Genomic DNA, 288,358 nt, shown 5'->3' on the forward strand with positions numbered 1-288,358 from the left:
ACTGACTATGTTTTGAAACATTCCTGTGACACTAGTTATAGATTCTGATGCCTCACTTCAGGTTTACTGTATCCCTTGGACCTTCTTATTGACGATGAAACACAGAAATTGCATCGGAATTAAGTACAATCGGCACAATGCCGACTTAAGTACAAGAAGACTGACTCTTCCTACTATCTATGTTTTGAACCATTCCTGTGACACTAGTTATAGATTCCGATGCTTCACTTCAGGTTTACTGTATCCCTCTGACCTTCTTATTGACGATGAAACTCAGGTATTGCATCGGAATTAAATAGAAAAAGCACAATGCCGACTTAAGTACAAGAAGACTGACTCTTCTTACTGTCAATGCTTTGAACCATTCCTGTGACACTAGTTATAGCCTCCGATGCTACACTTCAGTTTTACTGTATCCCTCAGGCGTTCTTATTGATGATGAAACACTGAAATTGTATCGGAATTAAATAGAAAAGGCACAATGCCGACTTAAGTACAAGAAGACTGACTCTTCTTACTGTCTATGTTTTGAAAAAATTCCTGTGACACTAGTTATAGAATCCGATGCTTCGCTTCAGATTTACTGTATCACTTGGATCTTCTTATTGACGATGAAACACCGAAATTGCATCGGAATTGAATACGAAATGCACAATGCCGACCTAAGTACAAGAAGACTGACTCTTCTTACTGACTATGTTTTGAACCAGTCTTGTGACATCACATATTGATTCCGATGCTTCACTTCAGTTTTACTGTATCCCTCTTATCTTCTTATTGACGATGAAACCCAGAAATTGCATCGGAATTAAATAGAAAAGGCACAATGCCGACTTAAGTACAAGAAGACTTACTCTTCTTTCTGTCAATGCTTTGAACCATTCCTGTGACACTAGTTATAGCCTCCGATGCTACACTTCAGGTTTACTGTATCCCTCAGGCGTTCTTATTGATGATGAAACACTGAAATTGTATCGGAATTAAATAGAAAAGGCACAATGCCGACTTAAGTACAAGAAGACTGTCTCTTCTTAATGACTATGATTTGAACATTTCCTGTGAGACAAGTTTTAGATTCCGATGCTTCACTATATGTTTACTGTATCCCTTTAACCTTCTTATTAACGATGAAACACAGAAATTGCATCGGAATTAAATACAAAGGCACAATGTCGACTTAAGTACAAGAAGACTGACTCTTCCTACCGCCTATGCTTTGAACCATGCCTGTGACACTGGTTATAGATTCTAATGCTTCACTTCAGGTTTACTGTATCCCTCTAACGTTATTATTGATGATGAAACGCAGAAATTGCATCAGAATTAAATAGAAAAAGGCACAATGCCGACTTAAGTACAAGAAGACTGACTCTTCTTACTGTCTATAATTTGAACCATTCCTGTGACACTGGTAATAGATTCCGATGCTTCACTTCGGGTGTACTGCATCCCTTGGACCTTCTTATTGACGATGAAACACTTAAATTGCTTCGGTTTTAAATAGAAAAGGGACAATGCCGACTTAAGTACAAGAAGACTGACTCTTCCTACTGTCTACGTTTTGAATCATTCCTTTGACACTAGTTATAGATTCCGATGCCTCACTTCAGGTTCACTGTATCCCTTGGACTTTCTTATTGACGATGAAACACAGAAATTGCATCGGAATTAAATACAAAAGGCTCAATGCCGACTTAAGTACAAGAAGACTGACTCTTCCTACTGTCAATGTTTTGAACCATTCCTGTGACACTAGTTATAGATTCCAATACTGCACTTCAGGTTTACTGTATCCTCTGACCTTATTATTGATGATGAAACACAGAAATTGCATCGGAATTAAATAGAAAAAGCACAATGCCGACTTAAGTATAAGAAGACTGACTATTCCTACTGCCTATGTTTTGAACCATTCCTGTGACACTAGTTATAGATTCCGATGCCTCATTTCAGGTTTACTGTATCCCTTGGACTTTCTTATTGACGATGCAACACAGAAATTGCATCGGAATTTAAACGAAAATGCACAATGCCGACTTAAGAACAAGAAGACTGACTCTCCCTACTGTCTCTGTTTTGAACCATCCCTGTGACACTAGTTATAGATTCCGATTCTTCACTTCAGGTTTACTGTATCCCTCTGACCTTCTTATTGACGATAAAACACAGAAATTGCATCGGAATTAAATACAAAAGGCACAATGCCGACTTAAGTACAAGAAGACTGACTCTTCCTATTATCTATGTTTTGAAGCATTCCTGTGACACTAGTTATAGATTCCGATGCTTCACTTCAGGTTTACAATATCCCTCTGACCTTCTTATTGACGATGAAACACAGATATTGAATCAGAATTAAATAGAAAAAGTACAATGCCGACTTAAGTACAAGAAGACTGACTCTTCTTACTGACTATGCTTTGAACCATTCCTATGACACTAGTTATAGCCTCTGATGCTACACTTCAGGTTTACTGTATCCCTCTGACCTTCTTATTGACGATGAAACACAGAAATTGCATCGGAATTAAATAGAAAAGGCATAATGCTGACTTAAGTACAAGAAGACTGACTCTTCTTACTGTCTATGTTTTGAACCATTCCTGTGACACTAGTTATAGTTTCCGATGTTTCACTTCAGGTTTACTGTATCCCTTGGACATTCTTATTGACGATGAAACACCGAAATTGCATCGGAATTGAATACAGAAGGCACAATTCCGACTTAAGTACGAGGAGACTGACTCTTCCTACTGTCTATGTTTTGAACCACCCCTGTGACACTAGTTATAGATTCCGATGCTTCACTTCAGGTTGTAACGTCTAGTAAGAAACAAAAACAACATATTATGTAGTAACGAGAAAATTATATGTATCATATCGTGTTATTGTATAAAATTATGTATTTTTTTTTATTATTTATTTTTGAGAATATCTGCGTCGGCGAGTAATGAAACCGCCATAGACGATAAATGTCGAACAAAGATTAAAATAAGTAACTAGTATATAATACGTGACGAATAGCAATTTCTTTGTCTTCTTCATCTGGGAGTCGAACGAGTAAGATATCCTGTGTCGTAGTAGCGAACGCTAGTGTAGCAATCTTTTGTCGAGACTAAGAAATGTACGGCATTACGTCTGAATTCACAAAGGTCTGTAATCACTGAGATATTTAAAGGTTTTAATAGAGTTGTTTAAATGAAAACTTGTATTATTTATTGTTAAGCTTGCTTGCATATTATACCATCCTGTTGAGACATTTTTCAGTTATATAAATATTATCTGTGGTGCTGAGCTGCGTGGAGAACGAAGAGCCGCTGCCGCGGCGTATTTAAACGACTTACAATATAGTCGAGCATACCGCAAGGAAGCGGTAAAATAATAGTAAAATAATAGTATTTCTTTTAGCTCCCAGACTGGCAGTGAAGATCAGCAGATTTTATGATGTGTTGCAGATTGACGCGGGCTGCTGATAGGATATAATTTACAGTGCAAATAATTTAATGTACCTTCAGAATCTGATAGGAATCTTGCTGTGCTCCGTTCTGATCTGGCAAACTTTATAGTGACAACGTATTTTTTAATGAGAGTCTCATGTTCTTGGGCTAGTCGTGGTATGAAATAGCATTTTAACGAGAAATAAAATCCACTGCGAACTTGTGTTTTTGAACGATCACACGGACTGTAACATCAGTGCTCATAACAAAGTAATTTCAACTTTTAATCACTATGAAGTAGGGAAGATATATTGATTCTTAGCATGAGTTGCAGTTACGAAAAATCGTTCCTTAAATTGTAGGCCAGATACAGAACAATAAGACTTCCATATATACATTTTATTCCGCTAAAGGGTAATGATGATAAAGAAAAGCAAAGCACAGCATTGCTAAAAGTATTTCACGTAACTCTTTTCGTAAATGTGTTGTTACAAAGAGAATAAAAAACGTGAAACTGTCGCCCAACGTGGGGCCCGAATTTGCAGTGGCCACAAATATAAAATTTTATGTATTTTTCTTTCAGTGTTGATTGTTATGTATGTGTGGATATATATGTATTTAGTGATAAATGTATGTATGTATATCATGATCAATGCTATGTATTAATGAATGTGTAAACACTCTTTCATGACAAAACGTACTACTGCAAACGAGTCTGAGAAGACGATCCTGATAGTACTGAGAAGCTGTAACGACTACGTAATCCGGGGGCAGCCGAACCCCGAGATAAGATAAACTAAAGGTAAGACTACAGTGTAGTTGTCCTGTTTGTAGAAGTCGAGCTCCAGTGAAGTGATCTCATTTCGCTAGTGGTGTGCATATTGTGCGTAGTTTGATGTTAGTGTTTGTGACAGGACAAAGTCGATGGTAGATAGTAATTTTTAGTGTGCAGTTAATGTAGATAAATTAACGTATTTTGTGTGCAAGGGGCAAAACTGTCAGACTTTGTGGTTTAGTAAGCAATTTATGAATATGGTTAAGTTGCGTAGTCAACGTCCGAGCAATATGGATACTGAGGAACAACAATTAGTTAGTGCAGGAAATGTGGAACCGGGTACCTCAAGTAGTACTAGTACTCTCTTTGAGGATATAACATGTGAGAATGTGGGGGCAGGGGCACAGGAAGTGGTGCCACCGCCCACTAGTCCTCAAGGGGATGTAGAGAAAGAAGTTGTACCACCACCAGAAAAGCAGGAACCAGAGAGTGGTAATCTGCCTGGTGGGTATTCGCTTCAGGCTATATTAGAGCGCGTGCTGAATTACCAGGCAGAATTTGCGCAACAGCAAGTCGAGCGAGACCGCCAGCAAGCTGAGCGAGATCGCCGGCAAGCTGAGCGGGACCAGCAACTTGTGCAATCGTTAGAAAACATGAAAAAAGAGATTGCAGATATGAAACAGAATTATGAGTCGATACCTAAGGCCGTGCAGGAGCTGACTGAACAGGTCAACAACCTGCAAGTAGCAAACACTAACAGGGTAGACGAAATAGGTGTATTAGCCAATCGAGTAGAAAAGCTAGAAATAGATTCCACGCAGCTTGTAGAGAAGAAGTGGAACGAACAAGCAACTAAAATTGAAACAGAATTCAACTCATGGCTAGAAGTGAAGGAGTGTGAGATTGACAAGAACATTAATTCCAAAGTACAAGCAGCCATAGCAAATAGAGGCTCCGAATCGTTCAGTACCGCAGTGAATAGTCAGGTACAGAACGACGTGCAAACCATCAAACAAATACTTAGTGAGGATATTCCGCAGTGGCAAGTGAATATGAACAAACGGATATCCGACCTGGAGAAGGGTTTAGCACAAAGCAGAAAACATTTGGAACAGGAACCTCTGTCGCCAACAGCCCATGGTTTCGGCAACGCACAAACTTATACGCGATACAACAATGGGGAATCTGTAGTCGATAGTGCGAAGAGCTGTAGCTTCGGTTCGGAGCACACAGCATATGTCCAAGGAGCAAAACCATGTAGTTCAAAAATATTAGTGGAAGAAAGTTTAATCAAAAATAGACAATTTCAAACGTTTACTACTGAACGGAAATCAGTACACCCAGTAGTATTCATAAAAAGCTTTAAAAATATCTTGCCCAGTGTGTGGAACGAAACACAGAAAATTCAATACGTAATGTCGTACACTGAAGGTGATGCAGCGTTGTGGGCTACAGAAGTAGCAGACAGCTGCATGACATATGAACAGTTCGAAAGGGCATTTCTATCGAAATATTGGTCGCCTTGTATACAAGAGCGGCTAAGAAAAGAAGTATATAATCCCGAACCGTACTCACCTCGTCTGGGGAATTTGAGACGGTATTTTGAAAAATATATAAACAAAACACGCTACTGGGACGACCCTATATCACCAAGAGACATAATAAGACTACTAAAATCACATTTACCCATTCATATCAAAGAGAAATTAATACACGTACCAGAAAGCGATATGGAAAACTTCCTGTCTATTCTAGATTCTATAGACTTGATACAGGAAGACGCAAAATCAGCGTGTGATCACTCGCGGAATAATGGGTCAGGATGTAAACATGACAGAAATAGTAGTGCACAAAACCACAACCATGGAAATGGTGGGGGTGGTAACAAGCGGCAAGAACATTCGCAAAATGGTAGTAATGGTAGAGGCCAGAACGGGTATGGACAAACAACTTATAACAAAAGGCGTCGATTTGACGACCGGTACGAATCTGGAATGTCAGGGACCAACCGCTGGAAAAATGCGCGAGGTCAGTGGCAGAGCAATTATAGTGATAGTAATCAAAATTGGCAGCAAAATCAGCGAAGAAGCCCAGAGCGACAGGGTAATGACCGGTATGACAACAATAGACCACCGCCGCAAAACGCGCCTATTGCGCAGCCGTGGCGGCCGACAAATCAGAGTGTACATATAGTGGAGGTCGCGGACAATAGCCTTCCAAGTACTTCACAAGCAACTAATCCAACAAACTAGAATCGGCCTCGATATGCTCTCCATCGATGGCCGAGGGATGGAGTGAGAGCAACACGAGTGATAATAATATACCTGGGATACGTATGCTGCGATACAACGATGGTGTCAGTATGGATAAAAATCTACTGAATGAACCACACGAATGTAAGAAAGATAATAACGAAAATGTGCAAGCTATTATCGAAGCGAAAATCAATGATGTTGCAGTGAATATAATCATCGACACAGGTGCCTCAGTAAGTGTAATGAGTATGGAGTTATTTAAGGCACTGGGAAAAGGACATAGCATTCCGACTTTCCCGGTTAATAATTGTAAGGTGTCTGGAGCCATTGGTGCACAGAGCCAATCAGTTAAGTACCAGGTGCAGGTGGAGATTTGTAAGGAGGGCGAAGCCATAGTGAGCTCGTTCCTCGTTGTTAAAGGATTGAAGGTGGCCTGCATTCTGGGAGTAGATTTTCTCCGTGAGAGGGACGCATTGATCGACCTCTCCTTGGGGAAATTAAGCATAGTTAATAGGGGTGGGAGGATTGAGTTATCTATGATGAAATCGAAGGAGGTACTTGTGCCGCGTTGTAATCGAATCAATATCAAGGATAGGAACCCTTGGATACTACACCTTGATGATTTGTCACATGCAGCAGACCTCTATTACCCGAATTTAGAGGATCGAAATTTTGAAACAAATGTTGAGGCATTTCAAACCAAAGTGCAGGAATCTGAAGGTTTAAGTGGTAAACAAAAGCAACAGTTGACGCAGCTGCTATCGGAATACACTATGGTATTTACCGACCGACCTGGAATAGTCAAAGGGTACCACTATCACATAGAGGTGATGCCCCACAAAACATACTGTCGCGCAACTTACTCCATCCCTTGGTCGAGGAGGGAATTAGTAGCTAAAGAGATTCGGAAGATGTTAGAGTGGGATATCATTGAGCCCTCCTTCTCTCCATACAGTAGTCCTCTTGTAGCAGTGGCGAAAGCCAATGGAAAAATCAGGCTAGTGTTAGATGCGAGGGACATTAACAAAATTATCATACCTGTCCGGACTCGCCCTGAGAATTTAGATGAGCAGATACAAAAATTTCATGGAGCACAGTACTTGACCTCGGTCGATCTGAAAAGTTCATATTGGCAAATTCCCCTTACACCGGAATCCAGGAAGTACACAGCTTTCATATTCGGAGGGCGGAGTTACCAATTCAAGGTACTTCCCTTCGGATTGAATGTGAGTGCTGGAGTGTTTATTACTGCACTAGACACGGTACTGGGTCCAGACTTATTAGAAAAAATCACTGTATATGTTGATGATCTGGTAATCGCTACTGCTACTTGGGACGAACATATGGAATTGTTGCGTAGAGTACTAGAGAGATTTAAGCAAGCAGGTGTGACAGCAAACCTAGAAAAGTCAAAATTTGGACGAAATAAAATTAAATTTTTAGGCCATCTTATTACACCACTTGGTATACGCCCAGACAACAAACAACTAGAGGCGATCCGAGAATTTCCAAGCCCCCGCACTAAGAGGCAATTGAAAGCATTCCTTGGGCTCACGTCTTTTTTCAGAAGGTTCGTGCCCAATCAGTTGTTAAATGACGCGTCGCTACTAAATCTGCTACGAAAAAGTGTGCAGTGGGTTTGGACTGACAAATGTCAACAAGCTTTTGAAGCGATTAAAACCGCCCTACTGAATGCAAATATTTTGCAGCACCCAGATCTGTCAAAAGATTTTTGTCTTGCGACGGATACATGTTCCTATGGCCTGGGAGCGTGCTTATTTCAGTGGGAGGAAGGAAACGACCCGACAACAATAAAGATTATCGGCTTCGCCAGTAGGACTTTACCTAGCTGCGAGAGAGCCTACTCGGCAACCGAACTGGAAGCACTTGCAGTAGTCTGGGCTGTGAAAAAGTTTAATTATTGTTTACAAGGGAAGGAGATTAAAGTGTATAGTGACCACCAGGCGTTAAGTTTTTTGATGTCATGCAAACTATTCCATACCAGACTGAGGAGATGGATGCTTGTCTTACAAGAATACCGGATAAAGATTATGTACATAAAAGGCCAAGATAACGTAATAGCGGATGCTCTGTCGCGACTGCCGGTAGGATTACCGGATTTAGCAGAAATGTTAGAGCAATCCGCGGAGTATAAAGTGCTGTTAGTGCGTGACAATACTTACATGAAGGATTTTTTATATATATGTAAAAACCTGTGCGAATTACAAAGGGCAGATCCGATGTGGAAAAAAATCATTAGTAATATTGAAGAGGGTGTTAACAATAGAGATGAGCAAGGTTTTAAAATAGTGAACCATATTTTGTATCATAAACGTAATACGAAAGAAGACTTCTGGGCGGTATGTATACCTAACCAGTCGGTAAAAGTTATGATATGGCACACGCACTTGGCATGGCTCCATGCAGGGATTGGAAAGTGTGCAGAGATCATGGCGAGATACTGCTACTTTCCTCGTATGAAACACCAGATTCAGGCAACAGTTAGAACTTGCGTGATATGTCAAAAAGCAAAACATTATAATAGATCCACTAAGTTTGAGCTACATCCCATAGTTCCACTCAGGCCGCTTCAAATAGTATCTGTGGATGTAGCCGGTCCTTATCCCATGGCCAGAGGAGGTATGAAATATATACTGGCCATGTACGATATTTTTTCCAAATACTTGGCAATTTATTGCATAAAATCAGCTACTGCCAAAACCATGGTCAGGCGGATCAGTCAAGAATACTTGCCCCAAGTGGGAAAACCCAAAGCCATAACGACTGATAATGCTTCTTATTTCATGGGTCGAACTTGGAAAAATTACCTACAGGAACAAAATATACAGCATATTCTGGTATCCCGGTTCCATCCCGAAGCCAGTCTAGTTGAAAGAATATTCAGAGAATTGAATAAGTTCCTTAGAATCTACATAGGGAACCGACATACAAAATGGCCAGGGCTAGTACCGAAATTTGTAGAAATACACAATTTAACACCCCATTCAAGTACAGGCTATCCACCGGTAGAGATATTGAAGGGATTTAGTGAGACACCGAATGAATGGCTCACGCCTTTGCCGAGACTACCAGTCAAGGCAGAAACAAGGGAGGAAAAGATGAAAAAGATATGGAACAGACTAACCAGCTGTGCGGCAAAGAGGAAAAGGAAGTACGACCGAGGTGTAACTAACGAACAGAAATATAATGTAGGAGATCTAGTACTTATTCGTAACCACACTAAATCCTCAGCCACCTTAAAACAGAATAGTAAGTGGCAATTGCTATATTCAGGGCCTTTTGAAGTAATAAGCGTGCCACACGAATGTAGCTATTTGTTAGCACATCCCCATACGGGGAAGATCAAAGGATTGTATCCACGTAAAGATGTGAAGTTATTTATTCAGTGACATATCACATATAAAGAGTAATAGTTGTAAGAAGATTTTAATTGTGTTTTAGAATATAAGTATGTTAGTATTAAGAAAGAAATTTGTGTGTAATGAAACTTGGAGGAAGTGGATTCAGAAAGTAGGCAATAGCTTACACAGGAAAGATTTTGTTTACAGACAATTAGAGCCATTTAAAAATTATAGGCTCATTAAGCAACGAACAATCTTCTTGTTGATAAAGTGAGGATTAATTTCTTGAATCATTATACAAAGGATTAATTTCTTGAACCATTTTCTATGTGTAGTATGTAAGTGCAATTAATGATGCAATCTAATATAGTAAGGTAACTGTTGTAATTGTATTAGGATAAGGAACCCTGAGAGAGAGAGTCTTGACTAGCCAAACATGGACTCTGTAATATGCAACAATTATGTGATGTTTGCTGCCAGTAGTGATATGAGAACGACACTGGAGCATAAGCTAATCAAAAAACAAGCCCGTTCCGTGGAAAATCCGCTTTGTATATAACAATGCTTCAATTGAAGCCTGTGTACTTGGTACACGCCCTTGAATATTCATTACGCGATACGCGAATTAAGTCAACCAATGTGGAACCTACACTGTAGTCATATAGGAAAAATCATTAAAAATAATGCTAGTGCTAAATGAAGTATTTATTGATCAATATGCCCAAGTCAAGCTGTCATGCACATGGTAAAATCTGTTTGATAGATGGGTGATAACCAGGCAAGCTACACTGATAAGAAAATTAAAAAATTTCACAAAAGGGCTATATACGCCTAGTAACAATATGAAAAGTGTGTTGTGATAAGGTAAAAACAAATAGATGCCATGTAGATGAGAGTGAGTATGCGAAGAACAGTTAAAAGGTATTAAAAAATAAACTGTGTGCATAAACAATGGAGGAAAGGACGGAATATTGTGTGTAGCAGGGACAGAAAATGACTGTTGTATCTGCACCAATATATACGTCGATAAGTCTAGTGTTGAGTGACAGACTGTCCTAGTGCAGTGCTCAACGAACAATAGACAGTGCATAAAAACAGTAGTTATTGATCCGTTCGGAGTCGAGTTAAACGAACCTAGCTCGACGGGGACATGTAGTATGTGTGTTACGAAACATTTTCACGTGTTGAAAGACGCTCTGGCAGTGTACCAACCGTGGAGTGAGTGAAAATGTGTAGTACAATGTGCGTGTGACGAACCTTGAACACCAGTGTCACAATGCCACAAGAAACCTGTTATCACGCCAAACCATCCTGTGCATACCAGTGAAGCGACGGCTTACTGAACAATAATCGCTTTTAACAAGTTGCATCTTCTTCCACAGCTAGTAATCTGTGTCCTTAAAGGCAGTACACCGTTGTGGAATGTTTGTTTCATGCGCTACAACGGGGAGCCATGTGGAGAAGCCGAGACGAGTGCCGTGCCGCCAGCCAGCCGGTCGCGGTAAACCACTGCCACTCACCGACATCGGCGAATGGTTCGCCGCGGTTCGCGACTGCTTGGGCGCCACGTCAGCACGACGTCGCTGTTACTGAGAGCAGGTCGTCGAACCCAGCGGCCGTCGGCACGCGGCGTTCCAGACGACGCGACTCAACAATTGCTTCGCGCCGCCAGCTCCGTACAACATTGTTGTCATTCAAATGAACTACCAAATATGTGTTTAATGCACTAACATGAATAGGGTTTAGTGGACACGAAATGACGTGACAAACATTTGTTTTTTTTTCTTGAGTTATTCAATACGGACCCAAAGTATTCATTGGTTCAGTGATATATAGATATAATATGTTTTCGTCATGTTAATGAAGTATACTCGCATGAATGCTAGACATTTTAAACCAATTGTCGTGACTAAATGCAAGGAAGATTCATGATACTACTGTAAAAATGTGTAATAAGTGACTTTCATTACAATCCAAAACACAAATATTATATGGGTAACAATGAGACTAAAGGTTTAACATGCTCTCACATATAGCCTTTGTTATATGTGAACATTGGATAGAATCTGAACTTTTTGTGATCAAACTGGGTATTAAAACAAACCAGGCTAGATGACTATGGCTCCGGCGCAGTTTTCCCAGGTTTTCTGATCGCACGTAGCCCGAATGGGGGAGCCAGATAAATGTAATGACCCTGGGACTAGGTTTATGGTCACCTCGCAAAGTGTAAGAACAGTATAAAAAGTGTAATTAAACCTACAGTGTAAAAGAACTAAGAAGTTTAAAGTGAATGTTCTAACCAAGGTAACAGACAATAACCAAACAGACGTCAGTGGCAGCATATTGCCGAACATTCTTAACGTTAGTCAATTGCTGCCAGGGGGCATTGTAACGTCTAGTAAGAAAGAAAAACAACATATTATGTAGCAATGAGAAAATTATATGTATCATATTGTGTTATTGTATAAAATTATGTATTTTTTTTTATTATTTATTTTTGAGAATATCTGCGTCGGCGAGTAATGAAACCGCCACAGACGATAAATGTCGAACAAAGATTAAAATAAGTAACTAGTATATAATATGTGACGAATAGCAATTTCTTTGTCTTCTTCATCTGGGAGTCGAACGAGTAAGATATCCTGTGTCGTAGTAGCGAACGCTAGTGTAGCATTCTTTTGTCGAGACTAAGAAATGTACGCCATTACGTGTGAATTCACAAAGGTCTGTAATCACTGAGATATTTAAAGGTTTTAATAGAGTTGTTTAAATGAAAACTTGTATTATTTATTGTTAAGCTTGCTTGCATATTATCCCATCCTGTTGAGACATTTTTCAGTTATATAAATATTATCTGTGGTGCTGAGCTGCGTGGAGAACGAAGAGCCGCTGCCGCGGCGTATTTAAACGACTTACAATATAGTCGAACATACCGCAAGGAAGCGGTAAAATAATAGTAAAATAATATTATTTCTTTTAGCTCCCAGACTGGCAGTGAAGATCAGCAGATTTTATGATGTGTTGCAGATTGACGCGGGCTGCTGATAGGATATAATTTACAGTGCAAATAATTTAATGTACCTTCAGAATCTGATAGGAATCTTGCTGTGCTCCGTTCTGATCTGGCAAACTTTATAGTGACAACGTATTTTTTAATGAGAGTCTCATGTTCTTGGGCTAGTCGTAGTATGAAATAGCATTTTAACGAGAAATAAAATCCACTGCGAACTTGTGTTTTTGAACGATCACACGGACTGTAACATCAGTGCTCATAACAAAGTAATTTCAACTTTTAATCACTATGAAGTAGGGAAGGTATATTGATTCTTAGCATGAGCTGCAGTTACGAAAAATCGTTCCCTAAATTGTAGGCCAGATACAGAAGAATAAGACTTCCATATATAAATTTTATTCCGCTAAAGGGTAATGATGATAAACAAAAGCAAAGCACAGCATTGCTAAAAGTATTTCACGTAACTCTTTTCGTAAATGTGTTGTTACAAAGAGAATAAATAAACCAAAGAGCAACAATTCTACAATCCGCGAGAGAGTTGTACGTGAAAAGGTTTACTGTATCCCTCTGACCTTCTTATTAACGATAAAACACAGAAATTGCATCGGAATAAAATACAAAAGGCACAATGCCGACTTAAGTACAAGAAGACTGACTCTTCCTACTGTCAATGTTTTGAACCATTCCTGTGACACTAGTTATAGATTCCAATGCCTCACTTCAGGTTTACTGTATCCCTCTGACCTTATTATTGATGATAAAACACAGAAATTGCATCGCAATTAAATAGAAAAAGCACAATGCCGACTTAAGCATAAGAAGACTGACTCTTCCTACTGGCTATGTTTTGAACCATTCCTGTGACACTAGTTATAGATTCCGATGCTTCACTTCAGGTTTACTGTATCAATCTGACCTTCTTATTGACGATGAAACACAGAAATTGCATTGGAATTAAATACAAAAGGCACAATGCCGACTCAAGTAAAAAAAGACTGACTCTTCTTACTGACTATGCTTTGAACCATTCCTGTGACACTAGTTATAGATTCCGATGCTTCACTTCAGGTTTACTGTATCCCTCTGACCCTCTTATTGACGATGAAACACGGAAATTGCATCGGAATTAAATAGAAAAAGCACAATGCCGACTTATGTACAAGAAGACTGACTCTTCTTACTGACTATGCTTTGAACCATTCCAGTGACACTAGTTATAGCCTCCGATGCTACACTTCAGGTTTACTGTATCCCTCTGACCTTCTTATTGATGATGAAACACAGAAATTGCATCGGAATTAAATAGAAAAGGCACAATGCCGACTTAAGTACAAGAAGACTGACTCTTCTTACTGTCTATGTTTTGAACCATTCCTGTGACACTAGTTATAGATTCCGATGCTTCACTTCAGGTTTACTGTATCCCTTGGACCTTCTTATTGACGATGAAACACCGAAATTGCGTCGGAATTGAATACGAAATGCACAATGCCGACTTAAGTACTAGAAGACTGACTCTTCTTACTGACTATGCTTTGAACCATTCCTGTGACACCACTTATTGATTCCGACGCTTCACTTCAGGTTTACTGTATCTCTCTGACCTTCTTATTGACCATGAAACACAGAAATTTCATCGGAATTAAATAGAAAAGGCACAATGCCGACTTAAGTACAAGAAGACTTACTCTTCTTACTGTCTCTGTTTTGAACCATTCCTGTGACACTAAATATAGATTCCGATGCCTCACTTCAGGTTTACTGTATCCCTTGGACTTTCTTATTGACGATGAAACACAGAAATTGCATCGGAATTAAATACAAAAGGCACAATGCCGACCTAAGAACAAGAAGACTGACTCTTCCTACTGTCTATGTTTTGAACCATCCCTGTGACACTAGTTATAGATTCCAATGCTTCACTTCAGGTTTACTGTATCCCTCTGACCTTCTAATTGACGATAAAACACAGAAATTGCATCGGAATTAAATACAAAAGGCACAATGCTGACTTAAGTACAAGAAGACAGACTCTGTTTACTGACAATGTTTTGAACCATTCCTGTGACACTAGTTATTGATTCCGAATTCTCACTTCAGGTTTACTGTATCCCTTGGACCTTCTTATTGATGATGAAACACAGAAATTGCATCGGAATTAAATACAAAAGGCACAATGCCGACTTAAGTACAAGAAGACTGACTCTTCCTACTGTCTATGTTTTGAACCATTCCTGTGACACTAGTTATAGACTCCGATGCCTCACTTCAGGTTTACTGTATCCCTTTAAACTTCTTATTGATGATGAAACACAGAAATTGCATCGGAATGAGATAGAAAAGGCACAATGCCGACTTAAGTACAAGGAGACTGACTCTTCTTACTGTCTAGGTTTTGAACCGATCCTGTGACACTAGTTATAGATTCCGATGCTTCACTTCAGGTTTACTGTATCCCTTGGACCTTCTTGTCGACGATGAAACACCGAAATTGCATCGAAATTAAATACGAAAGGCACAATCCCCAGTAAACTACAAGAAGACTGACTTTTCTTACTGACTATGTTTGGAACCATTCCTGTGACACCACTTATAGATTCCGATGCTTCACTTCAGGTTTACTGTATCCCTCTGACCTTCTTATTGACGATGAAACACAGAAATTGCATCGGAATTAAATAGAAATGGCACATAGCCGACTTAAGTACAAGTAGACTGACTCTTCTTACTGTCTATGTTTTGAACCATTCCTGTGACACTAGGTATAGATTCCGATGTTTCACTTCAGGTGTACTGCATCCCTAGGACCTTCTTACTGACGTTGAAACACATAAATTGCTTCGGAATTAAATAGAAAAGGCACAATGCAAACTTAAGTACAAGAAGCCTGACTCTTCTTACTGTCTCTGTTTTGAACCATTTCAGTGACACTAAGTATAGATTCCGATGCCTCACTTCAGGTTTACTGTATCCCTTGGACCTTCTTATTGACGACGAAGCACAAAAATTGCATCGGAATTAAATTCAAAAGGCACAGTGCCGACTTAAGTACATGTAGACTGACTTTTCCTACTGTCTATGATTTGAACCATTCCTGTGACACTAGTTATAGATTCCGATGCTTCACTTCAGGTTTACTGTATCCCTCTGACCTTCCTATTGACGATGAAACACAGAAATTGCATCGGAATTAAATACGAAAGCACAAAGCCGACTCAAGTACAAAAAAGACTGACTCTTCTTACTGACTATGTTATGAAAAATTCCTGTAACACTAGTTATAGATTACGATGCTTCACTTCAGGTTTACTGTATCCCTCTGACCTTCTTATTGACAATGAAACACTGAAATTGCATCAGAATTAAATAGAAAAGGCACAATGCCGACTTAAGTACAAGAAGACTGACTCTTCTTACTGACTATGGCTTGAACCATTCCTGTGACACTAGATATAGACTCCGATGCCTCACTTCAGGTTAACTGTATCCCTTTGACCTTTTTATTGATGATGAAACACAGAAATTGCATCGGAATTAAATAGAAAAGGCACAATGCCGACTTAAGTACAAGAAGATTGACTCTTCTTACTGTCTATGTTTTGAACCGATCCTGTGACACTAGTTATAGATTCCGATGCTTCACTTCAGGTTTACTGTATCCCTTGGACCTTCTTATAGACGATGAAACACCGAAATTGCATCGGAATGGAATACGAAAGGCACAATGCCGACTTAACTACAAGAAGACTGACTCTTCTTACTGACTATGTTTGGAACCATTCCTGTGACACCACTTATAGATTCCGGTGATTCACTTCAGGTTTACTGTATCATTCTGACCTTCTTATTGACGATGAAACTCAGAAATTGCATCGGAATTAAATACCAAAGGCACATAGCCGACTTAAGTACAAGAAGACTGACTCTTCTTACTGTCTACGTTTTGAACCATTCCTGTGACACTAGTTATAGATTCCGATGCTTCACTTCAGGTGTACTGCATCCCTAGGACTTTCTTATTGACGTTGAAACACATAAATTGTTTCGTAATTAAATAGAAAATGCACAATGCCAACTTAAGTACAAGAAGACTGACTCTTCTTACTGACTGTGTTTTGAACCATTCCTGTGACACTAGTTATAGATTCCGATGCTTCACTTCAGGTTTACAGTACCCTTGGCCTTCTTATTGGCGATGAAACACAGAAATTGCATCGGAATTAAATAGAAAAGGCACAATGCTGACTTAAGTACCAGAAGACTGACTCTTCTTACTGTCTATGTTTTGAACCATTCCTGTGACACTAGTTATAGATTCCGATTCTTCACTTCAGGTGTACTATATCCCTTGGAACTTCTTATTGACGATGAAACACAGAATTTGCATCAGAGTTAAATACAAAAGGCACAATGCCGACTTAAGTACAAGTAGACTGACTCTTCTTACTGTCTATGTTTTGAACCATTCCTGTGACACTAGTTATAGATTCTGATGCTTCTCTTCAGGTTTACTGTATCCCTCTGACCTTCTTATTGACGATGAAACACAGAGATTGCATCGGAATTAAATTCAAATGGCACAATGCCGACTTAAGTACATGTAGACTGACTCTTCCTACTGGCTATGTTTGAACCATTCCTGTGACACTAGTTATAGATTCCATTGATTCACTTCAGGTTTACAGTATCCCTCTGACTTTCTTAGAGACGATGAAACATAGAAATTGCATCGGAATTAAATAGAAAAGGCACAATGCCGACTTAAGTACAAGAAGAATGACTCTTCCTGCTGTCTATGTCTTGAACCATTCCTGTGACACTAGTTATAGATTCCGATGCTTCACTTCAGGTTTACTGTATCCCTCTGACCTTCTTATTGATGATGAAACACCGAAATTGAATCGATAATAAATTCAAAACGCACAATGTCGACTCAAGTACAAGGAGACTGACTCTTCCTACTGTCTATGTTTTGAACCATTCCTTTGACACTAGTTATACATTCCGATGCTTCACTTCAGATTTACTGTATCCCTCTGACGTTCTTATTGACGATGAAACACAGAGATTACGTCGGAATTAAATAGAGAATGCACAGTGCCGACTTAAGTACAAGAAGATTGACTCATCTTACTGTCTATGTTATGAACCATTCCTGCGACACTAGTTATAGATTCCGATGCCTCACTTCATATTTACTGTATTCCTTGGTACTTCTTATTGACGATGAAACACTGAAATTGCATCGGAATTAAATACAAAAGGCACAATGCCGACTTAAGTAGAAGAAGACTGACTCTTCGTACTGTCTGTGTTTTGAACCATCCCTGTGACACTAGTAATAGATTCCGATGCCTCACTTCATATTTACTGTATTCCTTGGAACTTCTTATTGACGATGAAACACTGAAATTGCATCGGAATTAAATACAAAAGGCACAATGCCGACTTAAGTACAAGAAGACTGACTCTTCTTACTGACTATGTTTTGAACCATTCCTGTGACACTAGTTATAGATTCCGATGCTTCACTTCAGGTTTACTGTATCCCTCTGACCTTCGTATTGACGTGAAATACAGAAATTGCATCGGAATTAAATAGAAAAGGCACAATGCCGACTTAAGTACAAGAAGACTGACTCATCTTACTGTCTATGTTTTGAACCGATCCTGTGCCACTAGTTATAGATTCCGATGCTTCACTTCAGGTTTACTGTATCCCTTGGACCTTCTTATTGACGATGAAACACAGAAATTGCATCGGAACTAAATTGAAAAGGCACATAGCCGACTTAAGTACAAGAAGACTGACTCTTGTTACTGTCTATGTTTGAACCATTCCTGTGACACTAGTTATAGATTCCGACGCTTCACTTCTGGTGTACTGCATCCCTAGGACCTTCTTATTAACGATGAAACACAGAAATTGCATCGGAATTAAATAGAAAAGGCACAATGCCGACTTAAGTACAAGAAGACTGACTCTTCTTACTGTCAATGTTTTGAACAATTCCTGTGACACTAGTTATAGATTCCGATGCTTCACTTCAGGTTTACTGAATCCCTTGGCTTCTTATTCACGACGAAACACAGAAATTGCATCAGAATTAAATACAAAATGCACAATGCCGACTTAAGTACAAGAAGACTGACTATTCCTACTGTCTATGTTTTGAACCATTCCTGTGACACTAGTAATAGATTCCGATGCTTCACTTACGGTTTAGTGTATCCCTCTGACCTTCTTATTGACGATGAAACACAGAAATTGCATCGAAATTAAATAGAAAAGGCACAATGCTGACTTAAGTACAAGAAGACTGACTCTTCTTACTGTCTATGATTTGAACCATTCCTGTGACACTAGTTATAGATTCCGATGCTTCACTTCAGGTGTACTATATCCATTGGAACTTTTTATTGACGATGAAACACAGAAATTGCATCGGAATTAAATACAAAAGGCACAATGCCGACTTAAGTACAAGTAGACTGACTCTTCTTAGTGTCTATGTTTTGAACCATTCCTGTGACTCTAGTTATAGATTCCAATGCCTCACTTCAGGTTTACTGTATCCATCTGACCTTATTATTGATGATAAAACACAGAAATTGCATCGGAAGTAAATAGAAAAAGCACAATGCCGACTTAAGCATAAGAAGACTGACTCCTCCTACTGGCTATGTTTTGAACCATTCCTGTGACACTAGTTATAGATTCCGATGCTTCACTTCAGGTTTACTGTATCAATCTGACCTTCTTATTGACGATGAAACACAGAAATTGCATCGGAATTAAATACAAAAGGCACAATGCCGACTCAAGTAAAAAATGACTGACTCTTCTTACTGACTATGTTTTGAACCATTCCTGTGACACTAGTTATAGATTCCGATGCTTCACTTCAAGTTTACTGTATCCCTCTGACCTTCTTATTGACGATGAAACACAGAAATTGCATCGGAATTAAATAGAAAAAGCACAATGCCGACTTAAGTACAAGAAGACGGACTCTTCTTACTGACTATGCTTTGAACCATTCCTGTGACACTAGTTATAGCCTCCGATGCTACACTTCTGGTTTGCTGTATCCCTCTGACCTTCTTATTGATGATGAAGCACAGAAATTGCATCGGAATTAAATAGAAATGGCACAATGCCGGCTTAAGTACAAGAAGACTGACTCTTCTTACTGTCTATGTTTTGAACCATTCCTGTGACACTAGTTACAGATTCCGATGCTTCACTTCAGGTTTACTGTATCCCTTGGACCTTCTTATTGACGATGAAACACCGAAATTGCATCGGAATTGAATACGAAATACACAATACCGACTTAAGTACAAGAAGACTGACCCTTCTTACTGACTATGCTTTGAACCATTTCTGTGACACCACTTATTGATTCCGATGCTTCACTTCAGGTTTTCTGTATCCCTCTGACCTTCTTATTGACCATGAAAAACAGAAATTGCATCGGAATTAAATAGAAAAGGCACAATGCCGACTTAAGTACAAGAAGACTTACTCTTCTTACTGTCTCTGTTTTGAACCATTCCTGTGACACTAAATATAGATTCCGATGCCTCACTTCAGGTTTACTGTATCCCTTGGACTTTCTTATTGACGATGAAACACAGAAATTGCATCGGAATTAAATACAAAAGGCACAATGCCGACCTAAGAACAAGAAGACTGACTCTACCTACTGTCTATGTTTTGAACCATCCCTGTGACACTAGTTATAGATTCCGATGCTTCACTTCAGGTTTACTGTATCCCTCTGACCTTCTAATTGACGATAAAACACAGAAATTGCAGCGGAATTAAATACAAAAGGCACAATGCTGACTTAAGTACAAGAAGACTGACTCTGTTTACTGACTATGTTTTGAACCATTCCTGTGACACTAGTTATCGATTCCGAATTCTCACTTCAGGTTTACTGTATCCTTTGGACCTTCTTATTGATGATGAAACACAGAAATTGCATCGGAATTAAATACAAAAGGCACAATGCCGACTTAAGTATAAGAAGACTGTCTCTTCCTACTGTCTATGTTTTGAACCATTCCTGTGACACTAGTTATAGATTCCGATGCTTCACTTCAGGTTTACTGTATCCCTTGGACCTTCTAATCGACGATGAAACAACGAAATTGCATCGGAATTAAATACGAAAGGCACAATGCCCACTTAACTACAAGAAGACTGACTCTTCTTACTGACTATGTTTTGAACCATTCCTGTGACACTAGTTATAGATTCTGATGTTTCACTTCATGTTTACTGTATCCCTCTAACCTTCTTATTGACGATGAAACACAGAGATTGCATCGGAATTAAATACAAAAGGCACAATGCCGACTTATGTACAAGAAGACTGACTTTTTCTACTGTCTATGTTTTGAACCATTCCTGTGACACTAGTTAGAGATTCCGATGCTACACTTCAGGTTTACTGTATCCCTGTGACCTTCTTATTGACGATGAAACACTGAAATTGCATCGGAAGTAAATAGAAAAGGCACAATGCCGACTTAAGTACAAGGAGACTGACTCTTCTTACTGACTATGTTTTGAACCATTCCTGTGACACTAGTTATAGATTCCGATGCTTCACTTCAGGTTTACTGTATCCCTCTGACCTTCTTATTGACGATGAAACACAGAAATTGCATCGGAATTAAATAGAAAAAGCACAATGCCGACTTAAGTACAAGAAGACGGACTCTTCTTACTGACTATGCTTTGAACCATTCCTGTGACACTAGTTATAGCCTCCGATGCTACACTTCTGGTTTGCTGTATCCCTCTGACCTTCTTATTGATGGTGAAGCACAGAAATTGCATCGGAATTAAATAGAAATGGCACAATGCCGACTTAAGTACAAGAAGACTGACTCTTCTTACTGTCTATGTTTTGAACCATTCCTGTGACACTAGTTACATTTTCCGATGCTTCACTTCAGGTTTACTGTATCCCTTGGACCTTCTTATTGACGATGAAACACCGAAATTGCATCGGAATTGAATACGAAATACACAATACCGACTTAAGTACAAGAAGACTGACCCTTCTTACTGACTATGCTTTGAACCATTTCTGTTACACCACTTATTGATTCCGATGCTTCACTTCAGGTTTTCTGTATCCCTCTGACCTTCTTATTGACCATGAAAAACAGAAATTGCATCGGAATTAAATAGAAAAGGCACAATGCCGACTTAAGTACAAGAAGAATTACTCTTCTTACTGTCTCTGTTTTGAACCATTCCTGTGACACTAAATATAGATTCCGATGCCTCACTTCAGGTTTACTGTATCCCTTGGACTTTCTTATTGACGATGAAACACAGAAATTGCATCGGAATTAAATACAAAAGGGACAATGCCGACCTAAGAACAAGAAGACTGACTCTACCTACTGTCTATGTTTTGAACCATCCCTGTGACACTAGTTATAGATTCCGATGCTTCACTTCAGGTTTACTGTATCCCTCTGACCTTCTAATTGACGATAAAACACAGAAATTGCATCGGAATTAAATACAAAAGGCACAATGCTGACTTAAGTACAAGAAGACTGACTCTGTTTACTGACTATGTTTTGAACCATTCCTGTGACACTAGTTACGATTCCGAATTCTCACTTCAGACTTACTGTATCCCTTGGACCTTCTTGTTGATGATGAAACACAGAAATTGCATCGGAATTAAATACAAAAGGCACAATGCCGACTTAAGTACAAGAAGACTGTCTCTTCCTACTGTCTATGTTTTGAACCATTCCTGTGACACTAGTTATAGATTCCGATGCTTCACTTCAGGTTTACTGTGTCCCTTGGACCTTCTTATCGACGATGAAACACCGAAATTGCATCGGAATTAAATACGAAAGGCACAATGCCCACTTAAGTACAAGAAGACTGACTTTTTCTACTGTCTATGTTTTGAACCATTCCTGTGACACTAGTTATAGATTCCGATGCTTCACTTCAGGTTTACTGTATCCCTAAGACCCTCGTATTCACGATGAAACACAAAAATTGCATCGGAATTAAATTCAAAAGGCACAATGCCGACTTAAGTACAAGTAGACTGACTCTTCCTACTGTCTATGTTTGAACCATTCCTGTGACACTAGTTATAGATTCCAATGATTCACTTCAGGTTTACAGTATCCCTCTGACTTTCTTAGAGACGATGAAACATAGAAATTGCATCGGAATTAAATAGAAAAGGCACAATGGCGACTTAAGTACAAGAAGAATGACTCTTCCTGCTGTCTATGTCTTGAACCATTCCTGTCACACTAGTTATAGATTCCGATGCTTCACTTCAGGTTTACTGTATCCCTTGGACCTTCTTATCGACGATGAAACACCGAAATTGCATCGGAATTAAATACGAAAGGCACAATGCCGACTTAACTACAAGAAGACTGACTCTTCTTACTGACTATGTTTGGAACCATTCCTGTGACACTAGTTACAGATTCCGATGCTTCACTTCAGGTTTACTGTATCCCTGTGACCTTCTTATTGACGATGAAACACTGAAATTGCATCGGAAGTAAATAGAAAAGGCACAATGCCGACTTAAGTACAAGAGGACTGACTCTTCTTACTGACTATGTTTTGAACCATTCCTGTGACACTAGTTATAGATTCCGATGCTTCACTTCAGGTTTACTGTATCCCTCTGACCTTCTTATTGATGATGAAACACCGAAATTGCATCGGAAAGAAATACAAAAGGCACAATGCCGACTCAAGTACAAGGAGACTGACTCTTCCTACTGTCTATGTTTTGAACCATTCCTTTGACACTAGTTATACATTCCGATTGTTCACATCAGATTAACTGTATCCCTCTGACCTTCTTATTGACGTGAAATACAGAAATTGCATCGGAATTAAATACAAAAGGCACAAGGCCAACTTAAGTACAAGTACACTGACTCTTCTTACTGTCTATGTTTTGAACCATTCCTGTGACACTAGTTATAGATTCCGATGCTTCACTTCAGATTTACTGTATCCCTCAGACCTTCTTATTGACGATGAAACACAGAGATTACGTCGCAATTAAATAGAAAATGCACAATGCCGACTTAAGTACAAGAAGACTGACTCTTCATACTGTCTATGTTATGAACCATTCCTGTGACACTAGTTATAGATTCCGATGCCTCACTTCATATTTACTGTATTAGTTGGACCTTCTTATTGACGATGAAACACAGAAATTGCATCGGAATTAAATACAAAAGGCACAATGCCGACGTAAGTACAATAAGACTGACTCTTCTTACTGACTATGTTTTGAACCATTCCTGTGACACTAGATATAGACTCCGATGCCTCACTTCAGGTTTATTGTATCCCTTTGAACTTCTTATTGATGATGAAACACAGAAATTGCATCGGAATTAAATAGTAAAGGCACAATGCCGACTTAAGTACAAGAAGACTGACTCTTCTTACTGTCTATGTTTTGAACCGATCCTGTGACACTAGTTATAGATTCCGATGCTTCACTTCAGGTTTACTGTATCCCTTGGACCTTCGTATCGACGATGAAACACCGAAATTGCATCGGAATTAAATACGAAAGGCACAATGCCGACATAACTACAAGAAGACTGACTCTTCTCACTGACTATGTTTGGAACCATTCCTGTGACACCACTTATAGATTCCGGTGATTCACTTCAGGTTTACTGTATCCCTCTGACCTTCTTATTGACGATGAAACTCAGAAATTGCACCGGAATTAAATAGAAAAGGCACATAGCCGACTTAAGTACAAGAAGACTGACTCTTCTTACTGTCTACGTTTTGAACCATTCCTGTGACACTAGTTATAGATTCCGATGCTTCACTTCAGGTGTACTGCACCCCTAGGACTTTCTTATTGACGATGAAACACATAAATTGCTTCGGAATAAAATAGAAAAGGCACAATGCCAAGTTAAGTACAATTAGACTCACTCTTCTTACTGTCTATGATTTGAACCATTCCTGTGACACTAGTTATAGATTCCGATTCTTCACTTCAGGTGTACTATATCCCTTGGAACTTCTTAGTGACGATGAAACACAGAAATTGCATCGGAATTAAATACAAAAGGCACAATGCCGACTTAAGTACAAGTAGACTGACTCTTCTTACTGTCTATGTTTTGTACCATTCCTGTGACACTAGTTATAGATTCTGATGCTTCACTTCAGGTTTACTGTATCCCTCTAACCTTCTTATTGACGATGAAACACAGAGATTGCATCGGAATTAAATACAAAAGGCGCAATGCCGACTTAAGTACAAGAAGACTGACTTTATCTAGTGTCTATGTTTTGAACCATTCCTGTGACACTAGTTATAGATTCCGATGCTACACTTCATGTTTACTGTATCCCTCTGACCTTCTTATTGACGATGAAACACTGAAATTGCATCGGAAGTAAATAGAAAAGGCACAATGCCGACTTAAGTACAAGAGGACTGACTCTTCTTACTGACTATGTTTTGAACCATTCCTGTGACACTAGTTATAGATTCCGATTCTTCACTTCAGGTTTACTGTATCCCTAAGACCCTCGTATTAAGGATGAAACACAAAAATTGCATCGGAATAAAATTCAAAAGGCACAATGCCGACTTAAGTACATGTAGACTGACTCTTAATACTGTCTATGTTTGAACCATTCCTGTGACACTAGTTATAGATCCCAATGATTCACTTCAGGTTTACAGTATCCCTCTGACTTTCTTAGAGACGATGAAACATAGAAATTGCATCGGAATTAAATAGAAAAGGCACAATGCCGACTTAAGTACAAGAAGAATGACTCTTCCTGCTGTGTATGTCTTGAACCATTCCTGTGACACTAGTTATAGATTCCGATGCTTCACTTCAGGTTTACTGTATCCCTCTGACCTTCTTATTGATGATGAAACACCGAAATTGCATCGGAAATAAATACAAAAGGCACAATGCCGACTCAAGTACAAGGAGACTGACTCTTCCTACTGTCTATGTTTTGAACCATTCCTTTGACACTAGTTATATATTCCGATGCTTCACTTCAGATTTACTGTATCCCTCTGACGTTCTTATTGACGTGAAATACAGAAATTGCATCGGAATTGAATACAAAAGGCACAATGCCGACTTAAGTACAAGTGGACTGAATCTTCTTACTGTCTATGTTTTGAACCATTCCTGTGACACTAGTCATAGATTCCGATGCTTCACTTCAGATTTACTGTATCCCTCTGACCTTCTTATTGACGATGAAACACAGAGATTACGTCGCAATTAAATAGAAAATGCACAATGCCGACTTAAGTACAAGAAGACTGACTCTTCATACCGTCTATGTTATGAACCATTCCTGTGACATTAGTTATAGATTCCGATGCCTCACATCATATTTACTGTATTCCTCGGACCTTCCTGTTGACGATGAAACACAGAAATTGCATCGGAATTAAATACTAAAGGCACAATGCCGACTTAAGTACAAGAAGACTGACTCTTCTTACTGACTATGTTTTGAACAATTCCTGTGACACTAGTTATAGATTCCGATGCCTCACTTCAGGTTTACTGTATTCCTTGGACCTTCATATTGACGATAAAACACAGAAATTGCATCGGAATTAAATACAAAAGGCACAATGCCGACTTGAGAACAAGAAGACTGACTCTTCCTACTGTCTATGTTTTGAACCAATCGTGTGAAACTAGTTATGGATTCCGATGCTTCACTTCATCTTTACTGTATCCCTCTGACCTTGTTGTTGACGATGAAACACAGAAATTGCATCGGAATTAAATGGAAAAGGCCCAATGCCGACTTAAGTACATGAAGACTGATTCTTCCAACAGTCTATGTTTGAATCTTTCCAGTGACACTAGTTATACATTCCGATGCTTCACTTCAGGTTTGCTGTATTCCTCTGCCCTTCTTATTGTCAATGAAACACAGAAATTGCATCAGAATTAAATAGAAAAGGCACAATGCCGACTTAAGTACAAGAAGACTGACTCTTCTTACTGTCTATGTTTTGAACCGATCCTGTGACACTAGTTATAGATTCCGATGCTTCACTTCAGGTTTACTGTATCCCTTGGACCTTCTTGTTGACGATGAAACACAGTAATAGCATCGGAATTAAATAGAAGAGGCACATAGCCGACTTATGTACAAGAAGACTGACTCTTCTTACTGTCTATGTTTTGAACCATTCCTGTGACACTAGTTATAGATTCCGATGCTTCACTTCAGGTGTACTGCATCGCTAGGACCTTCTTATTGACGATGAAACACATAAATTGCTTCGGAATTACATTGAAAAGGCACAATGCCAACTTAAGTACAAGAAGACTGACTCTTCTTACCGACTATGTTATTAACCATTCCTGTGACACTAGTTATAGATTCCGATGCCTCACTTCAGGTTTACTGTATCCCTTGGACCTTCTTATTGACGATGAAACACAGAAATTGCATCGGAATTAAATACAAAATGCACAATGCCGACTTAAGTACAAGAAGACTGACTCTTCCTACTGTCTATGATTTGAACCATTCCTGTGACACTAGTAATAGATTCCGATGCTTCACTTCAGGTGTAGTGTATCCCTCTGACCTTCTTATTGACAATGAAACACAAAAATTGTATCGGAATTAAATAGAAAAGGCACAATGCTGACTTAAGTACAAGAAGACTGACTCTTCTTACTGTCTATGATTTGAACCATTCCTGTGACACTAGTTATAGATTCCGATGCCTCACTTCAGGTGTACTATATCCATTGGAACTACTTACTGACGATGAAACACAAAAATTGCATCGGAATTAAATACAAAAGGCACAATGCCGACTTAAGTACAAGTAGACAGACTCTTCTTACTGTCTATGTTTTGAACCATTCCTGTGACTCTAGTTATAGATCCTGATGCTTCACTTCAGGTTTACTGTATCCCTCTGACCTTCTTATAGACGATGAAACACAGAAATTGCATCGGAATTTAATACAAAAGGCACAATGCCGACTTAAGTACAAGAAGACTGACTCTTTCTACTGTCTATGTTTTGATCCATTCCTATGACACTAGTTATAGATTCCGATGCTACACTTCAGGTTTACTGTATCCCTGTGATCTTCTTATTGACGATGAAACACTGAAATTGCATCGGAAGTAAATTGAAAAGGCACAATGGCGACTTAAGTACAAAAGGACTGACTCTTCTTGCTGACTATGTTTTGAACCATTCCTGTGACACTAGTTATGGATTCCGATTCTTCACTTCAGGTTTACTGTATTAGTTGGACCTTCTTATTGACGATGAAACACAGACATTGCATCGGAATTAAATACAAAAGGCACAATGCCGACTTAAGTACAATAAGACTGACGCTTCTTACTGACTATGTTTTGATTCATTCCTGTGACACTAGATATAGACTCCGATGCCTCACTTCAGGTTTATTGTATCCCTTTGACCTTCTTATTGATGATGAAACACAGAAATTGCATCGGAATTAAATAGAAAAGGCACAATGCCGACTTAAGTACAAGAAGACTGACTCTTCTTACTGTCTACGTTTTGGACCATTCCTGTGACACTAGTTATAGAATCCGATGCTTCACTTCAGGTGTACTGCACCCCTAGGACTTTCTTATTGACGATGAAACACATAAATTGCTTCGGAATTAAATAGAAAAGGCACAATGCCAACTTAAGTACAATAAGACTCACTCTTCATACTGTCTATGATTTGAACCATTTCTGTGACACTAGTTATAGATTCCGATTCTTCACTTCAGGTGTACTATATCCCTTGGAACTTCTTATTGACGATGAAACACAGAAATTGCATCGGAATTAAATACAAAAGGCACAATGCCGACTTAAGTACAAGTAGACTGACTCTTCTTACTGTCTATGTTTTGAACCATTCCTGTGACACTAGTTATAGATTCTGATGCTTCCCTTCAGGTTTACTGTATCCCTCTAACCTTCTTATTGACGATGAAACACAGAGATTGCATCGGAATTAAATACGAAAGGCACAATGCCGACATAACTACAAGAAGACTGACTCTTCTCACTGACTATGTTTGGAACCATTCCTGTGACACCACTTATAGATTCCGGTGATTCACTTCAGGTTTACTGTATCCCTCTGACCTTCTTATTGACGATGAAACTCAGAAATTGCATCGGAATTAAATAGAAAAGGCACATAGCCGACTTAAGTACAAGAAGACTGACTCTTCTTACTGTCTACGTTTTGAACCATTCCTGTGACACTAGTTATAGAATCCGATGCTTCACTTCAGGTGTACTGCACCCCTAGGACATTCTTATTGACGATGAAACACATAAATTGCTTCGGAATTAAATAGAAAAGGCACAATGCCAACTTAAGTACAATAAGACTCACTCTTCTTACTGTCTATGATTTGAACCATTCCTGTGACACTAGTTATTGATTCCGATTCTTCACTTCAGGTGTACTATATCCTTTGGAACTTCTTATTGACGATGAAACACAGAAATTGCATCGGAATTAAATACAAAAGGCACAATGCCGACTTAAGTACATGTAGACTGACTCTTCCTACTGTCTATGTTTGAACCATTCCTGTGACACTAGTTATAGATTCCAATGATTCACTTCAGGTTTACAGTATCCCTCTGACTTTCTTAGAGACGATGAAACATAGAAATTGCATCGGAATTAAATAGAAAAGGCACAATGCCGACTTAAGTACAAGAAGAATGACTCTTCCTGCTGTGTATGTCTTGAACCATTCCTGTGACACTAGTTATAGATTCCGATGCTTCACTTCAGGTTTACTGTATCCCTCTGACCTTCTTATTGATGATGAAACACCGAAATTGCATCGGAAATAAATACAAAAGGCACAATGCCGACTCAAGTACAACGAGACTGACTCTTCCTACTGTCTATGTTTTGAACCATTCCTTTGACACTAGTTATATATTCCGATGCTTCACTTCAGATTTACTGTATCCCTCTGACCTTCTTATTGACGTGAAATACAGAAATTGCATCGGAATTAAATACAAAAGGCACAATGCCGACTTAAGTACAAGTAGACTGACTCTTCTTACTGTCTATGTTTTGAACCATTCCTGTGACACTAGTTATAGATTCCGATGCTTCACTTCAGGTTTGCTGTATTCCTCTGACCTTCTTATTGTCAATGAAACACAGAAATTGCATCAGAATTAAATAGAAAAGGCACAATGCCGACTTAAGTACAAGAAGACTGACTCTTCTTACTGTCTATGATTTGAACCATTCCTGTGACACTAGATATAGAATCCGATGTCTCACTTCAGGTTTACTGTATCCCTTTGACCTTCTTATTGATGATGAAACACAGAAATTGCATCGGAATGAAATAGAAAAGGCACAATGCCGACTTAAGTTCAAGAAGACTGACTCTTCTTACTGTCTATGTTTTGAACCGATCCTGTGACACTAGTTATAGATTCCGATGCTTCACTTCAGGTTTACTGATTCCCTTGGACCTTCTTATTGACGACGAAACACAGAAATTGAATCGGAATTAAATAGAAAAGGCACAATGCCGATTTAAGTACAAGAAGACTGACTCTTCTTACTGTCTATGTTTTGAACCATTCCTGTGACACTAGTTATAGATTCCGATGCTTCACTTCAGGTTTACTGTATCCCTTGGAACTTCTTATTGACGATGAAACACAGTAATAGCATCGGAATTAAATAGAAGCGGCACATAGCCGACTTATGTACAAGAAGACTGACTCTTCTTACTGTCTATGTTTTGAACCACTCCTGTGACACTAGTTATAGATTCCGATGCTTCACTTCAGGTGTACTGCATCGCTAGGACCTTCTTATTGACGATGAAACACATAAATTGCTTCGGAATTACATTGAAAAGGCACAATGCCAACTTAAGTACAAGAAGACTGACTCTTCTTACCGACTATGTTTTTAACCATTCCTGTGACACTAGTTATAGATTCCGATGCCTCACTTCAGGTTTACTGTATCCCTTGGACCTTCTTATTGACGATGAAACACAGAAATTGCATCGGAATTAAATACAAAATGCACAATGCCGACTTAAGTACAAGAAGACTGACTCTTCCTACTGCCTATGATTTGAACCATTCCTGTGACACTAGTAATAGATTCCGATGCTTCACTTCAGGTGTAGTGTATCCCTCTGACCTTCTTATTGACAATGAAACACAAAAATTGCATCGGAATTAGATAGAAAAGGCACAATGCTGACTTAAGTACAAGAAGACTGACTCTTCTTACTGTCTATGATTTGAACCATTCCTGTGACACTAGTTATAGATTCCGATGCCTCACTTCAGGTGTACTATATCCATTGGAACTACTTACTGACGATGAAACACAAAAATTGCAACGGAATTAAATACAAAAGGCACAATGCCGACTTAAGTACAAGTAGACAGACTCTTCTTACTGTCTATGTTTTGAACCATTCCTGTGACTCTAGTTATAGATCCTGATGCTTCACTTCAGGTTTACTGTATCCCTCTGACCTTCTTATAGACGATGAAACACAGAAATTGCATCGGAATTTAATACAAAAGGCACAATGCCGACTTAAGTACAAGAAGACTGACTCTTTCTACTGTCTATGTTTTGATCCATTCCTATGACACTAGTTATAGATTCCGATGCTACACTTCAGGTTTACTGTATCCCTGTGATCTTCTTATTGACGATGAAACACTGAAATTGCATCGGAAGTAAATTGAAAAGGCACAATGGCGACTTAAGTACAAAAGGACTGACTCTTCTTGCTGACTATGTTTTGAACCATTCCTGCGACACTAGTTATGGATTCCGATTCTTCACTTCAGGTTTACTGTATTAGTTGGACCTTCTTATTGACGATGAAACACAGACATTGCATCGGAATTAAATACAAAAGGCACAATGCCGACTTAAGTACAATAAGACTGACTCTTCTTACTGACTATGTTTTGATTCATTCCTGTGACACTAGATATAGACTCCGATGCCTCACTTCAGGTTTATTGTATCCCTTTGACCTTCTTATTGATGATGAAACACAGAAATTGCATCGGAATTAAATAGAAAAGGCACAATGCCGACTTAAGTACAAGAAGACTGACTCTTCTTACTGTCTACGTTTTGGACCATTCCTGTGACACTAGTTATAGAATCCGGTGCTTCACTTCAGGTGTACTGCACCCCTAGGACTTTCTTATTGACGATGAAACACATAAATTGCTTCGGAATTAAATAGAAAAGGCACAATGCCAACTTAAGTACAATAAGACTCACTCTTCATACTGTCTATGATTTGAACCATTCCTGTGACACTAGTTATAGATTCCGATTCTTCACTTCAGGTGTACTATATCCCTTGGAACTTCTTATTGACGATGAAACACAGAAATTGCATCGGAATTAAATACAAAAGGCACAATGCCGACTTAAGTACAAGTAGACTGACTCTTCTTACTGTCTATGTTTTGAACCATTCCTGTGACACTAGTTATAGATTCTGATGCTTCACTTCAGGTTTACTGTATCCCTCTAACCTTCTTATTGACGATGAAACACAGAGATTGCATCGGAATTAAATACGAAAGGCACAATGCCGACATAACTACAAGAAGACTGACTCTTCTCACTGACTATGTTTGGAACCATTCCTGTGACACCACTTATAGATTCCGGTGATTCACTTCAGGTTTACTGTATCCCTCTGACCTTCTTATTGACGATGAAACTCAGAAATTGCATCGGAATTAAATAGAAAAGGCACATAGCCGACTTAAGTACAAGAAGACTGACTCTTCTTACTGTCTACGTTTTGAACCATTCCTGTGACACTAGTTATAGAATACGATGCTTCACTTCAGGTGTACTGCACCCCTAGGACATTCTTATTGACGATGAAACACATAAATTGCTTCGGAATTAATTAGAAAAGGCACAATGCCAACTTAAGTACAATAAGACTCACTCTTCTTACTGTCTACGATTTGAACCATTCCTGTGACACTAGTTATAGATTCCGATTCTTCACTTCAGGTGTACTATATCCTTTGGAACTTCTTATTGACGATGAAACACAGAAATTGCATCGGAATTAAATACAAAAGGCACAATGCCGACTTAAGTACATGTAGACTGACTCTTCCTACTGTCTATGTTTGAACCATTCCTGTGACACTAGTTATAGATTCCAATGATTCACTTCAGGTTTACAGTATCCCTCTGACTTTCTTAGAGACGATGAAACATAGAAATTGCATCGGAATTAAATAGAAAAGGCACAATGCCGACTTAAGTACAAGAAGAATGACTCTTCCTGCTGTGTATGTCTTGAACCATTCCTGTGACACTAGTTATAGATTCCGATGCTTCACTTCAGGTTTACTGTATCCCTCTGACCTTCTTATTGATGATGAAACACCGAAATTGCATCGGAAATAAATACAAAAGGCACAATGCCGACTCAAGTACAAGGAGACTGACTCTTCCTACTGTCTATGTTTTGAACCATTCCTTTGACACTAGTTATATATTCCGATGCTTCACTTCAGATTTACTGTATCCCTCTGACCTTCTTATTGACGTGAAGTACAGAAATTGCATCGGAATTAAATACAAAAGGCACAATGCCGACTTAAGTACAAGTAGACTGACTCTTCTTACTGTCTATGTTTTGAACCATTCCTGTGACACTAGTTATAGATTCCGATGCTTCACTTCAGATTTACTGTATCCCTCTGACCTTCTTATCGACGATGAAACACAGAAATTGCATCAGAATTAAATGGAAAAGGCCCAATGCCGACTTAAGTACATGAAGACTGATTTTTCCAACAGTCTATGTTTGAATCTTTCCTGTGACACTAGTTATACATTCCGATGCTTCACTTCAGGTTTGCTGTATCCTCTGACCTTCTTATTGTCAATGAAACACAGAAATAGCATCAGAATTAAATAGAAAAGGCACAATGCCGACTTAAGTACAAGAAGACTGACTCTTCTTACTGTCTATGATTTGAACCATTCCTGTGACACTAGATATAGAATCCGATGTCTCACTTCAGGTTTACTGTATCCCTTTGACCTTCTTATTGATGATGAAACACAGAAATTGCATCGGAATGAAATAGAAAAGGCACAATGCCGACTTAAGTTCAAGAAGACTGACTCTTCTTACTGTCTATGTTTTGAACCGATCCTGTGACACTAGTTATAGATTCCGATGCTTCACTTCAGGTTTACTGAATCCCTTGGACCTTCTTATTGACGACGAAACACAGAAATTGAATCGGAATTAAATAGAAAAGGCACAATGCCGATCTAAGTACAAGAAGACTGACTCTTCTTACTTTCTATGTTTTGAACCATTCCTGTGACACTAGTTATAGATTCCGATGCTTCACTTCAGGTTTACTGTATCCCTTGGAACTTCTTATTGACGATGAAACACAGTAATAGCATCGGAATTAAATAGAAGCGGCACATAGCCGACTTATGTACAAGAAGACTGACTCTTCTTACTGTCTATGTTTTGAACCATTCCTGTGACACTAGTTATAGATTCCGATGCTTCACTTCAGGTGTACTGCATCGCTAGGACCTTCTTATTGACGATGAAACACATAAATTGCTTCGGAATTACATTGAAAAGGCACAATGCCAACTTAAGTACAAGAAGACTGACTCTTCTTACCGACTATGTTTTTAACCATACCTGTGACACTAGTTATAGATTCCGATGCCTCACTTCTGGTTCACTGTATCCCTTGGACCTTCTTATTGACGATGAAACATAGAAATTGCATCGGAATTAAATACAAAATGCACAATGCCGACTTAAGTACAAGAAGACTGACTCTTCCTACTGTCTATGATTTGAACCATTCCTGTGACACTAGTAATAGATTCCGATGCTTTACTTCAGGTGTAGTGTATCCCTCTGTCCTTCTTATTGACAATGAAACACAGAAATTGCATCGGAATTAAATAGAAAAGGCACAATGCTGACTTAAGTACAAGAAGACTGACTCTTCTTACTGTCTATGATTTGAACCATTCCTGTGACACTAGTTATAGATTCCGATGCCTCACTTCAGGTGTACTATATCCTTTGGAACTACTTATTGACGATGAAACACAAAAATTGCATCGGAATTAAATACAAAAGGCACAATGCCGACTTAAGTACAAGTAGACTGACTCTTCTTACTGTCTATCTTTTGAACCATTCCTGTGAAACTAGTTATAGATCCTGATGCTTCACTTCAGGTTTACTGTATCCCTCTGACCTTCTTATAGACGATGAAACACAGAAATTGCATCGGAATTTAATACAAAAGGCACAATGCCGACTTAAGTACAAGAAGACTGACTCTTTCTACTGTCTATGTTTTGAACCATTCCTATGACACTAGTTATAGATTCCGATGCTACACTTCAGGTTTACTGTATCCCTGTGATCTTCTTATTGACGATGAAACACTGAAATTGCATCGGAAGTAAATTGAAAAGGCACAATGCCGACTTATGTACAAAAGGACTGACTCTCCTTGCTGACTATGTTTTCAACCATTACTGTGACACTAGTTATGGATTCCGATTCTTCACTTCAGGTTTACTGTATCCCTTGGACCTTCTTATTGACGATGAAACACAAAAAATGCATCGGAATTAAATTCAAAAGGCACAGTGCCGACTTAAGTACATGTAGACTGACCCTTCCTACTGTCTATGTTTGAACCATTCCTGTGACACTAGTTATAGATTCCGATGCTTCACTTCAGGTTTATTGTATCCCTTGGACCTTCTTATTGACGATGAAAAACCGAAATTTCATCAGAATTAAATACGAAAGACACAATGCCGACTTAAGTACAAGAAGACTGACTCATCTTACTGACTATGTTTGAACCATTCCTGTGACACCACTTATAGATTACGATGCTTCACTTCATTTTTACTGTATCCCTCTGACCTTCTTATTGACGATGAAACACAGAGATTGCGTCGGAATTAAATAGGAAAGGCACAATGCCGACTTAAGTACAAGAAGACTGACTCTTCTTACTGTCTATGTTATGACCCTTTCCTGTGACACTAGTTATAGATTCCGATGCTTCACTTCAGGTGTACTGCATCCCTTGGACCTTCTTATTGCCGATAAAACACAGAAATTGCATCGGAATTAAATAGAAAAGGCACAATGCCGACTTAAGTACAAGAAGACTGACTCTTCCTACTGACTATGCTTTGAACCATTCCTGTGTCACTAGTTGTAGATTCCGATGCCTCACTTCAGTTTTACTGTATCCCTTGGACCTTCTTATTGACGATGAAACACAGAAATTGCATCGGAATTAAATACAAAATGCACAATGCCGACTTAAGTACAAGAAGACTGACTCTTCCTACTGTCTATGTTTTGAACCATTCCTGTGACTCTAGTTATAGATCCTGATGCTTCACTTCAGGTTTACTGTATCCCTCTGACCTTCTTATAGACGATGAAACACAGAAATTGCATCGGAAGTAAATTGAAAAGGCACAATGGCGACTTAAGTACAAAAGGACTGACTCTTCTTGCTGACTATGTTTTGAACCATTCCTGTGACACTAGTTATGGATTCCGATTCTTCACTTCAGGTTTACTGTATTAGTTGGACCTTCTTATTGACGATGAAACACAGACATTGCACCGGAATTAAATACAAAAGGCACAATGCCGACTTAAGTACAATAAGACTGACTCTTCTTACTGACTATGTTTTGATTCATTCCTGTGACACTAGATATAGACTCCGATGCCTCACTTCAGGTTTATTGTATCCCTTTGACCTTCTTATTGATGATGAAACACAGAAATTGCATCGGAATTAAATAGAAAAGGCACAATGCCGACTTAAGTACAAGAAGACTGACTCTTCTTACTGTCTACGTTTTGGACCATTCCTGTGACACTAGTTATAGAATCCGATGCTTCACTTCAGGTGTACTGCACCCCTAGGACTTTCTTATTGACGATGAAACACATAAATTGCTTCGGAATTAAATAGAAAAGGCACAATGCCAACTTAAGTGCAATAAGACTCACTCTTCTTACTGTCTCTGATTTGAACCATTCCTGTGACACTAGTTATAGATTCCGATTCTTCACTTCAGGTGTACTATATCCCTTGGAACTTCTTATTGACGATGAAACACAGAAATTGCATCGGAATTAAATACAAAAGGCACAATGCCGACTTAAGTACAAGTACACTGACTCTTCTTACTGTCTATGTTTTGAACCATTCCTGTGACACTAGTTATAGATTCTGATGCTTCACTTCAGGTTTTCTGTATCCCTCTAACCTTCTTATTGACGATGAAACACAGAGATTGCATCGGAATTAAATACGAAAGGCACAATGCCGACATAACTACAAGAAGACTGACTCTTCTCACTGACTATGTTTGGAACCATTCCTGTGACACCACTTATAGATTCCGGTGATTCACTTCAGGTTTACTGTATCCCTCTGACCTTCTTATTGACGATGAAACTCAGAAATTGCATCGGAATTAAATAGAAAAGGCACATAGCCGACTTAAGTACAAGAAGACTGACTCTTCTTACTGTCTACGTTTTGAACCATTCCTGTGACACTAGTTATAGAATCCGATGCTTCACTTCAGGTGTACTGCACCCCTAGGACTTTCTTATTGACGATGAAACACATAAATTGCTTCGGAATTAAATAGAAAAGGCACAATGCCAACTTAAGTACAATAAGACTCACTCTCCTTACTGTCTATGATTTGAACCATTCCTGTGACACTAGTTATAGATTCCGATTCTTCACTTCAGGTGTACTATATCCTTTGGAACTTCTTATTGACGATGAAACACAGAAATTGCATCGGAATTAAATACAAAAGGCACAATGCCGACTTAAGTACATGTAGACTGACTCTTCCTACTGTCTATGTTTGAACCATTCCTGTGACACTAGTTATAGATTCCAATGATTCACTTCAGGTTTACAGTATCCCTCTGACTTTCTTAGAGACGATGAAACATAGAAATTGCATCGGAATTAAATAGAAAAGGCACAATGCCGACTTAAGTACAAGAAGAATGACTCTTCCTGCTGTGTATGTCTTGAACCATTCCTGTGACACTAGTTATAGATTCCGATGCTTCACTTCAGGTTTACTGTATCCCTCTGACCTTCTTATTGATGATGAAACACCGAAATTGCATCGGAAATAAATACAAAAGGCACAATGCCGACTCAAGTACAAGGAGACTGACTCTTCCTACAGTCTATGTTTTGAACCATTCCTTTGACACTAGTTATATATTCCGATGCTTCACTTCAGATTTACTGTATCCCTCTGACCTTCTTATTGACGTGAAATACAGAAATTGCATCGGAATTAAATACAAAAGGCACAATGCCGACTTAAGTACAAGTAGACTGACTCTTCTTACTGTCTATGTTTTGAACCATTCCTGTGACACTAGTTATAGATTCCGTTGCTTCACTTCAGATTTACTGTATCCCTCTGACCTTCTTATTGACGATGAAACACAGAAATTGCATCAGAATTAAATGGAAAAGGCCCAATGCCGACTTAAGTACATGAAGACTGATTTTTCCAACAGTCTATGTTTGAATCTTTCCTGTGACACTAGTTATACATTCCGATGCTTCACTTCAGGTTTGCTGTATTCCTCTGACCCTCTTATTGTCGATGAAACACAGAAATTGCATCAGAATTAAATAGAAAAGGCACAATGCCGACTTAAGTACAAGAAGACTGACTCTTCTTACTGTCTATGATTTGAACCATTCCTGTGACACTAGATATAGACTCCGATGTCTCACTTCAGGTTTACTGTATCCCTTTGACCTTCTTATTGATGATGAAACACAGAAATTGCATCGGAATGAAATAGAAAAGGCACAATGCCGACTTAAGTTCAAGAAGACTGACTCTTCTTACTGTCTATGTTTTGAACCGATCCTGTGACACTAGTTATAGATTCCGATGCTTCACTTCAGGTTTACTGAATCCCTTGGACCTTCTTATTGACGACGAAACACAGAAATTGAATCGGAATTAAATAGAAAAGGCACAATGCCGATCTAAGTACAAGAAGACTGACTCTTCTTACTGTCTATGTTTTGAACCATTGCTGTGACACTAGTTATAGATTCCGATGCTTCACTTCAGGTTTACTGTATCCCTTGGAACTTCTTATTGACGATGAAACACAGTAATAGCATCGGAATTAAATAGAAGCGGCACATAGCCGACTTATGTACAAGAAGACTGACTCTTCTTACTGTCTATGTTTTGAACCATTCCTGTGACACTAGTTATAGATTCCGATGCTTCACTTCAGGTGTACTGCATCGCTAGGACCTTCTTATTGACGATGAAACACATAAATTGCTTCGGAATTACATTGAAAAGGCACAATGCCAACTTAAGTACAAGAAGACTGACTCTTCTTACCGACTATGTTTTTAACCATTCCTGTGACACTAGTTATAGATTCCGATGCCTCACTTCTGGTTCACTGTATCCCTTGGACCTTCTTATTGACGATGAAACATAGAAATTGCATCGGAATTAAATACAAAATGCACAATGCCGACTTAAGTACAAGAAGACTGACTCTTCCTACTGTCTATGATTTGAACCATTCCTGTGACACTAGTAATAGATTCCGATGCTTTACTTCAGGTGTAGTGTATCCCTCTGTCCTTCTTATTGACAATGAAACACAGAAATTGCATCGGAATTAAATAGAAAAGGCACAATGCTGACTTAAGTACAAGAGGACTGACTCTTCTTACTGTCTATGATTTGAACCATTCCTGTGACACTAGTTATAGATTCCGATGCCTCACTTCAGGTGTACTATATCCTTTGGAACTACTTATTGACGATGAAACACAAAAATTGCATCGGAATTAAATACAAAAGGCACAATGCCGACTTAAGTACAAGTAGACTGACTCTTCTTACTGTCTATGTTTTGAACCATTCCTGTGACACTAGTTATAGATCCTGATGCTTCACTTCAGGTTTACTGTATCCCTCTGACCTTCTTATAGACGATGAAAGACAGAAATTGCATCGGAATTTAATACAAAAGGCACAATGCCGACTTAAGTACAAGAAGACTGACTCTTTCTACTGTCTATGTTTTGAACCATTCCTATGACACTAGTTATAGATTCCGATGCTACACTTCAGGTTTACTGTATCCCTGTGATCTTCTTATTGACGATGAAACACTGAAATTGCATCGGAAGTAAATTGAAAAGGCACAATGCCGACTTATGTACAAAAGGACTGACTCTCCTTGCTGACTATGTTTTCAACCATTACTGTGACACTAGTTATGGATTCCGATTCTTCACTTCAGGTTTACTGTATCCCTTGGACCTTCTTATTGACGATGAAACACAAAAAATGCATCGGAATTAAATTCAAAAGGCACAGTGCCGACTTAAGTACATGTAGACTGACCCTTCCTACTGTCTATGTTTGAACCATTCCTGTGACACTAGTTATAGATTCCGATGCTTCACTTCAGGTTTATTGTATCCCTTGGACCTTCTTATTGACGATGAAAAACCGAAATTTCATCAGAATTAAATACGAAAGACACAATGCCGACTTAAGTACAAGAAGACTGACTCATCTTACTGACTATGTTTGAACCATTCCTGTGACACCACTTATAGATTACGATGCTTCACTTCATTTTTACTGTATCCCTCTGACCTTCTTATTGACGATGAAACACAGAGATTGCGTCGGAATTAAATAGGAAAGGCACAATGCCGACTTAAGTACAAGAAGACTGACTCTTCTTACTGTCTATGTTATGACCCTTTCCTGTGACACTAGTTATAGATTCCGATGCTTCACTTCAGGTGTACTGCATCCCTTGGACCTTCTTATTGCCGATAAAACACAGAAATTGCATCGGAATTAAATAGAAAAGGCACAATGCCGACTTAAGTACAAGAAGACTGACTCTTCCTACTGACTATGCTTTGAACCATTCCTGTGTCACTAGTTGTAGATTCCGATGCCTCACTTCAGTTTTACTGTATTCCTTGGACCTTCTTATTAACGATGAATTACAGAAATTGCATCGGAAATAAATACAAAAGGCACAATGCCGACTTAAGAACAAGAAGACTGACTCTTCCTACTGTCTATGTTTTGAACCAATCCTGTGACACTAGTTATGAATTCCGATGCTTCACATCAGGTTTACTGTATCCCTCTCACCGTCTTATTGACGATGAAACACAGAAATTGCATCGGAATTAAATAGAAAAGGCACAATGCCGACTTAAGTACATGAAGACTGATTCTTCCAACTGGCAATGTTTTGAACCATTTCTGTGACACTAGTTATACATTCCGATGCTTCACTTCAGGTTTACTGTATCCCTCTGACCTTCTTTTTGACGATGAAACACAGGAATTGCATCGGAAATAAATACAAAAGGCACAATGCCGAATCCAGTTGAAGAGGACTGACTCTTCCTACTGTCTATGCTTTGAACGATTCCTGTGACACTAGTTACACATTCCGATGCTTCACTTCAGGTTTACTGTATCCCTCTGACTTTCTTATTGACGATGAAACACAGGAATGGCATCGGAATTAAATAGAAAAGTCACAATGCCGACATAAGAACAAGAAGACTGACTCTTCCTACTGTCTATGTTTTGATCCATTCCAGTGACATTAGTTATAGATTCCGTTGCTTCACTTCAGGTTTACTGAATCCCTCTGACCTTCTTATTGACGATGAAACACAGAAATTGCATCGGAAATAAATAGAAAAGGCACAATGGCGACTTAAGTACAAGAAGACTGACTCTTCTTACTGACTGTGTTTTGAACCATTCGTGTGACACTAGTTATAGATTCCGTTGCTTCACTTCAGGTTTACTGTATCCCTCTGACCTTCTTATTGACGATGAAACACAGAAATTGCATCGGAGATAAATAGAAAAGGCACAATGGCGACTTAAGTACAAGAAGACTGACTCTTCCTACTGTCTATGGTTTGAACCATTCCTGTGACACTAGTTATAGATTCCGATGCTTCACTTCAGATTTACTGTATCCCTCTGACCTTCTTATTGACGATGAAACACAGAGATTGCATCGGAATTAAATAGAAAAGGCACAATGCCGACTTAAGTACAAGAAGACTGACTCTTTTTACTGACTATGTTTGAACCATTCCTGTCACACTAGTTATAGATTCCGATGCTTCACTTCAGATTTATTGTATCCCTTGGACCTTCTTATTGACGATGAAACACAGAAATTTCATCGGAATTAAATACGAAAGACACAATGCCGACTTAAGTACAAGAAGACTGACTCTTCTTACTGTCTATGTTATGAACCATTCCTGTGACACTAGTTATAGATTCCGATGCTTCACTTCAGGTGTACTGCATCCCTTGGACCTTCATATTGCCGATAAAACACAGAAATTGCATCGAAATTAAATACAAAAGGCAGAATGCCGACGTAAGTACAAGAAGACTGACTCTTCCTACTGTCTATGCTTTGAACCAATCCTGTGACACTAGTTATGAATTCCGATGCTTCACTTCAGGTTTACTGTATCCCTCTGACCTTCTTATTGACGATGAAACACAGAAATTGCATCGGAGATAAATAGAAAAGGCACAATGGCGACTTAAGTACAAGAAGACTGACTCTTCCTACTGTCTATGGTTTGAACCATTCCTGTGACACTAGTTATAGATTCCGTTGCTTCACTTCAGGTTTACTGTATCCCTCTGACTTTCTTATTGACGATGAAACACAGAAATTGCATCGGAAGTAAATAGAAAAGGCACAATGCCGACTTAAGTACGAGAAGACTGGCTCTTCTTACTGACTATGTTGTGAACCATTCCTGTGACACTAGTTATAGATTCCGATTCTTCACTTCAGGTTTACTGTATACCTTGGACCTTCTTATTGACGATGAAACACAAAAAATGCATCGGAATTAAATACAAAAGGCACAATGCAGACTTAAGTACATGTAGACTGACTCTTCCTACTGTCTATGTTTTGAACCATTCCTTTGACACTTGTTACACATTCCGATGCTTCACTTCGGATTTACTGTATCCCCCTGACCTTCTTATTGACGATGAAACACAGAAATTGCATCGGAATTAAATAGGAAAGGCACAATGCCGACTTAAGTACAAGAAGACTGACTCTTCTTACTGTCTATGTTTTGAACCGATCCTGTGACACTAGTTATAGATTCCGATGCTTCACTTCAGGTTTACTGAATCCCTTGGACCTTCTTATTGACGACGAAACACAGAAATTGAATCGGAATTAAATAGAAAAGGCACAATGCCGATCTAAGTACAAGAAGACTGACTCTTCTTACTGTCTATGTTTTGAACTATTCCTGTGACACTAGTTATAGATTCCGATGCTTCACTTCAGGTTTACTGTATCCCTTGGACCTTCTTATTGACGATGAAACACAGTAATAGCATCGGAATTAAATAGAAGAGGCACATAGCCAACTTATGTACAAGATGACTGACTCTTCCTACTGTCTATGATTTGAACCATTCCTGTGACACTAGTAATAGATTCCGATGCTTCACTTCAGGTGTAGTGTATCCCTCTGACCTTCTTATTGACAATGAAACACAGAAATTGCATCGGAATTAAATAGAAAAGGCACAATGCTGACTTAAGTACAAGAAGACTGACTCTTCTTACTGTCTATGATTTGAACCATTCCTGTGACACTAGTTATAGATTCCGATGCCTCACTTCAGGTGTACTATATCCTTTGGAACTACTTATTGACGATGAAACACAAAAATTGCATCGGAATTAAATACAAAAGGCACAATGCCGACTTAAGTACAAGTAGACTGACTCTTTTTACTGTCTATGTTTTGAACCATTCCTGTGACACTAGTTATAGATCCTGATGCTTCACTTCAGGTTTACTGTATCCCTCTGACCTTCTTATAGACGATGAAACACAGAAATTGCATCGGAATTTAATACAAAAGGCACAATGCCGACTTAAGTACAAGAAGACTGACTCTTTCTACTGTCTATGTTTTGAACCATTCCTATGACACTAGTTATAGATTCGGATGCTACACTTCAGGTTTACTGTATCCCTGTGATCTTCTTATTGACGATGAAACACTGAAATTGCATCGGAAGTAAATTGAAAGGCACAATGCCGACTTAAGTACAAAAGGAATGACTCTTCTTGCTGACTATGTTTTGAACCATTCCTGTGCCACTAGTTATGGATTCCGATTCTTCACTTCAGGTTTACTGTATGCCTTGGACCTTCTTATTGACGATGAAACACAAAAAATGCATCGGAATTAAATTCAAAAGGCACAGTGGCGACTTAAGTACATGTAGACTGACCCTTCCTACTGTCTATGTTTGAACCATTCCTGTGACACTAGTTATAGATTCCGATGCCTCACTTCAGGTTTACTGTATCCCTTGGACCTTCTTATTGACGATGAAACACAGAAATTGCATCGGAATTAAATACAAAATGCACAATGCCGACTTAAGTACAAGAAGACTGACTCTTCCTACTGTCTATGATTTGAACCATTCCTGTGACACTAGTAATAGATTCCGATGCTTCACTTCAGGTGTAGTGTGTCCCTCTAACCTTCTTATTGACGATGAAACACAGGAATGGCATCGGAATTAAATAGAAAAGTCACAATGCCGACATAAGAACAAGAAGACTGACTCTTCCTACTGTCTATGTTTTGATCCATTCCAGTGACATTAGTTAAAGATTCCGTTGCTTCACTTCAGGTTTACTGAATCCCTCTGACCTTCTTATTGACGATGAAACACAGAAATTGCATCGGAAATAAATAGAAAAGGCACAATGGCGACTTAAGTACAAGAAGACTGACTCTTCTTACTGACTGTGTTTTGAACCATTCCTGTGACACTAGTTATAGATTCCGATTCTGCACTTCAGCTTTACTGTATCCCTTGGAACTTCTTACTGACGATGAAACACAAAAATTGCATCGAAATTAAATACAAAAGGCAGAATGCCGACGTAAGTACAAGAAGACTGACTCTTCCTACTGTCTATGCTTTGAACCAATCCTGTGACACTAGTTATGAATTCCGATGCTTCACTTCAGGTTTACTGTATCCCTCTGACCTTCTTATTGACGATGAAACACAGAAATTGCATCGGAATTAAATAGAAAAGGCACAATGCCGACTTAAGTACATGAAGACTGATTCTTCCAACTGTCTATGTTTTGAATCATTCCTGTGACGCTAGTTATACATTCTGATGCTTCACTTCAGGTTTACTGTATCCCTCTGACCTTCTTTTTGACGATGAAACAAAGGAATTGCATCGGAAATAAATACAAAAGGCACAATGCCGAATCAAGTACAAGAAGACTGACTCTTCCTACTGTCTATGCTTTGAACGATTCCTGTGACACTATTTATACATTCCGATGCTCACTTCAGGTTTACTGTATCCCTCTGGCCTTCGTATTGACGATGAAACACAGAAATTGCATCGGAATTAAATAGAAAAGTCACAAAGCCGACTTAAGAACAAGAAGACTGACTCTTCCTACTGTCTATGATATGAACCATTCCAGTGACACTAGTTATAAATTCCGATGCCTCACTTCAGGTGTACTATATCCTTTGGAACTACTTATTGACGATGAAACACAAAAATTGCATCGGAATTAAATACAAAAGGCACAATGCCGACTTAAGTACAAGTAGACTGACTCTTTTTACTGTCTATGTTTTGAACCATTCCTGTGACACTAGTTATAGATCCTGATGCTTCACTTCAGGTTTACTGTATCCCTCTGACCTTCTTATAGACGATGAAACACAGAAATTGCATCGGAATTTAATACATAAGGCACAATGCCGACTTAAGTACAAGAAGACTGACTCTTTCTACTGTCTATGTTTTGAACCATTCCTATGACACTAGTTATAGATTCGGATGCTACACTTCAGGTTTACTGTATCCCTGTGATCTTCTTATTGACGATGAAACACTGAAATTGCATCGGAAGTAAATTGAAAGGCACAATGCCGACTTAAGTACAAAAGGAATGACTCTTCTTGCTGACTATGTTTTGAACCATTCCTGTGCCACTAGTTATGGATTCCGATTCTTCACTTCAGGTTTACTGTATGCCTTGGACCTTCTTATTGACGATGAAACACAAAAAATGCATCGGAATTAAATTCAAAAGGCACAGTGGCGACTTAAGTACATGTAGACTGACCCTTCCTACTGTCTATGTTTGAACCATTCCTGTGACACTAGTTATAGATTCCGATGCCTCACTTCAGGTTTACTGTATCCCTTGGACCTTCTTATTGACGATGAAACACAGAAATTGCATCGGAATTAAATACAAAATGCACAATGCCGACTTAAGTACAAGAAGACTGACTCTTCCTACTGTCTATAATTTGAACCATTCCTGTGACACTAGTAATAGATTCCGATGCTTCACTTCAGGTGTAGTGTGTCCCTCTGACCTTCTTATTGACGATGAAACACAGGAATGGCATCGGAATTAAATAGAAAAGTCACAATGCCGACATAAGAACAAGAAGACTGACTCTTCCTACTGTCTATGTTTTGATCCATTCCAGTGACATTAGTTAAAGATTCCGTTGCTTCACTTCAGGTTTACTGAATCCCTCTGACCTTCTTATTGACGATGAAACACAGAAATTGCATCGGAAATAAATAGAAAAGGCACAATGGCGACTTAAGTACAAGAAGACTGACTCTTCTTACTGACTGTGTTTTGAACCATTCCTGTGACACTAGTTATAGATTCCGATTCTGCACTTCAGCTTTACTGTATCCCTTGGAACTTCTTACTGACGATGAAACACAAAAAATGCATCGAAATTAAATACAAAAGGCAGAATGCCGACGTAAGTACAAGAAGACTGACTCTTCCTACTGTCTATGCTTTGAACCAATCCTGTGACACTAGTTATGAATTCCGATGCTTCACTTCAGGTTTACTGTATCCCTCTGACCTTCTTATTGACGATGAAACACAGAAATTGCATCGGAATTAAATAGAAAAGGCACAATGCCGACTTAAGTACATGAAGACTGATTCTTCCAACTGTCTATGTTTTGAATCATTCCTGTGACGCTAGTTATACATTCTGATGCTTCACTTCAGGTTTACTGTATCCCTCTGACCTTCTTTTTGACGATGAAACAAAGGAATTGCATCGGAAATAAATACAAAAGGCACAATGCCGAATCAAGTACAAGAAGACTGACTCTTCCTACTGTCTATGCTTTGAACGATTCCTGTGACACTATTTATACATTCCGATGCTCACTTCAGGTTTACTGTATCCCTCTGGCCTTCGTATTGACGATGAAACACAGAAATTGCATCGGAATTAAATAGAAAAGTCACAAAGCCGACTTAAGAACAAGAAGACTGACTCTTCCTACTGTCTATGATATGAACCATTCCAGTGACACTAGTTATAAATTCCGTTGCTTCACTTCAGGTTTACTGTATCCCTCTGACCTTCTTATTGACGATGAAACACAGAAATTGCATCGGAAATAAATAGAAAAGGCACAATGGCGACTTAAGTACAAGAAGACTGACTCTTCATACTGTCTATGTTTTGAACCATTCCTGTGACACTAGTTATAGATTCCGTTGCTTCACTTCCGGTTTACTGTATCCCTCTGACTTTCTTATTGACGATGAAACACAGAAATTGCATCGGAAGTAAATAGAAAAGGCACAATGCCGACTTAAGTACGAGAAGACTGGCTCTTCTTACTGACTATGTTGTGAACCATTCCTGTGACACTAGTTATAGATTCCGATTCTTCACATCCGGTTTACTGTATCCCTTGGACCTTCTTATTGACGATGAAACACAAAAAATGCATCGGAATTAAATACAAAAGGCACAATGCAGACTTAAGTACATGTAGACTGACTCTTCCTACTGTCTATGTTTTGAACCATTCCTGTGACACTAGTTATAGATCCTGATGCTTCACTTCAGGTTTACTGTATCCCTCTGACCTTCTTATAGACGATGAAACACAGAAATTGCATCGGAATTTAATACAAAAGGCACAATGCCGACTTAAGTACAAGAAGACTGACTCTTTCTACTGTCTATGTTTTGAACCATTCCTATGACTCTAGTTATAGATTCCGATGCTACACTTCAGGTTTACTGTATCCCTGTGATCTTCGTATTGACGATGAAACACTGAAATTGCATCGGAAGTAAATTGAAAAGGCACAACGCCGACTTAAGTACAAAAGGACTGACTCTTCTTGCTGACTACGTTTTGAACCATTCCCGTGACACTAGTTATGGATTCCGATTCTTCACTTCAGGTTTACTGTATCCCTTGGACCTTCTTATTGACGATGAAACACAAAAAATGCATCGGAATTAAATTCAAAAGGCACAGTGCCGACTTAAGTACATGTAGACTGACCCTTGCTACTGTTTATGTTTGAACCATTCCTGTGACACTAGTTATAGATTCCGATGCTTCACTTCAGGTTTATTGTATCCCTTGGACCTTCTTATTGACGATGAAAAACCGAAATTTCATCAGAATTAAATACGAAAGACACAATGCCGACCTAAGTACAAGAAGACTGACTCATCTTACTGACTATGTTTGAACCATTCCTGTGACACCACTTATAGATTACGATGCTTCACTTCAGGTTTACTGTATCCCTCTGACCTTCTTAATGATGATGAAACATCGAAATTGCATCGGAAATAAATACAAAAGGCACAATGCCGACTCAAGTACAAGGAGACTGACTCTTCCTACTGTCTATGTTTTGAACCATGCCTTTGACACTAGTTATACATTCCGATGCTTCACTTCAGATTTACTGTATCCCTCTGACCTTCTTATTGACGATGAAACACAGAGATTGCATCGGAATGAAATAGAAAAGGCACAATGCCGACTTAAGTACAAGAAGACTGACTCTTCTTACTGACTATGTTTTAACCATTCCTGTGACACCACTTATAGATTCCGATGCTTCACTTCAGGTTTACTGTATCCCTCTGACCTTCTTATTGACGATGAAACACAGAGATTGCGTCGGAATTAAATAGAAAAGGCACAATGCTGACTTAAGTACAAGAAGACTGACTCTTCTTACTGTCTATGTTATGAACCATTCCTGTGACACTAGTTATAGATTCAGATGCTTCACTTCAGGTGTACTGCATCCCTTGGACCTTCTTATTGCCGATAAAACACAGAAATTGCATCGAAATTAAATACAAAAGGCAGAATGCCGACGTAAGTACAAGAAGACTGACTCTTCCTACTGTCTATGCTTTGAACCAATCCTGTGACACTAGTTATGAATTCCGATGCTTCACTTCAGGTTTACTGTATCCCTCTGACCTTCTTATTGACGATGAAACACAGAAATTGCATCGGAATTAAATAGAAAAGGCACAATGCCGACTTAAGTACATGAAGACTGATTCTTCCAACTGTCTATGTTTTGAATCATTCCTGTGACGCTAGTTATACATTCCGATGCTTCACTTCAGGTTTACTGTATCCCTCTGGCCTTCGTATTGACGATGAAACACAGAAATTGCATCGTAATTAAATAGAAAAGTCACAAAGCCGACTTAAGAACAAGAAGACTGACTCTCCCTACTGTCTATGATATGAACCATTCCAGTGACACTAGTTATAGATTCCGTTGCTTCACTTCAGGTTTACTGTATCCCTCTGACCTTCTTATTGACGATGAAACACAGAAATTGCATCGGAAATAAATAGAAAAGGCACAATGGCGACTTAAGTACAAGAAGACTGACTCTTCCTACTGTCTATGTTTTGAACCATTCCTGTGACACTAGTTATAGATTCCGTTGCTTCACTTCAGGTTTACTGTGTCCCTCTGACTTTCTTATTGACGATGAAACACAGAAATTGCATCGGAAGTAAATAGAAAAGGCACAATGCCGACTTAAGTACGAGAAGACTGGCTCTTCTTACTGACTATGTTGTGAACCATTCCTGTGACACTAGTTATAGATTCCGATGCTTCACTTCAGGTTAATTGTATCCCTTGGACCTTCTTATTGACGATGAAACACCGAAATTTCATCGGAATTAAATACGAAAGGCACAATGCCGACTTAAGTACAAGAAGACTGACTTTTCTTACTGACTACGTTTGAACCATTCCTGTGACACCACTTATAGATTCCGATGCTTCACTTCAGGTTTACTGTATCCCTCTGACCTTCTTATTGACGATGAAACACAGAGATTGCGTCGGAATTAAATAGAAAAGGCACAATGCCGACTTAAGTAGAAGAAGACTGACTCTTCTTACTGTCTATGTTATGAACCATTCCTGTGACACTAGTTATAGATTCCGATGCTTCACTTCAGGTGTACTGCATCCCTTGGACCTTGTTATTGCCGATAAAACACAGAAAATGCATGGGAATTAAATAGAAAAGGCACAATGCCGACTTAAGTACAAGAAGATTGACTCTTCTTACTGACTATGTTTTGAACCATTAATGTGACACTAGTTATAGATTCCGGTGCCTCACTTCAGGTTTACTGTATTCCTTGGACCTTCTTATTGACGATGAAACATAGAAATTGCATCGGAATTAAATACAAAAGGCACAATGCCGACTTAAGTACAAGAAGACTGACTCTTCCTACTGTGTATGTTTTGAACCAATCCTGTGACACTAGTTATGAATTCCGATGCTTCACTTCAGGTTTACTGTATCCCTCTGACCATCTTATTGACGATGAAACACAGAAATTGCATCGGAATTAAATAGAAAAGGCACAATGCCGACTTAAGTACATGAAGACTGATTCTTCCAACTGGCTATGTTTTGAATCATTCCTGTGACACTAGTTATACATTCCGATGCCTCACTTCAGGTTTACTGTATCTTTCTGGTCTTCTTATTGACGATGGAACACAGAAATTGCATCGGAAATAAATAGAAAAGACACAATGGCGACCTAAGTACAAGAAGACTGACTCTTCTTACTGACTATGCTTTAACCATTCCTATGACACTAGTTATAGATTCCGATTCTGCACTTCAGGTGTACTGCATCCGTTGGACCTTCGTATTGTCGACAAAATACAGAAATTGCATCGGAATTAAACAGAAAAGTCACAATGCCGACTTAAGTACAAGAAGATTGACTGTTCTTACTGACTATGTTTTGAACCATTCCTGTGACACTAGTTATAGATTCCGATGCCTCACTTCAGGTTTACTGTATTCCTTGGACCTTCTTATTGACGATAAAACACAGAAATTGCATCGGAATTAAATACAAAAGGCACAATGTCGACTTAAGGACAAGAAGACTGACTCTTCCTACTGTCTATGTTTTGAACCAGTCGTGTGACACTAGTTATGGTTTCCGATGCTTCACGTCAGGTTTACTGTATCCCTCTGACCTACTTGTTGACGATGAAACACAGAAATTGCATCGGAATTAAATAGAAAAGGCACAATGCCGACGTAAGTACATGAAGACTGGTTCTTCCTACAGTGTATGTTTTGAATCATTCCTGTGACACTAGTTATACATTCCGATAGTTCACTTCAGGTTTGCTGTATCCCTCTGACCTTCTTATTGACGATGAAGCACAGAAATTGCATCGGAATTAAATACAAAAGACACAATGCCGACTTAAGTACGAGAAGACTGACTCTTCCTACTGTCTATGTCTTGAACCATTCCTGTGACACTAGTTACAGATTCCGATTCTTCACTTCAGGTTTACTGTATCCCTTGGACCTTCTTATTGACGATGAAACACAAAAATTGCATCGGAATTAAATACAAAAGGCACAATGCAGACTTAAGTACATGTAGACTGACTCTTCCAACTGTCTATGTTTTGAACCATTCCTGTGACACTAGTTATAGATTCCGATGATTCACTTTAGGTTTCTGTATCCCTCTGACCTTCTTATTGATGATGAAACACAGAAATTGCATCGGAATTAAATAGAAAAGGCACAATGCCGACTTAAGTACAAGAAGAATGACTCTTCCTGCTGTCTATGTTTTGAACCATTCCTGTGACACTAGTTATAGAATCCGTTGCTTTACGTCAGGTTTACTGTATCCCTCTGACCATCTTATTGATGATGAAACACAGAAATTTCATCGGAAATAAATACAAAAGGTACAATGCCGACTTAAGCACAAGAAGACTGACTCTTCTTACTGTGTATGTTTTGAACCATTCCTGTGACACTAGTTATAGATTCCGATGCTTCACTTCATGTTTACTGTATCCCTCTGAGCTTCTTATTGACGATGAAACACAGAAATTGCATCGGAAATAAATACAAAAGGCACAATGCCGAATCAAGTAGAAGAAGACTGACTCTTCCTACTGTCTATGCTTTGAACGATTCCTGTGACACTAGTTATACATTCCGATGCTTCACTTCAGGTTTACTGTATCCCTCTGACCCTCTTATTGACGATGAAACACAGAAATTGCATCGGAATTATATAGAAAAGTCACAATGCCGACTTAAGTACAAGACGACTGAGTCTTCTTACTGTCTATGTTTTGAACCATTTCTGTGACACTAGTTATAGATTCCGATGCTTGACTTCAGGTTTACTGTATCCCTCTGACCTACTTATAGACGATAAAACACAGAAATTTAATCGGAATTAAATAAAAAGGCACAATGCCGAATTAAGTAAAAGAAAACTGACTCTTTCCACTGACAATGTTTTGAACCATTCCTGTGACACTAGTTATAGATTCCGTTGCTTCACTTCAGGTTTACTGTATCCCTCTGACTTTCTTATTGACGATGAAACACAGATATTGCATCGGAAGTAAATAGAAAAGGCACAATGCCGACTTAAGCACGAGAAGACTGGCTCTTCTTACTGACTATGTTGTGAACCATTCCTGTGACACTAGTTATAGATTCCGATTCTTCACATCAGGTTTACTGTATCCCTTGGACCTTCTTATTGACGATGAAACACAAAAAATGCATCGGAATTAAATACAAAAGGCACAATGCAGACTTAAGTACATGTAGACTGACTCTTCCTACTGTCTATGTTTTGAACCATTCCTTTGACACTTGTTACACATTCCGATGCTTCACTTCAGATTTACTGTATCCCTCTGACCTTCTTATTGACGATGAAACACAGAAATTGCATCGGAATTAAATAGGAAAGGCACAATGCCGACTTAAGTACAAGAAGACTGACTCTTCTTACTGACTATGTTTGAACAATTCCTGTGACACTAGTTATAGATTCCGATGCTTCACTTCAGGTTAATTGTATCCCTTGGACCTTCTTATTGACGATGAAACACCGAAATTAAATCGGAATTAAATACGAAAGACACAATGCCGACTTAAGTACAAGTAGACTGACTCTTCTTACTGTCTATGTTTTGAACCATTCCTGTGACACTAGTTATAGATCCTGATGCTTCACTTCAGGTTTACTGTATCCCTCTGACCTTCTTATAGACGATGAAACACAGAAATTGCATCGGAATTTAATACAAAAGGCACAATGCCGACTTAAGTACAAGAAGACTGACTCTTTCTACTGTCTATGTTTTGAACCATTCCTATGACACTAGTTATAGATTCCGATGCTACACTTCAGGTTTACTGTATCCCTGTGATCTTCTTATTGACGATGAAACACTGAAATTGCATCGGAAGTAAATTGAAAAGGCACAATGCCGACATAAGTACAAAAGGGCTGACTCTTCTTGCTGACTATGTTTTGAACCATTCCTGTGACACTAGTTATGGATTCCGATTCTTCACTTCAGGTTTACTGTATCCCTTGGACCTTCTTATTGACGATGAACACAAAAAATGCATCGGAATTAAATTCAAAAGGCACAGTGCCGACTTAAGTACATGTAGACTGACCCTTCCTACTGTCTATGTTTGAACCATTCCTGTGACACTAGTTATAGATTCCGATGCTTCACTTCAGGTTTATTGTATCCCTTGGACCTTCTTATTGACGATGAAAAACCGAAATTTCATCAGAATTAAATACGAAAGACACAATGCCGACTTAAGTACAAGAAGACTGACTCATCTTACTGACTATGTTTGATCCATTCCTGTGACACCACTTATAGATTACGATGCTTCACTTCAGGTTTACTGTATCCCTCTGACCTTCTTATTGACGATGAAACACAGAGATTGCGTCGGAATTAAATAGGAGAGGCACAATGCTGACTTAAGTACAAGAAGACTGACGCTTCTTACTGTCTATGTTATGACCCTTTCCTGTGACACTAGTTATAGATTCCGATGCTTCACTTCAGGTGTACTGCATCCCTTGGACCTTCTTATTGCCGATAAAACACAGAAATTGCATCGTAATTAAATAGAAAAGGCGCAATGCCGACTTAAGTACAAGAAGACTGACTCTTCCTACTGACTATGCTTTAAACCATTCCTGTGTCACTAGTTATAGATTCCGATGCCTCACTTCAGGTTTACTGTATTCCTTGGACCTTCTTATTGACGATGAAACACAGAAATTGCATCGGAATTAAATACAAAAGGCACAATGCCGACTTAAGAACAAGATGACTGACTCTTCCTACTGTCTATGTTTTGAACCAATCCTGTGACACTAGTTATGAATTCCGATGCTTCACTTCAGGTTTACTGTATCCCTCTCACCGTCTTATTGACGATGAAACACAGAAATTGCATCGGAAATAAATAGAAAAGTCACAAAGCCGACTTAAGAACAAGAAGACTGATTCTTCCTACTGTCTATGATATGAACCATTCCAGTGACAGTAGTTATAGATTCCGTTGCTTCACTTCAGGTTTACTGTATCCCTCTGACCTTCTTATTGACGATGAAACACAGAAATTGCATCGGAAATAAATAGAAAAGGCACAATGGCGACTTAAGTACAAGAAGACTGACTCTTCCTACTGTCTATGTTTTGAACCATTCCTGTGACACTAGTTATAGATTCCGTTGCTTCACTTCAGGTTTACTGTATCCCTCTGACTTTCTTATTGACGATGAAACACAGAAATGGCATCGGAAGTAAATAGAAAAGGCACAATGCCGACTTAAGTACGAGAAGACTGGCTCTTCTTACTGACTATGTTGTGAACCATTCCTGTGACACTAGTTATAGATTCCGATACTTCACTTCAGGTTTACTGTATCCCTTGGACCTTCTTATTGACGATGAAACACAAAAAATGCATCGGAATTAAATACAAAAGGCACAATGCAGACTTAAGTACATGTAGACTGACTCTTCCTACTGTCTATGTTTTGAACCATTCCTTTGACACTTGTTACACATTCCGATGCTTCACTTCAGATTTACTGTATCCCTCTGACCTTCTTATTGACGATGAAACACAGAAATTGCATCGGAATTAAATAGGAAAGGCACAATGCCGACTTAAGTACAAGAAGACTGACTCTTCTTACTGATTATGTTTGAACAATTCCTGTGACACTAGTTACAGATTCCGATGCTTCACTTCAGGTTAATTGTATCCCTTGGACCTTCTTATTGACGATGAAACACCGAAATTTCATCGGAATTAAATACGAAAGGCACAATGCCGACTTAAGTACATGAAGACTGACACTTCTTACTGACTACGTTTGAACCATTCCTGTGACACCACTTATAGATTCCGATGCTTCACTTCAGGTTTACTGTATCCCTCTGACCTTCTTATTGACGATGAAACACAGAGATTGCGTCGGAATTAAATAGAAAAGGCACAATGCCGACTTTAGTACATGAAGACTGATTCTTCCAACTGGCTATGTTTTGAATCATTCCTGTGACACTAGTTATACATTCCGATGCTTCACTTCAGGTTTACTGTATCCCTCTGACCTTCTTTTTGACGATGAAACACAGGAATTGCATCGGAAATAAATACAAAAGGCACAATGCCGAATCCAGTAGAAGAAGACTGACTCTTCCTACTGTCTATGCTTTGAACGATTCCTGTGACACTAGTTATACATTCCGATGCTTCACTTCAGGTTTACTGTATCCCTCTGACCTTCTTATTGACGATGAAACACAGGAATGGCATCGGAATTAAATAGAAAAGTCACAATGCCGGCTTAAGAACAAGAAGACTGACTCTTCCTACTGTCTATATTTTGAACCATTCCAGTGACACTAGTTATAGATTCCGTTGCTTCACTTCAGGTTTACTGTATCTTTCTGACCTTCTTATTGACGATGAAACACAGAAATTGCATCGGAAATAAATAGAAAAGACACAATGGCGACCTAAGTACAAGAAGACTGACTCTTCTTACTGACTATGTTTGAACCATTCCTATGACACTAGTTATAGATTCCGATTCTGCACTTCAGGATTACTGCATCCCTTGGACCTTCGTATTGTCGACAAAGTACAGAAATTGCATCGGAATTAAATAGAAAAGTCACAATGCCGACTTAAGTACAAGAAGATTGACTCTTCTTACTGACTATGTTTTGAACCATTTCTGTGACACTAGTTATAGATTCCGATGCTTGACTTCAGGTTTACTGTATCCCTCTGACCTACTTATAGGCGATAAAACACAGAAATTTAATCGGAATTAAATAAAAAGGCACAATGCCGAATTAAGTAAAAGAAAACTGACTCTTTCTACTGACAATGTTTTGAACCATTCCTGTGACACTAGTTATAGATTCCGATGATTCACTTCAATTTTACTGTATCCCTCTGACCTTCTTATTGACGATGAAACGCAGAAATTGCATTGGAATTAAATACAAAAGGCCCAATGCCGACTTAAGTACAAGAAGACTGACTCTTCCTACTGTCTATCATTTGAACCATTCCTGTGACACTAGTTATAGATTCCGATGCTTCGCCTCAGGTTTACTGTATCCATCTCACCTTCTTATTGACGATGAAACACAGAAATTGCATCGGAATTACATAGAAAAGGCACAATGCCGACTTAAATACAAGAAGACTGACTCTTCTAACTGTCTACGTTTTGAATCATTCCTGTAACACTAGTTATAGATTCCGATGTCTCACATCAGGTTTACTGCATCCCTCTGACCTTCTTATTGACGATGAAACACAGAAATTGCATCGGAATTAAATACAAAAGGCACAATGACTACTTAAGTACAAAAAGACTGACTCTTCCTACTGTCTATGTTTTGACTCATTCCTGTGACACTAGTTATAGATTCCGATGCTTCACTTCAGGTTTACTGTATCCCTCTGACCTTCTTATTGACGATGAAACACAGAAATTGCATTGGAATTAAATAGAAAAGGCACAATGCCGACTTAAGTACATGAAGACTGATTCTTCCAACTGTCTATGTTTTGAATCATTCCTGTGACACTAGTTATACATTCCGATGCTTCACTTCAGGTTTACTGTATCCCTCTGACCTTCGTTTTGACGATGAAATGCAGGAATTGCATCGGAAATAGATACAAAAGGCACAATGCCGAATCAAGTAGAAGAAGACTGACTCTTCCTACTGTCCATGCTTTGAACGATTCCTGTGACACTAGTTATACATTCCGATGCTTCACTTCAGGTTTTACTGTATCCCTCTGACCTTCGTATTGACGATGAAACACAGACATGGCATCGGAATTAAATAGAAAAGTCACAATGCCGACTTAAGAACAAGAAGACTGACTCTTCCTACTGTCTATGTTTTGAACCATTCCAGTGACACTAGTTATAGATTCCGTTGCTTCACTTCAGATTTACTGTATCCCTCTGACCTTCTTATTGACGATGAAACACAGAAATTGCATCGGAAATAAATAGAAAGGCACAATGGCGACCTAAGTACAAGAAGACTGTCTCTTCCTACTGACTATGTTTTGAACCATTCCTGTGACACTAGGTATAGATTCCGATTCTGCACTTCAGGTGTACTGGATCCCTTGGACCTTCTTATTGTCGATAAAATACTGAAATTGCATCGGAATTAAATAGAAAAGGCACAATGCCGACTTAAGTACATGAAGATTGACTCTTCTTACTGACTATGTTTTGAACCATTCCTGTGACACTAGTTATAGATTCCGATGCCTCACTTCAGGTTAACTGTATTCCTTGGACCTTCTTATTGACGATAAATAACAGAAATTTCATCGGAATTAAATACAAAAAGCACAATGTCGACTTAATTACATGTAGACTGAGTCTTCCTACTGTCTATGTTTTGAACCATTCCTGTTACACTAGTTATAGATTCCGATGATTCACTTTAGGTTTACTGTATCCCTCTGCCCTTCTTATTGATGATGAAACACAGAAATTGCATCGGAATTAAATAGAAAACGCACAATGCCGACTTAAGTACACGAAGAATGACTATTCCTGCTGTCTATGTTTTGAACCATTCCTGTGACACTAGTTATAGAATCTGATGCTTCACTTCAGGTTTACTGTATCCCTTGGACCTTCTTATTGACGATGAAACACAGAAATTGCATCGGAATTAAATAGAAAATGCACAATGCCGCCTTAAGTACAAGATGACTGACTCTTCTTACTGACTACGTTTGACCCATTTCTTTGACACTAGTTATAGATTACGATGCTTCACTTCAGATTTACTGTATCCCTCCGACCTTCTTATTGACGATGAAACACAGAAATTGCATCGGAATTAAATAGAAAAGGCACAATGCCGACTTTAGTACAAGAAAACTGACTCTACTTACTGACTACGTTTGAACCATTCTTGTGACACCACTTATAGAGTCCGATGCTTCACTTCAGGTTTACTGTATCCCTCCGACCTTCTTATTGACGTTGAAACACAGAAATTACATCGGAATTAAATACAAAAGGCACAATGCCGACTTAAGTACAAGAAGACTGACTCTTCTTACTGTCTGTTTTGAACCATTCCTGTGACACTAGTTATAGATTCCGAAGCTTCACTTCAGGTTTACTGTATCCCTCTGACCTTCTTATTGACGTTGAAACACAGAAATTGCATCGGATTTAAACACAAATGGCACAATGCCGACTTAAGTACAAGAGGACTGACTCTCCTTACTGTCTATGTTTTGAACCATTCCTGTGACACTAGATATAGATTCCGATGCTTCACTTCAGGTTTACTGTAACCCTTGGACCTTCTTATTGACGATGAAACACAGAAATTGCATCGGAATTAAATAGAAAAGGCACAATGCCGACTTAAGTACAAGAAGACTGACTCTTCTTTCTGACTATGTTTTAAACAAATCCTCCACACTAGCTATAGATTCCGATGCTTCACTTCAGGTTTACTGTATCCCTCTGACCTTCTTATTGACGATGAAACACAGAAATTGCATCGGAATTAAATAGAAAAGGCACGGTGCTGACTTAAGTACAAGAAGACTGACTCTTCTTACTGTCTATGATTTGAACCATTCCTGGGTCAATAGTTAAGGATTCTGATGCTTCACTTCAGGTGTACTATATACCTTGGACCTTCTTATAGACGATGAAACACAGAAATTGCATCGGAATTAAATACAAAAGGCACAATACCGACTTAAGTACAAGTAGACTGACTCTTCTTACTGTCTATGTTTTCTACCATTCCTGTGACACTAGTTATACATTCCGATTCTTCACCTCAGGTTTACTGTATCCCTTGGACCTTCTTATTGACGATGAAACAGAAAAATTGCATCCGAATTAAATACAAAAGGCACAATGCCGACTTAAGTACATGTAGACTGACTCTACCTACTGTCTATGTTTTGAACCATTCCTGTGACACTAGTTATAGATTCCGATGATTCACTTCAGGTTTACTGTATCCCTCTGACCTTATTATTGACGATGAAAGACAGAAATTGTATCGGAATTAAATAGACAAGGCACAATGCCGACTTAAGTACAAGAAGAATGACTCTTCTGCTGTCTATGTTTTTTACCATCCTGTGAGACTAGTTATAGATTCCGATGCTTCACTTCAGGTTTACTGCATCCCTCTGATCTTCTTATCGATGATGAAACGCAGAAATTGCATCAGAAATATATACAAAAGGCACAATGCCGACTCAAGTACAAGAAGACTGACTCTACCTACTGTCTATGTTTTGAACCATTCCTGTGACACTAGTTATACAATCCGATGCTTCACTTCAGGTTTACTGTATCCCTCTGACCTTCTTATTGACGATGAAACACAGAAATTGCATCGGAATTAAATAGAAAAGGCACAACGCCGATTTAAGTACAAGAAGACTGACTCTTCTTGCTGACTATGTTTTGAACCATTTCTGTGACACTAGTTATAGATTCCGATGCTTCAGGTTTACTGTATCCCTTTGAACTTCTTATTGACGATGAAACACAGAAATTGCATCGGAATTAAATAAAAAGGCACAATGCCGAATTAAGTACAAGAAGACTGATCCTTCTTACTGACTACGATTTGAACCATTCCTGTGACACTAGTTATAGATTCCGATGCTTCACTTCAGGTTTACTGTATCCCTCTGACTTTCTTATTGACGATGAAACACAGAAATTGCATCGGAATACCATATAAATGGCACAATGCCGACTTAAGTACAAGATGACTGACTCTTCCTGCTCTCTATGCTATAAACCATTCCTGTGACACTAGTTATAGATTCCGACTCTTCACTTCAGGTTTACTGTATCCCTTGGACCCTCTTATTGACGATGAAAGACCGAAGTTGCATCAGAATTAAATACGAAAGGCACAATGCCGACTTAAGTACAAGAAGTCTGACTCTTCTTAATGACAATGTTTGAACCATTCCTGTGACACCACTTATAGATTCCGATGCTTCACTTCAGGTTTACTGTATCCCTCTCACCTTCTTATTGACGATGAAACACAGAAATTGCGTCGAAATAGAACAGAAATGGCACAAGGCCGACTTAAGTACAAGAAGACTGACTCTTCGTACTGTCTATGTTTTGAACCATTCCTGTGACACTAGTTATAGATTCCGATGCTTCACTTCAGGTTTACTGTATCCCTTGGACCTTCTTATTGACGACGAAACACAGAAACTGAATCGGAATTAAATAGAAAAGGCACAATGCCGACCTAAGTACAAGAAGACTGACTCTTCTTACTGACTATGTATTGAACCATTCCTGTGACACTAGTTATAGATTTCGATGCTTCACTTCAGGTTTACTGTATCCCTTGGACCTTCTTATTGACGATGAAACACCGAAGTTGCATCGGAAATAAATACAAAAGGCACAATGCCGAATCAAGTAGAAGAAGACTGACTCTTCCTACTGTCTAAGCTTTGAAAGATTCCTGTGACACTAGTTATACATTCCGATGATTTACTTCAGGCTTACTGTATCCCTCTAACCTTCTTATCGACGATGAAACGCAGAAATTGCATCGGAATTAAATACAAAAGGCACAATGCCGACTTAAGTATACGAAGACTGACTCTTCCTACTGTCTATCATTTGAACCATTCCTGTGACACTAGTTATTGATTCCGATGCTTCGCCTCATGGTTTACTGTATCCATCTGACCTTCTTATTGACGATGAAACACAGAAATTGCATCGGAATTAAATAGAAAAGGCACAATGCCGACTTAAATACAAGAAGACTGACCCTTCCTACTGTCTACGTTGTGAATCATTCCTGTAACACTAGTTATAGAATCCGATGCCTCACATCAGGTTTACTGTAACCCTCTGACCTTCTTATTGACGATGAAACACAGAAATTGCATCGGAATTAAATACAAAAGGCACAATGACTACTTAAGTACAAAAAGACTGACTCTTCCTACTGTCTATGTTTTCAACCATTCCTGTGACACTAGTTATAGATTCCGATGCTTCACTTCAGGTTTACTGTATCCCTCTGACCTTCTTATTGACGATGAAACACAGAGATTGCGTCGGAATTAAATAGAAAAGGCACAGTGCTGACTTAAGTACAAGAAGACTGACTCTTCTTACTGTCTATGATTTGAACCATTCCTGGGTCAATAGTTATAGATTCTGATGCTTCACTTCAGGTGTACTATATACCTTGGACCTTCTTATAGGCGATGAAACACAGAAATTGCATCGGAATTAAATACAAAAGGCACAATACCGACTTAAGTACAAGTAGACTGACTCTTCTTACTGTCTATGTTTTCTACCATTCCTGTGACACTAGTTATACATTCCGATTCTTCACTTCAGGTTTACTGTATCCCTTGGACCTTCTTATTGACGATGAAACACAAAAATTGCATCCGAATTAAATACAAAAGGCACAATGCCGACTTAAGTACATGTAGACTGACTCTACCTACTGTCTATGTTTTGAACCATTCCTGTGACACTAGTTATAGATTCCGATGATTCACTTCAGGTTTACTGTATCCCTCTGACCTTCTTATTGACGATGAAACACAGAAATTGCATCGGAATTAAATAGACAAGGCACAATGCCGACTTAAGTACAAGAAGAATGACTCTTCTGCTGCCTATGTTTTTTACCATCCTGTGAGACTAGTTATAGATTCCGATGCTTCACTTCAGGTTTACTGCATCCCTCTGACCTTCTTATCGATGATGAAACGCAGAAATTGCATCAGAAATATATACAAAAGGCACAATGCCGACTCAAGTACAAGAAGACTGACTCTACCTACTGTCTATGTTTTGAACCATTCCTGTGACACTAGTTATACAATCCGATGCTTCACTTCAAGTTTACTGTATCCCTTGGACCTTCTTATTGACGATGAAACAAAGAAATTGCATCGGAATTAAATAGAAAAGGCACAACGCCGATTTAAGTACAAGAAGACTGACTCTTCTTGCTGACTATGTTTTGAACCATTTCTGTGACACTAGTTATAGATTCCGATGCTTCAGGTTTACTGTATCCCTTTGAACTTCTTATTGACGATGAAACACAGAAATTGCATCGGAATTAAATAAAAAGGCACAATGCCGAATTAAGTACAAGAAGACTGATCCTTCTTACTGACTATGATTTGAACCATTCCTGTGACACTAGTTATAGATTCCGATGCTTCACTTCAGGTTTACTGTATCCCTCTGACCTTCTTATTGACGATGAAACACAGAAATTGCATCGGAATTAAATAAAAAAGGCACATTGCCGACTTAAATACAAGAAGACTGACTCTTCCTAATGTCTACGTTTTGAATCATTCCTGTAACACTAGTTATAGATTCCGATGCCTCACATCAGGTTTACTGTATCCCTCTGATATTCTTATTGACGATGAAACACAGAAATTGCATCGGAATTAAATACAAAAGGCACAATGACTACTTAAGTACAAAAAGACTGACTCTTCCTACTGTCTATGTTTTCAACCATTCCTGTGACACTAGTTATAGATTCCGATGCTTCACTTCAGGTTTACTGTATCCCTCTGACCTTCTTATTGACGATGAAACACAGAAATTGCATCGGAATTAAATAGAAAAGGCACAGTGCTGACTTAAGTACAAGAAGACTGACTCTTCTTACTGTCTATGATTTGAACCATTCCTGGGTCAATAGTTATAGATTCTGATGCTTCACTTCAGGTGTACTATATACCTTGGACCTTCTTATAGGCGATGAAACACAGAAATTGCATCGGAATTAAATACAAAAGGCACAATACCGACTTAAGTACAAGTAGACTGACTCTTCTTACTGTCTATGTTTTCTACCATTCCTGTGACACTAGTTATACATTCCGATTCTTCACTTCAGGTTTACTGTATCCCTTGGACCTTCTTATTGACGATGAAACACAAAAATTGCATCCGAATTAAATACAAAAGGCACAATGCCGACTTAAGTACATGTAGACTGACTCTACCTACTGTCTATGTTTTGAACCATTCCTGTGACACTAGTTATAGATTCCGATGATTCACTTCAGGTTTACTGTATCCCTCTGACCTTCTTATTGACGATGAAACACAGAAATTGCATCGGAATTAAATAGACAAGGCACAATGCCGACTTAAGTACAAGAAGAATGACTCTTCTGCTGCCTATGTTTTTTACCATCCTGTGAGACTAGTTATAGATTCCGATGCTTCACTTCAGGTTTACTGCATCCCTCTGACCTTCTTATCGATGATGAAACGCAGAAATTCCATCAGAAATATATACAAAAGGCACAATGCAGACTCAAGTACAAGAAGACTGACTCTACCTACTGTCTATGTTTTGAACCATTCCTGTGACACTAGTTATACAATCCGATGCTTCACTTCAAGTTTACTGTATCCCTTGGACCTTCTTATTGACGATGAAACAAAGAAATTGCATCGGAATTAAATAGAAAAGGCACAACGCCGATTTAAGTACAAGAAGACTGACTCTTCTTGCTGACTATGTTTTGAACCATTTCTGTGACACTAGTTATAGATTCCGATGCTTCAGGTTTACTGTATCCCTTTGAACTTCTTATTGACGATGAAACACAGAAATTGCATCGGAATTAAATAAAAAGGCACAATGCCGAATTAAGTACAAGAAGACTGATCCTTCTTACTGACTATGATTTGAACCATTCCTGTGACACTAGTTATAGATTCCGATGCTTCACTTCAGGTTTACTGTTTCCCTCTGACCTTCTTATTGACGATGAAACAAAGAAATTGCATCGGAATACCATATAAATGGCACAATGCCGACTTAAGTACAAGATGACTGACTCTTCCTGCTCTCTATGCTATAAACCATACCTGTGACACTAGTTATAGATTCCGATGCTTCACTTCAGGTTTACTGTATCCCTTGGACCCTCTTATTGACGATGAAAGACCGAAGTTGCATCAGAATTAAATACGAAAGGCACAATGCCGACTTAAGTACAAGAAGTCTGACTCTTCTTAATGACAATGTTTGAACCATTCCTGTGACACCACTTATAGATTCCGATGCTTCACTTCAGGTTTACTGTATCCCTCTCACCTTCTTATTGACGATGAAACACAGAAATTGCGTCGAAATAGAATAGAAATGGCACAAGGCCGACTTAAGTACAAGAAGACTGACTCTTCGTACTGTCTATGTTTTGAACCATTCCTGTGACACTAGTTATAGATTCCGATGCTTCACTTCAGGTTTACTGTATCCCTTGGACCTTCTTATTGACGACGAAACACAGAAACTGAATCGGAATTAAATAGAAAAGGCACAATGCCGACCTAAGTACAAGAAGACTGACTCTTCTTACTGCCTATGTATTGAACCATTCCTGTGACACTCGTTATAGATTTCGATGCTTCACTTCAGGTTTACTGTATCCCTTGGACCTTCTTATTGACGATGAAACACCGAAGTTGCATCGGAAATAAATACAAAAGGCACAATGCCAAATCAAGTAGAAGAAGACTGACTCTTCCTACTGTCTAAGCTTTGAAAGATTCCTGTGACACTATTTATACATTCCGATGCTTCACTTCAGGTTTACTGTATCCCTCTGTCATTCTTGTTGACGATGAAACACAGAAATAGCATCGGAATTATATAGAAAAGTCACAATGCCGACTTAAGTACAAGAAGAGTGACTCTTCTTACTGACTATGTTTTGAACCATTTCTGTGACACTAGTTGTAGATTCCGATGCATGACTTCAGGTTTACTGTATCCCTCTGACCTTCTTATTGGCGATAAAACACAGAAATTTCATCGGAATTAAATAAAAAGGCACAATGCCGAATTAAGTACAAGAAGACTGGTTCTTCTTACTGACAATGTTTTGAACCATTCCTGTGACACTAGTTATAGATTCCGATGATTTACTTCAGGTTTACTGTATCCCTCTGACCTTCTTATCGACGATGAAACGCAGAAATTGCATCGGAATTAAATACAAAAGGCACAATGCCGACTTAAGTATACGAAGACTGACTCTTCCTACTGTCTATCATTTGAACCATTCCTGTTGACACTAGTTATTGATTCCGATGCTTCGCCTCATGGTTTACTGTATCCATCTGACCTTCTTATTGACGATGAAACACAGAAATTGCATCGGAATTAAATAGAAAAGGCACAATGCCGACTTAAATACAAGAAGACTGACCCTTCCTACTGTCTACGTTTTGAATCATTCCTGTAACACTAGTTATGGAATCCGATGCCTCACATCAGGTTTACTGTAACCCTCTGACCTTCTTATTGACGATGAAACACAGAAATTGCATCGGAATTAAATACAAAAGGCACAATCACTACTTATGTACAAAAAGACTGACTCTTCCTACTGTCTATGTTTTCAACCATTCCTGTGACACTAGTTATAGATTCCGATGCTTCACTTCAGGTTTACTGTATCCCTCTGACCTTCTTATTGACGATGAAACACAGAGATTGCGTCGGAATTAAATAGAAAAGGCACAATGCCGACTTAAGTACAAGAAGACTGACTCTTCTTACTGTCTATGTTTTGAACCATTCCTGTGACACTAGTTATAGATTCCGATGCTTCACTTCACGTTTACTGTATCCCTCTGAGCTTCTTATTGACGATGAAACACAGAAATTGCATCGGAAATAAATACAAAAGGCACAATGCCGAATCAAGTAGAAGAAGACTGACTCTTCGTACTGTCTATGCTTTTGAAAGATTCCTGTGACACTAGTTATACATTCCGATGCTTCAGTTCAAAATTTCCTGTATCCCTCTGACCTTCTTGTTGACGATGAAACACAGAAATGGCATCGGAATTATATGGAATAGTCACAATGCCGACTTAAGTACAAGAAGACTGACTCTTCTTACTGACTATGTTTTGAACCATTTCTGTGACACTAGTTATAGATTCCGATGCTTGACTTCAGGTTTACTGTATCCCTCTGACCTTCTTATTGGCGATAAAACACAGAAATTTCATCGGAATTAAATAAAAAGGCACAATGCCGAATTAAGTACAAGAAGACTGACTCTTCTTACTGACAATGTTCTGAACCATTCCTGTGACACTAGTTTTAGGTTCCGATGATTCACTTCAGGTTTACTGTATCCCTCTGACCTTCTTATTGACGATGAAACGCGGAAATTGCATCGGAATTAAATACAAAAGGCACAATGCCGACTTAAGTATACGAAGACTGACTCTTCCTACTGTCTATCATTTGAACCATTCCTGTGACACTAGTTATTGATTCCGATGCTTCGCCTCAGGTGTACTGTGTCCATCTGACCTTCTTATTGACGATGAAACACAGAAATTGCATCGGAATTAAATAGAAAAGGCACATTGCCGACTTAAATACAAGAAGACTGACTCTTCCTAATGTCTACGTTTTGAATCATTCCTGTAACACTAGTTATAGATTCCGATGCCTCACATCAGGTTTACTGTATCCCTCTGAAATTCTTATTGACGATGAAACACAGAAATTGCATCGGAATTAAATACAAAAGGCACAATGACTACTTAAGTACAAAAAGACTGACTCTTCCTACTGTCTATGTTTTCAACCATTCCTGTGACACTAGTTATAGATTCCGATGCTTCACTTCAGGTTTACTGTATCCCTCTGACCCTCTTATTGACGATGAAACACAGAAATTGCATCGGAATTAAATAGAAAAGGCACAGTGCTGACTTAAGTACAAGAAGACTGACTCTTCTTACTGTCTATGATTTGAACCATTCCTGGGTCAATAGTTATAGATTCTGATGCTTCACTTCAGGTGTACTATATACCTTGGACCTTGTTATAGACGATGAAACACAGAAATTGCATCGGAATTAAATACAAAAGGCACAATACCGACTTAAGTACAAGTAGACTGACTCTTCTTACTGTCTATGTTTTCTACCATTCCTGTGAGACTAGTTATACATTCCGATTCTTCACTTCAGGTTTACTGTATCCCTTGGACCTTCTTATTGACGATGAAACACAAAAATTGCATCCGAATTAAATACAAAAGGCACAATGCCGACTTACGTACATGTAGACTGACTCTACCTACTGTCTATGTTTTGAACCATTCCTGTGCCACTAGTTATAGATTCCGATGATTCACTTCAGGTTTACTGTATCCCTCTGACCTTCTTATTGACGATGAAACACAGAAATTGCATCGGAATTAAATAGACAAGGCACAATGCCGACTTAAGTACAAGAAGAATGACTCTTCTGCTGTCTATGTTTTTTACCATCCTGTGACACTAGTTATACAATCCGATGCTTCACTTCAGGTTTACTGCATCCCTCTGACCTTCTTATTGACGATGAAACACAGAAATTGCATCGGAATTAAATAGAAAAGGCACAACGCCGATTTAAGTACAAGAAGACTGACTCTTCTTGCTGACTATGTTTTGAACCATTTCTGTGACACTAGTTATAGATTCCGATGCTTCAGGTTTACTGTATCCCTTTGAACTTCTTATTGACGATGAAACACAGAAATTGCATCGGAATTAAATAAAAAGGCACAATGCCGAATTAAGTACAAGAAGACTGATCCTTCTTACTGACTATGATTTGAACCATTCCTGTGACACTAGTTATAGATTCCGATGCTTCACTTCAGGTTTACTGTATCCCTCTGACCTTCTTATTGACGATGAAACACAGAAATTGCATCGGAATACCATATAAATGGCACAATGCCGACTTAAGTACAAGATGACTGACTCTTCCTGCTCTCTATGCTATAAACCATTCCTGTGACACTAGTTATAGATTCCGATGCTTCACTTCAGGTTTAGTGTATACCTTGGACCCTCTTATTGACGATGAAAGACCGAAGTTGCATCGGAATTAAATACGAAAGGCACAATGCCGACTTAAGTACAAGAAGTCTGACTCTTCTTAATGACAATGTTTGAACCATTCCTGTGACACCACTTATAGATTCCGATGCTTCACTTCAGGTTTACTGTATCCCTCTCACCTTCTTATTGACGATGAAACACAGAAATTGCGTCGAAATAGAATAGAAATGGCACAAGGCCGACTTAAGTACAAGAAGACTGACTCTTCGTACTGTCTATGTTTTGAACCATTCCTGTGACACTAGTTATAGATTCCGATGCTTCACTTCAGGTTTACTGTATCCCTTGGACCTTCTTATTGACGACGAAACACAGAAACTGAATCGGAATTAAATAGAAAAGGCACAATGCCGACCTAAGTACAAGAAGACTGACTCTTCTTACTGACTATGTATTGAACCATTCCTGTGACACTAGTTATAGATTTCGATGTTTCACTTCAGGTCTATTGTATCCCTTGGACCTTCTTATTGACGATGAAACACCGAAGTTGCTTCGGAAATAAATACAAAAGGCACAATGCCGAATCAAGTAGAAGAAGACTGACTCTTCCTACTGTCTAAGCTTTGAAAGATTCCTGTGACACTAGTTATACATTCCGATGCTTCACATCAGGTTTACTGTATCCCTCTGACATTCTTGTTGACGATGAAACACAGAAATAGCATCGGAATTATATAGAAAAGTCACAATGCCGACTTAAGTACAAGAAGACTGACTCTTCTTACTGACTATGTTTTGAACCATTTCTGTGACACTAGTTGTAGATTCCGATGCTTGACTTCAGGTTTACTGTATCCCTCTGACCTTCTTATTGGCGATAAAACACAGAAATTTCATCGGAATTAAATAAAAAGTCACAATGCCGACTTAAGTACAAGAAGACTGACTCTTCTTACTGTCTATGTTTTCTACCATTCCTGTGACACTAGTTATACATTCCGATGCATCAGGTTTACTGTATCCCTTTGAACTTCTTATTGACGATGAAACACAGAAATTGCATTGGGATTAAATAAAAAGGCACAATGCCGAATTAAGTACAAGAAGACTGATCCTTCTTACTGACTATGATTTGAACCATTCCTGTGACACTAGTTATAGATTCCGATGCTTCACTTCATTTTTACTGTATCCCTTGGACCTTCTTATTGACGATGAAACACAAAAATTGCATCCGAATTATATACAAAAGGCACAATGCCGTCTTAAGTACATGTAGACTGACTCTACCTACTGTCTATGTTTTGAACCATTCCTGTGACACTAGTTATAGATTCCGATGCATCAGGTTTACTGTATCCCTTTGAACTTCCTATTGACGATGAAACACAGAAATTGCATCGGGATTAAATAAAAATGCACAATGCCGAATTAAGTACAAGAAGACTGATCCTTCTTACTGACTATGATTTGAACCATTCCTGTGACACTAGTTATAGATTCCGATGCTTCACTTCAGGTTTACTGTATCCCACTGACCTTCTTAGTGACGATGAAACACAGAAATTGCATCGGAATACTATACAAACGGCACAATGCCGACTTAAGTACAAGAAGACTGACTCTTCCTACTCTCTATGCTATAAACCATTCCTGTGACACTAGTTATAGATTCCGATGCTTCACTTCTGGGTTACTGTATCCCTTGGACCCTCTTATTGACGATGAAACACCGAAGTTGCATCGGAATTAAATACGAAAGGCACAATGCCGACTTAAGTACAAGAAGTCTGACTCTTCTTAATGACAATGTTTGAACCATTCCTGTGACACCACTTATAGATTCCGATGCTTCACTTCAGGTTTACTGTCTCCCTCTCACCTTCTTATTGACGATGAAACACAGAAATTGCGTCGGAATAGAATAGAAATGGCACAATGCCGACTTAAGTACAAGAAGACAGACTCTTCCTACTGTCTATGTTTTGAACCATTCCTGTGACACTAGTTATAGATTCCGATGCTTCACTTCAGGTTTACTGTACCCCTTGGACCTTCTTATTGACGACGAAACACAGAAACTGAATCGGAATTAAATAGAAAAGGCACAATGCCGACCTAAGTACAAGAAGACTGACTCTTCTTACTGACTATGTATTGAACCATTCCTGTGACACTAGTTATAGATTTCGATGCTTCACTTCAGGTTTACTGTATCCCTTGGACCTTCTTATTGACGATGAAACACCGAAGTTGCATCGGAATTAAATACGAAAGGCACAATGCCGACTTAAGTACAAGAAGACTGACTCTTCTGGCTGACGAAGTATTGAACCATTTCTGTGACACTAGTTATAGATTCCGATGCTTCAGGTTTACTGTATCCCTTTGAACTTCTTATTGACGATGAAACACAGAAATTGCATCGGAATTAAATAAAAAGGCGCAATGCCGAATAAAGTTCAAGAAGACTGATTCTTCTTACTGACTATGATTTGAACCATTCCTGTGACACTAGTTAAAGATTCCGATGCTTCACTTCAGGTTTACTGTATCCCTCTGACCTTCTTATTGACGATGAAACACAGAAATTGCATCGGAATTAGATACAAAAAGCACAATGCCGACTTAAGTACAAGAGGACTGACTCTTCTTACTGTCTATGTTTTGAAACATTCCTGTGACACTAGTTATAGGTTCCGATGCTTCACTTCAGGTTTACTGTATCCCTTGGACCTTCTTACTGACGACGAGACACAGAAATTGAATCGGAATTAAATAGAAAAGGCACAATGCCGACTTAAGTACAAGAAGACTGACTCTTCTTACTGTCTATGTATTGAACCATTCCTGTGACACTAGTTATAGATTCCGATGCTTCACTTCATGTTTACTAAATCCCTCTGAGCTTCTTATTGACGATGAAACACAGAAATTGCATCGAAAAAAAATACAAAAGGCACAATGCGGAATCAAGTAGAAGAAGACTGACTCTTCCTACTGTCTATGCTTTGAACGATTCCTGTGACACTAGTTATAGATTCCGACGCATCACTTCAGGTTTACTGTATCCCTCTGACCTTCTTATTGACGATGAAACACAGAAATGGCATCGGAATTATATAGAAAAGTCACAATGCCGACTTAAGTACAAGAAGACTGACTGTTCTTACTGTCTATGTTTTGAACCATTTCTGTGACACTAGTTATAGATTCCGATGCTTGACTTCAGGTTTACTGTATCCCTCTGACCTACTTATAGACGATAAATCACAGAAATTTCATCGGAATTAAATAAAAAGGCACAATGCCGAATTAAGTAAAAGAAGACTGAATCTACTTACTGACAATGTTTTGAACCATTCCTGTGACACTAGTTATAGATTCCGATGCTTCGTCTCAGGTTTACTGTATCCATCTGACCTTCTTATTGACGATGAAACACAGAAATTGCATCGGAATTAAATAGAAAAGGCACAATGCCGACTTAAATACAAGAAGACTGACTCTTCCTACTGTCTACGTTTTGAATTATTCCTCTAACACTAGTTATAGATTCCGATGCCTCACATCAGGTTTACTGTATCCCTCTGACCTTCTTATTGACGATGAAACACAGAAATTGCATCGGAAATTAATACAAAAAGGACAATAACTACTTAAGTACAAAAAGACTGACTCTTCCTACTGTCTATGTTTTGAATCATTCCTGTGACACTAGTTATAGTTTCCGATGCTTCACTTCAGGTTTACTGTATCCCTCTGACCATCTTATTTACGATGAAACACAGAAATTACATCGGAATTAAATAGAAAAGGCACAATGCCGACTTAAGTACATGAAGACTGATTCTTCCAACTGTCTATGTTTTGAATCATTCCTGTGACACTAGTTATACATTCCGATGCTTCACTTCAGGTTTACTGTATCCCTCTGACCTTCTTTTTGACGATGAAATGCAGGAATTGCATCGGAAATAGATACAAAAGGCACAATGCCGAATCAAGTAGAAGAAGACTGACCCTTCCTACTGTCTACGCTTTGAACGATTCCTGTGACACTAGTTATACATTCCGATGCATCACTTCAGGTGTTACTGTATCCCTTTGACCTTCGCATTGACGATGAAACACAGAAATGGCATCGGAATTAAATAGAAAAGTCATAATGCCGACTTAAGAACAAGAAGACTGACTCTTAGTACTGTCTATATTTTGAACCATTCCAGTGACACTAGTTATAGATTCCGTTGCTTCACTTCAGGTTTACTGTATCCCTCTGACCGTCTTATTGACGATGAAACACAGAAATTTCATCGGAATTAAATACAAAAGGCACAATGGCGACTTAAGTACATGTAGACTGACACTTCCTACTGTCTATGTTTTGAACCATTCCTGTGACACTAGTTATAGATTCCGATATTTCACCTTAGGTTTACTGTATCCCTCTGACCTTCTTATTGATGATGAAACACAGAAATTGCATCGGAATTAAATAGAAAAGGCACAAGGCCGACTTAAGTACAAGAAGAATGACTCTTCCTGCTGTCTATGTTTTGAACCATTCCTGTGACACTAGTTATAGAATCCGATGCTTCACTTCAGGTTTACTGTATCCCTCGGACCATCTTATTGATGATGAAACACAGAAATTGCATCGGAAGTAATTACAAAAGGCACAATGCCGACTCAAGTACAAGGAGACTGACTCTTCCTACTGTCTATGTTTTGAATCGTTCCTTGGACACTAGTTATACATTCCGATGCTTAACTTCAGATTTACTGTATCCCTCTCACCTTCTTATTGACGATGAAACACAGAAATTGCGTCGAAATAGAATAGAAATGGCACAAGGCCGACTTAAGTACAAGAAGACTGACTCTTCGTACTGTCTATGTTTTGAACCATTCCTGTGACACTAGTTATAGATTCCGATGCTTCACTTCAGGTTTACTGTATCCCTTGGACCTTCTTATTGACGACGAAACACAGAAACTGAATCAGAATTAAGTAGAAAAGGCACAATGCCGACCTAAGTACAAGAAGACTGACTCTTCTTACTGACTATGTTTTGAATCATTCCTGTGACACTAGTTATAGATTTCGATGCTTCACTTCAGGTTTACTGTATCCCTTGGACCTTCTTATTGACGATGAAACACCGAAGTTGCATCGGAAATAAATACAAAAGGCACAATGCCGAATCAAGTAGAAGAAGACTGACTCTTCCTACTGTCTAAGCTTTGAAAGATTCCTGTGACACTAGTTATAGATTCCGATGCTTCACTTCAGGTTTACTGTATCCCTCTGACATTCTTGTTGACGATGAAACACAGAAATATCATCGGAATTATATAGAAATGTCACAATGCCGACTTAAGTACAAGAAGACTGACTCTTCTTACTGACTATGTTTTGAACCACTTCTGTGACACTAGTTATAGATTCCGATGCTTGACTTCAGGTTTACTGTATCTCTCTGACCTTCTTATTGGCGATAAAACACAGAAATTTCATCGTATTAAATAAAAAGGCACAATGCCGAATTAAGTAAAAGAAGACTGACTCTTCTTACTGACAATGTTTTGAACCATTCCTGTGACACTAGTTATTGATTCCGATGCTTCGCCTCAGGTTTACTGTATCCATCTGACCTTCTTATTGACGATGAAACACAGAAATTGCATCGGAATTAAATAGAAAAAGCACAATGCTGACTTAAGTACAAGAAGACTGACTCTTCTTACAGTCTATGATTTGAACCATTCCTGGGTCAATAGTTATAGATTCCGATGGTTCACTTCAGGTGTACTATATACCTTGGACCTTCTTATAGACGATGAAACACAGAAATTGCATCGGAATTAAATACAAAAGGCACAATGCCGTCTTAAGTACAAGTAGACTGACTCTACTTACTGTCTATGGTTTCTACCATTCCTGTGACACTAGTTATACATTCCGATTCTTCACTTCAGGTTTACTGTATCCCTTGGACCTTCTTATTGACGATGAAACACAGAAATTGCATCCGAATTAAATACAAAAGGCACAATGCCGACTTAAGTACATGTAGACTGACTCTACCTACTGTCTATGTTTTGAACCATTCCTGTGACACTAGTTATAGATTCCGATGCTTCAGGTTTACTGTATCCCTTTGAACTTCTTATTGACGATGAAACACAGAAATTGCATCGGGATTAAATAAAAAGGCACAATGCCGAATTAAGTAGAAGAAGACTGATCCTTCTTACTGACTATGATTTGAACCATTCCTGTGACACTAGTTATAGATTCCGATGCTTCACTTCAGGTTTACTGTATCCCTCTGACCTTCTTAGTGACGATGAAACACAGAAATTGCATCGGAATACTATACAAATGGCACAATGCCGACTTAAGTACAAGAAGACTGACTCTTCCTACACTCAATGCTATAAACCATTCCTGTGACACTAGTTATAGATTCCGATGCTTCACTTCAGGTTTACTGTATCCCTTGGACCCTCTTATTGACGATGAAACACCGAAGTTGCATCGGAATTAAATACGAAAGGCACAATGCCGACTTAAGTACAAGAAGTCTGACTCTTCTTAATGACAATGTTTGAACCATTCCTGTGACACCACTTATAGATTCCGATGCTTCACTTCAGGTTTACTGTATCCCTCTCACCTTCTTATTGACGATGAAACACAGAAATTGCGTCGGAATAGAATAGAAATGGCACAATGCCGACATAAGTACAAGAAGACTGACTCTTCCTACTGTCTATGTTTTGAACCATTCCTGTGACACTAGTTATAGATTCCGATGCTTCACTTCAGGTTTACTGTATCCCTTGGACCTTCGTATTGAAGACGAAACACAGAAACTGAATCGGAATTAAATAGAAAAGGCACAATGCCGACCTAAGTACAAGAAGACTGACTCTTCTTACTGACTATGTATTGAACCATTCCTGTGACACTAGTTATAGATTTCGATGCTTCACTTCAGGTTTACTGTATCCCTTGGACCTTCTTATGGACGATGAAACACCGAAGTTGCATCGGAATTAAATACGAAAGGCACAATGCCGACTTAAGTACAAGAAGACTGACTCATCTTAATGACTATGTTTGAACTATTCCTGTGACACCACTTATAGATTCCGATGTTTCACTTCAGGTTTACTGTATCCCTCTCACCTTCTTATTGACGATGAAACACAGAAATTGCGTCGGAATAGAATAGAAATGGCACAATGCCGACTTAAGTACAAGAAGACTGACTCTTCCTACTGTCTATGTTTTGAACCATTCCTGTGACACTAGTTATAGATTCCGATGCTTCACTTCAGGTTTACTGTATCCCTTGGACCTTCTTATTGACTGACGAAACACAGAAACTGAATCGGAATTAAATAGAAAAGGCACAATGCCGACCTAAGTACAAGAAGACTGACTCTTCTTACTGACTATGTATTGAACCATTCCTGTGACACTAGTTATAGATTTCGATGCTTCACTTCAGGTTTACTGTATCCCTTGGACCTTCTTATTGACGATGAAACACCGAAGTTGCATCGGAATTAAATACGAAAGGCACAATGCCGACCTAAGTACAAGAAGACTGACTCATCTTAATGACTATGTTTTTACTATTCCTGTGACACCACTTATAGATTCCGATGCTTCACTTCAGGTTTACTGTATCCTTTGGACCTTCTTATTGACGACGAAACACAGAAATTGAATCGGAATTAAATAGAAAAGGCACAATGCCGACCTAAGTACAAGAAGACTGACTCTTCTTACTGTCTATGTTTTGAACCATTCCTGTGACACTAGTTATAGATTCCGATGCTTCACTTCAGGTTTGCTGTATCCCTTGGACCTTCTTATTGACGACGAAACACAGAAATTGCGTCGGAATTAAATAGAAAAGGCACAACGCCGATTTAAGTACAAGAAGACTGACTCTTCTGGCTGACGAAGTAGTGAACCATTTCTGTGACACTAGTTATAGATTCCGATGCTTCAGGTTTACTGTATCCCTTTGAACTTCTTATTGACGATGAAACAAAGAAATTGCATCGGAATTAAATAAAAAGGCGCAATGCCGAATTAAGTTCAAGAAGACTGATTCTTCTTACTGACTATGATTTGAACCATTCCTGTGACACTAGTTAAAGATTCCGATGCTTCACTTCAGGTTTACTGTATCCCTCTGACCTTCTTATAGACGATGAAACACAGAAATTGCATCGGAATTAGATACAAAAAGCACAATGCCGACTTAAGTACAAGAGGACTGACTCTTCTTACTGTCTATGTTTTGAAACATTCCTGTGACACTAGTTATAGATTCCGATGCTTCACTTCAGGTTTACTGTATCCCTTGGACCTTCTTATTGACGACGAGACACAGAAATTGAATCGGAATTAAATAGAAAAGGCACAATGCCGACCTAAGTACAAGAAGACTGACTCTTCTTACTGTCTATGTATTGAACCATTCCTGTGACACTAGTTATAGATTCCGATGCTTCACTTCGTGTTTACTGTATCCCTCTGAGCTTCTTATTGACGATGAAACACAGAAATTGCATCGGCAATAAATACAAAAGGCACAATGCCGAATCAAGTAGAAGAAGACTGACTCTTCCTACTGTCTATGTTTGAACGATTCCTGTGACACTAGTTATAGATTCCGACGCATCACTTCAGTTTTACTGTATCCCTCTGACCTTCTTATTGACGATGAAACACAGAAATGGCATCGGAATTATATAGAAAAGTCACAATGCCGACATAAGTAGAAGAAGACTGACTGTTCTTACTGTCTATGTTTTGAATCATTTCTGTGACACTAGTTATAGATTCCGACGCTTGACTTCAGGTTTACTGTATCCCTCTGACCTACTTATAGACGATAAAACACAGAAATTTCATCGGAATTAAATAAAAGGGCACAATGCCGAATTAAGTAAAAGAAGACTGACTCTTCCTACTGTCTATGTTTTGAACGATTCCTGTGACATTATATATAAATTCCGATGCTTCACTTCAGGTTTACTGTATCTTTTGGACCTTCTTATTGACGATGAAACACAGAAAATGCATCGGAATTAAATACAAAAAGCACAATGCCGACCTAAGTACAAGAAGATTGACTCTTCTTACTGACTGTTTTGAACCATTCCTGTGACACTATTTATAGATTCCGATGCTTCACTTCAGGTTTACTGTATCCCTCTGACCTTCATATTGACGATAAAACACAGAAATTGCATCGGATTTAAATATAAAAGGCACAATGCCGACTTAAGTACAAGAAGACTGACTCTTCTTACTGTCTAAGTTTTGAACCATTCCTATGACACTAGTTATAGATTCCGATGCTTCACTTCAGATTTACTGTATCCCTTGCACCCTCTTATTGACGATGAAACACAGATATTGCATCGGTATTAAGTACAAAAGGCACAATGCCGTTTTAAGTACAAGAAGACTGACCCTTCTTACTGTCTATGTTTTGAACCATTCCTGTGACACTAGTTACAGATTCCGATGCATCACTTCAGGTTCACTCTACCCCTCTGACCTTCTTATTGACGATGAAACAGAGAAATTGCATCGGTATTAGATACAAAAGGCACAATGCCAACATAAGTACAAGAAGACTGACTCTTCTTACTGACTATGTTTTGAACCATTCCTGTGACACTACTTATAGATTCCGATGCTTCATTTTAGGTTCACTGTATCCCTTGGACCTTCGCATTGACGATGAAACACAGAAATTGCATCGGAATTAAATACAAAAGGCACAATGCCGACTTAAGTACAAGAAGACTGACTCTTCTTACTAACTATGTTTTGATCCATTCCTGTGACATTAGTTACAGATTCCGATGCTTCACTTCAGGTTTACTCTATCCCTAGGACCTTCTTATTGACGATGAAACACAGAAAATGCATCGGAACTAAATACAAAAGGCACAATGCCGACTTAAGTACAAGAAGACTGACCCTTCCTACTGTCTATGTTTGAACGATTCCTGTGACATTGGTTATAGATTCCGATGCTTCACTTCAGGTTTACTATATCCTTTGGACCTTCTTATTGGCGACGAAATACAGAAATTGCATTGGAATTAAATAGAAAAGGCACATTGCCGACTTAAATATAAGAAGACTGACTCTTCTTACTGTCTATGTTTTGAACCATTCCTGTGACACTAGTTATAGATTCCGATGCTGCACTTTAGGTTTACTGTATCCCTTGGACCTTCTTATTGACGATGATACACAGAAAATGCATCGGAATTAAATACAAAAGGCACAATGCCGACTTAAGTACAAGAAGATTGACTCTTCTTACATGACTGTTTCGAACCATTCCTGTGACACTAGTTATAGATTCCGATGCATCACTTCAGGTTCACTCTACCCCTCTGACCTTCTTATTGACGATGAAGCACAAAAATTGCATCGGAATTAAATACAAAAGGCAAAATGCCGACTTAAGTACAAGAAGTCTGACTCTTCTTACTGTCTATGATTTGAACCATTCCTATGACACTAGTTATGGATTCCGATGCTTCACTTCAGGTTTACTGTATCCCTTGCAACTTCTTATTGACGATGAAACACAGATATTGCATCGGAATTAAATACAAAAGGCACAATGCCGACTTAAGTACAAGAAGACTGACCCTTCTAACTGTCTATGTTTAGAACCATTCCTGTGACACTAGTTATAGATTCCGATGCTTCACTTCAGGTTTACTGTATCCCTCTGACCTTCTTATTGACGATGAAACACAGAAATTGCGTCGGAATTAAATACAAAAGGCACAATGCCGACTTAAGTAGAAGAAGACTGTTTCTTCGTATTGACTATGTTTTGAACCATTCCTGTGACACTAGTTATAGATTACGAAGATTCACTTCAGGTTTACTGTATCCCTTGGACCTTCTTATTGACGATGAAACACAGAAATTGCATCGGAATTAAATACAAAGGGCACAATGACGACTTAAGTACAAGAAGACTGACTCTTCTTACTGACTATGATTTGAACCATTCCTGTGACGCTAGTTACAGATTCCGATGCTTCGCTTCAGGTTTACTGTATCCCTTGGACCTTCTTATTGACGATGAAACACAGATATTGCATCGAAATTAAATACAAAAGGCACAATGACGACTTAAGTACAAGAAGACTGACTCTTCCTACTGTCTATGTTTGAACCATTTCTGTGACAGTAGTTACAGATTCCGATGCTTCACTTCAGGTTTACTGTATCACTCTGACCTTCGTTTTGACGATGAAACACAGAAATTGCATCGGTATTAAATACAAAAGGCACAATGCCGACTTAAGTACAAGAAGACTCACTGTTCCTACTGTCTATGTTTTGAACGATTCCTGTGACATTAGTTATTGATTCCGATGCTTCACTTCAGGTTTACTGTATCCTTTGGACCTTCTAATTGGCGACGAAATGCATAAATAGCTTCGGAATTAAATACAAAAGGCACAATGCCGACTTAAGTACAAGAAGATTGACTCTTCTTACTGGCTGTTTTGAACCCTTCCTGTGACACTTGTTACAGATTCCGATGCTTCACTTCAGGTTTACTGTATCCCTCTGACCTTCTTTTTGACGATGAAACACAGAAATTGCATCGGAATTAAATACCAAAGGCACAATGCCGACTTAAGTACAAGAAGACTAACTCTTCGTATTGACTATGTTTTGAACCATTCCTGTGACACTAGTTATAGATTACGATGATTCACTTCGGGATTACTGTATCCCTTGGCCCTTCTTATTGTCGATGAAACACAGAAATTGCATCGGAATTAAATAGAAAAGGCACAATGCCGACTTAAGCACAAGAAGACTGACTCTTCTTACTGACTATGTTTGGAACAATTCCTGTGACACTAGTTATAGATTCCGATGCCTCACTTCAGGTTTACTGTATCCCTCTGACCTTCTTATTGACGATGAAACACAGAAATTGCATCGGAATTAAATAGATAAGGGAAAATGCCGACTTAAGTACAAGAAGACTGACTCTTCTTGCTGTCTATGTTTTGAACCATTCCTGTGACACTAGTTATAGATTCCGATGCTTCACTTCAGGTTTACTGTATCCCTTGGACCTTCTTATTGACGATGAAACACAGATATTGCATCGGAATTAAATACAAAAGGCACAATGACGACTTAAGTACAAGAAGACTGACTTTTCTTTCTGTCTATGTTTTGAACCATTCCTGTGACACTAGTTATAGATTCCGATGCTTCACTTCAGGTTTGCTGTATCCCTCTGACCTTCGTATTGACGATGAAACACAGATATTACATCGTAATTAAATACAAAAGGCACAATGCCGACTTAAGTACAAGAAGACTGACCGATCTTACTGTCCATGTTTAGAACCATTCCTGTGACACTAGTTATAGATTCCGATGCTTTACTTCAGGTTTACTGTATCCCTCTGACCTTCTTATTGACGATGAGACACAGAAATTGCATCGGAATTAAATAGAAAGGGCACAATGCCGACTTAAGTACAAGAAGACTGACTCTTCTTACTGACTATGTTTGGAACCATTCCTGTGACACTAGTTATAGATTCCGATGCCTCACTTCAGGTTTACTCTATCCCTCGGACCTTCTTATTGACGATGAAACACAGATATTGCATCGGCATTAAATAGAAAAGGCACAATGCCTACTTAAGTACAAGAAGACTGTCTCTTCTTACTGACTATGTTTTGAACCATTCCTGTGACACTAGTTGTAGATTCCGATGCTTCACTTCAGGTTTACTGTATCCCTCTGACCTCCTTATTGACGATGAAACACAGATATTGCATCGGAATTAAATACAAAAGGCACAATGCCGACTTAAGTACAAGAAGACTGACTCTTCCAACTGTCTATGTTTTGATCCATTCCTGTGACACTATTTACAGATTCCGATGCTTCACTTCAGCTTTACTGTATCCCTCTGACCTTCTTTTTGACGATAAAACACAGAAATTGCATCGGAATTAAATACAAAAGGCACAATGCCGACTTAAGTACAAGAAGACTGACACTTCTTACTGACTGTTTTGAACCATTCCTGTGACACTTGTTGTAGATTACGATGATTCACTTCTGGTTTACTGTATCCCTTGGACCTTCTTATTGACGATGACACACAGAAATTGCATCGGAATTAAATACGAAAGGTACAATGCCGACTTAAGTACAAGAAGACTGACCGATCTAACTGTCTATGTTTAGAACCATTCCAGTGACACAAGTTATAGATTCCGATGCTTCACTTCAGGTTTACTGTATCCCTCTCACCTTCTTATTAACGATGAGACACAGAAATTGCATCGGAATTAAATACAACAGGCACAATGCCGACTTAAGTACAAGAAGACTGACTCTTCTTACTGTCTATGTTTTGAACCATTCCTGTGACACTAGTTATAGATTCCGATGCTTCAACTCAGGTTTACTGTATCCCTTGCACCTTCGTATTGACGATGAAACACAGATATTACATCGGAATTAAATACAAAAGGCACAATGCCGACTTAAGTACAAGAATACTGACCGATCTTACTGTCTATGTTTAGAACCATTCCTGTGACACAAGTTATAGATTCCGATGCTTCACTTCAGGTTTACTGTATCCCTCTCACCTTCTTATTGACGATGAGACACAGAAATTGCATCGGAATTAAATACAAAAGGCACAATGCCGACTTAAGTACAAGAAGACTGACTCTTCTTACTGACTATGTTTGGAACCATTCCTGTGACACTAGTTATAGATTCCGATGCCTCACTTCAAGTTTACTGTATCCCTCTGACCTTCTTATTGACGATGAAACACAGATATTGCATCGGAATTAAATACAAAAGGCACAATGCCGACTTAAGTACAAGAAGACTGACTCTTCTTACTGACTATGTTTTGAACCATTCCTGTGACACTATTTACAGATTCCGATGCTTCACTTCAGCTTTACTGTATCCCTCTGACCTTCTTATTGACGATGAAACACAGAAATTGCATCGGAATTAGATTCAAAAGGCACAATGCCGACTTAAGTACAAGAAGACTTACTCTTCCTACTGTCTATGTTTTGAATGATTACTGTGACATTAGTTATTGATTCGATGCTTCACTTCAGGTTTACTGTAACCTTTGGACCTTCTAATTGGCGACGAAATGCAGAAATAGCTTCGGAATTAAATACAAAAGGAACAATGCCGACCTAAGTACAAGAAGACTGACTCTTCTTAGTGACTGTTTTGAACCATTCCTGTGACACTTGTTATAGATTACGATGATTCACTTCAGGTTTACTGTATCCCTCTGACCTTCTTATTGACGATGAAACACAGAAATTGCATCGGAATTAAATAGAAATGGCACAATGCGGACTTAAGTACAAGAAGACTGACTCTTCTTACTGACTATGTTTGGAACCATTCCTGTGACACTAGTTATAGATTCCGATGCCTCACTTCAGGTTTACTGTATCCCTCTGACCTTATTATTGACGATGAAACACAGATATTGCATCGGAAGTAAATACACAATTGCACAATGCCGACATAAGTACAAGAGGACTGACTCTTCTTACTGACTGTTTTGAACCATTCCTGTGACACTAGTTATAGATTCCGATGATTCATATCAGGTTTACTGTCTGCCTCTGACCTTCTTATTGACGATGAAACACAGAAATTGCATCGGAATTAAATACAAAAGGCACAATGCCAACATAAGTACAAGAAGACTGACTCTTCTTACTGACTATGTTTTGCACAATTCCTGTGACATTAGTTATAGATTCTGATGCTTCACTTCAGGTTTACTCTATCCCTAGGACCTTCGTATTGACGATGAAACACAGAAATTGCATCGGAACTAAATACAAAAGGCACAATGCCGACTTAAGTAAAAGAAGACTGACCCTTAATACTGTCTATGTTTGCACGATTCCTGTGACATTGGTTATAGATTCCGATGCTTCACTTCAGGTTTACTATATCCTTTGGACCTTCTTATTGGCGACGAAATACAGAAATTGCATTGGAATTAAATAGAAAAAGGCACATTGCCGACTTTAGTACAAGAAGACTGACTCTTCTTACTGTCTATGTTGTGAACCATTCCTGTGACACTAGTTATAGATTCCGATGCTTCACTTCAGGTTTACTGTATCCCTCTGACCTTCGTATTGACGATGAAACACAGATATTACATCGGAATTAAATACAAAAGCACAATGCTGACTTAAGTACAAGAAAACTGACCGATCTTACCGTCTATGTTTAGAACCATTCCTGTGACACTAGTTATAGATTCCGATGCTTCACTTCAGGTTTACTGTATCCCTCTGACCTTCTTATTGACGATGAGACACAGAAATTGCATCGGTATTAAATACAAAAGGCACAATGCCGACTTAAGTACAAGTAGACTCACTCTTCCTACTGTCTATGTTTTGAACGATTCCTGTGACATTAGTTATTGATTCCGATGCTTCACTTCAGGTTTACTGTATCCTTTGGACCTTCTAATTGGCGACGAAATGCATAAATAGCTTCGGAATTAAATACAAAAGGCACAATGCCGACTTAAGTACAAGAAGATTGACTCTTCTTACTGGCTGTTTTGAACCATTCCTGTGACACTTGTTACAGATTCCGATGCTTCACTTCAGGTTTACTGTATTCCTCTGACCTTCTTTTTAACGATGAAACACAGAAATTGCTTCGGAATTATATACAAAAGGCACAATGCCGACTTAAGTACAAGAAGACTGACTCTTCGTATTGACTATGTTTTGAACCATTCCTGAGACACTAGTTATAGATTACGATGACTCACTTCGGGATTACTGTATCCCTTGGCCCTTCTTATTGTCGATGAAACGCAGAAATTGCATCGGAATTAAATAGAAAAGGCACAATGCCGACTTAACTACAAGAAGACTGACTCTTCTTACTGACTATGTTTGGAACAATTCCTGTGACACTAGTTATAGATTCCGATGCCTCACTTCAGGTTTACTGTATCCCTCTGACCTTCTTATTGACGATGAAACACAGAAATTGCATAGGAATTAAATAGATAACGCAAAATGCCGACTTAAGTACAAGAAGACTGACTCTTCTTGCTGTCTATGTTTTGAACCATTCCTGTGACACTAGTTATAGATTCCGATGCTTCACTTCAGGTTTACTGTATCCCTTGGACCTTCTTATTGACGATAAAACACAGATATTGCATCGGAATTAAATACAAAAGGCACAATCACGACTTAAGTACAAGAAGACTGACTTTTCTTTCTGTCTATGTTTTGAACCATTCCTGTGACGCTAGTTACAGATTCCGATGCTTCACTTCAGGGTTGCTGTATCCCTCTCACATTCTTTTTGACGATGAAACACTGAAATTGCATCGGAATTAAATAGAAAAGGCACAATGCCGACTTAAGTACAAGAAGACCGACTCTTCCTACAGTCTATGATTTGAACCATTCCTGTGACACTAGTTATAGATTCCGATGCTTCACTTCAGGTTTACTGTATCCCTTGGACGTTCTTATTGACGATGAAACACAGAAATTGCATCGGAATTAAGTACAAAAGGCACAATGCCGACTTAAGTACAAGAAGACTGACTCTTCTTACTGCCTATGGTTTGAACCATTCCTGTGACACTAGTTATTGATTCCGATGCTTCACTTTAGGTTTACTGTATCCCTTGGACCTTCGAATTGACGATGAAACACAGAAATTGCATCGGAATTAAATGCAAAAGGCACAATGCCGACTTAAGGAAGAGAAGACTGACTCTTCTTACTGACTCTGTTTTGAACCATTCCTGTGACACTAGTTATAGGTTCCGATGCTTCACTTCAGGTTTACTGTATCCCTCTGAACTTCTTATTGACGATGAAGCACAGATGTTGCATCGGAATTAAATACAAAATGCACAATGCCGACTTAAGTACAAGAAGACTGACTCTTCTTACTGTCTATGTTTTGAACCATTCCTGTGACACTAGTTATAGATTCCGATGGTTCACTTCAGGTTTACTGTATCCCTCTGACCTTCGTATTGACGATGAAACACAGATATTACATCGGAATTAAATACAAAAGGCACAATGCCGACTTAAGTACAAGAAGACTGACCGATCTTACTGTCTATGTTTAGAACCATTCCTGTGACACTAGTTATAGATTCCGATGCTTCACTTAAGGTTTACTGTATCCCTCTGACCTTCTTATTGACGATGAGACACAGAAATTGCATCGGAATTAAATACAAAGGGCACAATGCCGACTTAAGTACAAGAAGACTGACTCTTCTTACTGACTATGTTTGGAACCATTCCTGTGACACTAGATATAGATTCCGATGCCTCACTTCAGGTTTACTCTATCCCTCTGACCTTCTTATTGACGATGAAACACAGATATTGCATCGGAATTAAATAGAAAAGGCACAATGCCTACTTAAGTACAAGAAGACTGACTCTTCTAACTGACTATGTTTTGAACCATTCCTGTGACACCAGTTATAGATTGCGATGCTTCACTTCAGGTTTACTGTATCCCTCTGACCTCCTTATTGACGATGAAACACAGATATTGCATCGGAATTAAATACAATAGGCACAATGCCGACTTAAGTACAAGAAGACTGACTCTTCCTACTGTCTATGTTTTGAACGATTCCTGTGACATTAGTTATTGATTCCGATGCTTCACATCAGGTTTACTGTATCCTTTTGGCCTTCTAATTGGCGACGAAATGCAGAAATAGCTTCGGAATTAAATACAAAAGGAACAATGCCGACTTAAGTACAAGAAGACTGACTCTTCTTACTGACTGTTTTGACCCATTCCTGTGACACTTGTTATAGAGTACGATGATTCACTTCAGGTCTACTGTATCCCTTGGACCTTCTTATTGACGATGAAACACAGAAATTGCATCGGAATTAAATAGAAACGGCACAATGCCGACTTAAGTACAAGAAGACTGACTCATCTTACTGACTATGTTTTGAACCATTCCTGTGACACTAGTTATAGATTCCGATGCTTCCCTTCAGGTTTACTGTATCCCTCTGACCTTCTTATTGACGATGAAGCACAGAAGTTGCATCGGAATTAAATACAAAATGCAAAATGCCGACTTAAGTACAAGAAGACTGACTCTTCTTACTGTCTATGTTTTGAACCATTCCTGTGACACTAGTTATAGATTCCGATGCTTCACCTCAGGTTTACTGTATCCCTTGCACCTTCGTATTGACGATGAAACACAGATATTACATCGGAATTAAATACAAAAGGCACAATGCCGACTTAAGTACAAGAAGACTGACCGATCTTACTGTCTATGTTTAGAACCATTCCTGTGACACAAGTTATAGATTCCGATGCTTCACTTCAGGTTTACTGTATCCCTCTCACCTTCTTATTGACGATGAGACACAGAAATTGCATCGGAATTAAATACAAAAGGCACAATGCCGACTTAAGTACAAGAAGACTGACTCTTCTTACTGACTATGTTTGGAACCATTCCTGTGACACTAGTTATAGATTCCGATGCCTCACTTCAGGTTTACTGTATCCCTCTGACCTTCTTATTGACGATGAAACACAGATATTGCATCGGAATTAAATAGAAAAGGCACAATGCCGACTTAAGTACAAGAAGACTGACTTTTCCTACTGTCTATGTTTTGAATGATTACTGTGACATTAGTTAGTGATTCGATGCTTCACTTCAGGTTTACTGGATCCTTTGGACCTTCTAATTGGCGACGAAATGCAGAAATAACTTCGGAATTAAATACAAAAGGCACAATGCCGACTTAAGTACAAGAAGACTGACCGATCTTACTGTCTATGTTTAGAACCATTCCTGTGACACTAGTTATAGATTCCGATGCTTCACTTCAGGTTTACTGTATCCCTCTGACCTTCGTATTGACGATGAGATACAGAAATTGCATCGGAATTAAATACAAAGGGCACAATGCCGACTTAAGTACAAGAAGACTGACTCTTCTTACTGACTGTTTTGAACCATTCCTGTGACACTTGTTATAGATTACGATGATTCACTTCAGGTTTACTGTATCCCTCCGACCTTCTTATTGACGATGAAACACAGAAATTACATCGGAATTAAATAGAAACGGCACAATGCCGACTTAAGTACAAGAAGACTGACTCTTCTTACTGACTATGTTTGGAACCATTCCTGTGACACTAGTTATAGATTCCGATGCCTCACTTCACGTTTACTGTATCCCTCTGACCTTATTATTGACGATGAAACACAGATATTGCATCGGAATTAAATACACAATTGCACAATGCCGACATAGGTACAAGAGGACTGACTCTTCTTACTGACTGTTTTGAACCATTCCTGTGACACTAGTTATAGATTCCGATGATTCACATCATGTTTACTGTATCCCTCTGACCTTCTTATTGACGATGAAACACAGAAATTGCATCGGAATTAAATACAAAAGGCACAATGCCAACATAAGTACAAAAAGACTGACTCTTCTTACTGACTATGTTTTGCAACATTCCTGTGACATTAGTTATAGATTCCGATGCTTCACTTCAGGTTTACTCTAACCCTAGGACCTTCGTATTGACGATGAAACACAGAAATTGCATCGGAAATAAATACAAAAGGCACAATGCCGACATAAGTACAAGAAGACTGACCCTTCCTACTGTCTATGTTTGCACGATTCCTGTGACATTGGTTATAGATTCCGATGCTTCACTTCAGGTTTACTATATCCTTTGGACCTTCTTATTGGCGACGAAATACAGAAATTGCATTGGAATTAAATAGAAAAGGCACATTGCCGACTTTAGTACAAGAAGACTGACTCTTCTTACTGTCTATGTTTTGAACCATTCCTGTGACACTAGTTATAGATTCCGATGCTTCACTTCAGGTTTACTGTATCCCTCTGACCTTCTTATTGACGATGAGACACAGAAATTGCATCGGAATTAAATACAAAAGGCACAATGCCGACTTAAGTACAAGAAGACTGACTCTTCTTACTGACTATGTTTGGAACCATTCCTGTGACACTCGTTATAGATTCCGATGCCTCACTTCAGGTTTACTCTATCCCTCTGACCTTCTTATTGACGATGAAACACAGATATTGCATCGGAATTAAATAGAAAAGGCACAATGCCTACTTAAGTACAAGAAGACTGACTCTTCTTACTGACTTTGTTTTGAACCATTCCTGTGACACTAGTTATAGATTCCGATGCTTCACTTCAGGTTTACTGTATCCCTCTGACCTCCTTATTGACGATGAAACACAGATATTGCACCGGAATTAAATAGAAACGGCACAATGCCGACTTAAGTACAAGAAGACTGACTCTTCTTACTGACTATGTTTTGAACCATTCCTGTGACACTAGTTATAGATTCCGATGCTTCACTTCAGGTTTACTGTATCCCTCTGACCTCCTTATTGACGATGAAACACAGATATTGCACCGGAATTAAATAGAAAAGGCACAATGCCGACTTAAGTACAAGAAGACTGACTCTTCTTACTGACTATGTTTTGAACCATTCCTCTGACACTAGTTATAGATTCCGATGCTTCACTTCAGGTTTACTGTATCCCTTTGACCTTCGTATTGACGATGAAACACAGATATTACATCGGAATTAAATACAAAAGTCACAATGCCGTCTTAAGTACAAGAAGACTGACCGATCTTACTGTCTATGTTTAGAAGCATTCCTGTGACACTAGTTATAGATTCCGATGCTTCACTTCAGGTTTACTGTATCCCTCTGACCTTCTTATTGACGATGAGACACAGAAATTGCATGGGAATTAAATACAAAGGGCACAATGCCGACTTAAGTACAAGAAGACTGACTCTTCTTACTGACTATGTTTGGAACCATTCCTGTGACACTAGTTATAGATTCCGATGCCTCACTTCAGGTTTATTCTATCCCTCTGACCTTCTTATTGACGATGAAACACAGATATTGCATCGGAATTAAATAGAAAAGGCACAATGCCTACTTAAGTACAAGAAGACTGACTCTTCCAACTGTCTATGTTTTGAACCATTCCTGTGACACTATTTACAGATTCCGATGCTTCACTTCAGCTTTACTGTGTCCCTCTGACCTTCTTTTTGACGATGAAACACAGAAATTGCATCGGAAACAATACAAAAGGCACAATGCCGACTTAAGTACAAGAAGACTGACTCTTCCTACTGTCTATGTTTTGAACGATTCCTGTGACATTAGTTATTGATTCCGATGCTTCACATCAGGTTTACTGTATCCTTTGGCTCTTCTAATTGGCGACGAAATGCATAAATAGCTTCGGAATTAAATACAAAAGGGACAATGCCGATTTAAGTACAAGAAGACAGACTCTTCTTACTGACTGTTTTGAACCATTCCTGTGACACTTGTTATAGATTACGATGATTCACTTCAGGTTTACTGTATCCCTTGGACCTTCTTATTGACGATGAAACACAGAAATTGCATCGGAATTAAATAGAAACGGCACAATGCCGACTTAAGTACAAGAAGACTGACTCTTCTTACTGACTATGTTTTGAACCATTCCTGTGACACTAGTTATAGATTCCGATGCATCACTTCAGGTTTACTGTATCCCTCTGACCTTCTTATTGACGATGAAGCACAGAAGTTGCATCGGAATTAAATACAAAATGCACAATGCCGACTTAAGTACAAGAAGACTGACTCTTCTTACTGTCTATCTTTTGAACCGTTTCTGTGACACTAGTTATAGATTCCGATGCTTCACCTAAGGTTTACTGTATCCCTTGCACCTTCGTATTGACGATGAAACACAGATATTACATCGGAATTAAATACAAAAGGCACAATGCCGACTTAAGTACAAGAGGACTGACCGATCTTACTGTCTATGTTTAGAACCATTCCTGTGACACAAGTTATAGATTCCGATGCTTCACTTCATGTTTACTGTATCCCTCTCACCTTCTTATTGACGATGAGACACGGAAATTGCATCGGAATTAAATACAAAAGGCACAATGCCGACTTAAGTACAAGAAGACTGACTCTTCTTACTGACTATGTTTGGAACCATTCCTGTGACACTAGTTATAGATTCCGATGCCTCACTTCAGGTTTACTGTATCCCTCTGACCTTCTTATTGACGATGAAACACAGATATTGCATCGGAATTAAATAGAAAAGGCACAATGCCGACTTAAGTACAAGAAGACTGACTCTTCTTACTGACTATGTTTTGAACCATTCCTGTGACACTATTTACAGATTCCGATGCTTCACTTCAGCTTTACTGTATCCCTCTGACCTTCTTATTGACGATGAAACACAGAAATTGCATCGGAATTAGATACAAAAGGTACAATGCCGACTTAAGTACAAGAAGACTGACTCTTCTTACTGACTGTTTTGAACCATTCCTGTGACACTTGTTATAGATTACGATGATTCACTTCAGGTTTACTGTATCCCTCTGACCTTCTTATTGACGATGAAACACAGAAATTGCATCGGAATTGAATAGAAGCGGCACAATGCCGACTTAAGTACAAGAAGACTGACCCTTCTTACTGACTATGTTTGGAACCGTTCCTGTGACACTAGTTATAGATTCCGATGCCTCACTTCAGGTTAACTGTATCCCTCTGACCTTATTATTGACGATGAAACACAGATACATCATCGGAATTAAATACACAATTGCACAATGCCAACATAAGTACAAGAGGACTGACTCTTCTTACTGACTGTTTTGAACCATTCCTGTGACACTAGTTATAGATTCCGATGATTCACATCAGGTTTACTGTTTCCCTCTGACCTTCTTATTGACGATGAAACATGGAAATTGCATCGGAATTAAATACAAAAGGCACAATGCCAACATAAGTACAAGAAGACTGACTCTTCTTACTGACTATGTTTTGCACCATTCCTGTGACATTAGTTATAGATTCCGATGGTTCACTTCAGGTTTACGCTATCCCTAGGACCTTCGTATTGACGATGAAACACAGGAATTGCATCGGAACTAAATACAAAAGGCACAATGCCGACTTAAGTAAAAGAAGACTGACCCTACCTACTGTCTATGTTTGCACGATTCCTGTGACATTGGTTATAGATTCCGATGCTTCACTTCAGGTTTACTATATCCTTTGGACCTTCTTATTGGCGACGAAATACAGAAATTGCATTGGAATTAAATAGAAAAGGCACATTGCCGACTTTAGTACAAGAAGACTGACTCTTCTTACTGTCTATGTTTTGAACCATTCCTGTGACACTAGTTATAGATTCCGATGCTTCACTTCAGGTTTACTGTATCCCTCTGACCTTCTTATTGACGATGAGACACAGAAATTGCATCGGAATTAAATACAAAAGGCACAATGCCGACTTATGTACAAGAAGACTGACTCTTCTTACTGACTATGTTTGGAACCATTCCTGTGACACTAGTTATAGATTCCGATGCCTCACTTCAGGTTTACTCTATCCCTCTGACCTTCTTATTGACGATGAAACACAGATATTGCATCGGAATTAAATAGAAAAGGCACAATGCCTACTTAAGTACAAGAAGACTCACTCTTCTTACCGAGTATGTTTTGAACCATTCCTGTGACACTAGTTATAGATTCCGATGCTTCACTTCAGGTTTACTGTATCCCTCTGACCTTCTTATTGACGATGAAACACAGATATTGCATCGGAATTAAATAGAAACGGCACAATGCCGACTTAAGTACAAGAAGACTGACTCTTCTTACTGACTATGTTTTGAACCATTCCTGTGACACTAGTTATAGATTCCGATGCTTCACTTCAGGTTTACTGTATCCCTCTGACCTTCTTATTGACGATGAAGCACAGAAGTTGCATCGGAATTAAATACAAAATGCACAATGCCGACTTAAGTACAAGAAGACTTACTCTTCTTACTGTCTATGTTTTGAACCATTCCTGTGACACTAGTTATAGATTCCGATGCTTCACCTCAGGTTTACTGTATCCCTTGCACCTTCGTATTGACGATACAACACTGATATTACATCGGAATTAAATACAAAAGGCACAATGCCGACTTAAGTACAAGAAGACTGACAGATCTTACTGTCTATGTTTAGAACCATTCCTGTGACACAAGTTATAGATTCAGATGCTTCACTTCAGGTTTACTGTATCCCTCTCACCTTCTAATTGACGATGAGACACAGAAATTGCATCGGAATTAAATACAAAAGGCACAATGCCAACTTAAGTACAAGAAGACTGTTCCTTCTTACTGACTATGTTTGGAACCATTCCTGTGACACTAGTTATAGATTCCGATGCCTCACTTCAGGTTTACTGTATCCCTCTGACCTTCCTATTGACGATGAAACACAGATATTGCATCGGAATTAAATAGAAAAGGCACAATGCCGACTTAAGTACAAGAAGACTGACTCTTCTTACTGACTATGTTTTGAACCATTCCTGTGACACTATTTACAGATTCCGATGCTTCACTTCAGCTTTACTGTATCCCTCTGACCTTCCTATTGACGATGAAACACAGAAATTGCATCGGAATTAGATACAAAAGGCACAATGCCGACTTAAGTACAAGAAGACTGACTCTTCCTACTGTCTATGTTTTGAGTGATTACTGTGACATTAGTTATTGATTCCGATGCTTCACTTCAGGTTTACTGTATCCTTTGGACCTTCTAATTGGCGACGAAATGCAGAAATAGCTTCGGAATTAAATACATAAGGCACAATGCCGACTTAAGTACAAGAAGACTGACACTTCTTACTGACTGTTTTGAACCATTCCTGTGACACTTGTTATAGATTACGATGATTCACTTCAGGTTTACTGTATCCCTCTGACCTTCTTATTGACTATGAAACACAGAAATTGCATCGGAATTAAATAGAAACGGCACAATGCCGACTTAAGTACAAGAAGACTGACTCTTCTTACTGACTATGTTTGGAACCATTCCTGTGGCATTAGTTATAGATTCCGATGCTTCACTTCATGTTTACTCTATCCCTAGGACCTTCGTATTGACGATGAAACACAGAAATTGCATCGGAACTAAATACAAAAGGCACAATGCCGACTTAAGTACAAGAAGACTGACCCTTCCTACTGTCTATGTTTGCACGATTCCTGTGACATTGGTTATAGATTCCGATGCTTCACTTCTGGTTTACTATATCCTTTGGACCTTCTTATTGGCGACGAAATACAGAAATTGCATTGGAATTAAATAGAAAAGGCACATTGCCAACTTTAGTACAAGAAGACTGACTCTTCTTACTGTCTATGTTTTGAACCATTCCTGTGACACTAGTTATAGATTCCGATGCTTCACTTCAGGTTTACTGTATCCCTTGGACCTTCTTATTGACGATGAAACACAGAAAATGCATCGGAATTAAATACAAAAGGCACAATGCCGACTTAAGTACAAGAAGATTGACTCTTCTTACTGACTGTTTCGAACCATTCCTGTGACACAAGTAATAGATTCCAATGCTTCACTTCAGGTTTACTGTATCCCTTGGACCTTCCTATTGACGATGATACACGGAAAATGCATCGGAATTAAATAAAAAAGGCACAATGCCGACTTAAGTACAAGAAGACTGACCCTTCTTACTGTCTATGTTTAGAACCATTCCTGTGACACTAGTTATAGATTCCGATGCTGCATTTCAGGTTTACTGTATCCCTCTGACCTTCTTATTGACGATGAAACACAGAAATTGCATCGGAATTAAATACAAAAGGCACAATGACGACTTAAGTACAAGAAGACTAACTCTTCGTACTGACTATGATTTGAACCATTCCTGTGACGCTAGTTACAGATTCCGATGCTTCACTTCAGGTTTACTGTATCCCTTGGACCTTCTTATTGACGATGAAACACAGACATTGCATCGGAATTAAATACAAAAGGCACAATGCCGCCTTAAGTACAAGAAGACTGACTCTTCCTGCTGGCTATGTTTTGAACCATTCCTGTGACAGCAGTTACAGATTCCGATGCTTCACTTCAGGTTTACTGTATCCCTCTGACCTTCTTTTTGACGATGAAACACAGACATTGCATCGGTATTAAATACAAAAGGCACAATGCCGACTTAAGTACAAGAAGACTGACTCTTCCTACTGTCTATGTTTTGAACGATTCCTGTGACATTAGTTATTTATTCCGATGCTTCACTTCAGGTTTACTGTATCCTTTGGACCTTCTAATTGCCGACGAAATGCATAAATAGCTTCGGAATTAAATACAAAAGGCACAATGCCGACTTAAGTACAAGAAGACTGACTCTTCGTATTGACTATGTTTTGAACCATTCCTGTGACACTAGTTATAGATTACGATGATTCACTTAAGGATTACTGTATCCCTTGGCCCTTCATATTGACGATGAAACACAGAAATTGCATCGGAATTAAATAGAAAAGGCACAATGCCGACTTAAGTACAAGAAGACTGACTCTTCTTACTGACCATGTTTGAACCATTCCTGTGACACCAGTTATAGATTCCGATGCCTCACTTTAGGTTTACTGTTTCCCTCTGACCTTCTTATTGACGATGAAACACAGAAATTCCATCGGAATTAAATAGAAAAGGCACAATGCCAACTTAAGTACAAGAAGACTGACTCTTCTTGCTGTCCATGTTTTGAACCATTCCTGTGACACTAGTTATAGATTCCGATGCTTCACTTCAGGTTTACTGTATCCATTGGACCTTCTTATTGACGATGAAACACAGAAATTGCATCGGAATTAAGTACAAAAGGCACAATGCCGACTTAAGCACAAGAAGACTGACTCATCTTTCTGTCTATGTTTTGAACCATTCCTGTGACAGTAGTTACAGATTCCGATGCTTCACTTTAGGTTTACTGTATCCCTCTGACCTTCTTTTTGACGATGAAACACAGACATTGCATCGGTATTAAATACAAAAGGCACAATGCCGACTTAAGTACAAGAAGACTGACTCTTCCTACTGTTTATGTTTTGAACGATTCCTGTGACATTAGTTATTTATTCCGATGCCTCACTTCAGGTTTACAGTATCCCTTGGACGTTCTTATAGACGATGAAACACAGAAATTGCATCGGAATTAAATAGAAAAGGCACAATGCCGACTTAAGTACAAGAAGACTGACTCTTCTTACTGACTATGTTTTGAACCATTAATGTGACGCTAGTTACAGATTCCGATGCTTCACTTCAGGTTTACTGTATCCCTTGGACCTTCTTGTTGACGATGAAACACAGATACTGCATCTTAATTAAATACAAAAGGCACAATGCCGACTTAAGTACAAGAGGACTGACTCTTTGTACTGTCTATGTTTTGAACCATTCCTGTGACACTAGTTACAGATTCTGATGCTTCACTTCAGGTTAACTGTATCCCTCTGACCTTCTTTTTGACGATGAAACACAGAAATTGCATCGGAATTAAATACAAAAGGCACAATGCCGACTTAAGTACAAGAATACTGACTCTTCCTACTGTCTATGTTTTGAACGATTCCTGTGACATTAGTTATTGATTCCGATGCTTCACTTCAGGTTTACTGTATCCTTTGGACCTTGTAATTGGCGACGAAATGCAGAAATAGCTTCGGAATGAAAAACAAAAGGCACAATGCCGACTTAAGTACAAGACGACAGAAACTTCTTACGGACTGTTTTGAACCATTCCTGTGACGCTTCTTTATAGATTCCGATGCTTCATTTCAGGTTTACTGTATCCCTCTGACCTTCTTTTTGACGATGAAACACAGAAATTGCGTCGGAATTAAATACAAAAGGCACAATGCCGACTTAAGTACATGAAGACTGACTCATCCTACTGTCTATGTTTTGAACGATTCCTGTGACATTAGTTATAGATTCCGATGCTTCACTTCAGGTTTACTGTATTGTTTGGACCTTCTTATTGACGATGAAACACAGAAAATGCATCGGAATTAAATACAAAAGGCACAATGCCGACTTACGTACAGGAAGATTGTCTCTTCTTACTGACTGTTTTGAACCATTCCTGTGACACTAGTCATAGATTCCGATGCTTCACTTCAGGTTCACTGTATCCCTCTGACCTTCTTATTGACGATGAAACACAGAAATTGCATCGGAATTAAATACAAAAGTCACAATGCCGACTTAAGTACAAGAAGACTGACTCTTCTTACTGACTGTTTTGAACCATTCCTGTGATACTTGTTATAGATTCCGATGCTTCACATCAGGTTTACTGTATCCCTCTGACCTTCTTATTGACGATGAAACACAGAAATTGCATCGGTATGAAACACAAAAGGCACAATGCCGACTTAAGTACAAGAAGAATGACTCTTCGTACTGACTATGTTTTGAACCATTCCTGTGATACTAGTTATAGATTATGATGATTCACTTCAGGATTACTGTATCCCTTGGACCTTCTTATTGACGATGAAACACAGAAATTGCATTGGAATTAAATAGAAAAGGCACAATGCCGACTTGAGTACAAGAAGACTGACTCTTCTTACTGTCTATGTTTTGAACCATTCCTGTGACACTAGTTATAGATTCCGATGCTTCACTTCAGGTTTACTGTATCCCTTGGACCTTCTTATTGACGATGAAACACAGAAATAGCATCGGATTTAAATACAAAAGGCACACTGCCGACTGAAGTACAAGAAGGCTGACTCCTCTTTCTGTCTATGTTTTGAACCATTCCTGTGACGCTAGTTACAGATTCCGATGCTTCACTTCAGGGTTACTGTATCTCTCTGACATTCTTATTGACGATGAAACACTGAAATTCCATCGGAATTAAATAGAAAAGGCACAATGCCGACTTAAGTACAAGAAGACTGACTCTTCTTGCTGTCTATGTTTTGAACCATTCCTGTGACACTAGTTATAGATTCCGATGCTTCACTTCAGGTTTACTGTATCCCTTGGACCTTCTTATTGACGATGAAACAATTGCATCGGAATTAAATAGAAAAGGCACAATGCCGACTTAAGTACAAGAAGACTGACTCTTCTTACTGACTATGTTTTGAACCATTAATGTGACGCTAGTTACAGATTCCGATGATTCACTTCAGGTTTACTGTATCCCTTGGTCCTTTTTGTTGACGATGAAACACAGATACTGCATCTTAATTAAATACAAAAGGCACAATGCCGACTTAAGTACAAGAGGACTGACTCTTCCTACTTTCTATGTTTTGAACCATTGCTGTGACACTAGTTACAGATTCCGATGCTTCACTTCAGGTTAACTGTATCCCTCTGACCTTCTTTTTGACGATGAAACACAGAGATTGCATCGGAATTAAATACAAAAGGCACAATGCCGACTTAAGTACAAGAATACTGACTCTTCCTACTGTCTATGTTTTGAACGATTCCTGTGACATTAGTTATTGAATCCGATGCTTCACTTCAGGTTTACTGTATCCTTTGGACCTTGTAATTGGCGACGAAATGCAGAAATAGCTTCGGAATGAAAAACAAAAGGTACAATGCCGACTTAAGTACAAGACGACTGACTCTTCTTACGGACTGTTTTGAACCATTCCTGTGACGCTTGTTATAGATTCCGATGCTTCACTTCAGGTTTACTGTATCCCTCTGACCTTCTTTTTGACGATGAAACACAGAAATTGCATCGGAATTAAATACAAAAGGCACAATGCCGACTTAAGTACAAGAAGACTGACTCATCCTACTGTCTATGTTTTGAACGATTCCTGTGACATTAGTTATAGATTCCGATGCTTCACTTCAGGATTACTGTATCCTTTGGACCTTCTTATTGACGATGAAACACAGAAAATGAATCGGAATTAAATACAAAAGGCACAATGCCGACTTACGTACAAGAAGATTGTCTCTTCTTACTGACTGTTTTGAACCATTCCTGTGACACTAGTTATAGATTCCGATGCTTCACTTCAGGTTTACTGTATCCCTCTGATCTTCTTATTGACGACGAAACACAGAAATTGCATCGGAATTAAATACAAAAGGCACAATGCCGACTTAAGTACAAGAGGACTAACTCTTCTTACTGACTGCTTTGAACCATTCCTGTGACACTTGTTATAGATTCCGATGCTTCACATCAGGTTTACTGTATCCCTCTGACCTTCTTATTGACGATGAAACACAGAAATTGCATCGGAATTAAATACAAAAGGCACAATGCCGGCTGAAGTACAGGAAGACTGACTCCTCTTTGTGTCTATGTTTTAAACCATTCCTGTGACGCTAGTTACAGATTCCGATGCTTCACTTCAGGGTTACTGTATCCCTCTGACATTCTTATTGACGATGAAACACTTAAATTGCATCGGAATTAGATAGAAAAGGCACAATGCCGACTGAAGTACAAGAAGACTGACTCTTCCTACTGTCTATGTTTTGAACCATTCCTGTGACACTAGTTATAGATTCCGATGCTTCACTTCAGGTTTACTCTATCCGTTGGACGTTCTTATTGACGATGAAACACAGAAATTTCATCGGAATTTAATACAAAAAGCACAATGCCGACTTAAGAACAAGAAGACTGACTCTTCTTACTGACTATGCTTTGAACCATTCCTGTGACGCTAGTTACAGATTCCGATGCTTCACTTCAGGTTTACTGTATCCCTTGGACCTTCTTATTGACGATGAAACACAGAAATTGCATCTTAATTAAATAGAAAAGACACAATGCCGACTTAAGTACAAGAGTACTGACTCTTCGTACTGACTATGTTTTGAACCATTCCTGTGACACTAGTTATAGATTATGATGATTCACTTCAGGATTACTGTATTCCTTGCACTTTCTTATTGGCTATGAAACACAGAAAGTGCATCGGAATTAAATAGAAAAGGCACAATGCCGACTTAAGTACAAGAAGACTGACTCTTCCTACTGTCTATGTTTTGAACGATTCCTGTGACATTAGTTATTGATTCCGATGCTTCACTTCAGGTTTACTGCATCCTTTGGACCTTCTAACTGGCGACGAAATGCAGAAATAGCTTCGGAATTAAATACAAAAAGCACAATGCCGACTTAAGTACAAGAAGACTGACTCTTCTTACTGTCTGTTTTGAGCCATTCCTGTGACACTTGTTATAGATTCCGATGCTTCACTTCAGGTTTACTGTATCCTTTGGACCTACGTATTGACGATGAAACACAGAAAATGCATCGGAATTAAATACAAAAGGCACAATGCCGACCTAAGTACAAGAAAATTGACTCTTCTTACTGACTGTTTTGAACCATTCCTGTGACACTAGTTATAGATTCCGATGTTTCACTTCAGGTTTACTGTATCCCTCTGACCTTCATATTGACGATGAAACACAGAAATTGCGTCGGAATTAAATATAAAAGGCACAATGCCGACTTAAGTACAAGAAGACTGACTCTTCTTACTGTCTAAGTTTTGAACCATTCCTGTGACACTAGTTATAGATTCCAATGCTTCACTTCAGATTTACTGTATCCCTTGCACCTTCTTATTGACGATGAAACACAGATATTGCATCGGTATTAAGTACAAAAGGCACAATGCCGACTTAAGTACAAGAAGACTGACCCTTCTTACTGTCTATGTTTTGAACCATTCCTGTGACACTAGTTATAGATTCCGATGCTTCACTTCAGGTTTACTGTTATCTCTGACCTTTTTATTGACCATGAAACACAGAAATAGCATCGGAATTAAATAGAAAAGGCACAATGCCGACTTAAGTACAAGAAGACTGACTCTTCGTACTGACTATGTTTTGAACCATTACTGTGACAGTAGTTATACATTACGATGATTCACTTCAGGTTTACTGTATCCCTTGGACCTTCTTATTGACGATGAAACACAGAAATTGCATCGGAATTAAATAGAAAAGGCACAATGCCGACTTAAGTACAAGAATACTGACTCTTCGTACTGACTATGTTTTGAACCATTCCTGTGACACTAGTTATAGATTATGATGATTCACTTCAGGATTACTGTATTCCTTTCACTTTCTTATTGACGATGAAACACAGAAATTGCATCGGAATTAAATAGAAAAGGCACAATGCCGAATTTAGTACAAGAAGACTGACTCTTCTTACTGACTATGTTTGGAACCATTCCTGTGACACTAGTTATAGATTCCGATGCCTCACTTCAGGTTTACTGTATCCCTCTAACCTTCTTATTGACGATGAACTACAGATATTGCATCGGAATCAAATAGAAAAGGCACAATGCAGACTTAAGTACAAGAAGACCGACTCTTCTTACTGACTATGATTTGAACCATTCCTGTGACACTAGGTATGGATTCCGATGCTTCACTTCAGGTTTACTGTATCCCTCTGACCTTCTTATTGACGATGAAACACAGATATTGCATCGGAATTAAATAGAAATGGCACAATGCCGACTTAAGTACAAGAAGACTGACTCTTCTTACTGTCCATGTTTTGAACGATTCCTGTGACACTAGTTATAGATTCCGATGCTTCACTTCAGGATTACTGTATCCCTTGGACCTTCTTATTGACGATGAAACACAGAAATAGCATCGGAATTAAATACAAAAGGCACACTGCCGACTGAAGTACAAGAAGACTGACTCTTCTTTCTGTCTATGTTTTGAACCATTCCTGTGACGCTAGTTACAGATTCCGATGCTTCACTTCGGGTTTACTGTATCCTTTGGACCTTCTTATTGACGATGAAACACAGAAAATATATCGGAATTATATACAAAAGGCACAATGCTGACCTAAGTACAAGAAGATTGACTCTTCTTACTGACTGTTTTGAACCATTCCTGTGACACTAGTTATAGATTCCGATGCTTCACTTCAGGTTTACTGTATCCCTCTGACCTTCATATTGACGATGAAACACAGAAATTGCATCGGAATTAAATATAAAAGGCACAATGCCGACTTAAGTTCAAGAAGACTGACTCTTCTTACTGTCTGAATTTTGAACCATTCCTGTGACACTAGTTATAGATTCCGATGCTTCACTTCAGATTTACTGTATCCCTTGCACCTTCTTATTGACGATGAAACACAGATATTGCATCGGTATTAAGTACAAAAGGCACAATGCCGACTTAAGTACAAGAAGACTAACCCTTCTTACTGTCTATGTTTTGAACCATTCCTGTGACACTAGTTATAGATTCCGATGCTTCACTTCAGGTTTACTGTATCCCTCTGACCATTTTATTGACCATGAAACACAGAAATAGCATCGGAATTAAATAGAAAAGGCACAATGCCGACTTAAGTACAAGAAGACTGACTCTTCGTACTGACTATGTTTTGAACCATTCCTGTGACACTAGTTATAGATTACGATGATTCACTTGAGGTTTACTGTATCCCTTGGACCTTCTTATTGACGATGAAACACAGAAATTGCATCGGAATTAAATAGAAAAGGCACAATGCCGACTTAAGTTCAAGAAGACTGACCCTTCGTACTGACTATGTTTGTAACCATTCCTGTGACACTAGTTATAGATTATGATGATTCACTTCAGGATTACTGTATTCCTTGCACTTTCTTATTGACGGTGAAATACAGAAATTGCATCGGAACTAAATAGAAAAGGCACAATGCCGACTTAAGTACAAGAAGACTGACTCTTCTTACTGACTATGTTTGGAACCATTCCTGTGACACTAGTTATAGATTCCGATGCCTGACTTCAGGTTTACTGTATCCCTCTGACCTTCTTATTGACGATGAAACACAGATATTGCATCGGAATTAAATAGAGAAGGCACAATGCCGACTTAAGTACAAGAAGACCGACTCTTCTTACTGACTACGTTATGAACCATTCCTGTGACACTAGTTATGGATTCCGATGCTTCACATCAGGTTTACTGTATCCCTCTGACCTTCTTATTGACGATGAAACACAGAAATTGCATCGGAATTAAATAGAAAAGGCACAATGTCGACTTAAGTACAAGAAGACTGACTCTTCTTACTGTCTATGTTTTGAACCATTCCTGTGACACTAGTTATAGATTCCGATGCTTCACTTCAGGTTTACTGTATCCCTTGGACCTTCTTATTGACGATTAAACATAGAAATAGCATCTGAATTAAATACAAAAAGCACACTGCCGACTGAAGTACAAGAAGACTGACTCTTCTTTCTGTCTATGTTTTGAACCATTCCTGTGACGCTAGTTACAGATTCCGATGCTTTACTTCAGGGTTACTGTATCCCTCTGACATTCTTATTGACGATGAAACACTGAAATTGCATCGGAATTAGTTAGAAAAGGCACAATGCCGACTTAAGTACAAGAAGACTGACTCTTGCTACTGTCTATGCTTGGAACCATTCCTGTGACACTAGTTATAGATTCCGATGCTTCACTTCAGGTTTACTGTATCCCTTGGACGTTCTTATTGACGATGAAACACAGAAATTGCATCGGAATTAAATACAAAAGGCACAATGCTGACTTAAGAACAAGAAGACTGACTCTTCTTACTGACTATGCTTTGAGCCATTCCTGTGACGCTAGTTACAGATTCCGATGCTTCACTTCAGGTTTACTGTATCCCTTGGACCTTCTTGTTGACCATGAAACACAGATATTGCATAGGAATTAAATACAAAAGGCACAATGCAGACTTAAGTACAAGAGGACTGACTCTTCCTACTGTCTATGATTTGAACCATTCCTGTGACACTAGTTACAGATTCCGATGCTTCACTTCAGGTTTACGGTATCCCTCTGACCTTCTTTTAACGATGAAACACAGAAATTGCATCGGAATTAAATACTAAAGACACAATGCCGACTTAAGTACAAGAAGACTGACTCTTCCTACTGTCTATGTATTGAACGATTCCTGTTACATTTGTTATTGATTCCGATGCTTCACTTCAGGTTTACTGTATCCTTTGGACCTTCTAACTGGCGGCGAAATACAGAAATAGCTTCAGAATTAAATACAAAAGGCACAATGCCGACTTAAGTACAAGATGACTGACTCTTCTTACTAACTGTTTTGAACCATTCCTGTGACACTTGTTATAGATTCCGATGCTTCACTTCAGGTTTACTGTATCCCTCTGACCTTCTTTTTGACGATGAAACACAGAAATTGCATCGGAATTAAATACAAAAGGCACAATGCCGACTTAAGTACAAGAAGACTGACTCTTCTTACTGACTATGTTTTGAACCATAACTGTGACAGTAGTTATACATTACGATGATTCACTTCAGGTTTACTGTATCCCTTGGACCTTCTTATTGACGATGAAACACAGAAATTGCATCGGAATTAAATAGAAAAGGCACAATGCCGACTTAAGTACAAGAATACTGACTCTTCGTACTGACTATGTTTTGAACCATTCCTGTGACACTAGTTATAGATTATGATGATTCACTTCAGGATTACTGTATTCCTTGCACTTTCTTATTGACGATGAAACACAGAAATTGCATCGGAATTAAATATAAAAGGCACAATGCCGACTTAAGTACAAGAAGACTGACTCTTCTTACTGTCTGAGTTTTGAACCATTCCTGTGACACTAGTTATAGATTCCGATGCTTCACTTCAGATTTACTGTATCCCTTGCACCTTCTTATTGACGATGAAACACAGATATTGCATCGGTATTAAGTACAAAAGGCACAATGCCGACTTAAGTACAAGAAGACTAACCCTTCTTACTGTCTATGTTTTGAACCATTCCAGTGACACTAGTTATAGATTCCGATGCTTCACTTCTGGTTTACTGTATCCCTCTGACCATTTTATTGACCATGAAACACAGAAATAGCATCGGAATTAAATAGAAAAGGCACAATGCCGACTTAAGTACAAGAAGACTGACTCTTCGTACTGACTATGTTTTGAACCATTCCTGTGACACTAGTTATAGATTACGATGATTCACTTGAGGTTTACTGTATCCCTTGGACCTTCTTATTGACGATGAAACACAGAAATTGCATCGGAATTAAGTACAAAAGGCACAATGCCGACTTAAGTACAAGAAGACTGACACTTCCTACTGTCTATGCTTTGAACCTTTCCTGTGACAGTAGTTACAGATTCCGATGTTTCACTTCAGGTTTACTGTATCCCTCTGACCTTCTTTTTGACGATGAAACACAGAAATTGCATCGGAATTAAATACAAAAGGCACAATGCCGACTTAAGTACAAGAAGATTGTCTCTTCTTACTGACTGTTTTGAACCATTCCTGTGACACTAGTTATAGATTCCGATGCCTCACGTCAGGTTTACTGTATCCCTCTAACCTTCTTATTGACGATGAAACAAAGATATTGCATCGGAATTAAATAGAAAAGGCACAATGCCGACTTAAGTACAAGAAGACTGACTCTTCTTACTGACTATGTTTTGAACCATTCCTGTTCCACTAGTTATGGATTCCGATGCTTCACTTCAGGTTTACTGTATCGCTCTGACCTTCTTATTGACAATGAAACACAGAAATTGCATCGGAATTAAATAGAAAAGGCACAATGCCGACTTAAGTACAAGAGGACATACTCTTCTTACTGTCTATGTTTTGAACCATTCCTGTGACACTAGTTATAGATTCCGATGCCTCACTTCAGGTTTACTGTATCCCTTGGACCTTCTTATTGACGATGAAACACAGAAATTGCATCGGAATTAAATACAAAAGGCACAATGCCGACTTAAGTACAAGAAGACTGACTCTTCTTTCTGTCTATGTTTTGAACCATTCCTGTGACGCTAGTTACAGATTCCGATGCTTCACTTCAGGGTTACTGTATCCCTCTGACATTCTTATTGACGATGAAACACTGAAATTGTATCGGAAGTAAATAGAAAAGGCACAATGTCGACTTAAGTACAAGAAGACTGACTCTTCCCACTGTCTATGTTTTGAACCATTCCAGTGACACTAGTTATAGATTCCGATGCTTCACTTCAGGTTTACTGTATCCCTTGGACGTTCTTATTGACGATGAAACACAGAAATTGCATCGGAATTAAATAGAAAAGGCACAATGCCGACTTAAGTACAAGAAGACTGACTCTTCGTACTGACTATGTTTTGAACCAGTCCTGTGACACTAGTTATAGATTACGATGATTCACTTGAGGTTTACTGTATCCCTTGGACCCTCTTATTGACGATGAAACACAGAAATTGCATCGGAATTAAATAGAAAAGGCACAATGCCGACTTAAGTACAAGAAGACTGACTCTTCGTACTGGCTATGTTTATAACCATTCCTGTGACACTAGTTATAGATTATGATGATTCACTTCAGGATTACTGTATTCCTTGCACTTTCTTATTGACGGTGAAATAGAGAAATTGCATCGGAATTAAATAGAAAAGGCACAATGCCGACTTAAGTACAAGAAGACTGACTCTTCTTACTGACTACGTTATGAACCATTCCTGTGACACTAGTTATGGATTCCGATGCTTCACTTCAGGTTTACTGTATCCCTCTGACCTTCTTATTGACGATGAAACACAGAAATTGCATCGGAATTAAATAGAAAAGGCACAATGTCGACTTAAGTACAAGAAGACTGACTCTTCTTTCTGTCTATGTTTTGAACCATTCCTGTGACACTAGTTATAGATTCCGATGCTTCACTTCAGGTTTACTGTATCCCTTGGACCTTCTTATTGACGATGAAACATAGAAATAGCATCGGAATTAAATACAAAAGGCACACTGCCGACTGAAGTACAAGAAGACTGACTCTTCTTTCTGTCTATGTTTTGCACCATTCCTGTGACGCTAGTTACAGATTCCGATGCTCTACTTCGGGGTTACTGTATCCCTCTGACATTCTTATTGACGATGAAACGCTGAAATTGCATCGGAATTAGTTAGAAAAGGCACAATGCCGACTTAAGTACAAGAAGACTGACTCTTCCTACTGTCTATGCTTTGAACCATTCCTGTGACACTAGTTATAGATTCCGATGCTTCACTTCAGGTTTACTGTATCCTTTGGACCTTCTAACTGGCGGCGAAATACAGAAATAGCTTCGGAATTAAATACAAAAGGCACAATGCCGACTTAAGTACAAGATGACTGACTCTTCTTACTAACTGTTTTGAACCATTCCTGTGACACTTGTTATAGATTCCGATGCTTCACTTCAGGTTTACTGTATCCCTCTGACCTTCTTTTTGACGATGAAACACAGAAATTGCATCGGAATTAAATACAAAAGGCACAATGCCGATATAAGTACAAGAAGACTGACTCTTCCTACTGTCTATGTATTGAATGATTCCTGTGACATTAGTTATAGATTCCGATGCTTCACTTCAGGTTTACTGTATCCCTTGGACCTTCTTATTGACGATGAAACACAGAATTTGCATCGGAATTAAATAGAAAAGGCACAATGCCGACTTAAGTACAAGAAGACTGACTCTTCTTTCTGTCTATGCTTTGAACCATTCCTGTGACGCTAGTTACAGATTCCGATGCTTCACTACACGGTTACTGTATCCCTCTGACATTCTTATTGACGATGAAACACTGTAATTGCATCGGAAGTAAATAGAAAAGGCACAATGTCGACTTAAGTACCAGAAGACTGTCTCTTCCCACTGTCTATGTTTTGAACCATTCCAGTGACACTAGTTATAGATTCCGATGCTTCACTTCAGGTTTACTGTATCCCTTGGACGTTCTTATTGACGATGAAACACAGAAATTGCATCGGAATTAAATAGAAAATTCACAATGCCGACTTAAGTACAAGAAGACTGACTCTTCGTACTGACTATGCTTTGAACCATTCCTGTGACACTAGTTATAGATTACGATGATTCACTTGAGGTTTACTGTATCCCTTGGACCCTCTTATTGACGATGAAACACAGAAATTGAATCGGAATTAAATATAAAAGCCACTATGCCGACTTAAGTACAAGAAGACTGACTCTTCGTACTGACTATGTTTATAACCATTCCTGTGACACTAGTTATAGATTATGATGATTCACTTCAGGATTACTGTATTCCTTGCACTTTCTTATTGACGGTGAAATAGAGAAATTGCATCGGAATTAAATAGAAAAGGCACAATGCCGACTTAAGTACAAGAAGACTGACTCTTCTTACTGACTATGTTTGGAACCATTCCTGTGACACTAGTTATAGATTCCGATGCCTCACTTCAGGTTTACTGTATCCCTCTGACCTTCTTACTGACGATGAAACACAGATATTGCATCAGAATTAAATAGAAAAGGCACAATGCCGACTTAAGTACAAGAAGACTGACTCTTCTTACTGACTATGTTTGGAACCATTCCTGTGACACTAGTTATAGATTCCGATGCCTCACTTCAGGTTTACTGTATCCCTTGGACCTTCTTATTGACGATGAAACACAGATATTGCATCGGAATTAAATAGAGAAGGCACAATGCCGACATAAGTACAAGAAGACCGACTCTTCTTACTGACTACGTTATGAACCATTCCTGTGACACTAGTTATGGATTCCGATGCTTCACATCAGGTTTACTGTATCCCTCTGACCTTCTTTTTGACGATGAAACACAGAAATTGCATCGGAATTAAATACAAAAGGCACAATGCCGATATAAGTACAAGAAGACTGACTCTTCCTACTGTCTATGTATTGAACGATTCCTGTGACATTAGTTATAGATTCCGATGCTTCACTTCAGGTTTACTGTATCCCTTGGACCTTCTTATTGACGATGAAACACAGAAATTGCATCGGATATAAATACAAAAGGCACAATGCCGACTTAAGTACAAAAAGACTGACTCTTCTTACTGTCTATGATTTGAACCATTCCTGTGACACTAGTTATAGATTCCAATGCTTCACTTCAGGTTTACTGTATCCCTTGCACCTTCTTATTGACGATGAAACACAGATATTGCATCGGATATAAATACAACAGGCACAATGCCACTTAAGTACAAGAAGAATGACCCTTCTTACTGTCTATGTTTAGAACCATTCCTGTGACACTAGTTATAGATTCCGATGCTTCACTTCAGGTTTACTGTATCTGTCTGTCCTTCGTATTGACGATGAAACACAGAAATTGCATCGAAATTAAATACAAAAGGCACAATGCCGACTTAAGTACAAGAAGACTGACTCTTCGTACTGACTATGTTTTGAACCATTCCTGGGAGACTAGTTATAGATTACGATGATTCACTTCAGGTTTACCGTATCACTTGGACCTTCTTATTGACGATGAAACACAGAAATTGTACCGGAATTAAATAGAAAAGGCACAATGACGACTTAAGTACAAGAAGACTGACTCTTCTAACTGACTATGTTTTGAACCATTCCTGTGACGCTAGTTACAGATTACGATGCTTCACTTCAGGTTTACTGTATCCCTTGGACCTTCTTATTGACGATGAGACACAGATATTGCATCGGAATTAAGTACAAAAGGCACAATGCCAACTTAAGTACAAGAAGACTGACACTTCCTACTGTCTATGCTTTGAACCTTTCCTGTGACAGTAGTTACAGATTCCGATGTTTCACTTCAGGTTTACTGTATCCCTCTGACCTTCTTTTTGACGGTGAAACACAGAAATTGCATCGGAATTAAATACAAAAGGCACAATGCCGACTTAAGTACAAGAAGATTGTCTCTTCTTACTGACTGTTTTGAACCATTCCTGTAACACTAGTTATAGATTCCGATGCTTCACTTCAGGTTTACTGTATCCCTCTGACATTCTTATAGACGATGAAACACAGAAATTGCATCGGAATGAAATGCATAAGGCACAATGACGACTTAAGTACAAGAAGACTGACTCTTCGTACTGACTATGTTTGAACCATTCCTGTGACACTAGTTATAGATTACGATGAATCACTTCAGGATTACTCTATCCCTTGGATCTTCTTATTGACGATGAAACACAGAAATTGCGTCGGAATTAAATAGAAAAGGCACAATGCCGACTTAAGTACAAGAAGACTGACTCTTCTTACTGACTATGTTTGGAACCATTCCAGTGACACTAGTTATAGATTCCGATGCCTCACTTCAGGTTTACTGTATCCCTCTAACCTTCTTATTGACGATGAAACAAAGATATTGCATCGGAATTAAATAGAAAAGGCACAATGCCGACTTAAGTATAAGAAGACTGACTCTTCTTACTGACTATGTTTTGAACCATTCCTGTGCCACTAGTTATGGATTCCGATGCTTCACTTCAGGTTTACTGTATCGCTCTGACCTTCTTATTGACAATGAAACACAGAAATTGCATCGGAATTAAATAGAAAAGGCACAATGCCGACTTAAGTACAAGAGGACATACTCTTCTTACTGTCTATGTTTTGAACCATTCCTGTGACACTAGTTATAGATTCCGATGCCTCACTTCAGGTTTACTGTATCCCTTGGACCTTCTTATTGACGATGAAACACAGAAATTGCATCGGAATTAAATACAAAAGGCACAATGCCGACTTAAGTACAAGAAGACTGACTCTTCTTTCTGTCTATGTTTTGAACCATTCCTGTGACGCTAGTTACAGATTCCGATGCTTCACTTCAGGGTTACTGTATCCCTCTGACATTCTTATTGACGATGAAACACTGAAATTGTATCGGAAGTAAATAGAAAAGGCACAATGTCGACTTAAGTACAAGAAGACTGACTCTTCCCACTGTCTATGTTTTGAACCATTCCAGTGACACTAGTTATAGATTCCGATGCTTCACTTCAGGTTTACTGTATCCCTTGGACGTTCTTATTGACGATGAAACACAGAAATTGCATCGGAATTAAATAGAAAAGGCACAATGCCGACTTAAGTACAAGAAGACTGACTCTTCGTACTGACTATGTTTTGAACCAGTCCTGTGACACTAGTTATAGATTACGATGATTCACTTGAGGTTTACTGTATCCCTTGGACCCTCTTATTGACGATGAAACACAGAAATTGCATCGGAATTAAATAGAAAAGGCACAATGCCGACTTAAGTACAAGAAGACTGACTCTTCGTACTGGCTATGTTTATAACCATTCCTGTGACACTAGTTATAGATTATGATGATTCACTTCAGGATTACTGTATTCCTTGCACTTTCTTATTGACGGTGAAATAGAGAAATTGCATCGGAATTAAATAGAAAAGGCACAATGCCGACTTAAGTACAAGAAGACTGACTCTTCTTACTGACTATGTTTGGAACCATTCCTGTGACACTAGTTATAGATTCCGATGCCTCACTTCAGGTATACTGTATCCCTCTGACCTTCTTACTGACGATGAAACACAGATATTGCATCGGAATTAAATAGAAAAGGCACAATGCCGACTTAAGTACAAGAAGACCGACTCTTCTTACTGACTACGTTATGAACCATTCCTGTGACACTAGTTGTGGATTCCGATGCTTCACTTCAGGTTTACTGTATCCCTCTGACCTTCTTATTGACGATGAAACACAGAAATTGCATCGGAATTAAATAGAAAAGGCACAATGCCGACTTAAGTACAAGAAGACTGACTCTTCGTACTGACTATGTTTATAACCATTCCTGTGACACTAGTTATAGATTATGATGATTCACTTCAGGATTACTGTATTCCTTGCACTTTCTTATTGACGGTGAAATACAGAAATTGCATCGGAATTAAATAGAAAAGGCACAATGCCGACTTAAGTACAAGAAGACTGACTCTTCTTACTGACTATGTTTGGAACCATTCCTGTGACACTAGTTATAGATTCCGATGCCTCACTTCAGGTTTACTGTATCCCTTGGACCTTCTTATTGACGATGAAACACAGAAATTGCATTGGAATTAAATACAAAAGGCACACTGCCGACTGAAGTACAAGAAGACTGACTCTTCTTTCTGTCTATGTTTTGCACCATTCCTGTGACGCTAGTTACAGATTCCGATGCTCTACTTCGGGGTTACTGTATCCCTCTGACATTCTTATTGACGATGAAACGCTGAAATTGCATCGGAATTAGTTAGAAAAGGCACAATGCCGACTTAAGTACAAGAAGACTGACTCTTCCTACTGTCTATGCCTTGAACCATTCCTGTGACACTAGTTATAGATTCCGATGCTTCACTTCAGGTTTACTGTATCCTTTGGACCTTCTAACTGGCGGCGAAATACAGAAATAGCTTCGGAATTAAATACAAAAGGCACAATGCCGACTTAAGTACAAGATGACTGACTCTTCTTACTAACTGTTTTGAACCATTCCTGTGACACTTGTTATAGATTCCGATGCTTCACTTCAGGTTTACTGTATCCCTCTGACCTTCTTTTTGACGATGAAACACAGAAATTGCATCGGAATTAAATACAAAAGGCACAATGCCGATATAAGTACAAGAAGACTGACTCTTCCTACTGTCTATGTTTTGAACCATTCCTGTGACACTAGTTATAGATTCCGATGCTTCACTTCAGGTTTACTGTATCTGTCTGTCCTTCGTATTGACGATGAAACACAGAAATTGCATCGAAATTAAATACAAAAGGCACAATGCCGACTTAAGTACAAGAAGACTGACTCTTCGTACTGACTATGTTTTGAACCATTCCTGGGAGACTAGTTATAGATTACGATGATTCACTTCAGGTTTACCGTATCACTTGGACCTTCTTATTGACGATGAAACACAGAAATTGTATCGGAATTAAATAGAAAAGGCACAATGACGACTTAAGTACAAGAAGACTGACTCTTCTAACTGACTATGTTTTGAACCATTCCTGTGACGCTAGTTACAGATTACGATGCTTCACTTCAGGTTTACTGTATCCCTTGGACCTTCTTATTGACGATGAGACAATGATATTGCATCGGAATTAAGTACAAAAGGCACAATGCCGACTTAAGTACAAGAAGACTGACACTTCCTACTGTCTATGCTTCGAACCTTTCCTGTGACAGTAGTTACAGATTCCGATGTTTCACTTCAGGTTTACTGTATCCCTCTGACCTTCTTTTTGACGATGAAACACAGAAATTGCATCGGAATTAAATACAAAAGGCACAATGCCGACTTAAGTACAAGAAGATTGTCTCTTCTTACTGACTGTTTTGAACCATTCCTGTAACACTAGTTATAGATTCCGATGCTTCACTTCAGGTTTACTGTATCCCTCTGACATTCTTATAGACGATGAAACACAGAAATTGCATCGGAATGAAATGCATAAGGCACAATGACGACTTAAGTACAAGAAGACTGACTCTTCGTACTGACTATGTTTGAACCATTCCTGTGACACTAGTTATAGATTACGATGAATCACTTCAGGATTACTGTATCCCTTGGATCTTCTTATTGACGATGAAACACAGAAATTGCGTCGGAATTAAATAGAAAAGGCACAATGCCGACTTAAGTACAAGAAGACTGACTCTTCTTACTGACTATGTTTGGAACCATTCCAGTGACACTAGTTATAGATTCCGATGCCTCACTTCAGGTTTACTGTATCCCTCTAACCTTCTTATTGACGATGAAACAAAGATATTGCATCGGAATTAAATAGAAAAGGCACAATGCCGACTTAAGTATAAGAAGACTGACTCTTCTTACTGACTATGTTTTGAACCATTCCTGTGCCACTAGTTATGGATTCCGATGCTTCACTTCAGGTTTACTGTATCGCTCTGACCTTCTTATTGACAATGAAACACAGAAATTGCATCGGAATTAAATAGAAAAGGCACAATGCCGACTTAAGTACAAGAGGACATACTCTTCTTACTGTCTATGTTTTGAACCATTCCTGTGACACTAGTTATAGATTCCGATGCCTCACTTCAGGTTTACTGTATCCCTTGGACCTTCTTATTGACGATGAAACACAGAAATTGCATCGGAATTAAATACAAAAGGCACAATGCCGACTTAAGTACAAGAAGACTGACTCTTCTTTCTGTCTATGTTTTGAACCATTCCTGTGACGCTAGTTACAGATTCCGATGCTTCACTTCAGGGTTACTGTATCCCTCTGACATTCTTATTGACGATGAAACACTGAAATTGTATCGGAAGTAAATAGAAAAGGCACAATGTCGACTTAAGTACAAGAAGACTGACTCTTCCCACTGTCTATGTTTTGAACCATTCCAGTGACACTAGTTATAGATTCCGATGCTTCACTTCAGGTTTACTGTATCCCTTGGACGTTCTTATTGACGATGAAACACAGAAATTGCATCGGAATTAAATAGAAAAGGCACAATGCCGACTTAAGTACAAGAAGACTGACTCTTCGTACTGACTATGTTTTGAACCAGTCCTGTGACACTAGTTATAGATTACGATGATTCACTTGAGGTTTACTGTATCCCTTGGACCCTCTTATTGACGATGAAACACAGAAATTGCATCGGAATTAAATAGAAAAGGCACAATGCCGACTTAAGTACAAGAAGACTGACTCTTCGTACTGGCTATGTTTATAACCATTCCTGTGACACTAGTTATAGATTATGATGATTCACTTCAGGATTACTGTATTCCTTGCACTTTCTTATTGACGGTGAAATAGAGAAATTGCATCGGAATTAAATAGAAAAGGCACAATGCCGACTTAAGTACAAGAAGACTGACTCTTCTTACTGACTATGTTTGGAACCATTCCTGTGACACTAGTTATAGATTCCGATGCCTCACTTCAGGTTTACTGTATCCCTCTGACCTTCTTACTGACGATGAAACACAGATATTGCATCGGAATTAAATAGAAAAGGCACAATGCCGACTTAAGTACAAGAAGACCGACTCTTCTTACTGACTACGTTATGAACCATTCCTGTGACACTAGTTGTGGATTCCGATGCTTCACTTCAGGTTTACTGTATCCCTCTGACCTTCTTATTGACGATGAAACACAGAAATTGCATCGGAATTAAATAGAAAAGGCACAATGCCGACTTAAGTACAAGAAGACTGACTCTTCGTACTGACTATGTTTATAACCATTCCTGTGACACTAGTTATAGATTATGATGATTCACTTCAGGATTACTGTATTCCTTGCACTTTCTTATTGACGGTGAAATACAGAAATTGCATCGGAATTAAATGGAAAAGGCACAATGCCGACTTAAGTACAAGAAGACTGACTCTTCTTACTGACTATGTTTGGAACCATTCCTGTGACACTAGTTATAGATTCCGATGCCTCACTTCAGGTTTACTGTATCCCTTGGACCTTCTTATTGACGATGAAACACAGAAATTGCATTGGAATTAAATACAAAAGGCACACTGCCGACTGAAGTACAAGAAGACTGACTCTTCTTTCTGTCTATGTTTTGCACCATTCCTGTGACGCTAGTTACAGATTCCGATGCTCTACTTCGGGGTTACTGTATCCCTCTGACATTCTTATTGACGATGAAACGCTGAAATTGCATCGGAATTAGTTAGAAAAGGCACAATGCCGACTTAAGTACAAGAAGACTGACTCTTCCTACTGTCTATGCCTTGAACCATTCCTGTGACACTAGTTATAGATTCCGATGCTTCACTTCAGGTTTACTGTATCCTTTGGACCTTCTAACTGGCGGCGAAATACAGAAATAGCTTCGGAATTAAATACAAAAGGCACAATGCCGACTTAAGTACAAGATGACTGACTCTTCTTACTAACTGTTTTGAACCATTCCTGTGACACCTGTTATAGATTCCGATGCTTCACTTCAGGTTTACTGTATCCCTCTGACCTTCTTTTTGACGATGAAACACAGAAATTGCATCGGAATTAAATACAAAAGGCACAATGCCGATATAAGTACAAGAAGACTGACTCTTCCTACTGTCTATGTTTTGAACCATTCCTGTGACACTAGTTATAGATTCCGATGCTTCACTTCAGGTTTACTGTATCCCTTGGACGTTCTTGTTGACGATGAAACACAGAAATTGCATCGGAATTAAATACAAAAGGCACAATGCCGACTTAAGAACAAGAAGACTGAATCTTCTTACTGACTATGTTTTGAACCATACCTGTGACGCTAGTTACAGATTCCGATGCTTCACTTCAGGTTTACTGTATCCCTTAAGCCTTCTTGTTGACGATGAAAACAGAAAATGCATCGGAATTAAATACAAAAGGCACAATGCCGACTTAAGTACAAGAAGACTGACTCTTCCTACTGTCTATGTTTTGAACGATTCCTGTGACATTAGTTATTGATTCCGATGCTTCACTTCAGGTTTACTGTATCCTTTGGACCTTCTAATTGGCGACGAAATGCAGAAATTGCTTCGGAATTAAATACAAAAGGCACAATGCCGACTTAAGTACAAGACGACTGACTCTTCTTACTGACTGTTTTGAACCATTCCTGTGACGCTTGTTATAGATTCCGATGCTTCCCTTCAGGTTTACTGTATCCCTCTGACCTTCTTTTTGACGATGAAACACAGAAATTGCATCGGAATTAAATACAAAAGGCACAACGCCGACTTAAGTACAAGAAGACTGACTCTTCCTACTCTCTATGTTTTGAACAATTCCTGTGACATTAGTTATAGATTCCGATGCTTCACTTCAGGTTTACTGTATCCCTCTGACCTTCGTATTGACGATGAAACACAGAAATTGCATCGGAATTAAATACAAAAGGCACAATGCCGACTTAAGTACAAGAAGACTGACTCCACTTACTGACTGTTTTGAACGACTCCTGTGACATAGTTGTAGATTCCGATGCTTCACTTCAGGTTTACTGTATCCTTTGGACCTTCTTATTGACGATGAAACACAGAAAATGCATCGGAATTAAATACAAAATGCACAATGCCGACGTAAGTACAAGAATATTGTCTCTTCTTACTGACTGTTTTGAATCATTCCTGTGACACTAGTTATAGATTCCGATGCTTCACTTCAGGTTTACTGTATCCCTCTGACCTTCTTATTGACGATGAAACACAGAAATTGCATCGGAATTAAATACAAAAGGCACAATGCCGACTTAAGTACAAGAAGTCTGACTCTTCGGACTGACTATGTTTTGAACCATTCCTGTGACACTAGTTATAGATTACGATGATTCACTTCAGGTTTACTGTATCCCTCTGACCTTCTTTTTGACGATGAAACACAGAAATTGCATCGGAATTAAATACAAAAGGCACAATGCCGATATAAGTACAAGAAGACTGACTCTTCCTACTGTCTATGTATTGAACGATTCCTGTGACATTAGTTATAGATTCCGATGCTTCACTTCAGGTTTACTGTATCCCTTGGACCTTCTTATTGACGATGAAACACAGATACTGCATCGGAATTAAATAGAAAAGGCACTATGCCGACTTAAGGACAAGAAGACTGACTCTTCTTACTGACTATGTTTGAACCATTCCTGTGACACTAGTTATGGATTCCGATGCTTCACTTCAGGTTTACTGTATCCCTCTGACCTTCATATTGACGATGAAACACAGAAATTGCATTGGAATTAAATACAAAAGGCACAATGCCGACTTAAGTACAAGAAGACAGACTCTTCTTACTCTCTATGTTTTGAACCATTCCTGTGACACTAGTTATAGATTCCGATGCTTCACTTCAGGTTTACTGTATCCGTTGGACCTTCTTATTGACGATGAAACACAGAAATTGCATCGGAATGAAATACAAAAGGCACAATGCCGACTTAAGTACAAGAAGACTGACTCTTCTTTCTGTCTATGCTTTGCACCATTCCTGTGACGCTAGATACAGATTCCGATGCTTCACTTCAGGGTTACTGTATCCCTCTGACATTCTTATTGACGATGAAACACTGAAATTGCATCGGAATTAAATAGAAAAGGCACAATGCCGACTTAAGTACAAGAAGACTGACTCTTCCTACTGCCTATGTTATGAACCATTCCTGTGACACTAGTTATAGATTCCGATGCTTCACTTCGGTTTACTGTATCCCTTGGACGTTCTTGTTGACGATGAAAAACAGAAATTGCATCGGAATTAAATACAAAAGGCACAATGCCGACTTAAGAACAAGAAGACTGACTCTTCTTACTGACTATGTTTTGAACCATACCTGTGACGTTAGTTACAGATTCCGATGCTTCACTTCAGGTTTACTGTATCCCTTGGACCTTCTTGTTGACGATGAAAACAGAAATTGCATCGGAATTAAATACATAAGGCACAATGCCGACTTAAGTACAAGAAGACTGACTCTTACTACTGTCTATGTTTTGAACGATTCCTGTGACATTAGTTATTGATTCCGATGCTTCACTTCAGGTTTACTGTATCCTTTGGACCTTCTAATTGGCGACGAAATGCAGAAATAGCTTCGGAATTAAATACAAAAGGCACAATGCCGACATAAGTACAAGAAGACTGTCTCTACTTACTGAATGTTTTGAACCATTCCTGTGACACTTGTTATAGATTCCGATGCTTCACTTCAGGTTTACTGTATATCTCTGACCTTCTTTTTGACGATGAAACACAGAAATTGCATCGGAATTAAATACAAAAGGCACAATGCCGACTTAAGTACAAGAGGACTGACTCTTCCTACTGTCTATGTTTTGAACGATTCCTGTGACATTAGTCATAGATTCCGATGCTTCACTTCAGGTTTACTGTATCCTTTGGACCTTCTTATTGACGATGAAACACAGAAAAAGCATTGGAATTAAATACAAAAGGCACAATGCCGACTTAAGCACAAGAAGATTGACTCTTCTTACTGACTGATTTGAACCATTCCTGTGACACTAGTTATAGATTCCGATGCTTCACTTCAGGTTTACTGTATCCCTCTGACCTTCATATTGACGATGAAACACAGAAATTGCATTGGAATTAAATATAAAAGGCACAATGCCGACTTAAGTGCAAGAAGAATGACTCTTCTTACTGTCTAAGTTTTGAACCATTCCTGTGACACTAGTTGTAGATTCCGATGCTACACTTCAGATTTACTGTATCCCTTGCACCTTCTTATTGACGATGAAACACAGATATTGCATCGGTATTTAGTACAAAAGGCACAATGCCGACTTAAGTACAAGAAGACTGACCCTTCTTACTGTCTATGTTTTGAACCATTCCTGTGACACTAGTTATAGATTACGATGATTCACTTCATGATTACTGTATCCCTTGGACCTTCTTATTGACGATGAAACACAGAAATTGCATCGGAATTAAATAGAAAAGGCACAATGCCGACTTAAGTACAAGAAGACTGACTCTTCTTACTGACTATGTTTGGAACCATTCCTGTGACACTCGTTATAGATTCCGATGCCTCACTTCAGGTTTACTGTATCCCTCTGACCTTCTTATGGATGATGAAACACAGATATTGCATCGGAATTAAATAGAAAAGGCACAATGCCGACTTAAGTACAAGAAGACTGACTCTTCTTACTGACTATGTTTTGAACCATTCCTGTGACACTAGTTATAGATTCCGATGCTTCACTTCAGGTTTACTGTATCTCTCTGACCTTCTTATTGACGATGAAACACAGAAATTGCATCGGAATTTAATAGAAAAGGTACAATGCCGACTTAAGTACAAGAAGACTGACTCTTCCTACTGTCTATGTTTTGAACCATTCCTGTGACACTAGTTACAGATTCCGATGCTTCACTTCAGGTTTACTCTAACCTTCTGACCTTCTTTTTGACGATGAAACACAGAAATTGCATCGGAATTCCATACAAAAGGCACAATGCCGACTTAAGTACAAGAAGACTGACTCTTCCTACTGTCTATGTTTTGAACGATTCCTGTGACATTAGTTATAGATACCGATGCTTCACTTCAGGTTTACTGTATCCTTTGGACCTTCTTATTGGCGACGAGGTACAGAAATTGCATCGGAATTAAATGCAAAAGGCACAATGCCGACTTATGTACAAGAAGACTGACTCTTCTTACCGACTGTTTTGAACCATTCCTGTGACACTAGTAATAGATTCTGATGCTTCACTTCAGGTTTACTGTGTCCTTTGGACCTTCTTATTGGCGACGAAATACTGAAATTGCATTGGAATTAAATACAAAAGGCACATTGCCGACTTAAGTACAAGAAGACTGACTCTTCTTACTGTCTATTATTTGAACCTTTCCTTTGACACTAGTTATAGATTCCGATGATTCACTTCAGGTTTACCGTATCCCTTGGACCTTCTTATTGACAATGAAACACAGAAATTGCATCGGAATTAAATACAAAAGGCACAATGCCGACTTAAGTACAAGACGACTGACTCTTCGTACTGACTATGTTTCGAACCATTCCTGTGACACTAGTTATAGATTACGATGATTCACTTCAGGTTTACCGTATCCCTTGGACCTTCTTATTGACGATGAAACACAGATATTGCATTGGAATGAAATACAAAAGGCACAATGCCGACTTAAGTACAAGAAGACTGACTCTTCCTACTGTCTATGTTTTGAACCATTCCTGTGACAGTAGTTTCAGATTCCGATGCTTCACTTCAGGTTTACTGTATCCCTCTGACCTTCTTTTCGAAGATGAAACACAGAAATTGCATCGGAATTAAATACAAAAGGCACAATGCCGACATAAGAACAAGAAGATTGTCTCTTCTTACTGACTGTTTTGAACCATTCCTGTGACACTAGTTATAGATTCCGATGCTTCACTTCAGGTTTACTGTATCCCTCTGACCTTCTTATTGACGATGAAACACAGAAATTGCATCGGAATGAAATGCAAAAGGCACAATGCCGACTTAAGTACAAGAAGACTGACTCTTCGTACTGACTATGTTTGAACCATTCCTGTGACACTAGTTATAGATTACGATGAATCACTTCAGGATTACTGTATCCCTTGGACCTTCTTATTGACGATGAAACACAGAAATTGCATCGGAATTAAATACAAAAGGCACAATGCCGACTGAAGTACAAGGAGACTGACTCTTCTTTCTGTCTATGTTTTGAACCATTCCTGTGACGCTAGTTACAGATTCCGATGCTTCACTTCAGGGTTACTGTATCCCTCTGACATTCTTATTGACGATGAAACACTCAAATTGCATCGGAATTAAATAGAAAAAGCACAATGCCGACTTAAGTACAAGAAGACTGACTCTTCCTACTGTCTATGTTTTGAACCATTCCTGTGACACTAGTTATAGATTACGATGAATCACTTCAGGATTACTGTATCCCTTGGACCTTCTTATTGGCGATGAAACACAGAAATTGCATCGGAATTAAATACAAAAGGCACAATGCCGACTTAAGAACAAGAAGACTGACTCTTCTTACTGACAATGTTTTGAACCATTCCTGTGACGCTAGTTACAGATTCCGATGCTTCACTTCAGGTTTACTGTATCCCTTGGACCTTCTTGTTGACGATGAAAACAGATATTGCATCGGAATGAAATACAAAAGGCACAATGCCGACTTAAGTGCAAGAGGACTGACTCTTCCAACTGTCTATGTTTTGACCCATTCCTGTGACACTAGTTACAGATTCCGATGCTTCACTTCAGGTTTACTGTATCCCTCTGACCTACTTATTGACGATAAAACACAGATATTGCATCGGAATTAAATACAAAATGCACAATGCCGACTTAAGTACAAGAAGGCTGAATCTTCCTACTGTCTATGTTTTGAACGATTCCTGTGACATTAGTTATTGATTCCGATGCTTCACTTCAGGTTTACTGTATCCTTTGGACCTTCTAATTGGCGACGAAATGCAGAAATAGCTTCGGAATGAAAAACAAAAGGCACAATGCCGACTTATGTACAAGACGACTGACTCTTCTTACTGACTGTTTTGAACCATTCCTGTGACACTTGTTATAGATTCCGATGTTTCCCTTCAGGTTTACTGTATCCCTCTGACCTTCATTTTGACGATGAAACACAGAAATTGCATCGGAATTAAATACAAAAGGCACAATGTCGACTTAAGTACAAGAGGACTGACTCTTCCTACTGTCTATGTTTTGAACGATTCCTGTGACATAAGTTATAGATTCCGTTGCTTCACTTCAGGTTTACTGTATCCTTTGGACCTTCTTATTGACGATGAAACACAGAAAATGCATCGGAATTAAATACAAAAGGCACAGTGCCGACTTAAGTACAAGAAGATTGTCTCTTATTACTGACTGTTTCGAACCGTTCCTGTGACACTAGTTATAGATTCCGATGCTTCACTTCAGGTTTACTGTATCCCTCTGACCTTCTTATTGACGATGAAACACAGAAATTGCATCGGAATTAAATACAAAAGGCACAATGCCGACTTAAGTACAAGAAGACTGACTCTTCGTACTGACTACGTTTTGAATCATTCCTGTGACACTAGTTATAGATGACGATGATTCACTTCAGGATTACTGTATCCCTTGGACCTTCTTATTGACGATGAAACACGGAAATTGCATCGGAATTAAATAGAAAAAGCATAATGCCGACTAAAGTACAAGAAGAATAACTCTTCTTACTGACTATGTTTGGAACCATTCTTGTGACACTAGTTATAGATTCCCATGCCTCACTTCAGGTTTACTGTATCCCTCTGACCCTCTTATTGGCGATGAAACACAGATATTGCATCGGAATTAAATACAAAAGGCACAATGCCGACTTAAGTACAAGAAGACTGACTCTTCTTACTGACTATGTTTTGAACCATTCCAGTGACACTAGTTATGGATTCCGATGCTTCACTTCAGGTTTACTGTATCCCTCTGACCTTCTTATTGACGATGAAACACAGAAATTGCATCGGAATTAAATACAAAAGGCACAATGCCGACTTAAGTACAAGAGGACTGACTCTTCCTACTGTCTATGTTTTGAACGATTCCTGTGACATTAGTTATAGATTCCGATGCTTCACTTCAGGTTTACTGTATCCTTTGGACCTTCTTATTGACGATGAAACACAGAAAAAGCATCGAAATTAAATACAAAAGGCACAATGCCGACTTAAGCACAAGAAGATTGACTCTTCTTACTGACTGATTTGAACCATTCCTGTGACACTAGTTATAGATTCCGATGCTTCACTTCAGGTTTACTGTATCCCTCTGACCTTCATATTGACGATGAAACACAGAAATTGCATTGGAATTAAATATAAAAGGCACAATGCCGACTTAAGTGCAAGAAGAATGACTCTTCTTACTGTCTAAGTTTTGAACCATTCCTGTGACACTAGTTGTAGATTCCGATGCTACACTTCAGATTTACTGTATCCCTTGCACCTTCTTATTGACGATGAAACACAGATATTGCATCGGTATTTAGTACAAAAGGCACAATGCCGACTTAAGTACAAGAAGACTGACTCTTCCTACTGTCTATGTTTTGAACCATTCCTGTGACACTAGTTATAGATTACGATGATTCACTTCATGATTACTGTATCCCTTGGACCTTCTTATTGACGATGAAACACAGAAATTGCATCGGAATTAAATAGAAAAGGCACAATGCCGACTTAAGTACAAGAAGACTGACTCTTCTTACTGACTATGTTTGGAACCATTCCTGTGACACTCGTTATAGATTCCGATGCCTCACTTCAGGTTTACTGTATCCCTCTGACCTTCTTATGGATGATGAAACACAGATATTGCATCGGAATTAAATAGAAAAGGCACAATGCCGACTTAAGTACAAGAAGACTGACTCTTCTTACTGACTATGTTTTGAACCATTCCTGTGACACTAGTTATAGATTCCGATGCTTCACTTCAGGTTTACTGTATCTCTCTGACCTTCTTATTGACGATGAAACACAGAAATTGCATCGGAATTTAATAGAAAAGGTACAATGCCGACTTAAGTACAAGAAGACTGACTCTTCCTACTGTCTATGTTTTGAACCATTCCTGTGACACTAGTTACAGAATCCGATGCTTCACTTCAGGTTTACTCTAACCTTCTGACCTTCTTTTTGACGATGAAACACAGAAATTGCATCGGAATTCCATACAAAAGGCACAATGCCGACTTAAGTACAAGAAGACTGCCTCTTCCTACTGTCTATGTTTTGAACGATTCCTGTGACATTAGTTATAGATACCGATGCTTCACTTCAGGTTTACTGTATCCTTTGGACCTTCTTATTGGCGACGAGGTACAGAAATTGCATCGGAATTAAATACAAAAGGCACAATGCCGACTTATGTACAAGAAGACTGACTCTTCTTACCGACTGTTTTGAACCATTCCTGTGACACTAGTAATAGATTCTGATGCTTCACTTCAGGTTTACTGTGTCCTTTGGACCTTCTTATTGGCGACGAAATACAGAAATTGCATTGGAATTAAATACAAAAGGCACATTGCCGACTTAAGTACAAGAAGACTGACTCTTCTTACTGTCTATTATTTGAACCATTCCTTTGACACTAGTTATAGATTCCGATGATTCACTTCAGGTTTACCGTATCCCTTGGACCTTCTTATTGTCAATGAAACACAGAAATTGCATCGGAATTAAATAAAAAAGGCACAATGCCGACTTAAGTACAAGAAGACTGACTCTTCGTACTGACTATGTTTCGAACCATTCCTGTGACACTAGTTATAGATTACGATGATTCACTTCAGGTTTACCGTATCCCTTGGACCTTCTTATTGACGATGAAACACAGATATTGCATTGGAATGAAATACAAAAGGCACAATGCCGACTTAAGTACAAGAAGACTGACTCTTCGTACTGACTATGTTTGAACCATTCCTGTGACACTAGTTATAGATTACGATGAATCACTTCAGGATTACTGTATCCCTTGGACCTTCTTATTGACGATGAAACACAGAAATTGCATCGGAATTAAATACAAAAGGCACAATGCCGACTGAAGTACAAGGAGACTGACTCTTCTTTCTGTCTATGTTTTGAACCATTCCTGTGACGCTAGTTACAGATCCCGATGCTTCACTTCAGGGTTACTGTTTCCCTCTGACATTCTTATTGACGATGAAACACAGAAATTGCATCGGAATTAAATACAAAAGGCACAATGCCGACTTAGGTACAAGAAGACTGACTCTTCTTTCTGTCTATGCTTTGAACCATTCCTGTGACGCTAGTTACAGACTCCGATGCTTCACTTCATGGTTACTGTATCCCTCTGACATTCTTATTGACGATGAAACACTGAAATTGCATCGGAATTAAATAGAAAAGGCACAATGCCGACTTAAGTACAAGAAGACTGACTCTTCTTTCTGTCTATGTTTTGAACCATTCCTGTGACGCTAGTTACAGATTCCGATGCTTCACTTCAGGGTTACTGTATCCCTCTGACATTCTTATTGACGATGAAAAACTGAAATTGCATCGGAATTAAATAGAAAAGGCACAATGCCGACTTAAGTACAAGAAGACTGACTCTTCCTACTGTCTATGTTTTGAACCATTCCAGTGACACTAGTTATAGATTCCGATGCTTCACTTCAGGTTTACTGTATCCCTTGGACGTTCTTATTGACGATGAAACACAGAAATTGCATCGGAATTAAATACAAAAGGCACAATGCCGACTTAAGAACAAGAAGACTGACTCTTCTTACTGACTGTTTTGAACCATTCCTGTGACACTTGTTATAGATTCCGATGCTTCCCTTCAGGTTTACTGTATCCCTCTGACCTTCTTATTGACGATGAAACACAGAAAATGCATCGGAATTAAATACATAAGGCACAATGCCGACTTAAGTACAAGAAGATTGTCTCTTCTTACTGACTGTTTTGAACCATTCCTGTGACGCTAGTTACAGATTCCGATGCTTCACTTCAGGTTTACTGTATCCCTCTGACCTTCTTATTGACGATGAAACACAGAAATTGCATCGGAATGAAATACAAAAGGCACAATGCTGACTTAAGTACAAGAAGACTGACTCTTCGTACTGACTATGTTTTGAACCATTCCTGTGACACTAGTTATAGATTACGACGATTCACTTCAGGATTACTGTATCCCTTGGACCTTCTTATTGACGATGAAACACAGAAATTGCATCGGAATTAAATAGAAAAGGCACAATGCCGACTAAAGTACAAGAAGACTGACTCTTCTTACTGACTATGTTTGGAACCATTCCTGTGACACTAGTTGTAGATTCCCATGCCTCACTTCAGGTTTACTGTATCCCTATGACCTTCTTATTGATGATGAAACACAGATATTGCATCGGAATTAAATAGAAATGGCACAATGCCAACATAAGTACAAGAAGACTGACTCTTCTTACTGACTATGTTTTGAACCATTCCTGTGACACTAGTTATGGATTCCGATGCTTCACTTCAGGTTTACTGTATCCCTCTGACCTTCTTATTGACGATGAAACACAGAAATTGCATCGGAATTAAATACAAAAGGCACAATGCCGACTTAAGTACAAGAATACAGACACTTCTTACTGTCTATGTTCTGAACCATTCCTGTGACACTAGTTATAGATTCCGATGCTTCACTTCAGGTTTACTGTATCCCTTGGACCTTCTTATTGACGATGAAACACAGAAATCGCATCGGAATTAAATACAAAAGGCACAATGCCGACTTAAGTACAAGAAGACTGACTCTTCTTTCTGTCTATGCTTTGAACCATTCCTTTGACGCTAGTTACAGATTCCGATGCTTCACTTCAGGGTTACTGTATCCCTCTGACATTCTTATTGACGATGAAACACTAAAATTGCATCGGAATTAAGTAGAAAAGGCACAATGCCGACTTAAGTACAAGAAGACTGACTCTTCCTACTGTCTATGTTTTGAACCATTCCCGTGACACTAGTTATAGATTCCGATGCTTCACTTCAGGTTTACTGTATCCCTTGGACGTTCTTGTTGACGATGAAACACAGAAATTGCATCGGAATTAAATACAAAAGGCACATCGCCGACTTAAGGACAAGAAGACTGACTCTTCTTACTGACTATGGTTTGAACCATACCTGTGACGCTAGTTACAGATTCCGATGCTTCACTTCAGGTTTACTGTATCCCTTGGACCTTCTTGTTGACGATGAAAACAGAAATTGCATCGGAATTAAATACAAAAGGCACAATGCCGACTTAAGTACAAGAAGACTGACTCTTACTACTGTCTATGTTTTGAACGATTCCTGTGACATTAGTTATTGATTCCGATGCTTCACTTCAGGTTTACTGTATCCGTTGGACCTTCTAATTGGCGACGAAATGCAGAAATAGCTTCGGAATTCAATACAAAAGGCACAATGCCGACTTAAGTACAAGAAGACTGACTCTACTTACTGAATGTTTTGAACCATTCCTGTGACACTTGTTATAGATTCCGATGCTTCATTTCAGGTTTACTGTATATCTCTGACCTTCTTTTTGACGATGAAACACAGAAATTGCATCGGAATTAAATACAAAAAGCACAATGCCGACTTAAGTACAAGAAGACTCACTCTTCCTACAGTCTATGTTTTGAACGATTCCTGTGACATTAGTTATAGATTCCGATGCTTCACTTCAGGTTTACTGTATCCTTTGGACCTTCTTATGGACGATGAAACACAGAAAAAGCATCGGAATTAAATACAAAAGGCACAATGCCGACTTAAGCACAAGAAGATTGACTCTTCTTACTGACTGAATTGAACCATTCCTGTGACACTAGTTATAGATTCCGATGCTTCACTTCAGGTTTACTGTATCCCTCTGACCTTCATATTGACGATGAAACACAGAAATTGCATTGGAATTAAATATAAAAGGCACAATGCCGACTTAAGTGCAAGAAGAATGACTCTTCTTACTGTCTAAGTTTTGAACCATTCCTGTGACACTAGTTGTAGATTCCGATGCTACACTTCAGATTTACTGTATCCCTTGCACCTTCTTATTGACGATGAAACACAGATATTGCATCGGTATTTAGTACAAAAGGCACAATGCCGACTTAAGTACAAGAAGACTGACCCTTCTTACTGTCTATGTTTTGAACCATTCCTGTGACACTAGTTATAGATTACGATGATTCACTTCATGATTACTGTATCCCTTGGACCTTCTTATTGACGATGAAACACAGAAATTGCATCGGAATTAAATAGAAAGGGCACAATGCCGACTTAAGTACAAGAAGACTGACTCTTCTTACTGACTATGTTTGGAACCATTCCTGTGACACTAGTTATAGATTCCGATGCCTCACTTCAGGTTTACTGTATCCCTCTGACCTTCTTATGGATGATGAAACACAGATATTGCATCGGAATTAAATAGAAAAGGCACAATGCCGACTTAAGTACAAGAAGACTGACTCTTCTTACTGACTATGTTTTGAACCATTCCTATGACACTAGTTATAGATTCCGACGCTTCACTTAAGGTTTACTGTATCTCTCTGACCCTCTTATTGACGATGAAACACAGAAATTGCATCGGAATTTAATAGAAAAGGTACAATGCCGACTTAAGTACAAGAAGACTGACTCTTCCTACTGTCTATGTTTTGAACCATTCCTGTGACACTAGTTACAGATTCCGATGCTTCACTTCAGGTTTACTCTAACCTTCTGACCTTCTTTTTGACGATGAAACACAGAAATTGCATCGGAATTCCATACAAAAGGCACAATGCCGACTTAAGTACAAGAAGACTGACTCTTCCTACTGTCTATGTTTTGAACGATTCCTGTGACATTAGTTATAGATACCGATGCTTCACTTCTGGTTTACTGTATCCTTTGGACCTTCTTATTGGCGACGAGGTATAGAAATTGCATCGGAATTAAATACAAAAGGCACAATGCCGACTTATGTACAAGAAGACTGACTCTTCTTACTGACTGTTTTGAACCATTCCTGTGACACTAGTTATAGATTCCGATGCTTCACTTCAGGTTTACTGTATCCCTCTGACCTTCTTATTGACGATGAAACACAGAAATTGCATCGGAATGAAATGCAAAAGGCACAATGCCGACATAAGTACAAGAAGAATGACTCTTCGTACTGACTATGTTTGAACCATTCCTGTGACACTAGTTATAGATTACGATGAATCACTTCAGGATTACTGTATCCCTTGGACCTTCTTATTGACGATTAAACACAGAAATTGCATCGGAATTAAATACAAAAGGCACAATGCCGACTTAAGTACAAGGAGACTGACTCTTCTTTCTGTCTATGTTTTGAACCATTCCTGTGACGCTAGTTACAGATTCCGATGCTTCACTTCAGGGTTACTGTATCCCTCTGACATTCTTATTGACGATGAAACACTCAAATTGCTTCGGAATTAAATAGAAAAAGCACAATGCCGACTTAAGTACAAGAAGACTGACTCTTCCTACTGTCTATGTTTTGAACCATTCCAGTGACACTAGTTATAGATTCCGATGCTTCACTTCAGGTTTACTGTATCCCTTGGACGTTCTTATTGACGATGAAACACAGAAATTGCATCGGAATTAAATACAAAAGGCACAATGCCGACTTAAGAACAAGAAGACTGACTCTTCTTACTGACAATGTTTTGAACCATTCCTGTGACGCTAATTACAGATTCCGATGCTTCACTTCAGGTTTACTGTATCCTTTGGACCTTCTAATTGGCGACGAAATGCAGAAATAGCTTCGGAATGAAAAATCAAAAGGCACAATGCCGACTTAAGTACAAGACGACTGACTCTTCTTACTGACTGTTTTGAACCATTCCTGTGACACTTGTTATAGATTCCGATGTTTCCCTTCAGGTTTACTGTATCCCTCTGACCTTCATTTTGACGATGAAACACAGAAATTGCATCGGAATTAAATACAAAAGGCACAATGTCGACTTACGTACAAGAGGACTGACTCTTCCTACTGTCTATGTTTTGAACGATTCCTGTGACATAAGTTATAGATTCCGTTGCTTCACTTCAGGTTTACTGTATCCTTTGGACCTTCTTATTGACGATGAAACACAGAAAATGCATCGGAATTAAATACAAAAGGCACAATGCCGACTTAAGTACAAGAAGATTGTCTCTTCTTACTGACTGTTTCGAACCATTCCTGTGACACTAGTTATAGATTCCGATGCTTCACTTCAGGTTTACTGTATCCCTCTGACCTTCTTATTGACGATGAAACACAGAAATTGCATCGGAATTAAATACAAAAGGCACAATGCCGACTTAAGAACAAGAAGACTGACTCTTCTTACTGACTGTTTTGAACCATTCCTGTGACACTTTTTATAGATTCCGATGCTTCCATTCAGGTTTACTGTATCCCTCTGACCTTCTTTTTGACGATGAAACACAGAAATTGCATCGAAATTAAATACAAAAGGCACAATGCCGACTTAAGTACAAGAAGACTGACTCTTCCTACTGTCTATGTTTTGAACGATTCCTGTGACATTAGTTATAGATTCCGATGCTTCACTTCAGGTTTACTGTATCCTTTGGACCTTCTTATTGACGATGAAACACAGAAAATGCATCGGATTTAAATACATAAGGCACAATGCCGACTTAAGTACAAGAAGATTGTTTCTTCTTACTGACTGTTTTGAACCATTCCTGTGACGCTAGTTACAGATTCCGATGCTTCACTTCAGGTTTACTGTATCCCTCTGACCTTCTTATTGACGAGGAAACACAGAAATTGCATCGGAATTAAATACAAAAGGCACAATGCCGACTTAAGTACAAGAAGACTGACTCTTCGTACTGACTATGTTTTGAACGATTCCTGTGACACTAGTTATAGATTACGATGATTCACTTCAGGATTACTGTATCCCTTGGACCTTCTTATTGACGATGAAACACAGAAATTGCATCGGAATTAAATAGAAAAGGCACAATGCCGACTAAAGTACAAGAAGACTGACTCTTCTTACTGACTATGTTTGGAACCATTCCTGTGACACTAGTTATAGATTCCCATGCCACACTTCAGGTTTACTGTATCCCTATGACCTTCTTATTGACGATGAAACACAGATATTGCATCGGAATTAAATAGAAAAGGCACAATGCCGACATAAGTATAAGAAGACTGACTCTTCTTACTGACTATGTTTTGAACCATTCCTGTGACACTAGTTATGGATTCCGATGCTTCACTTCAGGTTTACTGTATCCCTCTGACCTTCTTATTGACGATGAAACACAGTAATTGCTTCGGAATTAAATACAAAAGGCACAATGCCGACTTAAGTACAAGAAGACTGACTCTTCCTACTGTCTATGTTTTGAACCATTCCTGTGACACTAGTTATAGATTCCGATGCTTCACTTCAGGTTTACTGTATCCCTTGGACGTTCTTATTGACGATGAAACACAGATATTGCATCGGAATTAAATAGAAAAGGCACAATGCCGACATAAGTACAAGAAGACTGACTCTTCTTACTGACTATGCTTTGAACCATTCCTTTGACGCTAGTTACAGTTTCCAATGCTTAATTTAGGGTTACTGTATCCCTCTGACATTCTTATTGACGGTGAAACACTAAAATTGCATCGGAATTAAGTAGAAAAGGCACAATGCCGACTTAAGTACAAGAAGACTGACTCTTCCTACTGTCTATGTTTTGAACCATTCCTGTGACACTAGTTATAGATTCCGATGCTTCACTTCAGGTTTACTGTATCCCTTGGACGTTCTTATTGACGATGAAACACAGAAATTGCATCGGAATTAAATACAAAAGGCACAATGCCGTCTTAAGAACAAGAAGACTGACTCTTCTTACTGACTGTGCTTTGAACCATTCCTGTGACGCTAGTTACAGATTCCTATGCTTCACTTCAGGTTTACTGTATCCCTTGGACCTTCTTGTTGACGATGAAAACAGATATTGCATCGGAATTAAATACAAAAGGCACAATGCCGACTTAAGTACAAGAAGACTGACTCTTCCTGCTGTCTATGTTTTGAACGATACCTGTGACTTTAGTTATAGATTCCGATGCTTGACTTCAGGTTTACTGTATCCCTCTGACCTTCGTATTGACGATGAAACACAGAAATTGCATCGGAATTAAAAAAAAAATTCACAATGCCGACTTAAGTACAAGAAGACTGACTCTAGTTACTGACTGTTTTGAACGATTCCTGTGACATTAGTTGTCGATTCCGATGCTTCACTTCAGGCTTATTGTATCCTTTGGACCTTCTTATTGACGATGAAACACAGAAAATGCATCGGAATTAAATACAAAAGGCACAATGCCGACTTAAGTACAAGAAGATTGTCTCTTCTTACTGACTGTTTTGAACCATTCCTGTGACACTAGTTTTAGATTCCGATGCTTCACTTCAGGTTTACTGTATCCCTCTGACCTTCTTATTGACGATGAAACACAGAAATTTAATCGGAATTAAATACAAAAGTCACAATGCCGACTTAAGTACAAGAAGTCTGACTCTTCGTACTGACTATGTTTTGAACCATTCCTGTGACACTAGTTATAGATTGCGATGTTTCACTTCAGGATTACTGTATCCGTTGGACCTTCTTATTGACGATGAAACACAGAAATTGCATCGGAATTAAATAGAAAAGGCACAATGCCGACTAAAGTACAAGAAGACTGACTCTTCTTACTGACTATGTTTGGAACCATTCCTGTGACACTAGTTATAGATTCCAATGCCTCACTTCAGGTTTACTGTATCCCTCTGGCCTTCTTATTGACGATGAAACACAGATATTGCATCGGAATTAAATAGAAAAGGCACAATGCCGACTTAAGTACAAGAAGACTGACTCTTCTTACTGACTATGTTTTGAACCATTCCTGTGACACTAGTTATGGATTCCGATGCTTCACTTCAGGTTTACTGTATCCCTCTGATCTTCTTATTGACGATGAAACACAGAAATTGCATCGGAATTAAATACAAAAGGCACAATGCCGACTTATGTACAAGAAGACAGACTCTTCCTACTGTCTATGTTTAGAACCATTCCTGTGACACTAGTTATAGAATCCGATGCTTCACTTCAGGTTTACTGTATCCCTTGGACTTTCTTATTGACGATGAAACACAGAAATTGCATCGGAATTAAATACAAAAGGGACAATGCCGACTTAAGTACAAGAAGACTGACTCTTCTTTCTGTCTATGCTTTGAACCATTCCTGTGACGCTAGTTACAGATTCCGATGCTTCACTGCAGGGATACTGTATCCCTCTGACATTCTTATTGACGATGAAACACTGAAATTGCATCGGAATTAAATAGAAAAAGCACAATGCCGACTTAAGTACAAGAAGACTGACTTTTCTTTCTGTCTATGGTTTGAACCATTCCTGTGACGCTAGTTACAAATTCCGATGCCTCACTTCAGGGCTACTGTATCCCTCTGACATTCTTATTGACGATGAAACACTGAAATTGCATCGGAATTAAATAGAAAAGGCACAATGCCGACTTAAGTACGAGAAGACTGACTCTTCCTACTGTCTATGTTTTGGACCATTCCAGTGACACTAGTTATAGATTCCGATGCTTCACTTCAGGTTTACTGTATCCCTTGGACGTTCTTATTGACGATGAAACACAGAAATTGCATCGGAATTAAATACAAAAGGCACAATGCCGACTTAAGAAGAAGAAGACTGACTCTTCTCACTGACTGTTTTGAACCATTCCTGTGACACTTGTTATAGATTCCGATTCTTCCCTTCAGGTTTACTGTATCCCTCTCACCTTCTTTTTGACGATGAAACACAGAAATTGCATCGGAATTAAATACAAAATGGCACAATGCCGACTTAAGTACAAGAAGACTGACTCTTCGTACTGACTATGTTTTGAACCTTTCCTGTGACACTAGTTATAAATTACGATGATTCACTTCAGGATTACTGTATCCTTTGGACCTTCTTATTGACGATGTAACACAGAAATTGCATCGGAATTAAATAGAAAAGGCACAATGCCGACTAAAGTACAAGAAGACTGACTCTTCTCACTGACTATGTTTGGAACCATTCCTGTGACACTAGTTATAGATTCCCATGCCTCACTTCAGGTTTACTGTATCCCTCTGACCTTCTTATTGACGAAGAAACACAGATATTGCATCGGAATTAAATAGAAAAGGCACAATGCCGACTTAAGTACAAGAAGACTGACTCTTCTTACTGACTATGTTTTGAACCATTCCTGTGACACTAGTTATTGATTCCGATGCTTCACTTCAGGTTTACTGTATCCCTCTGACCTTCTTATTGACGATGAAACACAGAAATTGCATCGGAATTAAATACAAAAGGCACAATGCCGACTTAAGTACAAGAAGACTGACTCTTCTTACTGTCTATGTTTTGAACCATTCCTGTGACACTAGTTATAGATTCCGATGCTTCACTTCACGTTTAATGTATCCCTTGGACCTTCTTATTGACGATGAAACACAGAAATTGCATCGGAATTAAATACAAAAGGCACAATGCCGACTTAAGTACGAGAAGACTGACTCTTCTTTCTGTCTATTTTTTGAACCATTCCTGTGACGCTAGTTACAGATTCCGATGCTTCACTTCAGGGTTACTGTATCCCTCCGACATTCTTATTGACGATGAAACACTGAAATTGCATCGGAATTAAATAGAAAAGGCACAATGCCGACTTAAGTACAAGAGGACTGACTCTTCCTACTGTCTATGTTTTAAACCATTCCTGTGACACTAGTTATAGATTCCGATGCTTCACTTCAGGTTTACTGTATCCCTTGGACGTTCTTATTGACGATGAAACCCAGAAATTGCATCGGAATTAAATACAAAAGGCACAATGCCGACTTAAGGACAAGAAGACTGACTCTTCTTACTGACTATGTTTTGAACTATTCCTGTGACGCTAGTTACAGATTCCTATGCTTCACTTCAGGTTTACTGTATCCCTTGGACCTTCTTGCTGACGATGAAAACAGATATTGCATCGGAATTAAATACAAAAGGCACAATGCCGACTTAAGTACAAGAGGACTGACTATTCCTACTGTCTATGTTTTGAACCATTCCTGTGACACTAGTTACAGATTCCGATGCTTCATTTCAGGCTTTCGGTATCCCTCTGACCTTCTTTTAACGATGAAACACAGAAATTGCATCGGAATAAGATACAAAAGGCACAATGCCGACTTAAGTACAAGAAGACTGACTCTTCCTACTGTCTATGATTTGAACGGTTCCTGTGACATTAGTTATCGATTCCGATACTTCACTTCAGGTTTACTGTATCCTTTGGAACTTCTAATTGGCGACGAAATGCAGAAATAGCTTCGGAATTAAATACAAAAGGCACAATGCCGACTTAAGAACAAGAAGACTGACTCTACTTAGTGACTGTTTTGAACCATTCCTGTGACACTTGTTATATATTCCCATGCTTCACTTCAGGTTTACTGTATCCCTCTGACCTTCTTTCTGACGATGAAACACAGAAATTTCATCGGAATTAAATACAAAAGGCACAATGCCGACTTAAGTAGAAGAAGACTGACTCTTCTTACTGTCTATGTTTTGAACCATTCCTGTGACACTAGTTATAGATTCCGATGCTTCACTTCAGGTTTACTGTACCCCTTGGACCTTCTTATTGACGATGAAACACAGAAATTGCATCGGAATAAAATACAAAAGGCACAATGCCGACTTAAGTACGAGAAGACTGACTCTTCTTTCTGTCTATGCTTTGAACCATTCCTGTGACGCTAGTTACAGATTCGGATGCTTCACTTCAGGGTTACTGTATCCCTCCGACATTCTTATTGACGATGAAACACTGAAATTGCATCGGAATTAAATAGAAAAGGCACAATGCCGACTTAAGTACAAGAAGACTGACTCTTCCTACTGTCTATTCTTTAAACCATTCCTGTGACACTAGTTATCGATTCCGATGCTTCACTTCAGGTTTACTGTATCCTTTGGACCTTCTAATTGGCGACGAAATGCAGAAATAGCTTCGGAATTAAATACAAAAGGCACAATGCCGACTTAAGAACAAGAAGACTGACTCTACTTACTGACTGTTTTGAACCATTCCTGTGACACTTGTTATATATTCCCATGCTTCACTTCAGGTTTACTGTATCCCTCTGACCTTCTCTTTGACGATGAAACACAGAAATTGCATCGGAATTAAATACAAAAGGCACAATGCCGACTTAAGTACAAGAAGACTGACTCTTCCTACTGTCTATGTTTTGAACGATTCCTGTGACATTAGTATTTGATTCCGATGCTTCACTTCAGGTTTACTGTATCCTTTGGACCTTCTTATTGACGATGAAACACAGAAAAAGCATCGGAATTAAATACAAAAGGCACAATGCCGACTTAAGTACAAGAAGATTGACTCTTCTTACTGACTGTTTTGAACCATTCCTGTAACACTAGTTATAGATTCCGATGCTTCACTTCAGGTTTACTGTATCCCTCTGACCTTCTTATTGACGATGAAACACAGAAATTGCATCGGAATTAAATCTAAAAGGCACAATGCCGACTTATGTACAAGAAGACAGACTCTTCCTACTGTCTATGTTTAGAACCATTCCTGTGACACTAGTTATAGATTCCGATGCTTCACTTCAGGTTTACTGTATCCCTTGGACTTTCTTATTGACGATGAAACACAGAAATTGCATCGGAATTAAATACAAAAGGGACAATGCCGACTTAAGTACAAGAAGACTGACTCTTCTTTCTGTCTATGCTTTGAACCATTCCTGTGACGCTAGTTACAGATTCCGATGCTTCACTGCAGGGATACTGTATCGCTCTGACATTCTTATTGACGATGAAACACTGAAATTGCATCGGAATTAAATAGAAAAAGCACAATGCCGACTTAAGTACAAGAAGACTGACTCTTCTTTCTGTCTATGGTTTGAACCATTCCTGTGACGCTAGTTACAGATTCCGATGCCTCACTTCAGGGTTACTGTATCCCTGTGACATTCTTATTGACGATGAAACACTGAAATTGCATCGGAATTAAATAGAAAAGGCACAATGCCGACTTAAGTACGAGAAGACTGACTCTTCCTACTGTCTATGTTTTGGACCATTCCAGTGACACTAGTTATAGAGTCCGATGCTTCACTTCAGGTTTACTGTATCCCTTGGACGTTCTTATTGACGATGAAACACAGAAATTGCATCGGAATTAAATACAAAAGGCACAATGCCGACTTAAGAACAAGAAGACTGACTCTTCTCACTGACTGTTTTGAACCATTCCTGTGACACTTGTTATAGATTCCGATGCTTCCCTTCAGGTTTACTGTATCCCTCTCACCTTCTTTTTGACGATGAAATACAGAAATTGCATCGGAATTAAATACAAAAGGCACAATGCCGACTTAAGTACAAGAAGACTGACTCTTCCTACTGTCTATGTTTTGAACGATTCTTGTGACATTAGTTATAGATTCCGATGCTTCACTTCAGGTTTACTGTATCCTTTGGACCTTCTTATTGACGATGAAACACAGAAAATGAATCGGAATTAAATACAAAAGGCACAATGCCGACTTAAGTACAAGAAGATTGTCTCTTCTTACTGACTGCTTTGAACCATTCCTGTGACGCTAGTTACAGATTCCGATGCTTCACTTCAGGTTTACTGTATCCCTCTGACCTTCTTATTGACGATGAAACACAGAAATTGCATCGGAATTAAATACAAAATGGCACAATGCCGACTTAAGTACAAGAAGAATGACTCTTCGTACTGACTATGTTTTGAACCATTCCTGTGACACTAGTTATAAATTACGATGATTCACTTCAGGATTACTGTATCCTTTGGACCTTCTTATTGACGATGAAACACAGAAATTGCATCGGAATTAAATAGAAAAGGCACAATGCCGACTAAAGTACAAGAAGACTGACTCTTCTTACTGACTATGTTTGGAACCATTCCTGTGACACTAGTTATAGATTCCCATGCCTCACTTCAGGTTTACTGTATCCCTCTGACCTTCTTATTGACGAAGAAACACAGATATTGCATCGGAATTAAATAGAAAAGGCGCAATGCCGACTTAAGTACAAGAAGACTGACTCTTCTTACTGACTATGTTTTGAACCATTCCTGTGACACTAGTTATGGATTCCGATGCTTCACTTCAGGTTTACTGTATCCCTCTGACCTTCTTATTGACGATGAAACACAGAAATTGCATCGGAATTAAATACAAAAGGCACAATGCCGACTTAAGTACAAGAAGACTGACTCTTCTTACTGTCTATGTTTTGAACCATTCCTGTGACACTAGTTATAGATTCCGATGCTTCACTTCAGGTTTACTGTATCACTTGGACCTTCTTATTGACGATGAAACACAGAAATTGCATCGGAATTAAATACAAAAGGCACAATGCCGACTTAAGTACGAGAAGACTGACTCTTCTTTCTGTCTATTTTTTGAACCATTCCTGTGACGCTAGTTACAGATTCCGATGTTTCACTTCAGGGTTACTGTATCCCTCCGACATTCTTATTGACGATGAAACACTGAAATTGCATCGGAATTAAATAGAAAAGGCACAATGCCGACTTAAGTACAAGAAGACTGACTCTTCCTACTGTCTATGTTTTAAACCATTCCTGTGACACTAGTTATAGATTCCGATGCTTCACTTCAGGTTTACTGTATCCCTTGGACGTTCTTATTGACGATGAAACACAGAAATTGCATCGGAATTAAATACAAAAGGCACAATGCCGACTTAAGAACAAGAAGACTGACTCTTCTTACTGACTATGTTTTGAACTATTCCTGTGACGCTAGTTACAGATTCCTATGCTTCACTTCAGGTTTACTGTATCCCTTGGACCTTCTTGTTGACGACGAAAACAGATATTGCATCGGAATTAAAAACAAAAGGCACAATGCCGACTTAAGTACAAGAGGACTGACTCTTCCTACTCTCTATGTTTTGAACCATTCCTGTGACACTAGTTACGGATGCCGTTGCTTCATTTCAGGCTTTCGGTATCCCTCTGACCTTCTTTTAACGATGAAACACAGAAATTGCATCGGAATAAGATACAAAAGGCACAATGCCGACTTAAGTACAAGAAGACTGACTCTTCCTACTGTCTATGATTTGAACGATTCCTGTGACATTAGTTATCGATTCCGATACTTCACTTCAGGTTTACTGTATCCTTTGGAACTTCTAATTGGCGACGAAATGCAGAAATAGCTTCGGAATTAAATACAAAAGGCACAATGCCGACTTAAGAACAAGAAGACTGACTCTACTTACTGACTGTTTTGAACCATTCCTGTGAGACTTGTTATATATTCCCATGCTTCACTTCAGGTTTACTGTATCCCTCTGACCTTCTCTTTGACGATGAAACACAGAAATTGCATCGGAATTAAATACAAAAGGCACAATGCCGACTTAAGTACAAGAAGACTGACTCTTCCTACTGTCTATGTTTCGAACGATACCTGTGACATTAGTATTTGTTTCCGATGCTTCACTTCAGGTTTACTGTATCCTTTGGACCTTCTTATTGACGATGAAACACAGAAAAAGCATCGGAATTAAATACAAAAGGCACAATGCCGACTTAAGTACAAGAAGATTGACTCTTCTTACTGACTGTTTTGAACCATTCCTGTAACACTAGTTATAGATTCCGATGCTTCACTTCAGGTTTACTGTATCCCTTGGACCTTCTTATTGACGATGAAACACAGAAATTGCATCGGAATTAAATACAAAAGGCACAATGCCGACTTAAGTACGAGAAGACTGACTCTTCTTTCTGTCTATTTTTTGAACCATTCCTGTGACGCTAGTTACAGATTCCGATGCTTCACTTCAGTGTTACTGTATCCCTCCGACATTCTTATTGACGATGAAACACTGAATTTGCATCGGAATTAAATAGAAAAGGCACAATGCCGACTTAAGTACAAGAAGACTGACTCTTCCTACTGTCTATGTTTTAAACCATTCCTGTGACACTAGTTATAGATTCCGATGCTTCACTTCAGGTTTACTGTATCCCTTGGACGTTCTTATTGACGATGAAACACAGAAATTGCATCGGAATTAAATACAAAAGGCACAATGCCGACTTAAGAACAAGAAGACTGACTCTTCTTACTGACTATGTTTTGAACTATTCCTGTGACGCTAGTTACAGATTCCTATGCTTCACTTCAGGTTTACTGTATCCCTTGGACCTTCTTGTTGACGATGAAAACAGATATTGCATCGGAATTAAAAACAAAAGGCACAATGCCGACTTAAGTACAAGAGGACTGACTCTTCCTACTCTCTATGTTTTGAACCATTCCTGTGACACTAGTTACGGATGCCGTTGCTTCATTTCAGGCTTTCGGTATCCCTCTGACCTTCTTTTAACGATGAAACACAGAAATTGCATCGGAATAAGATACAAAAGGCACAATGCCGACTTAAGTACAAGAAGACTGACTCTTCCTACTGTCTATGATTTGAACGATTCCTGTGACATTAGTTATCGATTCCGATACTTCACTTCAGGTTTACTGTATCCTTTGGACCTTCTTATTGACGATGAAACACAGAAAAAGCATCGGAATTAAATACAAAAGGCACAATGCCGACTTAAGTACAAGAGGACTGACTCTTCTTACTGACTGTGTTTTGAACCATTCCTGTGACACTTGTTACGGATTCCGATGCTTCACTTCAGGTTTACTGTATCCCTCTGACCTTCTCATTGACGATGAAACACAGAAATTGCATCGGAATTAAATACAAAAGGCACAATGCCGACTTATGTACAAGAAGACAGACTCTTCCTACTGTCTATGTTTAGAACCATTCCTGTGACACTAGTTATAGATTCCGATGCTTCACTTCAGGTTTCCTGTATCCCTTGGACTTTCTTATTGACGATGAAACACAGAAATTGCATCGGAATTAAATAGAAAAAGCACAATGCCGACTTAAGTACAAGAAGACTGACTCTTCTTTCTGTCTATGGTTTGAACCATTCCTGTGACGCTAGTTACAGATTCCGATGCCTCACTTCAGGGTTACTGTATCCCTCTGACATTCTTATTGACGATGAAACACTGAAATTGCATCGGAATTAAATAGAAAAGGCACAATGCCGACTTAAGTACGAGAAGACTGACTCTTCCTACTGTCTATGTTTTGGACCATTCCAGTGACACTAGTTATAGATTCCGATACTTCACTTCAGGTTTACTGTATCCCTTGGACGTTCTTATTGACGATGAAACACAGAAATTGCATCGGAATTAAATACAAAAGGCACAATGCCGACTTAAGAACAAGAAGACTGACTCTTCTCACTGACTGTTTTGAACCATTCCTGTGACACTTGTTATAGATTCCGATGCTTCCCTTCAGGTTTACTGTATCCCTCTCACCTTCTTTTTGACGATGAAACACAGAAATTGCATCGGAATTAAATACATAAGGCACAATGCCCACTTAAGTACAAGAAGACTGACTCTTCCTACTGTCTATGTTTTGAACGATTCTTGTGACATTAGTTATCGATTCCGATGCTTCACTTCAGGTTTACTGTATCCTTTGGACCTTCTTATTGACGATGAAACACAGAAAATGAATCGGAATTAAATACAAAAGGCACAATGCCGACTGAAGTACAAGAAGACTGACTCTTCGTACTGACTATGTTTTGAACCATTCCTGTGACACTAGTTACAGATTCCGATGCTTCACTTCAGGTTTACTGTATCCCTCTGACCTTCTTATTGACGATGAAACACAGAAATTGCATCGGAATTAAATGCAAAAGGCACAATGCCGACTGAAGTACAAGAAGACTGACTCTTCGTACTGACTATGTTTTGAACCATACCTGTGACACTAGTTATAGATTACGATGATTCACTTCAGGATTACTGTATCCTTTGGACCTTCTTATTGACGATGAAACACAGAAATTGCATCGGAATTAAATAGAAAAGGCACAATGCCGACTAAAGTACAAGAAGACTGACTCTTCTTACTGACTATGTTTGGAACCATTCCTGTGACACTAGTTATAGATTCCCATGCATCACTTCAGGTTTACTGTATCCCTCTGCCCTTCTTATTGACGAAGAAACACTGATATTCCATCGGAATTAAATAGAAAAGGCACAATGCCCACTTAAGTACAAGAAGACTGACTCTTCTTACTGACTATGTTTTGAACCATTCCTGTGACACTAGTTATGGATTCCGATGCTTCACTTCAGGTTTACCGTATCCCTCTGACCTTCTTATAGACGATGAAACACAGAAATTGCGTCGGAATTAAATACAAAAGGCACAATGCCGACTTAAGTACAAGAAGACTGACTCTTCTTACTGTCTATGTTTTGAACCATTCCTGTGACACTAGTTATAGATTCCGATGCTTCACTTCAGGTTTACTGTATCCCTTGGACCTTCTTATTGACGATGAAACACAGAAATTGCATCGGAATTAAATACAAAAGGCACAATGCCGACTTAAGTACGACAAGACTGACTCTTCTTTCTGTCTATGCTTTGAACCATTCCTGTGACGCTAGTTACAGATTCCGATGCTTCACTTCAGGGTTACTGTATCCCTCCGACATTCTTATTGACGATGAAACACTGAAATTGCACCGGAATTAAATAGAAAAGGCACAATGCCGACTTAAGTACAAGAAGACTGGCTCTTCCTACTGTCTATGTTTTAAACCATTCCTGTAACACTAGTTATAGATTCCGATGCTTCACTTCAGGTTTACTGTATCCCTTGGAAGTTCTTATTGACGATGAAACACAGAAATTGCATCGGAATTAAATACAAAAGGCACAATGCAGACTTAAGAACAAGAAGACTGACTATTCTTACTGACTATGTTTTGAACTATTCCTGTGACGCTAGTCACAGATTCCTATGCTTCACTTCAGGTTTACTGTATCCCTTGGACCTTCTTGTTGACGATGAAAACAGATATTGCATCGGAATTAAATACAAAAGGCACAATGCCGACTTAAGTACAAGAGGACTGACTCTTCCTACCGTCTATGTTTTGAACCATTCCTGTGACACTAGTTACAGATTCCGATGCTTCATTTCAGGTTTTCGGTATCCCTCTGACCTTCTTTTAACGATGAAACACAGAAATTGCATCGGAATTAAATACAAAAGGCACAATGCCGACTGAAGTACAAGAAGACTGACTCTTCGTACTGACTATGTTTTGAACCATTCCTGTGACACTAGTTACAGATTCCGATGCTTCACTTCAGGTTTTTTGTATTCTTTGGACCTTCTAATTGGCGACGAAATGAAGAAATAGCTTCGGAATTAAATACAAAAGGCACAATGCCGACTTAAGAACAAGAAGACTGACTCTACTTACTGACTGTTTTGAACCATTCCTGTGACACTTGTTATATATTCCCATGCTTCACTTCAGGTTTACTGTATCATTCTGACCTTCTCTTTGACGATGAAACACAGAAATTGCATCGGATTTAAATACAAAAGGCAGAATGCCGACTTAAGTACAAGAAGACTGACTCTTCCTACTGTCTATGTTTTGAACGATTCCTGTGACATTAGTTATAGATTCCGATGCTTCACTTCAGGTTTACTGTATCCTCTGGACGTTCTTATTGACGATGAAACACAGAAAAGGCATCGGAATTAACTACAAAAGGCACAATGCCGACTTAAGTACAAGAAGATTGACTCTTCTTACTGACTGTTTGAACCATTCCTGTAACACTAGTTATAGATTCCGATGCTTCACTTCAGGTTTACTGTATCCCTCTGACCTTCATATTGACGATGAAACACAGAATTTGCATCGGAATTAAATATAAAAGGCACAATGCCGACTTAAGTACAAGAAGACTGACTCTTCTTACTGTCTAAGTTTCGAACCATTCCTGTGACACTAGTTATAGATTCCGATGCTACACTTCAGATTTACTGTATCCCTTGCACCTTCTTATTGACGATGAAACACAGATATTGCATCGGTATTTAGTACAAAAGGCACAATGCCGACTTAACTACAAGAAGACTGACCCTTCTTACTGTCTATGTTTTGAACCATTCCTGAGACACTAGTTATAGATTACGATGATTCACTTCAGGTTTACTGTATCCCTTGGACCTTCTTATTGACGATGAAACACAGAAATTGCATCGGAATTAAATAGAAAATGCACAATGCCGACTTAAGTACAAGAAGACTGACTCTTCTTACTGACTATGTTCTGAACCATTCCTGTGACACTAGTTATAGATTCCGATGCCTCACTTCAGGTTTACTGTATCCCTCTGACCTTCTTATAGATGATGAAACACAGATATTCCATCGGAATTAAATAGAAAAGGCACAATGCCGACTTAAGTACAAGAGGACTACTCTTCTTACTGACTATGTTTTGAACCATTCCTGTGACACTAGTTACAGATTCCGATGCTTCACTAAAGGTTTACTGTATCCCTCTGACCTTCTTATTGACGATGAAACACAGAAATTGCATCGGACTTAAATAGAAAAGGCACAATGCCGACTTAAGTACAAGAAGACTGACTCTTCTTTCTGTCTATGTTTTGAACCAATCCTGTGACGCTAGTTACAGATTCCGATGCTTCACTTCAGGGTTACTGTATCCCTCTGACATTCTTATTCACGATGAAACACTGAAATTGCATCGGAATTTAATAGAAAAGGCACAATGCCGACTTAAGTACAAGAAGACTGACTCTTCTTACTGACTATGTTTTGAACGATTCCTGTGACATTAGTTATAGATTCCGATGCTTCACTTCAGGTTTACTGTATCCTTTGGACCTTCTTATTGACGATGAAACACAGAAAAAGCATCGGAATTAAATACAAAAAGCACTATGCCGACTTAAGTACAAGAAGATTGACTCTTCTTACTGACTGTTTTGAACCAATCCTGTGACACTAGTTATGGAGTCCGATGCTTCACTTCAGGTTTACTGTATCCCTCTGACCTTCATATTGACGATGAACACAGAAATTGCATCGGAATTAAATATAAAAGGCACAATGCCGACTTAAGTACAAGAAGACTGACTCTTCTTACTGTCTAAGTTTTGACCATTCCTGTGACACTAGGTAGAGATTCCGATGCTACACTTCAGATTTACTGTATCACTTGCACCTTCTTATTGACGATGAAACACAGATATTGCATCGGTATTTAGTATAAAAGGCACAATGCCGACCTAAGTACAAGAAGACTGACCCTTCTTACTGTCTATGTTTTGAACCATTCCTGTGACACTAGTTATACATTACGATGATTCACTTCAGGTTTACTGTATCCCTTGGACCTTCTTATTGACGATGAAACACAGAAATTGCATCGGAATTAAATACAAAAGGCACAATGCCCACTTAAGTACAAGAAGACTGACTCATCTTACTGTCTATGTTTTGAACCATTCCTGTGACTCTAGTTATAGATTCCGATGCTACACTTCAGGTTTACAGTATCCCTCTGACCTTTTTATTGACCATGAAACACAGAAATTGCATCGGAATTAAATAGAAAAGGCACAATGCCGACTTACGTACAAGAAGACTGACTCTTCTTACCGACTATATTTGGATCCATTCCTGTGACAGTAGTTATCGTTTCCGATGCCTCACTTCAGGTTTACTGTATCCCTCTGACCTTCTTATTGACGATGAAACACAGATATTGCATCGGAATTAAATAGAAAAGGCACAATGCCGACTTAAGTACAAGAAGACCGACTCTTCTTACTGACTATGATTTGAAACATTCCTGTGACACTAGTTATAGATTCAGATGCTTCACTTCAGGTTTACTGTATCCCTTGGACCTTGTTATTGACGATGAAACACTGAAATTGCAACGGAATTAAATAGAAAAGATACAATGCCGTCTTAAGTACAAGAAGACTGACTCTTCCTACTGTCTATCTTTTGAACCATTCCTGTGACGCTAGTTATAGATTCCGATGCTTTACTTCATGTTAACTGTATCCGTTGGACCTTCTTATTGACGATGAAACACAGAAATTGCATCAGAATTAAATACAAAAGGCACAATGCCGACATAAGTACAAGAAGACTGACTCTTCCTACTGTCTATGTTTTGAACGATTCCAGTGAAAATAGTTATAGATTCCGATGCTTCACTTCAGGTTTACTGTTTCCGTTGGACTTTCTTATTGGCGACGAAATACAGAAATTGCATTGGAATTAAATAGAAAAGGCACATTGCCGACTTAAGTACAAGAGGACTGACGCTTCTTACTGTCTATGTTTTGAACCATTCCTGTGACACTAGTTATAGATTCCGATGCTGCACTTCTGGTTTACTGAACCCGTTGGACCTTCTTATTGACGATGAAACACAGAAAATGCAACGGAATGAAATACAAATGGCACAATGCCGACTTAAGTACAAGAAGACTGAGTCTTCGTACTCACTATGTTTTGAACCATTCCTGTGACACTAGTTATAGATTACAATGATTCACTTCAGGTTTACTGTATCCCTTGGACCTTCTTATTGACGATGAAACACAGAATCTGCATCGGAATTAAATAGAAAAGGCACAATGGTGACTTAAGTACAAGAAGACTGACTCTTCTTACTGACTATGTTTGGAACCATTCCTGTGACACTAGTTATAGATTCCGATGCTTCACTTCAGGTTTACTGTATCCCTTGGACCTACTTATTGACGATGAAACACAGAAATTGCATCGGAATTAAATAGAAAAGGCACAATGCCGACTTAAGTACAAGAAGACTGACTCTCCTTTCTGTCTATGTTTGAACCATTCCTGTGACGCTAGTTACAGATTCCCATGCTTCACATCAGGGTTACTGTATCCCTCTGACATTCTTATTGACCATGAAACACAGAAATTGCATCGGAATTAAATAGAAAAGGCACAATGCCGACTTAAGTACAAGAAGACTGACTATTCTTACTGTCTGTGTTTTGAACCATTCCTGTGACGCTAGTTATAGATTCCGATGCTTTACTTCATGTTTGCTGTAACCGTTGGACCTTCTTATTGACGATGAAACACAGAAATTGCATCAGAATTATATACAAAAGGCACAATGCCGACATAAGTACAAGAAGACTGACTCTTCCTACTGTCTATGTTTTGAACGATTCCAGTGACAATAGTTATAGATTCCGATGCTTCACTTCAGGTTTACTGTTTCCGTTGGACTTTCTTATTGGCGACGAAATACAGAAATTGCATTGGAATTAAATAGAAAAGGCACATTGCCGACTTAAGTACAAGAGGACTGACGCTTCTTACTGTCTATGTTTTGAACCATTCCTGTGACACTAGTTATAGATTCTGATGCTGCACTTCTGGTTTACTGTACCCCTTGGACCTTCTCATTGACGATGAAACACAGAAAATTCATCGGAATTAAATACAAAAGGCACAATGCCGACTTAAATACAAGAAGACTGACTCTTCTTACTGACTATGTTTGGAACCATTCCTGTGACACTAGTTATAGATTCCGATGCCTCACTTCAGGTTTACTGTATCCCTGTTACCTTCTTATTGACGATGAAACACAGATATTGCATTGGAAATAAATAGAAAAGGCATAATGCCGAATTAAGTACAAGAAGACTGACTCTTCTTACTGAATATGCTTTGAACCATTCCTGTGACACTAGTTACAGATTACGATGATTCACTTCACGTTTACTGTATCCCTTGGACCTTCTTATTGACGATGAAACACAGAAATTGCATCGGAATGAAATAGAAATGGCACAATGCCGACATAAGTACAAGAAGACTGATTCTTCTTTCTGTCTATGATTTGAACCATTCCTGTGACGCTAGTTACAGATTCCGATGCTTCACTTCAGGGTTACTGTATCCCTCTGACATTCTTATTGTCGATGAAACACTGAAATTGCATCGGAATTAAATAGAAAAGGCACAATGCCGACTTAAGTACAAGAAGACTGACGCTTCTTTCTGTCTATGCTTTGAACCATTCCTGTGACGCTAGTTACAGATTCCGATGCTTCACTTCATGGTTACTGTATCCCTCTGACATTCGTATTGTCGATGAAACACTGAAATTGCATCGGAATTAAATAGAAAAGGCACAATGCCGACTTAAGTACAAGAAGACTGACTCTTCTTTCTGTCTATGTTTTGAACCATTCCTGTGACGCTAGTTACAGATTCCGATGCTTCACTTCAGGGTTACTGTATCCCTCTGACATTCTGATTGACGATGAAACACTGAAATTGCATCGGAATTAAATAGAAAAGGCACAATGCCGACTTAAGTACAAGAGGACTGACTCTTCCTACTGTCTATGTTTTGAACCATTCCGGTGAAACTAGTTATAGATTCCGAAGCTTCACTTCAGGTTTACTGTATCCCTTGGACGTTCTTATTGACGATGAAACACAGAAATTGCATCGGAAATAAACACAAAAGGCACAATGCCGACTTAAGAACAAGAAGACTGACTCTTCTTACTGACTGTTTTGAACCATTCCTGTGACACTTGTTATAGATTCCGATGCTTCCCTACAGGTTTACTGTATCCCTCTGACCTTCTTTTTGACGATGAAACACAGAAATTGCATCGAAATTAAATACAAAAGGCACAATGCCGACTTAAGTACAAGAAGACTGACTCTTCCTACTGTCTATGTTTTGAACGATTCCTGTGACATTAGTTATAGATTCCGATGCTTCACTTCAGGTTTACTGTATCCTTTGGACCTTCTTATTGACGATGAAACACAGAAAATGCATCGGATTTAAATACATAAGGCACAATGCCGACTTAAGTACAAGAAGATTGTCTCTTCTTACTGACTGTTTTGAACCATTCCTGTGACGCTAGTTACAGATTCCGATGCTTCACTTCAGGTTTACTGTATCCCTCTGACCTTCTTATTGACGAGGAAACACAGAAATTGCATCGGAATTAAATACAAAAGGCACAATGCCGACTTAAGTACAAGAAGACTGACTCTTCGTACTGACTATGTTTTGAACGATTCCTGTGACACTAGTTATAGATTACGATGATTCACTTCAGGATTACTGTATCCCTTGGACCTTCTTATTGACGATGAAACACAGAAATTGCATCGGAATTAAATAGAAAAGGCACAATGCCGACTAAAGTACAAGAAGACTGACTCTTCTTACTGACTATGTTTGGAACCATTCCTGTGACACTAGTTATAGATTCCCATGCCACACTTCAGGTTTACTGTATCCCTATGACCTTCTTATTGACGATGAAACACAGATATTGCATCGGAATTAAATAGAAAAGGCACAATGCCGACATAAGTATAAGAAGACTGACTCTTCTTACTGACTATGTTTTGGACCATTCCTGTGACACTAGTTATGGATTCCGATGCTTCACTTCAGGTTTACTGTATCCCTCTGACCTTCTTATTGACGATGAAACACAGTAATTGCTTCGGAATTAAATACAAAAGGCACAATGCCGACTTAAGTACAAGAAGACTGACTCTTCCTACTGTCTATGTTTTGAACCATTCCTGTGACACTAGTTATAGATTCCGATGCTTCACTTCAGGTTTACTGTATCCCTTGGACGTCCTTATTGACGATGAAACACAGATATTGCATCGGAATTAAATCGAAAAGGCACAATGCCGACATAAGTACAAGAAGACTGACTCTTCTTACTGACTATGCTTTGAACCATTCCTTTGACGCTAGTTACAGTTTCCAATGCTTCATTTCAGTGTTACTGTATCCCTCTGACATTCTTATTGACGGTGAAACACTAAAATTGCATCGGAATTAAGTAGAAAAGGCACGATGCCGACTTAAGTACAAGAAGACTGACTCTTCCTACTGTTTATGTTTTGAACGATTCCTGTGACACTAGTTATAGATTCCGATGCTTCACTTCAGGTTTACTGTATCCCTTGGACGTTCTTATTGACGATGAAACACAGAAATTGCATCGGAATTAAATACAAAAGGCACAATGCCGTCTTAAGAACAAGAAGACTGACTCTTCTTACTGACTGTGCTTTGAACCATTCCTGTGACGCTAGTTACAGATTCCTATGCTTCACTTCAGGTTTCCTGTATCCCTTGGACCTTCTTGTTGACGATGAAAACAGATATTGCATCGGAATTAAATACAAAAGGCACAATGCCGACTTAAGTACAAGAAGACTGACTCTTCCTACTGTCTATGTTTTGAACGATTCCTGTGACATTAGTTATTGATTCCGATGCTTCACTTCAGGTTTACTGTATCCTTTGGACCTTCTAATTGGCGACGAAATGCAGAAATAGCTTCGGAATTAAATACAAAAAGCACAATGCCGACTTAAGTACAAGAAGACTGACTCTACTTACTGACTGTTTTGAACCATTCCTGTGACACTTGTTATAGATTCCGAAGCTTCACTTCAGGTTTACTGTATCCCTCTGACCTTCTCTTTGACGATGAGACACAGAAATTGCATCGGAATTAAATACAAAAGGCACAATGCCGACTTAAGTACAAGAAGACTGACTCTTCCTACTGTCTATGTTTAGAACGATTCCTGTGACTTTAGTTATAGATTCCGATGCTTGACTTCAGGTTTACTGTATCCCTCTGACCTTCGTATTGACGATGAAACACAGAAATTGCATCGGAATTTTAAAAAAAAGGCACAATGCCGACTTAAGTACAAGAAGGCTGACTCTACTTACTGACTGTTTTGAACGATTCCTGTGACATTAGTTGTCGATTCCGATGCTTCACTTCAGGCTTACTGTATCCTTTGGACCTTCTTATTGACGATGAAACACAGAAAATGCATCGGAATTAAATACAAAAGGCACAATGCCGACTTAAGTACAAGAAGATTGTCTCTTCTTACTGACTGTTTTGAACCATTCCTGTGACACTAGTTTTAGATTCCGATGCTTCACTTCAGGTTTACTGTATCCCTCTGACCTTCTTATTGACGATGAAACACAGAAATTGCATCGGAATTAAATACAAAAGTCACAATGCCGACTTAAGTACAAGAAGTCTGACTCTTCGTACTGACTATGTTTTGAACCATTCCTGTGACACTAGTTATAGATTGCGATGTTTCACTTCAGGATTACTGTATCCGTTGGACCTTCTTATTGACGATGAAACACAGAAATTGCATCGGAATTAAATAGAAAAGGCACAATGCCGACTAAAGTACAAGAAGACTGACTCTTCTTACTGACTATGTTTGGAACCATTCCTGTGACACTAGTTATAGATTCCAATGCCTCACTTCAGGTTTACTGTATCCCTCTGGCCTTCTTATTGACGATGAAACACAGATATTGCATCGGAATTAAATAGAAAAGGCACAATGCCGACTTAAGTACAAGAAGACTGACTCTTCTTACTGACTATGTTTTGAACCATTCCTGTGACACTAGTTATGGATTCCGATGCTTCACTTCAGGTTTACTGTATCCCTCTGATCTTCTTATTGACGATGAAACACAGAAATTGCATCGGAATTAAATACAAAAGGCACAATGCCGACTTATGTACAAGAAGACAGACTCTTCCTACTGTCTATGTTTAGAACCATTCCTGTGACACTAGTTATAGAATCCGATGCTTCACTTCAGGTTTACTGTATCCCTTGGACTTTCTTATTGACGATGAAACACAGAAATTGCATCGGAATTAAATACAAAAGGGACAATGCCGACTTAAGTACAAGAAGACTGACTCTTCTTTCTGTCTATGCTTTGAACCATTCCTGTGACGCTAGTTACAGATTCCGATGCTTCACTGCAGGGATACTGTATCCCTCTGACATTCTTATTGACGATGAAACACTGAAATTGCATCGGAATTAAATAGAAAAAGCACAATGCCGACTTAAGTACAAGAAGACTGACTCTTCTTTCTGTCTATGGTTTGAACCATTCCTGTGACGCTAGTTACAGATTCCGATGCCTCACTTCAGGGCTACTGTATCCCTCTGACATTCTTATTGACGATGAAACACTGAAATTGCATCGGAATTAAATAGAAAAGGCACAATGCCGACTTAAGTACGAGAAGACTGACTCTTCCTACTGTCTATGTTTTGGACCATTCCAGTGACACTAGTTATAGATTCCGATGCTTCACTTCAGGTTTACTGTATCCCTTGGACGTTCTTATTGACGATGAAAAACAGAAATTGCATCGGAATTAAATACAAAAGGCACAATGCCGACTTAAGAAGAAGAAGACTGACTCTTTTCACTGACTGTTTTGAACCATTCCTGTGACACTTGTTATAGATTCCGATGCTTCCCTTCAGGTTTACTGTATCCCTCTCACCTTCTTTTTGACGATGAAACACAGAAATTGCATCGGAATTAAATACAAAATGGCACAATGCCGACTTAAGTACAAGAAGACTGACTCTTCGTACTGACTATGTTTTGAACCATTCCTGTGACACTAGTTATAAATTACGATGATTCACTTCAGGATTACTGTATCCTTTGGACCTTCTTATTGACGATGTAACACAGAAATTGCATCGGAATTAAATAGAAAAGGCACAATGCCGACTAAGGTACAAGAAGACTGACTCTTCTCACTGACTATGTTTGGAACCATTCCTGTGACACTAGTTATAGATTCCCATGCCTCACTTCAGGTTTACTGTATCCCTCTGACCTTCTTATTGACGAAGAAACACAGATATTGCATCGGAATTAAATAGAAAAGGCACAATGCCGACTTAAGTACAAGAAGACTGACTCTTCTTACTGACTATGTTTTGAACCATTCCTGTGACACTAGTTATTGATTCCGATGCTTCACTTCAGGTTTACTGTATCCCTCTGACCTTCTTATTGACGATGAAACACAGAAATTGCATCGGAATTAAATACAAAAGGCACAATGCCGACTTAAGTACAAGAAGACTGACTCTTCTTACTGTCTATGTTTTGAACCATTCCTGTGACACTAGTTATAGATTCCGATGCTTCACTTCAGGTTTACTGTATCCCTTGGACCTTCTTATTGACGATGAAACACAGAAATTGCATCGGAATTAAATACAAAAGGCACAATGCCGACTTAAGTACGAGAAGACTGACTCTTCTTTCTGTCTATTTTTTGAACCATTCCTGTGACGCTAGTTACAGATTCCGATGCTTCACTTCAGGGTTACTGTATCCCTCCGACATTCTTATTGACGATGAAACACTGAAATTGCATCGGAATTAAATAGAAAAGGCACAATGCCGACTTAAGTACAAGAGGACTGACTCTTCCTACTGTCTATGTTTTAAACCATTCCTGTGACACTAGTTATAGATTCCGATGCTTCACTTCAGGTTTACTGTATCCCTTGGACGTTCTTATTGACGATGAAACACAGAAATTGCATCGGAATTAAATACAAAAGGCACAATGCCGACTTAAGAACAAGAAGACTGACTCTTCTTACTGACTATGTTTTGAACTTTTCCTGTGACGCTAGTTACAGATTCCTATGCTTCACTTCATGTTTACTGTATCCCTTGGACCTTCTTGCTGACGATGAAAACAGATATTGCATCGGAATTAAATACAAAAGGCACAATGCCGACTTAAGTACAAGAGGACTGACTATTCCTACTGTCTATGTTTTGAACCATTCCTGTGACACTAGTTACAGATTCCGATGCTTCATTTCAGGCTTTCGGTATCCCTCTGACCTTCTTTTAACGATGAAACACAGAAATTGCATCGGAATAAGATACAAAAGGCACAATGCCGACTTAAGTACAAGAAGACTGACTCTTCCTACTGTCTATGATTTGAACGGTTCCTGTGACATTAGTTATCGATTCCGATACTTCACTTCAGGTTTACTGTATCCTTTGGAACTTCTAATTGGCGACGAAATGCAGAAATAGCTTCGGAATTAAATACAAAAGGCACAATGCCGACTTAAGAACAAGAAGACTGACTCTACTTAGTGACTGTTTTGAACCATTCCTGTGACACTTGTTATACATTCCCATGCTTCACTTCAGGATTACTGTATCCCTCTGACCTTCTTTTTGACGATAAAACACAGAAATTGCATCGGAATTAAATACAAAAGGCACAATGCCGACTTAAGTACAAGAAGACTGACTCTTCTTACTGTCTATGTTTTGAACCATTCCTGTGACACTAGTTATAGATTCCGATGCTTCACTTCAGGTTTTCTGTATCCCTTGGACCTTCTTATTGACGATGAAACACAGAAATTGCATCGGAATAAAATACAAAAGGCACAATGCCGACTTAAGTACGAGAAGACTGACTCTTCTTTCTGTCTATGCTTTGAACCATTCCTGTGACGCTAGTTACAGATTCGGATGCTTCACTTCAGGGTTACTGTATCCCTCCGACATTCTTATTGACGATGAAACACTGAAATTGCATCGGAATTAAATAGAAAAGGCACAATGCCGACTTAAGTACAAGAAGACTGACTCTTCCTACTGTCTATTCTTTAAACCATTCCTGTGACACTAGTTATAGATTCCGATCCTTCACTTCAGGTTTACTGTACCCCTTGGACGTTCTTATTGACGATGAAACACAGAAATTGCATCGGAATTAAATACAAAAGGCACAATGCCGACTTAAGAACAAGAAGACTGACTATTCTTACTGACTATGTTTTGAATTATTCCTGTGACGCTAGTTACAGATTCCTATGCTTCACTTCAGGTTTACTGTATCCCTTGGACCTTCTTGTTGACGATGAAAACAGATATTGCATCGGAATTAATTACAAAAGGCACAATGCCGACTTAAGTACAAGAGGACTGACTCTTCCTACTGTCTATGTTTTGAACCATTCCTGTGACACTAGTTACAGATTCCGATGCTTCATTTCAGGTTTTCGGTATCCCTCTGACCTTCTTTTAACGATGAAAGACAGAAATTGCATCGGAATTAAATACAAAAGGCACAATGCCGACTTAAGTACAAGAAGACTGACTCTTCCTACTGTCTATGATTTGAACGATTCCTGTGACATTAGTTATCGATTCCGATGCTTCACTTCAGGTTTACTGTATCCTTTGGACCTTCTAATTGGCGCCGAAATGCAGAAATAGCTTCGAAATTAAATACAAAAGGCACAATGCCGACTTAAGAACAAGAAGACTGACTCTACTTACTGACTGTTTTGAACCATTCCTGTGACACTTGTTATATATTCCCATGCTTCACTTCAGGTTTACTGTATCCCTCTGACCTTCTCTTTGACGATGAAACACAGAAATTGCATCGGAATTAAATACAAAAGGCACAATGCCGACTTAAGTACAAGAAGACTGACTCTTCCTACTGTCTATGTTTTGAACGATTCCTGTGACATTAGTATTTGATTCCGATGCTTCACTTCAGGATTACTGTATCCTTTGGACCTTCTTATTGACGATGAAACACAGAAAAAGCATCGGAATTAAATACAAAAGGCACAATGCCGACTTAAGTACAAGAAGATTGACTCTTCTTACTGACTGTTTTGAACCATTCCTGTAACACTAGTTATAGATTCCGATGCTTCACTTCAGGTTTACTGTATCCCTCTGACCTTCATATTGACGATGAAACACAGATATTGCATCGGAATTAAATAGAAAAGGCACAATGCCGACTTAAGTACAAGAAGACTGACTCTTCTTACTGACTATGTTTTGAACCATTCCTGTGACACTAGTTATGGATTCCGATGCTTCACTTCAGGTTTACTGTATCCCTCTGACCTTCTTATTGACGATGAAACACAGAAATTGCATCGGAATTAAATCAAAAAGGCACAATGCCGACTTATGTACAAGAAGACAGACTCTTCCTACTGTCTATGCTTAGAACCATTCCTGTGACACTAGTTATAGATTCCGATGCTTCACTTCAGGTTTACTGTATCCCATGGACTTTCTTATTGACGATGAAACACAGAAATTGCATCGGAATTAAATACAAAAGGGACAATGCCGGCTTAAGTACAAGAAGACTGACTCTTCTTTCTGTCTATGCTTTGAACCATTCCTGTGACGCTAGTTACAGATTCCGATGCTTCACTGCAGGGATACTGTATCGCTCTGACATTCTTATTGACGATGAAACACTGAAATTGCATCGGAATTAAATAGAAAAAGCACAATGCCGACTTAAGTACAAGAAGACTGACTCTTCTTTCTGTCTATGGTTTGAACCATTCCTGTGACGCTAGTTACAGATTCCGATGCCTCACTTCAGGGTTACTGTATCCCTGTGACATTCTTATTGACGATGAAACACTGAAATTGCATCGGAATTAAATAGAAAAGGCACAATGCCGACTTAAGTACGAGAAGACTGACTCTTCCTACTGTCTATGTTTTGGACCATTCCAGTGACACTAGTTATAGAGTCCGATGCTTCACTTCAGGTTTACTGTATCCCTTGGACGTTCTTATTGACGATGAAACACAGAAATTGCATCGGAATTAAATACAAAAGGCACAATGCCGACTTAAGAACAAGAAGACTGACTCTTCTCACTGACTGTTTTGAACCATTCCTGTGACACTTGTTATAGATTCCGATGCTTCCCTTCAGGTTTACTGTATCCCTCTCACCTTCTTTTTGACGATGAAGTACAGAAATTGCATCGGAATTAAATACAAAAGGCACAATGCCGACTTAAGTACAAGAAGACTGACTCTTCCTACTGTCTATGTTTTGAACGATTCTTGTGACATTAGTTATAGATTCCGATGCTTCACTTCAGGTTTACTGTATCCTTTGCACCTTCTTATTGACGATGAAACGCAGAAAATGAATCGGAATTAAATACGAAAGGCACAATGCCGACTTAAGTACAAGAAGATTGTCTCTTCTTACTGACTGCTTTGAACCATTCCTGTGACGCTAGTTACAGATTCCGATGCTTCACTTCAGGTTTACTGTATCCCTCTGACCTTCTTATTGACGATGAAACACAGAAATTGCATCGGAATTAAATACAAAATGGCACAATGCCGACTTAAGTACAAGAAGAATGACTCTTCGTACTGACTATGTTTTGAACCATTCCTGTGACACTAGTTATAAATTACGATGATTCACTTCAGGATTACTGTATCCTTTGGACCTTCTTATTGACGATGAAACACAGAAATTGCATCGGAATTAAATAGAAAAGGCACAATGCCGACTAAAGTACAAGAAGACTGACTCTTCTTACTGACTATGTTTGGAACCATTCCTGTGACACTAGTTATAGATTCCCATGCCTCACTTCAGGTTTACTGTATCCCTCTGACCTTCTTATTGACGAAGAAACACAGATATTGCATCGGAATTAAATAGAAAAGGCACAATGCCGACTTAAGTACGAGAAGACTGACTCTTCCTACTGTCTATGTTTTGGACCATTCCAGTGACACTAGTTATAGATTCCGATGCTTCACTTCAGGTTTACTGTATCCCTTGGACGTTCTTATTGACGATGAAACACAGAAATTGCATCGGAATTAAATACAAAAGGCACAATGCCGACTTAAGTACAAGAGGACTGACTCTTCCTACTCTCTATGTTTTGAACCATTCCTGTGACACTAGTTACGGATGCCGTTGCTTCATTTCAGGCTTTCGGTATCCCTCTGACCTTCTTTTAACGATGAAACACAGAAATTGCATCGGAATAAGATACAAAAGGCACAATGCCGACTTAAGTACAAGAAGACTGACTCTTCCTACTGTCTATGATTTGAACGATTCCTGTGACATTAGTTATCGATTCCGATACTTCACTTCAGGTTTACTGTATCCTTTGGAACTTCTAATTGGCGACGAAATGCAGAAATAGCTTCGGAATTAAATACAAAAGGCACAATGCCGACTTAAGAACAAGAAGACTGACTCTACTTACTGACTGTTTTGAACCATTCCTGTGACACTTGTTATATATTCCCATGCTTCACTTCAGGTTTATTGTATCCCTCTGACCTTCTCTTTGACGATGAAACACAGAAATTGCATCGGAATTAAATACAAAAGGCACAATGCCGACTTAAGTACAAGAAGACTGACTCTTCCTACTGTCTATGTTTTGAACGATACCTGTGACATTAGTATTTGATTCCGATGCTTCACTTCAGGTTTACTGTATCCTTTGGACCTTCTTATTGACGATGAAACACAGAAAAAGCATCGGAATTAAATACAAAAGGCACAATGCCGACTTAAGTACAAGAAGATTGACTCTTCTTACTGACTGTTTTGAACCATTCCTGTAACACTAGTTATAGATTCCGATGCTTCACTTCAGGTTTACTGTATCCCTTGGACCTTCTTATTGACGATGAAACACAGAAATTGCATCGGAATTAAATACAAAAGGCACAATGCCGACTTAAGTACGAGAAGACTGACTCTTCTTTCTGTCTATTTTTTGAACCTTTCCTGTGACGCTAGTTACAGATTCCGATGCTTCACTTCAGGGTTACTGTATCCCTCCGACATTCTTATTGACGATGAAACACTGAAATTGCATCGGAATTAAATAGAAAAGGCACTATGCCGACTTAAGTACAAGAATACTGACTCTTCCTACTGTCTATGTTTTAAACCATTCCTGTGACACTAGTTATAGATTCCGATGCTTCACTTCAGGTTTACTGTATCCCTTGGACGTTCTTATTGACGATGAAACACAGAAATTGCATCGGAATTAAATACATAAGGCACAATGCCGACTTAAGAACAAGAAGACTGACTCTTCTTACTGACTATGTTTTGAACTATTCCTGTGACGCTAGTTACAGATTCCTATGCTTCACTTCAGGTTTACTGTATCCCTTGGACCTTCTTGTTGACGATGAAAACAGGTATTGCATCGGAATTAAAAACAAAAGGCACAATGCCGACTTAAGTACAAGAGGACTGACTCTTCCTACTCTCTATGTTTTGAACCATTCCTGTGACACTAGTTACGGATGCCGTTGCTTCATTTCAGGCTTTCGGTATCCCTCTGACCTTCTTTTAACGATGAAACATAGAAATTGCATCGGAATAAGATACAAAAGGCACAATGCCGACTTAAGTACGAGAAGACTGACTCTTCCTACTGTCTATGATTTGAACGATTCCTGTGACATTAGTTATCGATTCCGATACTTCACTTCAGGTTTACTGTCTCCTTTGGAACTTCTAATTGGCGACGAAATGCAGAAATAGCTTCGGAATTAAATACAAAAGGCACAATGCCGACTTAAGAACAAGAAGACTGACTCTACTTACTGACTGTTTTGAACCATTCCTGTGACACTTGTTATATATTCCCATGCTTCACTTCAGGTTTACTGTATCCCTCTGACCTTCTCTTTGACGATGAAACACAGAAATTGCATCGGAATTAAATACAAAAGGCACAATGCCGACTTAAGTACAAGAAGACTGACTCTTCCTACTGTCTATGTTTTGAACGATACCTGTGACATTAGTATTTGATTCCGATGCTTCACTTCAGGTTTACTGTATCCTTTGGACCTTCTTATTGGCGATGAAACACAGAAAAAGCATCGGAATTAAATACAAAAGGCACAATGCCGACTTAAGTACAAGAAGATTGACTCTTCTTACTGACTGTTTTGAACCATTCCTGTAACACTAGTTATAGATTCCGATGCTTCACTTCAGGTTTACTGTATCCCTCCGACCTTCATATTGACGATGAAACACAGATATTGCATCGGAGTTAAATAGAAAAGGCACAATGCCGACTTAAGTACAAGAGGACTGACTCTTCTTACTGACTATGTTTTGAACCATTCCTGTGACACTTGTTACGGATTCCGATGCTTCACTTCAGGTTTACTGTATCCCTCTGACCTTCTCATTGACGATGAAACACAGAAATTGCATCGGAATTAAATACAAAAGGCACAATGCCGACTTATGTACAAGAAGACAGACTCTTCCTACTGTCTATGTTTAGAACCATTCCTGTGACACTAGTTATAGATTCCGATGCTTCACTTCAGGTTTACTGTATCCCTTGGACTTTCTTATTGACGATGAAACACAGAAATTGCATCGGAATTAAATAGAAAAAGCACAATGCCGACTTAAGTACAAGAAGACTGACTCTTCTTTCTGTCTATGGTTTGAACCATTCCTGTGACGCTAGTTACAGATTCCGATGCCTCACTTCAGGGTTACTGTATCCCTCTGACATTCTTATTGACGATGAAACACTGAAATTGCATCGGAATTAAATAGAAAAGGCACAATGCCGACTTAAGTACGAGAAGACTGACTCTTCCTACTGTCTATGTTTTGGACCATTCCAGTGACACTAGTTATAGATTCCGATACTTCACTTCAGGTTTACTGTATCCCTTGGACGTTCTTATTGACGATGAAACACAGAAATTGCATCGGAATTAAATACAAAAGGCACAATGCCGACTTAAGAACAAGAAGACTGACTCTTCTCACTGACTGTTTTGAACCATTCCTGTGACACTTGTTATAGATTCCGATGCTTCCCTTCAGGTTTACTGTATCCCTCTCACCTTCTTTTTGACGATGAAACACAGAAATTGCATCGGAATTAAATACATAAGGCACAATGCCCACTTAAGTACAAGAAGACTGACTCTTCCTACTGTCTATGTTTTGAACGATTCTTGTGACATTAGTTATCGATTCCGATGCTTCACTTCAGGTTTACTGTATCCTTTGGACCTTCTTATTGACGATGAAACACAGAAAATGAATCGGAATTAAATACAAAAGGCACAATGCCGACTGAAGTACAAGAAGACTGACTCTTCGTACTGACTATGTTTTGAACCATTCCTGTGACACTAGTTACAGATTCCGATGCTTCACTTCAGGTTTACTGTATCCCTCTGACCTTCTTATTGACGATGAAACACAGAAATTGCATCGGAATTAAATGCAAAAGGCACAATGCCGACTGAAGTACAAGAAGACTGACTCTTCGTACTGACTATGTTTTGAACCATTCCTGTGACACTAGTTATAGATTACGATGATTCACTTCAGGATTACTGTATCCTTTGGACCTTCTTATTGACGATGAAACACAGAAATTGCATCGGAATTAAATAGAAAATGCACAATGCCGACTTAAGTACAAGAAGACTGACTCTTCTTACTGACTATGTTTTGAACCATTCCTGTGACACTAGTTATAGATTCCGATGCCTCACTTCAGGTTCACTGTATCCCTCTGACCTTCTTATAGATGATGAAACACAGATATTGCATCGGAATTAAATAGAAAAGGCACAATGCCGACTTAAGTACAAGAGGACTGACTCTTCTTACTGACTATGTTTTGAACCATTCCTGTGACACTAGTTATAGATTACGATGATTCACTTCAGGTTTACTGTATCCCTTGGACCTTCTTATTGACGATGAAACACAGAAATTGCATCGGAATTAAATAGAAAATGCACAATGCCGACTTAAGTACAAGAAGACTGACTCTTCTTACTGACTGTTTGAACCATTCCTGTAACACTAGTTATAGATTCCGATGCTTCACTTCAGGTTTACTGTATCCCTCTGACCTTCATATTGACGATGAAACACAGAATTTGCATCGGAATTAAATATAAAAGGCACAATGCCGACTTAAGTACAAGAAGACTGACTCTTCTTACTGTCTAAGTTTCGAACCATTCCTGTGACACTAGTTATAGATTCCGATGCTACACTTCAGATTTACTGTATCCCTTGCACCTTCTTATTGACGATGAAACACAGATATTGCATCGGTATTTAGTACAAAAGGCACAATGCCGACTTAACTACAAGAAGACTGACCCTTCTTACTGTCTATGTTTTGAACCATTCCTGTGACACTAGTTATAGATTACGATGATTCACTTCAGGTTTACTGTATCCCTTGGACCTTCTTATTGACGGTGAAACACAGAAATTGCATCGGAATTAAATAGAAAATGCACAATGCCGACTTAAGTACAAGAAGACTGACTCTTCTTACTGACTATGTTTTGAACCATTCCTGTGACACTAGTTATAGATTCCGATGCCTCACTTCAGGTTTACTGTATCCCTCTGACCTTCTTATAGATGATGAAACACAGATATTGCATCGGAATTAAATAGAAAAGGCACAATGCCGACTTAAGTACAAGAGGACTGACTCTTCTTACTGACTATGTTTTGAACCATTCCTGTGACACTAGTTACAGATTCCGATGCTTCACAAAATGTTTACTGTATCCCTCTGACCTTCTTATTGACGATGAAACACAGAAATTGCATCGGACTTAAATAGAAAAGGCACAATGCCGACTTAAGTACAAGAAGACTGACTCTTCTTTCTGTCTATGTTTTGAACCAATCCTGTGACGCTAGTTACAGATTCCGATGCTTCACTTCAGGGTTACTGTATCCCTCTGACATTCTTATTCACGATGAAACACTGAAATTGCATCGGAATTTAATAGAAAAGGCACAATGCCGACTTAAGTACAAGAAGACTGACTCTTCTTACTAACTATGTTTTGAACGATTCCTGTGACATTAGTTATAGATTCCGATGCTTCACTTCAGGTTTACTGTATCCTTTGGACCTTCTTATTGACGATGAAACACAGAAAAAGCATCGGAATTAAATACAAAAAGCACTATGCCGACTTAAGTACAAGAAGATTGACTCTTCTTACTGACTGTTTTGAACCAATCCTGTGACACTAGTTATGGAGTCCGATGCTTCACTTCAGGTTTACTGTATCCCTCTGACCTTCATATTGACGATGAACACAGAAATTGCATCGGAATTAAATAAAAAAGGCACAATGCCGACTTAAGTACAAGAAGACTGACTCTTCTTACTGTCTAAGTTTTGACCATTCCTGTGACACTAGGTATAGATTCCGATGCTACACTTCAGATTTACTGTATCACTTGCACCTTCTTATTGACGATGAAACACAGATATTGCATCGGTATTTAGTATAAAAGGCACAATGCCGACCTAAGTACAAGAAGACTGACCCTTCTTACTGTCTATGTTTTGAACCATTCCTGTGACACTAGTTATACATTACGATGATTCACTTCAGGTTTACTGTATCCCTTGGACCTTCTTATTGACGATGAAACACAGAAATTGCATCGGAATTAAATACAAAAGGCACAATGCCCACTTAAGTACAAGAAGACTGACTCATCTTACTGTCTATGTTTTGAACCATTCCTGTGACTCTAGTTATAGATTCCGATGCTACACTTCAGGTTTACAGTATCCCTCTGACCTTTTTATTGACCATGAAACACAGAAATTGCATCGGAATTAAATAGAAAAGGCACAATGCCGACTTAAGTACAAGAAGACTGACTCTTCTTACCGACTATATTTGGATCCATTCCTGTGACAGTAGTTATCGTTTCCGATGCCTCACTTCAGGTTTACTGTATCCCTCTGACCTTCTTATTGACGATGAAACACAGATATTGCATCGGAATTAAATAGAAAAGGCACAATGCCGACTTAAGTACAAGAAGACCGACTCTTCTTACTGACTATGATTTGAAACATTCCTGTGACACTAGTTATAGATTCAGATGCTTCACTTCAGGTTTACTGTATCCCTTGGACCTTGTTATTGACGATGAAACACTGAAATTGCATCGGAATTAAATAGAAAAGATACAATGCCAACTTAAGTACAAGAAGACTGACTCTTCCTACTGTCTATCTTTTGAACCATTCCTGTGACGCTAGTTATAGATTCCGATGCTTTACTTCATGTTTACTGTATCCGTTGGACCTTCTTATTGACGATGAAACACAGAAATTGCATCAGAATTAAATACAAAAGGCACAATGCCGACATAAGTACAAGAAGACTGACTCTTCCTACTGTCTATGTTTTGAACGATTCCAGTGACAATAGTTATAGATTCCGATGCTTCACTTCAGGTTTACTGTTTCCGTTGGACTTTCTTATTGGCGACGAAATACAGAAATTGCATTGGAATTAAATAGAAAAGGCACATTGCCGACTTAAGTACAAGAGGACTGACGCTTCTTACTGTCTATGTTTTGAACCATTCCTGTGACACTAGTTATAGATTCCGATGGTGCACTTCTGGTTTACTGTACCCGTTGGACCTTCTTATTGACGATGAAACACAGAAAATGCAACGGAATGAAATACAAATGGCACAATGCCGACTTAAGTACAAGAAGACTGACTCTTCGTACTCACTATGTTTTGAACCATTCCTGTGACACTAGTTATAGATTACAATGATTCACTTCAGGTTTACTGTATCCCTTGGACCTTCTTATTGACGATGAAACACAGAATTTGCATCGGAATTAAATAGAAAAGGCACAATGGTGACTTAAGTACAAGAAGACTGACTCTTCTTACTGACTATGTTTGGAACCATTCCTGTGACACTAGTTATAGATTCCGATGCTTCACTTCAGGTTTACTGTATCCCTTGGACCTACTTATTGACGATGAAACACAGAAATTGCATCGGAATTAAATAGAAAAGGCACAATGCCGACTTAAGTACAAGAAGACTGACTCTTCTTTCTGTCTATGTTTGAACCATTCCTGTGACGCTAGTTACAGATTCCCATGCTTCACATCTGGGTTACTGTATCCCTCTGACATTCTTATTGACCATGAAACACAGAAATTGCATCGGAATTAAATAGAAAAGGCACAATGCCGACTTAAGTACAAGAAGACTGACTATTCTTACTGTCTGTGTTTTGAACCATTCCTGTGACGCTAGTTATAGATTCCGATGCTTTACTTCATGTTTGCTGTATCCGTTGGACCTTCTTATTGACGATGAAACACAGAAATTGCATCAGAATTATATACAAAAGGCACAATGCCGACATAAGTACAAGAAGACTGACTCTTCCTACTGTCTATGTTTTGAACGATTCCAGTGACAATAGTTATAGATTCCGATGCTTCACTTCAGGTTTACTGTTTCCGTTGGACTTTCTTATTGGCGACGAAATACAGAAATTGCATTGGAATTAAATAGAAAAGGCACATTGCCGACTTAAGTACAAGAGGACTGACGCTTCTTACTGTCTATGTTTTGAACCATTCCTGTGACACTAGTTATAGATTCCGATGCTGCACTTCTGGTTTACTGTACCCCTTGGACCTTCTCATTGACGATGAAACACAGAAAATTCATCGGAATTAAATACAAAAGGCACAATGCCGACTTAAATACAAGAAGACTGACTCTTCTTACTGACTATGTTTGGAACCATTCCTGTGACACTAGTTATAGATTCCGATGCCTCACTTCAGGTTTACTGTACCCCTGTTACCTTCTTATTGACGATGAAACACAGATATTGCATCGGAAATAAATAGAAAAGGCATAATGCCGAATTAAGTACAAGAAGACTGACTCTTCTTACTGAATATGCTTTGAACCATTCCTGTGACACTAGTTACAGATTACGATGATTCACTTCACGTTTACTGTATCCCTTGGACCTTCTTATTGACGATGAAACACAGAAATTGCATCGGAATGAAATAGAAATGGCACAATGCCGACATAAGTACAAGAAGACTGATTCTTCTTTCTGTCTATGATTTGAACCATTCCTGTGACGCTAGTTACAGATTCCGATGCTTCACTTCAGGGTTACTGTATCCCTCTGACATTCTTATTGACGATGAAACACTGAAATTGCATCGTAAATAAATAGAAAAGGTACAATGCCGACATAAGTACAAGAAGACTGACTCTTCCTACTGTTTATGTTTTGAACCATTCCTGTGACACTAGTTATAGATTCCGATGCTTCACTTCATGTTTACTGTATCCCTTGGACCTTCTTATTGGCGATGAAACACAGAAATTGCATCGGAATTAAATACAAAAGGCACAATGCCGACTTAGGTACAAGAAGACTGACTCTTCCTACTGTCTATGTTCTGAACGATTCCTGTGACATTAGTTATAGATTCCGATGCTTCACTTCAGGTTTACTGTATCCCTTGGACCTTCTTATTGACGATGAAACACAGATATTGCATCGGAATTAAATACAAAAGGCACAATGCCGACTTAAGTACAAGAAGATTGACTCTTCTTACTGACTGCTTTGAACCATTCCAGTGACACTAGTAATAGATTCCGATGCTTCACTTCAGGTTTACTGTATCCCTCAGACCTTCTTATTGACGATGAAACCCAGAAATTGCATCGGAATTAAATAGAAAAGGCACAATGCCGACTTAAGTACAAGAAGACTGACTCTTCTTACTGTCTACGTTTTGAACCATTCCTGTGCCACTAGTTATAGATTCCGATGCTTCACTTCAGGTTTACTGTATCCCTTTGGCATTCTTATTGACGATGAAACACAGAAATTGCGTCGGAATTAGAAAGAAAAGGCACATTGCCAACTTAAGTACAAGCAGACTGATTCTTCTTTCTGTCTATGTTTTGAACCATTCCTGTGACGTTAGTCACAGATTCCGATGCCTCACTTCAGGGCTACTGTATCCCTCTGACATTCTTTTTGACGATGAAACACTGAAATTGCATCGGAATTAAATAGAAAAGGTACAATGCTGACTTAAGTACAGGAAGACTGACTCATCCTGCTGTCTATGTTTTGAACCATTCCTGTGACACTAGTTATAGATTCCGATGCTTCACGTCAGGTTTACTGTATCCTTTGGACGTTCTTATTGACGATGAAACACAGAAATTGCAACAGAATTAAACAGAAAAGGCACAATGCCGACTTAAGTACAAGAACACTGACTCCTCTTACTGACTATGCTTTGAACCATTCCTGTGACACTAGTTACAGATTCCGATGCTTCACTTCCGGTTTACTGTCTACCTTGGACCTTCTTATTGACGACTAAACACAGATATTGCATCGGCATTAAATACAATAGGCACAATGCCGACTTAAGTACAAAAAGACTGACTCTTCCTACTGTCTATGTTTTGAACCATTCCTGTGACACTAGTTACAGATTCCGATGCTTCACTTCAGGTTTACTGTATCCTTCTGACCTTCCTTTTGACGATGAAACACAGAAATTGCATCGGAATTCCATACAAAAGGCACAATGCCGACTTAAGTACAAGAAGACTGACTCTTCCTACTGTCTATGTTTTGAACGATTCCTGTGACATTAGTTATAGATACTGATGCTTCACTTCAGGTTTACTGTATCCTTTGGACCTTCGTAATGGCGACGAAGTACAGAAATTGCATCGGAATTAAATACAAATTGCACAATGCCGACTTATGTCAAAGAAGACTGACTCTTCTTACTGCCTGTTATGAACCATTCCTGTGACACTAGTTATAGATTCCGATGCTTCACTTCTGGTTTGCTGTATCCTTTGGACCTTCTTATTGGCGACGATATACAGAAATTGCATTGGAATTAAATACAAAAGGCACATTGCCGACTTAAGTACAAGAAGACTGACTCTTCTTACCGTCTATTATTTGAACCATTCGTTTGAAACTAGTTATAGATTCCGATGCTTTACTTCAGGTTTACTGTATCCCTTGGACCTTCTTATTGACGATGAATAACAGAAAATGCATCGGAATTAAATACAAGAGGCACAATGCCGACTTAAGTACAAGAAGACTGACTCTTCCTACTGTCTATGTTTTGAACGATTCCTGTGGCATTAGTTACAGATTCCGATGCTTCACTTCGGGTTTACTGTATCCTTTGGACCTTCTTATTGGCGGCGAAATACAGAAATTGCATTGGAATTAGATAGAAAAGGCACATTGCCGACTTAAGTACAAGAGGTCTGACTCTTCTTACTGTCTATGTTTTGAACCATTCCTGTGACACTAGTTATAGATTCCGATGCTTCACTTCAGGTTTACTGTATCCCTTGCACCTTCTTATTGACGATGAAACACAGATATTGCATTGGAATTAAATACAAAAGGCACAATGCCCACTTAAGTACAAGAAGACTGACCCATCTTACTGTCTATGTTTTGAACCATTCCTGTGACTCTAGTTATAGATTCCGATGCTACACTTCAGGTTTACAGTATCCCTCTGACCTTCTTATTGACCATGAAACACAGAAATTGCATCGGAATTAAATAGAAAAGGCACAATGCCGACTTAAGTACAAGGAGACTGACTCTTCTTACTGACTATATTTGGATCCATTCCTGTGACAGTAGTTATAGTTTCCGATGCCTCACTTCAGGTTTACTGTATCCCTCTGACCTTCTTATTGACGATGAAACACAGATATTGCATCGGAATTAAATAGAAAAGGCACAATGCTGACTTAAGTACAAGAAGACCGACTCTTCTTACTGACTATGATTTGAACCATTCCTGTGACACTAGTTATAGATTCAGATGCTTCACTTCAGGTTTACTGTATCCCTCTGACCTTCTTATTGACGATGAAACACAGAAATTGCATCGGAATTAAATAGAAAAGGCACAATGCCGATTTAAGTACAAGAAGAGTGACTCTTCTTACTGTCTATGTTTTGAACCATTCCTCTGACACTAGTTATAAATTCCGACGCTTCACTTCAGGTTTACTGTATCCCTTGGACCTTCTTAATGACGATGAAACACTGAAATGGCATCGGAATTAAATAGAAAAGGCACAATGCCGACTTAAGTACAAGAAGACTGACTCTTCCTACTGTCTATGTTTTGAACGATTCCTGTGGCATTAGTTACAGATTCCGATGCTTCACTTCGGGTTTACTGTATCCTTTGGACCTTCTTATTGGCGGCGAAATACAGAAATTGCATTGGAATTAGATAGAAAAGGCACATTGCCGACTTAAGTACAAGAGGTCTGACTCTTCTTACTGTCTATGTTTTGAACCATTCCTGTGACACTAGTTATAGATTCCGATGCTTCACTTCAGGTTTACTGTATCCCTTGCACCTTCTTATTGACGATGAAACACAGATATTGCATTGGAATTAAATACAAAAGGCACAATGCCCACTTAAGTACAAGAAGACTGACCCATCTTACTGTCTATGTTTTGAACCATTCCTGTGACTCTAGTTATAGATTCCGATGCTACACTTCAGGTTTACAGTATCCCTCTGACCTTCTTATTGACCATGAAACACAGAAATTGCATCGGAATTAAATAGAAAAGGCACAATGCCGACTTAAGTACAAGGAGACTGACTCTTCTTACTGACTATATTTGGATCCATTCCTGTGACAGTAGTTATAGTTTCCGATGCCTCACTTCAGGTTTACTGTATCCCTCTGACCTTCTTATTGACGATGAAACACAGATATTGCATCGGAATTAAATAGAAAAGGCACAATGCTGACTTAAGTACAAGAAGACCGACTCTTCTTACTGACTATGATTTGAACCATTCCTGTGACACTAGTTATAGATTCAGATGCTTCACTTCAGGTTTACTGTATCCCTCTGACCTTCTTATTGACGATGAAACACAGAAATTGCATCGGAATTAAATAGAAAAGGCACAATGCCGATTTAAGTACAAGAAGACTGACTCTTCTTACTGTCTATGTTTTGAACCATTCCTCTGACACTAGTTATAAATTCCGACGCTTCACTTCAGGTTTACTGTATCCCTTGGACCTTCTTAATGACGATGAAACACTGAAATGGCATCGGAATTAAATAGAAAAGGTACAATGCCGACTTAAGTACAAGAAGACTGACTCTTCCTACTGTCTATGTTTTGAACCATTCCTGTGACGCAAGTTATAGATTTCGATGCTTTACTTCATGTTTACTGTATCCGTTGGACCTTCTTATTGACGATGAAACACAGAAATTGCATCGGAATTAAATACAAAAGGCACAATGCCGACTTAAGTACAAGAAGACTGACTCTTCTTACTGACTATGTTTTGAACCATTCCTGTGACACTAGTTACAGATAACGATGATTCACTTCATGTTTACTGTATCCCTTGGACTTTCTTATTGACGATGAAACACAGAAATTGCATCGGAATTAAATAGAAATGGCACAATGCCGACTTAAGTACAAGAAGACTGATTCTTCTTTCTGTCTATGTTTTGAACCATTCCTGTGACGCTAGTTACAGATTCCGATGTTTCACTTCAGGGTTACTGTATCCCTCTGACATTCTTATTGACGATGAAACACTGAAATTGCATCGGAATTAAATAGAAAAGGTACAATGCAGACATAAGTACAAGAAGACTGACTCTTCCTACTGTCTATGTTTTGAACCATTCCTGTGACACTAGTTGTAGATTCCGATGCTTTACTTCATGTTTACTGTATCCCTTGGACCTTCTTATTGGCGATGAAACACAGAAATTGCATCGGAATTAAATACAAAAGGCACAATGCCGACTTAAGTACAAGAAGACTGACTCTTCCTACTGTCTATGTTCTGAACGATTCCTGTGACATTAGTTATAGATTCCGATGCTTCACTTCAGGTTTACTGTATCCCTTGGACCTTCTTATTGACGATGAAACACAGATATTGCATCGGAATTAAATACAAAAGGCACAATGCCGACTTAAGTACAAGGAGATTGACTCTTCTTACTGACTGCTTTGAACCATTCCAGTGACACTAGTAATAGATTCCGATGCTTCACTTCAGGTTTACTGTATCCCTCTGACCTTCTTATTGACGATGAAACACAGGAATTGCATCTGAATTAAATAGAAAAGGCACAATGCTGACATCAGTACAAGAAGACTGACTCTTCTTACTGACTACGTTTCGAACCATTCCTGTGACACTAGTTATAGATTCCGATGATTCACTTCAGGTTTACTGTATCCCTCAGACCTTCTTATTGACGATGAAACACAGAAATTGCATCGGAATTAAATAGAAAAGGCACAATGCCGACTTAAGTACAAGAAGACTGACTCTTCTTACTGTCTACGTTTTGAACCATTCCTGTGACACTAGTTATAGATTCCGATGCTTCACTTCAGGTTTACTGTATCCCTTGGGCATTCTTATTGACGATGAAACACAGAAATTGCATCGGAATTAAATAGAAAAGGCACATTGCCGACTTAAGTACAAGCAGACTGATTCTTCTTTCTGTCTATGTTTTGAACCATTCCTGTGACGTTAGTCACAGATTCCGATGCCTCACTTCAGGGCTACTGTATCCCTCTGACATTCTTTTTGACGATGAAACACTGAAATTGCATCGGAATTAAATAGAAAAGGTACAATGCTGACTTAAGTACAGGAAGACTGACTCATCCTGCTGTCTATGTTTTGAACCATTCCTGTGACACTAGTTATAGATTCCGATGCTTCACTTCAGGTTTACTGTATCCCTTGGACGTTCTTATTGACGATGAAACACAGAAATTGCAACGGAATTAAACAGAAAAGGCACAATGCCGACCTAAGTACAAGAACACTGACTCCTCTTACTGACTATGCTTTGAACCATTCCTGTGACGCTAGTTACAGATTCCGATGCTTCACTTCAGGTTTACTGTATCCCTTGGACCTTTCTATTGACGACTAAACACAGATATTGCATCGGAATTAAATACAATAGGCACAATGCCGACTTAAGTACAAAAAGACTGACTCTTCCTACTGTCTATGTTTTAAACCAATCCTGTGACACTAGTTACAGATTCCGATGCTTCACTTCAGGTTTATTGTATCCCTCTGACCTTCTTTTTGACGATGAAACACTGAAATTGCATCGGAATTCCATACAAAAGGCACAATGCCGACTTAAGTACAAGAAGACTGACTCTTCCTACTGTCTATGTTTTGAACGATTCCTGTGACATTAGTTATAGGTACCGATGCTTCACTTCAGGTTTACTGTATCCTTTGGACCTTCTTATTTGCGACGAAGTACAGAAATTGCATCGGAATTAAATACAAATTGCACAATGCCGGCTTATGTACAAGAAGACTCACTCTTCTTACTGCCTGTTTTGAACCATTCCTGTGACACTAGTTATAGATTCCGATGCTTCACTTCTGGTTTACTGTATCCTTTGGACCTTCTTATTGGCGACGAAATACAGAAATTGCATTGGAATTAAATACAAAAGGCACATTGCCGACTTAAGTACAAGAAGACTGACTCTTCTTACCGTCAATTATTTGAACCATTCGTTTGACACTAGTTATAGATTCCGATGCTTTACTTCAGGTTTACTGTATCCCTTGGACCTTCTTATTGACGATGAATAACAGAAAATGCATCGGAATTAAATACAAGAGGCACAATGCCGACTTAAGTACAAGAAGACTGACTCTTCCTACTGTCTATGATTTGAACGATTCCTGTGGCATTAGTTACAGATTCCGATGCTTCACTTCAGGTTTACTGTATCCTTTGGACCTTCTTATTGGCGACGAAATACAGAAATTGCATTGGAATTAGATAGAAAAGGCACATTGCCGACTTAAGTACAAGAGGTCTGACTCTTCTTACTGTCTATGTTTTGAACCATTCCTGTGACACTAGTTATAGATTCCGATGCTTCACTTCAGGTTTACTGTATCCCTTGCACCTTCTTATTGACGATGAAACACAGATATTGCATTGGAATAAAGTACAAAAGGCACAATGCCCACTTAAGTACAAGAAGACTGACCCATCTTACTGTCTATGTTTTGAACCATTCCTGTGACTCTAGTTATAGATTCCGATGCTACACTTCACCTTTACAGTATCCCTCTGACCTTCTTATTGACCATGAAACACAGAAATTGCATCGGAATTAAATAGAAAAGGCACAACGCCGACTTAAGTACAAGAAGACTGACTCTTCTTGCTGACTATATTTGGATCCATTCCTGTGACAGTAGTTATAGTTTCCGATGCCTCACTTCAGGATTACTGTATCCCTTGGACCTTCTTATTGACGATGAAACACAGAAATTGCATTGGAATTAAATAGAAATGGCACAATGCCGACTTAAGTGCAAGAAGACTGATTATTCTTTCTGTCTATGTTTTGAACCATTCCTGTGACGCTAGTTACAGATTCCGATGCTTCACATCAGGGTTACTGTATCCCTCTGACATTCTTATTGACGATGAAACACTGAAATTGCATCGGAATTAAATAGAAAAGGTACAATGCTGACATAAGTACAAGAAGACTGACTCTTCCTACTGTCTATGTTTTGAACGATTCCTGTGACATTAGTTATAGGTACCGATGCTTCACTTCAGGTTTACTGTATCCTTTGGACCTTCTTATTTGCGACGAAGTACAGAAATTGCATCGGAATTAAATACAAATTGCACAATGCCGGCTTATGTACAAGAAGACTCACTCCTCTTACTGACTATGCTTTGAACCATTCCTGTGACACTAGTTACAGATTCCGATGCTTCACTTCCGGTTTACTGTATCCCTTGGACCTTCTTATTGACGACTAAACACAGATATTGCATCGGCATTAAATACAATAGGCACAATGCCGACTTAAGTACAAAAAGACTGACTCTTCCTACTGTCTATGTTTTGAACCATTCCTGTGACACTAGTTACAGATTCCGATGCTTCACTTCAGGTTTACTGTATCCTTCTGACCTTCCTTTTGACGATGAAACACAGAAATTGCATCGGAATTCCATACAAAAGGCACAATGCCGACTTAAGTACAAGAAGACTGACTCTTCCTACTGTCTATGTTTTGAACGATTCCTGTGACATTAGGTATAGATACTGAAGCTTCACTTCAGGTTTACTGTATCCTTTGGACCTTCGTATTGGCGACGAAGTACAGAAATTGCATCGGAATTAAATACAAATTGCACAATGCCGACTTATGTCAAAGAAGACTGACTCTTCTTACTGCCTGTTATGAACCATTCCTGTGACACTAGTTATAGATTCCGATGCTTCACTTCTGGTTTACTGTATCCTTTGGACCTTCTTATTGGCGACGATATACAGAAATTGCATTGTAATTAAATACGAAAGGCACATTGCCGACTTAAGTACAAGAAGACTGACTCTTCTTACCGTCTATTATTTGAACCATTCGTTTGACACTAGTTATAGATTCCGATGCTTTACTTCAGGTTTACTGTATCCCTTGGACCTTCTTATTGACGATGAATAACAGAAAATGCATCGGAGTTAAATACAAGAGGCACAATGCCGACTTAAGTACAAGAAGACTGACTCTTCCTACTGTCTATGTTTTGAACGATTCCTGTGGCATTAGTTACAGATTCCGATGCTTCACTTCAGGTTTACTGTATCCTTTGGACCTTCTTATTGGCGACGAAATACAGAAATTGCATTGGAATTAGATAGAAAAGGCACATTGCCGACTTAAGTACAAGAGGTCTGACTCTTCTTACTGTCTATGTTTTGAACCATTCCTGTGACACTAGTTATAGATTCCGATGCTTCACTTCAGGTTTACTGTATCCCTTGCACCTTCTTATTGACGATGAAACACAGATATTGCATTGGAATTAAATACAAAAGGCACAATGCCCACTTAAGTACAAGAAGACTGACCCATCTTACTGTCTATGTTTTGAACCATTCCTGTGACTCTAGTTATAGATTCCGATGCTACACTTCAGGTTTACAGTATCCCTCTGACCTTCTTATTGACCATGAAACACAGAAATTGCATCGGAATTAAATAGAAAAGGCACAATGCCGACTTAAGTACAAGAAGACTGACTCTTCTTACTGACTATATTTGGATCCATTCCTGTGACAGTAGTTATAGTTTCCGATGCCTCACTTCAGGTTTACTGTATCCCTCTGACCTTCTTATTGACAATGAAACACAGATATTGCATCGGAATTAAATAGAAAATGCACAATGCCGACTTAAGTACAAGAAGACCGACTCTTCTTACTGACTATGATTTGAACTATTCCTGTGACACTAGTTATAGATTCAGATGCTTCACTTCAGGTTTACTGTATCCCTCTGACCTTCTTATTGACGATGAAACACAGAAATTGCATCGGAATTAAATAGAAAAGGCACAATGCCGATTTAAGTACAAGAAGACTGACTCTTCTTACTGTCTATGTTTTGAACCATTCCTCTGACACTAGTTATAAATTCCGATGCTTCACTTCAGGTTTACTATATCCCTTGGACCTTCTTAATGACGATGAAACACTGAAATTGCATCGGAATTAAATAGAAAAGGTACAATGCTGACTTAAGTACAAGAAGACTGACTCTTCCTACTGTCTATGTTTTGAACCATTCCTGTGACGCTAGTTATAGATTTCGATGCTTTACTTCATGTTTACTGTATCCGTTGGACCTTCTTATTGGCGATGAAACACAGAAATTGCATCGGAATTAAATACAAAAGGCACAATGCCGACTTAAGTACAAGAAGATTGACTCTTCTTACTGACTGCTTTGAACCATTCCAGTGACACTAGTAATAGATTCCGATGCTTCACTTCAGGTTTACTGTATCCCTCTGACCTTCTTATTGACGATGAAACACAGATATTGCATCGGAATTAAATACAAAAGGCACAATGCCGACTTAAGTACAAGAAGATTGACTCTTCTTACTGACTGCTTTGAACCATTCCAGTGACACTAGTAATAGATTCCGATGCTTCACTTCAGGTTTACTGTATCCCTCTGACCTTCTTTTTGACGATGAAACACTGAAATTGCATCGGAATTCCATACAAAAGGCACAATGCCGACTTAAGTACAAGAAGACTGACTCTTCCTACTGTCTATGTTTTGAACGATTCCTGTGACATTAGTTATAGATACCGATGCTTCACTTCAGGTTTACTGTATCCTTTGGACCTTCTTATTTGCGACGAAGTACAGAAATTGCATCGGAATTAAATACAAATTGCACAATGCCGGCTTATGTACAAGAAGACTCACTCTTCTTACTGCCTGTTTTGAACCATTCCTGTGACACTAGTTATAGATTCCGATGCTTCACTTCTGGTTTACTGTATCCTTTGGACCTTCTTATTGGCGACGAAATACAGAAATTGCATTGGAATTAAATACAAAAGGCACATTGCCGACTTAAGTACAAGAAGACTGACTCTTCTTACCGTCTATTATTTGAACCATTCGTTTGACACTAGTTATAGATTCCGATGCTTTACTTCAGGTTTACTGTATCCCTTGGACCTTCCTATTGACGATGAATAACAGAAAATGCATCGGAATTAAATACAAGAGGCACAATGCCGACTTAAGTACAAGAAGACTGACTCTTCCTACTGTCTATGATTTGAACGATTCCTGTGGCATTAGTTACAGATTCCGATGCTTCACTTCAGGTTTACTGTATCCTTTGGACCTTCTTATTGGCGACGAAATACAGAAATTGCATTGGAATTAGATAGAAAAGGCACATTGCCGACTTAAGTACAAGAGGTCTGACTCTTCTTACTGTCTATGTTTTGAACCATTCCTGTGACACTAGTTATAGATTCCGATGCTTCACTTCAGGTTTACTGTATCCCTTGCACCTTCTTATTGACGATGAAACACAGATATTGCATTGGAATTAAATATAAAAGGCACAATGCCCACTTAAGTACAAGAAGACTGACCCATCTTACTGTCTATGTTTTGAACCATTCCTGTGACTCTAGTTATAGATTCCGATGCTGCACCTCACCTTTACAGTATCCCTCTGACCTTCTTATTGACCATGAAACACAGAAATTGCATCGGAATTAAATAGAAAAGGCACAACGCCGACTTAAGTACAAGAAGACTGACTCTTCTTACTGACTATATTTGGATCCATTCCTGTGACAGTAGTTATAGTTTCCGATGCCTCACTTCAGGATTACTGTATCCCTCTGACCTTCTTATTGACGATGAAACACAGATATTGCATCGGAATTAAATAGAATAGGCACAATGCCGACTTAAGTACAAGAAGACTGACTCTTCGTACTCACTATGTTTTGAAAAATTCCTGTGACACTAGTTATAGATTACAATGATTCACTTCAGGTTTACTGTATCCCTTGGACCTTCTTATTGACGATGAAACACAGAATTTGCATCGGAATTAAATAGAAAAGGCACAATGCCGACTGAAGTACAAGAAGACTGACTCTTCTTACTGACTATGTTTGGAACCATTCCTGTGACACTAGTTATAGATTCCGATGCTTCACTTCAGGTTTACTGTATCCCTTGGACCTTCTTATTGACGATGAAACACAGAAATTGCATCGGAATTAAATAGAAAAGGCACAATGTCGACTTAAGTACAAGAAGACCGACTCATCTTTCTGTCTATGTTTGAACCATTCCTGTGACGCTAGTTACAGATTCCGATGCTTCACATCAGGGTTACTGTATCCCTCTGACATTCTTATTGACGATGAAACACTGAAATTGCATCGGAATTAAATAGAAAAGGTACAATGCTGACATAAGTACAAGAAGACTGACTCTTCTTACTGACTATGTTTGGAACCATTCCTGTGACACTAGTTATAGATTCCGATGCCTCACTGCAGGTTTACTGTATCCCTCTTACCTTCTTATTGACGATGAAACACATATATTGCATCGGAATTAAATAGAAAAAGGAAATTGCCGACTTAAGTACAAGAAGACTGACCCTTCTTACTGACTATGTTTTGAACCATTCCTGTGACACTAGTTATAGATTACGATGATTCACTTCAGGTTTACTGTATCTCTTGGACCTTCTTATTGACGATGAAACACAGAAATTGCATCGGAATTAAATAGAAATGGCACAATGCCGACTTAAGTGCAAGAAGACTGATTATTCTTTCTGTCTATGTTTTGAACAATTCCTGTGACGCTAGTTACAGATTCCGATGCTTCACTTAAGGGTTACTGTATCCCTCTGACATTCTTATTGACGATGAAACACTGAAATTGCATCGGAATTAAATAGAAAAGGTACAATGCCGATTTAAGTACAAGAAGACTGACTCTTCCTACTGTCTATGTTTTGAACCATTCCTGTGACACTAGTTATAGATTACGATGATTCACTTCAGGTTTACTGTATCCCTTGGACCTTCTTATTGACGATGAAACACAGAAATTGCATTGGAATTAAATAGAAATGGCACAATGCCGACTTAAGTGCAAGAAGACTGATTATTCTTTCTGTCTATGTTTTGAACCATTCCTGTGACGCTAGTTACAGATTCCGATGCTTCACATCAGGGTTACTGTATCCCTCTGACATTCTTATTGACGATGAAACACTGAAATTGCATCGGAATTAAATAGAAAAGGTACAATGCTGACATAAGTACAAGAAGACTGACTCTTCTTACTGACTATGTTTGGAACCATTCCTGTGACACTAGTTATAGATTCCGATGCTTCACTTCAGGTTTACTGTATCCCTTGGACGTTCTTATTGACGATGAAACACAGAAATTGCAACGGAATTAAACAGAAAAGGCACAATGCCGACTTAAGTACAAGAACACTGACTCCTCTTACTGACTATGCTTTGAACCATTCCTGTGACACTAGTTACAGATTCCGATGCTTCACTTCCGGTTTACTGTATCCCTTGGACCTTCTTATTGACGACTAAACACAGATATTGCATCGGCATTAAATACAATAGGCACAATGTCGACTTAAGTACAAAAAGACTGACTCTTCCTACTGTCTATGTTTTGAACCATTCCTGTGACACTAGTTACAGATTCCGATGCTTCACTTCAGGTTTACTGTATCCTTCTGACCTTCCTTTTGACGATGAAACACAGAAATTGCATCGGAATTCCATACAAAAGGCACAATGCCGACTTAAGTACAAGAAGACTGACTCTTCCTACTGTCTATGTTTTGAACGATTCCTGTGACATTAGGTATAGATACTGAAGCTTCACTTCAGGTTTACTGTATCCTTTGGACCTTCGTATTGGCGACGAAGTACAGAAATTGCATCGGAATTAAATACAAATTGCACAATGCCGACTTATGTACAAGAAGACTGACTCTTCTTACTGCCTGTTTTGAACCATTCCTGTGACACTAGTTATAGATTCCGATGCTTCACTTCTGGTTTACTGTATCCTTTGGACCTTCTTATTGGCGACGATATACAGAAATTGCATTGGAATTAAATACGAAAGGCACATTGCCGACTTAAGTACAAGAAGACTGACTCTTCTTACGGTCTATTATTTGAACCATTCGTTTGACACTAGTTATAGATTCCGATGCTTTACTTCATGTTTACTGTATCCCTTGGACCTTCTTATTGACGATGAATAACAGAAAATGCATCGGAATTAAATACAAGAGGCACAATGCCGACTTAAGTACAAGAAGACTGACTCTTCCTACTGTCTATGTTTTGAACGATTCCTGTGGCATTAGTTACAGATTCCGATGCTTCACTTCAGGTTTACTGTATCCTTTGGACCTTCTTATTGGCGACGAAATACAGAAATTGCATTGGAATTAGATAGAAAAGGCACATTGCCGACTTAAGTACAAGAGGTCTGACTCTTGTTACTGTCTATGTTTTGAACCATTCCTGTGACACTAGTTATAGATTCCGATGCTTCACTTCAGGTTTACTGTATCCCTTGCACCTTCTTATTGACGATGAAACACAGATATTGCATTGGAATTAAATACAAAAGGCACAATGCCCACTTAAGTACAAGAAGACTGACCCATCTTACTGTCTATGTTTTGAACCATTAGTGTGACTCTAGTTATAGATTCCGATGCTACACTTCAGGTTTACAGTATCCCTCTGACCTTCTTATTGACCATGAAACACAGAAATTGCATCGGAATTAAATAGAAAAGGCACAATGCCGACTTAAGTACAATAAGACTGACTCTTCTTACTGACTATATTTGGATCCATTCCTGTGACAGTAGTTATAGTTTCCGATGCCTCACTTCAGGTTTACTGTATCCCTCTGACCTTCTTATTGACAATGAAACACAGATATTGCATCGGAATTAAATAGAAAAGGCACAATGCCGACTTAAGTACAAGAAGACCGACTCTTCTTACTGACTATGATTTGAACCATTCCTGTGACACTAGTTATAGATTCAGATGCTTCACTTCAGGTTTACTGTATCCCTCTGACCTTCTTATTGACGATGAAACACAGAAATTGCATCGGAATTAAATAGAAAAGGCACAATGCCGATTTAAGTACAAGAAGACTGACTCTTCTTACTGTCTATGTTTTGAACCATTCCTCTGACACTAGTTATAAATTCCGATGCTTCACTTCAGGTTTACTGTATCCCTTGGACCTTCTTAATGACGATGAAACACTGAAATTGCATCGGAATTAAATAGAAAAGGTACAATGCCGACTTAAGTACAAGAAGACTGACTCTTCGTACTCACTATGTTTTGAAAAATTCCTGTGACACTAGTTATAGATTACAATGATTCACTTCAGGTTTACTGTATCCCTTGGACCTTCTTATTGACGATGAAACACAGAATTTGCATCGGAATTAAATAGAAAAGGCACAATGCCGACTGAAGTACAAGAAGACTGACTCTTCTTACTGACTATGTTTGGAACCATTCCTGTGACACTAGTTATAGATTCCGATGCTTCACTTCAGGTTTACTGTATCCCTTGGACCTTCTTATTGACGATGAAACACAGAAATTGCATCGGAATTAAATAGAAAAAGCACAATGTCGACTTAAGTACAAGAAGACCGACTCATCTTTCTGTCTATGTTTGAACCATTCCTGTGACGCTAGTTACAGATTCCGATGCTTCACATCAGGGTTACTGTATCCCTCTGACATTCTTATTGACGATGAAACACTGAAATTGCATCGGAATTAAATAGAAAAGGTACAATGCTGACATAAGTACAAGAAGACTGACTCTTCTTACTGACTATGTTTGGAACCATTCCTGTGACACTAGTTATAGATTCCGATGCCTCACTGCAGGTTTACTGTATCCCTCTTACCTTCTTATTGACGATGAAACACATATATTGCATCGGAATTAAATAGAAAAAGGAAATTGCCGACTTAAGTACAAGAAGACTGACCCTTCTTACTGACTATGTTTTGAACCATTCCTGTGACACTAGTTATAGATTACGATGATTCACTTCAGGTTTACTGTATCCCTTGGACCTTCTTATTGACGATGAAACACAGAAATTGCATCGGAATTAAATAGAAATGGCACAATGCCGACTTAAGTGCAAGAAGACTGATTATTCTTTCTGTCTATGTTTTGAACAATTCCTGTGACGCTAGTTACAGATTCCGATGCTTCACTTAAGGGTTACTGTATCCCTCTGACATTCTTATTGACGATGAAACACTGAAATTGCATCGGAATTAAATAGAAAAGGTACAATGCCGATTTAAGTACAAGAAGACTGACTCTTCCTACTGTCTATATTTTGAACCATTCCTGTGACACTAGTTATAGATTACGATGATTCACTTCAGGTTTACTGTATCCCTTGGACCTTCTTATTGACGATGAAACACAGAAATTGCATTGGAATTAAATAGAAATGGCACAATGCCGACTTAAGTGCAAGAAGACTGATTATTCTTTCTGTCTATGTTTTGAACCATTCCTGTGACGCTAGTTACAGATTCCGATGCTTCACATCAGGGTTACTGTATCCCTCTGACATTCTTATGGACGATGAAACACTGAAATTGCATCGGAATTAAATAGAAAAGGTACAATGCTGACATAAGTACAAGAAGACTGACTCTTCTTACTGACTATGTTTGGAACCATTCCTGTGACACTAGTTATAGATTCCGATGCTTCACTTCAGGTTTACTGTATCCCTTGGACGTTCTTATTGACGATGAAACACAGAAATTGCAACGGAATTAAACAGAAAAGGCACAATGCCGACTTAAGTACAAGAACACTGACTCCTCTTACTGACTATGCTTTGAACCATTCCTGTGACATTAGTTACAGATTCCGATGCTTCACTTCCGGTTTACTGTATCCCTTGGACCTTCTTATTGACGACTAAACACAGATATTGCATCGGCATTAAATACAATAGGCACAATGCCGACTTAAGTACAAAAAGACTGACTCTTCCTACTGTCTATGTTTTGAACGATTCCTGTGACATTAGGTATAGATACTGAAGCTTCACTTCAGGTTTACTGTATCCTTTGGACCTTCGTATTGGCGACGAAGTACAGAAATTGCATCGGAATTAAATACAAATTGCACAATGCCGACTTATGTACAAGAAGACTGACTCTTCTTACTGCCTGTTTTGAACCATTCCTGTGACACTAGTTATAGATTCCGATGCTTCACTTCTGGTTTACTGTATCCTTTGGACCTTCTTATTGGCGACGATATACAGAAATTGCATTGGAATTAAATACGAAAGGCACATTGCCGACTTAAGTACAAGAAGACTGACTCTTCTTACCGTCTATTATTTGAACCATTCGTTTGACACTAGTTATAGATTCCGATGCTTTACTTCAGGTTTACTGTATCCCTTGGACCTTCTTATTGACGATGAATAACAGAAAATGCATCGGAGTTAAATACAAGAGGCACAATGCCGACTTAAGTACAAGAAGACTGACTCTTCCTACTGTCTATGTTTTGAACGATTCCTGTGGCATTAGTTACAGATTCCGATGCTTCACTTCAGGTTTACTGTATCCTTTGGACCTTCTTATTGGCGACGAAATACAGAAATTGCATTGGAATTAGATAGAAAAGGCACATTGCCGACTTAAGTACAAGAGGTCTGACTCTTCTTACTGTCTATGTTTTGAACCATTCCTGTGACACTAGTTGTAGATTCCGATGCTTCACTTCAGGTTTACTGTATCCCTTGCACCTTCTTATTGACGATGAAACACAGATATTGCATTGGAATTAAATACAAAAGGCACAATGCCCACTTAAGTACAAGAAGACTGACCCATCTTACTGTCTATGTTTTGAACCATTCCTGTGACTCTAGTTATAGATTCCGATGCTACACTTCAGGTTTACAGTATCCCTCTGACCTTCTTATTGACCATGAAACACAGAAATTGCATCGGAATTAAATAGAAAAGGCACAATGCCGACTTAAGTACAAGAAGACTGACTCTTCTTACTGACTATATTTGGATCCATTCCTGTGACAGTAGTTATAGTTTCCGATGCCTCACTTCAGGTTTACTGTATCCCTCTGACCTTCTTATTGACAATGAAACACAGATATTGCATCGGAATTAAATAGAAAAGGCACAATGCCGACTTAAGTACAAGAAGACCGACTCTTCTTACTGACTATGATTTGAACCATTCCTGTGACACTAGTTATAGATTCAGATGCTTCACTTCAGGTTTACTGTATCCCTCTGACCTTCTTATTGACGATGAAACACAGAAATTGCATCGGAATTAAATAGAAAAGGCACAATGCCGATTTAAGTACAAGAAGACTGACTCTTCTTACTGTCTATGTTTTGAACCATTCCTCTGACACTAGTTATAAATTCCGATGCTTCACTTCAGGTTTACTGTATCCCTTGGACCTTCTTAATGACGATGAAACACTGAAATTGCATCGGAATTAAATAGAAAAGGTACAATGCTGACTTAAGTACAAGAAGACTGACTCTTCCTACTGTCTATGTTTTGAACCATTCCTGTGACGCTAGTTATAGATTTCGATGCTTTACTTCATGTTTACTGTATCCGTTGGACCTTCTTATTGACGATGAAACACAGAAATTGCATCAGAATTTAATACAAAAGGCACAATGCCGACATAAGTACAAGAAGACTGACTCTTCCTACTGTCTATGTTTTGAACGATTCCAGTGACAATAGTTATAGATTCCGATGCTTCACTTCATGTTTACTGTATCCCTTGGACCTTCTTATTGGCGATGAAACACAGAAATTGCATCGGAATTAAATAGAAAAGGCATAATGCCGACTTAAGTACAAGAAGACTGACTCTTCTTACTGACTATGTTTTGAACCATTCCTGTGACACTAGTTACAGATAACGATGATTCACCTCATGTTTACTGTATCCCTTGGACTTTCGTATTGACGATGAAACACAGAAATTGCATCGGAATTAAATAGAAATGGCACAATGCCGACTTAAGTACAAGAAGACTGATTCTTCTTTCTGTCTATGTTTTGAACCATTCCTGTGACGCTAGTTACAGATTCCGATGTTTCACTTCAGGGTTACTGTATCCCTCTGACATTCTTATTGGCGATGAAACACAGAAATTGCATCGGAATTAAATACAAAAGGCACAATGCCGACTTAAGTACAAGAAGACTGACTCTTCCTACTGTCTATGTTCTGAACGATTCCTGTGACATTAGTTATGGATTCCGATGCTTCACTTCAGGTTTACTGTATCCCTTGGACCTTCTTATTGACGATGAAACACAGATATTGCATCGGAATTAAATACAAAAGGCACAATGCCGACTTAAGTACAAGAAGATTGACTCTTCTTACTGACTGCTTTGAACCATTCCAGTGACACTAGTAATAGATTCCGATGCTTCACTTCAGGTTTACTGTATCCCTCTGACCTTCTTATTGACGATGAAACACAGAAATTGCATCTGAATTAAATAGAAAAGGCACAATGCTGACATAAGTACAAGAAGACTGACTCTTCTTACTGACTATGTTTCGAACCATTCCTGTGACTCTAGTTATAGATTCCGATGATTCACTTCAGGTTTACTGTATCCCTCAGACCTTCTTATTGACGATGAAACACAGAAATTGCATCGGAATTAAAAAGAAAAGGCACAATGCCCACTTAAGTAAAAGAAGACTGACTCTTCTTACTGTCTACGTTTTGAACCATTCCTGTGACACTAGTTATAGATTCCGATGCTTCACTTCAGGTTTATTGTATCCCTTGGGCATTCTTATTGACGATGAAACACAGAAATTGCATCGGAATTAAATGGAAAAGGCACATTGCCGACTTAAGTACAAGCAGACTGATTCTTCTTTCTGTCTATGTTTTGAACCATTCCTGTGACGTTAGTCACAGATTCCGATGCCTCACTTCAGGGCTACTGTATCCCTCTGACATTCTTTTTGACGATGAAACACTGAAATTGCATCGGAATTAAATAGAAAAGGTACAATGCTGACTTAAGTACAGGAAGACTGACTCATCCTGCTGTCTATGTTTTGAACCATTCCTGTGACACTAGTTATAGATTCCGATGCTTCACTTCAGGTTTACTGTATCCCTTGGACGTTCTTATTGACGATGAAACACAGAAATTGCAACGGAATTAAACAGAAAAGGCACAATGCCGACCTAAGTACAAGGACACTGACTCCTCTTACTGACTATGCTTTGAACCATTCCTGTGACGCTAGTTACAGATTCCGATGCTTCACTTCAGGTTTACTGTATCCCTTGGACCTTCTTATTGACGACTAAACACAGATATTGCATCGGAATTAAATACAATAGGCACAATGCCGACTTAAGTACAAAAAATCTGACTCTTCCTACTGTCTATGTTTTAAACCATTCCTGTGACACTAGTTACAGATTCCGATGCTTCACTTCAGGTTTACTGTATCCTTCTGACCTTCTTTTTGACGATGAAACACTGAAATTGCATCGGAATTCCATACAAAAGGCACAATGCCGACTTAAGTACAAGAAGACTGACTCTTCCTACTGTCTATGTTTTGAACGATTCCTGTGACATTAGTTATAGATACCGATGCTTCACTTCAGGTTTACTGTATCCTTTGGACCTTCTTATTGGCGACGAAGTACAGAAATTGCATCGGAATTAAATACAAATTGCACAATGCCGACTTATGTACAAGAAGACTCACTCTTCTTACTGCCTGTTTTGAACCATTCCTGTGACACTAGTTATAGATTCCGATGCTTCACTTCTGGTTTACTGTATCCTTTGGACCTTCTTATTGGCGGCGAAATACAGAAATTGCATTGGAATTAAATACAAAAGGCACATTGCCGACTTAAGTACAAGAAGACTGACTCTTCTTACCGTCTATTATTTGAACCATTCGTTTGACACTAGTTACAGATTCCGATGCTTTACTTCAGGTTCGCTGTATCCCTTGGACCTTCTTATTGACGATGAATAACAGAAAATGCATCGGAATTAAATAAAAGAGGCACAATGCCGACTTAAGTACAAGAAGACTGACTCTTCCTACTGTCTATGATTTGAACGATTCCTGTGGCATTAGTTACAGATTCCGATGCTTCACTTCAGGTTTACTGTATCCTTTGGACCTTCTTATTGGCGACGAAATACAGAAATTGCATTGGAATTAGATAGAAAAGGCACATTGCCGACTTAAGTACAAGAGGTCTGACTCTTCTTACTGTCTATGTTTTGAACCATTCCTGTGACACTAGTTATAGATTCCGATGCTTCACTTCAGGTTTACTGTATCCCTTGCACCTTCTTATTGACGATGAAACACAGATATTGCATTGGAATTAAATACAAAAGGCACAATGCCCACTTAAGTACAAGAAGACTGACCCATCTTACTGTCTATGTTTTGAACCATTCCTGTGACTCTAGTTATAGATTCCGATTCAACACTTCACCTTTACAGTATCCCTCTGACCTTCTTATTGACCATGAAACACAGAAATTGCATCGGAATTAAATAGAAAAGGCACAACGCCGACTTAAGTACAAGAAGACTGACTCTTCTTACTGACTATATTTGGATCCATTCCTGTGACAGTAGTTATAGTTTCCGATGCCTCACTTCAGGTTTACTGTATCCCTCTGACCTTCTTATTGACGATGAAACACAGATATTGCATCGGCATTAAATAGAAAAGGCACAATGCCGACTTAAGTACAAGAAGACTGACTCTTCGTACTCATTATGTTTTGAAAAATTCCTGTGACACTAGTTGTAGATTACAATGATTCACTTCAGGTTTACTGTATCCCTTGGACTTTCTTATTGACGATGAAACACAGAATTTGCATCGGAATTAAATAGAAAAGGCACAATGCCGACTGAAGTACAAGAAGACTGACTCTTCTTACTGACTATGTTTAGAACCATTCCTGTGACACTAGTTATAGATTCCGATGCTTCACTTCAGGTTTACTGTATCCCTTGGACCTTCTTATTGACGATGAAACACATAAATTGCATCGGAATTAAATAGAAAAGGCACAATGTCGACTTAAGTACAAGAAGACCGACTCATCTTTCTGTCTATGTTTGAACCATTCCTGTGACGCTAGTTACAGATTCCGATGCTTCACATCAGGGTTACTGTATCCCTCTGACATTCTTATTGACGATGAAACACTGAAATTGCATCGGAATTAAATAGAAAAGGTACAATGCTGACATAAGTACAAGAAGACTGACTCTTCTTACTGACTATGTTTGGAACCATTCCTGTGACACTAGTTATAGATTCCGATGCCTCACTGCAGGTTTACTGTATCCCTCTTACCTTCTTATTGACGATGAAACACATATATTGCATCGGAATTAAATAGAAAAGGCATAATGCCGACTTAAGTACAAGAAGACTGACTCTTCTTACTGACTATGTTTTGAACCATTCCTGTGACACTAGTTATAGATTACGATGATTCACTTCAGGTTTACTGTATCCCATGGACCTTCTTATTGACGATGAAACACAGAAATTGCATCGGAATTAAATAGAAATGGCACAATGCCGACTTAAGTGCAAGAAGACTGATTATTCTTTCTGTCTATGTTTTGAACAATTCCTGTGACGCTAGTTACAGATTCCGATGCTTCACTTAAGGGTTACTGTATCCCTCTGACATTCTTATTGACGATGAAACACAGAAATTGCATCGGAATTAAATAGAAAAGGTACAATGCCGATTTAAGTACAAGAAGACTGACTCTTCCTACTGTCTATGTTTTGAACCATTCCTGTGACACTAGTTATAGATTCCGATGCTTCACTTCATGTTTACTGTATCCCTTGGACCTTCTTATTGGCGATGAAACACAGAAATTGCATCGGAATTAAATACAAAAGGCACAATGCCGACTTAAGTACAAGAAGACTGACTCTTCCTACTGTCTATGTTCTGAACGATTCCTGTGACATTAGTTGTAGATTCCGATGCTTCACTTCAGGTTTACTGTATCCCTTGGACCTTCTTATTGACGATGAAACACAGATATTGCATCGGAATTAAATACAAAAGGCACAATGCCGACTTAAGTACAATAAGATTGACTCTTCTTACTGACTATGTTTGAACCATTCCAGTGACACTAGTAATAGATTCCGATGCTTCACTTCAGGTTTACTGTATCCCTCTGACCTTCTTATTGGCGATGAAACACAGAAATCGCATCTGAATTGAATAGAAAAGGCACAATGCTGACATAAGTACAAGAAGACTGACTCTTCTTACTGACTATGTTTGGAACCATTCCTGTGACACTAGTTATAGATACCGATGATTCACTTCAGGTTTACTGTATCCCTCAGACCTTCTTATTGACGATGGAACACAGAAATTGCATCGGAATTAAAAAGGAAAGGCACAATGCTGACTTAAGTACAAGAAGACTGACTCTTCTTACTGTCTACGTTTTGAACCATTCCTGTGACACTAGTTATAGATTCCGATGCTTCACTTCAGGTATAATGTATCCCTTGGGCATTCTTATTGACGATGAAGCACAGAAATTGCATCGGAATTAAATAGAAAAGGCACATTGCCGACTTTAGTACAAGCAGACTGATTCTTCTTTCTGTCTATGTTTTGAACCATTCCTGTGACGTTAGTCACAGATTCCGATGCCTCACTTCAGGGTTACTGTATCCCTCTGACATTCTTTTTGACGATGAAACACTGAAATTGCATCGGAATTAAATAGAAAAGGTACAATGCTGACTTAAGTACAAGAAGACTGACTCATCCTGCTGTCTATGTTTTGAACCATTCCTGTGACACTAGTTATAGATTCCGATGCTTCACTTCAGGTTTACTGAATCCCTTGGACGTTCTTATTGACGATGAAACACAGAAATTGCAACGGAATTAAACAGAAAAGGCACAATGCCGACTTAAGTACAAGAACAGTGACTCCTCTTACTGACTATGCTTTGAACCATTCCTGTGACGCTAGTTACAGATTCCGATACTTCACTTCAGGTTTACTGTATCCCTTGGACCTTCTTATTGACGACTAAACACAGATATTGCATCGGAATTAAATACAAAAGGCACAATGCCGACTTAAGTACAAAAAGACTGACTCTTCCTACTGTCTATGTTTTGAACCATTCCTGTGACACTAGTTACACTTTCCGAAGTTTCACTTCAGGTTTACTGTATCCCTGTGACCTTCGTTGTGACGATGAAGCACAGAAATTACTTCGGAATTAAATACAGAAGGCACAATGCCGACTTAGTTACAAGAAGACTGACTCTTCCTACTGTCTATGTTTTGCACGATTCCTGTGACATTTGTTATTGATTCCGATGCTTCACTTCAGGTTTACTGTATCCTTTGGACCTTCTTATTGGCGACGATGTACAGAAATTGCATCGGAAAGAAATACAAAAGGCACAATGCCGACTTAAGTACAAGAAGACTGACACTTCTTACTGTCTATGTTTTGAACCTTTCCTGTGACACTAGTTATAGGTTCCGATGCTTCACTTCAGGATTACTCTATACCTAGGACCTTCTTATTGACGATGAAACACAGAAATTGCATCGGAATTAAATATAAAAGGCACAATGCCGACTTAAGTACAAGAAGACTGACTCTTCCTACTGGCTATGTTTGAACGATTCTTGTGACATTAGTTATAGATTCAGATGCTTCACTTCAGGTTTACTATATCCTTTGGATCTTCTTATTGGCGACGAAATACAGAAATTGCATTGGAATTAAATAGAATAGGCACATTGCCGACTTAAGTACAAGAAGATTGACTCTTCTTACTGCCTATGTTTTGAACAATTCCTGTGACACTAGTTATAGATTACGATGCTTTACTTTAGGTTTACAGTATCCCTTGGACCTTCTTATTGACGAAGAACACAGAAATTGCATCGGAATTAAATAGAAAAGGCACAATGCCGAATTAAGTACAAGAAGACTGACTCTTCCTACTGTCTATGTTTTGAACCATTCCTGTGACACTAGTTATAGATTACGATGCTTCACTTCAGGTTCACTGTATCCCTCTCACCTTCTTTTTGACGATGAAAAACAGATATTGCATCGGAATTAAATACAAAAGGCACAATGCCGACTTAAGTACAAGAAGACTGACTCTTCTTCCTGACTATGCTTTGAACCATTCCTGTGACACTAGTTATAGATTCCGATGCTTCACTTCAGGTTTAATCTATCCCTAAGACCTTCTTATTGACGATGAAACACAGAAATTGCATCGGAATTAAATCCAAAAGCACAGTGCCGACTTAAGTACAAGAAGACTGACCCTTCTTAATGTCTATGTTTAGAACCATTCCTGTGACACTAGTTATAGATTCCGATGCTTCACTTCAGGTTTACTGTATCCCTTGCACCTTCGTATTGACGATGAAACACAGAAAATGCATCGGAATTAAATACAAAAGGCACAATGCCGACTTAAGTAGAAGATGATTGACCCTTCTTACTGACTGTTTTGAACCATTCCTGTGACACTAGTTATAGATTCCAATGCTTCACTTCAGGTTTACTGTATCCCTTGCACCTTCTTATTGACGATGAAACACAGATATTGCATCGGAATTAAATACAAAAGGAACAATGCCGACTTAAGTACAAGAAGACTGACCCTTCTTACTGTCTATGTTTAGAACCATTCCTGTGACACTAGTTATAGATTCCGATTCTGCACTTCAGGTTTACTGTATCCCTCTGACCTTCTTATTGACGATGAAACACAGATTTTGCATCGGAATTAAATAGAAAAGACACAATGCCGACTTAAGTACAAGAAGACTGACTCTTCTTACTGACTATGTTTTGTGCCATTCCTGTGACACTAGTTATAGATTCCGATGCTTCACTTCAGGTTTACTGTATCCCTTGGACCTTCTTATTGACGATGAAACACAGAGATTGCATCGGAATTAAATAGAAAAGGCACAATGCCGACTTAAGTACAAGAAGACTGACTCTTCTTTCTGTCTATAATTTGAACCATTCCTGTGACGCTAGTTACAGATTCCGATGCTTCACTTCAGGGTTACTGTATCCCTTGGACCTTTTTATTGACGATGAAACACAGAAATTGCATCGGAATTAAATACAAATGGCACAATACCGACTTAAGTACAAGAAGACTGACTCTTCCTACTGTCTATGTTTTGAACCATTCCTGTGACACTAGTTACAGATTCCGATGCTTCACTTCAGGATTACTGTATCCCTCTGACCTTCTTTTTGACGATGAAACACAGAAATTGCATCGGAATTAAATACAAAAGGCACAATGCCGACTTAAGTACAAGAAGACTGACTCTTCCTACTGTCTATGATTAGAACGATTCCTGTGACATTAGTTACTGATTCCGATGCTTCACTTCAGGTTTACTTTATCCTTTGGACCTTCTAATTGGAGATGAAATGCAGAAATAGCTTCGGAATTAAATACAAAAGGCACAATGCCGACTTAAGTACAAGAAGACTGACTCTTCTTACTGACTGTTTTGAACAATTCCTGTGACACTTTTTGTAGATTCCGATGCTTCACTTCAGGTTTAATGTATCCCTCTGACCTTCTTTTTGACGATGAAATACAGAAATTGCATCGGAATTAAATACAAAATGCACAATGCCGACTTAAGTACAAGAAGACTGACTCGTCGTACTGACTATGCTTTTAACCATTCCTGTGACACTAGTCATAGATTACGATGATTCAGTTCAGGTTTACTGTATCCGTTGGACCTTCTTATTGACGATGAAACACAGAAATTGCATCGGAATTAAATAGAAAAGGCACAATGCCGACTTAAGTACAAGAAGACTGACTCTTCTTACTGACTATGTTTGGAACCATTTCTGTGACACTAGTTATAGATTCCGATGCCTCACTTCAGGTTTACTGTATCCCTGTGACCTTCTTATTGACGATGAAACACAGATATTGCATCGGAATTAAATAGAAAAGGCACAATGCCGACTTAAGTACAAGAAGACTGACTCTTCTTACTGACTAAGTTTTGAACCATTCATGTGACACTAGTTATAGATTCCGATGCTTAACTTCAGGTTTACTGTATCCCTCTGACCTTCTTGTTGACGATGAAACACAGAAATTGCATCGGAATTAAATACAAAAGGCACAATGCCGACTTAAGTACAAGAAGACTAACTCTTATTACTGTCTATGTTTTGAACCATTCCTGTGACACTAGTTATAGATTCCGATGCTTCACTCAGGTTTACTGTATCCCTTGGATCTTCTTATTGACGATGAAACATAGAAATTGCATCGGAATTAAATGGAAAATGCACAATGCCGACTTATGTACAAGAAGACTGACTCTTCTTACTGACTATGTTTGGAACCATTCCTGCGACACTAGTTATAGATTCCGATGCCTCATTTCAGGTTTACTGTATCCCTCTGACCTTCTTATTGACAATGAAACACAAATATTGCATCGGAATGAAATAGAAAAGGCACAATGCCGACTTAAGTACAAGAAGACTGACTCTTCTTACTGACTATGTTTTGAACCATTCCTGTGACACTAGTTATAGATTCCGATGATTCACTTCAGGTTTACTGTATCCCTCTGACTTTCTTATTGACGATGAAACACTGAAATTGCATCGGAATTAAATAGAAAAGGCACAATGCCGACTTAAGTACTTGAAGACTGACTCTTCCCAGTGTCTATGTTTTGAGCGATTCCTGTGACATTAGTTATAGATTCCGATGCTTCACATCAGGTTTACTGTATCCTTTGGACCTACTTATTGACGATAAAACACAGAAATTGCATCGGAACTAAATACAAAAGCCACAATGCCGACTTAAGTACAAGAAGACTGACTATTCCTACTGTCTATGTTTTTAACGATTCCTGTGAAATTAGTTATAGATTCCGATGCTTCACTTCAGGTTCACTCTATCCCTAGGACCTTCTTATTGACGATGAAACACAGAAATTGCATCGGAATTAATTAGAAAAGGCACAATGCCGACTTAAGTACAACGAGACTGACTCTTCCTACTGTCTATGTTTTGAACCATTCCTGTGACACTAGTTATAGATTCCGATGCTACACTTCAGGTTCACTGTATCCCACTGACCTTCTTTTTGACGATGAAACACAGAGATTGCATCGGAATTAAATACAAAACTCACAATGCCGACTTAAGTACAAGAAGACTGACTCTTCTTACCGACTATGTTTTGAACCATTGCTGTGACACTAGTTATAGATTCCGATGCTGCAATTCACGTTTACTCTATCCCTAGGACCTTCTTATTGACGATCAAACACAGAAATTGCATCGGAATTAAATAGAAAAGGCACAATGCCGTTTGAAGTACAAGAAGACTGACTCTTCCTGCTGTCTATGTTTGAACGATTCCTGTGACATTAGTTATAGATTCCGATGCTTCACTTCAGGTTTACTATATCCTTTGGACTTTTTTATTGGCGACGAAGTACAGAAATTGCATTGGAAATAAATAGAAAAGGCACATTGCCGACGTAAGTACAAGAAGATTGACTCTTCTTACAGTCTATGTTTTGAACCATTCCTGTGACACTAGTTATAGATTCCGATGCTTCACTTCAGGTTCGCTGTATCCCGCTGACATTCTTTTTGACGATGAAACACAGATTTTGCATCGGAATTAAATACAAAATGCACAATGCCGACTTAAGTACAAGATGACTGACTCTTCTTACTGACTGTTTTGAACCATTCCTGTGACACGTGTTATAGATTCCGAGGCTTCACTTCAGGTTTACTGTATCCCTCTGACCTTCTTATTGACGATGAAACACAGATATTGCATTAGAAATAAATAGAAAAGGCACTATGCCGACTTAAGCACAAGAAGACTGACTCTTCTTACTGAATATGTTTTGAACCATTCCTGTGACACTAGTTATAGATTCCGATGCTTCACTTCAGGTTTACTGTATCGCTAGGACCTTCTTATTGACGATGAAACACAGAAATTGCATCGGAACTAAATACAAAATGCACAATGCCGACTTAAGTACAAGAAGACTGACTCTTCCTACTGTCTATGTTTGAACGATTCCTGTGACATTAGTTATAGATTCCGATGCTTCGCTTCAGGTTTACTGTATTCCTCTGACATTCTTATTGACGATGAAACACAGAAATTGCATCGGAACTAAATACAAAAGGCACAATGTCGACGTAAGTACAAGAAGACTGACTCTTCCTACTGTCTATGTTTGAACGATTCCTGTGACATTAGTTATAGATTCCAATGCTTCACTTCAGGTTTACTATATCCTTTGGACTTTCTTATTGGCAACGAAATACAGACATTGCATTGGAATTAAATAGAAAAGGCACATTGCCGACGTAAGTACAAGAAGACTGACTCTTGTTACTGTCTATGTTTTGAACCTTTCCTGTGACACTAGTTATAGATTCCGATGCTTCACTTCAGGTTTACTGTATCCCTTGGACCTTCTTATTGACGATGAAACACAGAAAATGCATCGGAATTAAATACAAAAGGCACAATGCCGACTTAAGTACAAGAAGGTTGACTCTTCTTACTGACTGTTTTGAACCTTTCCTGTGACACTAGTTACAGATTCCGGCACTTCACTTCAGGATTACTGTATCCCTCTGACCTTCTTATTGACGATGAAACACAGAAATTGCATCGGAATTAAATACAAAAGGCACAATGCCGACTTAAGTACAAGAAGACTGACCCTTCTTACCGTCTATGTTTAGAACCATTCCTGTGACACTAGTTATAGATTCCGATGCTTCACTTCAGGTTTACTGTATCCCTTGCACCTTCTTATTGACGATGAAACACAGAAATTGCATCAGAATTAAATAGAAAAGGCACAATGCCGACCTAAGTACAAGAAGACTGACTCTTCTGACTGTCTATGTTTTGAACCATTCCTGTGACACTAGTTACAGATTCCGATGCTTCACTTCAGGTTTACTGTATCCCTTGGACCTTCTTATTGACGATGAAACACAGAAATTGCATCGGAATTTAATACAAAAGGTACAATGCCGACTTAAGTACAAGATGACTGACTCTTCCTACTGCCTATGTTTTGAATAATTCCTGTGACATTAGTTATTGATTCCGATGCTTCACTTCAGGTTTACTGTATCCTTTGGACCTTCTAATTGGCGACGAAATGCCGAAATAGCTTCGGATTTAAATACAAAATGCACAATGCCGACTTAAGTACAAGAAGACAGACTCTTCTTACTGACTATGTCTTGAACCATTCCTGTGACACTAGTTATAGATTCCGATGCTCCACTTTAGGTTTACTGTATCCCTTGCACCTTCTTATTGATGGTGAAACATAGATATTGCATCGGAATTAAATACAAAACGCACAATGCCAACTTAAGTACAAGAAGACTGACCCTTCTTACTGTCTATGTTTTAAACCATTCCTGTGACACTAGTTATAGATTCCTATGCTTCACTTCAGGGTTACTGTATTCCTCTGAAATTCATATTGACGATGAAACACAGAAATTGCATCGGAACTAAATACAAAAGGCACAATGTCGACTTAAGTACAAAAAGACTGACTCTTCCTACTGTCTATGTTTGAACGATTCCTGTGACATTAGTTATAGATTCCGATGCGACACTTCAGGTTTACTATATCCTTTGGACCTTCTTATTGGCGACAAAATACAGAAATTGCATTGGAATTAAATAGAAAAGGCACATTGCCGACCTAAGTACAAGAAGACTGACTCTTCGTACTGCCTATGTTTTGAATCATTCCTGTGACACTAGATATTGATTCCGATGCTTCACTTCAGGTCTACTGTATCCCTAGGACCTTCATATTGACGATGAAACACAGAAATTGCATCGGAACAAAATACAAAAGGCACAATGTCGACTTAAGTACAAGAAGACTGACTCTTCCTACTGTCTCTGTTTGAACGATTCCTGTGACATTAGTTATAGATTCCGATGTCTCGCTTCAGGTTTACTATATCCTTTGGACTTTCTTATTGGCGACGAAATACAGAAATTGCATTGGAATTAAATAGAGAAGGCACATTGCCGACGTAAGTACAAGAAGACTGACTCTTCTTACTGTCTATGTTTTGAACCTTTCCTGTGACACTAGTTATAGATTCCGATGCTTCACTTCAGGTTTACTGTATCCCTTGGACCGTCTTATTGACGATGAAACACAGAAAATGCATCGGAATTAAATACAAAAGGGACAATGCCGACTTAAGTACAAGAAGGTTGACTCTTCTTACTGACTGTTTTGAACCATTCCTGTGACACTAGTTACAGATTCCGATGCTTCATTTCAGGTTTACTGTATCCGTCTGACCTTCTAATTGACGATGAAACACAGAAATTGCATCGGAATTAAATAGAAAAGGCACAATGCCGACTTAAGTACAAGAAGACTGACTCTTCTTGCTGTCTATGATTTGAACCATTCCTGTGACGCTAGTTACAGATTCCGATGCTTCACCTTAGGGTTACTGTAACCCTTGGTCCTTCTTATTCACGATGAAACACAGATATTGCATCGGAATTAAATGCAAATGGCACAATGCCGACTTAAGTACAAGAAGACTGACTCTTCCCACTGTCTACGTTTTGAACCATTCCTGTGTCACTAGTTACAGATTCCGATGCTTCACTTCAGGTTTACTGTATCCCTCTGACCTTCTTTTTCACGATTAAACACAAAAATTGCATCGGAATGAAATACAAAAGGCACAATGTCGACTTAAGTACAAGAAGACTGACTCTTCCTACTGTCTATGTTTTGAACGATTCCTGTGACATTAGTTATTGATTCCGATGCTTCACTTCATGTTTACTGTATACTTTGGACCTTATAATTGGCGACGAAATGCAGAAATAGCTTCGAAATTAAATACAAAAGGCACAATGCCGACTTAAGTACAAGAAGACTGACTCCTCTTACGGACTGTTTTGAACCATTCCTGTGACACTTGTTATAGATTCCGATGCTTCACTTCAGGTTTACTCTATCCCTCTGACCTTCTTTTTGACGATGAAACACAGAAATTGCATCGGAATTAAATACAAATGGCACAATGCCGACTAAAGTACAAGAGGACTGACTCTTCCCACTGTCTATGTTTTGAACCATTCCTGTGACACTAGTTATAGATTCCGATGCTTCACTTCAGGTTCACTGTATCCCTCTGACCTTCTTTTTGACGATCAAACACAGAAATTGCATCGGAATTACATACAAATGGCACAATGCCCACTTAAGTACAAGAAGACTGATTCATCTTACTGACTATGTTTTGAACCATTCCAGTGACACTAGTTATAGATTCCGATGCTTCACAACAGGTTTACTGTATCCTTTGGACCTTCTTATTGACGATAAAACACAGAAATTGCATCGGAACTAAATACAAAAGGCACAATGCCGACTTAAGTACAAGAAGACTGACTCTTCCTACTGTCTATGTTTTGAACGATTCCTGTGACATTAGTTATAGATTCCGATGCTTCAGTTCAGGTTTACTCTATCCCTAGGACCTTCTTATTGACGATGAAACACAGAAATTGCATCGGAATTAAATAGAAAAGGCACAATGCCGACTTAAGTACAAGAAGACTGTCCCTTCCTACTGTCTATGTTTTGAACCATTAATGTGTCACTAGTTATAGATTCCGATGCTTCACTTGTGGTTCACTGTATCCCTCTGACCCTCTTTTTGACGATGAAACATAGAAATTGCATCGGAATTAAATACAAAAGGCACAATGCCGACGTAAGTACAAGAAGACTGACTCTTCTTACTGACTATGTTTTGAACCATTCCAGTGACACTAGTTATAGATTCCGATGCTTCACTTCACGTTTACTCTATGCCTAGGACCTTCTTATTGACGATGAAACACAGAAATTGCATCGGAACTAAATACAAAAGGCACAATGCCGACTTAGAGTACAAGAAGACTGACTCCTCCTACTGTCTATGTTTTGAACCATTCCTGTGACATTAGTTATTGATTCCGATGCTTCACTTCAGGTTTACTGTATCCCTCTGACCTTCTTATTGGCGATGAAACACGCATAAATTGCATCGGAATTAAATAGAAAAGGCACAATGCCGACCTAAGTGCAAGAAAACTGCCTATTCTTACTGTCTATGTTTTGAACCATTCCTGTGACACTAGTTATAGTTTCCGATGCTTCACTTCAGGTTTACTGTATCCCTTGGACCTTCTTATTGACGATGAAACACAGAAATTGCATCGGAATTTAATACAAAAGGCACAATGCCGACTTAACTACAAGAAGACTGACTCTTCCTACTGTCTATGTTTTGAACCATTCCTGTGTCATTAGTTATTGATTCCGATGCTTCACTTCCGGTTTACTGTATCCTTTGGACCTTCTAATTGGCGACGAAATGCCGAAATAGCTTCGGAATTAAATACAAAATGCACAATGCCGACTTAAGTACAAGATGACTGACTCTTCTAACTGACTGTTTTGAACAATTCCTGTGACACGTGTTATAGATTCCGAGGCTTCACTTCAGGTTTACAGTATCCCTCTGACCTTCTTATTGACGATGAAACACAGTTATTGCATTGGAATTAAATAGAAAAGGCACAATGCCGACTTAAGCGCAAGAAGACTGACTCTTCTTACTGTCTATGTTTTGAACCATTCCTGAGACACTAGTTATAGATTCCGATGCTTCAATTCAGGTTTACTGTATCCCTTGGACCTTCTTATTGACGATTAAACACAGATAATGCATCGGAATTAAATACAAAAGGCACAATGCCGACTTAAGTACAAGAAGACTGACTCTTCTTACTGTCTGTGATTTGAACCATTCGTGTGACACTAGTTATAGATTCCGATGCTTCACTTCAGGTTTACTGTATCCCTTGCACCTTCTTATTGACGATGAAACACAGAAATTGCATCGGAATTAAATATAAAAGGCAGAATGCCGACTTAAGTACTAGAATACTGACCCTTCTTACTGTCTATGTTTTGAACCACTCCTGTGACACTAGTTATAGTTTCCGATGATTCACTTCAGGTTTACAGTATCCCTCTAACCTTCTTATTGACCATGAAACACAGAAATGGCATCGGAATTAAATACAAAAGGCACAATGCCGACTTATGTACAAGGAGACTGACTCTTCTTACTGACTATGTTTGGAACCATTCCTGTGACTCTAGTTATAGATTCCGATGCCTCACTTCAGGTTTACTGTATACCTCTTACCTTCTTATTGACGGTGAAACACAGATATTGCATTGGAATTAAATGGAAAAGGCACAATGCCGACTTAAGTACAAGATGACTGACTCATCCTACTGTCTATGTTTTGAACTATTCCTGTGACACTAGTTATAGATTCCGATGCTTCACTTCAGGTTTACTGTATCCCTTGGACGTTCTTATTGACGAAGAAACACAGAAATTGCATCGGAATGAAATAGAAAAGGCACAATGCCGACTTAAGTACAAGAAGACTGACTCTTCTTACTGACTATGTTTTGAACCATTCCTGTGACGCTAGTTACAGATTCCGATGCTTCACATCAGGTTTACTGTATCCCTCTGACCTTCGTTTAGACGATGAAACACAGAAATTGCATCGGAGTTAAATACAAAAGGTACAATGCTGACTTAAGTACAAGAAGACTGACTCTTCCTACTGTCTATGTTTTGAACGATACCTGTGATACTAGTTATAGATTCCGATGCTTCACTTCAGGTTTGCAGTATCCTTTGGACCTTCTTATTGGCGACGAAGTGCAGAAATTGCATCGGAATGAAATACAAAAGGCACAATGCCGACATAAGTACAAGATGACTGACCCTTCTTACTGACTGTTTTGAACCATTTCTGTGACACTAGTTATAGATTCCGATGTTTCACTTCAGGTTTACTGTATCCCTTGGACATTTATATTGACGATGAAACACAGAAAATGCATCGGAATTAAATACAAAAGGCACAATGCCGACTAAGTACAAGAAGATTGACTCTTCTTACTGACTGTTTTGAACCATTCCTGTGACACTAGTTATAGATTCCGATGCTTCACTTCAGGTTTACTGTATCCCTCTGACCTTCTTATTGACGATGAAACACAGAAATTGCATCGGAATTAAATACAAAAGGCACAATGCCGACTTAAGTACAAGAAGACCGTCTCTTCATACTGACTATGTTTTGAACAATTCCTGTGACACTAGTTATAGATTCCGATGCTACACTTCAGGTTTACTGTATCCCTCTGACCTTCTTATTGACGATGAAACACAGAAATTGCATCGGAATTAAATAGAAAAGGCACAATGCCGAATTAAGTAAAAGAAGACTGACTCTTCTTACTGAATATGTTTTGAACCATTCCTGTGACACTAGTTATAGATTCCGATGCTTCACTTCAGGTCTACTGTATCCCTAGGACCTTCTTATTGACGATGAAACACAGAAATTGCATCGAAACTAAATACAAAAGGCACAATTCCGACTTAAGTACAAGAAGACTGACTCTTCCTACTGTCTATGTTTGAACGATTCCTGTGACATTAGTTATAGATTCCGATGCTTCGCTTCAGGTTTACTATATCCTTTGGACTTTCTTATTGGCGACGAAATACAGAAATTGCATTGGAATTAAATAGAAAAGGCACATTGCCGACGTAAGTACAAGAAGACTGACTCTTCTTACTGTCTATGTTTTGAACCTTTCCTGTGACACTAGTTATAGATTCCGATGCTTCACTTCAGGTTTACTGTACCCCTTGGACCTTCTTATTGACGATGAAACACAAAAAATGCATCGGAATTAAATACAAAAGGCACAATGCCGATTTAAGTACAAGAAGGTTGACTCTTCTTACTGACTGTTTTGAACCTTTCCTGTGACACTAGTTATAGATTCCGATGCTTCACCTCAGGATTACTGTATCCCTCTGTCCTTCTTATTGACGATGAAACACAGAAATTGCATCGGAATTAAATACAAAAGGCACAATGCCGACTTAAGTACAAGAAGACTGACCCTTCTTACCGTCTCTGTTTAGAACCATTCCTGTGACACTAGTTATAGTCTCCGATGCTTCACTTCAGGTTTACTGTATCCCTTACACCTTCTTATTGACGATGAAACACAGATATTGCATCGGAATTATTTACAAAAGGCACAACGCCGACTTAAGTACAAGAAGACTGACTCTTCTTGCTGTCTATGATTTGAACCATTCCTGTGACGCTAGTTAGAGATTCCGATGCTTCACTTTAGGGTTACTGTAACCCTTGGACCCTCTTATTCACGATGAAACACAGATATTGCATCGGAATTAAATGCAAATGGCACAATGCCGACTTAAGTACAAGAAGTCTGACTCTTCCTACTGTCTACGTTTTGAACCATTCCTGTGACACTAGTTACAGATTCCGATGCTTCACTTCAGGTTTACTGTATCCCTCTGACCTTCTTTTTCACGATTAAACACAAAAATTGCATCGGAATGAAATACAAAAGGCACAATGTCGACTTAAGTACAAGAAGACTGACTCTACCTACTGTCTATGTTTTGACCGAATTCCTGTGACATTAGTTATTGATTCCGATGCTTCACTTCAGGTTTACTGTATCCTTTGGACCTTCTAATTGGCGACGAAATGCAGAAATAGCTTCGATATTAAATACAAAAGGCACAATGCCGACTTAAGTACTAGAAGACTGACTCTTAATACTGTCTATGTTTTGAATGATTCCTGTGTCATTAGTTATAGATTCCGATGCTTCACAACAGGTTTACTGTATCCTTTGGACCTTCTTATTGACGATAAAACACAGAAATTGCATCGGAACTCAATACAAAAGGCACAATGCCGACTTAAGTACAAGAAGACTGACTCTTCCTACTGTCTATGTTTTGAACGATTCCTGTGACATTAGTTATAGATTCCGATGCTTCACTTCAGGTTCACTCTATCCCTAGGACCTTCTTATTGACGATGAAACACAGAAATTGCATCGGAATTAAATAGAAAGGGCACAATGCCGACTTAAGTACAAGAAGACTGACTCTTCCTACTGTCTATGTTTTGAACCATTCCTGTGTCACTAGTTATGGATTCCGATGCTTCACTTCAGGTTCACTGTATCCCTCTGACCCTCGTATTGACGATGAAACACAGATATTGCATTGGAATTAAATAGAAAAGGCACAATGCCGACGTAAGTACAAGAAGACTGACTCTTCTTAATGACTATGTCTTGAACCATTCCTGTGACACTAGTTATAGATTCCTATGCTCCACTTCAGGTTTACTGTATCCCTTGGACCTTCTTATTGACGATGAAACACAGAAATTGCATCGGAATTAAATAGAAAAGGCACAATGCCGACTTAAGCACAAGAAGACTGACTCATCCTACTGTCTACGTTTTGAACGATTCCTGTGACATTAGATATAGATTCCGATGCTTCACTTCAGGTTTACTGTATCCCTCTGACCTTCTTATTGACGATGAAACACAGAAATTGCATCGGAATTAAATACAAAAGGCACAATGCCGACTTAAGTACAAGAAGACTGACCCTTCTTACCGTCTATGTTTAGAACCATTCCTGTGACACTAGTTATAGATTCCGATGCTTCACTTCAGGTTTACTGTATCCCTTGCACCTTCTTATTGACGATGAAACACAGAAATTGCATCAGAATTAAATAGAAAAGGCACAATGCCGACCTAAGTACAAGAAGACTGACTCTTCTGACTGTCTATGTTTTGAACCATTCCTGTGACACTAGTTACAGATTCCGATGCTTCACTTCAGGTTTACTGTATCCCTTGGACCTTCTTATTGACGATGAAACACAGAAATTGCATCGGAATTTAATACAAAAGGTACAATGCCGACTTAAGTACAAGAAGACTGACTCTTCCTACTGTCTATGTTTTGAATAATTCCTGTGACATTAGTTATTGATTCCGATGCTTCACTTCAGGTTTACTGTATCCTTTGGACCTTTTAATTGGCGACGAAATGCCGAAATAGCTTCGGATTTAAATACAAAATGCACAATGCCGACTTAAGTACAAGAAGACAGACTCTTCTTACTGACTATGTCTTGAACCATTCCTGTGACACTAGTTATAGATTCCGATGCTCCACTTCAGGTTTACTGTATCCCTTGCACCTTCTTATTGACGGTGAAACACAGACATTGCATCGGAATTAAATACAAAACGCACAATGCCAACTTAAGTACAAGAAGACTGACCCTTCTTACTGTCTATGTTTTAAACCATTCCTGTAACACTAGTTATAGATTCCTATGCTTCACTTCAGGGTTACTGTATTCCTCTGACATTCATATTGACGATGAAACACAGAAATTGCATCGGAACTAAATACAAAAGGCACAATGTCGACTTAAGTACAAAAAGACTGACTCTTCCTACTGTCTATGTTTGAACGATTCCTGTGACATTAGTTATAGATTCCGATGCTACACTTCAGGTTTACTATATCCTTCGGACCTTCTTATTGGCGACGAAATACAGAAATTGCATTGGAATTAAATAGAAAAGGCACATTGCCGACCTAAGTACAAGAAGACTGACTCTTCGTACTGCCTATGTTTTGAATCATTCCTGTGACACTAGATATTGATTCCGATGCTTCACTTCAGGTCTACTGTATCCCTAGGACCTTCTTATTGACGATGAAACACAGAAATTGCATCGGAACAAAATACAAAAGGCACAATGTCGACTTAAGTACAAGAAGACTGACTCTTCCTACTGTCTCTGTTTGAACGATTCCTATGACATTAGTTATAGATTCCGATGTCTCGCTTCAGGTTTACTATATCCTTTGGACTTTCTTATTGGCGACGAAATACAGAAATTGCATTGGAATTAAATAGAGAAGGCACATTGCCGACGTAAGTACAAGAAGACTGACTCTTCTTACTGTCTATGTTTTGAACCTTTCCTTTGACACTAGTTATAGATTCCGATGCTTCACTTCAGGTTTACTGTATCCCTTGGACCGTCTTATTGACGATGAAACACAGAAAATGCATCGGAATTAAATACAAAAGGGACAATGCCGACTTAAGTACAAGAAGGTTGCCTCTTCTTACTGACTGTTTTGAACCATTCCTGTGACACTAGTTACAGATTCCGATGCTTCATTTCAGGTTTACTGTATCCGTCTGACCTTCTAATTGACGATGAAACACAGAAATTGCATCGGAATTAAATAGAAAAGGCACAATGCCGACTTAAGTACAAGAAGACTGACTCTTCTTGCTGTCTATGATTTGAACCATTCCTGTGACGCTAGTTACAGATTCCGATGCTTCACCTTAGGGTTACTGTAACCCTTGGTCCTTCTTATTCACGATGAAACACAGATATTGCATCGGAATTAAATGCAAATGGCACAATGCCGACTTAAGTACAAGAAGACTGACTCTTCCTACTGTCTACGTTTTGAACCATTCCTGTGACACTAGTTACAGATTCCGATGCTTCACTTCAGGTTTACTGTATCCCTCTGACCTTCTTTTTCACGATTAAACACAAAAATTGCATCGGAATGAAATACAAAAGGCACAATGTCGACTTAAGTACAAGAAGACTGACTCTTCCTACTGTCTATGTTTTGAACGATTCCTGTGACATTAGTTATTGATTCCGATGCTTCACTTCATGTTTACTGTATACTTTGGACCTTATAATTGGCGACGAAATGCAGAAATAGCTTCGAAATTAAATACAAAAGGTACAATGCCGACTTAAGTACAAGAAGACTCACTCCTCTTACGGACTGTTTTGAACCATTCCTGTGACACTTGTTATAGATTCCGATGCTTGACTTCAGGTTTACTCTATCCCTCTGACCTTCTTTTTGACGATGAAACACAGAAATTGCATCGGAATTAAATACAAATGGCACAATGCCGACTTAAGTACAAGAGGACTGACTCTTCCCACTGTCTATGTTTTGAACCATTCCTGTGACACTAGTTATAGATTCCGATGCTTCACTTCAGGTTCACTGTATCCCTCTGACCTTCTTTTTGACGATCAAACACAGAAATTGCATCGAAATTACATACAAATGGCACAATGCCCACTTAAGTACAAGAAGACTGATTCATCTCACTGACTATGTTTTGAACCATTCCAGTGACACTAGTTATAGATTCCGATGCTTCACAACAGGTTTACTGTATCCTTTGGACCTTCTTATTGACGATAAAACACAGAAATTGCATCGGAACTAAATACAAAAGGCACAATGCCGACTTAAGTACAAGAAGACTGACTCTTCCTACTGTCTATGTTTTGAACGATTCCTGTGACATTAGTTTTAGATTCCGATGCTTCAGTTCAGGTTTACTCTATCCCTAGGACCTTCTTATTGACGATGAAACACAGAAATTGCATCGGAATTAAATAGAAAAGGCACAATGCCGACTTAAGTACAAGAAGACTGTCCCTTCCTACTGTCTATGTTTTGAACCATTAATGTGTCACTAGTTATAGATTCCGATGCTTCACTTGTGGTTCACTGTATCCTTCTGACCCTCTTTTTGACGATGAAACACAGAAATTGCATCGGAATTAAATACAAAAGGCACAATGCCGACGTAAGTACAAGAAGACTGACTCTTCTTACTGACTATGTTTTGAACCATTCCAGTGACACTAGTTATAGATTCCGATGCTTCACTTCACGTTTACTCTATCCCTCTGACCTTCTTATTGGCGATGAAACACAGAAATTGCATCGGAATTAAATAGAAAAGGCACAATGCCGACCTAAGTGCAAGAAGACTGCCTATTCTTACTGTCTATGTTTTGAACCATTCCTGTGACACTAGTTATAGTTTCCGATGCTTCACTTCAGGTTTACTGTATCCCTTGGACCTTCTTATTGACGATGAAACACAGAAATTGCATCGGAATTTAATACAAAAGGCACAATGCCGACTTAACTACAAGAAGACTGACTCTTCCTACTGTCTATGTTTTGAACCATTCCTGTGTCATTAGTTATTGATTCCGATGCTTCACTTCAGGTTTACTGTATCCTTTGGACCTTCTAATTGAAGACGAAATGCCGAAATAGCTTCGGAATTAAATACAAAATGCACAATGCCGACTTAAGTACAAGATGACTGACTCTTCTAACTGACTGTTTTGAACAATTCCTGTGACACGTGTTATAGATTCCGAGGCTTCACTTCAGGTTTACAGTATCCCTCTGACCTTCTTATTGACGATGAAACACAGTTATTGCATTGGAATTAAATAGAAAAGGCACAATGCCGACTTAAGCACAAGAAGACTGACTCTTCTTACTGTCTATGTTTTGAACCATTCCTGTGACACTAGTTATAGATTACGATGCTTCAATTCAGGTTTACTGTATCCCTTGGACCTTCTTATTGACGATTAAACACAGATAATGCATCGGAATTAAATACAAAAGGCACAATGCCGACTTAAGTACAAGAAGACTGACTCTTCTTACTGTCTGTGATTTGAACCATTCGTGTGACACTAGTTATAGATTCCGATGCTTCACTTCAGGTTTACTGTATCCCTTGCACCTTCTTATTGACGATGAAACACAGAAATTGCATCGGAAATAAATAGAAAAGGCACAATGCCGAATTAAGTAAAAGAAGACTGACTCTTCTTACTGAATATGTTTTGAACCATTCCTGTGACACTAGTTATAGATTCCGATGCCTCACTTCAGGTTTACTGTATACCTCTTACCTTCTTATTGACGATGAAACACAGATATTGCATTGGAATTAAATGGAAAAGGCACAATGCCGACTTAAGTACAAGATGACTGACTCATCCTACTGTCTATGTTTTGAACTATTCCTGTGACACTAGTTATAGATTCCGATGCTTCACTTCAGGTTTACTGTATCCCTTGGACGTTCTTATTGACGAAGAAACACAGAAATTGCATCGGAATGAAATAGAAAAGGCACAATGCCGACTTAAGTACAAGAAGACTGACCCATCTTACTGACTGTTTTGAACCATTTCTGTGACACTAGTTATAGATTCCGATGTTTCACTTCAGGTTTACTGTATCCCTTGGACATTTATATTGACGATGAAACACAGAAAATTCATCGGAATTAAATACAAAAGGCACAATGCCGACTAAGTACAAGAAGATTGACTCTTCTTACTGACTGTTTTGAACCATTCCTGTGACACTAGTTATAGATTCCGATGCTTCACTTCAGGTTTACTGTATCCCTCTGACCTTCTTATTGACGATGAAACACAGAAATTGCATCGGAATTAAATACAAAAGGCACAATGCCGACTTAAGTACAAGAAGACCGTCTCTTCATACTGACTATGTTTTGAACAATTCCTGTGACACTAGTTATAGATTCCGATGCTACACTTCAGGTTTACTGTATCCCTCTGACCTTCTTATTGACGATGAAACACAGAAATTGCATCGGAATTAAATAGAAAAGGCACAATGCCGAATTAAGTAAAAGAAGACTGACTCTTCTTACTGAATATGTTTTGAACCATTCCTGTGACACTAGTTATAGATTCCGATGCTTCACTTCAGGTCTACTGTATCCCTAGGACCTTCTTATTGACGATGAAACACAGAAATTGCATCGAAACTAAATACAAAAGGCACAATTCCGACTTAAGTACAAGAAGACTGACTCTTCCTACTGTCTATGTTTGAACGATTCCTGTGACATTAGTTATAGATTCCGATGCTTCGCTTCAAATTTACTATATCCTTTGGACTTTCTTATTGGCGACGAAATACAGAAATTGCATTGGAATTAAATAGAAAAGGCACATTGCCGACGTAAGTACAAGAAGACTGACTCTTCTTACTGTCTATGTTTTGAACCTTTCCTGTGACACTAGTTATAGATTCCGATGCTTCACTTCAGGTTTACTGTACCCCTTGGACCTTCTTATTGACGATGAAACACAAAAAATGCATCGGAATTAAATACAAAAGGCACAATGCCGATTTAAGTACAAGAAGGTTGACTCTTCTTACTGACTGTTTTGAACCTTTCCTGTGACACTAGTTATAGATTCCGATGCTTCACCTCAGGATTACTGTATCCCTCTGACCTTCTTATTGACGATGAAACACAGAAATTGCATCGGAATTAAATACAAAAGGCACAATGCCGACTTAAGTACAAGAAGACTGACCCTTCTTACCGTCTCTGTTTAGAACCATTCCTGTGACACTAGTTATAGTCTCCGATGCTTCACTTCAGGTTTACTGTATCCCTTACACCTTCTTATTGACGATGAAACACAGATATTGCATCGGAATTATTTACAAAAGGCACAACGCCGACTTAAGTACAAGAAGACTGACTCTTCTTGCTGTCTATGATTTGAACCATTCCTTTGACGCTAGTTACAGATTCCGATGCTTCACTTTAGGGTTACTGTAACCCGTGGACCTTCTTATTCACGATGACACAGATATTGCATCGGAATTAAATGCAAATGGCACAATGCCGACTTAAGTACAAGAAGTCTGACTCTTCCTACTGTCTACGATTTGAACCATTCCTGTGACACTAGTTACAGATTCCGATGCTTCACTTCAGGTTTACTGTATCCCTCTGACCTTCTTTTTCACGATTAAACACAAAAATTGCATCGGAATGAAATACAAAAGGCACAATGTCGACTTAAGTACAAGAAGACTGACTCTTCCTACTGTCTATGTTTTGACCGAATTCCTGTGACATTAGTTATTGATTCCGATGCTTCACTTCAGGTTTACTGTATCCTTTGGACCTTCTAATTGGCGACGAAATGCAGAAATAGCTTCGATATTAAATACAAAAGGCACAATGCCGACTTAAGTACAAGAAGACTGACTCTTCTTACTGACTGTTTTGAACCATTCCTGTGACACTTCTTATAGATTCCGATGCTTCACTTCAGGTTCACTCTATCCCTCTGACCTTCTTTTTGACGATGAAACACAGAAATTGCATCGGAATTAAATACAAATGGCACAATGCCAACTTAAGTACAAGAGGACTGACTCTTCCCACTGTCTATGTTTTGAAACATTCCTGTGACACTAGTTATAGATTCCGATGCTACACTTCAGGTTCACTGTATCCCTCTGACCTTCTTTTTGACGATAAAACACAGAAATTGCATCGGAATTAAATACAAATGGCACAATGCCCACTTAAGTACAAGAAGACTGACTCTTCTTACTGACTATGTTTTGAACCATTCCAGTGACACTAGTTATGGATTCCGATGCTTCACTTCAGGTTTACTCTATCCCTAGGACCTTCTTATTGACGATGAAACACAGAAATTGCATCGGAACTAAATACAAAAGGCACAATGCCGACTTAAGTACAAGAAGACTGACTCTTCCTACTGTCTATGTTTTGAACGATTCCTGTGACATTAGTTATAGATTCCGATGCTTCACTTCAGGTTTACTATATCCTTTTGACTTTCTTATTGACGACGAAATACAGAAATTGCATTGGAATTATATAGAAAAGACACATTGCCGACGTAAGTACAAGAAGACTGACTCTTTTTACTGTCTATGCTTTGAACCTTTCCTGTGACACTAGTTATAGATTCCGATGCTTCACTTCAGGTTTACTGTATCCCTCCGACCTTCTTTTTGACGATGAAACACAGAAATTGCACCGGAATTAAATACAAAAGGCACAATGCCGACTTAAGTACTAGAAGACTGACTCTTAATACTGTCTATGTTTTGAATGATTCCTGTGTCATTAGTTATAGATTCCGATGCTTCACAACAGGTTTACTGTATCCTTTGGACCTTCTTATTGACGATAAAACACAGAAATTGCATCGGAACTCAATACAAAAGGCACAATGCCGACTTAAGTACAAGAAGACTGACTCTTCCTACTGTCTATGTTTTGAACGATTCCTGTGACATTAGTTATAGATTCCGATGCTTCACTTCAGGTTCACTCTATCGCTAGGACCTTCTTATTGACGATGAAACACAGAAATTGCATCGGAATTAAATAGAAAAGGCACAATGCCGACTTAAGTACAAGAAGACTGACTCTTCCTACTGTCTATGTTTTGAACCATTCCTGTGTCACTAGTTATGGATTCCGATGCTTCACTTCAGGTTCACTGTATCCCTCTGACCCTCTTATTGACGATGAAACACAGATATTGCATTGGAATTAAATAGAAAAGGCACAATGCCGACGTAAGTACAAGAAGACTGACTCTTCTTAATGACTATGTCTTGAACCATTCCTGTGACACTAGTTATAGATTCCGATGCTCCACTTCAGGTTTACTGTATCCCTTGGACCTTCTTATTGACGATGAAACACAGAAATTGCATCGGAATTAAATAGAAAAGGCACAATGCCGACTTAAGCACAAGAAGACTGACTCTTCCTACTGTCTACGTTTTGAACGATTCCTGTGACATTAGATATAGATTCCGATGCTTCACTTCAGGTTTACTGTATCCCTTGGACCTTCTTATTGACGATGAAACACAGAAATTGCTTCGGAATTAAATAGAAAAGGCACAAAGCCGACTTAGGTACAAGAAGACTGTCTCTTCTTTCTGTCTATGTTTTGAACCATTCCTGTGACGCTAGTTATAGATTCCGATGCTTCACTTCATGTTTACTGTATCCGTTGGACCTTCTTATTGACGATGAAACACAGAAATTACATCGGAATTAAATAGAAAAGGCACAATGCTGACTTAAGTACAAGAAGACTGACTCTTCTTACTGTCTATGATTTGAACCATTCCTGTGACACTAGTTATAGATTCCGATGCTTCACTTCAGGTTTACTGTATCCCTTGGACCTTCTTATTGACGATGAAACACAGAAATTGCTTCGAGTTTAAATAGAGAAGGCACAAAGCCGACTTAGGTACAATAAGACTGACTCTTCTTTCTGTCTATGTTTTGAACCATTCCTGTGACGCTAGTTACAGATTCCGATGCTTCACTTCAGGTTTACTGTACCCCTTGGACCTTCTGAATGGCGATGAAACACAGAAATTGCATCGGAATTAAATACAAAAGGCACAATGCCGACTTAAGCACAAGAAGACTGACTCTTCCTACTGTCTACGTTTTGAACGATTCCTGTGACATTAGATATAGATTCCGATGCTTCACTTCAGGTTTACTGTATCCCTTGGACCTTCTTATTGACGATGAATCACAGATATTGCATCGGAATTAAATACAAAGGGTACAATGCCGACTTAAGTACAAGAAGATTGACTCTTCTTACTGACTGTTTTGAACCATTCCAGTGACACTAGTAATAGATTCCGATGCTTCACTTCAGGTTTACTGTATCCCTCTGACCTTCTTATTGACGATGAAACACAGAAATTGCATCGGAATTTAATACAAAAGGCTCAATCCCGACTTAAGTACAAGAAGACTGACTCTTCTTACTGTCTATGTTTTGAACCATTCCTGTGACACTAGTTATAGATTCCTATGCTTCACATCAGGTTTACTGCATCCCTTGCACCTTCTTATTGACGATGAAACACAGATATTGCATCGGAATTAAATACAAAAGGCACAATGCCGACTAAAGTACAAGAAAACTGACCCTTCTTACTGTCTATGTTTTGAACCATTCCTGTGACACTAGTAATAGATTCCGATGCTTCACCTCAGGTTTACTGTATCCCTCTGACCCTCTTATTGACGATGAAACACAGAAACAGCATCGCAATTAAATACAAAAGGCACAATGCCGACTTAAGTACAAGAAGACTGACTCTTCGTACTGACTATGCTTTGAACCATTCCTGTGACACTAGTTATAGATTACGATGATTCACTTCAGGTTTACTGCATCCCTTGGACCTTCTTATTGACGATGAAACACAGAAATTGCGTCTGAATTAAATAGAAAAGGCACAATGCTGACTTAAGTACAAGAAGACCGACTCTTCTTACAGACTATGTTTGGAACCATTCCTGTGATACTAGTTATAGATTCCGATGCGTCACTCCAGGTTTACTGTATCCCTCTGACCTTCTTATTGACGATGAAACACAGAAATTGCATCGTAATTAAATAGAAAAGGCACAATGCCGACTTAAGTACTAGAAGACTGACTCTTCTTACTGCCTATGATTTGAACCATTCCTGTGACACTTGTTATAGATTCCGATGCTTCACTTCAGGTTTACTGTATCCCTTGGACGTTCTTATTGACTATGAAACACAGAAATTGCAACGGAATTAAATAGGAAAGGCACAATGCCGACTTATGTACAAGAAGACTGACTCTTCCTACTGTCTATGTTTTGAACGATTCCTGTGACATTAGTTATAGATTCCGATGCTTCACCTCAGGTTTACTATATCCTTTTGACTTTCTTATTGGCGACGAAATACAGAAATTGCATTGGAATTATATAGAAAAGGCACATTGCCGACGTAAGTACATGAAGACTGACTCTTTTTACTGTCTATGCTTTGAACCTTTCTTGTGACACTAGTTATAGATTCCGATGCTTCACTTCAGTTTTACTGTATCCCTCCGACCTTCTTTTTGACGATGAAACACAGAAATTGCACCGGAATTAAATACAAAAGGCACAATGCCGACTTAAGTACTAGAAGACTGACTCTTAATACTGTCTATGTTTTGAATGATTCCTGTGTCATTAGTTATAGATTCCGATGCTTCACAACAGGTTTACTGTATCCTTTGGACCTTCTTATTGACGATAAAACACAGAAATTGCATCGGAACTAAATACAAAAGGCACAATGCCGACTTAAGTACAAGAAGAGTGACTCTTCCTACTGTCTATGTTTTGAACCATTCCTGTGTCACTAGTTATGGATTCCGATGCTTCACTTCAGGTTCACTGTATCCCTCTGACCCTCTTATTGACGATGAAACACAGATATTGCATTGGAATTAAATAGAAAAGGCACAATGCCGACGTAAGTACAAGAAGACTGACTCTTCTTAATGACTATGTCTTGAACCATTCCTGTGACACTAGTTATAGATTCCGATGCTCCACTTCAGGTTTACTGTATCCCTTGGACCTTCTTATTGACGATGAAACACAGAAATTACATCGGAATTAAATAGAAAAGGCACAATGCCGACTTAAGCACAAGAAGACTGACTCTTCCTACTGTCTACGTTTTGAACGATTCCTGTGACATTAGATATAGATTCCGATGCTTCACTTCAGGTTTACTGTATCCCTTGGACCTTCTTATTGACGATGAAACACAGAAATTGCTTCGGAATTAAATAGAAAAGGCACAAAGCCGACTTAGGTACAAGAAGACTGACTCTTCTTTCTGTCTATGTTTTGAACCATTCCTGTGACGCTAGTTATAGATTCCGATGCTTCACTTCATGTTTACTGTATCCGTTGGACCTTCTTATTGACGATGAAACACAGAAATTGCATCGGAATTAAATAGAAAAGGCTCAATGCCGACTTAAGTACAAGAAGACTGACTCTTCTTACTGTCTATGATTTGAACCATTCCTGTGACACTAGTTATAGATTCCGATACTTCACTTCAGGTTTACTGTATCCCTTGGACCTTCTTATTGACGATGAAACACAGAAATTGCTTCGGAATTAAATAGAAAAGGCACAAAGCCGACTTAGGTACAAGAAGACTGACTCTTCTTTCTGTCTATGTTTTGAACCATTCCTGTGACGCTAGTTACAGATTCCGATGCTTCACTTCTGGTTTACTGTATCCCTTGGACCTTCTGATTGGCGATGAAACACAGAAAATGCATCGGAATTAAATACAAAAGGCACAATGCCGACTTAAGCACAAGAAGACTGACTCTTCCTACTGTCTACGTTTTGAACGATTCCTGTTACATTAGATATAGATTCCGATGCTTCACTTCAGGTTTACGGTATCCCTTGGACCTTCTTATTGACGATGAATCACAGATATTGCATCGGAATTAAATACAAAGGGTACAATGCTGACTTAAGTACAAGAAGATTGACTCTTCTTACTGACTGTTTTGAACCATTCCTGTGACACTAGTAATAGATTCCGATGCTTCACTTCAGGTTTACTGTATCCCTCTGACCTTCTTATTGACGATGAAACACAGAAATTGCATCGGAATTTAATACAAAAGGCACAATCCCGACTTAAGTACAAGAAGACTGACTCTTCTTACTGTCTATGTTTTGAACCATTCCTGTGACACTAGTTATAGATTCCTATGCTTCACATCAGGTTTACTGCATCCCTTGCACCTTCTTATTGACGATGAAACACAGATATTGCATCGGAATTAAATACAAAAGGCACAATGCCGACTAAAGTACAAGAAAACTGACCCTTCTTACTGTCTATGTTTTGAACCATTCCTGTGACACTAGTAATAGATTCCGATGCTTCACCTCAGGTTTACTGTATCCCTCTGACCCTCTTATTGACGATGAAACACAGAAACAGCATCGCAATTAAATACAAAAGGCACAATGCCGACTTAAGTACAAGAAGACTGACTCTTCGAACTGACTATGTTTTGAACCATTCCTGTGACACTAGTTATAGATTACGATGATTCACTTCAGGTTTACTGCATCCCTTGGACCTTCTTATTGACGATGAAACACAGAAATTGCATCTGAATTAAATAGAAAAGGCACAATGCTGACTTAAGTACAAGAAGACCGACTCTTCTTACAGACTATGTTTGGAACCATTCCTGTGATACTAGTTATAGATTCCGATGCCTCACTCTAGGTTTACTGTATCCCTCTGACCTTCTTATTGACGATGAAACACAGAAATTGCATCGTAATTAAATAGAAAAGGGACAATGCCGACTTAAGTACTAGAAGACTGACTCTTCTTACTGCCTATGATTTGAACCATTCCTGTGACACTTGTTATAGATTCCGATGCTTCACTTCAGGTTTACTGTATCCCTTGGGCATTCTTACTGACGATGAAACACAGAAATTGCATCGGAATTAAATAGAAAAGGCACATTGCCGACTTAAGTACAAGCCGACTGATTCTTCTTTCTGTCTATGTTTTGAACCATTCCTGTGACGCTAGTTACAGATTCAGATGCCTCACTTCGGGGTTACTGTATCCCTCTGACATTCTTTTTGACGATGAAACACTGAAATTGCATCGGAATTAAATAGAAAAAGTACAATGCCGACTTAAGAACAAGAAGACTGACTCATCCTACTGTCTATGTTTTGAACCATTCCTGTGACACTAGTTATAGATTCTGATGCTTCACTTCAGGTTTACTGTATCCCTTGGACGTTCTTATTGACTATGAAACACAGAAATTGCAACGGAATTAAATAGGAAAGGCACAATGCCGACTTATGTACAAAAGACTGACTCCTCTTACTGACTACCTTTTGAACCATTCCTGTGACGCTAGTTATAGATTCCGATGCTTCACTCAGGTTTACTGTATCCCTTGGACCTTCTTATTGACGACGAATCACAGATTTTGCATCGGAATGAAATACAAAAGGCACAATGCCGACTCAAGTACAAGAAGACTCACTCTTCTTACTGACTATGTTTGGAACCATTCCTGTGACACTAGTTATAGATTCCGATGCTTCACTTCAGGTTTACTCTATCCCTAGGACCTTCTTATTGACGATGAAACACAGAAATTGCATCGGAATTAAATAGAATAGGCACAATGCCGACTTAAGTACAAGAAGACTGACTCTTCTTACTGTCTATGTTTTGAGCCATTCCTGTGACACTAGTTATAGATTCCGATGCTTCACTTCAGGTTTACTGTATCCCTTGGACCTTCTTATTGACGATGAAACACAGAGATTGCATCGGAATTAAATAGAAAAGGCACAATGCCGAATTAAGTACAAGAAGACTGACTCTTCTTTCTGTCTATGTTTGAACCATACCTGTGACGCTAATTACAGATTCCGATGCTTCACTTCAGGGATACTGTATCCCTTGGACCTTCTTATTGATGATGAAACACAGAAATTGCATCGGAATTAAATACAAAAGGCACAATGCCGACTTAAGTACAAGAAGACTGACCCTTCTTACTGTCTATGTTTTGAACCATTCCTGTGACACTAGTTACAGATTCCGATGCTTCACTTCAGGTTTACTGTATCCCTCTGACCTTCTTTTTGACGATGAAACACAGAAATTGCATCGGAATCAAATACAAAAGGCACAATGCCGACTTAAGTACAAGAAGGCTGACTCTTCCTACTGTCTATCTTTTCAACGATTCCTGTGACATTAGTTATTGGTTCTGATGCCTTACTTCAGGTTTACTGTATCCTTTGGACCTTCTAATTGGCGACGAAATGCAGAAATAGCTTCGGAATTTAATACAAAAGGCACAATGCCGACTTAGTACAAGAAGATTGACTCTTAGTACTGACTGTTTTGAACCATTCCTGTGACACTTGTTATAGATTCCGAGGCTTCACGTCAGGTTTACTGTATCCCTCTGACCTTCTTTTTGACGATGAAACACAGAAATTGCATCGCAATGAAATACAGAAGGCACAAATCCGACTTAAGTACTAGAAGACTGACTCTTCCTACTGTCTATGTTTTGAACGATTCCTGTGACATTAGTTATAGATTCCGATGCTTCACTTCAGGTTTACTCTATCCCTAGGACCTTCTTATTGACGATGAAACACAGAAATTGCATCGGAACTAAAAACAAAAGACACAATGCCGACTTAAGTACAAGAAGACTGACTCTTCCTACTGTCTATGTTTGAACGGTTCCTGTGACATTAGTTATAGATTCCGATGCTTCACTTCAGGTTTACTATATCCTTTGGACTTATATATTGGTGTCGAAATACAGAAATTGCATTGGAATTAAATAGAAAAGGCACATTGCCGACGTAAGTACAAGAAGACTGACTCTTCTTACTGTCTATGCTTTGAACCTTTCCTGTGACACTAGTTATAGATTCCGATTCTTCACTTCAGGTTTACTGTATCCCTTGGACTTTCTTATTGACGATGAAACACCGAAAATGCATCGGAATTAAATACAAAAGGCACAATACCGACTTATGTACACGAAGATTGTCTCTTCTTACTGACTGTTCTGAACCATTCCTATGACACTAGTTATAGATTCCGATGCTTCACTTCAGGCTTACTGTATCCCTCTGACCTTCTTTTTGACGATGAAACACAGACATTGCATCGGAATTAAATACAAAAGGCACAATGCCGACTTAAGTACAAGCAGACTGACCCCTCTTACTGTCTATGTTTAGAACCATTCCTGTGAGACTAGTTATAGATTCCGATGCTTCACTTCAGGTTTACTGTATCCCTTGCACCTTCTTATTGACGATGAAACACTGATATTGCATCAGAATTAAATGCAAAAGGCACAATGCCGACTTAAGTACAAGTAGACTGACTCTTCTTACTGCCTATGTTATGAACCATTCCTGTGACACTAGTTATAGATTCCGATGCTTCACTTCAAGTTTACTGTATCCCTCTGACCTTCTTATTGATGTCGAAACACAGAAATTGCATCGGAATTGAATACAAAAGGCACAATGCCGACTTAAGTACAAGAAGACTGACTCTTCGTACTGACTATGTTTTGAACCATTCCTGTGACACTAGTTTTAGATTACGATGATTCACTTCAGGTTTACAGTATTCCTTGGACCGTCGTATTGACGATGAAACACAGAAATTGCATCGGAATTAAATAGAAAAGGCACAATGCCGACTTAAGTACAAGAAGACTGATTCTTCTTACTGACTATGTTTGGAACAATTCCTGTGACACTAGTTATAGATTCCGATGCCTCACTTAGGGTTCACTGTATCCCTCTGACCCTCTTATTGACGATGAAACACAGTTATTGCATCGGAATTAAATAGAAAGGGCACAATGCCGACTTAAGAACAAGAAGACTCACTCTTCTTACTGACTATGTTTTGAAACATTCCTGTGACACTAGTTATAGATTCCGATGCTTCACTTCAGGTTTACTGTATCCCTCTGACCTTCTTATTGATGATGAAACACAGAAATTGCATCGGAATTAAATAGAAAAGGCACAATGCCGACCTAAGTACAAGAAGACTGACTCTTCTTACTGTCTATGTTTTGAGCCATTCCTGTGACACTAGTTATAGATTCCGATGCTTCACTTCAGGTTTACTGTATCCCTTGGACCTTCTTTTTGACGATGAAACACAGAAATTGCGTCGGAATTCAATAGAAAAGGCACAATCCCGACTTAAGTACAAGAAGACTGACTCTTCTTACTGTCTATGTTTTGAACCATTCCTGTGACACTAGTTATAGATTCCTATGCTTCACATCAGGTTTACTGCATCCCTTGCACCTTCTTATTGACGATGAAACACAGATATTGCATCGGAATTAAATACAAAAGGCACAATGCCGACTAAAGTACAAGAAAACTGACCCTTCTTACTGTCTATGTTTTGAACCATTCCTGTGACACTAGTAATAGATTCCGATGCTTCACCTCAGGTTTACTGTATCCCTCTGACCCTCTTATTGACGATGAAACACAGAAACAGCATCGCAATTAAATACAAAAGGCACAATGCCGACTTAAGTACAAGAAGACTGACTCTTCGTACTGACTATGTTTTGAACCATTCCTGTGACACTAGTTATAGATTACGATGATTCACTTCAGGTTTACTGCATCCCTTGGACCTTCTTATTGACGATGAAACACAGAAATTGCATCTGAATTAAATAGAAAAGGCACAATGCTGACTTAAGTACAAGAAGACCGACTCTTCTTACAGACTATGTTTGGAACCATTCCTGTGATACTAGTTATAGATTCCGATGCCTCACTCCAGGTTAACTGTATCCCTCTGACCTTCTTATTGACGATGAAACACAGAAATTGCATCGTAATTAAATAGAAAAGGCACAATGCCGACTTAAGTACTGGAAGACTGACTCTTCTTACTGCCTATGATTTGAACCATTCCTGTGACACTTGTTATAGATTCCGATGCTCCACTTCAGGTTTACTGTATCACTTGGGCATTCTTACTGACGATGAAACACAGAAATTGCATCGGAATTAAATAGAAAAGGCACATTGCCGACTTAAGTACAAGCCGACTGATTCTTCTTTCTGTCTATGTTTTGAACCATTCCTGTGACGCTAGTTACAGATTCCGATGCCTCACTTCGGGGTTACTGTATCCCTCTGACATTCTTTTTGACGATGAAACACAGAAATTGCATCGGAATTAAATAGAATAGGCACAATGCCGACTTAAGTAGAAGAAGACTGACTCTTCTTACTGTCTATGTTTTGAGCCATTCCTGTGACACTAGTTATAGATTCCGATGCTTCACTTCAGGTTTACTGTATCACTTGGACCTTCTTATTGACGATGAAACACAGAGATTGCATCGGAATTAAATAGAAAAGGTACAATGCCGAATTAAGTACAAGAAGACTGACTCTTCTTTCTGTCTATGTTTGAACCATACCTGTGACGCTAATTACAGATTCCGATGCTTCACTTCAGGGATACTGTATCCCTTGGACCTTCTTATTGATGATGAAACACAGAAATTGCATCGGAATTAAATACAAAAGGCACAATGCCGACTTAAGTACAAGAAGACTGACCCTTCTTACTGTCTATGTTTTGAACCATTCCTGTGACACTAGTTACAGATTCCGATGCTTCACTTCAGGTTTACTGTATCCCTCTGACCTTCTTTTTGACGATGAAACACAGAAATTGCATCGGAATTAAATACAAAAGGCACAATGCCGACTTAAGTACAAGAAGACTGACTCTTGCTACTGTCTATCTTTTCAACGATTCCTGTGACATTAGTTATTGGTTCCGATGCTTCACTTCAGGTTTACTGTATCCTTTGGACCTTCTAATTGGCGACGAAATGCAGAAATAGCTTCGGAATTTAATACAAAAGGCACAATGCCGACTTAAGTACAAGAAGGTTGACTCTTAGTACTGACTGTTTTGAACCATTCCTGTGACACTTGTTATAGATTCCGAGGCTTCACGTCAGGTTTACTGTATCCCTCTGACCTTCTTTTTGACGATGAAACACAGAAATTGCATCGCAATGAAATACAGAAGGCACAAATCCGACTTAAGTACTAGAAGACTGACACTTCCTACTGTCTATGTTTTGAACGATTCCTGTGACATTAGTTATAGATTCCGATGATTCACATCAGGTTTACTGTATCCTTTGGACCTTCTTATTGACGATGAAACACAGAAATTGCAATCGGAACTAAATACAAAAGGCACAATGCCGACTTAAGTTCAAGGTGACTGACTCTTCCTGCTGTCGAAGTTTTGAACGAATCCTGTGACATTAGTTATAGCTTCCGATGCTTCACTTCAGGTTTACTCTATCCCTAGGACCTTCTTATTGACGATGAAACACAGAAATTGCATCGGAACTAAATACAAAAGGCACAATGCCGACTTAAGTACAAGAAGACTGACTCTTCCTACTGTCTATGTTTGAACGATTCCTGTGACATTAGTTATAGATTCCGATGCTTCACTTCAGGTTTATTATATCCTTTGGACTTTTATATTGGCGTCGAAATACAGAAATTGCATTGGAATTAAATAGAAAAGGCACATTGCCGACGTAAGTACAAGAAGACTGACTCTTCTTGCTGTCTACGCTTTGAACCTTTCCTGTGACACTAGTTATAGATTCCGATTCTTCACTTCAGGTTTACTGTATCCCTTGGACTTTCTTATTGACGATGAAACACCGAAAATGCATCGGAATTAAATACAAAAGGCACAATACCGACTTATGTACAAGAAGATTGTCTCTTCTTACTGACTGTTCTGAACCATTCCTATGACACTAGTTACAGATTCCGTTGCTTCACTTCAGGCTTACTGTATCCCTCTGACCTTCTTTTTGACGATGAAACACAGACATTGCATCGGAATTAAATACAAAAGGCACAATGCCGACTTAAGTACAAGAAGACTGACCCTTCTTACTGTCTATGTTTAGAACCATTCCTGTGAGACTAGTTATAGATTCCGATGCATCACTTCAGGTTTACTGTATCCCTCGCACCTTCTTATTGACGATGAAACACTGATATTGCATCGGAATTAAATGCAAAAGGCACAATGCCGACTTAAGTACAAGTAGACTGACTCTTCTTACTGCCTATGTTATGAACCATTCCTGTGATACTAGTTATAGATCCCGATGCTTCACTTCAAGTTTACTGTATCCCTCTGACCTTCTTATTGATGTCGAAACACAGAAATTGCATCGGAATTAAATACAAAAGGCACAATGCCGACTTAAGTACAAGAAGACTGACTCTTCGTACTGACTATGTTTTGAACCATTCCTGTGACACTAGTTTTAGATTACGATGATTCACTTCAGGTTAACAGTATTCCTTGGACCGTCGTATTGACGATGAAACACAGAAATTGCATCGGAATTAAATAGAAAAGGCACAATGCCGACTTAAGTACAAGAAGACTGATTCTTCTTACTGACTATGTTTGGAACAATTCCTGTGACACTTGTTATAGATTCCGATGTCTCACTTAGGGTGCACTGTATCCCTCTGACCCTCTTATTGACGATGAAACACAGTTATTGCATCGGAATTAAATAGAAAGGGCACAATGCCGACTTAAGTACAAGAAGACTGACTCTTCTTACTGTCTATGTTTTGAACCATTCCTGTGACACTAGTTATAGATTCCGATGCTTCACTTCAGGTTTACTGTATCCCTTGGACCTTCTTATTGACGATGAAACACAGAAATTGCGTCGGAATTCAATAGAAAAGGCACAATGCCAACTTAAGTACAAGAAGACTGACTCTTCTTTCTGTCTATGTTTTGAACCATTCCTGTGTCGCTAGTTACAGATTCCGATGCTTCACTTCAAAGTTACCGTTTCCCATGGACCTTCTTATTGACGATGAAACACAGATATTGCTTTGGAATTAAATACAAAAGGCACAATGCCGACTTAAGTACAAGAAGTCTGACCCTTCTTACCGTCTATGTTTAGAACCATTCCTGTGACACTAGTTATAGATTCCTATGCTTCACTTCAGGTTTACTGTATCCCTTGCACCTTCTTATTGACGATGAAACACAGATATTGCATCGGTCATAAATACAAAACGCACAATGCCGACTTAAGTACAAGAAGGCAGACCCTTCATACTGTCTATGTTTAGAACCATTCCTGTGACACTAGTTACAGATTCCGATGCTTCGTTTCAGGTTTACTGTATTCCTCTGACCTTCTAATTGACGATGAAACACAGAAATTGCATCGGAATTTAATACAAAAGGCACAATGCCGACTTAACTACAAGAAGACTTACTCTTCCTACTGTCTATGTTTTGAACCATTCCTGTGACACTAGTTACAGATTCCGATGCTTCACTTCAGGTTTACTGTATCCCTCTGACCTTCTTTTTCACGATGAAACACAGAAATTGCATCGGAATGAAATACAAAAGGCACAATGCCGACTTAAGTACAAGAAGACTGACTCTTCCCACTGTCTATGTTTTGAACGATTCCTGTGACATTAGTTTTTGATTCCGATGCTTCACTTTAGGTTTACTGTATCCTTTGGACCTTCTCATAGGCGACGAAATGCAGAAATAGCTTCGAAATTAAGTATAACAGGCACAATGCCGACTTAAGTACAAGAAGACGGACTCTTCTTGCTGTCTATGATTTGAACCATTCCTGTGACGCTAGTTACAGATTCCGATGCATCACTTCAGGGTTACTGTATCCCTTGGACCTTCTTATTGACGATGAAACACAGAAATTGCATCCGAATGTAATACAAAAGGCACAATGCCGACTTAAGTACAAGAGGACTGACTCTTCTTACTGTCTATGTTTGAACGATTCCTGTGACATTAGTTATAGATTCCGATGCTTCACTTCAGGTTTACTATATCCTTTGGACTTTCTTATTGGCGACGAAATACAGAAATTGCATTGGAATTAAATAGAAAACGCACATTGCCGACGTAAGTACAAGAAGATTGACTCTTCTTACTGTCTATGCTTTGAACCTTTCCTGTGACACTAGTTATAGATTCCGATGCTTCACTTCAGGTTTACTGTATCCCTTGGACATACTTAATGACGACGAAACACAGAAAATGCATTGGAAATAAATACAAAAGGGACAATGCCGACTTAAGTACAAGAAGATTGACTCTTCTTACTGACTCTTTTGAATCATTCCTGTGACACTAGTTATAGATTCCGATGCTTCACTTCAGGTTTACTGTATCCCTCTGACCTTCTTATTGACGATGAAACACAGAAATTGCATCGGAATTAAATACAAAAGGCACAATGCCGACTTAAGTACAAGAAGACTGACCCTTCTTACTGTCTACGTTTAGAACCATTCCTGTGACACTAGTTATAGATTCCGATGCTTCACTTCAGGTTTACAGTATCCCTTGGACCTTCTTATTGACGATGAAACACAGAAAATGAATCGGAATTAAACACAAAAGGCACAATGCCGACTTAAGTACAAGAAGACTGATTCTTCTTACTGACTATGTTTGGAACCATTCCTGTGACACTAGTTATAGATTCCGATGCCTCACTTCAGGTTTACTGTATCCCTCTGACCCTCTTATTGACGATGAAACACAGATATTGCATCGGAATTAAATAGAAAAGGCACAATGCCGACTTAAGTACAAGAAGACTGACTCTTCTTACTGACTATGTTTTGAACCATTCCTGTGACACTAGTTATAGATTCCGATGCCTCACTTCAGGTTTACTGTATCCCTCTGACCTTCTTTTTGATGATGAAACACAGAAATTGCATCGGAATAAAATAGAAAAGGCACAATGCCGACTTAAGTACAAGAAGACTCACTCTTCTTACTGTCTATGTTTTGAACCATTCCTGTGACACTAGGTATCGATTCCGATGCGTCACTTCAGGTTTACTGTATCCCTTGGTTCTACTTATTGACGATGAAACACAGAAATTGCATCGGAATTAAATAGAAAAAGCACAATGCCGACTTAAGTACAAGAAGACTGACTCTTCCTACTGTCTATGTTTTGAACCATTCCTGTGACACTAGTTACAGATTCCTATGCTTCACTTCAGGTTTACTGTATCCCTCTGAATTTCATTTTGACAATAAAGCACAGAAATTTCAACGGAATTAAATAGAAAAGGCACAATGCCGACTTAAGTACAAGAAGACTGACTCTTCTTACTGACTATGTTTTGAACCATTCCTGCGACACTAGTTACAGATTCCTATGCTTCACTTCAGGTTTACTGTATCCCTCTGAATTTCATTTTGACAATAAAGCACAGAAATTTCATCGGAATTAAATACAAAAGGCACAATGTCGACTTAAGTACAAGAAGACTGAATCTTCTTACTAAATATGTTTTGAACCATTCCTGTGACACTAGTTATAGATTCCGATGCTTCACGTCAGGTTTACTGAATCCCTGTGACCTTCTTATTGACGATGAAACACAGAAATTGCATCGGAATTAAATACAAAAGGCACAATGCCGACTTAAGTACAAGGAGACTGACTCTGCCTACTGTCTATGTTTTGAACGATTGCTGTGACATTAGTTATTGATTCCGATGCTTCACTTCAGGTTTACTGTATCCTTTGGACCTTCTAACTGGCGGCGAAATGCAGAAATAGCTTCGGAATTAAATACGAGAGGCACAATGCCGACTTAAGTACAAGAAGACTGACTCTTCTTACTGACTGTTTTGAACCAATCCTGTGACACTTGTTATAGATTCCGAGGCTTCACTTCAGGTTTACTGTATCCCTTGGACCTTCTTATTGACGATGAAACACAGAAAATGCATCGGAATTAAATACAAAAGGCACAATGCCGACTTAAGTACAAGAAGATTGACTCTTCTTACTGACTGTTATGAACCATTCCTGTGACACTAGTTATAGATTCCGATGCTTCACTTCAGGTTTACTGTATCCCTCTCACCTTGTTATTGACGATGAAACACAGAAATTGCATCGGAATTAAATACAAAAGGCACAATGCCGACTTTTGTACAAGAAGACTGACCCTTCTTACTGTCTATGCTTAGAAACATTCCTGTGACACTAGTTATAGACTCCGATGCTTCACTTCAGGTTTACTCTGTCCCTAGGACCTTCTTATTGACGATGAAACACAGAAATTGCATCGGAACTAAATACAAAAGGCACAATGCCGACTTAAGTACAAGAAGATTGACTCTTCTTACTGAATATGTTTTGAACCATTCCTGTGACACTAGTTATAGATTCAGATGCTTCACTTCAAGTTTACTCTATCCCTAGGACCTACTTATTGACGATGAAACACAGAAGTTGCATCGGAATTAAATACAAAAGGCACAATGCCGACTTAAGTTCAAGAAGACTTACCCTTCTTACTGTCTATGTTTAGAACCATTCCTGTGACACTAGTTATAGATTCCGATGCTTCAGATAAGGTTTACTGTATCCCTTGGACCTTCTTATTGACGATGCAACACAGAAAATGCATCAGAATTATGTACAAAAGGCACAATGCCGACTTAAGTACAAGAAGATTGACTCTTTTACTGACTGTTTTGAACCATTCCAGTGACACTAGTCATAGATTCCGATGCATCACTTCAGCTTTACTGTATCCCTCTGACCTTGTTATTGACGATGAAACACAGAAATTGCATCGGAATTAAATACAAAAGGCACAATGCCGACTTAAGTACAAGAAGACTGACCCTTCTTACTGTCTATGTTTAGAACCATTCCTGTGACACTAGTTATAGATTCCGATGCTTCACTTCATGTTTACTGTATCCCTTGCACCTTCTTATTGACGATGAAACACAGATATTGCATCGGAATTAAATACAAAGGGCACAATGCCGGCTTAAGTACAAGAAGACTGACCCTTCTTACTGTCTATGTATAGAACCATTCCTGTGACACTAGTTATAGATTCAGATGCTTCACTTCAAGTTTACTCTATCCCTAGGACCTACTTATTGACGATGAAACACAGAAATTGCATCGGAATTAAATACAAAAGGCACAATGCCGACTTAAGTACAAGAAGACTTACCCTTCTTACTGTCTATGTTTAGAACCATTCCTGTGACACTAGTTATAGATTCTGATGCTTCAGATAAGGTTTACTGTATCCCTTGGACCTTCTTATTGACGATGCAACACAGAAAATGCATCAGAATTATGTACAAAAGGCACAATGCCGACCTAAGTACAAGAAGATTGACTCTTTTACTGACTGTTTTGAACCATTCCAGTGACACTAGTCATAGATTCCGATGCATCACTTCAGCTTTACTGTATCCCTCTGACCTTGTTATTGACGATGAAACACAGAAATTGCATCGGAATTAAATACAAAAGGCACAATGCCGACTTAAGTACAAGAAAACTGACCCTTCTTACTGTCTATGTTTAGAACCATTCCTGTGACACTAGTTATAGATTCCGATGCTTCACTTCAGGTTTACTGTATCCCTTGGACCTTCTTATTGACAATGAAACACAGAAATTGCATCGGAATTAAATAGAAAAGTCACAATGCCGACTTAAGTACAAGAAGATTGACTATTCTTACTGACTGTTTTGAACCATTCCTGTGACACTAGTTATAGATTCCGATGCTTCACTTCAGGTTTACTGTATCCCTCTCACCTTGTTATTGACGATGAAACACAGAAATTGCATCGGAATTAAATACAAAAAGCACAATGCCGACTTTTGTACATGAAGACTGACCCTTCTTACTGTCTATGATTAGAAACATTCCTGTGACACTAGTTATAGATTCCGATGCTTCACTTCAGGTTTACTCTATCCCTAGGACCTTCTTATTGACGATGAAACACAGAAATTGCATCGGAACTAAATACAAAAGGCACAATGCCGACTTAAGTACAAGAAGATTGACTCTTCTTACTTAATATGTTTTGAACCATTCCTGTGACACTAGTTATAGATTCAGATGCTTCACTTCAAGTTTACTCTATCCCTAGGACCTACTTATTTACGATGAAACACAGAAATTGCATCGGAATTAAATACAAAAGGCACAATGCCGACTTAAGTACAAGAAGACTGACCCTTCTTACTGTCTATGTTTAGAACCATTCCTGTGACACTAGTTATACATTCCGATGCTTCACTTCATGTTTACTGTATCCCTTGCACCTTCTTATTGACGATGAAACACAGATATTGCATCGGAATTAAATACAAAAGGCACAATGCCGGCTTAAGTACTAGGAGACTGACCCTACTTACTGTCTATGTTTAGAACCATTCCTGTGACACTAGTTATAGATTCCGATGCTTCACTTCAGGTTTACTGTATCCCTTGGACCTTCTCATTGACGATGAAACACAGAAATTGCATCGGAATTAAATAGAAAAGGCACAATGCCGCCTTAAGTACAAGAAGACTGATTCTTCTTCTGACTATGTTTGGAACCATTCCTGTGACACTAGTTATAGATTCCGATGCCTCACTTCAGGTTTACTGTATCCCTCTGACCTTCTTATTGACGATGAAACACAGATATTGCATCGGAATGAAATAGAAAAGGCACAATGCCGACTTAAGTAGAAGAAGACTGACTCTTCTTACTGACTATGATTTGAACCATTCCTGTGACACTAGTTATGGATTCCGATGCTTCACTTCAGGTTTACTGTGTCCGTCTGACCTTCTTATTGACGATGAAACGCAGAAATTGCATCGGACTTAAATAGAAAAGGCACAATGCCGACTTAAGTACAAGAAGACTGACTCTTCTTACTGTCTGCGTTTTGAACCATTCCTGTGGCACTGGTTATAGATTCCAATGCTTCACTTCAGGTTTACTGTATCCCTTGGACCTTCTTATTGACGATGAAACACAGAAATTGCATCGGAATTAAATAGAAAAGTCACAATGCCGACTTAAGTACAAGAAGACTGACTCTTCTTTCTGTCTATGTTTTGAACCATTCTTGTGACGCTAGTTACAGATTCCGATGCTTCACTTCAAGTTTACTGTATCCCTCTGAACTTCTATTTGACGATGAAACACAGAAATTGCATCGGAATTAAATACAAAAGGCACAATGCCGACTTAAGTACAAGAAGACTGACTCTTCCTACTGTCTATGTTTGAACGATTACTGTGACATTAGATATTATTTCCGATGCTTCACTTCAGGTTTACTGTATCCTTTGGACCTTCTAATTGGCGACGAAATGCAGAAATAGCTTCGAAATTAAATACAAAAGGCACAATGCCGACTTTAGTACAAGAAGACTGACTCTTCTTAGTGACTGCTTTGAACCATTCCTGTGACACTTGTTATAGATTCCGATGCTTCACTTCAGGTTTACTATATCCCTCTGACCTTATTGACGATGAAACACAGATATTGCATCGGAATTAAATACAAAAGCCACAATGCCGACTTATGTACAAGAAGACTGACCCTTCTAACTGTCTATGTTTTGAACCATTCCTGTGACGCTAGTTATAGAATCCGATGCTTCACTTCAGGTTTACTCTATCCCTAGGACCTTCCTATTGACGATGAAACACAGAAATTGCATCGGAACTAAATACAAAAGGCACAATGCCGACTTAAGTACAAGAAGACTGACTCTTCTTACTGAATATGTTTTCAACCAATCCTGTGACACTAGTTATAGATTCCGATGCTTCACTTTAGGTTTACTCTATCCCTAGGATATTCTTATTGACGATGAAACACAGATATTGCATCGGAATTAAATACAAAAGGCACAATGCCGACTTAAGTACAAGAAGATTGACTCTTCTTACTGACTGTTTTGAACCATTCCTGCGACACTAGTTTTAGATTCCGATGCTTCACTTCAGGTTTACTGTATCCCTCTGACCTTCTTATTGACGATGAAACACAGAAATTGCATCGGAATTAAATACAAAAGGCACAATGCCGACTTAAGTACAAGAAGACTGACCCTTCTTACTGTCTATGTTTAGAACCATTCCTGTGACACTAGGTATAGATTCCGATGCTTCACTTCATGTTTACTGTATCCCTTGGACCATCTTATTGACGATGAAACACAGATATTGCATCAGAATTAAATACAAAAGGCACAATGCCGGCTTAAGTACAAGAAGACTGACCCTTCTTACTGTCTATGTTTAGAACCATTCCTGTGACACTAGTTATAGATTCCGATGCTTCACTTCAGGTTTACTGTATCCCTTGGACCTTCTCATTGACGATGAAACACAGAAATTGCATCGGAATTAAATAGAAAAGGCACAATGCCGCCTTAAGTACAAGAAGACTGATTCTTCTTCTGACTATGTTTGGAACCATTCCTGTGACACTAGTTATAGATTCCGATGCCTCACTTCAGGTTTACTGTATCCCTCTGACCTTCTTATTGACGATGAAACACAGATATTGCATCGGAATTAAATAGAAAAGGCACAATGCCGACTTAAGTACAAGAAGACTGACTCTTCTTACTGACTATGATTTGAACCATTCCTGTGACACTAGTTATGGATTCCGATGCTTCACTTCAGGTTTACTGTATCCGTCTGACCTTCTTATTGACGATGAAACACAGAAATTGCATCGGAATTAAATAGAAAAGGCACAATGCCGACTTAAGTACAAGAAGACTGACTCTTCTTTCTGTCTACGTTTTGAACCATTCCTGTGGCACTAGTTATAGATTCCGATGCTTCACTTCAGGTTTACTGTATCCCTTGGACCTTCTTATTGACAATGACACACAGAAATTGCATCGGAATTAAATAGAAAAGTCACAATGCCGACTTAAGTACAAGAAGACAGACTCTTCCTACTGTCTATGTTTTGAACGATTCCTGTGACATTAGTTATTGATTCCGATGCTTCACTTCAGGTTTACTGTATCCTTTGGACCTTCTAACTGGCGGCGAAATGCAGAAATAGCTTCGGAATTAAATACGAGAGGCACAATGCCGACTTAAGTACAAGAAGACTGACTCTTCTTACTGACTGTTTTGAACCAATCCTGTGACACTAGTTATAGATTCCGATGCTTCACTTCAGGTTTACTGTATCCCTCTCACCTTGTTATTGACGATGAAACACAGAAATTGCATCGGAATTAAATACAAAAGGCACAATGCCGACTTTTGTACAAGAAGACTGACCCTTCTTACTGTCTATGCTTAGAAACATTCCTGTGACACTAGTTACAGACTCCGATGCTTCACTTCAGGTTTACTCTATCCCTAGGACCTTCTTATTGACGATGAAACACAGAAATTGCATCGGAACTAAATACAAAAGGCACAATGCCGACTTAAGTACAAGAAGATTGACTCTTCTTACTGAATATGTTTTGAAGCATTCCTGTGACACTAGTTATAGATTCAGATGCTTCACTTCAAGTTTACTCTATCCCTAGGACCTACTTATTGACGATGAAACACAGAAATTGCATCGGAATTAAATACAAAAGGCACAATGCCGACTTAAGTACAAGAAGACTTACCCTTCTTACTGTCTATGTTTAGAACCATTCCTGTGACACTAGTTATAGATTCCGATGCTTCAGATAAGGTTTACTGTATCCCTTGGACCTTTTTATTGACGATGCAACACAGAAAATGCATCAGAATTATGTACAAAAGGCACAATGCCGACTTAAGTACAAGAAGATTGACTCTTTTACTGACTGTTTTGAACCATTCCAGTGACACTAGTCATAGATTCCGATGCATCACTTCAGCTTTACTGTATCCCTCTGACCTTGTTATTGACGATGAAACACAGAAATTGCATCGGAATTAAATACAAAAGGCACAATGCCGACTTAAGTACAAGAAGACTGACCCTTCTTACTGTCTATGTTTAGAACCATTCCTGTGACACTAGTTATAGATTCCGATGCTTCACTTCATGTTTACTGTATCCCTTGCACCTTCTTATTGACGATGAAACACAGATATTGCATCGGAATTAAATACAAAAGGCACAATGCCGGCCTAAGTACAAGAAGACTGACCCTTCTTACTGTCTATGTTTAGAACCATTCCTGTGACACTAGTTATTGATTCCGATGCTTCACTTCAGGTTCACTGTATCCCGTGGACCTTCTCATTGACGATGAAACACAGAAATTGCATCGGAATTAAATAGAAAAGGCACAATGCCGCCTTAAGTACAAGAAGACTGATTCTTCTTCTGACTATGTTTGGAACCATTCCTGTGACACTAGTTATAGATTCCGATGCCTCACTTCAGGTTTACAGTATCCCTCTGACCTTCTTATTGACGATGAAACACAGATATTGCATAGGAATTAAATAGAAAAGGCACAATGCCGACTTAAGTACAAGAAGACTGACTCTTCTTACTGACTATGGTTTGAACCATTCCTGTGACACTAGTTATGGATTCCGATGCTTCACTTCAGGTTTACTGTATCCGTCTGACCTTCTTATTGACGATGAAACACAGAAATTGCATCGGAATTAAATAGAAAAGGCACAATGCCGACTTGAGTACAAGAAGACTGACTCTTCTTACTGTCTACGTTTTGAAGCATTCCTGTGGCACTAGTTATAGATTCCGATGCTTCACTTCAGGTTTACTGTATCCCTTGGACCTTCTTATTGACAATGAAACACAGAAATTGCATCGGAATTAAATAGAAAAGTCACAATGCCGACTTAAGTACAAGAAGACTGACTCTTCCTACTGTCTATGTTTTGAACGATTCCTGTGACATTAGTTATTGATTCCGATGCTTCACTTCAGGTTTACTGTATCCTTTGGACCTTCTAACTGGCGGCGAAATGCAGAAATAGCTTCGGAATTAAATACGAGAGGCACAATGCCGACTTAAGTACAAGAAGACTGACTCTTCTTACTGACTGTTTTGAACCAATCCTGTGACACTTGTTATAGATTCCGAGGCTTCACTTCAGGTTTACTGTATCCCTTGGACCTTCTTATTGACGATGAAACACAGAAAATGCATCGGAATTAAATACAAAAGGCACAATGCCGACTTAAGTACAAGAAGATTGACTCTTCTTACTGACTGTTATGAACCATTCCTGTGACACTAGTTATAGATTCCGATGCTTCACTTCAGGTTTACTGTATCCCTCTCACCTTGTTATTGACGATGAAACACAGAAATTGCATCGGAATTAAATACAAAAGGCACAATGCCGACTTTTGTACAAGAAGACTGACCCTTCTTACTGTCTATGCTTAGAAACATTCCTGTGACACTAGTTATAGACTCTGATGCTTCACTTCAGGTTTACTCTATCCCTAGGACCTTCTTATTGACGATGAAACACAGAAATTGCATCGGAACTAAATACAAAAGGCACAATGCCGACTTAAGTACAAGAAGATTGACTCTTCTTACTGAATATGTTTTGAACCATTCCTGTGACACTAGTTATAGATTCAGATGCTTCACTTCAAGTTTACTCTATCCCTAGGACCTACTTATTGACGATGAAACACAGAAGTTGCATCGGAATTAAATACAAAAGGCACAATGCCGACTTAAGTTCAAGAAGACTTACCCTTCTTACTGTCTATGTTTAGAACCATTCCTGTGACACTAGTTATAGATTCCGATGCTTCAGATAAGGTTTACTGTATCCCTTGGACCTTCTTATTGACGATGCAACACAGAAAATGCATCAGAATTATGTACAAAAGGCACAATGCCGACTTAAGTACAAGAAGATTGACTCTTTTACTGACTGTTTTGAACCATTCCAGTGACACTAGTCATAGATTCCGATGCATCACTTCAGCTTTACTGTATCCCTCTGACCTTGTTATTGACGATGAAACACAGAAATTGCATCGGAATTAAATACAAAAGGCACAATGCCGACTTAAGTACAAGAAGACTGACCCTTCTTACTGTCTATGTTTAGAACCATTCCTGTGACACTAGTTATAGATTCCGATGCTTCACTTCATGTTTACTGTATCCCTTGCACCTTCTTATTGACGATGAAACACAGATATTGCATCGGAATTAAATACAAAGGGCACAATGCCGGCTTTAGTACAAGAAGACTGACCCTTCTTACTGTCTATGTATAGAACCATTCCTGTGACACTAGTTATAGATTCAGATGCTTCACTTCAAGTTTACTCTATCCCTAGGACCTACTTATTGACGATGAAACACAGAAATTGCATCGGAATTAAATACAAAAGGCACAATGCCGACTTAAGTACAAGAAGACTTACCCTTCTTACTGTCTATGTTTAGAACCATTCCTGTGACACTAGTTATAGATTCTGATGCTTCAGATAAGGTTTACTGTATCCCTTGGACCTTCTTATTGACGATGCAACACAGAAAATGCATCAGAATTATGTACAAAAGGCACAATGCCGACCTAAGTACAAGAAGATTGACTCTTTTACTGACTGTTTTGAACCATTCCAGTGACACTAGTCATAGATTCCGATGCATCACTTCAGCTTTACTGTATCCCTCTGACCTTGTTATTGACGATGAAACACAGAAATTGCATCGGAATTAAATACAAAAGGCACAATGCCGACTTAAGTACAAGAAAACTGACCCTTCTTACTGTCTATGTTTAGAACCATTCCTGTGACACTAGTTATAGATTCCGATGCTTCACTTCAGGTTTACTGTATCCCTTGGACCTTCTTATTGACAATGAAACACAGAAATTGCATCGGAATTAAATAGAAAAGTCACAATGCCGACTTAAGTACAAGAAGACTGACTCTTCCTACTGTCTATGTTTTGAACGATTCCTGTGACATTAGTTATTGATTCCGATGCTTCACTTCAGGTTTACTGTATCCTTTGGACCTTCTAACTGGCGGCGAAACGCAGAAATAGCTTCGGAATTAAATACGAGAGGCACAATGCCGACTTAAGTACAAGAAGACTGACTCTTCTTACTGACTGTTTTGAACCAATCCTGTGACACTTGTTATAGATTCCGAGGCTTCACTTCAGGTTTACTCTATCCCTAGGACCTACTTATTGACGATGAAACACAGAAATTGCATCGGAATTAAATACAAAAGGCACAATGCCGACTTAAGTACACGAAGACTTACCCTTCTTACTGTCTATGTTTAGAACCATTCCTGTGACACTAGTTATAGATTCCGATGCTTCAGATAAGGTTTACTGTATCCCTTGGACCTTCTTATTGACGATGCAACACAGAAAATGCATCAGAATTATGTACAAAAGGCACAATGCCGACTTAAGTACAAGAAGATTGACTCTTTTACTGACTGTTTTGAACCATTCCAGTGACACTAGTCATAGATTCCGATGCATCACTTCAGCTTTACTGTATCCCTCTGACCTTGTTATTGACGATGAAACACAGAAATTGCATCGGAATTAAATACAAAAGGCACAATGCCGACTTAAGTACAAGAAGACTGACCCTTCTTACTGTCTATGTTTAGAACCATTCCTGTGACACTAGTTATAGATTCCGATGCTTCACTTCATGTTTACTGTATCCCTTGCACCTTCTTATTGACGATGAAACACAGATATTGCATCGGAATTAAATACAAAAGGCACAATGCCGGCTTAAGTACAAGAAGACTGACCCTTCTTACTGTCTATGTTTAGAACCATTCCTGTGACACTAGTTATAGATTCCGATGCTTCACTTCAGGTTTACTGAATCCCGTGGACCTTCTCATTGACGATGAAACACAGAAATTGCATCGGAATTAAATAGAAAAGGCACAATGCCGCCTTAAGTACAAGAAGACTGATTCTTCTTCTGACTATGTTTGGAACCATTCCTGTGACACTAGTTATAGATTCCGATGCCTCACTTCAGGTTTACTGTATCCCTCTGACCTTCTTATTGACGATGAAACACAGATATTGCATCGGAATTAAATAGAAAAGGCACAATGCCGACTTAAGTACAACAAGACTGACTCTTCTTACTGACTATGATTTGAACCATTCCTGTGACACTAATTATGGATTCCGATGCTTCACTTCAGGTTTACTGTATCCGTCGGACCTTCTTCTTGACGATGAAACACAGAAATTGCATCGGAAATAAATAGAAAAGGCACAATGCCGACTTAAGTACAAGAAGACTGACTCTTCTTACTGTCTACGTTTTGAACCATTCCTGTGGCACTAGTTATAGATTCCGATGCTTCACTTCAGGTTTAGTGTATCCCTTGGACCTTCTTATTGACGATGAAACACAGAAATTGCATCGGAATTAAATAGAAAAGTCACAATGCCGACTTAAGTACAAGAAGACTGACTCTTCTTTCTGTCTATGTTTTGAACCATTCCTGTGACGCTAGTTACAGATTCCGATGCTTCACTTCAGGTTTACTGTATCCCTCTGAACTTCTATTTGACGATGAAACACTGAAATTGCATCGGAATTAAATACAAAAGGCACAATGCCGACTTAAGTACAAGAAGACTGACTCTTCCTACTGTCTATGTTTGAACGATTACTGTGACATTAGTTATTATTTCCGATGCTTCACTTCAGGTTTACTGTATCCTTTGGACCCTCTAATTGGCGACGAAATGCAGAAATAGCTTCGAAATTAAATACAAAAGGCACAATGCCGACTTTAGTACAAGAAGACTGACTCTTCTTAGTGACTGCTTTGAACCATTCCTGTGACACTTGTTATAGATTCCGAGGCTTCACTTCAGGTTTACTATATCCCTCTGACCTTATTGACGATGAAACACAGATATTGCATTGGAATTAAATAGAAAAGGCACAATGCCGACGTGAGTACAAGAAGACTGACTCTTCTTACTGTCTACGTTTTGAAGCATTCCTGTGGCACTAGTTATAGATTCCGATGCTTCACTTCAGGTTTACTGTATCCCTTGGACCTTCTTATTGACAATGAAACACAGAAATTGCATCGGAATTAAATAGAAAAGTCACAATGCCGACTTAAGTACAAGAAGACTGACTCTTCCTACTGTCTATGTTTTGAACGATTCCTGTGACATTAGTTATTGATTCCGATGCTTCACTTCAGGTTTACTGTATCCTTTGGACCTTCTAACTGGCGGCGAAATGCAGAAATAGCTTCGGAATTAAATACGAGAGGCACAATGCCGACTTAAGTACAAGAAGACTGACTCTTCTTACTGACTGTTTTGAACCAATCCTGTGACACTTGTTATAGATTCCGAGGCTTCACTTCAGGTTTACTGTATCAATTGGACCTTCTTATTGACGATGAAACACAGAAAATGCATCGGAATTAAATACAAAAGGCACAATGCCGACTTAAGTACAAGAAGATTGACTCTTCTTACTGACTGTTATGAACCATTCCTGTGACACTAGTTATAGATTGCGATGCTTCACTTCAGGTTTACTGTATCGCTCTCACCTTGTTATTGACGATGAAACACAGAAATTGCATCGGAATTAAATACAAAAGGCACAATGCCGACTTTTGTACAAGAAGACTGACCCTTCTTACTGTCTGTGCTTAGAAACATTCCTGTGACACTAGTTGTAGACTCCGATGCTTCACTTCAGGTTTACTCTATCCCTAGGACCTTCTTATTGACGATGAAACACAGAAATTGCATCGGAACTAAATACAAAAGGCACAATGCCGACTTAAGTACAAGAAGATTGACTCTTCTTACTGAATATGTTTTGAACCATTCCTGTGACACTAGTTATAGATTCAGATGCTTCACTTCAAGTTTACTCTATCCCTAGGACCTACTTATTGACGATGAAACACAGAAATTGCATCGGAATTAAATACAAAAGGCACAATGCCGACTTAAGTTCAAGAAGACTTACCCTTCTTACTGTCTATGTTTAGAACCATTCCTGTGACACTAGTTATAGATTCCGATGCTTCAGATAAGGTTTACTGTATCCCTTGGACCTTCTTATTGACGATGCAACACAGAAAATGCATCAGAATTATGTACAAAAGGCACAATGCCGACTTAAGTACAAGAAGATTGACTCTTTTACTGACTGTTTTGAACCATTCCAGTGACACTAGTCATAGATTCCGATGCATCACTTCAGCTTTACTGTATCCCTCTGACCTTGTTATTGACGATGAAACACAGAAATTGCATCGGAATTAAATACAAAAGGCACAATGCCGACTTAAGTACAAGAAGACTGACCCTTCTTACTGTCTATGTTTAGAACCATTCCTGTGACACTAGTTATAGATTCCGATGCTTCACTTCATGTTTACTGTATCCCTTGCACCTTCTTATTGACGATGAAACACAGATATTGCATCGGAATTAAATACAAAGGGCACAATGCCGGCTTAAGTACAAGAAGACTGACCCTTCTTACTGTCTATGTTTAGAACCATTCCTGTGACACTAGTTATAGATTCAGATGCTTCACTTCAAGTTTACTCTATCCCTAGGACCTACTTATTGACGATGAAACACAGAAATTGCATCGGAATTAAATACAAAAGGCACAATGCCGACTTAAGTACAAGAAGACTTACCCTTCTTACTGTCTATGTTTAGAACCATTCCTGTGACACTAGTTATAGATTCCGATGCTTCAGATAAGGTTTACTGTATCCCTTGGACCTTCTTATTGACGATGCAACACAGAAAATGCATCAGAATTATGTACAAAAGGCACAATGCCGACCTAAGTACAAGAAGATTGACTCTTTTACTGACTGTTTTGAACCATTCCAGTGACACTAGTCATAGATTCCGATGCATCACTTCAGCTTTACTGTATCCCTCTGACCTTGTTATTGACGATGAAACACAGAAATTGCATCGGAATTAAATACAAAAGGCACAATGCCGACTTAAGTACAAGAAAACTGACCCTTCTTACTGTCTATGTTTAGAACCATTCCTGTGACACTAGTTATAGATTCCGATGCTTCACTTCAGGTTTACTGTATCCCTTGGACCTTCTTATTGACAATGAAACACAGAAATTGCATCGGAATTAAATAGAAAAGTCACAATGCCGACTTAAGTACAAGAAGATTGACTCTTCCTACTGTCTATGTTTTGAACGATTCCTGTGACATTAGTTATTGATTCCGATGCTTCACTTCAGGTTTACTATATCCTTTGGACCTTCTAACTGGCGGCGAAACGCAGAAATAGCTTCGGAATTAAATACGAGAGGCACAATGCCGACTTAAGTACAAGAAGACTGACTCTTCTTACTGACTGTTTTGAACCAATCCTGTGACACTTGTTATAGATTCCGAGGCTTCACTTCAGGTTTACTCTATCCCTAGGACCTACTTATTGACGATGAAACACAGAAATTGCATCGGAATTAAATACAAAAGGCACAATGCCGACTTAAGTACACGAAGACTTACCCTTCTTACTGTCTATGTTTAGAACCATTCCTGTGACACTAGTTATAGATTCCGATGCTTCAGATAAGGTTTACTGTATCCCTTGGACCTTCTTATTGACGATGCAACACAGAAAATGCATCAGAATTATGTACAAAAGGCACAATGCCGACTTAAGTACAAGAAGATTGACTCTTTTACTGACTGTTTTGAACCATTCCAGTGACACTAGTCATAGATTCCGATGCATCACTTCAGCTTTACTGTATCCCTCTGACCTTGTTATTGACGATGAAACACAGAAATTGCATCGGAATTAAATACAAAAGGCACAATGCCGACTTAAGTACAAGAAGACTGACCCTTCTTACTGTCTATGTTTAGAACCATTCCTGTGACACTAGTTATAGATTCCGATGCTTCACTTCATGTTTACTGTATCCCTTGCACCTTCTTATTGACGATGAAACACAGATATTGCATCGGAATTAAATACAAAAGGCACAATGCCGGCTTAAGTACAAGAAGACTGACCCTTCTTACTGTCTATGTTTAGAACCATTCCTGTGACACTAGTTATAGATTCCGATGCTTCACTTCAGGTTTACTGTATCCCGTGGACCTTCTCATTGACGATGAAACACAGAAATTGCATCGGAATTAAATAGAAAAGGCACAATGCCGCCTTAAGTACAAGAAGACTGATTCTTCTTCTGACTATGTTTGGAACCATTCCTGTGACACTAGTTATAGATTCCGATGCCTCACTTCAGGTTTACTGTATCCTTCTGACCTTCTTATTGACGATGAAACACAGATATTGCATCGGAATTAAATAGAAAAGGCACAATGCCGACTTAAGTACAACAAGACTGACTCTTCTTACTGACTATGATTTGAACCATTCCTGTGACACTAATTATGGATTCCGATGCTTCACTTCAGGTTTACTGTATCCGTCTGACCTTCTTCTTGACGATGAAACACAGAAATTGCATCGGAATTAAATAGAAAAGGCACAATGCCGACTTAAGTACAAGAAGACTGACTCTTCTTACTGTCTACGTTTTGAACCATTCCTGTGGCACTAGTTATAGATTCCGATGTTTCACTTCAGGTTTAGTGTATCCCTTGGACCTTCTTATTGACGATGAAACACAGAAATTGCATCGGAATTAAATAGAAAAGTCACAATGCCGACTTAAGTACAAGAAGACTGACTCTTCTTTCTGTCTATGTTTTGAACCATTCCTGTGACGCTAGTTACAGATTCCGATGCTTCACTTCAGGTTTACTGTATCCCACTGAACTTCTATTTGACGATGAAACACTGAAATTGCATCGGAATTAAATACAAAAGGCACAATGCCGACTTAAGTACAAGAAGACTGACTCTTCCTACTGTCTATGTTTGAACGATTACTGTGACATTAGTTATTATTTCCGATGCTTCACTTCAGGTTTACTGTATCCTTTGGACCCTCTAATTGGCGACGAAATGCAGAAATAGCTTCGAAATTAAATACAAAAGGCACAATGCCGACTTTAGTACAAGAAGACTGACTCTTCTTAGTGACTGCTTTGAACCATTCCTGTGACACTTGTTATAGATTCCGAGGCTTCACTTCAGGTTTACTATATCCCTCTGACCTTATTGACGATGAAACACAGATATTGCATTGGAATTAAATAGAAAAGGCACAATGCCGACGTAAGCACAAGAAGACTGACTCTTCTTACTGACTATGTTTTGAACCATTCCTGTGACACTAGTTATAGATTCCAACGCTTCACTTCAGGTTTACTGTATCCCTTGCACCTTCTTATTGACGGTGAAACACAGATATTGCATCGGAATTAAATACAAAAGCCTCAATGCCGAATTATGTACAAGAAGACTGACCCTTCTTACTGTCTATGTTTTGAACCATTCCTGTGACGCTAGTTATAGATTCCGATGCTTCACTTCAGGTTTACTCTATCCCTAGGACCTTCTCATTGACGATGAAACACAGAAATTGCATCGGAACTAAATACAAAAGGCACAATGCCGACTTAAGTACAAGAAGACTGACTCTTCTTACTGAATATGTTTTCAACCAATCCTGTGACACTAGTTATAGATTCCGATGCTTCACTTCAGGTTTACTCTATCCCTAGGACATTCTTATTGACGATGAAAAACAGATATTGCATCGGAATTAAATACAAAAGGCACAATGCCGACTTAAGTACAAGAAGATTGACTCTTCTTACTGACTGTTTTGAACCATTCCTGCGACACTAGTTTTAGATTCCGATGCTTCACTTCAGGTTTACTGTATCCCTCTGACCTTCTTATTGACGATGAAACACAGAAATTGCATCGGAATTAAATACAAAAGGCACAATGCCGACTTAAGTACAAGAAGACTGACCCTTCTTACTGTCTATGTTTAGAACCATTCCTGTGACACTAGTTATAGATTCTGATGCTTCACTTCAGGTTTACTGTATCCCTTGGACCTTCTTACTGACGATGAAACACAGAAAATGCATCGGAATTAAATACAAAAGGCACAATGCCGAATTAAGTACAAGAAGATTGACTCTTCTTACTGACTCTTTCGTACCATTCCTGTGACACTAATTATAGATTTCGATGCATCACTTCAGGTTGTCTGTATCCCTCTGACCTTATTATTGACGATGAAACACAGAAATTGCATCGGAATTAAATACAAAAGGCACAATGCCGACTTAAGTACAACAAGACTGACCCTTCTTACTGTCTATGTTTAGAAGCATTCCTGTGACACTAGTTATACATTCCGATGCTTCACTTCACGTTTACTGTATCCGTTGCACCTTCTTATTGACGATGAAACACAGATATTGCATCGGAATAAAATACAAAACTCACAATGCCGGCTTTAGTACAAGAAGACTGACCCTTCTTACTGTCTATGTTTAGAACCATTCCTGTGACACTAGTTAAGGATTCCGATGCTTCACTTCATGTTTACTGTATCCCTCTGACCTTCTTATTGACGATGAAACACAGAAATTGCATCGGAATTAAATACAAAAGGCACAATGCCGACTTAAGTACAAGAAGACTGACTGTTCGTACTGACTATGTTTTGAACCATTCCTGTGACACTAGTTATAGATTACGATGATTCACTTCAGGTTTACTGTATCCCTTGGACCTTCTTATTGACGATGAAACACAGATATTGCATCGGAATTAAATACAAAAGGCACATTGCCGACTTAAGTACAAGAAGACTGACTCTTCCTACTGTCTATGTTTTGAACCATTCCTGTGGCACTAGTTACTGATTCCGATGCTTCACTTCAGGTTTACTGTATCCCTCTGAACGTCTTTTGGACGATGAAACACAGAAATTGCATCGGAATTAAATACAAAAGGCCCAATGCCGACTTAAGTACAAGAAGACAAACTCTTCCTACTGTCTATGTTTTGAACGATTCCTGTGACATTAGTTATTGATTCCGATGCTTCACTTCAGGTTTACTGTATCCTTTGGACCTTCTAACTGGCGGCGAAATGCAGAAATAGCTTCGGAATTAAATACGAGAGGCACGATGCCGACTCAAGTACAAGAAGACTGACTCTTCTTACTGACTGTTTTGAACCAATCCTGTGACACTTGTTATAGATTCCGAGGCTTCACTTCAGGTTTACTGTATCCCTTGGACCTTCTTATTGACGATGAAACACAGAAAATGCATCGGAATTAAATACAAAAGGCACAATGCCGACTTAAGTACAAGAAGATTGACTCTTCTTACTGACTGTTATGAACCATTCCTGTGACACTAGTTATAGATTCCGATGCTTCACTTCAGGTGTACTGTATCCCTCTCACCTTGTTATTGACGATGAAACACAGAAATTGCATCGGAATTAAATACAAAAGGCACAATGCCGACTTTTGTACAAGAAGACTGACCCATCTTACTGTCTATGCTTAGAAACATTCCTGTGACACTAGTTATAGACTCCGATGCTTCACTTCAGGTTTACTCTATCCCTAGGACCTTCTTATTGACGATGAAACACAGAAATTGCATCGGAACTAAATACAAAAGGCACAATGCCGACTTAAGTACAAGAAGATTGACTCTTCTTACTGAATATGTTTTGAACCATTCCTGTGACACTAGTTATAGATTCAGATGCTTCACTTCAAGTTTACTCTATCCCTAGGACCTACTTATTGACGATGAAACACAGAAATTGCATCGGAATTAAATACAAAAAGCACAATGCCGACTTAAGTACAAGAAGACTTACCCTTCTTACTGTCTATGTTTAGAACCGTTCCTGTGACACTAGTTATAGATTCCGATGCTTCAGATAAGGTTTACTGTATCCCTTGGACCTTCTTATTGACGATGCAACACAGAAAATGCATCAGAATTATGTACAAAAGGCACAATGCCGACTTAAGTACAAGAAGATTGACTCTTTTACTGACTGTTTTGAACCATTCCAGTGACACTTGTCATAGATTCCGATGCATCACTTCAGCTTTACTGTATCCCTCTGACCTTGATATTGACGATGAAACACAGAAATTGCATCGGAATTAAATACAAAAGGCACAATGCCGACTTAAGTACAAGAAGACTGACCCTTCTTACTGTCTATGTTTAGAACCATTCCTGTGACACTAGTTATAGATTCCGATGCTTCACTTCAGGTTTACTGTATCCCTTGCACCTTCTTATTGACGATGAAACACAGATATTGCATCGGAATTAAATACAAAAGGCACAATGCCGGCTTAAGTACAAGAAGACTGACCCTTCTTACTGTCTATGTTTAGAACCATTCCTGTGACACTAGTTGTAGATTCCGATGCTTCACTTCAGGTTTACTGTATCCCGTGGACCTTCTTATTGACGATGAAACACAGAAATTGCATCGGAATTAAATAGAAAAGGCACAATGCCGCCTTAAGTACAAGAAGTCTGATTCTTTTTCTGACTATGTTTGGAACCATTCCTGTGACACTAGTTATAGATTCCGATGCCTCACTTCAGGTTTACTGTATCCCTCCGACCTTCTTATTGACGATGAAACACAGATATTGCATCGGAATTAAATAGAAAAGGCACAATGCCGACTTAAGTACAACAAGACTGACTCTTCTTACTGACTATGATTTGAACCATTCCTGTGACACTAATTATGGATTCCGATGCTTCACTTCAGGTTTACTGTATCCGTCTGACCTTCTTATTGACGATGAAACACAGAAATTGCATCGGAATTAAATAGAAAAGGCACAATGCCGACTTAAGTACAAGAAGACTGACTCTTCTTACTGTCTACGTTTTGAACCATTCCTGTGGCACTAGTTATAGATTCCGATGCTTCACTTCAGGTTTACTGTATCCCTTGGACCTTCTTATTGACGATGAAACACAGAAATTGCATCGGAATTAAATAGAAAAGTCACAATGCCGACTTAAGTACAAGAAGACTGACTCTTCTTTCTGTCTATGTTTTGAACCATTCCTGTGACGCTAGTTACAGATTCCGATGCTTCACTTCAGGTTTACTGTATCCGTCTGACCTTCTTATTGACGATGAAACACAGATATTGCATCGGAATTAAATACAAAAGGCACATTGCCGACTTAAGTACAAGAAGACTGACTCTTCCTACTGTCTATGTTTTGAACCATTCCTGTGGCACTAGTTACTGATTCCGATGCTTCACTTCAGGTTTACTGTATCCCTCTGAACGTCTTTTGGACGATGAAATACAGAAATTGCATCGGAATTAAATACAAAAGGCCCAATGCCGACTTAAGTACAAGAAGACAAACTCTTCCTACTGTCTATGTTTTGAACGATTCCTGTGACATTAGTTATTGATTCCGATGCTTCACTTCAGGTTTACTGTATCCTTTGGACCTTCTAACTGGCGGCGAAATGCAGAAATAGCTTCGGAATTAAATACGAGAGGCACGATGCCGACTCAAGTACAAGAAGACTGACTCTTCTTACTGACTGTTTTGAACCAATCCTGTGACACTTGTTATAGATTCCGAGGCTTCACTTCAGGTTTACTGTATCCCTTGGACCTTCTTATTGACGATGAAACACAGAAAATGCATCGGAATTAAATACAAAAGGCACAATGCCGACTTAAGTACAAGAAGATTGACTCTTCTTACTGACTGTTATGAACCATTCCTGTGACACTAGTTATAGATTCCGATGCTTCACTTCAGGTGTACTGTATCCCTCTCACCTTGTTATTGACGATGAAACACAGAAATTGCATCGGAATTAAATACAAAAGGCACAATGCCGACTTTTGTACAAGAAGACTGACCCATCTTACTGTCTATGCTTAGAAACATTCCTGTGACACTAGTTATAGACTCCGATGCTTCACTTCAGGTTTACTCTATCCCTAGGACCTTCTTATTGACGATGAAACACAGAAATTGCATCGGAACTAAATACAAAAGGCACAATGCCGACTTAAGTACAAGAAGATTGACTCTTCTTACTGAATATGTTTTGAACCATTCCTGTGACACTAGTTATAGATTCAGATGCTTCACTTCAAGTTTACTCTATCCCTAGGACCTACTTATTGACGATGAAACACAGAAATTGCATCGGAATTAAATACAAAAAGCACAATGCCGACTTAAGTACAAGAAGACTTACCCTTCTTACTGTCTATGTTTAGAACCGTTCCTGTGACACTAGTTATAGATTCCGATGCTTCAGATAAGGTTTACTGTATCCCTTGGACCTTCTTATTGACGATGCAACACAGAAAATGCATCAGAATTATGTACAAAAGGCACAATGCCGACTTAAGTACAAGAAGATTGACTCTTTTACTGACTGTTTTGAACCATTCCAGTGACACTAGTCATAGATTCCGATGCATCACTTCAGCTTTACTGTATCCCTCTGACCTTGATATTGACGATGAAACACAGAAATTGCATCGGAATTAAATACAAAAGGCACAATGCCGACTTAAGTACAAGAAGACTGACCCTTCTTACTGTCTATGTTTAGAACCATTCCTGTGACACTAGTTATAGATTCCGATGCTTCACTTCAGGTTTACTGTATCCCTTGCACCTTCTTATTGACGATGAAACACAGATATTGCATCGGAATTAAATACAAAAGGCACAATGCCGGCTTAAGTACAAGAAGAGTGACCCTTCTTACTGTCTATGTTTAGAACCATTCCTGTGACACTAGTTATAGATTCCGATGCTTCACTTCAGGTTTACTGTATCCCGTGGACCTTCTTATTGACGATGAAACACAGAAATTGCATCGGAATTAAATAGAAAAGGCACAATGCCGCCTTAAGTACAAGAAGTCTGATTCTTCTTCTGACTATGTTTGGAACCATTCCTGTGACACTAGTTATAGATTCCGATGCCTCACTTCAGGTTTACTGTATCCCTCCGACCTTCTTATTGACGATGAAACACAGATATTGCATCGGAATTAAATAGAAAAGGCACAATGCCGACTTAAGTACAACAAGACTGACTCTTCTTACTGACTATGATTTGAACCATTCCTGTGACACTAATTATGGATTCCGATGCTTCACTTCAGGTTTACTGTATCCGTCTGACCTTCTTATTGACGATGAAACACAGAAATTGCATCGGAATTAAATAGAAAAGGCACAATGCCGACTTAAGTACAAGAAGACTGACTCTTCTTACTGTCTACGTTTTGAACCATTCCTGTGGCACTAGTTATAGATTCCGATGCTTCACTTCAGGTTTACTGTATCCCTTGGACCTTCTTATTGACGATGAAACACAGAAATTGCATCGGAATTAAATAGAAAAGTCACAATGCCGACTTAAGTACAAGAAGACTGACTCTTCTTTCTGTCTATGTTTTGAACCATTCCTGTGACGCTAGTTACAGATTCCGATGCTTCACTTCAGGTTTACTGTATCCCTCTGAACTTCTATTTGACGATGAAACACAGAAATTGCATCGGAATTAAATACAAAAGGCACAATGCCGACTTAAGTACAAGAAGACTGACTCTTCCTACTGTCTATGTTTGAACGATTACTGTGACATTAGTTATTATTTCCGATGCTTCACTTCAGGTTTACTGTATCCTTTGGACCTTCTAATTGGCGACGAAATGCAGAAATAGCTCCGAAATTAAATACAAAAGGCACAATGCCGACTTTAGTACAAGAAGACTGACTCTTCTTAGTGACTGCTTTGAACCATTCCTGTGACACTTGTTATAGATTCCGAGGCTTCACTTCAGGTTTACTATATCCCTCTGACCTTATTGACGATGAAACACAGATATGGCATTGGAATTAAATAGAAAAGGCACAATGCCGACGTAAGCACAAGAAGACTGACTCTTCTTACTGACTATGTTTTGAACCATTCCTGTGACACTAGTTATAGATTCCAACGCTTCACTTCAGGTTTACTGTATCCCTTGCACCTTCTTATTGACGGTGAAACACAGATATTGCATCGGAATTAAATACAAAAGCCTCAATGCCGAATTATGTACAAGAAGACTGACCCTTCTTACTGTCTATGTTTTGAACCATTCCTGTGACGCTAGTTATAGATTCCGATGCTTCACTTCAGGTTTACTCTATCCCTAGGACCTTCTCATTGACGATGAAACACAGAAATTGCATCGGAACTAAATACAAAAGGCACAATGCCGACTTAAGTACAAGAAGACTGACTCTTCTTACTGAATATGTTTTCAACCAATCCTGTGACACTAGTTATAGATTCCGATGCTTCACTTCAGGTTTACTCTATCCCTAGGACATTCTTATTGACGATGAAAAACAGATATTGCATCGGAATTAAATACAAAAGGCACAATGCCGACTTAAGTACAAGAAGATTGACTCTTCTTACTGACTGTTTTGAACCATTCCTGCGACACTAGTTTTAGATTCCGATGCTTCACTTCAGGTTTACTGTATCCCTCTGACCTTCTTATTGACGATGAAACACAGAAAATGCATCGGAATTAAATACAAAAGGCACAATGCCGAATTAAGTACAAGAAGATTGACTCTTCTTACTGACTGTTTTGAACCATTCCTGTGACACTAATTATAGATTTCGATGCATCACTTCAGGTTGTCTGTATCCCTCTGACCTTGTTATTGACGATGAAACACAGAAATTGCATCGGAATTAAATACAAAAGGCACAATGCCGACTTAAGTACAACAAGACTGACCCTTCTTACTGTCTATGTTTAGAACCATTCCTGTGACACTAGTTATACATTCCGATGCTTCACTTCACGTTTACTGTATCCGTTGCACCTTCTTATTGACGATGAAACACAGATATTGCATCGGAATAAAATACAAAACTCACAATGCCGGCTTTAGTACAAGAAGACTGACCCTTCTTACTGTCTATGATTAGAACCATTCCTGTGACAATAGTTAAGGATTCCGATGCTTCACTTCAGGTTTACTGAATCTCTCTGACCTTCTTATTGACGATGAAACACAGAAATTGCATCGGAATTAAATACAAAAGGCACAATGCCGACTTAAGTACAAGAAGACTGACTGTTCGTACTGACTATGTTTTGAACCATTCCTGTGACACTAGTTATAGATTACGATGATTCACTTTAGGTTTCCTGTATCCCTTGGACCTTCCTATTGACGATGAAACACAGATATTGCATCGGAATTAAATACAAAAGGCACATTGCCGACTTAAGTACAAGAAGACTGACTCTTCCTACTGTCTATGTTTTGAACCATTCCTGTGGCACTAGTTACTGATTCCGATGCTTCACTTCAGGTTTACTGTATCCCTCTGAACGTCTTTTGGACGATGAAACACAGAAATTGCATCGGAATTAAATACAAAAGGCCCAATGCCGACTTAAGTACAAGAAGACAGACTCTTCCTACTGTATATGTTTTGAACGATTGCTGTGACATTAGTTATTGATTCCGATGCTTCACTTCAGCTTTACTGTATCCTTTGGACCTTTTAATTGGCGACGAAATGCAGAAATAGCTTCGGAATTAAATACAAAAGGCACAATGCCGACTTAAGTACAAGAAGACTGACTCTTCTTACTGACTGTTTTGAACCATTCCTGTGACACTTGTTATAGATTCCGAGGCTTCACTTCAGGTTTACTGTATCCCTCTGACCTCCTTATTGACGATGAAACACAGATATTGCATTGGAATTAAATAGAAAAGGCACAATGCCGACTTAAGCACAAGAAGACTGACTCTTCTTACTGACTATGTTTTGAACCATTCCTGTGACACTAGTTGTAGATTCCGATGCTTCACTTCAGGTTTACTGTTTCCCTTGCACCTTCTTATTGACGGTGAAACACAGATATTGCATCGGAATTAAATACAAAAGGCACAATGCCGACCTATATACAAGAAGACTGACCCTTCTTACTGTCTACGTTTTGAACCATTCGTGTGACACTAGTTATAGATTCCGATGCTTCACTTCAGGTTTACTCTATCCCTAGGACCTTCTTATTGACGATGAAACACAGAAATTGCATCGGAACTAAATACAAAAGGCACAATGCTGACTTAAGTACAAGAAGACTGATCCTTCCTACTGTCTATGTTTGAACGATTCCTGTGACACTAGTTATAGATTCCAACGCTTCACTTTAGGTTTACTGTATCCCTTGGACCTTCGTATTGCCGAAGAACACAGAAATTGCATCGGAATTAAATGGGAAAGGCACAATGCCGACTTAAGTACAAGGAGACTGACTCTTCCTACTGTCTATGTTTTGAACCATTCCTGTGACACTAGCTATATATTCCGATGCTTCACTTCAGGTTTACTGTATCCCTCTGACCTTCTATTTGACGATGAAACACAGAAATTGCATCGGAATTAAATACAAAAGGCACAATGTCGACTTAAGTACAAGAAGACTGACTCTTCTTACTGAATATGTTTTGAACCATTCCTGTGATACTAGTTATAGATTCCGATGCTTCACTTAAGTTTTACTCTATCCCTAGGAGCTTCTTATTGACGATGAAACACAGAAATTGCATCGGAACTAAATACAAAAGGCACAATGCCGACTTAAGTACAAGAAGACTGACTCTTCCTACTGTCTATGTTTGAACAATTCCTGTGACATTAGTTATAGATTCCGATGCTTCACTTCAGGTTTACTATATCCTTTGGACTTTCTTATTGGCGACGAATTACAGAAATTGCATTGGAATTAAATAGATAAGGCACATTGCCGACGTAAGTACAAGAAGACTGACCCTTCTTACTGTCTATGTTTTGAACCCTTCCTGTGACACTAGTTATAGATTCCGATGCTTCACTAAAGGTTTACTGTATCCCTTGGACCTTCTTATTGACGATGAAACACAGAAAATGCATCGGAATTAAATACAAAAGGCACAATGCCGACTTAAGTACAAGAAGATTGACTCTTCTTACTGACTGTTTTGAACCATTCCTGTGACACTAGTTATAGATTACGATGTTTCACTTCAGGTTTACTGTATCCCTCTGACCATCTTATTGACGATGAAACACAGAAATTGCATCGGAATTAAATACAAAAGGCACAATGCCGACTTAAGTACAAGAAGACTGACCCTTCTTACTGTCTATGTTTAGAACCATTCCTGTGACACTAGTTATAGATTCCGATGCTTCACTTCAGGTTTACTGTATTCCTTGCACCTTCTTATTGAGGATGAAACGCAGATATTGCATCGGAATTAAATACAAAAGGCACAATGCCGACTTAAGGACAAGAAGACTGACCCTTCTTACTGACTATGTTTTGAACCATTCCTGTGACACTAGTTATAGATTACGATGATTCATTTCAGGTTTACTGTATCCCTTGGACCTTCTTATTGACGATGAAACACAGAAATAGCATCGGAATTAAATAGAAAAGGCACAATGCCGACTTAAGTACAAGAAGACCTACTCTTCTATCTGTCTATGTTTTGAACCATTCCTGTGACGCTAGTTACAAATTCCGATGCTTCACTTCAGGGTTACTGTATCCCTTGGACCTTCTTATTGACGATGAAACACAGATATTGCATCGGAATTAAATACATAAGGCACAATGCCGACTTAAGTACAAGAAGACTGACTCTTCCTACTGTCTACGTTTTGAACGATTTCTGAGACATTAGTTATTGATTCCGATGCTTCACTTCAGGTTTACTGTATCCTTTGGACCTTCTAATTGGCGACGAAATGCAGAAATAGCTTCGAAATTAAATAGAAAATGCACAATGCCGACTTAAGTACAAGAAGGCTGACTCTTCTTACTGACTGTTTTGAACCATTCCTGTGACACTTATTATAGATTCCGATGCTTCACTTCAGGTTAACTGTATCCCTCTGACCTTCTTTTTGACGATGAAATACAGAGATTGCATCGGAATTAAATACAAAATGCACAATGCCGACCTAAGTAGAAGAAGACTGACTCTTCGTACTGACCATGTTTTGAACCATTCCTGAGACACTAGTTATAGATTACGATGATTCACTTCAGGTTTACTGTATCCCTCTGACATTCTTATTGACGATGAAACACTGAAATTGCATCGGAATTAAATACAAAAGGCACAATGCCGACCTAAGTACAAGAAGACTGACTCTTCCTACTGTCTATGTTTTGGACCATTCCTGTGACACTAGTTATAGATTCCGATGCTTCACTTCAGGTTTACTGTATCCCTTGGACGTTCTTATTGACGATGAAACACAGAAATTGATCCGAATTAAATAGAAAAGGCACAATGCCGACTTAAGTACAAGAAGACTGACTCTTCTTACTGACTATGGTTTGAACCATTCCTGTGACGCTAGCTACAGATTCCGATGCTTCACTTCAGGTTTACTGTATCCCTTGGACCTTCTTATTGACGATGAAACACAGATATTGCATCAGAATTAAATACAAAAGGCACAATGCCGACTTAAGTACAAGAAGACTGACTCTTCCTACTGTCTATGTTTTGAAAGATTTCTGTGACATTAGTTATTGATTCCGATGCTTCACTTCAGGTTTACTGTATCCTTTGGACCTTCTAATTGGCGACGAAATGCAGAAATAGCTCCGAAACTAAATACAAAAGGTACAATAACGACTTAAGTACAAGAAGACTGACTCTTTTTACTGACTGTTTTGACCCATTCCTGTGACACTTGTTATAGATTCCGATGCCTCACATCAGGTTTACTGTATCCCTCTGACCTTCTTTTTGGCGATGAAATACAGAAATTGCATCGGAATTAAATACAAATGGAACAATGCCGACTTAAGTACAAGAAGACTGACTCTTCGTACTGACCTTGTTTTGACCCATTCCTGTGACAGTAGTTATAGATTACGATGATTCACTTCAGGTTTACTGTATCCCTTGGACCGTCTTATTGACGATAAAACACAGATATTGCATCGGAATTAAATAGAAAAGGCAGAATGCCGACTTAAGTACAAGAAGACTGACTCTTCTTACTGGCTATGTTTTGAACCATTCCTGTGACACTAGTTACAGATTCCGATGCTTCACTTCAGGTTTACTCAATCCCTCTGACCTTCTTATTGACGATGAAACACAGAAATTGAATCGGAAGTAAATAGAAAAGGCAAAATGCTGACTTAAGTACAAGAAGAGTGACTCTTCTTACTGTCTATGATTTGAACCATTCCTGTGACACTAGTTATAGATTCCGATGCTTCACTTCAGGTTTACTGTACCCCTTGGACCTTCTTATTGACGATGAAACACAGAAATTGCATCGGAATTAAATAGAAAAGGCACAATGCCGACTTAAGTACAAGAAGACAGACACTTCTTTCTGTCTATGTTTTGAACCATTCCTGTGACGCTAGATACAGATTCCAATGCTCCACTTCAGGGTTACTGTATCCCTCTGACATTCTTATTGACGATGAAACACTGAAATTGCATCGGAATTAAATAGAAAAGGCACAATGCCGACTTAAGTACAAGAAGACTGACTCTTCCTACTGTCTATGTTTTGAACCATTCCTGTGACACTAGTTATAGATTCCGATGCTTCACTTCAGGTTAAATGTATCCCTTGGACGATCTTATTGACGATGAAACACAGAAATTGCATCGGAATTAAATAGAAAAGGCACAATGCCGACTTAAGTACAAGAAGTCTGACTCTTCTTACTGACTATGTTTTGAACCATTCCTGTGACGCTAGTTACAGATTCCGATGCTTCACTTCAGGTTTACTGAATCCCTTGGACCTTCTTATTGACGATGAAACACAGATATTGCATCAGAGTTAAATACAAAAGGCACAATGCCGACTTAAGTACAAGAAGACTGACTCTTACTACTGTCTGTGTTTTGAACCATTCCTGTGTCACTAGTTACAGATTCCGATGCTTCACTTCAGGTTTACTGTATCCCTTGCACCTTCTTATTCAGGATGAAACGCAGATATTGCATCGGAATTAAATACAAAAGGCACAATGCCGACATAAGGACAAGAAGACTGACCCTTCTTACTGACTATGTTTTGAACCATTCCTGTGACACTAGTTATAGATTACGATGATTCACTTCAGGTTTACTGTATCCCTTGGACCATCTTATTGACGATGAAACACAGAAATTGCATCGGAATTAAATACAAAAGGCATAATGCCGACTTAAGTACGAGAAGACTGACCCTTCTTACTGTCTATGTTTAGAATCATTCCTGTGACACTAGTTATAGATTCCGATGCTTCACTTCAGGTTTACTGTATTCCTTGCACCTTCTTATTGAGGATGAAACGCAGATATTGCATCGGAATTAAATACAAAAGGCACAATGCCGACTTAAGGACAAGAAGACTGACCCTTCTTACTGACTATGTTTTGAACCATTCCTGTGACACTAGTTATAGATCACGATGATTCACTTCAGGTTTACTGTATCCCTTGGACCTTCTTATTGACGATGAAACACAGAAATAGCATCGGAATTAAATAGAAAAGGCACAATGCCGACTTAAGTACAAGACGACCTACTCTTCTATCTGTCTATGTTTTGAACCATTCCTGTGACGCTAGTTACAGATTCCGATGCTTCACTTCAGGGTTACTGTATCCCTTGGACCTTCTTATTGACGATGAAACACTGAAATTGCATCGGAATTAAATACAAAAGGCACAATGCCGACTTAAGTACAAGAAGACTGACTCTTCCTACTGTCTATGTTTTGGACCATTCCTGTGACACCAGTTATAGGTTCCGATGCTTCACTTCAGGTTTACTGTATCCCTCTGACATTCTTATTGACGATGAAACACTGAAATTGCATCGGAATTAAATACAAAAGGCACAATGCCGACTTAAGTACAAGAAGACTGACTCTTCCTACTGTCTATGTTTTGGACCATTCCTGTGACACCAGTTATAGGTTCCGATGCTTCACTTCAGGTTTACTGTATCCCTTGGACGTTCTTATTGACGATGAAACACAGAAATTGCATCGGAATTAAATAGAAAAGGCACAATGCCGACTTAAGTACAAGAAGACAGACACTTCTTTCTGTCTATGTTTTGAACCATTCCTGTGACGCTAGTTACAGATTCCAATGCTCCACTTCAGGGTTACTGTATCCCTCTGACATTCTTATTGACGATGAAACACTGAAATTGCATCGGAATTAAATAGAAAAGGCACAATGCCGACTTAAGTACAAGAAGACTGACTCTTCCTACTGTCTACGTTTTGAACGATTTCTGAGACATTAGTTATTGATTCCGATGCTTCACTTCAGGTTTACTGTATCCTTTGGACCTTCTAATTGGCGACGAAATGCAGAAATAGCTTCGAAATTAAATAGAAAATGCACAATGCCGACTTAAGTACAAGAAGGCTGACTCTTCTTACTGACTGTTTTGAACCATTCCTGTGACACTTGTTATAGATTCCGATGCTTCACTTCAGGTTAACTGTATCCCTCTGACCTTCTTTTTGACGATGAAATACAGAGATTGCATCGGAATTAAATACAAAATGCACAATGCCGACCTAAGTAGAAGAAGACTGACTCTTCGTACTGACCATGTTTTGAACCATTCCTGTGACACTAGTTATAGATTACGATGATTCACTTCAGGTTTACTGTATCCCTCTGACATTCTTATTGACGATGAAACACTGAAATTGCATCGGAATTAAATACAAAAGGCACAATGCCGACTTAAGTACAAGAAGACTGACTATTCCTACTGTCTATGTTTTGGACCATTCCTGTGACACCAGTTATAGGTTCCGATGCTTCACTTCAGGTTTACTGTATCCCTTGGACGTTCTTATTGACGATGAAACACAGAAATTGCATCGGAATTAAATAGAAAAGGCACAATGCCGACTTAAGTACAAGAAGACTGACTCTTCTTACTGACTATGGTTTGAACCATTCCTGTGACGCTAGTTACAGATTCCGATGCTTCACTTCAGGTTTACTGTATCCCTTGGACCTTCTTATTGACGATGAAACACAGATATTGCATCAGAATTAAATACAAAAGGCACAATGCCGAATTAAGTACAAGAAGACTGACTCTTCCTACTGTCTATGTTTTGAACGATTTCTGTGACATTAGTTATTGATTCCGATGCTTCACTTCAGGTTTACTGTATCCTTTGGACCTTCTAATTGGCGACGAAATGCAGAAATAGCTTCGAAACTAAATACAAAAGGTACAATAACGACTTAAGTACAAGAAGACTGACTCTTCTTACTGACTGTTTTGAACCATTCCTGTGAAACTTGTTATAGATTCCGATGCTTCACTTCAGGTTTACTGTATCCCTCTGACCTTCTTTTTGACGATGAAATACAGAAATTGCATCGGAATTAAATACAAAAGGAAAAATGCCGACTTAAGTACAAGAAGACTGACTCTTCGTACTGACCTTGTTTTGAACCATTCCTGTGACAGTAGTTATAGATTACGATGATTCACTTCAGGTTTACTGTATCCCTTGGACCTTCTTATTGACGATGAAACACAGATATTGCATCAGAGTTAAATACAAAAGGCACAATGCCGACTTAAGTACAAGAAGACTGACTCTTACTACTGTCTGTGTTTTGAACCATTCCTGTGTCACTAGTTACAGATTCCGATGCTTCACTTCAGGTTTACTGTATCCCTTGCACCTTCTTATTCAGGATGAAACGCAGATATTGCATCGGAATTAAATACAAAAGGCACAATGCCGACATAAGGACAAGAAGACTGACCCTTCTTACTGACTATGTTTTGAACCATTCCTGTGACACTAGTTATAGATTACGATGATTCACTTCAGGTTTACTGTATCCCTTGGACCATCTTATTGACGATGAAACACAGAAATAGCATCGGAATTAAATAGAAAAGGCACAATGCCGACTTAAGTACAAGAAGACCTACTCTTCTATCTGTCTATGTTTTGAACCATTCCTGTGACGCTAGTTACAGATTCCGATGCTTCACTTCAGGGTTACTGTATCCCTTGGACCTTCTTATTGACGATGAAACACAGATATTGCATCAGAATTAAATACATAAGGCACAATGCCGACTTAAGTACAAGAAGACTGACTCTTCCTACTGTCTACGTTTTGAACGATTTCTGAGACATTAGTTATTGATTCCGATGCTTCACTTCAGGTTTACTGTATCCTTTGGACCTTCTAATTGGCGACGAAATGCAGAAATAGCTTCGAAATTAAATACAAAAGGCACAATGCCGACTTAAGTACAAGAAGGTTGACTCTTCTTACTGACTGTTTTGAACCATTCCTGTGACACTTGTTATAGTTTCCGATGCTTCACTTCAGGTTAACTGTATCCCTCTGACCTTCTTTTTGACGATGAAATACAGAGATTGCATCGGAATTAAATACAAAATGCACAATGCCGACCTAAGTAGAAGAAGACTGACTCTTCGTACTGACCATGTTTTGAACCATTCCTGAGACACTAGTTATAGATTACGATGATTCACTTCAGGTTTACTGTATCCCTCTGACATTCTTATTGACGATGAAACACTGAAATTGCATCGGAATTAAATACAAAAGGCACAATGCCGACCTAAGTACAAGAAGACTGACTCTTCCTACTGTCTATGTTTTGGACCATTCCTGTGACACTAGTTATAGATTCCGATGCTTCACTTCAGGTTTACTGTATCCCTTGGACGTTCTTATTGACGATGAAACACAGAAATTGATCCGAATTAAATAGAAAAGGCACAATGCCGACTTAAGTACAAGAAGACTGACTCTTCTTACTGACTATGGTTTGAACCATTCCTGTGACGCTAGCTACAGATTCCGATGCTTCACTTCAGGTTTACTGTATCCCTTGGACCTTCTTATTGACGATGAAACACAGATATTGCATCAGAATTAAATACAAAAGGCACAATGCCGACTTAAGTACAAGAAGACTGACTCTTCCTACTGTCTATGTTTTGAAAGATTTCTGTGACATTAGTTATTGATTCCGATGCTTCACTTCAGGTTTACTGTATCCTTTGGACCTTCTAATTGGCGACGAAATGCAGAAATAGCTTCGACACTAAATACAAAAGGTACAATAACGACTTAAGTACAAGAAGACTGACTCTTTTTACTGACTGTTTTGACCCATTCCTGTGACACTTGTTATAGATTCCGATGCTTCACTTCAGGTTTACTGTATCCCTCTGACCTTCTTTTTGGCGATGAAATACAGAAATTACATCGGAATTAAATACAAATGGAACAATGCCGACTTAAGTACAAGAAGACTGACTCTTCGTACTGACCTTGTTTTGAACCATTCCTGTGACAGTAGTTATAGATTACGATGATTCACTTCAGGTTTACTGTATCCCTTGGACCTTCTTATTGACGATGAAACACAGATATTGCATCGGAATTAAATAGAAAAGGCAGAATGCCGACTTAAGTACAAGAAGACTGACTCTTCTTACTGACTATGTTTTGAACCATTCCTGTGACACTAGTTACAGATTCCGATGCTTCACTTCAGGTTTACTCAATCCCTCTGACCTTCTTATTGACGATGAAACACAGAAATTGAATCGGAAGTAAATAGAAAAGGCAAAATGCTGACTTAAGTACAAGAAGAGTGACTCTTCTTACTGTCTATGATTTGAACCATTCCTGTGACACTAGTTATAGATTCCGATGCTTCACTTCAGGTTTACTGTACCCCTTGGACCTTCTTATTGACGATGAAACACAGAAATTGCATCGGAATTAAATAGAAAAGGCACAATGCCGACTTAAGTACAAGAAGACAGACACTTCTTTCTGTCTATGTTTTGAACCATTCCTGTGACGCTAGTTACAGATTCCAATGCTCCACTTCAGGGTTACTGTATCCCTCTGACATTCTTATTGATGATGAAACACTGAAATTGCATCGGAATTAAATAGAAAAGGCACAATGCCGACTTAAGTACAAGAAGACTGACTCTTCCTACTGTCTATGTTTTGAACCATTCCTGTGACACTAGTTATAGATTCCGATGCTTCACTTCTGGTTTAATGTATCCCTTGGACGATCTTATTGACGATGAAACACAGAAATTGCATCGGAATTAAATAGAAAAGGCACAATGCCGACTTAAGTACAAGAAGACTGACTCTTCTTACTGACTATGTTTTGAACCATTCCTGTGACGCTAGTTACAGATTCCGATGCTTCACTTCAGGTTTACTGAATCCCTTGGACCTTCTTATTGACGATGAAACACAGATATTGCATCAGAGTTAAATACAAAAGGCACAATGCCGACTTAAGTACAAGAAGACTGACTCTTACTACTGTCTGTGTTTTGAACCATTCCTGTGTCACTAGTTACAGATTCCGATGCTTCACTTCAGGTTTACTGTATCCCTTGCACCTTCTTATTCAGGATGAAACGCAGATATTGCATCGGAATTAAATACAACAGGCACAATGCCGACATAAGGACAAGAAGACTGACCCTTCTTACTGACTATGTTTTGAACCATTCCTGTGACACTAGTTATAGATTACGATGATTCACTTCAGGTTTACTGTATCCCTTGGACCATCTTATTGACGATGAAACACAGAAATTGCATCGGAATTAAATACAAAAGGCATAATGCCGACTTAAGTACAAGAAGACTGACCCTTCTTACTGTCTATGTTTAGAACCATTCCTGTGACACTAGTTATAGTTTCCGATGCTTCACTTCAGGTTTACTGTATTCCTTCCACCTTCTTATTGAGGATGAAACGCAGATATTGCATCGGAATTAAATACAAAAGGCACAATGCCGACTTATGGACAAGAAGACTGACCCTTCTTACTGACTATGTTTTGAACCATTCCTGTGACACTAGTTATAGATCACGATGATTCACTTCAGGTTTACTGTATCCCTTGGACCTTCTTATTGACGATGAAACACAGAAATAGCATCGCAATTAAATAGAAAAGGCACAATGCCGACTTAAGTACAAGACGACCTACTCTTCTATCTGTCTATGTTTTGAACCATTCCTGTGACGCTAGTTACAGATTCCGATGCTTCACTTCAGGGTTACTGTATCCCTTGGACCTTCTTATTGACGATGAAACACAGATATTGCATCGGAATTAAATACATAAGGCACAATGCCGACTTAAGTACAAGAAGACTGACTCTTCCTACTGTCTACGTTTTGAACGATTTCTGAGACATTAGTTATTGATTCCGATGCTTCACTTCAGGTTTACTGTATCCTTTGGACCTTCTAATTGGCGACGAAATGCAGAAATAGCTTCGAAATTAAATAGAAAATGCACAATGCCGACTTAAGTACAAGAAGGCTGACTCTTCTTACTGACTGTTTTGAACCATTCCTGTGACACTTGTTATAGATTCCGATGCTTCACTTCAGGTTAACTGTATCCCTCTGACCTTCTTTTCGACGATGAAATACAGAGATTGCATTTGAATTAAATACAAAATGCACAATGCCGACCTAAGTAGAAGAAGACTGACTCTTCGTACTGACCATGTTTTGAACCATTCCTGTGACACTAGTTATAGATTACGATGATTCACTTCAGGTTTACTGTATCCCTCTGACATTCTTATTGACGATGAAACACTGAAATTGCATCGGAATTAAATACAAAAGGCACAATGCCGACTTAAGTACAAGAAGACTGACTCTTCCTACTGGCTATGTTTTGGACCATTCCTGTGACACCAGTTATAGGTTCCGATGCTTCACTTCAGGTTTACTGTATCCCTTGGACGTTCTTGTTGACGATGAAACACAGAAATTGCATCGGAATTAAATAGAAAAGGCACAATGCCGACTTAAGTACAAGAAGACTGACTCTTCTTACTGACTATGGTTTGAACCATTCCTGTGACGCTAGTTACAGATTCCGATGCTTCACTTCAGGTTTACTGTATCCCTTGGACCTTCTTATTGACGATGAAACACAGATATTGCATCAGAATTAAATACAAAAGGCACAATGCCGACTTAAGTACAAGAAGACTGACTCTTCCTACTGTCTATGTTTTGAACGATTTCTGTGACATTAGTTATTGATTCCGATGCTTCACTTCAGGTTTACTGTATCCTTTGGACCTTCTAATTGGCGACGAAATGCAGAAATAGCTTCGAAACTAAATACAAAAGGTACAATAACGACTTAAGTACAAGAAGACTGACTCTTCTTACTGACTGTTTTGAACCATTCCTGTGACACTTGTTATAGATTCCGATGCTTCACTTCAGGTTTACTGTATCCCTCTGACCTTCTTTTTGACGATGAAATACAGAAATTGCATCGGAATTAAATACAAAAGGAAAAATGCCGACTTAAGTACAAGAAGACTGACTCTTCGTACTGACCTTGTTATGAACCATTCCTGTGACAGTAGTTATAGATTACGATGATCCACTTCAGGTTTACTGTATCCCTTGGACCTTCTTATTGACGATGAAACACAGATATTGCATCAGAGTTAAATACAAAAGGCACAATGCCGACTTAAGTACAAGAAGACTGACTCTTACTACTGTCTGTGTTTTGAACCATTCCTGTGTCACTAGTTACAGATTCCGATGCTTCACTTCAGGTTTACTGTATCCCTTGCACCTTCTTATTCAGGATGAAACGCAGATATTGCATCGGAATTAAATACAAAAGGCACAATGCCGACATAAGGACAAGAAGACTGACCCTTCTTACTGACTATGTTTTGAACCATTCCTGTGACACTAGTTATAGATTACGATGATTCACTTCAGGTTTACTGTATCCCTTGGACCATCTTATTGACGATGAAACACAGAAATAGCATCGGAATTAAATAGAAACGGCACAATGCCGACTTAAGTACAAGAAGACCTACTCTTCTATCTGTCTATGTTTTGAACCATTCCTGTGACGCTAGTTACAGATTCCGATGCTTCACTTCAGGGTTACTGTATCCCTTGGACCTTCTTATTGACGATGAAACACAGATATTGCATCAGAATTAAATACATAAGGCACAATGCCGACTTAAGTACAAGATGACTGACTCTTCCTACTGTCTACGTTTTGAACGATTTCTGAGACATTAGTTATTGATTCCGATGCTTCACTTCAGGTTTACTGTATCCTTTGGACCTTCTAATTGGCGACGAAATGCAGAAATAGCTTCGAAATTAAATACAAAAGGCACAATGCCGACTTAAGTACAAGAAGGCTGACTCTTCTTACTGACTGTTTTGAACCATTCCTGTGACACTTGTTATAGTTTCCGATGCTTCACTTCAGGTTAACTGTACCCCTCTGACCTTCTTTTTGACGATGAAATACAGAGATTGCATCGGAATTAAATACAAAATGCACAATGCCGACCTAAGTACAAGAAGACTGACTCTTCGTACTGACCATGTTTTGAACCATTCCTGTGACACTAGTAATAGATTACGATGATTCACTTCAGGTTTACTGTATCCCTCTGACATTCTTATTGACGATGAAACACTGAAATTGCATCGGAATTAAATACAACAGGCACAATGCCGACTTAAGTACAAGAAGACTGACTCTTCCTACTGTCTATGTTTTGAACCATTCCTGTGACACTAGTTATAGATTCCGATGCTTCACTTCAGGTTTACTGTATCCCTTGGACGTTCTTATTGACGATGAAACACAGAAATTGCATCGGAATTAAATAGAAAAGGCACAATGCCGACTTAGGTACAAGAAGACTGACTCAACTTACTGACTATGGTTTGAACCATTCCTGTGACGCTAGTTACAGATTCCGATGCTTCACTTCAGGTTTACTGTATCCCTTGGACCTTCTTATTGACGATGAAACAGAGATATTGCATCAGAATTAAATACAAAAGGCACAATGCCGACTTAAGTACAAGAAGACTGACACTTCCTACTGTCTATGTTTTGAACGATTTCTGTGACATTAGTTATTGATTCCGATGCTTCACTTCAGGTTTACTGTATCCTTTGGAACTTCTAATTGGCGACGAAATGCAGAAATAGCTTCGAAACTACATACAAAAGGCACAATGCCGACTTAAGTACAAGAAGACTGACTCTTCTTACTGACTGTTTTGAACCATTCCTGTGACACTTGTTATAGATTCCGATGCTTCACTTCAGGTTTACTGTATCCCTCTGACCTTCCTTTTGACGATGAAATACAGAAATTGCATCGGAATTAAATACAAAAGGCACAATGCCGACTTAAGTACAAGAAGACCGACTCTTCCTACTGTCTATGTTTTGAACCATTCCTGTGACACTAGTTATAGATTACGATGCTTCACGTCAGGTTTACTGTATCCCTTGGACGTTCTTATTGACGATGAAACACAGAAATTGCATCGGAATTAAATAGAAAAGGCACAATGCCGACTTAAGTACAAGAAGACTGACTCATCTTACTGACTATGGTTTGAACCATTCCTGTGACGCTAGTTACAGATTCCGATGCTTCACTTCAGGTTTACTGTATCCCTTGGACCTTCTTATTGACGATGAAACACAGAAATTGCATCGGAATTAAATAGAAAAGGCACAATGCCGACTTAAGTACAAGAAGACTGACTCATCTTACTGACTATGGTTTGAACCATTCCTGTGACGCTAGTTACAGATTCCGATGCTTCACTTCAGGTTTACTGTATCCCTTGCACCTTCTTATTGACGATGAAACACAGATATTGCATCAGAATTAAATACAAAAGGCACAATGCCGACTTAAGTACAAGAAGACTGACTCTTACTACTGTCTGTGTTTTGAACCATTCCTGTGTCACTAGTTACAGATTCCGATGCTTCACTTCAGGTTTACTGTATCCCTTGCACCTTCTTATTCAGGATGAAACGCAGATATTGCATCGGAATTAAATACAAAAGGCACAATGCCGACTTAAGGACAAGAAGACTGACCCTTCTTACTGACTATGTTTTGAGCCATTCCTGTGACACTAGTTATAGATTACGATGATTCACTTCAGGTTTACTGTATCCCTTGGACCTTCTTATTGACGATGAAACACAGAAATAGCATCGGAATTAAATAGAAAAGGCACAATGCCGACTTAAGTACAAGAAGACCTACTCTTCTATCTGTCTATGTTTTGAACCATTCCTGTGACGCTAGTTACATATTCCGATGCTTCACTTCAGGGTTACTGTATCCCTTGGACCTTCTTATTGACGATGAAACACAGATATTGCATCGGAATTAAATACATAAGGCACAATGCCGACTTAAGTACAAGAAGACTGACTCTTCCTACTGTCTACGTTTTGAACGATTTCTGAGACATTAGTTATTGATTCCGATGCTTCACTTCAGGTTTACTGTATCCTTTGGACCTTCTAATTGGCAACGAAATGCAGAAATAGCTTCGAAATTAAATACAAAAGGCACAATGCCGACTTAAGTACAAGAAGGCTGACTCTTCTTACTGACTGTTTTGAACCATTCCTGTGACACTTGTTATAGATTCCGATGCTTCACTTCAGGTTAACTGTATCCCTCTGACCTTCTTTTTGACGATGAAATACAGAGATTGCATCGGAATTAAATACAAAATGCACAATGCCGACCTAAGTACAAGAAGACTGACTCTTCGTACTGACCATGTTTTGAACCATTCCTGTGACACTAGTTATAGATTACGATGATTCACTTCAGGTTTACTGTATCCCTCTGACATTCTTATTGACGATGAAACACTGAAATTGCATCGGAATTAAATACAAAATGCACAATGCCGACTTAAGTACAAGAAGACTGACTCTTCCTACTGTCTATGTTTTGAACCATTCCTGTGACACTAGTTATAGATTCCGATGCTTCACTTCAGGTTTACTGTATCCCTTGGACGTTCTTATTGACGATGAAACACAGAAATTGCATCGGAATTAAATAGAAAAGCACAATGCCGACTTAAGTACAAGAAGACTGACTCATCTTACTGACTATGGTTTGAACCATTCCTGTGACGCTAGTTACAGATTCCGATGCTTCACTTCAGGTTTACTGTATCCCTTGGACCTTCTTATTGACGATGAAACACAGATATTGCATCAGAATTAAATACAAAAGGCATAATGCCGACTTAAGTACAAGAAGACTGACTCTTCCTACTGTCTATGTTTTGAACGATTTCTGTGACATTAGTTATTGATTCCGATGCTTCACTTCAGGTTTACTGTATCCTTTGGAACTTCTAATTGGCGACGAAATGCAGAAATAGCTTCGAAACTAAATACAAAAGGCACAATGCCGACTTAAGTACAAGAAGACTGACTCTTCTTACTGACTGTTTTGAACCATTCCTGTGACACTTGTTATAGATTCCGATGCTTCGCTTCAGGTTTACTGTATCCCTCTGACCTTCTTTTTGACGATGAAATACAGAAATTGCATCGGAATTAAATACAAAATTCACAATGCCGACTTAAGTACAAGAAGACTGACTCTTCGTACTGACCATGTTTTGAACCATTCCTGCGACACTAGTTATAGATCACGATGATTCACTTCAGGTTTACTGTATCCCTTGGACCTTCTTATTGACGATGAAAGACAGATATTGCATCGGAATTAAATAGAAAAGGCACAATGCGGACTTAAGTACAAGAAGACTGACTCTTCTTACTGACTATGTTTTGAACCATTCCTGTGACACTAGTTATAGATTCCGATGCTTCACTTCAGGTTTACTCAATCCCTCTGACCTTCTTATTGACGATGAAACACAGAAATTGCATCGGAAGTAAATAGAAAATTCACAATGCTGACTTAAGTACAAGAAGACTGACTCTTCTTACTGTCTATGTTTAGAACCATTCCTGTGACACTAGTTATAGATTCCGATGCTTCACTTCAGGTTTACTGTATCCCTCTGACCTTCTTATTGACCATGAGGCACAGAAATAGAATCGGTATTAAATACAAATGGCACAATGCCGACTTAAGTACAAGAAGACTGACTCTTCTTACTGACCATGTTTGGAACCATTCCTGTGGCACTATAGATTACGATGATTCACTTCAGGTTTACTGTATCCCTCTGACATTCTTATTGACGATGAAACACTGAAATTGCATCGGAATTAAATACAAAAGGCACAATGCCGACTTAAGTACAAGAAGACTGACTCTTCCTACTGTCTATGTTTTGAACCATTCCTGTGACACTAGTTATAGATTCCGATGCTTCACTTCAGGTTTACTGTATCCCTTGGACGTTCTTATTGACGATGAAACACAGAAATTGCATCGGAATTAAATAGAAAAGGCACAATGCCGACTTAAGTACAAGAAGACTGACTCTTCTCACTGACTCTGGTTTGAACCATTCCTGTGACGCTAGTTACAGATTCCGATGCTTCACTTCAGGTTTACTGTATCCCTTGGACCTTCTTATTGACGATGAAACACAGATATTGCATCAGAATTAAATACAAAAGGCACAATGCCGACTTAAGTACAAGAAGACTGACTCTTCCTACTGTCTATGTTTTGAACGATTTCAGTGACATTAGTTATTGATTCCGATGCTTCACTTCAGGTTTACTGTATCCTTTGGACCTTCTAATTGGCGACGAAATGCAGAAATAGGTTCGAAACTAAATACAAAAGGCACAATGCCGACTTAAGTACAAGAAGACTGACTCTTCTCACTGACTGTTTTGAACCATTCCTGTGACACTTGTTATAGATACCGATGCTTCACTTCAGGTTTACTGTATCCCTCTGACCTTCTTTTTGACGATGAAATACAGAAATTGCATCGGAATTAAATACAAAATTCACAATGCCGACTTAAGTACAAGAAGACTGACTCTTCGTACTGACCATGTTTTGAACCATTCCTGTGACACTAGTTATAGATTACGATGATTCACTTCAGGTTTACTGTATCCCTTGGACCTTCTTATTGACGATGAAACACAGATATTGCATCGGAATTAAATAGAAAAGGCACAATGCCGACTTAAGTACAAGAAGACTGACTCTTCTTACTGACTATGTTTTGAACCATTCCTGTGACACTAGTTATAGATTCCGATGCTTCACTTCAGGTTTACTCAATCCCTCTGACCTTCTTATTGACGATGAAACACAGAAATTGCATCGGAAGTAAATAGAAAAGGCACAATGCTGACTTAAGTACAAGAAGACTGACTCTTCTTACTGTCTATGTTTTGAACCATTCCTGTGACACTAGTTATAGATTCCGATGCTTCACTTCAGGTTTACTGTATCCCTTGGACGTTCTTATTGACGATGAAACACAGAAATTGCATCGGAATTAAATAGAAAAGGCACAATGCCGACTTAAGTACAAGAAGACTGACACTTCTTTCTGTCTATGGTTTGAACCATTCCTGTGACGCTAGTTACAGATTCCACTGCTCCACTTCAGGGTTACTGTATCCCTCTGACATTCTTATTGACGATGAAACACTGAAATTGCATCGGAATTAAATAGAAAAGGCACAATGCCGACTTAAGTACAAGAAGACTGACTCTTCCTACTGTCTATGCTTTGAACCATTCCTGTGACACTAGTTATAGATTCCAATGCTTCACTTCAGGTTTAATGTATCCCTTGGACGATCTTATTGACGATGAAACACAGAAATTGCATCGGAATTAAATAGAAAAGGCACAATGCCGACTTAAGTACAAGAAGACTGACTCTTCTTACTGACTATGTTTTGAACCATTCCTGTGACGCTAGTTACAGATTCCGATGCTTCACTTAAGGTTTACTGTATCCCTTGGACCTTCTTATTGACGATGAAACACAGATATTGCATCAGAATTAAATACAAAAGGCACAATGCCGACTTAAGTACAAGAAGACTGACTCTTACTACTGTCTGTGTTTTGAACCATTCCTGTGTCACTAGTCACAGATTCCGATGCTTCACTTCAGGTTTACTGTATCCTTTGGACCGTCTAATTGGCGACGAAATGCAGAAAAAGCTTCGGAATTAAATACAAAAGGCACAATGCCGACTTAAGTACAAGAAGACTGACTCTTCTTACTGTCTGTTTCGAACCATTCCTGTGACACTTGTTATAGATTCCGTGGCTTCACTTCAGGTTTACTGTATCCCTCTGACCTTCTTATTGACCATGAGGCACAGAAATAGCATCGGTATTAAATACAAATGGCACAATGCAGACTTAAGTACAAGAAGACTGACACATCTTACTGACTATGTTTTGAACCATTCCTGTGACACTAGTTATAGATTACGATGATTCACTACAGGTTTACTGTATCCCTTGGACCTTCTTATTGACGATGAAACACAGAAATTGCATCGGAAAAAATTAGGAAAGGCACAATGCCGACTTAAGTACAAGAAGACTGACTCTTCTTACTGACCATGTTTGGAACCATTCCTGTGACACTAGTTATAGATTCCGATGCCTCACTTCAGGTTTTCTGTATCCCTCTGACCTTCTTATTGACGATCAATCACAGATATTGCCTCGGAATTAAATATATAAGGCACAATGCCGACTTAAGTACAAGAAGACTGACTCTTCTTACTGACTATGTTTTGAACCATTCCTGTGACACTAGTTATAGATCCCGATGTTTCACTTCAGGTTCACTGTATCCCTGTGACCTTCTTATTGACGACGAAACACAGAAATTGCATCGGAATTAAATAGAAAAGGCACAATGCCGACTTAAGTACAAGAAGACTGACTCTTCTTACTGTCTATGTTTTGAACCATTCCTGTGACACTAGTTATAGATTCCGATGCTTCACTTCAGATTTACTGTATCGCTGGGACCTACTTATTGACGATGAAACACAGAAATTGCATCGGAATTACATAGAAAAGGCACAATGCCGACTTAAGTACAAGAAGACTGACTCTTCTCTCTGTCTATGATTTGAACCATTCCTGTGACGCTAGTTACAGATTCCGATGCTTCACTTCAGGGTTACTGTATCCCTCTGACATTCTTATTGACGATGAAACACAGAAATTGCATCGGAATTAAACACAAAAGGCACAATGCCGACTTATGTATAAGAAGACTGACTCTTCTTACTGACTGTTTTGAACCATTCCTGTGACACCAGTTATAGATTCCGATGCTTCACTTAAGGTTTACTGTATCCCTCTGACCTTCTTTTTGACGATGAAACACAGAAATTGCTTCGGAAGTAAATACAAAAGGCACAATGTCGACTTAAGTACAAAAAGACTGACTCTTCTTACTGTCTATGTTTTGAACCATTCCTGTGTCACTAGTTACAGATTCCGATGCTTCACTTCAGGGTTACTGTATCCCTCTGACATCCTTATTGACGATGAAACACTGAAATTGCATCGGAATTAAATAGAAAAGGTCCAATGCCGACTTAAGTACAAGAAGACTGACTCATCCTACTGTCTATATTTTGAACCATCCCTGTGACACTAATTATAGATTCCGATGCTTCACTTCAAGATTACTGTATCCCTTGGACGTTCTTATTGATGATAAAACACAGAAATTGCATCGGAATTAAATGCAAAAGGCACAATGCCGACTTAAGTACAAGAAGACTGACTCTTCTTACTGACTACGTTTTGAACCATTCCTGTGACGCTAGTTACAGATTCCGATGCTTCACTTCAGGTTTACTGTATCCCTTGGACCTTCTTATTCAGGATGAAACACAGATATTGCATCGGAATTAAATACAAAAGGCAAAATGCCGACTTAAGTACAAGAAGACTGACTCTTACTACTGTCTATGTTTTGAACCATTCCTGTGTCACTAGTTACAGATTCCGATGCTTCACTTCAGGTTTACTGTATCCCTCTGACCTTCTTTTTGACGATGAAACACAGAAATTGCATCGGAATTAAATACAAAAGGCACAATGCCGACTTAAGTACAAGAAGACTGACTCTTCCTACTGTCTATGATTTGAACGATTCCTGTGACATTAGTTATTGATTCCGATGCTTCACTTTAGGTTTACTGTATCCTTGGGACCTTCTAATTGGCGACGAAGTGCAGAAATAGCTTCGGAATTAAATACAAAAGGCACAATGCCGACTTACGTACAAGAAGACTGACTCTTCTTACCGTCTGTTTTGAACCAGTCCTGTGACACTTGTTATAGATTCCGTGGCTTCACTTCAGGTTTACTGTATCCCTCTGACATTCTTATTGACGATGAAACACAGATATTGCATCGGAATTAAATAGAAAAGGCACAATGCCGACTTAAGTACAAAAAGACTGACTCTTCCTACTGGCTATGTTTTGAACCATTCCTCTGACACTAGTTACGGATACCGATGCTTCACTTCACGTGTACTGTATCCTTCTGACCTTCTTTTTGACGATGAAACACAGAAATTGCATCGGAATTAAATACAAAAGGCACAATGCCGACTTAAGTACAAGAAGACTGACTCTCCCTACTGTCAATGTTTTGATCGATTCCTGTGACATTAGTTATTGATTCCGATGCTTCACATCAGGTTTACTGTATCCCTTGGACGTTCTTATTGACGATGAAACACAGAAATTGCATCGGAATTAAATAGAAAAGGCACAATGCCGACTTAAGTACAAGAAGACTGACACTTCTTTCTGTCTATGTTTTGAACCATTCCTGTGACGCTAGTTACAGATTCCAATGCTCCACTTCAGGGTTACTGTATCCCTCTGACATTCTTATTGACGATGAAACACTGAAATTGCATCGGAATTAAATAGAAAAGGCACAATGCCGACTTAAGTACAAGAAGACTGACTCTTCCTACTGTCTATGCTTTGAACCATTCCTGTGACACTAGTTATAGATTCCAATGCTTCACTTCTGGTTTAATGTATCCCTTGGACGATCTTATTGACGATGAAACACAGAAATTGCATCGGAATTAAATAGAATAGGCACAATGCCGACTTAAGTACAAGAAGACTGACTCTTCTTACTGACTATGTTTTGAACCATTCCTGTGACGCTAGTTACAGATTCCGATGCTTCACTTCAGGTTTACTGTATCCCTTGGACCTTCTTATTGACGATGAAACACAGATATTGCATCAGAATTAAATACAAAAGGCACAATGCCGACTTAAGTACAAGAAGACTGACTCTTACTACTGTCTGTGTTTTGAACCATTCCTGTGTCACTAGTCACAGATTCCGATGCTTCACTTCAGGTTTACTGTATCCTTTGGACCGTCTAATTGGCGACGAAATGCAGAAAAAGCTTCGGAATTAAATACAAAAGGCACAATGCCGACTTAAGTACAAGAAGACTGACTCTTCTTACTGTCTGTTTCGAACCATTCCTGTGACACTTGTTATAGAGTCCGTGGCTTCACTTAAGGTTTACTGTATCCCTCTGACCTTCTTATTGACCATGAGGCACAGAAATAGCATCGGTATTAAATACAAATGGCACAATGCCGACTTAAGTACAAGAAGACTGACACATCTTACTGACTATGTTTTGAACCATTCCTGTGACACTAGTTATAGATTACGATGATTCACTACAGGTTTACTGTATCCCTTGGACCTTCTTATTGACGATGAAACACAGAAATTGCATCGGAAAAAATTAGGAAAGGCACAATGCCGACTTAAGTACAAGAAGACTGACTCTTCTTACTGACCATGTTTGGAACCATTCCTGTGACACTAGTTATAGATTCCGATGCCTCACTTCAGGTTTTCTGTATCCCTCTGACCTTCTTATTGACGATCAATCACAGATATTGCCTCGGAATTAAATATATAAGGCACAATGCCGACTTAAGTACAAGAAGACTGACTCTTCTTACTGACTATGTTTTGAACCATTCCTGTGACACTAGTTATAGATTCCGATGTTTCACTTCAGGTTCACTGTATCCCTGTGACCTTCTTATTGACGACGAAACACAGAAATTGCATCGGAATTAAATAGAAAAGGCACAATGCCGACTTAAGTACAAGAAGACTGACTCTTCCTACTGTCTATGATTTGAACGATTCCTGTGACATTAGTTATTGATTCCGATGCTTCACTTTAGGTTTACTGTATCCTTGGGACCTTCTAATTGGCGACGAAGTGCAGAAATAGCTTCGGAATTAAATACAAAAGGCACAATGCCGACTTACGTACAAGAAGACTGACTCTTCTTACTGTCTGTTTTGAACCAGTCCTGTGACACTTGTTATAGATTCCGTGGCTTCACTTCAGGTTTACTGTATCCCTCTGACCTTTTTTTTGACGATGAAACACAGAAATTGCACCGGAATTAAATACAAAAGGCACAATGCCGACTTAAGTACAAGAAGACTGACCCTTCCTACTGTCTATGTTTTGAACGATTCCTGTGACATTAATTATAGATTCCGATGCTTCACATCAGGTTTACTGTATCCTATGGACATTCTTATTGACGATGAAACACAGAAAATGCATGGGAATTAAATACAAAACGCACAATGGCGACTTAAGTACAAGAAGACTGACTCTTCTTACTGTCTAAGTTTTGAACCAATCCTGTGACACTAGTTATAGATTCCGATGCTTCACTTCAGATTTACTGTATAACCTTGCTCCTTCTTATTGACGATGAAACACAGATATTGCATCGGAATTAAGTACAAAAGGCACAATGCCGACTTAAGTACAAGAAGACTAACCCTTCTTAATGTCTATGTCTTGAACCACTCCTGTGACACTAGTTATAGATTCCGATGCTTCACTACAGGTTTACTGTATCCCTCTGACCTTCCTATTGACCATGAAACACAGAAATAGCATCGGTATTAAATACGAAAGGCACAATGCCGTCTTAAGTACTAGAAGACTGACTCTTGGAACTGACTATGTTTTGAACCATTCCTGTGACACTAGTTATAGATTACGATGATTCACTTCAGGTTTACTGTATCCCTTGGACCTTCTTATTGACGATGAAACACAGAAATTGCATGGGAAAAAAATAGAAAAGGCACAATGCCGACTTAAGTACCAGAAGACTGACTCTTCTTACTGACTATGTTTGGAACCATTCCTGTGACACTAGTTATAGATTCCGATGCCTCACTTCAGGGTTTCTGTATCCCTCTGACATTCTTATTGACGATGAAACACAGATATTGCATCGGAATTAAATAGAAAAGGCACAATGCCGACTTAAGTACAAAAAGACTGACTCTTCCTACTGGCTATGTTTTGAACCATTCCTCTGACACTAGTTACGGATACCGATGCTTCACTTCAGGTGTACTGTATCCTTCTGACCTTCTTTTTGACGATGAAACACAGAAATTGCTTCGGAATTAAATACAAAAGGCACAATGCCGACTTAAGTACAAGAAGACTGACTCTCCCTACTGTCAATGTTTTGATCGATTCCTGTGACATTAGTTATTGATTCCGATGCTACACTTCAGGTTTACTGTATCCTTTGGACCTTCTAATTGGCGACGAAATGCAGAAATAGCTTCGGAATTAAATACAAATGGCACAATGCCGACTTAAGTACAAGAAGACTGACACTTCTTACTGACTGTTTTGAACTATTCCTGTGACACTTGTTATAGATTCCATGGCTTCACTTCAGGTTCACTGTATCCCTCTGATCTTCTTTTTGACGATGAAACACAGAAATTGCATTGGAATTAAATACAAATGGCACAATGCTGACTTAAGTACAAGAAGACTGACTCTTCGCACTGACTATGTTTTGAACCATTCCTGTGACACTAGTTATAGATTACGATGATTCACTTCTGGTTTACTGTATCCCTTGGACCTTCTTATTGACGATGAAATACAGAAATTGCATCGGAAAAAATAGAAAAGGCGCAATGCCGACTTAAGTACAAGAAGACTGATTCTTCTTACTGACTATGCTTGGAACCATTCCTGTGACACTAGTTATAAATTCCGATGTTTCACTTCAGGTTTACTGTATCCCTCTGACCTTTTTATTGACGACGAAACACAGAAATTGCATCGGAATTAAATAGAAAAGGCACAATGCCGACTTAAGTACAAGAAGACTGACTCTTCCTACTGGCTATGCTTTGAACCATTCCTGTGACACTAGTTACGGATTCCGATGCTTCACTTCAGGTTTACTGTATCCCTCTGACCCTCTTTTTGACGATGAAAGACAGAAATTGCATCGGAATTAAATACAAAAGGCACAATGCCGACTTAAGTACAAGAAGACTGACTCTTCTTACTGACTATGTTTTGAACCATTCCCGTGACGCTAGTTACAGATTCCGATGCTTTACTTCAGGTTTACTGTATCCCTCGGACCTTCTTATTGACGATGAAACACAGATATTGCATCGGAATTAAATACAAAAGGCAAAATGCCGACTTAAGTACAAGAAGACTGACCCTTACTACTGTCCATGTTTTGAACAATTCCTGTGTCACTAGATACAGATTCCGATGCATCACTTCAGGTTTACTGTATCCCTCTGACCTTCGTTTTGACGATGAAACACAGAAATTGCATCGGAATTAAATACAAAAGGCACAATGCCGACTTAAGTACAAGAAGACTGACTCTTCCTACTGTCTATGTTTTGAACGATTCCTGTGACATTAGTTATTGATTCCGATGCTTCACTTCAGGTTTACTGGATCCTTTGGACCTTCTAATTGGCGACGAAATGCAGAAATAGCTTCGGATTTAAATACAAAAGGCACAATGCCGACCTAAGTACAAGAAGACTGACTCTTCTTACTGACTCCTTTGAACCATTCCTGTGACACTTGTTATAGATTCCGTGGCTTCACTTCAGGTTTACTGTATCCCTCTGACCTTCTTATTGACCATGAAACACAGAAATAGCATCGGTATTAAGTACAAAAGGCACAATGCCGACTTAAGTACAAGTAGACTGGCTCTTCGTACTGACTATGTTTTGAACCATTCCTGTGACACTAGTTATATATTACGATGATTCACTTCAGGTTTACTGTATCCCTCTGACCTTCTTATTGACGATGAAACACAGATATTGCATCGGAATTAAATAGATAAGGTACAATGCCGACTTAAGTACAAGAAGACTGACTCTTCTTACTGACTATGTTTTGAACCATTCCTGTGACACTAGTTATAAATTCCGATGTTTCACTTCAGGTTTACTGTATCCCTGTGACCTTTTTATTGATGACGAAACACAGAAATTGCATCGGAATTAATAGAAAAGGCACAATGCCGACTTAAGTACAAGAAGACTAACTCTTCTTACTGTCTATGTTTTGAACCATTCCTGTGACACTAGTTATAGATTCCGATGCTTCACTTCAGGTTTACTGTATCCCTGGGACCTTCTTATCGACGATGAAACACAGACATTGCATCGGAATTACATAGAAAAGGCACAATGCCGACTTAAGTGCAAGAAGACTGACTCTTCTTTCTGTCTATGTTTTGAACCATTCCTGTGACGCTAGTTACAGATTCCGATGCTTCACTTCAGGGTTACTGTATCCCTCTGACATTGTTAAAGACGATGAAACAGAGAAATTGCATCGGAATTAAATACAAAAGGCACAATGCCGACCTAAATACAATGTTTTGAATCATTCCTGTGACACTAGTTATAGTTGCCGACTCTTCACTTCAGGTTTACTGCATACCTCTGACCTTCTTATTGTTGATGAAACACAGAAATTGCACCGGAATTAAATAAAAAAGGCACAACGTCGACTTAAGTACAAGAAAACTGACTCTTCTTACTGTCTATGATTTGATCCACTCCTGTGACACTAGTTGTGGATTCCGATGCTTCACTTCAGGTTTACTGTATCCCTCTGACCTTCTTATTGACGATGAAACATAGAAATTGCATCGGAATTAAATAGAAAATGTACAATGCCGAATTAAGTACAGGAAAACTGACTCTTCTTACTGTCTATGTTTGAACCATTCCTGTGACACTAAATAGTGATTCCGATGCTTCACTTCAGGTTTACTGTATCCCTCTGACCTTCTTATTGACGATGAAACACTGAACTTGCAACGGAATTACATAAAAAAGGCACAATGCCGACTTAAGTTCATGAAAACTGACTCTTCTTATTGTCTATGTTTTGAACCATTCCTGTGACACTAGTTATAGATTCCGATGATTCACTTCAGGTTTACTGTATCCCTCTGACCTTCTTATTGACGATGAAACACAGAAATTGCATCGGAATTAAATACAAAAGGCACAATGCCGACTTATGTACAAGAAAACTGACTCTTCTTACTGTCTATATTTTGAACTATTCATGTGAGACTAGTAATAGATTCCGATGCTTCACTTCATTTTTACTGTATCCCTCTGACCTTCCTATTGACGATGAAACAAAGAAATTGCATCGGAATTAAATACAAATGGCACTATGCCGACTTAAGTACAAGAAAACTGACTCTTCTTACTGTCTGTGTTTTGAACCATTCCTGTGACACTAGTTATAGATTCCGTTGCTTCACTTCAGGTTTACTCATTCCCTCTGACCTTCTTATTGACGATGAAACACAGAAATTGCATCGGAATTAAATACAAAAGGCACAATGCCGACTTATGTACAAGAAAACTGACTCTTCTTACTGTCTATATTTCGAACTATTCATGTGAGACTAGTAATAGATTCCGATGCTTCACTTCAGGTTTACTGTATCCCTCTGACCTTCTTATTGACGATGAAACACAGAAATAGCTTCGGAATTAAATACAAAAGGCACAATGCAGACTTAGGTACAAGATAACTGACTCTTCTTACTGTCTATGTGTTCTGCCATTCATGTGACACCAGTCATAGATTCCGATGCTTCACTACAATTTTACTGTATCCCTCCGACCTTCTTATTGACGATGAATCACAGAAATTGCATCGAAATTAAATACAAAAGGCACAATGCCGACTTAAGTACAAGATAACTGACTCTACTTACTGTCTATATTTTAACCATTCCTGTGACACTAGTTATAGATTCCGATTTTTCACTTCAGGTTTACTGTATCCCTCTGTCCTTCTTATTGACGAGGAAACACAGAAATTGCATCGGAATTAAATACAAAAGGCACAATGCCGACTTAAGTACAAGAAAACTGACTCTCCTTACTGTCTATGTTTTGAACCATTCCAGTCACAATAGTTATAGATTCCGATGCTTCACTTCAGGTTTACTCTATCCCTCTGACCTTCTTATTGACGATGAAACACAGATATTAAATCGGAATTAAATACAAAAAGCACAATGCCGACTTAAGTACAAGTAAACTGACTCTTCTTACTGTCTAAGTTTTGAACCATTCCTGTGACACTAGATATACTTTCCGATGCTTCACTTCAGCTTTACTGTATCCCTCTGTCCTTGTTATTGACGATGAAACACAGAAATTTCATCGGAATTAAATACATAAGGCACAATTCCGACTTAAGTACAAGAAAACTGACTCTTGTTACTGTCTATGTTTTGAACCATTCCTGTGACACTAGTTATAGATTCCGATGCTTCACTTCCGGTTTGCTGTATCCCTCTGACCTTCTTATTGACGATGAAACACAGAGATAGCATCGGAATTAAATACAAAAGGCACAATGCCGACTTAAGTACAAGATAACTGACTCTTCTTACTGTCTATGTGTTGAACCATTCATGTGACACCAGTTATAGATTCCGATGCTCCACTTCATTTTTACTGTATCCCTCTGACCTTCTTATTGACGATGAAACACAGAAATTGCATCGGAATTAAATGCAAAATGCACAATGCCGACTTAAGTACAAGAAAACTGACTCTTCTTTACTGTCTATGTTTTAACCATTCCTGTGACACTAGTTATATATTCCGATGCTTCACATCTGGTTTACTGTATCCCTCTGACCTTCATATTGACGATGAAACACAGAAATTGCATCGGAGTTAAATACAAAAGGAACAATGTCGACTTAAGTACAAGAAAACTGACTTTTCTTACAGTCTATGCTTTGAACCATTCCTGTGACACAAGTTATAGATTCCGATGCTTCACTTCAGGTTTACTGTATCCCTCTGACCTTCTTATTGACGATTAAACACAGATATTGCGTCGGAACTAAATACAAAAGGCACAATGCCGACTTAAGTACAAGAAGACTGACTCTTCTTACTGACTATGTTTTGAACCATTCCTGTGACGCTAGTTGCAGATTCCGATGCTTTCCTTCAGGTTTACTGTATCCCTTGGACCTTCTTATTGACGATGAAACACAGATATTGCATCGGAATTAAATACAAAAGGCACAATGCCGACTTAAGTACAAGCAGACTGACTCTTCTTTCTGTCTATGTTTTGAACCATTCCTGTGACGCTAGTTACAGATTCCGATGCTTCACTTCAGGGTTACTGTATCCCTCTGACATTCTTATTGACGATGAGACACTGAAATTGCATCGGAAGTAAATAGAAAAGGTCCATTGCCGACTTAAGTACAATAAGACTGACTCTTCCTACTGTCAATGTTTTGAACGATTTCTGTGACATTAGTTATTGATTCCGATGCTTCACTTCAGGTTTACTGTATCCTTTGGACCTTCTAATTGGCGACGAAATGCAGAAATAGCTTGGGAATTAAATACAAAAGGCACAATGCCGACTTAAGTGCAAGAAGACTGACTCTTCTTACTGACTGTTTTGAGCCATTCCTGTGACACTTGTTATAGATTCCGTGGCTTCACTTCAGGTTTACTGTATCCCTCTGACCTTCTTTTTGGCGACGAAACACAGAAATTGCATCGGAATTAAATACAAAAGGCACAATGCCGACTTAAGTACAAGAAGACCGACTCTTCGTACTGACTATGTTTTGAGCCATTCCTGTGACACTAGTTATAGATTACGATGATTCACTTCAGGTTTACTGTATCCCTCGGAACTTCTTATTGACGATGAAACACAGAAATTGCATCGGAAAAAAATAGAAAAGGCACAATGCCGACTTAAGTACAAGAAGACTGACTCTTCTTACTGACTATGTTTTGAACCATTCCTGTGACGCTAGTTACAGATTCCGATGTTTTACTTCAGGTTTACTGTAACCCTTGGACCTTCTTATTGACGATGAAACACAGATATTGCATCGGAATTAAGTAGAAAGTCACAATGCCGACTTAAGTACAAGAAGACTGACTCTTACTACTGTCTATGTTTTGAACCATTCCTGTGTCACTAGTTACAGATCCCGATGCTTCACTTCAGGTTTACTGTATCCCTCTGACCTTCTTTTTGACGATGAAACACAGAAATTGCATCAGAATCAAATACAAGAGGCACAATGCCGACTTAAGTACAAGAAGACTGACTCATCCTACTGTCTATGTTTTGAACGATTCCTGTGACATTAATTATAGATTCCGATGCTTCACTTCAGGTTTACTGTATCCTATGGACCTTCTTATTGACGATGAAACACAGAAAATGCATCGGAATTAAATACAAAAAGCACAATGCCGACTTAAGTACAAGAAGACTGACTCTTCTTACTGTCTAAGTTTTGAACCAATCCTGTGACACTAGTTATAGATTTCGATGCTTCACTTCAGATTTACTGTATAACCTTGCACCTTCTTATTGACGATGAAACACAGATATTGCATCGGAATTAAGTACAAAAGGCACAATGCCGACTTAAGTACAAGAAGACTAACCCTTCTTAATGTCTATGTTTTGAACCATTCCTGTGACACTAGTTATAGATTCCGATGCTTCACTTCAGGTTTACTGTATCCCTCAGACCTTCTTATTGACCATGAAACACAGAAATAGCATCGGTATTAAATACAAAAGGCACAATGCCGACTTAAGTACAAGAAGACTGACTCTTCGTACTGACTATGTTTTGAACCATTCCTGTGACACTAGTTATACATTACGATGACTCACTTCAGGTTTACTGTATCCCTCTGACCTTGACGATGAAACACAGATATTGCATCGGAATTGAATAGATAAGGCACAATGCCGACTTAAGTGCAAGAAGACTGACTCTTCTTACTGACTATGTTTTGAACCATTCCTGTGACACTAGTTATAAATTCCGATGTTTCACTTCAGGTTTACTGTATCCCTGTGACCTTTTTATTGACGACTAAACACAGAAATTGCATCGGAATTAATAGAAAAGGCAATATGCCGACTTAAGTACAAGAAGACTGACTCTTCTTACTGTCTATGTTTTGAACGATTCCTGTGACGCTAGTTACAGATTCCGATGCTTCACTTCAGGGTTACTGTATCCCTCTGACATTCTTATTGACAATGAAACAGAGAAATTGCATCGGAATTAAATACAAAAGGCACAATGCCGACTTAAGTACAAAAAGACTGACTCTTCCTACTGTCTATGTTTTGAATCATTCCTGTGACACTAGTTACAGATTCCGATGCTTCACTTCAGGTTTACTGTATCCCTCTGACCTTCTTTTTGACGATGAAACACAGAAATTTCATCGGACTTAAATACAAAAGGCACAATGCCGACTTAAGTACAAGAAGACTGACACTTCCTACTGTCTATGTTTTGAACGATTCCTGTGACATTAGTTATAGATTCCGACGCTTCACTTCAGGTTTACTGTGTCCTTTGGACCTTCTTATTGGCGACGAAGTACAGAAATTGCATCGGAATTAAATACAAAAGGGACAATGACGACTTATGTACAAGAAGACTGACTCTTCTTACTGACTGTTTAGAACCATTCCTGTGACACTAGTTATAGATTCCGATGCTTCACTTCAGGTTTACTGTATCCCTTGGACCTTCTTATTGACGATGAAACACAGAAAATGCATCGGAATTAAATACAAAAGGCACGATGCCGACTTAAGTACAAGAAGATTGACTCTTCTTACTGACTGCTTTCAACCATTCCTGTGACACTAGCTATAGATTCCGATGCTTCACTTCAGGTTTACTGTTTCCCTCGGACCTTCTTATTGACGATGAAACACAGAAATTGCATCGGAATTAAATACAAAAGGAACAATGCCGACTTAAGTACAAGAAGACTGACTCTTCTTACTGTCTATGTTTTGACCTATTCCTGTGACACTAGTTATAGATTCCGACGCTTCACTTCAGGTTTACTGTATCACTTCCACCTTCTTATTTACGATGAAACACAGATATTGCATCGGAATTAAATACAAAAGGCACAATGCCGACTTAAGTACAAGAAGACTGACCCTTCTTACTGTCTTTGTTTAGAACCATTCCTGTGACACTAGTTATAGATTCCGATGCATCACTTCTGGTTTACTGTATCCCTCTCACATTCTTATTGACGATGAAACACAGAAATTGCATCGGAATTAAATACAAAAGGCACAATGCCGACTTAAGTACAAGAAGACTGACTCTTAGTACTGACTATGATTTGAACCTTTCTTGTGACACTAGTTATAGGTTACGATGATTCACTTCAGGTTTACTGTATCCCTTGGACCTTCTTATTGACGATGAAACACAGATATTGCATCGGAATTAAATAGAAAAGGCACAATGCCGACTTAAGTACAAGAAGACTGACTCTTATTACTGTCTATGTTTTGACCTATTCCTGTGACACTAGTTACAGATTCCGATGCTTCACTTCAGGGTTACTGTATCGCTCTGACATTCTTATTGACGATGAGACACTGAAATTGCATCGGAAGTAATTAGAAAAGGTCCATTGCCGACTTAAGTACAATAAGACTGACTCTTCCTACTGTCAATGTTTTGAACGATTCCTGTGACATTAGTTACTGATTCCGATGCTTCACTTCAGGTTTACTGTATCCTTTGGACCTTCTAATTGGCGACGAAATGCAGAAATAGCTTCGGAATTAAATACAAAAGGCACAATGCCGACTTAAGTACAAGATGACTGACTCTTCTTACTGACTGTTTTGAGCCATTCCTGTGACACTTGTTATAGATTCCGTGGCTTCACTTCAGGTTTACTGTATCCCTCTGACCTTCTTTTTGGCGACGAAACACAGAAATTGCATCGGAATCAAATACAAAAGGCACAATGCCGACTTAAGTACAAGAAGACCGACTCTTCGTACTGTCTATGTTTTGAACCATTCCTGTGACACTAGTTATAGATTACGATGATTCACTTCAGGTTTACTGTATCCCTTGGAACTTCTTATTGACGATGAAACCCAGAAATTGCATCGGAAAAAAATAGAAAAGGCACAATGCCGACTTAAGTACAACAAGACTGATTCTTCTTACTGACTATGTTTGGAACCATTCCTGTGACACTAGTTATAAATTCCGATGTTTCACTTCAGGTTTACTGTATCCCTGTGACCTTTTTATTGACGACGAAACACAGAAATTGCATCGGAATTAAATAGAAAGGCACAATGCCGACTTAAGTACAAGAAGACTGACTCTTCCTACTGGCTATGCTTTGAACCATTCCTGTGACACTAGTTACGGATTCCGATGCTTCACTTCAGGTTTACTGTATCCCTCTGACCTTCTATTTGACGATGAAACACAGAAATTGCATCGGAATTAAATACAAAAGGCACAATGCCGACTTAAGTACAAGAAGACTGACTCTTCTTACTGACTATGTTTTGAACCATTCCTGTGACGCTAGTTACAGATTCCGATGCTTTACTTAAGGTTTACTGTAACCCTTGGACCTTCTTATTGACGATGAAACACAGAAATTGCATCGGAAAAAAATAGAAAAGGCACAATGCCGACCTAAGTACAACAAGACTGATTCTTCTTACTGACTATGTTTGGAACCATTCCTGTGACACTAGTTATAAATTCCGATGTTTCACTTCAGGTTTACTGTATCCCCGTGACCTTTTTATTGACGACGAAACACAGAAATTGCATCGGAATTAAATAGAAAGGCACAATGCCGACTTAAGTACAAGAAGACTGACTCATCCCACTGTCTATGTTTTGAACGATCCCTGTGACATTAGTTATTGATTCCGATGCTTCACTTCAGGTTTACTCTATCCTCTGGACCTTCTAATTGGCGACGAAATGCAGAAATAGCTTCGGAATTAAATACAAAAGGCACAATGCCGACTTAAGTATAAGAAGACTGACTCTTCTTACTGACTGTTTTGAACCATTCCTGTGACACTTGTTATAGATTCCGTGGCTTCACTTCAGGTTTACTGTATCCCTCTGACCTTCTTTTTGACGATAAAAGACAGAAATTGCATCGGAATTAAATACAAAAGGCACAATGCCGACTTAAGTACAAGATGACTGACTTTTCTTACTGACTATGATTTGTACCATTCCTGTGACGCTAGTTACAGATTCCGATGCTCCACTTCAGGTTTACTGTATCCCTTGGACCTTCTTATTGACGATGAAACACAGATATTGCATCGGAATTAAATACAAAATGCACAATGCCGACTTAAGTACAAGAAGACTGACCCTTCTTACTGTCTATGCTTAGAACGATTCCTGTGACGCTACTTATAGATTCCGATGCATCACTTCTGGTTTACTGTATCCCTCTGACATTCTTATTGACGATGAAACACAGAAATTGCATCGGAATTAAATACAAAAGGCACAATGCCGACTTAAGTACAAGAAGACTGACTCTTAGTACTGACTATGATTTGAACCATTCCTGTGACACTAGTTATGGGTTACGATGATTCACTTCAGGTTTACTGTATCCCTTGGACCTTCTTATTGACGATGAAACACAGATATTGCATCGGAATTAAATAGAAAAGGCACAATGCCGACTTAAGTACAAGAAGACTGACTCTTCTTACTGACTTTGTTTGGAACCATTCCTGTGACACTAGTTATAGATTCCGATGCCTCACCTCAGGTTTACTGTATCCGTCTGACCTTCTTATTGACTATGAAACACAGAAATTGCATCGGAATTAAATAGAAAAGGCACAATGCCGACTTAAGTACAAGAAGACTGATTCTTCTTACTGTCTATGTTTGAACCATTCCTGTGACTCTAGTTATGGATTCCGATGTTTCACTTCAGGTTTACTGTATCCCTTGGACCTTCTTATTGACGATGAAACACAGAAATTGCATGGGAAAAAAATAGAAAAGGCACAATGCCGACTTAAGTACAAAAAGACTGATTTTTTTTACTGACTGTGTTGGAACCATTCCTGTGACACTAGTTATAGATTCCGATGTTTCACTTCAGGTTTACTGTATCCCTGTGACCTTTTTATTGACGACGAAACACAGAAATTGCATCGGAATTAAATAGAAAAGGCACAATGCCGACTTAAGTACAAGAAGACTGACTCTTCCTACTGGCTATGTTTTGAACCATTCCTGTGACACTAGTTACGAATTCCGAAGCTTCACTTCAGGTTTACTGTATCCCTTTGACCTTCTTTTTGACGATGAAACACAGAAATTGCATCGGAATTAAATAGAAAAGGCACAATGCCGACTTAAGTACAAGAAGACTGACTCTTCTTACTGACTATGTTTTGAACCATTCCTGTGACGCTAGTTACAGATTCCGATGCTTTACTTCAGGTTTACTGTATCCCTTGGACCTTCTTATTGACGATGAAACACAGATATTGCATCGGAATGAAATAGAAAAGGCACAATGCCGACTTAAGTACAAGAAGACTGACTCTTCTTTCTGTCTATGCTTTGAACCATTCCTGTGACGCTACTTACAGATTCCGATGCTTCACTTCAGGGTTACTGTATCCCTCTGACATTCTTAATGACGATGAAACACTGATATTGCATCGGAATTAAATAGAAAAGGTACAATGCCGACTTAAGTACAAGAAGACTGACTCTTCCTACTGTCTATGTTTTGAACCATTTCTGTGACACTAGTTATAGATTCCGATGCTTCACTTCAGGTTTACTGTATCCCTTGGACCTTCTTATTGACGATGAAACACAGAAATTGCAACGGAATTAAATAGAAAAGGCACAATGCCGACTTAAGTACAAGAAGACTGACTCTTCTATCTGTCTATGTTTTGAACCATTCCTGTGACGCTAGTTACAGATTCCGATGCTTCACTTCTGGGTTAGTGTATCCCTCTGACATTCTTATTGACGATGAAACACTAAAATTGCATCGGAGTTAAATAGAATAGGTCCAATACCGACTTAAGTACAATAAGACTGACTCATCCTACCGTCTATGTTTTGAACCATTCCTGTGACACTAGTTTTTATATTCCGAAGCTCCACTTCAGGTTTACTGTATCCCTTGGACGTTCTTATTGATGATGAAACACAGAAATTGCATCGGAATTAAATACAAAAGGCACAATGCCGACTTAAGGACAAGAAGACTGACTCTTCCTACTGTCTATGTTTTGAACGATTCCTGTGCCATTAATTATAGATTCCGATGCTTCACTTCAGGTTTACTGTATCCTATGGACCTTCTTATTCACGATGAAACACAGAAAATGCATCGGAATTAAATACAAAAAGCACAATGCCGACTTAAGTACAAGAAGACTGACTCTTCTTACTGTCTAAGTTTTGAACCAATCCTGTGACACTAGTTATAGATTTCGATGCTTCACTTCAGATTTACTGTATAACCTTGCACCTTCTTATTGACGATGAAACACAGATATTGCATCGGAATTATGTACAAAAGGCACAATGCCGACTTAAGTACAAGAAGACTAACCCTTCTTAATGTCTATGTTTTGAACCGTTCCTGTGACACTAGTTATAGATTCCGATGCTTCACTTCAGGTTTACTGTATCCCTCTGACCATCTTATTGACCATGAAACACAGAAATAGCATCGGTATGAAATACAAAAGGCACAATGCCGACTTAAGTACAAGAAGACTGACTCTTCGTACTGACTATGTTTTGATCCATTCCTGTGACACTAGTTATAGATTACGATGATTCACTTCAGGTTTACTGTATCCCTCTGACCTTCTTATTGACGATGAAACACAGATATTGCATCGGAATTAAATAGATAAGGCACAATGCCGACTTAAGTACAGGAAGACTGACTCTTCTTACTGACTATGTTTTGAACCATTCCTGTGACACTAGTTATAAATTCCGATGTTTCACTTGAGGTTTACTGTATCCCTGTGACCTTTTTATTGACGACGAAACACAGAAATTGCATCGGAATTAATAGAAAAGGCACAATGCCGACTTAAGTACAGGAAGACTGATTCTTTTTACTGTCTATGTTTTGAACCGTTCCTGTGACACTAGTTATAGATTCCGATGCTTCACTTCAGGTTTACTGTATCCCTGGCACCTTCTTATTGACGATGAAACACAGAAATTGCATCGGAATTACATAGAAAATGCACAATGCCGACTTAAGTACAAGAAGACTGACTCTTCTTTCTGTCTATGTTTTGATCCATTCCTGTGACTCTAGTTACAGATTCCGATGCTTCACTTCAGGGTTACTGTATCCCTCTGACATTCGTATTGACGATGAAACAGAGAAATTGCATCGGAATTAAATACAAAAGGCACAATGCCGACTTAAGTACAAAAAGACTGACTCTTCCTACTGTCTATCTTTTGAATCATTCCTGTGACACTAGTTACAGATTCCGATGCTTCACTTCAGGTTTACTGTATCCCTTGGACCTTCTTATTGACGATGAAACACAGAAATTGCATCGGAATTAAATACAAAAGGCACAATGCCGACTTAAGTACAAGGAGACTGACTCTTCTATCTGTCTATGTTTTGAACCATTCCTGTGACGCTAGTTACAGATTCCGATGCTTCACTTCTGGGTTAGTGTATCCCTCTGACATTCTTATTGACGATGAAACACTAAAATTGCATCGGAGTTAAATAGAATAGGTCCAATACCGACTTAAGTACAATAAGACTGACTCATCCTACTGTCTATGTTTTGAACCATTCCTGTGACACTAGTTTTTATATTCCGAAGCTCCACTTCAGGTTTACTGTATCCCTTGGACGTTCTTATTGATGATGAAACACAGAAATTGCATCGGAATTAAATACAAAAGGCACAATGCCGACTTAAGGACAAGAAGACTGACTCTTCCTACTGTCTATGTTTTGAACGATTCCTGTGCCATTAATTATAGATTCCGATGCTTCACTTCAGGTTTACTGTATCCTATGGACCTTCTTATTCACGATGAAACACAGAAAATGCATCGGAATTAAATACAAAAAGCACAATGCCGACTTAAGTACAAGAAGACTGACTCTTCTTACTGTCTAAGTTTTGAACCAATCCTGTGACACTAGTTATAGATTTCGATGCTTCACTTCAGATTTACTGTATAACCTTGCACCTTCTTATTGACGATGAAACACAGATATTGCATCGGAATTATGTACAAAAGGCACAATGCCGACTTAAGTACAAGAAGACTAACCCTTCTTAATGTCTATGTTTTGAACCGTTCCTGTGACACTAGTTATAGATTCCGATGCTTCACTTCAGGTTTAGTGTATCCCTCTGACCTTCTTATTGACCATGAAACACAGAAATAGCATCGGTATGAAATACAAAAGGCACAATGCCGACTTAAGTACAAGAAGACTGACTCTTCGTACTGACTATGTTTTGATCCATTCCTGTGACAATAGTTATAGATTACGATGATTCACTTCAGGTTTACTGTTTCCCTCTGACCTTCTTATTGACGATGAAACGCAGATATTGCATCGGAATTAAACAGATAAGGCACAATGCCGACTTAAGTACAGGAAGACTGACTCTTCTTACTGACTATGTTTTGAACCATTCCTGTGACACTAGTTATAAATTCCGATGTTTCACTTGAGGTTTACTGTATCCCTGTGACCTTTTTACTGACGACGAAACACAGAAATTGCATCGGAATTAATAGAAAAGGCACAATGCCGACTTAAGTACAGGAAGACTGATTCTTTTTACTGTCTATGTTTTGAACCATTCCTGTGACACTAGTTATAGATTCCGATGCTTCACTTCAGGTTTACTGTATCCCTGGCACCTTCTTATTGACGATGAAACACAGAAATTGCATCGGAATTACATAGAAAATGCACAATGCCGACTTAAGTACAAGAAGACTGACTCTTCTTTCTGTCTATGTTTTGATCCATTCCTGTGACGCTAGTTACAGATTCCGATGCTTCACTTCAGGGTTACTGTATCCCTCTGACATTCTTATTGACGATGAAACAGAGAAATTGCATCGGAATTAAATACAAAAGGCACAATGCCGACTTAAGTACAAAAAGACTGACTCTTCCTACTGTCTATCTTTTGAATCATTCCTGTGACACTAGTTACAGATTCCGATGCTTCACTTCAGGTTTACTGTATCCCTCTGACTTTCTTTTTGACGATGAAACACAGAAATTTCATCATACTTAAATACAAAAGGCACAATGCCGACTTAAGTACAAGAAGACTGACACTTCCTACTGTCTATGTTTTGAACGATTCCTGTGACATTAGTTATAGATTCCGACGCTTTGCTTCAGGCTTACTGTATCCTTTGGACCTTCTTATTGGCGACGAAGTACAGACATTGCATC

This window comes from Schistocerca americana, chromosome X (assembly GCF_021461395.2).
Source record: "Schistocerca americana isolate TAMUIC-IGC-003095 chromosome X, iqSchAmer2.1, whole genome shotgun sequence".
NCBI lineage: Eukaryota > Metazoa > Arthropoda > Insecta > Orthoptera > Acrididae > Schistocerca > Schistocerca americana.